The 276,965-nt window shown below is 39.1% G+C and overlaps 2 protein-coding genes and 1 long non-coding RNA gene across 4 annotated transcripts; 2 read left to right on the top strand and 1 right to left on the bottom strand.

Annotated features, from left to right (window-relative positions):
• The first annotated feature begins 41,389 nt into the window (after positions 1 to 41,389).
• Positions 41,390 to 180,748, top strand: mmp24 (matrix metallopeptidase 24). Its single transcript, XM_039735357.1, has 9 exons — positions 41,390 to 41,649; positions 132,295 to 132,443; positions 141,066 to 141,182; positions 143,697 to 144,001; positions 145,840 to 146,001; positions 148,128 to 148,342; positions 160,257 to 160,395; positions 177,057 to 177,323; positions 180,141 to 180,748. Exons 1-9 carry the CDS (start codon positions 41,524 to 41,526, stop codon positions 180,476 to 180,478), a joined length of 1,818 nt encoding a protein of 605 aa, XP_039591291.1. The 5' UTR covers positions 41,390 to 41,523; the 3' UTR covers positions 180,479 to 180,748.
• Positions 180,749 to 192,981: 12,233 nt separating this feature from the next.
• LOC120514958 lies at positions 192,982 to 201,886 on the bottom strand. Of its 2 annotated transcripts, none has more exons than XR_005630554.1 (2): positions 201,793 to 201,886; positions 192,982 to 195,235 (listed from the first exon to the last, which is right to left on the bottom strand). It is a non-coding gene; the product is annotated as an uncharacterized LOC120514958 (long non-coding RNA). The 2 variants fall into 2 exon arrangements; XR_005630555.1 differs by lacking the exon at positions 201,793 to 201,886 and adding an exon at positions 201,684 to 201,786.
• Positions 201,887 to 237,003: 35,117 nt separating this feature from the next.
• Positions 237,004 to 268,129, top strand: eif6 (eukaryotic translation initiation factor 6). Its single transcript, XM_039735073.1, has 7 exons — positions 237,004 to 237,140; positions 238,976 to 239,115; positions 242,267 to 242,352; positions 265,097 to 265,272; positions 266,886 to 267,062; positions 267,318 to 267,499; positions 267,713 to 268,129. The coding sequence occupies exons 2-7, from the start codon at positions 239,009 to 239,011 to the stop codon at positions 267,720 to 267,722; spliced, it is 738 nt and encodes a 245-aa protein (XP_039591007.1). The 5' UTR covers positions 237,004 to 237,140; positions 238,976 to 239,008; the 3' UTR covers positions 267,723 to 268,129.
• The last annotated feature ends 8,836 nt before the right edge of the window (positions 268,130 to 276,965 follow it).

The following is a 276,965-nucleotide window of genomic DNA, read 5'->3' as shown; positions in this document are numbered from 1 at the left end:
GAAATACCAGGCATTTCAGCACCAATTTTACTGCACTTGAGCAAGAAGGGGACATCAATCATTGAATGTAACAAAAATTGTAAATCTCAGCCAAGAGAACTTAAGCACTATGAGAGACTCTGAGTGGAAACCCCCAATCCCTTGATAATGACTCAGATTCCAGAAGAATTAATTTGAGATTACAATTTACTTCACTTTACTTCTGTCAAGAAGAATCAGGATGCTCAATTACAGGTCCTGTTTTCTTTTTAGTTGTTCTTAGTAAACTAGAAATATTGAACATATGAAGTGTTTATTATCAATTTTACTTAAGACTGCTCATACAGGGACAGCAACAAAAGCACTGGGCAGTGCCCATCGCACTTACCCTTTGGGCATGGATGGAAATCCACTTGAAGTGCTTCAAAAGACCCAAAGGGCACATGAAGCCTGCCCATTTCGCAGATGACTGTCCCACTCACACTCTTTTGCCAGCAATGGAAAAGCAATCTCTGAGTGAGCCCACACTGTACAGCAGGCTCTGAAGCTCTCCTCATCCCACACATGCTTGGAGGAAGACAACACACATCCCATCAGGATTTTCAAGAGTGAGGTGTCAGAGGGCACCGTCAAAGGCTCTTTACTGCTGCTAATCAAACGCAGTGTGTTCTTGTCCCTGATGATCAACACAGTGTGCAAAAAGCTTTGTATCAGATTGTAAGAGATAACCTTGAAGAGCCTGGAATAGCAAAGAGGCCTCCTGCAGAAAGTACAAATACTGTATATGTGTGTGAGTATCTGTAGAACTATATATATATATATATATATATATATTGTGGAAACCGTACCCCCCTTTTCGCTAGGGATTCCATAATCATGTTCGGTACCGGTGTCACTTACCTGTACCGAAGCATCGGACTGACTGGAGAATCCCACGTCGCGCCACGTTAACCAGCCCAGTACGGCACTCAGGGGCACGTCCGCAGTCTCCTCCAGCGTCTTGATTACCCCCGTCAAATTCTGGAGTACCTGTAAGAGAGGCTGCACAGGACGAAAGACTTTCTCTAACTCCTGTACAGCCACCAACAAGTCACTTAAGCCAGTCGGCGGTGATTTCATATTTTGTTCGTACTCACCTGAGCTCCTACGCATGCTCCCTTGGGTCTTCGAGCGTCCCAGGATTGACATTCGTTGGTCCCGCCTTCTTGTACTCATCAGCGGGCACACAACACACTCCGTCCAATCCCGTACTTGTTTGTGGGAGGAACTTCCGGTCTTCCGACGCTCCCTCCACCGTCTGAGCGAACGCCTTCTGGGAAGTGTCTTCCAGGCAGCTTCCGCCCCGCAGCCATTCCAGAGTCGACAACTGCTCCTCTTCATCTCCCGTTGTCGTCTCGTTGTCACTCCACGGGTGGGCGTGCTTCGGCCACAGACGCGGATTCGGGCAGTCCCCTGCTAAAAAATAAGACCAGGGGACCGCAGGGTAAGTCCCGCCAAGCGTATCGCCCTCCGACCCGAGACTTACCTCCCGAATCCCGTCTTCTGGAATGCGCCTTCGTCTGCTGTGTGGGGTTGCTTCCACAAAATATTTATAAAAACGGGGTTCCCCCCTTTTAGCAGGAGGTTGGCCCCACGTTGGGCGCCATAGTGGAAACTGTACCCCCAAACACAGACAGTCTGACACCAGGATGTCCAAAGCACACTCCTTTATTTTTCCACTGCACCACTGCCTTCTTTCACCAACTCTCTTTCCTTTCTTCTTCTTTTTCTTTTTCTTTCTTTCTCTCTCTCGACCTTCTTCCTCCTCCTCACAAGCTTCGTCTCCTTCCTCCCAACTCTGGCTCGTCTGCTAGAAGGAGGCAGCCCCTTTTGTCATGGCCCGGATGAGCCCCAGGTGCTCCCCTTGACGTCACTTCCTGGTGTGGCGGAAGTGTCATGAAGCACCTGGAAGGAGTAAGGATTCCCTTACTGTCCGGGCGCTCCCTGGCGGTGGCCACGTCCTCTCAGGAACGTGCCAGGTCCCTCCTTGTGGCCCCCAGATAGGCCAGGGTGGCTGTCCTCTCGTGGCCGAGGAGTAATACTGTCCATGTCGGGGACTATCCAGGCGTCCCGGCCGGGCAGTGTCCCCAGACATCTGTGACATTATATATATTGTGAACTTGGACCCGGACACAGACAGACGGACACCACCACACACTGTTTATTTACAATAATATTTACAAATTGAACGTGCACCACAAACCCCAGTGCCTTCCGCACCGATTCCCCAAAGTCTAGGGCTCACAGTTCCTGTGCCTTTCTTTCCTGGCCGCCTCCAGTCCTCTCTCCAGCTCTGTCCACTTCCACCCGACATCCACTGCTGACTGGAGGAAGGCGGCCCCTTTTATAGGAACCCGGATGGGCTCCAGCTGCTTCCCGGCAATCTCCCGTGGACACACCCCCGTGTGGCGGAAGTGCCGGCTGCGCACCTGGAAGCCTTCCAGGTGTCCCCTGTCGTCTTCTCCCCGGCACTTCCTGGTGTGGCGGAAGTGCCGGGCTCCTGGGATAATCAGGCACTGGGGCGCCGCCTGGCGGTGGCCACGTGTCCCTACAGGGCTGGGCTTCCAAGCCCTCTACCCGAGGCCTCCAGTATAACCACGACGGATGCCCCCTTATCGGTCTGGAGGAGGCACAAGCCCTCCTCTGGTCCTCCTGGGAGACCGGCCGTGGACCACAATATATATATATATATATATATATCCCAAATAAGGGCGAAACATGTGTCACGTACTCTTTGCATTATTTGACATTAAACTATGTAACATATATATATATATATTTGTATATTATATATTGTATATATATATATATATATATATATACTATATATATATATATGTTAATAATTTAAATCCCTTCAATAAACAAATCAATATAGCATCTTGCTCTGAATGCAAGCTAAAGATAATCAAAGGCTGTACAGCAAGAGTCTTTTGTTTCCTCCTCCTTGCCAAATGCGTATGCATCATCATAGATAGCTTTGTTCATTACTTTCAGCCTGAATGAAAATTGGTAATGCAGATTTGTGTTAATTTCCACAAACCTGTTTTGCTAGTATATTCAACTGAAATATACAGGAAGCTGCCCTCAATGCAAAATAAACATATACAGGTACAGCATTGCCATCAGAGTAAGGTTACAGCCATTTTGCTAGAAAATACACACCGTGCTGCTATTGACCTTATTCATTTCACTATAAACAATTTCTATATTACACCCTTTTTCAGTAAATAGGCTACAAGATTGCATTCATCGGGTACGTTCCCCAGAAGAGAACCTACAGAGGATTTAGAGGTGAAAGAGAGTTGTGGAAGGTTGGAGCAAACATAACAAAGGAACAGAGATTAAAAAGATTAATGGTTGGAGAATGTGAACAAAGTGGCTGTCTCCTGTCTGAAAGAAATAAAAGGCAGAAATCAAAAACTTAGCCTGAAGGATGTGTGAAACCAGCCTGAAAGTGACCTTATCCTAGCCTGTTTGTCATTCACAAGTATTTTTGAACCTTGGTGAAAGAACACAAACAGATTAACATGAGCATATTCAGGGAAGGTGAAATTTTAAATTTGGAGAGGCCACTGACTTCAATCTCTCTGAATTTTTTTCACAGGTAGCATATCCAATATAAACTGATGGCTACTTTCTTTTAGAAATGAAGCAAATAATTAAGGTAATTTAGATTTTACAGGAGTGGTGCAATAGGTTTCTTCACATATCCAGTGTCCTAGGTTTTTGTTTATACAGTTCAGTTTATTTATTGTATAGTGATCTTCATTGATTCTGGCACATTTAACCCTAATTTTAGAAATGTCTAAATATGGAATTTGTAGACATAAAGACACTGATTTGTTAAAACACACAGAAAACAAAGTAGAACAACACCAGTTCATTAATTAATTATTGAACTATGGCCAGTTAACAACAATGGAGAGGGGAGCTCCACTCTGCAGCATCCCTGAAGAAAATAAACCTCTGGGGGGGCCAACAATCAAAAATAAAAGTATCTGTTGACTAAGGTAAGGATGCTGTGTGCAGAAGTCAGGCTTTAAGGTTGGAGCTCTATTTTGTGAGTTGCTAATTTCCTAAATGAGGCACCTCCTTCCGGGAGGACTCTGTCTTTATAGCTTGCAGACCAGAATGGACAGGGTCAGTTGTCCGCACTGGGCAACTTTAAAGATCTGTGTGTGGAAAAGGAGCTAAGGTGTTTAGCAATTACATCCTTCTGGTGTCCGGGGGTGGTAGCACTTACCTTAGACAAGCCTGGATGGTGACCCTCTGATAGCATCAAATTTAGGACATCCTCAACCTTATCAAAAAGCTCCAACCTTCTGCCTTACTATCTGCACTCTGAGAAAACTTTCTCCTCCCTTTGACAGAACTGTCAGGATTTTGCACATTCTCCCCATTCATGTTTTTCTCTGGGTTCTCCAGTTTTTCTCACATGTTACAAAAGAAGTAAGGATACAATTGAGGAAGCTACACAAAGGAAAAGCTGTAGGACCAGATGGAGTCAGTCCTTGAGTTCTCAAGGCCTTTATGGTGTTCTCGGTCACCTGTTCTGTCTGTCCTAAAAGCTTCAGAAAATGCCACTTCTGTGGAAAACATCCTGCATTGCTGATGGTCCAAAGAAGGCAGGCAGCTCTTCACGTAATGACTACAGATAAGTGGCACTTACATCTCACATCATGAAGACTTCTGGTCCAGGATCATATTTGTCATTTTGTGGTAGGCCACCTGAACTCACTGCAGTTTGCCTATAGGACAAAGATTGGAGTAGAGGATGCACTTATCTGTTGGCCCTGCATGGCTTATTCTCACCTGGACAAAGCTACTGGCACTGTGAGGATTAGGTTTCTTGATTTCTCCAGCACCTTCAATAGCATCTAACCATCCTTGTTATGGGATAAACTCAGAGATGCAGGTGGATGAGCCTATGGTGTCCTGAGTAATGGACTATCTAACAAGCAGACTGCAGTTTGTGAGACTCAAGGAATGTGAATCCTGTGTATATGGATGTGAGCAACACTGGAACATCACAAGAAACTGTTCTGTCACTATTTCTCTTCACTCTGTACACCTCCAACTTTAAACTTTAAATATAACACCAGATCATGTCACTTGCAGAAATTTTCAGATGATCCTGCATTTATGGGTATATTAATAAAGACAATGAGAGAGAGTATAGGAGTCAGCTGGAGAACTTTGTTTTTTTCAGTGCAAAGAGAATTGTCTGCATATTAACATCAGCAAAGCCAAGCAGCTGATCATTGACTTTTGCCATACCAAAGACCCTTTGTGTCTGGTTACTATTCAAGCAGTGGAAGTAGAGGTGGTCCATTCCTACAGTACTTGGTGGTCCACACTAATGACAGGTTGGACTGGTTTCAGAACACAGAGGAACTAAACAAGAAAGAGCAGAGCAGGCTCTTCTTCCTTAACAGACTGTGTTCCTTTAATGTGTGACGTGACATCCATCACATCTTGTATAACTCTGTAATGGTCAGTGTGATTTTCTAGACTTTGGTGTGTTGGACTGGTAACATCACTTCAAGAGAGGCCCACCGAATCAAATGGTTAATTAAAAAGGTAAACTCAGTTACAGGATGCACGCTGGACCCCCTGGAGGTAGTAGCGAAGGAAAGAATTTAAACAAACTAAGTGCAATTTTGAATGATGCATATCCTCTCTTTGATACACTGAAACTGGGTACTTTCAGCCAATGAATAATTCAGCAGAAGTGTGTCAAGAAATACTACTGGGGCTCCTTTTTACTGTGACGGGTGTCTCCACTGGTTAGTTGCCCATAACAGTAGCAAACGTTGCTCATGTGGAGTTCAGTAGTTCCCCTGCTCTGTTTTTGTTCCTGCATAGCGCCGCCAGCCGCATGTTCATATGCTCTGAACTGCGAGGTGTCTCTCTGTTAAACAGTAAACCTATGGCAAAGAAACACAGCTACCCTTCAGAAACACCATCTTAAACAGTATATCAATGAGAAACAAAAACAATCTGACCCATCCCCTTTGCGGGATCAGCTGCAGGTCTGTAGGTTTACAACAAAACATGCTTCTCGCACAAGGCTTAGAACATTTAAAAGACTGAGCCCCAGCCAACCTAACGGCTCACTCTCCTGTCCTTTCACCCTCATACTGCATCTACTCCAGTCACCGCTTCAGAGCCGTTGAACCCACTTGATGAGGAGGACTTTGTGTTCTTTTGACCTGGAGAAGGGACCTTGAGCACCACATTTGACAGCTGCAACCTGTGCGCTTTTCTGCTGTTGATAAACCCCTTCTGAATAAGGTCTTGTGTTTGTACCTGCACGTTGTGACCCAAGCTTGACAATACCAACAGAAATATATCTGCATAATACCTCACTTTTGAACTTTCTTGCTTTACAGTCATTCCAGTGTGTGTTTAGACCAAAGTGTGTGTGTGTGTCTATCTATCTATCTATCTATCTATCTATCTATCTATCTATCTATCTATCTATCTATCTATCTATCTATCTATCTATCTATCGTGGTGGACAGCTGGAGTTCCTATCCTGCCAGGACGCCTGGACAGACCACGAGAGGGTCAATACCTCCCCTGGGCCACGAGAGGGCAGTGGCCCTGGTCTGAAGGGGGTCACAGGAACAGAGCTAGGAAACTCATCCCTGTTGGGGCCTGTGGCCACCACCAGGGGGCACCCCCCTTAGAATTAAAGAGCCCTGGAATACAGCACTTCCGCCTCAATCAGAAGTGCTACAGGAAGTAATTCTAGGTACACCCGGAGTGCTTCCGCGTGCTTATAGTGAATTTCTGACACTCCACTAGACAAGCTGGAGTTGGGAGGAAGGAGACAGAGCTTGTGAGGAGGGGAGTGGAGGCAAGAGAAAGAGAAGAGAGAGAAAAGAGAGACTATCTATTTTTGTAATTTTTCACAAAAATTCAAATGACAATGCTAAAAGAGCAATTATAAATATATAGAGTCAAAGTATGGCCAGTAAATGCTTGGTAAGCTAAGAAGTTAGACCTTGAATAGTGTAAATTATATCTAGATATATGTTATACTTTTTCTTCTGTTTCATTTATTTTCTTTATCAGTAACATGCTTCATTTTCTTCTTATGTTGTAGATGTTGTCTGTCAAGTAAATATCTGCCTAGAACATAACTTAAATGGCTACCCACTGTTTGTGTTTGGTGAGGGAGAGTTGAGGAGGGTTCTTTTATTCTTTACAAAAAATAGCTCCTGGAGAACTCTTCGAGCTGGAGTTCAACGCCATGAACCAACAACAGACCAACTTACTTTCTTCTGATCCATCTTTTATGCATCGTTAAAATAATTTGGCATGACATAGCACTTCTTGCATGTGTTTTTCTTTTATATTTATGGTCTGATTTTACTCCTATTGGGAATTACTAAATTCCAAGAGGGACCCATTTAATTTATAAACTTCTATGCATGGCAGTGTGTGTGTCTCTCCGGCCCGGAAGGGAGAATGGAGTCGGGGTAAGGGCTGCACTTCTGAGGATACAGAAAACTAAACGACTACGCGTGGAGGTGTGTGTGTCTGTCTTTCTGGCCCGGAAGTGCAAGGCTACTACAGCATGAAGATCGAAGTGCCGGAAAGGTGGCCCCAAGTCGGAAGAAGAAACAACTCTGTTGCCAAAGTAAAACCGCACAGAGCTAAACTCTTACACAAGCAGGACGAGCACATCAGCAAAACGGTATCCCTTTTACTTTTCTTCCCGCTGCTAATACACAAGCGAGGCAAGTACGTCAGCAAAGTGAAACCTAGTAGAGAGATTCCCAGAGTAGTTCCTTTCAATTACCTGACATCTCTACATTTTAATTTTGTTATGACGATTTCAATAGTTTCTAGGACAACGGGCTTTTAACAGCACAGGCTTACACATTTAGTAGCGGTATAAACAGAAATGTTGTGGGAGTCATTAGGCCCATTGATTACTCTGTATCACCTTATGGAGTTTCATGAAAATAAAAATAAGATGAGGCCTCTAAAAACAGGGTATGGGGCAGGCCAGAAATATACCTGGTCTTCCCAGCAGATCCAAACTTGAATTCAGCCAGGCACCAGAGGCTATCTACTGGCTTCAGCTGGAGCAGGCCCCAAAATGGAGAGCTGGCATAAACAACTATAATATACCCAAAATAAAGTGAAAGCTCCACAAGAAATAGGATAGCCACAAACCCTAGGCTTGTATAGATGAGGCAAATAAAGAAACTTTATACATAAAGGATTTATTCACAAAAATAGGAAAATACGAAGGAAAGAAGAAAAGAACAAAAAGAAGCACAAGTAAACAAAATTCGAATACAAATTACAAAACACAGAATTATTAAAACAGCACGAATAATTAGAAATCCAGATAAATCCAACAACAAGACACACAATTCTTACAAACTCCATCATTGACAAATTACTCCTCACTCCTAGGCCTTATCAACTTACTTATATAGCCAGAGGGAGGACCTAGGAAAGATGAAGTCAGGAATTTTGGAACATTAAAAAAATTTAGATGAAGACAGGCCATTCAGTCTAATAAAGCTCTCCTGTCCTGTTCATTTAATTCCTCATTTATTAATTTAATTCCTCAAAAAAAACATCAAGTTGAGTTTTGAAGGTCCCTAAAGTCCTAACTGTCTACCACACTACTTGGAAATGTATTCCATGTATCTTTCGTTCTTTGTGTAAAGAAAATCTTTCAAATGTTTGTGCACAATTTACCCCTAATAAGTTTGGTGCTGTGCCCCCATGTTCTTCTTGAACTCATGGTTATAGTTAAAGGGACAGCACCCAAACAATTAATAATAAATAATTATATTACTAAATCCACATAGTTTGCAGTGGTACTCAAAAAAGAAATGTAATCCCATGTTTTCATGCAGAAAGACAGAAAACAGTTTATGATGTAATATAATGTAATTGTGACAAGTTCTATCCAATGGAAACTGATGAACAGAAAAGATGTAATTCCCATAATGCTGTGTTTCAATTGAAAACAGTACTCTTGACTAATGAATGTGGGGTGTAGTGGATCCTCAATTCAAATTACCCTTCCCCGTTGTTCTTCTACACTCAATTTTCCAGAAGTAGGTAAAAAAATTATATTTTAGCAAAACATTCACATATTTTGTATTGAAACATTAGAACAATCTAGACGAGAGCCGTCCGTTCAGCCCAACAAAGCTCACCACTACTATCCACTTCATTCTTTTAAAATAACGGCGTCTAGTTTTGAAAGTCTCAAAAGTACTACTGTTTACTACAGTACTTGATGACTTATTCCATGCGTAAAGAAAAGTTTTCTAATATTTGTGCGAAATCCAACTGTGTCCCAGTGTTCTTGATGAACTAATTTTAAAATAACAGTCTCGATCCACTGTACTATTCCCTTCATAATTTTAATCACTTTAATCATGTCATCTCTTAATCTTCTTTTGCTTAAACTGTATAGGCTCAGCTCATTTAATCTTTCCTCATAATTCATCCCCTGTAGCCCTAGAATCAGCCTAGTCACTCTTCTCAAGTTTAAGTTCAAGTTCAAAGTTTATTGTCATATGCACAGTAAATTCTTTCTTTGCTGTCCACACCAAATGACAAAACCAATGTATAAAGATAAACATAATTAATAAGTAGCAGATAGATAATAAGTAACAGCGGCAGCATAAAGTATAAAAACAGAATATTTCAATTCAATTTCAATTCTTCATTGTCATGTATACATGCACAAGTACCATGTACAATGAAATGCTTTCTTGCATGTGCCCCTGTAGACAGTGAACATAGACAAAAAATACCCCACACACAATAAGTAAATGAATATAATAAGTGAATAAATAAAACCAGAATCCTAGGAATAAAAAGAGTCAGTGGCAGAAGTATATGTGCAGGCAGCAGTGGAGGTGACACAAGGTTACTGATTGTTCATGAGTCTGATTGCAGTTGGGTAGAAACTGTTTCTGAACCTGGAGGTGCACGTCTGAATGGACTTTAGTCGCTTCCCCAATGGGAGGAGGGTGAAAAGTGACAGTGCAGGTTGGCTACCACCTGATACGGTTCACTTTCCTGAGACAGCATGTAGTGTGGATGTTAAGGATCGCAGTGAGCTGTGTTCACCACATGCTGTAGAGCTCTGCAGTCCTGAACTGAGTAGTTGCTGTACCGGGATGGATTCCACAGTACACCTGTAGAATCTGCACAGTGTTATGGGGAACGTTTTGCTAACGTTGAGGGTGAGGTTGTTTTCCTGACACCATTCTGACAGGAGTCTGACCTCCTCCCTGTAGGCAGTCTCATCGTCCTCGCTGATCAGACCTATTACAGTGGTATCTTCAGCAAACTTGAGGATGGTGTTAGAGCTGTACTTAGCTACGCAGTCATGGGTGTAGAGAGAGTAAAGAAGGGGCTCAGCACGCTGCCCTGTGGGGTTCCAGTGTTGATGGTGATGATGGAGGTGGTTTTTCCACCAATATACACTTGCTGAGGTCTGCCGGTGAGGAAGTCCAGTACCCAGTTGCACAGTGAAGAGCTAAGCCCCAGATCCAGGAGTTTAGCGATGAGCTGGGATGGAATGACAGTGTTAAATGCAGAGCTGTAGTCCACAAACAGCAGCCTGGCATAACAGTTCTTGTTCTCCAGATGAGACAGAGTGGTGTGAAGTGTTATGGAGATGGCATCCTCAATGGACCTGTTGCAGTGGTAGGCAAACTGGAGGGTGTCCAGACTGTCAGGGATGATGTCCTTGATGTGTTCTAGAACCAACCTCTCAAAGCACTTCATTACTGTGGGAGTAATTGCTACTGGGCGGTAATCATTAGAGCAGTCTACTTTATTTTTCTTTGGGACAGGGATGATGGCTGTGTGCTTGAAGCAAGTTCCGACAGGTGAAACTCTCAGAGATGTGTTAAAAATATTCGTAAAGACAGCAGCTAGCTGTTCACAACATGTTTTAAAATGTGACCTGAGACTCTATCTATCTATCTATCTATCAGTGCTTTTTGATGCTGAGTCGGGAAAATGTCTTCCTCACGTCATCCTTGGAGAGCCTCAGGCTGGATTTTTGCGGCGCGACAGGGGGTTGCACGGGCCTGTCTGTGTTAGCGAGCTCGAAGCGAGCGAAAAACACGTTCAATTCATCCAGGAGTGAAGCGGCAGTAGCTGTGGCCGCATGTGTTCGGGGTTTGTAGTCTGTGATCAGCTGAATACCCTGCCACATCCGACGAGCATCTGCTGTGCTGTTAGATTGAGAGTCCAGTTTGTGTGCGTACTGGCGCTTTGCGTATTTAATGGATTTTTGGAGATCATGCCTGCTCTTTTTGTATGCCTGTGTATCTCCGGAGTGAAACGCACTGCTGCGCTCACATATCCACCGGCGTACTTCGGCACATATCCAGGGCTTCTGGTTGGGAAATACGCGTACAGACTTTGTGGGTACGCAGTCATCCACACATTTCCTAATGAAGCCTGTGACAACTGCGATATACTCATCCAGATTTTCAGATGACTCTTTGAAAACATCCCAATCCACAGACTCAAAGCAGTCCCTACGTTTCTCCTCTGCTTCAGAGGTCCAACAGTGCACCTCTCAAGAACAGCTCTGCGCGCTTCAACTGCTGCTTGTAAATAGGGATGAGCAGCACATAGCGGTGGTCTGACTGCCCAAGGTTCGATCATGGGAGCGAGCGATACACATTTTTGTGTGCGTTGTAGCAGTGGTCCAACGTATTAGCACCCCTGGTGGGACAGGAGACGTGTTGGTAGTATTTGGGGTAAACAGACCTGAAGCTTGCTTTGTTGAAGTCCCCAGCGAATGATAGCCAGACCTTCGGGGTGTGTGTTTTCAGAGTCCGTAATGAGGCCGTACAGTTCCTTATATGCGATGCTGGTGTTTGTTTGCGGGGGAATGTAAACAGCCACCATTGTACAGCTGTAAACTCCCTAGGCAGGTAAAGCGGCCAGCACTTGATGATCAGACACTCCAGGTCCAGTGAACAGCTTTGTGAAATGACTTCCACATCCATAGGCCTACTCCATGCATTGTTGATGAGGAAGCATAACCCACCACCTCTCTTTTTCCTGTAGGAGACCGACCGATCAGCGCAGTGGATAGAGAAGCCGTCTGGATGGACAGCTGAATCCGGTGTGCAGGCGGTGAGCCATGTTTCTGTGAGGCAGAAAACACAAACGTCACGCAGATCTTGTTGAAAATGAAGGCCAACACGGATATTGTCTAGTTTGTTGTCCAGAGATTGGGCATTGGCCAGGAAAATGCTAGGCAGTGGAAGTCGCAGTCCTTTGCGTTTAGTCCTTGCTTGGATCCTGGTATGCCGGCCACGTTTTCTCCTCTGTGTCTTCTGGGCATGGTCAGGTGGGCTGCGTCCGCCACCTTGGTCTCGAGTTATTGTGGCAAGCAGCCCCTGGTCGATAACTTCAAAAGTAACAACTTGTGCCTTTGATGCTCCGATGTTTACCAGTGTTGTACGGTCGTACTTAATAATACAGCGAACAGGCAGTCCAAACAGCGACAATAACAAAAATACAGACACAAAAACGAAAAGTCTGTGAGGAGCAGCACGCAACACGTCACCTCTCTCCGGCGCAATGAGTGTAAAGTGTAATTGTGCAGGTAGGCGTATGATGGACAAGCCAAATACAGTTGTGTGAGGTAGATAGAATGAGGTGAACCATGGTTATAAACTCCAGTCAGTTATTTAGGAGTCTAATTGCCTTGGGAAAGAAAGAGTTCTTTAGCCTGGAAGTCCTACATTTCATACTTCTATACATCCTGCCTGAGGGTAGAAGTGTGAACAGTCCATGTTGGGGGTGGTTGGGGTCCCTGAGGATCAAAGCAGTTCTCCTGCAGACTTTGCAGTTGTAGATGCTCTGCAGAGAGGGCAGTGGGGTCCTGGTGATCTTCTCAGCAGTCTTTACCACTCTCTGCAGGTTTTTGCAGTCCACAGTAGTAGTGTTCCCTTATCACACGGTGATGCAACTGGTGAAGATGTTCTCAACAGTGCAGCTGTAGAATTTGCCGAGGATCTTAGTTGACATACCAAAGTTCCTCAGCCTCCTCAGAAAGTACAACCGCTGTTGCGTCCTCTTGACCAGCTGTGTGGTGCTGAGTGTCCAAGTGATGTCCTCACTGATGTAGACACCCAGGTATTTAATGCTGCTCACCCTTTCCACTTCAAGCCTTCGGATAAACAGTGGCCGGTGAGGTCTCCTCTCCTTCTTCATGTCCACTATCATCTCCTTCGTCTTGTCTGTGTTGAGGGTGAGGTTGTTGTCCTCACACCATGGCACTGGACTGTGCACCTCCCTCCTGTAGGCCACCTCATTCCTACCAGTGATGTGTCCTATCACTGCAGTGTCATCTGCAAACGTTAGGATGATGTTATCTTTGTGGGAGGCAACACAGTCATGGGTGAACAGGGTGTAGAAGATGGGGCTGTGGACGCATCCCTGTGGGGTGCTTGTGTTTGTGATAATGATGGCTGAAATCCTATTACCAATCCTGACAGACTGGGGCCTGCCAGTCAGAAAGTCTAGGAGCCAGTCACAGAGGTTGGGGTGAAGGCCAAGTACAGATAGTTTATGGGTGAGTTTATGGGGGATAACTGTGTTAAAGGCACAGTTGTAGTCAACAACGAGCATCCTGATGTAGGAGTCTTTGTTCTCCAGATGGGAGAGGGAATGATGCAGTGTGGCCGCGATGTTGTTGCTAGTAGGCATACTGCAGGGGGTCCAGAGTTTCCGGTATGCTGCTCTGAATGCAGGTCAGCACCACTCTCTCAAAACACTTCATGATGATTGGAGTGCGTGCTGCCGGCCTGTAGTCATTCAGGCAGGTGGGTGGACTTTTTTTAGTAAGGGGGATGTTGATTGTAGTCTTAAAGCAGGATGGAACTATGCTCTGACTGAGGGAAAGGTTGAAGATGGAGCAGAGAACATCAGCCAGCTCGTTGGCACATGCTCTGAAAGCCCGCCCAGGGATGTTGTCTGGTCCTGCTGCCTTACAGGGGTTGATCTTTCTTAGTGCTTTGTGTACCTGACCTGAAGAGACTGTTGGGGGATGGGAGGGGGTTGAGTGGTCCAGGTGTGTGTGTGCCTCCACTCTGTGCAGTTGCTGGATGTCTCAAAGCGGGTGTAGAAAGTGTTGAAATCATCTGGCAGACTGTCTGTGGAGCTGATTGTGGTGGTGGTCCTGTAGTCTGTGATGTGCTTTAGGCCCTTCCACATACATCCAGAGTCAGCAGTAGAATAGAAGCCCTTCAGCTTCTCTCTGTACTGCCTCTTGGCTGCTGTGATGGCTTTTCTTAGTCCATACTTGGCAGCTTTTTACTCCGTCTCAGTGTCTGATCTAAATGCAAGAGAGCAGGCACACAGCATGTGGCGTAACTGACTGTTTATCCAGGGCTTCTGGTTGGGGAACTTCCTGACTGGTATTGTGGGCACGATGTTGTGCTAAGGTAGCCTACCCAGTCACATACTCAGGATAGTCCTTTATGCTGATAGAAGAGTCCTCTAGAGTGGCTGCAACCCTAAACACATCCCTGTCTGTCTGGACCTTTTCTAGTACTGCTATGTCTTTTTGTAGCTTGGAGATCAAAACAGCACACATTACTCAAGATGAGTCCTCACCAGTTGAGCATAACCTCTTTGGACTTGTACTCTACACACCATGTTATATAATCTAACATTCCATTAGCCTTGTTAATGGCTTCTGAACACTGTCGGGAAGTTGATAGAACAGAATCCACTAAAACTCCTAAAGCCATAAGGTGTACTTTTGATTTTCAGACCTCCCATTGTTTATTCAAACCTAACATTTTTACTTCCATTATGTTTCATTACATTATAAACTTTTTTCCTTTATTTACATGAAATCATGACAATATGTTTTTTCTCAGCCACCACTACAAACTTCATGGGGTAAATCACATGTAAGAAATATACTTTTTGCTTTGTGTATTCCTTTAATAATAATATATTGTTGGGAGTTTGTGTTACTTTGTTCACACCTTGTTATTAAATTTATTCTGGATGTTAGGAAGCTGTCTAAATAAAACAATATTTCTATGGTGGCAAAAGAATGTCTATATAGGATGTAAAGGGTGTGATAACTAAATGATAAATCAGTGTCAAAAATACCACCTATATTTTGCATGCATTCACCAGAAAAACTTAATTTCAGTCTGTTAAAATGTAAAATGATAGTATTATCTTCTTGTTTGCATCATTCCCACCCACTAAGCAACTTTTTGTTCCTGAATGAATCTGAACATTTTCATTTTTCCAAAGTTTCACTTCAATAAAGCAGCTAATTAATGATATAACTGACAAAGTTATCATTTGCTTTTATTAAAATACACCCTGGTGTCATTAGCATATGAGTGAATGTTTATGTTATGTTTGTGAAAGACAATTAATGGAAACATATAAAGAGTAAATATAATTGGTCCTATTATTAATCTCTGAAAGGCATCATATATTCCTGCACACAGGAATGATGTAATGTAATATTTTCAGACTTGTGTACTTACGAAAAATAGTAAGTATTGTGATTGTGGACTTTGTTCTCCATAAAAAAATGATTTTTTTTAAATATTCGAAGTATTGTTGTGCTGTATTGAAATATTATGACTGCTGACATGTTTTTGGAGCCATCTCAACAGACATTTTGCCATGCTGGAATCACTGGTTTGCTGCTGGATTTGCAGATTCTGCAGATAATCTGAAGGAGGCTCAATCTGAACCTGAATTTGGTCAATATCTCCCTATTAACAGCCACATCGAATGATAAGCAAAGCAATTTGTGCAAAATTTAGATTCCAGACAACTCAGTTTTTCGCTTTGCACAAAATTCATAAAATAAATTAATTTTCACTTCTTTTGAAATTCATTCAAATTCACACAAGAATAAGGCATTTAGTTCCTATGTGGAAGCGTTTTCATGCATTAATTTCAACCTGCCTGCCATTGATGGCTAGCGAAAAAACAGAAACAAAAAAAAAAAAAAATCTCCCTAACTGTGCATATCCTCAACTAGGGTAAGTCAGTTGTTAAGTAATTGGGGATCAGAAGTTGGGGTAGGCAGCAGCAGCTTTTCCTGTAGAGAAAATGTGCCAGATGGTTCATTTTAGTGCAACTTTCTGTGAAAACATGCAGAATGTCTCATTATGTAAAAAAACACACTTTGCATCTTAACGTTAATGCAAATAAGTGGAATATAGTTGAATTTACAGGTGTGGAATGGATTGTATCAGTTATGTAGCTGCAGAAAGTGTAAACAAGGCTTCAGAGAGGAATATTTCTTATCTTCCACCCTAAAAAATGTAAAATTCCCAAAAAGCTCTTTACTGAATTTCATGTTTGACAGTTTGAGTGCCAGTATGTGTATAAAATTTGCCTGTTTTGTTTATCACTAGTCACAACCCATTCTACACAGTGAGTCTTTTTTGTTTATTCTGTAATCAAAGTGTTTCTTGAAGACTTAAAAAAAACATGAAATAATATCCATGCTACTGTTTCTCTTTTGGCATGTGGGTTCTTATTTTCTGCAAAGAAAACCATAGAATTGCATGGTGAACACAAGCATAAAAAAACTGAGAAAATGTTATAAAAAGTATCAAGAGAAATTATGAAATATGTAGAGTAACACAAGAGCTGTGTGATTAAGACAACAAAATCATGGAGAGAAGGAAGGTTGATATATTGTGTGTGTGAGAAAGGGAGTAAGGCCAGGTGGACTGCTCTATCATGGTGTGGATGGGAGGAGAAATGGGGAAGGGATTATTCTGAAGAAAAAGTATGTGAAAAGTGTTTTGGAGGTGAGAAGAGAAAGAAAGAAATTGGAGGTGTGATGATGAATGTTGTTAGTGCATATGTCCCAGAAGTTGGGACTGCAATGGATTAAAAAAAACAATTTTTGGAGTTAGTTGGATGAGGTGATAGACAGTGTACCTAAGGGACAGAAAGTGGTGATTGAAACGGATTTCAATTGACATGCTGGTTAAGGGAACAGAGGGGATGAGTAGGTCATGGATAGGTATGGTGTCAAGGAGAGGAATGAAGTAGGTCAGTGTAAGCAATCAGCCTCGGCACAGGCAGACATGACTCCAGGAGTACAAAAACCACACACCATTTATTTCACCAATAGCACACAACACAGTGCACAAACCACAATTCCCAGTCCTTTTCCTTTCGTCTTCAGCCGCCTCCACTCCTCCTCAAAAGCTCCGTCCTCTTCCACCCAACTTCATTCGGCTCCTTGAGTGGTGGCTGCAGACTCCTCTTATAGTCCACCCACAACAGCCCAAACGGGCTTGTTAAGTCTTTCTGCTCCCCCTGGCAGTGGCCACGGAGCCCAAAAAGGCATGAGCTCTGGTGTTCCACAATTGTGGTCCCGATACCACCCAGGGGGGCTGCTCTCTTGTGCCCAGGGAAAGATAGTGCCCCTCTCCTGGTCCGTCCTTCTTCCAGGCATCCTGGTGGGGCAAGATCCCTGGTCGTCTGTCACATCAGATGATAGTTGATTTTGCAAAAAGAATTGAAATTGCTGTGGTGAATACATATTTTAAGAAGAGGGAGGAACATAGGGTGACGTACAAGAGTGGAGAAAGATGCACACAGGTAGATTATATTTTATGCAGGAGGGTCAATTTGAAGTAAACTGAAGACTGCAAAGTGGTGGCAGGGGAAAGTGTAGTTAGACAGCATAGGATGGTGGTCTGTTGGATGACGTTGGAGATCAAGAAGAGGAGAAGAGTCAGGGCAAAGCAAAGGATCAAAGTTTGGAAGTTGAAAAAGGAAGACTGCAAAGTGGAGTTCAGGGAGGAGGTAAGACAGGCACAGGGTGGCAGTAAAGAGTTACCAGACAGCTGGGCAACCGCAGCAAAAGTAGTAAGGGTGCAGCAAGAAGGGTGATTGGTGTGTCATCTAGACAAAGGAAGGAGGAAAAGGAAACCTGATGGTGGAATGGGGAAGTACAGGAAAGTATACAGAGGAAGAGGACGGCAAAGAAGAAGTGGGATAGTCAGAGAGATGCAGAAAGTAGACAAGAGTACAGAGAGATAAGGCACAAGGTGAAGAGAGAGGTGGTGAAGGCTAAAGAAAAGGTGTATGATGAGTTGTATGAGAGGTTGAACACTAAGTAGGGAGAAAAGGATCTACAGTAGTCCCCCTCGATCACGGGGGTTACATTCCAGAACCCCTGCCATAGGTGAAAATCCGTGAAGTAGAAACCATATGTTTGTATGGTTATTTTTATATATTTTAAGCCCTTAGAAACTCTCCCACACTGTTTAAACTGTGCTCTACGACAAGACAGAGATGACAGTTCTTTATCACAATTAAAAGAATGCAAACACATCTTTCTCTTCAAAGGAGTGCCGTCAGGAGCAGAGAATGTGAGAGAGAGAGAGAAAAGTAAGCAATCAAAAATCAATAGGGCTGTTGGGCTTTTAAGTATACGAGGCACCGCGATAAAGCGGCCGCAATGAAGGGATCAATGTGAAGGTAGTCTTTCAGCATTTTTTAGAGGAGCCTCTGTATCTTCTAAGCAAACAGGCCCTCTGCTCACACCCCCTCCGTCAGGAGCAGAGAATGTCAGAGAGAGTGAGAGTGACAGAGAAAAGCAAACAGTCAAAAATCAATACGGGCTGTTAGAACTTTGAAGTGTGCGAAGCACTGCACAGGAAGCATATCATATATCATTGAGGAGTTTTATTTAATACGTAATACGTACTCTGATTGGGTAGGTTCTCAGCCATCCGCCTATAGCGTCCCTTGTATGAAATAAACTGGGCAAACAAACTGAGGAAGCATGTACCATAAATTAAAAGACCCAAATCCGCGAACCAGCAAAAAATCCGTGATATATATTTAGACATGCTTACATTTAAAATCCGCGATGGAGTGAAGCCACGAAAGTCGAAGCGCGATATAGCAAGGGATCACTGTATACTGATTGGATAGATAGAGGGACTAATCAGAGAAAGATGTGCAGCAGGTTAGTGTGATAAAGGATAAAGATAGAAATGTACTCACAAGCAAGGAGTGTTTACTTTGAGAGGCTGATGAATAAAGAGAATGAGAGAGAGAGAGAGAGAGAAGAATGGAAAGGCCATCAGTCAAGATGACATACCTGTGGAGGCATGAAAGTGTTTAGGAGAGATGGCAGTGGAGTTTTTAACCAGATTGTTTAATGGAATCTTAGAAAGCGAGAGGATGCCTGAGGAGTGGAGAAGAAGTGTACTGGTACCGATTGGTAAGAATAAGGGGCTTGTGCAGAGCTCTAGTAACTACAGGGGGATAAAATTGATTGATGAGCCACAGCATAAAGTTATGGAAAAGAGTAGTGTAAGCTACGTTAAGAAGGGAGGTGATGATTAGTGAGCAGCAGTATGGTTTCATGCCAGGAAAGAGCACCACAGATGCAATGTTTGCTCTAAGGGTGTTGATGGAGAAGTATAGAGAAAGCTAGAAGAACTTGCATTGTGTCTTTGTGAACCTGGAGAACGCATATGACAGGGTGCCTTCGAGAGGTGTTGTGGTATTGTATGAGGAGAGGCAGAAAAGTATGTAAGAGTTGTACAGGATATGTACGAGAGGAGTGTGACAATGGCGAGGTCTCTGGTAGGAGTGATGGATGTATTCAATGTGAAGGTGGGATTTTACCAGGGATCAGCTCTGAACCTTTTCTTATATGCAATGGTGATGGACAGGTTGTCAAGTTTAGACAGGAGTCACTTGGACTGTGATGTTTGCTGATGACATTGTGATCTGTAGCGACAGTAGGGAGGAGGCTGAGGAGACCCTGAAGAGGTGGAGATATGCTCTAGTGAGGTGAGGAATGAACGTCAGGAACAAGACAGAATACATGTGTGTAAATGAGAGAGAGGTCAGTGGAATGGTGAGGATGCAAGGAGTAGAGTTGGCAAAGGTGGATGAGTTTAAATACTTGGGATCAACAGTATAGAGTAATGGGGATTGTGGAAGAGAGGTGAAGAAGAGAGCGCAGGAAGGGTGGAATGGGAGGAGAAGAGTGTCAGGAGTAATTTGTGACAGACAGATATCTGCAAGAGTGAAAGGGAAGGTCTACAGGTCGGTAGTGAGACCAGCTATGTTATATGGGTTGGAGACCGTGGCACTGACCAGCAAGCAGGAGACAGAACTGGAGGTAGCAGAGTTAAAGATGCTAAGATTTGCACTGGGTGTGTCGAGGATAGACAGGATTAGAAATGAGTACATTAGATGGTCAGCTCAAGCTGGACGATTGGGAGACAAAGTCAGAGAGGCGAGATTGCGTTGGTTTGGTCATGTGCAGAGGAGAGATGCTGAGTATATTGGGAGAAGGATGCTAAGGATAGAGCTGCCAGGCAACAGAAAAAGAAGAATTCCTAAGGAAAGGTTTATGGATGTGGTGAGAGAGGACATGCAGGTGATGGGTGTAACAGAACAAGATGCAGAGGACAGAAAGATATGGAAGAAGATTATCCACTATGGCAACCGCTAACGAGAACAGCTGAAAGAAGAAGAAGGAACAAGGAGGCTAATAGAAGATCCAAACTGCTCTTCCTTTTCTAGATAAATCTAAGTGGAGCAGACATGTAAGGAAGCTGTGCTCTGAACTGAGCTAAACTTTTTCCACCTCACTGGACCTGAAAAGGACATACTTATTTGGCACTGCCAAGATGTAAATATTGTAAATAAAAAAAGACAAAAAAGTTGAGAGGGGACAGCACTTCAGTCAAAAGGGCCAGAGCTGTTTAAAAGTGGGTCACAATCTGTGCATTTCCATTCTTTGGGTTGCTAATAAATCCTTCACGCACTGTGACAGCAATGGGACAATTTCATCAGTTCCAGTATAGCAGCAGGGAATAAATTAAATTGTACCCTGTCCATCTGGAAAGAACAAAATGGTTATTGCTGCCTGGCTACTGCAGAGAGACATATCTAATGAACACAGATATATGAGCCTCTGTTCATATGTATATATTTTTTATACATATAAACTAGCACATCCCTAAAGTGGCTGCAAAAGCTTCTACGAAAATGCCATGCTACTCTTGCTGACCTTGTCTATATCACTGAGACAAGCCTTCTCACTTTCCAGCTCAGCCACAGCTTTGTGTCATCACTCAGAGCAGGTCTCTTCACCTTCCAATTCATTTACTGGAAGATTAGCCAGTGACTGCTTGCATGGCTATAATCTGAACTCTGTCCTTCCCAGCTCAGTGGGAATCTGAGCAGATCTGTGTGTGTTTCATTCACTGATGCCTACAGTGACTCTACAACTTACATCTCAGACACTGACAACCAGGGAGACTTTGAGCAAGATCCTGATCTGAAATATCATCCACTGCCAATCTGATTAAGCGGACCTCCTTATCTGCAGCTCAGCTGCAGACTGCCAATGTAACCCTATTCAATACACTCCTAATTCGGCTAATGAATTCTTACACTTCTAAGGAATAAATAGATACCAGCTGGCCACAGTGCCAATGAAGTGACAATGCAAAAGGGCCAAAAAGCAAAATGATACACATTACATCTGATTCATTATTCAAAAAAGAAGAGAATACCAATGTGTTCTAGTGCTAAACACGAAACAATGTGAATGAGATATAACCTTTAAGAAAATACAACAGCAAACTTAAACAAATGGCAAATAACACCAAAGGGATTCATTTTTAGGAAAACTAAACGCCTGCAACCGCAAGTAGAGCACATTTCCATAGAATACGATCGAAAGTAACAGTATGTACTGATTACAGGCATACAGTGAAGGCAACACCAATGGGCCACAGTCTTAAAATTTTATAGTTTGCCATTAAAAGAAAAAACAGGGATTAATAGAGGTGACCAGATGAAGAAATGTCAAGAAAACTGACCAAAAGACTGCTACCAAGAATCCATCCTATAATATGTTAAAATCAATCTGCAAACCTATTTATCATAGTCAAAGCCAAAAAAACTCCATAATAACACTAACAAGGAGCACAACAATGAACATGTTAAGTTATCCTCAAACTTGATAAAGAGCAGGTCATTGCTGGCAATCTTTTAACTCATCACGTCACTGAATGACCTTTGAGGCGATGCTCCTGTCAACCAAGAGTGCATAAGATTCAAAAAAGATAAAAACATTCATTTGAAGGTAACATTTTAGAAAGAAAATAATGTCAAAAGTAGATTCAGTGGCCCAAATAAACATACATTTTCAATTGGCATAAAATAATTAGTAAAAATTTAAGCAAAAACACTATTTCTCATTTAGAGTGAAAGGGTGAAATTTGGCAGAATGGAATATAAAGGGCAGTAGGTATCCACTAGGGAAGGGTATTTGGATATTTTAATATTTAGGGGTAAATAAACATAGTAGAAAAACTGAATAACCCAAAATCTGAAAACCACTTTGACTAATTTGTTTAAAATTTGATGATGTTATAGAAAATAGAAAATCAGCTAACACATGTTTTTTTTTTATTTGTTGTGTGCCTACAAGGTCAACTGAGCATGAACCACAGATGCAATGTCACCCGACAAAACTCTATATTTAAATAAAAGGACTTTTATTATCTTTGACACCTCCCCAAGTTAAACACAGACAACAATGTTACAATAATACACACAGTGAATGCTTTTTCTCTCCTTCCACTTCTCCAGGTGAGTTTTGCTTGCTTCCTCCCCCCTTGATAGCTCTCTCTAGTGCCACTACTGCACTTCCATACTTCATTTCCCATGCCACCCTGCAGGTGTCCTAACTGTGGCCAGTCCAGTGGAACACTCGTCCCATTGAATGAACATTGTAAGGTGTTCTGGCTGGGTTAAGTCTTCACAACCATTGTCCTCCTGTTATGGCCTCCTGTGCCCAGTGACAATAAGCTGTGACCGACAGTGGCAGTGGAGACCAGAAAAGAGGACAGACACTTTAAACAGTGCATGCATGTAACACCAAGGGAAACCCAGCAAACTCTGTGCCATCAAAACTCCTATGTAAGGACACAATATTAACACCTTCACATAGCGTATGAAAAATGCTATATTGACTGCACATGTAGTTCACAATATTATTTCTTTTCTATAAGGTGCTGTTTGCGACTTAATTCATTCTTCACAGTACATATACCAAATACTGAACTACTTGCACTGTGTATTAAAATGAGTATGTGTATTAATAAATAGTTGGCAAACATTATTCGCTTTGCCTGTGTTTTCTTCCTCAGGAAACCACATAAAGGTCAAGTGAACAACAAAGACAAAGATGTAATACACAAAATGTACTGAAATATGACTAAGAAATCAGCAGATGTCCTGTAAACAACCAGAAAGGATAGTTGTTACACATACAGAAATTTCAAGAGTGGTGGCTCAAAGCAAAGGATATAAAAAGAAACAGAATGTATCAAAATAGACTTTTATTTTCTATAAATCGCTTGGGTATAAACCAACAAACCAGGCAGAGTAAATGTGTGCATTGATTGACACTCTATGTAAATTCAATCTATACATATAAAGGAGAGTTGGGATCCGAGAGACTGTGTTTGTGTGTTTGTGGTGGGATGGAGAGTTAAGGCGGGTGGGGGAGTCACATGATCATCTCCCCTCCCATTCACATCATTTCATTCACTTCATTTCGCTCTGAGCTGAGCTCCGCAGCTGACGCGGTCTTGCCGTTCTTTTTCCTTAGTGTTTAGTCCTCTCTCCTTTACTGATTTACTGTTTACTAGACACAGTACTTACTGAATAGTATTTTTTCCTTTAGTGTTTCTGCTTAGTGTTTCTTAGTGTTTAGTAGACGCGATGTGCCAGTGTTCCTGGCGATGTTGCGGTTTACTATTACTTTTTACTTCATTTTTGTACTTTATTGTTTAGTAGACTTTTACTTTATCTCATTTACTGTTGTTTTTTACTGTTGTTCCCGGCGGTGTTGCCGTTTTTCCCATTTCTATTTTTTATGTAGCATGTTCACGAATTAGTCATAGAGAAAATGTATACAGTGGGTATGGAAAGTATTCATAAACCCCCTTCAATTTTTCACTCTTTGTTATATTGTAGCCATTTGCTAAAATCATTTAAATTAATTTTTTCCCTCATTAATGTACACACAGCACCCCATATTGACAAACAAAAAAATAATTTTTGAAATTGTTGTAGATTTATTTAAAAAGAAAAACTGAAATATCACATGGTCCTAAGTATTCAGACCCTTTGCTCAGTATTTAGTAGAAGCACCCTTTTAAGCTAATAGAGCCATGAGTCTTCTTGGGAAAGATGCAACAAGTTTTTCACACCTGGATTTGGGGATCCTCTGCCATTCCTCCTTGCAGATCCTCTCCAGTTCTGTCAGGTTGGATGGTAAATGTTGGTGGACAGCCATTTTTAGGTCTCTCCAGAGATGCTCAATTGGGTTTAAGTCAGGGCTCTGGCTGGGCCATTCAAGAACAGTCACAGAGTTGTTGTGAAGCCACTCCTTCGTTATTTTAGCTGTGTGCTTAGGGTCATTGTCTTTGTCATTGTCATTGTCATTGCCCAGCCTGAGGTCCTTAGCACTCTGGAGAAGGTTTTTGTCCAGGATATCCCTGTACTTGGCTGCATTCATCTATCCCTCGATTGCAACCAGTCGTCCTGTCCCTGCAGCTGAAAAACACCCCCACAGCATGATGCTGCCACCGCCATGCTTCACTGTGGGGTCTGTATTGGACAAGTGATGAGCAGTGCCTGGTTATCCCCACGCATACCGCTTAGAATTAAGGCCAAAAAGTTCTATCTTGGAGTTTGCTAAAAGACACCTGAAGGACTCTGAGATGGCGAGAAATACGATTCTCTGGTCTGATGAGACCAAGATAGAACATGATGAAATGAAAAGGTTTTCACCTGTCTGATTACTGAATCAAAAAAGGTTTTATCAGACTTGTCCCGGTTGAGGATGTTTCTTTCTTTAATTAAGATTTTGGTTTCTACCACTGATGTTGTACTGAAAATCTCACAATACATATTATTCTTCTCATAACACAGAAAAACTGAAGCGTGAACATATTTACAACTGATGAAAACACGAAAAGTAAGTCATGAATGAACAATGTAAACCAATGAATATTGTTAATATACATGTAATAATAATTAATTCATCCATTTTTTAAACTGGCTTTCTCCTGAACAGGGCCGCAGGGAAGCTGAAACTTATCCCAGCAGGCATGGCAAGCAAGGCAGGTGAACATAAATACTCAAAATACTTAAACTTCCCATTATTCAACTTATTACTTGTTTCACTTCAAAATAAGAAGAAGAGTTTCCTGAAAATTTGAAAATTGTGTTTCGAATTGATCTTCGACATAAGCCAAAGTCACTCACTAGGAAAAGCAGGAATGTTTTACTCATGTGTAATTGTATGCAGGATATTCAAGAGTAAGGAGCTTCAGTGAACTGAGAATTAGCCTGTAGCAAAAAAAAACTACAAGTATTGTGTACAGAAAGGACTTAGTTACACAGTACTTGTGATACACCCGATTAACCAATAGCACTCTAATCAAGGCCCATTGTTTTATGAAATGGCCTGGGAGAAGCTGGATAACATGTCTACTCATAACATAAAGACATGACAATGGCAATGGGCTTCAGCCCTAAAAAGAAGACAATGCCAAATGAGCACAACCCTAACGAGTAGACAATACCAATGTATCTCACTTCAAAGAGAGAATATTTCCAGTAAGTCGCAATCATAATGAGAAGACTATACCAGTGGACCTAAATAATAAAGAGAACTCAGTCCTAATGCATCCTAATCTGAAAGAGCATATAATCTTAAGGAAAGGGCAGTTCTTATCTCCATAACAAAGGTAATGCTAAAGGACTATATTTCAAAATAGGACACAATATCAGTAGGCATATCAACATAGGATATATGGGACATATCAACTGATTACATTCCTACAGTAAAGGCACTGTCAAAGAGCTAATGGGTTACAATGCTAACAAGAACAAAATACCAATGCAACAAATGTTTATAGAGAAACAATTCCAGAAAGTGTGGAAGTTGGCCCAGACACAGACAGGCGGACACGTCAAAGTCACCCAACACACGCTTAATGAAGAAGCAAATACCTTCTTAATTCTGGCTACCTCCTTGCCTCCTCCCAGACGTCGTCCTTCTTCCACTCAAGTCATCAAATGAAGGGAAGCGGCCCCTTTTGCTCCAGGTGCCTCCCGGCAATCTTCCACTGGCACTCCCCAGTGTGGCTGAAGTGCCGGCTGCGCATCCAGAAACACTCCGGGTGTCCCCGGTCCTCTTCCCCCCAGCACTTCCAGGTGTGGCAGAAGTGCTGAGGTCCAAGGCTCCAAAGGCATCGGGGTGCCCCCTGGCGGTGACCATGGGCCTCTACAGGGTTGAGCTTCCAAGCTCTGCACCCGTGGTCCCCAAAGCCACCAGGGCAGTTGCCCCCTCGTGGTCTAGAGGAGGCACAAGCCCTCCTCCGGTCCTCCCGGGCATCCCAGCTGGGTAGCAGCCCCAGCCACTCGCCACAAAGGATATGGCCTTAATGAGTAGAGTATACCAATGGACCCCAGCCTTGAAGAGAACTCAGTACCAATGGCCCCAATGTGAAAGAGAAGACTAAAGAGAAGAAAATATTGATACACAGTTTTTTTAAAATATATGGTCTTAAAGAGAAGGCAATCCCAAAGGCCTCAAATACCAAAGACAATGTAAAACAGAGGAGCCCATTTCTAAATGGCATACAATATTGAGTTTCCACAGTATCTGTCAGGAGTCAAAGAATCAATACAGTCAAACTGAACAAGAAACCACACAGCAGAAATGTACTTAGATGATGTTATCTTCAATCATAATACCATTTAAATGTATTAGCTCATGCATCCTATTTAAAAATAAAAATATGTGCATTCATTAGCACAGTAAGCAAAATATCTAACATCAAAATTCTGTCGATGCCATCAGTATTATTGGAATTATATTATCATTTGTCTGTTCCATCTGTTACCAGGATTCTGTTTCACTTAAGGTTACGAAAATACAGAGGAAGAAAGAAAATGTACTATGATGAAAAGCTAAATATTCATTGATCCATCACAGATCATGGTAGCTGAAAGGTTAGGATAACCCTGAATCTAAACACTTATTGCATTCAAACTGGGTGTCCATATAAAGATAATAAAATCCAGAGGCTTTATCTAGTTTGATAAAATTTTGAAAACATGAAGGCGCCATCTAATATCTATATCAATTACCACTAAAAAATGAAATTATTAGAAAGAAAATTGACTATCCAGTATCAGACAAAGCAACTCAAGGAAAAGCAGTGATACTGTTGCTCATTTGTATACTAGTTTGAACATTTTTCTTTGTTTTCTACTTTATTTTCTAAAATTTAAAGCTTGCCTTCTTCCCTTACTGTTAAGCACCTAAAAAACAAAATGCTTAGAGGTTCACCAAACAGCCCAATGCCACCCCATGGCACAGGCTAGTGCCTCGGGTATATTGCTCGGAATGGATGATTACATAATAATATAGTGGGACAGTCTAAAAAAGATTACCTACTTAGTAATGATTCCAACCTCGGGGAATCATCAAAGCCATGGTGTGTACAGGGGAGATTGAGCTATAACTCACACCAAGCAAAATGTTAAGAGGGATGGCACAATGGATGATCATTTAAATCAGTAGACAGAACAACCACAGGGATATAGGAGAATCTACAGACCACAGACAGTGTCCATTCAGAAAACCGAACACAGCTCACTGGGTTTGTGAGTCAACAGATCCAACCACTGCACCACCATGCTGCCTCAGATCGCAAGAACAAAGTAAAGTTGTTTTATAAATTTTACAGTTGATGCAGTGGAATTGCATGAGTTGCTCCTGATCACACAGTTACTCCGTTTGGAGATGAATTTAGAAATTCGATGGTTTACAGTTCAGCTCCACAATAAGTAGACAATGCTGTCGACAGATTTAGGTTTCAGTAAGGATGTCCCTTGAACTACTAAGAATTACAAATCCATTGTATCAACATTTCATTCATTCTGATGTATAATGCTTGAATTTCTTTCTTTTACTGATGACTGCCTCATTAAAGCAATATAGTTCAGTCCAAGACTGCATGAAGACTTGGTGGAGAGACTAGCTCATTTCAACTGAGGTTCCTGAAGTGCATTCAAGGTGTTGGGTTACCATTTTGCACTGGTGTCTTCTTGTTATGATTCCACTCTATAGGTTGTCATTCCAGAGCTGAGTCTTTGATGTTACAGGTAGGAGTGTGCACAAACATCATCATACATCGGCTGAGTCACGTGTCCATGACAGATATGCTACTAATCTTGAATACAGGGTTGGGGGAGTTTCTTTAAGGCAGCAGCACAATCATGGCCCCACAGTATGCTTAGTATGAAGTGTGCACTAAGCATATTTCACCTTCTCATAGGGTGAGGGACAGTAAACTTGTGAAGCAGGGTAGGCTATTGGTCTCCTGTCTGAAGAATGATTAAATTGTGGTTTCTTTTGCATTGGAAAGGCATTTCTCACCAAGCATTTCCATGGCACCACAGAAGGGTTAAAAGATTCTACTTTGCCTTAGTGCTGGTCTGAAATGGGGCCCAGCATGTCTAAGGCTAGTTTCATAGTGTTTTAGATGGGGAATGGAATTGTTACCTTGTACAAACACTCGGGTCATACCTGTTAATTGTGAGACAGAGCACTGAGAAAAGCACAGCAGAGCAGAGCTTCCATCCTGTCTCATCCAATTCCTAAGTGAATTCCTAATTCTTCCACTTGCAACATATCACACCAGCAAATACCTACAGTGCTCAAGGTATTTTATTTCAGTGCCATTAAAGACCACCCAAGAAAAGATCCAATGTCCTCTATCTCTAGTGAGCAGACACCCACTCCCTAAGGATAAGTGTTGCATTCAGCTTGAGAAATTTTTCCTGCCTTATGTTCCTTGATGCGTCGCAGCCCTCACCGCAAGCAACATGTCATGAAATATGCATCAGTCATTACCTTATGTAACCCGCTTGAATGTCTTCTGAACTTGTAATCTTCAAAAACAGTTCACTCTTGTTTAATGAAAGTTGTGCTCTTTTCTAATTCAGTGAGACACTCAGTAGTACCTGTTGGACTCATGGAACTTTACAGAAAGAATTCCTTTCCATGCACTTCAAGGAGATGCTTATATTGTTCTATATTTTGTTGACTCCTTTATCCAAGGTGATTTTCAACTTTAGTCTTTGTTAGAGTTGTTGACATTTGTATATACAGTTGGAGCCCACACACCGTAAGTAACTTGCTAAAGCAGGAACTGAACCAACAACCTAAGCTGTTACGTTACATCCAGGCAGTCTGCTAGTTTATGTTCAGTTTACCTTTTTTGTGCCTTCTTTGTTTATTTAATATTAGTATTTTTCAGGTGCCTATTGTGATGATGTATATTTTGTTAATATTGTTTTGCTTAAATTTAATTAAAATTAAATTTGATCTGAGGACTAATAAAGGACTAATCAACTCTAACCTAATCTTTATTATTTCATATCTGTGTAATGTGCTTCTGTGACCCCTTTTGTTACTTATACTTTGAGGGTGGAGCTCCAAGAGGCAAAGCTAGTCTGATTTCATTACCACCTTCATTCCAGACCCTTCAGTGCTTAACTGACATTTGGATTGGGATGTGTTTCTTGTGAGTATTTCTTTTGTTTATTATTCTTGCTCTGGCTTTACGGATTTGGACTTGTTTGCCTTGGATTGCTTTTTGATAATAATACTTGTTTTAATTTATATAGCACTTTTCCCACTACTCAAAGTTCTTTTCATTGTGAGTGGGGAGGCACTTCTACCTCCACTAAAGTGTAGCATCCACCTAGATGATGTGACAGCAATCATTTTTATGCCAGTATGCTCATCAAGTCCTTTTGCCCTATTTTGTCTTTTGACATTTTTTGTTCATTTTTTTATTTATATAAATATACAGGGGGTCCTCAGGTTACGACACAGTTCCGTTCCTACAACAATGATGTAACCCAAATTTTGGTGTAAGTTGAAACTCACCCTAGCCTAAGTCACTTACCTATCCTAACACATTTGCAAAATCATAATCTAGAACATTAAACACAACTAACTCCTGCCTGAGGAGTTGTGAGGTTAGCCTGTTTAGGCTTAGGCCCATTTTAGGAAGGCTAGGGAAGGCCCTGGCCTATTTTTGTGAAATGGCCAAACACCATTTTTATATATTGTTTTTGCCCCATGGCAACATTATCAACTGCTCTAACCTGGGTAACGTTCAGATAGGTTCCCATGTGGTGCATGCCTCTTCTTTCAGGCTGGCATGAAAGGTCCTCCATTTGAAAGGGAAAAACTGGTAGCTTAAAGCCTGGAGAGGAGACCTCCTTACCTTCTGCAACCTTAACACACTAGAAAATATGTAATTATGTCAAACATTTAAAAGAAAAAAAAAATTCAAATCTCTTCTTCATGTTTGCTTACTTTCACATTTTTAGTAGAAGGATGTTTAAAGTTACACGCATGGCTCATTTTCATATTCTTTGAGGCCATCCTCCGTCTTTTCATGTCTATGGATCATATGATTAAAGCCCATACCATTTGATTGTCATCAATTCTATTTGACTAACTTAATGATGAAACCCGAATGGTGAGAACTGATTTCTGATGTTCCATTTCCTCTTCTTCATCATTCATTACCTCAGCCACTGACATTGTTCAATATGCAGGTAAATGTCCTTATGAGTACATTATGTAGGAAACTGTAACTGCATTAGAAATAAGTGAAACCTTATGAAGTGGTTTTGAAATTGCAAAACAAGGTCCACTGTAATTTGATCAGCTTGTATGAGGGCTATTTTTTATAACATACAGTATATGAACAGCCTGAGTGCAGAGTGGTCTACTGGGGTGATTAGTTCTGCAGATCTGCATGTAGTACCATCCTTGTACCCTTCCAACCTTCTGTCAGTTCACCCTTGTTACAAGTTAACCTAAACAGAAAAGTCAATATCATAAAATTCCACTCAAAAAAGTATTGGGTAATATTTAAAAAACAAAATAACTTGAACAAGAGAATCAAACAATTACAACCAAAGGTGCAGGAATAAATAACTTGAAAAGAGCAAACCGACGGCAAAAGAAAATAATAATTAGCTAAGAACAACACTGGCAGATAAACAATTGAACAAAACGGAGAAAACAAACAATGGAACTAAACAAGATTTATAAATTAACATAAGAGAACTCTTAGTATCAAAGCCAAATCGAAATCCTAACAACATGCACCAAAGGACAGAAAATAGGTTTCAAAGCCAGAAATTATCTGTTCACATTTGAATATTAACAATATAGCAAAAGCCATGGAAGCAATATTAACATTAACCAAAAACCAAGCAAAGATTAAACCTTGTGACAGATTAGGTGCTTGCTCGCACCCTTGCACCCTCAGACACCACGTCATACACCAGGTAAAAGTCAAATAATGATATTTATTATATCAATAATGTGCACAAAGCACTACCACTCCACTATTCTTCAATAAACCAAATAAACAATACTCAATCACAATCCTCCAATCCCAGACGCTTAGCCACCCTGCCTCCCAACTCAGCTCGCCGTCTGGGAGCTCCCACAGTCCTTTTATATCTCCCGACCCGGAAGTGTTCCCAATCCAACAGTCCACAAGTCCTTATTCCTTCCGGGTCAGGGTAAACAATGTTTTTCTCACCCCGGAAGCCCGTCGCTCTTCCTATGACGAACTTCCGGGTCATAGGGCACAAAGAACTCTTCGGTCCTCCCTGCAGCTCCCTCTCGTGGCCCCCATGGCATCCAGCAGGGCAGTGCATAAAAATTCCATTGTCCGTGATGCCCTGCTGGTCTTCTGGGGACCTCCATGCTGCAAGGAGGGCTCCACCTGGCGGCTTGGGGGTATTGGCCGGGATAAACAGCCGACCATCCTCCACAACCTGAAAAAAGACATTTTATGAGTATACTGAAACCTGCTAAAAATGTAGAGGAGCCAATGACACAGTACACAGCTGAGACATCAAAAGGTCCTTTTCATTTCTCTCAAACTGTAAAAAATATTTAAAGAAATAACAACATACATAAAACAAAAAGGCAGATAAGTAAGACCAGGAGATGAGAAAACTTACTTTGTTTTTGACAGCTAGAAAAGATTTTGTCAGAGGACAGGCTAAAGGTTAAAATATAGAGAAGTCAAAATACCAGCCATCAAAGCCAAACATGGTAGTCTGAAACCAATGCCAGGAATTCAAACCCAAAAGAATAGTGAGTTTCTTTTGAAATGTCTATAAATAAAGGTTGTTTGTGAAATTTGAATTCCAAACCTAGGACATCACGTCCACCACCATCATCAACACACATGCTGTGGTACACATATGATGTGGTAGCGTCATATGTAATGCAGAAAGTCACATGCCCGGCAAGAGGTGCAATTCCTATACACAGAATGACAGCACCCAAGAAACAAACTAGTGTACAAAATGGTGATATTGAGACATCATTATAATAATATTAAAAATAATAAACAAATGCAAAAAGAAAAGCTGTGTGTATACAAATTGAATGGTAAATTCCAAACAAAAAACTTGGATTTCTGATATAGGTGACTGCAGCTCCAATTAGCTGCAGTACCTGAGGCCCTTGGTGTGTAGACTCTGAATGGAATGTAAACAAAAAGATGGCCGGGAGAACTGAAAGTCAAAGAACTGGCAAATCGGGCATTCTGGGAGTTCAGAGGCATAAAAGCAATTGCAGGGATTCCAAAAAACAGGAAAGACTAAATAATGAATTTTTAACAAATAGAAACAAGGTCTAAAAGTTTATCTGTCAAGCTTGGATTCCCCATAAACACCTGGGGTGACCTTTAAATCATCACTAAAATGACATTGTGAATGAGCACAGCCCAGGAAATTCTGAGAAGGAGGGCAGAAACAGTTACCTACCATGAGGGCACTTAAACAGAAAGCAAAATGGTGTAGTAGTAAAATTGATTAAATAGTGAACTCTTTCAGAATGGGTTGTACACAAAATTAAATTCCATGAATTGAGTTCGTTCAGTCTCCAAAACTTATAATTCATTGCCACTCATGGACACATGGGGGACAGCTTAAGGGCTCAGGTGATGGTAATAACCCACTGAACCACAGGTTGGCACTCTCTTCAGAATGGAAGCCACTCAGAGCTGATGTCACTTACACTGAATGCCATCCTGGATCCCTTCATTCCTGCCAAAGTCCTATATAAGCAAGAGGGCCATTATCCTATTTAAGTTCTATTTTGAACTAATATCTGCTGTAGACTGGTGTCTGTCCACCTAGATCCACCTCTTCCTGCCGGAAATGCCTAAAGCAGTCATAATTAGACTCATGCCTGAAATAAAGTTCTCAATACTTGTTGTTTTACATGTTTCTTTTTTTTTTCTACTAATTATACAGGGTTTTCCTTTGGGTGCCCCAACATTTTATGCTGTTCCTGTGTTGTTTCTTACAACAGATTATGGAGAACTGCAGATATTTACACAAACAGTTATACATTTTGGAGATCATAATACATAGACCCTTTGTCTCCTGGGGACATAGGGAGTCTCCTTCCTATTAGGCTTCAGATTAATTTTTAAATATTTAAGGTAAGGGAAAAAAGGGTGGTGTTAGAAATGAGGTCCGAACAAGTACATGACTATCTCTTGTTGATTTAGCTGGGACACCTGACCTCTGGGAATCTCCAGTATCTTCCCTACATGTTCAATAGAGTTCAAAAGTGGTGGCCTAAAATGCATATGTGAGACTGATTACCAACTTTACCAAAGATCAAAGTCATTGTCATCATGGAAGGTGTATCTCATGACAAGAAAGAACTGCCAATAGGTAATGATAAATTATTGAAGATAAAGATGAAAATGCACTCCATACATTATAAAAAAAGTCAGAAGAACAGAGAGAGGTAGAGACATCACACTTAGAGATGTGTTGAAAGAGTGTCAATGACATATTAGTGTTCATGGAATCAAAAATAAGAATATAAGAAATTTAAAATCAAGAGGAGAGCATTCAGTCTATCAAGTCCACTTCTATAGCTAAAAGCTAATTTGTGCCAATCTCATCCAGACACTTCTTAAAGGTTGGCAAGGTTTCTATTTCCAATACAAACCTCCATAGTTTGTTTCAGATTCCCATAACTTTTTCTGCAAAGAAGTGCTCCTTGGCTTCATTTGTGAATGCACTTCCCCTTAATTTCAAGTATGTGATTCAACATTAAGGTGAAAGAACTCTGTGAAGAGAGGCCAAGAATATTAGGGATAGCAAAAGATTCTGAAGGAAAAATGGCCCATTCTTAGAAATCAAAAGATCATCAGTGTGATGAAAGTCACTTAACCTGGAGCACGTTTTGCTCTATTACTCTTCATAATTTGGGAATGAAACACAAATTTATATTTACTTTAAGATCTTTCTACTTGAGCTTTTATTACATTTTCCACAACCTACTCAAAGCATCATGATGCACCAACTTTGATGGACTGAAAGCCAGAAGTCTATATGACCATCATCATCAAGTCCTTCCATGAGAACCCTAAATACAAAGAGGACTGTTTGATTTATGTTAGGTAGATTGCCCAGAGGAGACTGGGGGGTCTCGTGGTCTGGAACCCCTACAGATTTTATTTTTTTTCTCCAGCTTTGGAGTTTTTTTTTGTTTTTTCTGTCCACCCTGGCCATCAGACTTTACTTATTCTATGTTAATTAATGTTGACTTATGTTTATTTTTTATTGTGTCTTCTATTTTTCTATTCATTTTGTAAAGCACTTTGAGATACATTTTTTTGTATGAATATGTGCTATATAAATAAATGTTGATTGATTGATTGATTGATTGATTGATTGATTTTACAGTATTTCTGGCCAATCCTTCACACCTAGATGACCACATCTGATGAGATGTTTGTCTTAAAGGTCACATGCATATCTCATGTGAGTGTAAATCCTAGACTAATTCTACATTTATTTTGCAATACATCTGCCCAGCCCACCACAGCTTCTAGCATTTTACTTTTCCTTGCTGGGAGACATGCATCTGCTCTGCTGTGCCCAGGCTTCTCTCATGATGCAAGCCAGAAGCTCACGAAACAGGTGAGCAGCTGCAATTAAGTCAGGCACTCGAGGGGATGAGGACTAAGCAGCTGCACACTTCTACATAAAAACCATCAGAAGATAAAGGCCAAGGAGGCAAGCTCACCCAGATTTTTACAGCTTGTTGTCTGCAAGGAAATAAAGTAAAAACCTCTAAAAAATATGTGAAGATATGGAAAAACCAATGGAAGGCCAAAACTTACTTCTCACCTAGCCATGAAAATTGAGACGATTCTTTTCTAAAATGTGTCCTAGCATGTCCACTAGTGTTAAATTAAAGAAATTATTATTATTATTATTATTATTATTATTATTATTATTATTATTATTATTATTATTATCTGTTTCTCAAGGAAAAAAAAACTGCATACTTCGTCATTAAAACCATATCTTCTTTAACCTTCCATATATTGTATTATCAAGAAAAAATGAACAGGTTTACTGGATTTATTATACCAAAACTGCTACCTGGTCTATTTAGACACTGAGCCTAAACAGTTTCTGCTGTTGTTAAAGAATGTTGCTTTCCATCTGCAGTATCATATTTGCACAGAAGGAGGCAGTAAAAACCCTTTACACTGACACGACTCGCTCAACATCACTTTGGAGCCAGCATGTATTGCAAAAGATTATGTTTTGGGTGTTATAATTGCAAAGACCTCAAACAAACTTTATTTTGGGTCTTTTATGCATATTTATGACTACAAATATATACTGTGGTAATTTACTGGCTTTACTTATTATGCATAATGTTTCTTTTTTTTTTTTTTTTTGAAAAATACACAAAATGATTTCAAAAGTTTACGGATAACTGACCATCACACCTATATGAGCTTGATGAATGATGGACATCCCATTCTAAAACCATTGGCATTAATATGGAGTCTGTCCCCCCTTTATGGCTTTCATAGGCTCCACTTTTCTAGGACGTCTGTCCACAAGATTTTGAAGTGTATCTGGCTTAATATCTGCCCATTCAGCCAAGAGTATTTGTGAGGTCAGGTACTGATGTTGAAAGAGAAGACCAGGTTCATTGGAACCTGGTATTCTGATTTAGCCGAAAGGTGTTCAATAGGGTTGAGGTCAGGGCCTCTGTTCAGGCCAATGTCTTCATGGACCTGGCCTTCTCCAAACTGTTGCCACAAAACTGGAAAAAAACTATTGTCTAAAATGTCATTGTATGCTGAAGCATGAAGAGCAATGATCACTTGAACCAAGTACCTTACCCAAAACCTGAAAAACAGCCTCAGACCATTATTTCTCCTCCACCAGACTATACAGTAAGCACTTTGCAGCACTAAATGTAGCATTCACCTGGCATCTGCCAAACCCCAAATCATCTCTTAGACTGCCAGACAGTGATGTGTGATTCTCCACTCCAGAGAACAATTTTCTACTTCTACACTGTCCAGTGGTGGTATGTTTTACACTACTCCAGTTGATACTTGGCATTGCGCATAGTGAGCCTAGGCTTTTGTGCATCTCTGCCATGGAAACTCATTTCATAAAGAAATTTGGAACTCTGCAAGTGAGTGATGCAATAGAGGGTGGGTGATTTTTACTTGCTATCCTCTTCAGTACTCAGTGGCCCCACTCTGTGCATTTGTGTGATCTACCAAATCATGGCTAACACTTCCTTGTCACAATAATATCACTTACAATTGACTGGGGCAGATATAGAAGACCAGAAATTTTACATACTGACTTGTGGCAAAGGTGGAATTCTATGACAGTGCCACATTTAAAGTCCTTGATCTCTTCAGTATGACCCATTCACTGCCAATGTTTGTCTGTGCACTGATTTTATGCTCCTGTGGCTGAACTTAATCATTTGGAGAGGTGTCCACATACTGTCCATATAGTGTATATGAACATATGCAGAGTATTTGAATATAATGTAGTTACAGTTACAGTTCAGTGTTTTTAACAACTTCTTTAATTATGTGTAGTATGTTAGTAGATAACAGTAATGCATTGGACAGTTCAAGCTGTTGACAGACAGACAGAGCGATAGATAGATAGATAGATAGATAGATACTATATGATCGTATGATATTACACATGTGGTGGTCAGATATTACAAGAGATGTGATTATTTACATTATTAATAATAACGGCAATAAAAAGTTGATTAGTCAGAGAGAGAGAGAGATGCACACTTTCAAAAGTATTTGCTTCTCTTTTACAGTAGTGCTTTTTATTAATTAGTTCATGATTTTTTATAAGAAAAGCACTCAATAAAGATTTATTTTCTATCACAGAAATAACGATTGCAAGGAATTTAACAAAGTGCACTAAAATATAGTATAAAATATCACTGATTAATGAGTTGTAATACATCAGCACAATTGTAAGAGCCTGTCTTCTAGTCAGATTCTAAAAGAGTGACCAGAACGTACATAGAAATAAATGAAAGGCAGAGATCTAAAAAATAGAGGAGAAAGAATGCTTTCTCAGGAGTGACTGGAATGTTATAAAATGAATGGAGCCTTATGGACAGATTGAGGTAGCGATTGCCACAGAGTAGGAGTCACAAGGCTGAATGAAGGCTGACCAAAATCTGAAGTGATTGGGATAATAAGAAAGATGATGTTGAAGGAGTGCACACATCTGTGAGGTAAGCAGGAATTCTGGCAGTTTGGCATTTACAGATTAGCATTTCATAAATTGACATTAATTATTGATTTTATTTTTGTAGTGGCATGCTGAGGCATTTTCCTTTAGTGTTAGTATTTCCATTATTATATCAAATAAATTTTTAATTATTTAAGTTGCATATTCACATAGACACACACTAAAAATAAACTCATAGCGACAGATATATATCAAAAAAATGGAAATATAAGCACATTGAAAGTGGCACACAAAAAAGGATGCTGTTTATTTATCATATATGCCTTAAGGGAGAGCAGAAAAAAAATGGAAACAGCACAAAATGCTTACTGAAAAATAGAGCTTGATCTCCACTGAGATGTTACCAAATGCAGTGAACACCTGCTTCACAAGAGATCGCTGGGCTGTTTACTCTCTACAAAACACACAGAATAGTAAAGCCTGCTGTCACCTGCTGTTTCTGTTTTTCTTGTCACCCCTCTCCTATTCACCCTTTTCTTTGAGTTACATGATTCAATTCCATCCTACTCATCTTCTAGACCAAAACACACAAAAGCTGGATGCAAAATCCTACATAATTTGCAAGGAAGGCCTAAGACAGCAATGTCCTTTATGAATTTGCTAGCTACAGTTTTGTCAAGAACAGTACAAACTTTATTGTCATGAGAAGGTCTGTGACATCTTGATGCCCCCTATAAACATAATAAAAAATGAGCAGACCAATATACACTTTAAATTTGCTTCCTGAACTTAAAAAAATAATGCTATGCCCTGTTACAAGTTCATGATTTAAATTATTGGTGGCTTGCTCATAAACATCTGAGTATTATATGAAATTGAATTAACATTTCACTAAAAAAAAAATTTAAAAATCGACACGCTACTCTTATTAAGAAGTAGTCGAGCAAGCCACCAATAATTTAAATCATGAACTTGTAACAGGGCATAGCATTATTTTTTTAAGGTCCCTAAAACTCAACATCATCGCAACATCACCTTTAACTAACAAAACAGAAATACAATTAAAGCAAGCTATACTTTGAACTGTGAGCCAGTTGTGTGTTTGTCAAGTGCTGTAACAGATAGCAGGGTTCCTATATTGAAACTGATGATCCTTTTAAGCAAACACTTAAAGGAGCCTGCAATTCTCACGTTGTGTTAAATGAGTATATATCTATCTATTGTAGGAGGAGAATGGACATCCTGGCCAGGAAGAAAGATGTGTTATTACCCGGATGGGAGGCTAAAACAAAAGAACTGATGGGATGACTGGCAGGAAAAGGAAATAACTATACACCCGGCCTGACCAATATGTTGGATGGACTAGCAGAAACTGAGAGTTGGAAGTGGTTCCATCCCCCATATGCCAAGTGGCAGTGGTCCTCATATGGGAACCCAGTCGGGACACCTTGCAGGGGGGCTTGGAACATGGAGTCCAGAACGGCAGTCCTGTCAGGGTCCCTGGAGATTGATAGAGGGAGCTGCGGGAGAGGACTCCCTTACTTTTCTTATGACCCAGAAGTGCTCCCCGAAAGACATGGAATGGCACTGAAGGAATTCCTGGGTCTGGCATAAAAGAAAGCCCAGTACCACAACATGGAGTCAGAGTCGGGAGGCAGTGGACGACACTCAGCACAGGAGAGGAGGTAGAAGAATAATTGTTATTTACTGTTTATTTGTTGCTTATTACTGGAGAGGTGATTATGGAATGTGTTTTGGTGTAATAAAAATCCTTTATTTAATTTATTCAATGTCTGGTGAGATACTGTATCTGGTGCACCTGTCTGTCTGTCTGTCTGTCTGTTCTATCTACCTATTTATTTTCTGAAGTTAACCTTCCTTTGCAGAATTGAAGCTATCACTAAAACAGCAGCACCCAGTCTTGGCTGGGTCACCTTACTATCACAGCATATTCATGCACACCTTTCTCACACACACATTCCCAATCATTTCAGGCCAAGTAAATAAAATCTCATATGTTTTGGATATGGAAGGAAAGCAAAGTACCTGGAGAAAACCAAAACAGACAACAAAGAGGATGTCCAGGCTCTATACAGGCAATGAAATAGGTTTCTGAAACCAATAACACCACAGCTCTACAACTTCTCTACCATGCCACCAAGATAAGAACATGCAATACTAATTCTGGCATTTAAAACAGTTGCTATAAATAATGCTATATTTGCTGCAATATATTTCAATTCTGATACAAGTAAAGACTGAAGTTTTTCTTTTTTTTTTTTTTTAAGGAGGCACTTGGACAATGGTTCAGTTCCCTGGTAGGGTGACGTGTGAGAAGCCTTTATGTATTCCCCCGGGGTTCTCATGATTTTCTCTGTATGGGGACTCTTGTTTCCAAATACAATCCAAAGGCTCTTAGCTCATTATGTGTGTAAAGTGTGCTGTGAGATGGACTGGCATCATGCCCAGCACCCGCTGCTGCCAAATTGGACTCCAGGAAAAGCAGATATAGAACAGGGATAGATAACAGCTATGGACAAAAGAAAAACAGGGGGAAAAAAGAATAAGCCTAATTAATCAGTTAACTATGTGTTTCACATGCCACAAATATTCACACTCATAAAGACATGCTAATCTCTTGGGTATGTCTTTCATAGAGTATTTGTTTCCATATCTTCTACTTTTATTTATCATTATTTGTGTCTGTATTGTCTTTCATGTTAGCTTCATGACAGAAAATAAAAAAGTACTATTTTTAAATTATCAGTGTTATGATGAACCAGAAAACCAGAAAATGTGCACTTTTAAGTTCATTGGTATCAGTTACTTACAGCTTTAAATGTATTACAGTACATGAGATGAGCAATGTTTCTGAGAGTTCCAGGAATTTCCATAGATAGCACCGAAGCTTTGCTCATCATGTTCAGTGGACACAATGAACCTTAACAAGGCGACACGTTGCAGTGCGCATGGTCTCCGCATAGCCAACCAGATTTACACAACGTTATAAACACATCACATCAAATAAAACCGAGGTAAAAGAAAAAGAGGGGTATACAGCTGCGCGAAAATGACAGTCAGATTCATAATGTACTACAAAATGTAAAACGTCGAATGCAACACTGGCTTAGAAATTTTTTTTAAAGATAGATAGATAGATAGATAGATAGATAGATAGATAGATAGATAGATAGATAGAGTTTAACAGGACAAAGTTAGATAGATTTACCATAACCAAATTTTATTTTAAACAAATTCTTCATTTTGGTAATTAATAATAATTTCTACCACAAAAGTATGTAATATGCAATTATAGAACCCAAGAAACTCAAAGGACTTGCTGTAAGGAAAAGTTGAGATTTCAAAGGACCGATTAAATGTATTAGACTATTTAAAACAAGTAACAGTCGCCATCAATAACACTTCCATACCCTTCACGATTTGGTAAGGTTTTTTACCTTCTTTCTTTGTGAATGAGCTAATCAATACATTAGCTCAACGTGCTTTCAGTATAGCGCCTGTCACACTCCTCTGCAGCGGCAGCGGATCAACGTCCCCACACCGACGCTTCAGATTCTGCTGTGTTGCTTTAAGGACGGATTCTGCGCACTGAGACTCGGAGTTTAGTGGTTGATCTGCAGTGGAAATAAAGGAGAGGAAAAAAGAAGAAAAGCAGGGAGTACTGGAACATCTTTGTGTCGGGGATAAAGACGGAATCTCAGCGTGGAGGAAGCTGACAGCGAACGCTGTCGTGGCGGGAGCATGGCAGGGACAGGGGCGAAGCGGAGGAGAGCGGGGCTGCCAGGCTTCTGTTGGAAGACGTGTTATTTTCACATTCTCTTCTGGGTAGTCTCCGTCTGTGGAGAGGAGAGGACCTTCATAGTAGAGGTAGGTCAGGGGATGCAGCGGTGCACGCATAGATGAGAGGGCTGCACCTTTTATTCTATGGCAGTAATGTCAGACGAAATAAACAAATGGCTTTATTAGATGGGAATTCATTTTTAATAAATTCTACCAAGACATGTGCATGATGCATGAGCATATTTTTGGGTTTTCTCTATCTGTTTTCATTTTTATCCAAAATAATACGTATTACGAAAAGAATGAAGTCTGTGGTGGTTTGATGAGGCAAACAGTGACACTATATATCGGGCTAATAACGCTACTTTGGAATCAATTTTAATGCACAATTCCCATACTTCGCATTTGTGGATGGCGGAGAAGGAAGAGCGATTAGAAAAAATATCCGCGCCTCCCAAAGGCTATTTATCCCCCCGGCCACCACCATCCTTCACCACGCTCTCAGCGGAGCCCTGGGTGCGAACAGGAACTGGCATCTGACGTGCGAAAAAACGAAGATACCAGCTCACTTACACCCAGGGATCTGCTGTACAACACGTAGTCGCGCACGTTAGGCACGTTCATAAAATACAACCCATGCACTATCTCGAGGTTTATTCTGGAAATATTAGAAAAGGGTCAAACCACGCTCAGCATGACAACCCAAAGGTGATGTGTTTGCAAGCACGCAATGTCGGAGCTCCGAGAGGAACCAGCACCATGGATAGCGCCCGCTGAAGAATGGAGGAAGGAATGGATAGATACTTGCACGTTTACTACGCAGACGGTTTACCTGTCGATCTAGGGCCACATTTTGATGACTAACAAATTAACTAAAAAATGAATGAATAATCCTACTGTATGTAGTGTGGACATGCTTTTAGCAAAACATGTTTTCTTTTCTCTATATGAATCTATGAATGCTTATTCAGTGTATGCTTCTGCTCAGAGTATTTTATGTCTTTGTGTTAATATTAGAAATCGACTTTCGCACAGGTGCAAGAGATTTTGCAAACTAACAATGGACCCTTAAATACTACCTAAAAATAATCCTTGTAACGCAATGTCTTCTATTATGATCTGATGACACAAATGGTTACATAGGTAAGGTTTTTATTATATATCTGGGTTGGCAATCATAAAAAAATCTTTACCGTTGTAGGCATATTAGCTTTCACAGCGTGCTTTGATTTAATTCGTAATGAAAGAGCATTGATACTATTATCGGGGCTACCTTGTTTGTTGGTGTTCAAATGTAAATAAATGGTGCATAGTTTATAATATTACTAGAAAATTCATTTTTTATACTGATGCTTTTATACCTTGACTCTATCTATCTATCTGAAGTTTCATACTGTGATTATACAGTATATATTTAATTGCTTTAATTATGCTCTTGCCATAATATGCTCATTCCATGCATTATATATATATATATATATATATATATATATATATATATATATATATATATATATATATATATATATATATATATATATGTAACAATTCTGTATTTTCTATTTTGGTTCAGTATATTATTGTTGCTGTGTTTATAGATATATAGTTATTGCCTGCTATGATTCTTATTTTACTGGAGGAGTGTGTTTTCCTGGTACTCTTGCCATCCCCTGCATCTACAAAGACATACTGGTTAGGTTAGGCTGTCGTGATATTCTGAATGGGCTATGTGAGAGTGTGAGTCTGTGCCTGATTGAGCCCTGCAATGAACTGATATCCTGTCCAGGGCTGATTTCTGCCTTGCAAATAATGCTCCTGTTGGATTGTGGGGGTTTAAGAATGTTGTGTTATGTTCTGTTTCTATCTGTTTGATGATAATCCTGGCCCAGTCAGTAATGGCTTTAAATTTTCATAATTGCATTATTGCAGGCATTGATTTTAACTAGTTTGACATTACTAATAAAACATTACTCTGATATTATTGCTATTGTAATGTTTTGGATTTAATTACTGATTAATGTATTAATATTGTGGTTATTACTGTTATTACACAGTTGACTGTCCCTGCTTTTAATTAATACATGTTTAGTGTTTTATTATTGCTCAGCAGGGTGGTGCAGTGAGTAGAACTGCCACTTTAAGGAACTTGAACTTCAGTTCAGTTCCAAATTACGGCAGCGTCTGTGTGGAGACTTCATGTATTCCCAGTGTGTCTGTGAAATTCTCATCCATGCTTTTAAATAGTATAGAAAAAAGATTTTATGTTGTGAATGTGTATGTGTCAGTAACCACTGTGACCCCATCCAAGGTTGGTTTCTTTTAAATGTGAATCTGTACTTGGAGAACAGATTCGAGAAAACCTTGAAGACCTATATATATATATCCATCAATCCATCCATCCATTATCCAACCCACTATATCCTAACTACAGGGTCACAGGGGTCAGTTGGAGCCAATCCCAGCCAACACAGGGTGCAAGGCAAGAAACAAACCTTGGGCAGGGTGCCAGCCCACCGCAGGGCACACACACACACCTACTCACACACCAAGCACACACTAGGGACAATTTTAGAATCACCAATGCACCTAACCTGCATATCTTTGGACTGTGGGAGGAAACCGGAGCACCCGGAGGAAACCCACGCAGACACGGGGAGAACATGCAAACCCGGGTCTCCTAACTGCGAGGCAGCAGCGCTACCCACTGCGCCACTGTGCCGCCCATATACAGTAAATATATAAGTCGGAAGGATATATGCCTGTGCTTGTATGTATTTATTCATGTTTTACTTAAACATTATTTAGAAAATTGTTTACATCATATTATCTCAATTATGATTTTAAAACAGAAGCAGTTACAATTATTTAGTAAGCCTGACATTATAATAAAAATAAAAATAAAAATACAAATATGAGTAAAGATTCATGAATCTTCAAACAACTTTAAAAGGAGTAAACATTGCAAAGGAAGTTAAAGTAGTCAATTATAGTGCTACTGTTTTTCATTAGCCCCACAATGTATTGTGATTCTCATCATTAGAGTGAGTGCCTGCAATTCTGTAAATTGAAGGATATATCAAAACCCCAACAAAGGTATGCTATATAGTAGTATAACCAAAACTAATGCAATACAATAAAGCAGGTCTTCCTTTGTTTTGCTACATGGTTAATGTGTTTATGTGTACATATTGTGGGTGCTTTTTATTTTTCAAAAATTATTTAAAGTATAATAATGTGTAAAGCACAATAAAGTGGTGAGTAACGCCTTCTCATTCTGGTATTACTATCTTTCAAAAGAGCTTTACAAAACCACTCATCTGAGTTATCAATGCAACTGCTTGCCTGCTAGGAGAAAGAGTGGTGGTTTATTCTAAATTGATTTTTAATGGATGCTGTAGCCTCATGTAGCCATGTTGAAGGAATATGCATTTTGTTAAATACTGTATGAATATTAACAGTAATTTGATGCCAGAAGTTAATGGAAAATCTGCAGTGTCAGATCCACAATTATGGCAAGATTGTGTTATGATAGTCAATTTGTCCATGTGTAATCAAACCTAAATGTACAAAAAATAGCAAACCCATATGTAACTGTTCATTTCTAGCTGCTGAGACACTTCACAAAGTTATTGAAATAGTGTCCTTTCACAATTGTCTACCCTGATGCTCTTTGTCATGCCCACCTCTTGCTGTTAACCATGCAAGCTCAGATCTGAGTCATTTTAAACATTCTTCTTAAAAACACTCCTGGGCTCAGTCATGCAGGCTTTTTGTATCCCTTGCTTCATGACTTACCTTGTGTTAGATATATTGTGCTTATAAGCATTTTTTGGATTTCTGACTTTCTATTTATCTGACTATAGTATAGCATTTGGTGCACAAGTCCTCAGATATGTCTTAATACATGTATTTTACCAATTTGCTACTGAAACTTTTTCATTATCACCATCCTTCAGTCTCACATCCTTTGATTATGTCACTAGATACTTTAATCCATGGACATTTGACCAGAACCTCCATGCTCATGATTCAGTCTTCATCTGATAGAGAGATAACTATAAGTGCATACGAGGATGAACAAGATGGTTGTAGACTGGGCTGACAGGACATAGTCATAAATATAGAAGATCAGGTCAAAAGTAGTCAAAAACAACAGAAAAACAAGCATAGGCAGGGATGCAACACACGGAAAAATGGAAAACTAGGTTTGAACATATTAAAGAACGGGAATTGTTTCTATCACTCATCAAAATCAATTGTGAAGGGTGGTGACAGGATTAACCATTAATCAGTTGTGAGGACTACATGCTCCCTCATGTTTGCAATAATGTAGCAGGTAGCAAGTGAACTGTAAAACATCTATGCTCATCAATTTAACCTCGCTTTTTGAATGATAGTCTATGGACCTCCTGGCAGATAGATAGATAGATAGATAGATAGATAGATAGATAGATAGATAGATAGATAGATAGATAGATAGATAGATAGATAGATAGATAGATAGATAGATAGATAGATAGATATTGTTCTCTTCTTGACAAAGAACCATTTAATTCTGTGAAGGTTTCTTTGCATATGAAACTGGTTTACTGGACTTTGAAATGGTTCTTAATATGTGGAATAAACAGAAATCTTTAATGTATAGTAAACTACCTATCAGGATACAACAGATTTAAAAACCTGAACTGTGCCTGTGTTACTATATGCAGTAAGAGTCCTTTCAAAATCAGGATGCCACTGATATTTTGCAAATCTGTTATCAATTCATGATTATGATTTATGGAATATGTTACAGATCTATTTCTTTCTTTCTTTCAATAACCTTGACTGTCTGAGGAAACAACTCTTTTAACTGCTTAAATCATTTAAGATGGATGGGCAGGGTGTTTACGTGAGAGAGTTTCTCACCCTACTACTTCTCCACATGTGATGATGGAGGTAGCATTTGTTCTGGAGCTAGATGAGTAATGAAGTAAATGTGAATTAATAATGTGAAGATATACTATATTTAATCTAATTGGAATAAGCTGAAATGTGATAGTCCATCCTCTTGACCCTTTTGTTAATGTTAACCATTCATAATTCCCTAAACTCCTGCTATCTCTTATTTTAAAACCTGTGCAGATATCATGTTTGACTCTCTCTCTCTCTTTCTCTCAAATTCAAATAAAAAAAACAGCTTTGTCAGCTTGACAAAGTTCAAGTTGTCAAAGGATTAATAACACTATACGAATAATATCCGTAAAAAGCACTGGTAAATAAATCTGAATAAGCAACATGTTCTGACTCTCGAACTGTGAGGATTGATAATTTCCCACTAATATTATGTTAACTTTCTTTTTTATTATTTAAATCTGCTCCTGCTGTAGGGCACACTCTTAGCACTGTAACACGGGCAGATCTCTGAGTTGCTGAGCCCTGAGCTGAACTTCGAATCTCAGCACTTCTCAAAGTCAGTGGCTATGATTAGAACTAAATTGTGCCTCGCTCTCTCAGAGAATATAACGGGCAGTATTTAAGTGGGCACCAATTGACTAATCCCTGATTTGATGACTTCATTACACTCTACATTTATATAAAATGTTTTTTAGAGTGTATTAGATACTTGTGACATGTGAGTAATGGGAAGTTAAAAAGATCATAAGGCATCATGTGCAGTATGGAAAGTAATGACATACTGTCTGTCTGTCTTCTCTTATAAAAAAGCACCCCGCACAATGGCCACTGTTTTTTTTTTAATGTATAGTTTCCTTCTGTGCTTGCTAGAGAATCATAAAGTGTTGGCTTTGGACCAGCACTGTACACAATTTAGAAGCAATGATGCTGTCTGGAGTACAGAAGCACGTTCTCCAATTTCCCACCCTCATTAGAGTAAGAATTGTCGAATTCCTGACAACAGTTACCTTCTAATCCTAACCTTGTCTACCTTTCATTTGACCATAAATTGACAGGTTTTAATCTGTTTGAATCATGAAAGCCCCCTTGCAGGAGTGAGAATTCCCATCTATTGACTTCAAGATTTAGATCAACTTGTTAAAAAAAAAAAAAAAAACTGCCTTTGAAATGTTTACAGTTCTTACATTTTTTTCTTAACTTCACATAACCCGCTTGTTTAACATGTTATAATTTAGTCAGGGTTGCAGGCTGATCTTCTTGTCTTCTAGCAGACGGCAGCTGGCACCCTACTGCATGCAGATTGTACTGTGGCTCTGAAGGGCTAATAACATTTTTATGTTAGTCTGCTATAAAGGTTTGAGATTTTGTCGGCAAAAGAGGGTGAAGGGGTTAGGCAATGAAATAACTCTTCCATGATGAAGCTTGCATTCTGTGATTGACTAGCAGGCCACTCCAAAGGTATCGTTCTGCTCTACTCTATCAGTACTGTACATGTCTTAGCAAGGGTGCCATGTGAATGGCTTGTCAGAAAACTATTCTGAAAAGTTGAAGTCTTCTTTCACTGTCATTCAGACAATTCCCTTTCAGTGACACACTGCTGCTTTGTAGTCTTTCCATCTTCTAACAGACATATGAGTAAAGCTTCCTCAACAGATGCACTCAAACCACACCTCTGTATTTACAGTGGTCTTTGCTTAGTGGTCAGTATAACAATGCTCTCCAGTACCCTTCCCTTAGGATGATAATACAGCAGAGCAGAGAAGTCAGGAAGAAGATGAACCTGCCTTCACTGACACCCTTCTTATCAAATCTGTAGAATTCAAAATAAGAATACTCAATATAGTGTGAAGATTCTGTGCAGGGATCAGCAAAACCAGATCAATGCTACTCATGCACTCCAATGGTCCATCTGTGTGACAGCAGCAAGCATTTGTGTCCAGTGCTCAATGAGTGGTGATTCAACTACCTTCAACTGCCACTTCCTAGTGCAACTAGTGGAGCTACATTGACAAGTACGCCCAAACCAAATTTTACCTGCACTCAATGCATCAGCAAAAAAAAAATACATCCCTTATGGGTGCATACAATGTCACACCTTTGTAAAATTTTACTAAAATTATTGCTGTTCTTCTCCTGGTGAACTTTCAGGATCAAGTACTGAAAATGTACAACAGATCCAAAATGTTGCCACCAGACTCCTGACTAAATACAACGTTCAGCTGACACATTTCCACTGTCTCAACTATTCCAGATATAAACCTGTCTTCGTAACTCTGTTGGTAATTTAACAGTTTAAACTCAGCCCCATTGTTTTGGACCTGGTAGCTTTACCAGAAATAATAATGCAAATTCTTAAAAAAAAACTGCATAAAATTTTTAATTTCCTCTTTGCTATAATGCATATACAGTGTTTTCCAGTAAAAATGAGGTGTTGTGTTGATATCCCATTGCGATATTTTTTTCTTTCCTCAAAGATAGTAAATAGCTGAACAGAACATATATAGAACATATGGACAGAACATGATCTACTAAATGAGAGGGGTGTTTCAACTTACAAATGGCAGATTCCACTTTCTATATTTCTATATATTTCTATATTTCAGAATTTTTTTTTTTGTAAAGATGTTTTTGAACCTTGTAAGTGCTGGTGTTGGAATTTGGATAAACAGTATAATTTCTTTGCCAAGTATATATACAGTATATATTCTGACAGAGTAGGATCTGCCCTTCTGAATCATACATAGGTCACGGGTCTTCAATAATGGATATTTATGCTATTGATGTTTATTTGAAAACAGTAAATGCACAGAAATAGAATCCTGTTTTTTGTACTGCTTCAGAACAGTAACACTAGACATATTCCTTGCAAATATTTCATAACCATTGTTTTCTGGGTGTTCCTGACCCATTCACTGATGCTTTTATAGTGTATGGAAGCTTATTTCAACACCTATGGAAATAAGATTAACATTCAAAGTGCATGTTTTGATATAAACCTTACTAAATTTTGCAGCTTATTCTGCTGCAACATATGCATGCAACATAACTCAATTCTCCAGAACTATGAAGTAGTTCTGACCTTTATTTTGAGGGATAGATCATGAATATTGAATGAAGCATGTTAAAGTTATAGCCAGTTAAATCAAAGTAGCAGAAAATGGACATAAATGAGACTGAGTTTAAAGGGTTAAAAAGCTGTGTTACTGCCTACCCTGTTTAGACCTAATAGACAATGAGGTCTTCTTCTGACATTTGTCCACTTTCTGGTCCAGTGTCTCATTTTGCAACTTGCAATGAAAACTGATATCATGGAGAATGTGTTAATTTGTCCATTTTCATTTCTTTTTTTTTTCCCATATTTGATTCATTTGTATGCTTTAATACTCTGTAACACTACTGAACAGGGTTTAAGCTTGCTATTCTGCATCTGTAAAACAAACAGAGCCTTGGTTAAGTCTTGTTTTATCTCAGTAAATTACGTGGTTCAAAAAAGGCACTTTACTGGCTTGATAGAGTACCATTTCATTCTGTAAGGTCTTCATGGAATTTAGATGGATTCTTTGGGCTTTGACAAATGTTCAATCTGTGGACATAACAGAAATCCTTAATGGACAGTAGACTACCTAGCAGGATACAACAGATCAAGAAAACCTGAACTGAGCTGAATTTCTTTTTCCAAACAGGAACTCAATTGGCATTTCATAAAACTGTTACCATTTATTCATGGTAATTTACTGTATGAAGCCTGTTGTGAATCAAAATAAATAAAGGTTCTTTCTGCTGGATGGTTCTTTTGGGAATTAAATCTGATTGAGCATTGCTCTGAAGAGCCACTCTGGTATCTTCATTTTTAAGAGCATACAAACACTACAGATAGCCACATTCTAATGTATATCTTATAAACAAAAGAGCATTATTCAAGGTCTTGTTACCTAGCAGAAACTAAATAACAGATACTCCTAGGTAGCTCCATTCTTGCCTAACCCAGAGCTCAAACTAATTTTGCTGTACAGTCTACCAATTCTTACTGCCAATTATCTCTTCATCATTTCACACAATGATTTCATGCTGGAACAGTTGCACTCACGTAGTCCTATCTGATTCTGAATTATTGTGTAATCTGATTTTTCATTGAAATTAATTTGTGTCATTTTTGTAGAACATCTTGTAATGACTTTAAAAGGCATTAAGTCATATAAAAAATTCTAAATAAAGTAAAGGTAAATATCATGGAGGCCCAGTGATTAGTACTACTGACTTTCTGTGAAACAGAGTGACTTGCAGAGTCCCAGAAATAGTTGCTTTGGCAAAATGCAAAGTAAAAAGACAGAGAAACAAACAAGGGAACGCTATGATACAAAACAGGCCTAGAAGGAGCAAGACTTGTGAGGACATGGTCAGTCAGTTTCCTGGGCCTAATCGGAAAGAGAGTTCACTGGTGAGAGCTCAGCCAGTGGAGATGTTACCAGTTCAGCAATCTCTGTCTCACTAAATCTTCTTCTCCAGTGCATTAGTTTTAATTTTTTAAAGCAATCTTTACAGGGGTTAGAGACCACCCTAAAGAATACATCAGGCCAAAGAGAAATAGTCAGACAAATTAAATGAGGACATTACCAGATCTGAAAGAATTTAACCATTGCCAAAGGCTTGTTATTAGTACAGAAGAAAGATAGCATAAATAACCAAAGGCAAATTTTAATACTTTGTGCCCAATATGGTAGGGATTCGTTCTGGTCCATCTTGACATTATAATTGGAAGAAGTCTGTGAGGGATTGACAGACAGAAAAATGTCTGCCCACTGTGTTATCTGCAATCTCCTTAACCTACTAGTAATAGGCCTGATACAGGCCGTCTCTAAGCCACAGCAGTCAAACCAACACTTGGGTAGCCAGGCTGCAACAGCAATAAATACTATCTGGGGAACACTGTGACAGATGTAGGAGACACTTTTGAGCAATGAGGCACTCCTAAGCGCCCGGAACAGCCATCAGCTCCAAGGGTGTGGCTCTCTGTTATGGCTACACAGCAAATAACACCAGGATACCAACACAATGTGTAACATAATTTGTTATATTATAAAATTAAATGAAAAACTCTGTTTGGAAACCTAATATCATGAAAAAGTAATTATTTTAAAAGGATAACAAAAAAACAAACTATCCTTACTAGTGAGTGTGTACTGTGTGGAATAGGGGCAGGCAAGCAAATGACTTAGCAGCCAGTAATTTAGTGCAGCACTAGTTTGGCCTGGAGGTTTATTCTCAATAAAGCAGCATTTCATTACTATATAATAAAGCTTCTGAATACCCTTGGATTTAATGAAAAAGCCGCTAGAGAAGAGGTACTGATTTATACACTGTATAACAAGATGCCACCTGTACTTCACAAATAGCAGTTCCCACCCACTGAGGGTGAGAGTTGAAGAATGTGCATATGGAGGACTACAATGGACCAAGATGGGTTTTGGAGAGGATTGTGATCTGTTTGTGATCAGTTATTGCCAATTACTGATCCCCTTGTGTTACAAATATTGTGACAGTTGAGCCTCCTGCCTGAGTTTAGCTGGCAGTGAACCATGCTGTGTTCTGTCCTCCATGATGTGACCAGTCTGCATTTACTCCCACACAAAGTTCCACAGTTGCAGCTAGCTGCGGTTCTGTGCAGACAAAGATGTTTCCCATTGTCCCCCTCATTTTAGCCAGACAGCTAACTCAAATTAATTTATCAATTGATGCTTTTCATCACTATCCCAAAGCAAAAAAATGCAATCATTCAGAATGCATATTTATACAATTATAGCACTGGTTAGATGACATGTATTAATCAAGTTCATAATACAAACATCCCAGCAGAAAAAAGGATACTGACATCCAGCCTTATGGAGGCTGCATTCATGGTAGTTTTTATACCCCAATAACTAACATTTCTGTGATAAGGGGCTGAGGCACATAGCTTAGCTGGGGAGTGAGTGAGTGAGTTCAGAGTGACACTGGGATGAACTGGTATGGAGAGTGAGAGACTGAGCAGGAACCTGACCAGATCAACTCAGAAGCATATATTATGTCACTGGAGATACATGAAGGTGAGTAAGAAACCTGAATAAGAAGGTGAGGAGACCTGCTTACAGTCGCAGTGCAAATCAAGATTTGAACCTGGAGTTGAGCAGACCAGCCAAGGGTGGCACCATAAGGTGCAGTGATGCATTTCAAGTCACAGCAAGAGTTCAGTGATTGAAAAGGGAGGTGAAGAGAATTACACAGCAATCGACTGGCCTCATGAAACACGGAGGAATGAGAAATTGTGGAGGTCAAGTTTATTGTCATGAGTAAAATGAAATTCTTTCTTGCATGTTTCTTCAAAACAGTTAACTAAAATATAATACAAAAAATAAATAGACAAAATATTTTTACAGTATGAAGCAAATATACAATATACTTATGACTTATGGGTGGAAACTGAATCTACTGGTGTGAGTGTCAATGGTCCTGTACCAGATGGGAGGAGTGAGAAAGCGGCTGGTCAGGATGTAATAATACTGTTTGCCTTTCTAAATAAAAAGTAGAAAGTATTGTTTATATCCTGAACAGAGGGCATCTGGGTGCCAATAATATTCTCCATTGTCTTCACCACCCTCTGAAGTGCTTTACTATCTTGAGCAAGCAGGTGGTGTACCAGGGTGTGATGTTTCCATTGAAGTTGGATCCTACTGTACACCTGTAGAAGTTTGTGAAAACAGAGGGGGAAATATGAGCTGTCCTCGGGCGCCTGAAGATTTAAAGGTGCTAATTTGGACTACAAACAAAATATGTTGTGTGCCAACCTCCAAGAAATGTAAGTCTTCTCACCCTCTGAACAGTGCCCACTCCAGTGTAGACATTAGTGTGGTTTGCCTTTTGCATTCTGACGCCTATGACCAGCTCCTTGGTTTTGCTGACATGAAGGGTGAGATTGGTGTGCTGGCACCGTTGATATCTTTTCTGTATAAGCCATTATTATTGGTGATCAGGCCTATGATGGAGGTGTCATCAGTTGTGCTCAGAGTCAAACTGTGAGTCAGCAACTAAATGGATAGATGAGTGGAAGTGTTCAAATCAACATAGGGATGAACTAGGACATGAGCAGACATGCTGTGACACTGGCATTGAATAAACAGTTGTGACACATAGGGGGTGCTATCGCTTCCTTGAACCCTTGTCCAAGTCACCAGACACCAGATAAAAGTCCAAAACTTGACTTTATTTATAAACAACAGTGCACAAAGCACCCTCCCTGAGTATCCTCCACTATACTCATTAAATAATACAATAATCACTACAATAAACAATCCTCCACTCCTAGACGCATTGCCACCCTTCCACCCAGCTCAGCTCGCCGTCTGGGAGCTCCCACAATCCTTTCATATTCCCTGACTCAGAAGTGTTCCAATCCCCAGTCCATGGTGATCTCCTATCACTTCCGGGTCAGATAAAAAGTCCTTTTCTTCACCCCGGAAATATGTCACTTCTGCTGTCGCTTTGTCTATGACACACTTCCGGGTTATAGGGCACATATGACTCTCTGGTCCTCCCTGCAGCGTCCTCTGTTGGCCCCTGGGGTATCCAGCAGGTTTGTAGAGGAAAACTCCATAGTCCATGATTCCCTGCTGGTATCTGGGGCATCTTCATGCTGCAGAGAGAGCTCCATCTGGCGGCCTGGGGGTATTGGCCGTGATGACAAGCTGACCATAGACCACACAGTCAAAAAGTTCAATGGGTCTGCTCAATGTCACACAATGATACAATGGATGAACTGGAACATAACTGTTTAGCCTGTAATGTGAGGAGATTTGATCAGTCTCAAAATAGTAGTTGGTGGCTGAGAGAAGAGATGACCAAATCTATTAAGTGTGACACTGGCATGAATTAGAAGGTGAGCAGCAGTTGTTACTGGAGAGAGCAGCAGACCTGTCTCAGATTCAGGCATGGCAAATTTAGAAGAACTGAAAACCTACTCTATATTACACACTGAGTGTCTGTGACTGAACTAGGAGTGAGAAGATTAATATGGAGTCAGGCTGAACTGTGAAGGAGGAGGCTTGGTTTGTTTGAGATCTGAGTGGGCCAGCTCTGTGTGAAATTGGGAATGACCCAAGTATGTGAAGTGAGCAGTCAGTTGAGGTAAAGCAAAGAAGTAGTGAAGATTAATAATATTCAGTACATCACTGTGGTCTCTGTATTTATTAAGCATTAGAATTTTGCAAATAGCCTGCTTCCGAAATATTCATTCACATGCTTTTTCCTGCTTATCATTATTATGTTACAGTACCCACTTTTTTCCCTCTTTCTTACTTTCCTTTGTTTTCATTCTTGTATTTAATAAATCTGTGAGGAAGCATTTGTTGGACTTTGCCAGGAGGAAAGTCAAGAAAGTGTTTTGCATTTGCATATTTGGCTGACACCTTTATCCAAGGCAACATGCAACATTTATGATGATTTAGGTCAAGTGACTTTCTCATAGTCGTACAGTCTCAGTAGTGGGATTCAAACCCACAAACTCACTGTTTGACATTCAAAGCCTTAACCACTACACAACACTGTCTGTCTCCCCAAGCATTCTAGAAATAGGTTGGTTAAGCTCACTCTTTGACAGTGACTGGTATATCATACCAAAACAATATTATCCTACAGTAACCACAAGTGCTAGCATGGACATGCTGCAGTGCTGGGAAATTCTACCAATCAGTCTTTTCTGCATGCTCTCACCACACCCAAACAGACAACAGGCTGTTCATTGAGTGCATCTCAGCTAACAGTCAAGGGAAGAGAAAGCGTCCTGACCGCTACATGAACATTCTCCCTGACAATATTCAGATGGCTTTCTCCTGGCAATGTCTGACCTAGATTATATGCTGAAAAAAATCTTTTAATTTGAGCAAAGTATCAATTATTTATTTGAGTTGTGACTGTTGTGGTTGTAGGTATTATTTTGTCCCTGTTGTGGTGGTGGTGAGATGACATGAAAAGCAGTATAAACATCCCACAGTGTGACTCCTATCATTCAACTTGGTCCTTTGAGGAGCTAGCACACCCTGCTACACACACACGTCATGTTGGAAGTCAATACCAATGACCTCCCAGTTCCAGGTGCCAATTAGTTCAGATATATTGTGGATGCTTCACAGAAGTCCGTCACCAGTATTCAAAAGTGAAGTGTGTGCAGTGCAGTTTGACTCTTGGATGGTGTGACAAGGTGCTGAGCCAATGTTATCACAGCAGCCTCTTTATCTTATTGGACGTGATAGATCATGTGCTCCTTGAATGTGCTATTTTTACATGATTCTACCATTTTTTGCTCTATGCTGCTGCTGTGCCTTCCTTGAAGTTTTACTCTTTTACATCGTACTAGTTTATTTACAGAAAAAACTTTCCATCTAAAACTTTGCTATAGAGAGCTTTCACAATAAAGACAGAAGGAAGCACTCTTGAAGATTTTTAGCTGAAAGACTTGCTTCCAAAATTCACAAGCTGTGCGGTGTGCACAGTTTGAGCAGAAGATGTGTTGGTGAACTGATCAAATGGACTAAAAGCACCATCTCAGCAACCCCACTTTGGTAGCTTTTCCCTTCTTCCTTGTATTTTGTGTGGCTCTGGGCACAGTGCAAGGTAGATTGAAGCAGACTTGACTTGCTAGGCTTTTTTTCCAGTTTTAAGACGCTGAATTTCTGGGGTGTGGAAATGCAGCTGTGCCACGGCAATGAAGGGATTTCCTAAATAAAAGCAAACTTAGGCTAACATCGCCTGATTAAATATTAAAAGTGCCTTTCAGTTATTGAATAATGGCAAGGCAGGAGTCGTATACTAAAATATTAATGTTAAGGAGGTGGTGGTGTCTTGCATATGAACCAGCAACGACATGTGTTTCCTTAATGGAAAAATCAAGTTGAAGGCGTTGTGTGGTTAGAGTGTTGTTTTGGAGGGCTAGACAGAGAGGAGGCAGCAGGCCATTTGTGTTGACTGGAGCACATGAAAGTGATATAAGCTGGTGGCCTGTGGGATTACTCCTGCTGGCCAGCACTGTGATTGGTGGACCGAACTGACAAAGCGACATTTTTCATTTATGAAATGTGACATATCATTAGATAATGGTGAATACTTGCTGGCTTTTATGGCCCACCTCTAACTGGCCTAGACCTTTTGTTGTCTGATACTAAATATCCTGTTGTTGTACACAAGCTATCTGATGCTGGTCAATTAGAAGATAACAATACTTACTTTCCTTTGATGGACAATCTTTGATTGGCACTGAGCTCTTACTGGCTGTCAACTGCACATTACCTCACTGCTGGACATTTGGTGGTTACTGCTGGACAGTTTCAGTCTTCTTCTCAGCACTTATTTGTTGTTTCGTTTTGGACATTTCCATGCCATTTCTTGTGTGGTATTTACTTGATGCTAGTTGACAGTTTCAGGACACAAGGCACTGTGGCTGTTTCTGGGCCTGCTCTGATAAACAGATTGCACCTTCATTCTTAATGGACACATATTCACATGCACTGACTGCTACTGCTACTGCTACTGCTTGAAACTTTCTTTTTTGCGTGAGGTTCTAGATTTTCAGCTAACGGTGAATCAAGACCTACCTGACACTTACAGAAAACTAAGTGCAAGTCAGAACAATTAAGGAAGAATTTTGGAGTGAATTGTCTCAAAGAAGGTACTATATAAAATAAAACCTGTCGCTGGACACCCAGTGAATTAAAGTATTAATCGTTTTAGCCTTTGTTTTTAAAATACATGCGCAAGAATGGAAGAAGACATTTAGTCTGGAGACAAATATGACATTCCAGCGGCTTGTCGTGCCTAGGGGAACTCTATGGAGCCTCCTCTATTTAATTTGACACTGTGGCATCTTTTCCTGGATTTGAGTGCTTTAATTTAAAGCGTCAATAATAGCACAGTATTCTGCATATGAAGCAGATGAGAAATGACATGCATCACATCGTGGCAGCAGCACAAATAAAGAGCTGCAAAGTGAGGGTCATGTAGAGGAGATGATGGCATGATCTTGGAGGAGGATTTTGCAGGTGTTTGGCTTCGGCTAGCAATGCAATGACCATCATTGCTATTTAAATTATACATTTTTATATTTTATATGAAAATAAAAATTTAAAAAAGAAACATTTTCTGGAAACTCTCAAGCAAGGTAAGATATCTGTATCTCCAAGTCAAGTTTAAACTGATGGCATAAGTCTTCTAGTTACCATGAGGTGAAGAGAAATTTAAACTATATACAATATTTCACATGGTAAGATTTAGGGCAGAGTTATTTTTTTCTGTTAGATAAAAAAAGAAAGTTCTTTATTATTTTATGTCACATTTCAGTAACTGGGTCACCATCTCATGTTGATTGTGAGGTAAACTGCTAAGAGCAGGAAACTGCTTTTGTAGGTAAGGCAGAGTTTTCAGGTTTTTTATGTCTGCTTTGTAATCTATATTTTGTGAAGTGGCCATCTGGACTGTGGCAGTGTGCAGGGATGGCCACAGATTCAGTAGTCAAGTTCAAGATCCCAGAGGTAATCGAACAGAAATACTGAAGAGAGAAGGCTTCAAAAGACTAGAATAGTAACACATAAGGTTAACAGCCATGGGGGTTTCACAAAGACAAACTTTCTCCTGAAATTGGCCATAAAAAAACTTGCTGAAGAATTCTGTTATGTTTTATAATGTCCACTTTGTCACGCTAAACTTCCCTCTCTCCTACTGGCTATTTTTGACTAATTGCGTCACTTAATGAAACAATTTCTTAACTACAGCATTCATTAGTTTAGCAATTCTTAATGAATAAGTCAATCATAACAAAGAGAGCTGATGATAATGAGGGCACACTATTAATGAAACTAAACCTGATGGAGACCAAGAGTTTCATCGATCTATGGTGGTAGTGAGTGGGCAGTGTTACCCACTGCGTACTGGTTATGTAAAGTGCTCATGCTCTGTACACCAAGGGATGAGCTCTCGTTAAAGTCTGCTCTATATACCCAAAGGGGCATTGTTTGTGCTATTGAAGGGGCGTAGGCTTCAGGCATCAATTGGGGAAATAGCTCGTTGAATTCAAATAATACTATCTAGCTGCCACAACGAGAAATGGCACTTGTCAACAACACCTAGGGCTCCAAATGGGCTTTAAACCGCCATTTCTTTTCTGTTCTTGTATCCAGCTCTGTGTTATAGTTACATTAACTTTCTTTCCAGGTTTGAGGATAGAGAAGTTCCCCATGCCTCTGCTGTACCATGACAAATGTCTTTAATGTGGTGGTTTTGTTTCAGCAGTGCACTGGATGCAGACAGAATGCTTGTCAGAGCTCAACCCATGAGAGCTTTTGCATCCTAATCCAGTCACTGGTGTGTTTCTTAGTGTGAGCACAGCTGCAGTAGATGCTGATCTGTGTTGATGTGTTGAGATTTTTTCAACATAGTTTTAATCATTTCAATCATCCTTTCTTCTGTTCAGTTTCTCTTTGGATAGCCAGGGCTAGAAAATGTCCATGTTATTACCCACTCACTTGCAAACTTATGAACTTCAGCACTGCCAAATAGCATATGATCACTTATAACTTCTTTTGGTATTCGATGTCTTGTGAAATCAGCTATCGCTTTTCTAGTAATTGTTTGCGCTGTCTTGTCTTGAATTTTCTGTTCCTCTGGATGTTTAGAAAGGTAATCCACTGGGAGTCAAAAGGTCCTGCTTTGTAGCTGTAAAACATCCACTTCTGCCTTGTAATTCTGACAGCAAATGAGAGTTCAATGAGTTCCTGCCCACCTTCTTGGGATAATTATCCCATTGCTTCTCATGATTTTTGAACAATGACTGAGGGGGAGAGGTGGGTTTCCTCTTAATGCGCTGCTCTGGTTTTACCAGAAATATTTATTTTATAATACTTTATCAAATAAAACGCATGCGTGTAGATCATTGTGAGCATACAACTTGGCGATTTAACATGTGGGTTATGTTACATGAGCAATATGAGATGTTTTCATATTCTCTGCTATGTCCCATATTAGTCTCTATTGATGTCCATTCTACCAGAAAGTCTGATATCTCTGTTCTGCATGAAAATGTGAGATGAAATTTTTTCTTACTCATTGATACAAACATGGTGTAAATAATATATCCTTTTTGGGTGGAGTGTTCCTCTACAGGCTCTTCCTACCTTCAGGAGTAGGACTGCTCATAATTCCTTTCACTTTGTCTTTGTTAGGCTTGACTCCTTCTTGTGTTACCACATGACATTTTACCTTCACAATCTTGTACTGCACTTTGTGTGGATTAAACTTCATGTTACTTTCTTTTCATCACTCTGTGTCTAATCACTACATGTCCTTTTTCATCAGTAGCAGCAATGTCCACGTGCACACCTTGAATATCTCAGAACATCATTTGCCAAATGGAAGTTGCTTATAATTATGGTGCCCTCACGGCATATTGAAGGTGCAAAGCAGTGACAAAGTTCAATTCTGTTTTACCCAAAATGCTTCCTCACTGTGTCTCTGTTCACCAGTGTGTTTTCCCTTTAACTCAGCAGCTGCTTTCTGACACCATGTTGTGTTTCATTAACTTTGCCATGGAGAAGACAATTAGCCGACAGTGAACAAGAATAAGAGAGAACCTTATTTATGGATCACAAGAAAAACATGCAGGCTTCCTTCATCGCTTTTAACTGTAATTCCGTTTGTAAACTGTACACTACTATGGCATATACTATAGTATATGTGCATATGCTACAGAGACAGTGGTGGGGTTTGCATTTTTAGAGAAAATTGTAGAGGCACATCAATACTATATGAGTACATTACAAGATTGTTTTTCATTCAGCTTAGATTTTTCTAAAATTTTCATACTAAGGTAACAACCATTAAGATAACACAAGCAAGAAAGTTAAGGATCACCAGAGGAATGGAAAACAAAAACTTCTGCAACAGTTACACAACAGGAATTCTGACTAGATGCATTCCTACAGGCGATAACTTGGTCGCTATGCACCCCGTGCACCCGTCACCTGCTTGCTAGTTATCCACATGAATTGCATCTCCTTTAATTAAGCATGTTGTTTATGCTCACCATGTTCTGCAGAGTAGGTAAATTGAAAAAGGGACCTCGAAAGTGAGCATGCGTCAAAATCCAGCTGAGTTTGTAACTGAGAATTCTAACTGATCTTTAACCAAATCGTGGAACAAAACTCTAAATCATAGTCAAAGTTCACACCAATTTGTCTTTCTCTACAAGAAACAAGAAAAGCTATCCTAATCTCATATGACCCAGAAGGCATTTAACAGCAATATCACATGAAGTGCGCATTGTGCTAATTCCATAGTAACGTGATGGCAACCAAACTGCAAAATGGTGGTGTTCACGTAAATCAAGATGACACCGAAACAAGACACAAATAATTTGATGCTATGTGAAAAATGACCATGAATCAAAAAAAAAAAAAACACTGGAAATGAATAAGGAAACCCCCAAAACATTGATTTATGCTTAAAATACATCCCAGAATAGGAAATAAAAATTTTAAATGAAGCATGATCATAACAACCCGCTGCTCAGTCTTACATGGTCCCTAGCACACTATTGGGCCACTGTTGTACAGTCCCAATTATAGATAAACTGATTGATAACTCCCATTTTGTATTATCAAAGTAATTATAGATAGATTTAAGATTGTGAGCAATATGAGAGTGTTGCAGGTATCTTAAATTTCTTAAGGCTTTTCTACTCTCACACTGTACCACCTCTTTCTAATGATGCCTACCAATACCTGTAGTAAACTGCTAAGCACATTTGACTCATTGATGTTCATCAATGGCTAATGTTTCATTGTGATATGACTTACAGTTACTGTAATCAAGACACTGGAGCTGGGTGACAGCTATGCCACATTACTATAAAGCACAAATCAGTGTATTTGATGTACATCTCATGAAGATTATCTTATTATTAGTCTGATATACAACAATTCAGAATCTTACATTGGTCAAAAATATAATTGAACCAATCATAGAGGGAAACCTATCTGACAGCCAAATAGGATTTTGTAAGGTGCCATTTTTGCTTTGTAAACCATTTGTGAAAGAGCACTGAAGCAGAACAAAGACATATGCATAAGCTACATGGACTTCAAGAAGGCTTTAGATAGAGTACGACATGACAAGTTTATAAAACTACTAACAAAGGTTGGAATACCAGAGATAGAAAGAAGACTAATAAAGAACATCTACTGGAGAGAAAAGGCATGTGTAAGAACCAAGGAATTCAGTATAAGGAAGGGAGTGTGCTAAGGATGTCTTATGTCACTGTACAGTGAATGTCTTATGATGGAAGTGCTCAAAGGCTTGGAAGGAATAAAGATGGGAGGAGAGATTATTAAAGATTTAAGATATGCAGATGACAGCACACTGTTGGCAGAAAGCAAAGGTGATATAGAGCAACTGCAGTATAATATAGAGCTAAACCTAAAAAAACAAAACTAATGGTAGTATGACGTAACGAGGCAAAGAAGCGCAATATCATACTAGACTGAGAAAAGTTGAAGCAAGTTGATAAATAAAAATATTTAGGGAACTGGATAAGCAGTGATGGCCAATGCAGTCCAGAAATAAATTTAAAAACTGACAAAAGCAAATAATGCTTTCTAGAAGCAAAAGTACCTGATGAGACCACTGGTCAGTATACTACCCTAATATTTATTTCACGCATGTGTATCGTTTCTGAATATTTACCAGAAGATACGATTGATGAGTCAACCTAAAACCCTAAATTAATTTTAGTGTTTGCATCTGACAGGTTAGTAATTCCCATTTTGTATCTTTAAAAAGTTTTACCTTCACCTGCCTTTAGCATAGGTTGACATTAACTTACAGTCTGCCCAGTTTTTAAGATTAGCCAGATGTTCCTGAATTATTCTTGCTCTGTTTTTGTAGTCATTCACAGATTTCACAAATTTGCTCATAGTAACGTTTAACCTCAATAATTTAACAGTCCTAACACAAATTCTTTAACCCTAAATGGACCCTTCACTGTTTGCTTTCTGCCCATTAACCTATTCACAGCCTGTTTCATAAATTACCACTAATGCCCAGTGGCTTCAGGACTAACCTTCTGTGTTGAACTATAGTAGAGACTTTTTGAAGCTTTCAGTAAACTATATTGTAAGCTTTGCTTCTGTCTTCTGCTCTAGTTGCTCTTTTGAAAAGGTCTGTTTGACCATTCCTTGCTAAGTCCATAATGGGTATAATTTAGAGCATTGTTTTTCATACATTGTACCCAATGTTCTTGTGTATTACTGACTATAGTTCCGTTATTTCCTGGTAGTTATTCAAAGGCAAGGCTAATTTCCTTAGCAATGGGAACTGTCATGAAGCAAAACAAGGATATAAGCCAAAAATCACACAAGATAATAGGGTGCTTGTAATTTACTGTGTGAACCCTTTAGGGTGTCAAGTTGGCACATGAGTTAGTATATCACACAAATACACACATATACACTTTTAAATGTAGGCATCTCTAGTGCTTAGCCTGTGTGTCCTTTCCACTATTTCATCTTTTCTCAGTTATTTTCTGCTCTGCTCTCCACTAGCAGGGAGCAACATCAACCGTTAGTGCATCTATTTTTAGGTAATGCTGTGTGCTGAAATATTAATGAGCTCAGGGCTGCAATTTTCCAGCGGGGATTTTTTTTCTTTTATTTTCACTCACAGTAACACAGATGTACCTGAAAAAGATTAAGGGGTATAAGGAGGAGAAGGTCTAGTGGCTCAGCGAGGATCCCACATGGTGGCAAGCATAGAGTTCATCTCCTGAGTTTGGGGAGTGTTGGAGGCAAAACTGACAGGTCTAGAAATGAGATTCGTAAGCTTCAGAAAGTAAAATATAAGTATCCTTATGAGTGTGACGAGGTCAAAAGTTAATAATCTGCCCACTTTGAAAGCTGCACTTAACAGCCACATTGCTGATAAATGCTTTTCTTTCTCAGTATAATTTAATTTAATGGACCATTAGCAGCCATTCTTGTTTGTTTCATTTGTTTCTCACAAAAAGCAATGTGAAAGTCTTTTCAATTCAGATGGTATCTGGAGAACAGAAGACTGATTTACAAATCAGAGCATAGAGAATGAAAACTGTGACAAAGCCATGCAGTTTTTTTAAATACTCTGGGTAGTTCTTTGTCTTTGATAAGGGGGAATGAGATATTTAGACTGGAATACATTAGGCCATTAGAACATTAGAAACGTTCGATGAGAATAGTCTATTTAGTCCAGCAAAGTTTGCCAATCCTATCTATATAATTCCTCCAAAACAGCATCATGTCAAGTTTTTAAGGTCCTAAAATTCTTATATCTATCACACTACTTTTTAACTTATCTCATGTGTCTATGGCTCTCTGTGTGAAGAAACAGTTCCTAATGTTAGTGTGAAATTTACTCTTAACAAGTTTCCAACTATGTCTCCATGTTCTTCTTGAACTCATTTCAAAGCAACAGTCTAGATCCATTGGAATAGTTTCCTTCATAATTTTAAGCACTTCAATCATGTCTCTTCTTAATCACATTTTGCTTAAACGAAAAAGGCTCAGCTCCTTTAATCTTTCCTCATCCCCTTGTAGTTGTGGAATCAGCCTAGTTGCTCTTCTAAGGACTTTTTCTTGCACTGCTGTGTATTTTTTGTAATATAGAGACTACACTGCATATTGCACTCCAACTGAGGCTTCACTTGTACATTATAAAGCTTAAGCATACCCCTAACCCTACCCCTTTTGATTTGTACTCTACACATTGTGATATATAACCTAACATTCTGCTAGCCTTCTTAATGGCTTTTGAACATCCTTCTCACAAGGTGAACTTTCATTTTTCATACCTTTCATTGTCAAACCTAGCATTTTTACTTCCTACATGTAATACTTTAACATTTACTTATATTACATTTCATTTGCCACTAATCTTCCCAAGCCTGTATGCTGTCCCAGTTCCTCAGTAATAATTCAACAAATTGTAGAATATCCACCAATCCACCCCACTTGGTATATCATCCATAAACCTAATCAGTCACTTTATTTCATTGTTTTCTAGGAGTAAACTCCTGTAAATGGCTACTCCACTCTCCATTTGCACTAAAGAGGTGCAGTGTACAGTGAGTCTCTTTTTATGGGCTGAAAGTGTACCAGTGGCTAAAATCCATAGAATAAATTCTGTACAAGATAGAGAAGGTCTTTTAAAATGGCACAGTGTTTGCAAATGAATTCAGAAGTTTAAAAATGGTCAAACAAGTCTTAAGCATGAAGAACGAGGAGAACATTAAGCAAGACCATACCATGATTCTGAAGAACCAACAAGGATTTCAGCCCCCGATACACCTTCAGTTCATAAAACGTTAATAACTGCTTGCTGCTCATCTTTGGTGTAAATGGAAAGTGGAGAGGCCACATTTACTCTTACAAAACAATAAGAGAAACCGAATGACACTAAACATTTCCACATGTGCACAGGGAAAGCTGTACAGCCAACCCAAATCAAAGTGCAGATAATTATTGACTTACCCTTGTATTAACTTAATTATTTACATGCAGTTTAGGAATTCTCTTAAAGAGGTGTGTACAGCATCCAGTCAAGACACCTTTACTGGGAAAGCATGTGTCCAAGGAGAGTCTGTTTTGTCCAATGGGAGAACTAGAGCCTATTCTGGTAGTACCAAGTGCAAAGCAGGACCCAGTCCTGGATGTGGTACCTTCAAAACTAGTCCTTATTTCATATTTGTAAAAGTGGCTTTCAAATGTTGACTCTTTTGTAATTGCAAGCTGAGCAGCTAAATCTGGCAGCCACACTGTCTTCTTATAAATTACAATAACTCCTTGCTGGGTTGGAACCATTAAACACTACTTCTTTGTGTTTCCCGGGTTACTGTGGTTTCATTAATAGATGTTTAATCCAACATTAGTAAACTCGATGGCTTGTTGAATAAATGAATCATAGGTGCGGCCTATAAGCTAACAAAACTACCTGTGTTTGTATTGTTTCCTCTATTGGCCTCCAATTCATGATGAAGCTTTGAAACTCTATAATCTCTGTGCGTTAAGTTACCTTCACTGTAATGTATACGCTTAAAATTTCATGAGCATCCACTCAGCTGTTTTGGAGTAACGTGTGGTGTTAATGATGTTGGCCCTCCCATTATGACTCCCCAATGAAATTCTTGAAATTCAGTTGAGCTTATATTTTAAATTGCTTGAACAATAATGGACTGTAAAAACAAAATTTTATGAAAGCAGACATTGCTGTTTTTGATTGATGTACAATTTGTGTGTTGGTTCCCCGTCACAACACACCTGTACACTCCCATCTTCTTTTCTATTAATTCACTAATCTGGAAAGTAGCTTTCACTGCAAGTAAAGCCAAACCTAACCAATACGCCAAATTCATTTTCCACTCACTGAGACGTTTTGGCTTGATCATGCAGTTCTGCTTTTAAGCCATTCCATTACGCCACTGATTCTCAAGTGAACTTTTGAAATTTTAAGTTTTATCAACAGTAGTATACATGCAAAAGTTCATCAACTTTACATGAGCCATTTTGGAGTGATGAATTTTTTGCCCTAAATCCCATCACAACCACCTTTAACAGAGAAATTTCAAGAACGCTGTATAGCCTGGATTTTAACTTGCTTTAGCTTTAGTATACTTGGAAAATGTTCATAAAGATTGCTGATTTGGAATAATGTACAGTTTTTGGGCTTCCCCCATTACAAATCCCTTCCATAATAAAATGTTTGAAATGCAATATATCTAATACTAACAAAATACCTGCGCTTCGCAGTGGAGAAGTAGTGTGTTAAAGAAGTAATGAAAAAGAAAAAGAAACATTTTAATAATAACGTAACATGATTGACAATGTAATTGTTTTGTCATTGTCATAAGTGTTGCTGGCATATATATATATATATATATATATATATATATATATATATATATATATATATATATATATATATATATATATATATATATATATATATATATATATGCCAGCAAACCAGCAAACAATTTTTGATGGCGAATAAAGTATCGATTATTCATAAAGCTTCAATTGGTGATCTGTTTTTCTGCGTTAACCTCATATTTTTTCATACTTCTTCTCAAACCAAGTGGGTGTGAGGGTAAAATGAATCGGGAAGTGCTGATATATATATATTGAATATATTGAAATAGTTTTACTGTCAAATAATGCAAACAGTATCGCCCTAATTCTGGGCTTATCAGGCAGTATACGCTCACTGCACCCCCTCTCGGGAATCGAACCTCGGACGTTAGCGCTAGAGGCGAAGCCTCTCATGTTGTGCCAGGGTGTGTGGTTCGTTTATTTGACAGTATGTATATCATGGGGTATATATATATACTGCTCAAAAGAATTAAAGGAACACTTTTTAATCAGAGTATAGCATAAAGTCAATGAAACTTATGGGATATTAATCTGGTCAGTTAAGTAGCAGAGGGGGTTGTTAATCAGTTTCAGTTGCTGTGGTGTTAATGAAATTAACAACAGATGCACTAGAGGGGCAACAATGAGATGACCCCCAAAACAGGAATGGTTTAACAGGTGGAGGCCACTGACATTTTCCCTCCTCATCTTTTCTGACTGTTTCTTCACTAGTTTTGCATTTGGCTACAGTCAGTGTCATTACTGGTAGCATGAAGCGATACCTGGACCCTACCGAGGTTGCACAGGTAGTCCAACTTCTCCAGGATAGCACATCAATATGTGTCATTGCCAGAAGGTTTGCTGTGTCTCCCTGCACAGTCTCAAGGGTATGGAGGAGATTCTAGGAGACAAGCAGTTACTCTAGGAGAGCTGGAGAGGGCCATAGAAGGTCCATAACCCATCAGCAGGACCAGTATCTGCTCCTTTGGGCAAGGAGGAACAGGATGAGCACTGCCAGAGCCCTACAAAATGACCTCCAGCAGGCCACTGGTGTGAATGTCTCTGACCAAACAACCAGAAAGACTTCATGAGGGTGACCCAAGGGCCCCATGTCCTCTAATGGGCCCTGAGCTCACTGCCCAGCAGCATGCAGCTCGATTGGCATTCGCCATAGAATACCAGAATTGCCAGATGCACCACTGGTGCCCTGTGCTTTTTACAGATGAGAGCAGATTCACCCTAAGCACGTGACAGAAGTGAAAGGGTCTGGAGAAGCCATGGAGAACATTATGCTGCCTGTAACATTATTCAGCATGAGCAGTTTGGTGGTGGGTTAATGATTGTCCGGGGAGGCATATCCATGGAGGGTCACACAGACCGCTACAGGCTTGACAAAGGCACCTTGGCTGCCATTAGGTATCAGGATGAAATCCTTGGACCCATTGTCAGACCCTATGCTGGTACAGTGGCTCCTGGTGCACGACAATTCCTGGCCTCATGTGGTGAGAGTATGCAGGCAGTTCCTGGAGGATGAAGGAATTGATACCATTGACTGGCCACCACACTTTCCTGACCTAAATCCAATAGAACACCTCTGGGACATTATGTTTTGGTCCATCCAATGCCACCAGGTTGCACCTCAGACTGTCCAGGAGATCAGTGATGCCCTGGTCCAGATCTGGGAGGAGATCCCCCACAACACCATCTGTCATCTCATTAGAAGCATGCACCGATGTTGTCAGGCATGTATACAAGAACACAGGGGCCATACAAAGTGCTGCGTACAATTTTGAGCTGCTGCAATTAAATTTTGGCAAAATGGACTAGCCTGCCACATAATTTTTTCACTCTGATTTTTGGGGCGTCTTTGAATTCAGGGCTCTGTAGGTTGATCATTTTCATTTCCATCAAACGATGTGGCATCCTTTCGTTCCTAACACATTACCCAGTCTATATCAGTATAGATATCCAGGAGGATTTCTTTTTCCCATTGAGATCTGATGTGTTTTCAAAGTGTTCCTTTAATTTTTTTGAGCAGTTTATATAGTCAGCGCTGGAATATATAAAGTCAAAACTTGAATATATAAAGTCATTCCCGAATATATAAAGTCAAAACTTGAATATATAAAGTCAGTGTCGGGTATATATAAAGTCAAACTTGTTTCTGAATATATAAAGTCAAAAGTTGAATGTATAAAGTCATCGCTGGAATATATAAAGTCAACACATTACCCAGTCTATATCAGTATAGATATCCAGGAGGATTTCTTTTTCCCATTGAGATCTGATGTGTTTTCAAAGTGTTCCTTTAATTTTTTTGAGCAGTTTATATATATATATATACTCAGCAAAAAAAGAAACGTCCCTTTTTCAGGACTGTGTATTTCAACAATAATGTTTTAAAAATCCAAATAACTTTACAGATCTTCATTGTAAAGGGTTAAACAATGTTTTCTATGCATGTTCAATTAACCATAATCAATTAATTAACATGCACCTGTGGAATGGTCGTTAAGACCTTAACAGCTTACAGAAAGTAGGCATTTAAGGTCACAGTTCTAAAAACACAGGACACTAAAGAGACTTGTCCACCGACTGTGAAAAACACCCAAAGAAAGATGCCCAGGGTCCCTGCTCATCTGCGTGAACGTGCATTAGGCATGCTGCAGGGAGGCATGAGGACTGCTGATGTGGCTAGGGCAATAAATTGCCATGTCCGCACTGTGAGACGCCTAAGACAGCGCTACAGGGAGATAGGAAGGACAGCTGATTATCCTCGCAGTGGAAGAGCCCGGATCTCAATCCCATTGAGCACGTCTGGGACCTGTTGGATCGCAGGGTGAGGGCTAGGGCCATTCCCCCCAGAAATGTCCAGGAACGTGCTGGTGCCTTGGTGAAAGAGTGGGGTAACATCTCACAGCAAGAACTGACAAATCTGGTCCAGTCCATGAGGAGGAGATGCACTGCAGTACTTCAAGCAGCTAGTGGCCACACCAGATACTGACTGGTACTTTTGATTTTGAGCCTCCCTTCATTCAGGGACACATTGTGAAACATTTTTAGTTTATGTCTTATGGTGTTGACTCTTTTAGTGTTCATACAAATATTTACACATTAAGTTTACTGAAAGTAAAAACAGTTGAAAGTCAGAGGATGTTTCTTTTTTTGCTGAGTATATATATATATATATATATATATATATATATATATATATATATATATATATATATATATATTTTTTTTTTTTTAATTATTATTATTTTTTTTTACTTTTGAGCATGCAACGTATAGTGTTGTCCAGGAGGACAAAATCAATGGCAACCTTTTGTAGGGTGTGTCCCTGAGACTTATTAATTGTCATCGTGAAGCAGAGCCTTACTGGAAATTTGAGGCATTTCAATTGAAATGGGAGATCAGAGGGTATAACGGTGATGCCAGGAATACATTCAGAGTGTGGCGCTCTGCTGTTTTTTTGTGTAGCTGCCTTCACAGAGCTTCTCCGCTGCTTTATAAACGAAAGCCATATAAGGCCATCGTTTCTCCTTGCACCGCGGTTCTGTACTGTTTCGTTTATTACGATTCTTATAGTTATTGTGTAGCTATTTGAGACTTACTTTACTGTTCAGGTACTCATTTCCTTTATTTAATCCGCGGCTTGTACGTTATTTTTTGCTTGTTTATTACAATTATATAGATATTTATTGTTTCCCTTCTTTAGCTGACTGCCTGCTCATATAAGACGCTCTGCTGTTTTTTTGTGAAACAGCCTTTACACAGCTTCTCCGCTGTTTTATAAACAAACGACATATAAAGCCATCACCTTGTCAATTGTGTAATGCGTTTTTTGAACAGGTTTGATGCATGGAAGTGATCACTCGTACTGCGTTCAGTAAGTTCACATGAGCTGCTCTCTTGTGTGATTTTGCGGTGTCCACGGCTTAATTTAATGTTAGCTAAGACCCGGCACTTAAAAGTTTCTCGCTACAGCAATTTGAACTCCGTTACAAAGTGATCCAAAGTCTCGTTTATACCTCGTGTCTTCTCAATAAACTTGTATCTTGCGAATAAAGTATTTGGTGTTTTTCTTCAGCGCTCTTTGGGAGCTGTTCCTTCTTTTCTACGTACTGCGGTCACAGTCAGTTCACGTGATTACGTGTGAGGTGTGATGATGTCACACGCAGCTCCGCACCCCCCACAGCCGTCGAGCTAACGTCCATTACAGTATATGGAGAAAAATAGGTTCCAGTTATGACCATTACGCGTAGAATTTCAAAATGAAACCTGCCCAACTTTTGCGAGTAAGCTGTAAGGAATGAGCCTGCCAATTTTCAGCCTTCCACCCACACAGGAAGTTGGAGAATTAGTGATGAGTGAGTGAGTGAGTGAGTGAGTGAGTGAGTGAGTGAGTGAGTGAGTGAGTGAGTGAGTGAGTGAGTGAGTGAGTGAGGGCTTTGCCTTTTTATTAGTATAGATTTTAAGCTGAAAAAAGAGCAACCTACTGCAAAATTTTGTGAATATCAAGTTTAGTCATTTTTGTTTGATTGGCAAATTATCTAACTGAGAAGACAGGATCTGAGGGTCAAAATGAGGTCCTTATTTGCAAAGCATAAATAATATCAAAAAAGGGCAAATTATTCAAAACTCAGACAAAGGGAATTAGGATTTTACTGATTTCTTATCAAATGGTGCTTTATAAAATTCATAAGAATATAGCAGGAAGCAACATGAAAAAACAAATTAGCTCAAATAAAACACAGGGAGAAATAGTGAAATGCTGACATTTACTTATTTAGTAAAATAAAGCTGATTTATCCAAGGCAGCATTCACAGTGGAAGGTCAAGACAATAATCCTTTAGCAGTTTTAGCTACTGTGCCTAAATTAGTTTCTACATGCAGATAATTATGTATGTCAATAAATGAAGGAAAATATTCAAGTACAATAAAAAAAAAGTACCAAAATCACTAGTGAAACTGTAATTTTTAGAGTCTAAAATATTAAAAACATTCAAGTAATAAGTAATAAATCTTATAGAAAGGTAAGACACGAAACCTTAGAAAAACTCCGTGCTGGAAGTGACAAGATTTTAGGCCTCAAAAGGCCTGTGAAAGACTGAAGAAGGGTCTTTTCTTTACTTTGTACAACCACAGGGTTGAATTTCCTTCCCTATTAATCTTTATTAGAAAAACACCAACTTTTGGCTTATCCCGTAAGAGCAGACAGGGATGAGTTATTTTTAGGAAGTCACTGGACACTGGCGAGATTCCGAAGGACTGGAAAATGGTAAATATCATCCCATTATATAAAAAGGGTGACAGAGTAGATCCAAGCAACTACAGGCCAGTAAGCTTAACATGCATCACAGGAAAATTAATGGAAGGAATTATTAAGGATAAGATTGAGCAACACATGACAAGGTCAGGAGTTATTCTGAACAGCCGCCATGGGTTCAGAAGAGGGAGGTCGTGTTTTACTAACATGCTGGAATTCTACGAGGAGGCAACAAAAGGATACGATCAAAGTAGAGCTTATGATATTATTTATCTGGACTTTCAGAAAGCATTTGATAAGGTGCCACATGAGAGGCTGGGCATCAAATTTTAAGTGAGAGTTCAGGGTGATGTTTTTAGATGGGTTAATTGGCTAATTGACTCAGGCACAAGTAGCAGAGGGTGAAGGTGTGAGGATCCTCATCAGAACTGGCCAATGTTAAGAGTGGTGTTCCACAGGGGGCAGTGCTAGGGCCGCTGCTATTTTTAATATATATATATATATATATATAAATGATTTAGATAGGAATAAAAGTAACAAGCTGGTTAAGTTAGTAAATGATACCAAGATAGGTGGATTAGCAGATAATTTGGAATCCGTCATACCATTACAGAAGGACTTGGATAGCATACAGTCTTGGGCAGATTTGTGGCAGATGAAATTTAATGTCAGTAAATGTAAAGTATTACACATAGGAAGTAAAAATGTTAGGTTTGAATACACAATGGGCGATCAGAAAAATGAGAGAACACCTTATGAAAAGAATTTAGGAGTCATAGTGTTCAGAAGCCATTAAGTCAAGCAGAATGTTAGGTTATATAGCACGATGTGTGGAGTACAAGTCCAAGGAAGTTATAATGCACTGGTGAGGCCTCATCTTGAATACTGTGTGCAGTTTTAGTCTCCAGGCTACAAAAAGGACATAGCAACGCTAGAAAAGGTCCAGAGAAGAGCAACTAGGCTGATTCCAGGGCTACAGGGGTTGGATTATGAGGAAAGATTAAAAGAGTTGAGCCTATACAGTTTAAGTAAAGGAAGATTAAGAGGTGACATGATTGAAGTGTTTAAAATTATGAAGGGAGTTAGTCCAGTGGATCGAGACTGTTATATTTAAATGATTTCACCAAGAACACAGGGACACAGTTGGAAACTTGTTAAGGGTAAAATTCGCACAAACATTAGGAAGTTTTTCTTTACACAAAGAATGACACTTGGAATAAGCTACCAAGTAGTGTGGTAGACAATAAGATGTTAGGGACTTTCAAAACTTGACTCAATGTTTTTTTGGAAGAAATAAGTGGATAGGACTGGCGAGCTTTGTTGGGCTGAATGGCCTGTTCTCGTCTAGAGTGTTCTAATGTTCCAATGAGCTAAATGGTGGCAAAGCATATTGTGAAGGAGACATTGTTCTCTATGAAGTCAATAATATCTTGTTAGAAGTTTACCTCACAGCAATAACAGGCCTCTAGTTTTAGTAGTAAGGTTTAACAATAAGAAAACATTCATTTTATATTTAACATAGTTTGACATTCTCAAGACCACTTAATCCAATTCAGTTCCTATTCCGGCAGCCTCAAGCACAATGCAGGAACCAGCTATGGACAGGGCACTCACTAGTCTATCATTGGGCATACATATGGCCAATTTAGAGTAATCAATTAATTTATCATGTGTCCATTTAGACATTTAGAAGAAAAACCAGACAACCCTAACCTGAACCCAGAATGCTAGATCTATGATTCTGCAGCACTACCCATTTCGTCACCCTTATACTATGTTAAAGTTTCTTTAAATAAATGTTTATCAGTACAAAAATATACAAAAATGTCTCATACTTGTTTTCCTACAGTTTTCTGTTTTTATCAAATTACTTTCAACAAAATGTATTATGTAAAAATAAAAATATTTTTGTTACAGTTGTGGGGCTGCAACTCAACAATTAATAGTAAACGACAGGAAGTGTATACATAGGACTAAAAAAGAAATTCACTGCTGGCTGTCACATTCTAGATTTGCTGTATACAACATAGCCAAGATGAAAACGTGAAATTTATAGAAAATCACTTAGCAAGGTAAAAACTAAATTTCACAAATAACTAATAAGATAAAAATGCAGATACAGGTGTTGTCATCTTTGAAAAAAGCCCAGATCTCTGCTTGTAATGAAGAAAGTTGAAGAGCGAAGACATTCATTCAGAGTGAATGAATCTATCCTTATTATTATCATCCCTACTTAGTATTTGGATGACAGCTTTGTTCAAGGTGACTTACAACATTTCAGATATGATTGGTTATAATTCTTTTGTTTGTTCTTCCAATTAGAGTACAGGCAGCTGATTGTTATGATGTCAGTAGTGGGATTTGAACACTCAGCCTCAGGGTTTAAGTCCAGAGTCTTAAGCATATACTCATATATGGAACTGCAGCAACAATTGTCTTACATTTAGAATATTTAATTTGATCAATATTGTATCTGCTTAGAAAATCCATAAAACCATAATAAGAAATTTTATACAGCAGTTTTTATGAATGAAATCAGTTACTGAAACTTTACATTATCAGCTTAAGCTGCTAAGCCAGTGGTATAGTATCTGAGTGTAATATGCTATCAGATTTGATCAGATGTGAAATATACATTAATAAGATGTATAGGACGATATGTAACTTGGTCCATGTTTCACATTACATTTCTTCCAATATGAGCCATTTGCTTAATGAGTTTTAGCGATTCGCAAATCCATTTTATATGCATGCCAACATTCAGTCACTTTTTAATATGACTAATGTGCTCATGGTAAGTAAGCAGAGAAGGATCGATCCTTAGGGGGTAAAAAAGAAATGGTTACTGTGGCAGCAGTCAGGAGGGTGTATAAGGAGTACCTGCCAGCTGGAGATTTGTCTGAGCCATGCCTACACCTCCTCTTATCAGCCTCAGATATGGTAGTCATCTCCACTAGGTGCTTCTTACATTTAAACCGGTTGAAAGTACGTGCAACATTGGAACATCAAATTGTGATGGGTTTGATTGTGTCTGGGGTCTGGAGCTCAGTGACACCCCTACTGGTTACACTAAAGGATTATGGGAGACTGAAGCCTACACTGACATCACCAAAAACAAAGCAGCAGTCCACCACAGGGCACAACTTCTACAGTCTCAATAAAGTCTGATTTATACTTCAGCATTGAGTCTATCCCATAGCTATACACATGCACTGTACCATAGGTTATGCCATCAAAAGCAGTTTATACTTCTGTGTTGCACTATGCTGCAAGCACATGCCTGAATTTAAGGTATCTGAGTTGTAGCATGAAAAGAAAAGCAAATGGTCCATTAAAGTGCAGGCTGTTTTTGATGCCCTGGATCTCTGCTCTTCTTTTTAGAACATTAGAACAATTAGAACAGACCACTCGACCCAACAAAGCATGACAGTCCAATCCACTTAATTCTTCTAAACTTTTAAAAGTCCCTAAAGTCCTAATGTCTGTGACTTATTCCATGTGTCTATGGTTCTCTGCATAAGAAAAACTTGTTAATAGTTGTGCAAAATTTACCCTTAAAAAGTTTCCAACTGTATCCCTGTGTTCTTGATGAATTCATTTTAAAATAACAGTCTCAATCCACTGTACTAATTCCCTTCATAATTTTAAACACTTGAATTGTGTCTCCTCTTAATCTTTTTACTTACCGGTAAATGGACAGGGCTCAGCTCTTTTAATCTTTGTTCATAATTCATCCCTTGCAGCCTTGGAATCAGCCTGGTCACTTTTCTATCTAATTTTTCCATCACTGCTATGTCCTTTTTGTAGCCTGGAGATCAAGACTGTGCACAGTACTTTAGAGGAGGCCTCACAAGTATGTTATGTAGCTTGAGCAGAACCTCCTTGGACTTGTACTCTGCACATCGTGCTATATAACTAACATTCTGTTCGCCTTCATAATGGCTTCTGAACACTGTCTGGCAGTTGATAGTGTCGAGTCCACTACAAATCCTAAATCCTTCACATAAGGTGTATTTTCTATTTTCAGACCTCCTGCTGTGTATTCAAACTTAATATTTTTACTTCCCATATGTAATACTTTACATTTGCTTTCATTAAATTTCATCTGCCAGAAAACTGCCCAAGACTGCATGCTGTCCAAATCCCTTACTCTTGCTAAAAATATTCTTCCATAGGTGAATGCATTTGCCACTGACATTTTTTCAACCTGATGTTAGGCGATATTTTGCACCATGAATTGATTAGGTATCATATACATGTGTATATTTTGTAATTTCTTGAACAAGTCTTTTCTTGATCTACTTCCTGTTTTGTTCAGAATACTTTAAGATGATCGGAAATACATTTCAAGAAGTACGTAGTTACCAGACTGGTCGATCAGAGTGGCAGGATGTTCTGTATAGGGTTCATGTCGACACATTGTCACATTTTTGAGGAGGTGCATGTCAAGCAATACCATAGGCTAGGCAGGCTCCAGCATAGACTCAACACAGAGGTATAAATCAGCCTTTACTCATTCTGGGCCACTCTAGAGGCTTCAGTCAACAAAACCTTCATGTCTGTGGGAAGCGGGAACCAGAATAAGTGAAAAGCCCAGAAAAACACCCACAAACAGTTCCAGGGCAAAAGATTTGAACACACAGCTGCACAGCTTTGCAGCATTAGAACCAAATTCATGCGTCACCATATTGGTCAGAAAAATGAATTACCCAAGGCAATAAATTAGTTTCTAATTATAATAAACATTCCATATTGCCCTATAGAAATTAGAGAAAATGTTATGGCCAAGTGAGATCAGATGATATGATTGCTAAAAATTTAAAACTATCTCATTTACAAGTTAGACTTTGAGAAAATGTTTTACAAATTAGAGCAAGAGAAGTCTGTTATTTTTTAGCAAGACTAAATGAGAAGTAAAGCAATACAAAGCAGTCTGTGTGGTTCTTTCTACCTGTGGCCATTATGCTTCTGATTTTGGGAAGGTAGCTTTATGTAAGGAATTCCACACTTACTTTCTGATCATTATTATTCTGCAGTTGTAAGAGCCAAACTTCACCGAATGACCTTCCACAGTCTAAATTTGAAAAAAAAAAAATATATCGCTATTTTGTAAACCCACTTATCCTGACTAGGGTCACAGGGCAGTTCAATCTCATCCCAGTAAATGTAGGGCAGAAGGCAGGAACAATCCTTGGAGATGGTGTCAGTCCATCACAGGGTGAGCAACATACGTAGAGAATAGTATTTTGAAGATTGTTCTAGACTGTTCATTCTTAAGTACCTTCCACTTTAACATTTCTCTTACAGACGGTTAATAACTTATAACACAGTGTTATGTCAAAACAGTCGGCAGGGATGGAGGAGGGTTAACTAAGATTGACACAGCCTGATATGTGGATGTGGGTTACACTGGGTAGGTGACATTAAGCACAGCCTGGTGGTGGTGTCACTATCTTTCTTTGCCTACTTTAGTAAGATGACTGTAGGGATATGCAACACATATGAAAAAGCAACAAGTTTATGCCAGCAAAAGATCTTTTTTTAGAGGAGTATGCAGCTTAGTCTTAATTTTTTACGCTTGTATCAGTTGGCACAATCAGCAGCACTTGGCTTATACTAATTCAGTGACCACTGACGTTTAAGTAATGGTGTTGGTGTGGGTGAGTGTGGCTGTTTGAACGAGTGTGCATGAGGCATTCACACCCTCATGATGAAAAAGCAGTTTAGAAAAAATAATGGAGGTTTTAATGACATGATGATCTAAAGTGAATGGGTAAGGGAATACTAAATAATAATTTTCAGTCGGTGTCCAGAGCATTTTGTTTAATATTTTACTTTTAGAAAACAGCAATAGGAAGCACTTGTTGCTTCAATATGCTATTTCCAGAGCTATGGACAGTTGGCAAAGTAGCATTAAAATGAGTTTTTTAATCCAAAGCATCATTCATTAAAGGACTCGTTTGGCTGTTTATATGAGGCTCTGCTACATTAAAACATTTATGAAAATATTATAAATTTACCTACTAAGAACAAAAATGAAATATACATTTTATTTATACCAGAGGAATGGCTAAGTGTTTATAAAGGTTGAGTAAGGCTGCTTTTTACCACTGTTAGATTGGGCTCAACACACGTTTTTGTGGTATATACTGTGTTATTTAGACCAGACTGAAATGGTGCTATTGTGTCTTTAAGGAATTTACATCTTTCTGAACAAAGTAAGAGTCTTACAACTCTCAGATAACTCTTGTATTCACAAAATGTCTCATGATTTCTTTTTTTTATGATAAATTTATTAGTTACATATAAAGCCCTATTGCTTAATAATATACTGTACATATTTTGATGCAATTTATTCTTAGTGAATTCTCTTAGTTAATCATAATATAAAAAGGAAAAAATGCATAGGAAGTTAATATTATGATGTTTAGAAATGTCATGTGCCTTAGATTCACTTCTGCCTAGCTTACCTAAGCAGGATGGGATACTTTGCTAAGGTAGGTCTCTATCATCTCTACTGCTTATATCTAGTGTACTGATCTGAGTCTCCCAAGCTGGCCTAGTAGCTGGTATAAGTTGGAGAGACCATGATTTACTGATTAGCAAGTGGACTGCACTTACTCTGAAATATTATTTAAAAAGATTGTCGAAAGAACAGAATGGTGAACCAGATATTTGTTGGTTCAAGTGCAATTGTTACTTAACCTGCCTGTGTGTGGTGCTACCTTCCTAAGCTAAGATGGAGAGAAATCAATGTAGACCTCAGCGTTAATGTTTGCAGTGCACCAAGAAATACATATGTCTCTGTTATATGCCATTTAGTATGGACTTTGTAAAAGAAGTGTTTGTGATGCACTCTCTGTTGGAATGACAGAGGTATAGCATCCAAACAGATACACTGATAGACACCCAGATGCTTATCCTTTCACTAAGGTGGACATATGTGAACAATTGTACTATAGCTCTGAATTGGTTAAAAGTCTGCTGAAGTGGTGATATACAGTGCAGATGAAAAGTATAGATAGATAGATAGATAGATAGATAGATAGATAGATAGATAGATAGATAGATAGATAGATAGATAGATAGATAGATAGATAGATAGATAGATAGATACTTTATTAATCCCAAGGGGAAATTCACATAATCCAGCAGCAGTATATTGATACAAAGAAACAATATTAAATTAAATAGTAATACAAATGAAAAGAATTAAAATAAAATTAATGTTCGCATTTACTCCCCCAGGTGGAATTGAAGAGTCGCATAGTGTGGGGGAGGAACGATCTCCTCAGTCTGTCAGTGGAGCAGGACAGTGACAAAAGTCTGTCACTGAAGCTACTCCTCTGTCTGGAGATGACACTGTTAAGTGGATGCAGTGGATTATTCATGATTGACAGGAGTTTGCTTAATGCCCGTCGCTCTGCCACAGATGTTATACTGTCCAACTTTAATCCTACAATAGAGCCTTCTTAACAAGTTTGTCCAGACGTGAGGCGTCTTTCATCTTTATGCTGCCACCCCAGCACACCACCGCGTAGAAGAGGGCATTTGCCACAACCGTCTGGTAGAACATCTGCAGCATCTTACTGCAGATGTTGAAGGATGCCAACCTTCTCAGAAAGTATAGTCTGCTCTGACCTTTCTTACATAGAGCATCAGTATTGGCAGTCCAGTCCAATTTGTCATCCAGCTGCACTCCCAGATATTTAAAGGTCTGCACCCTCTGCACACAGTCACCTCTGATGATCACAGGGTCCATGAGGGGCCTAGGCCTCCTAAAATCCACCACCAGCTCCTTGGTCTTGCTGGTGTTAAGGTGTAAGTGGTTTGAGTCGCACCATTTAACAAAGTCTTTGATTAACTTTCTGTACTCCTCCTCCTGCCCACACCTGATGCAGCACACAATAGCAGTGTCATCAGCGAACTTTTGCACGTGGCAGGACTCCGAGTCATATTGGAAGTCTGATGTATGTAGATTGAACAGGACCGGAGAAAGTACAGTCCCCTGCGGCGCCCCTGTATTGCTGAACACAATGTCAGACCTGCAGTTCCCAAGATGTACATATTGAGGTCTGTCTGTAAGATAGTCCACAATTCATGCCACCAGGTGTGAGTCTACTCCCATCTCAGTCAGCTTGACTCAAAGGAGCAGAGGTTGGATGGTGTTGAAGGCGCTAGAGAAGTCCAAAAACATAATTCTTACAGCACCACTGCCTCTGTCCAGGTGGGAGAGGGATCGGTGTAGCATATAGATGATGGCATCCTCCGCTCCCACCTTCTCCTGGTATGCGAACTGCAGAGGGTCGAGGCGTGGCGGACCTGTGGCCTCAGGTGGTGAAGCAGCAGCTGCTCCATGGTCTTCATCAGATGTGACGTCAGAGCAACAGGCGGAAGTCATTCAGCTCACTAGGACGTGATACCTTTGGGACAGGGGTGATACAAGATGTTTTCCAAAGCCTTGGGACTCTCCCCTGTTCCAGGCTCAGGTTGAAGATGTGCTGTAGAGGACTCCCCAGTTCCAACACAAATGCCTTCAGCAGTCGTGGCGATAAACCATCTGGACCCGCTGCTTTGCTGGCACGAAGTCTTTTCAGGTCTCTGTTCACATGGGCTGCTGTAATTGTGGGTGGGGATGTCTCACCTATGCTGGTATCAGCAGAAGGATGGTTGGAGGATGCAGTACTCCAAGGTGAGAGTGGGTTACTGTGATCAAACCTATTAAAGAAGTTGTTCATTTGGTTTGCTCTCTCCACGTCTGTCTCGATGGCGGCACCCCGCTTCGAGCTGCAGCAGTATTCACCCCCCTGGAATTTTTCCCATTTTATTGTCATACAACATTGAATTATAGTGGAATTAATGCAGGTTTATTGACACTGATCAGCAGAAAAAAAAAACACTTTTTAATACCAAAGTCTAAAAACAGACATCTGGAAAGTGATCTAAATTAATTACAAATATAAAACACAAAATGATTGATCACATACTGTAAGTATTCACCCCCTTCAAGTCAGTATTTAGGAAATGCACCCTTGGGAGCCATTACACCCTTGAGATTGTGTGCACCATGGGTCTTGTGACAGATAGGGGACGCTATTGCTCCCTTGAACCGCTGTGCAAGACTCCAGACACCAAGTAAAAGTCCAACAGTTGACTTTATTTTTATTGCACAGTGCACAAAGCACCCTCTCCACTGTACTCATAAATAAACCAATCACAATCAATAATAAACTCTCCACCACTCCCAGACGCGTTGCCCTCCTACCACCCAGTTCAGCTCGCCATCTGGGAGCTGGCACAGTCTTTTTATAGTCCATGACCTGGAAGTGCTTCTGAACCCTCAGTACATGTGACTTCTTAGCACTTCCGGGTCAGATCAAAACTCTTCTTTTTCTTCACCCCGGAAGCACGTCATTCCCCTTGTCCATGTGACTCAGACGTACTTCCAGGGCATAGGGCAAATGATATTCATTGCTCCTCCCTGCAGCTCCATCTAGCGGCCCCTGGGATATCCAGCAGGGCTGTGTATGAAAACTCCATTGTCCAGGATTCCCTGCTGGTCTTCGGGGCACCTGCATGCTGCAGGGAGGGCTCCATCTGGCGGCCTGGGGGTACTGGCCGGGATGACAAGCCGGTCATAGCCCACAGTCTCCATTAATTTTACAAGTTTAGAAACTGCTATTTTTCCCAATTCTTCTTTGCAAAACTGCCCAGGTTCTGCCAGGTTGCAAGGGGACTGTGAGTGAACAGTATTTTACAATTCCGGCCACAAGTTCTCAATTGGTGATCTCCATTGAACTAATCATGGGATTTATAAAACCAATTGGCTACACCACTGATGATTTAGATGTGTCATAATAAGCTTAAATACATATTCACCTGTCCATGAACAAAGTTTAATGACTAATTATTGAAATTCTGTTTTTTTTAAAGAATCTTAATGTAATCACGTTTGTCCCATGTAAATTCGTAGCAGACATATGTTTTTAATACGTTTGGATCTTACCATAATTGTTGATGTAGCTTGAAACATATAGTCTGAAGCCCTTCTCTTTTTAAGCTCTTGATGTTTGGCACAACATTTGAATAATGTGACTTAAATTGTTTACGATCAGTCTGAGCACATCTTGAAGTGATTGGGTGAAAAGTGCCATAGCTATTCTGTTTTGATATCAGCATTGGGAGTGCAGCAACTGGCTGATGCGGAATCTAGAAGAAAGTATTCATATAGCCTATTACAAACTATAAGTTGCATAATGAGTACACATATATACAGAGATTTGTATAAACAGACAGGAAACCCTAGTGGTTCGAAACTTATTAACATAATATGGAACGTGACAATATCTGTCAATTAATTTGCTGTTTAGTTATAGGCAGTAGACAATGGCAGAGTGGAACAAAGAAACAAAATTAAACTCTGTCAATGTCCTGGAGACTTCAACTAACTGGTTGTCCATCCAGAGCGTGTATTTATGAACAGATTACAAACCTACTTTTATGTGATAGACATTTACAGGACTGTGTACTGCTAGCTGTGCCTGAAATTTGCCTTATTGTATTAAATTGAATTATAGGGAAGGCATCTAGATAATTTTTTTACATTTTTACTAAACAAGTTTAAGCAGGGACTATGTCCAGTTGGAAGTTCAGCAAAATGAACCAAGATGTCAGTGTTGATAAGCTGTTTTGATACTCAATATGTGTGCAGTTTGGCTGTAGGAAAAACAATATCCTAATATTGTTCAGATATACAGTAGAGTATTTGAAAATGTTTATTAAGATCTTCACTATCATACGTTGAAACATTCCATAGGTGATGTGAAACCCAAATGGAAACTTACTAAACTCAAAAGATAGATGAAGGAGTTTTCCAATGCTTTGACTCTTCTAGTGAGATTTGTGAAAATCCTCTTATCAGTCTGTGAGATGTCTGTGAAATACTCAGCTTTTCTTAAAGATCATAAAATACTCTGCTTTCTTAAATTGTGTTAGATCCTTGCCAAGGGGCAAGGAATTTGTATTCATTGGTACTTTGTCCATCTCTCTAAACTAAAGCAGCTTGATATTGCAATAATCACGCCACTTCAGAGTGTCCTGTTCCCTCTGCAGATATTTCTTTTGAGAATGCAATCAGTATAGAAAGCCTTTACAAACTGGACTTTGAGGGCCAGCTTTGATGTTGTACGCCAGACCACCACAATGTGCTAAGCATTGTCCAAAAGTGTGGATACATTCTAAACCCTTTCATGAGCACTACTCTTTAGATCTTTATGGGTGTAACAAACTTTGATTAGGCTTTGAAGACTTTGATTTTGATTAATGTATTAGGTTTTGTTATGAATTGTATTCTAGTTTGACTTCTGTTAGTTTTCCAGTTGAAGATTTCATCTCCTGGCCTTTCCTTTCTATTGTCCATGTAGCCTACCACTAACATCAATGACAGAACAATCGGAACATTTCTATGTAGTAGTTTTCATTACATATTTTAAATAATTAGTATTATGTTTATTTATATTTTGCCCTCGTTATTTTTCTGCAGGAGCCGTAATGTTGTCCCTTTTGTTGTTAGTAAATTTGTTCCTAATTTTATATGGTCCATGATTATGTTCTGACACAGCTGATAAAAGGCAGAACAAAATATTAAAATAAACAAGGAGACAAAGAGAGAGTGTAAATGTAGTTGAATAAATGTGCAGAAGTCAAGACCAGGAGACCAAATGTACTAAAATATCAAGCCCAATAAGTATGCCAAAAACCAATGTGAAAAAAGAACATGTATAAGCCTGACCTCCTCAAAACCCTTTTACTAACTAACATCAAGAAAGATTGTTTGTTCACCGAATCTAGCATCTTGGACACTAGATGCAGTATACTGTACTATAATCTTAGGGTGTACTCACACTGCACTTAACATTCTGGGCCCGGGCACACTTTCATCATGACCTTGCAACTCTGTGTAAAGCCAAAGCAAGATCTGGAGTGACAGCATATGTGTTAAAATGATTTTTCTTATTTTGTGTTTTTTTTAAGTTGTGCGGGGCAGGATAACATTCTACCCTCTTACAGATCAAGTGTGCGGTGCAGTATTTTGCTGTTAATCATGCTGCACGTATGAGAAGATTTTTAAAGAGACAAATGATGCTAAGAGAGGAATTCTGCAGCTTTTCTTACCAGCTACAATTTACGTTCATTTGTAAAGTGAGAATAAAATCCTTTTTAAACTCAAATGATACTGAATGAAATGAGAATCGTTGACATCAGGACTGTGTTTCATGCTCTGCCACATTTAGTGATCTTACTGTTCCTGAAACCTACTGCACCATGCCCAGGTCCACCTCTTTCAAGCAGGCCAGGGCATGATATGGATGGCCTAGCACTGAGCAAACAAACTAGCAAAACAAACTAGACTTTGTGGGGTTACATGCAGGCAAACACCCTCGGGCATGGAACAAATTACTAGTGAGAGAATGTAAATAAATGTTGGGGAGCCAACTTTTAATAACTGCAGAGTTCCAAAACTAATTAGGTGCTCGATGGCATGAATAATTACAAAAAATCAAAAGCAAAACGGCTAAGCAAGGCTGTCAGAAGTTCAAGGCTCCATAGACCAGTCGATATTCATATAGGAGCTCTGTCCTGTGAACTGCTTTCTCCAGAATGAGATAACCAGCAGCACCTCAGCTTATTATTCATGGTGGCTCCAAAATCTGTGCTAACGCAAACTTTGTCTTCTGTTCTTATTTTGGTTTTCTGTGATGCCGATCTGCACCACCACCACCTAATCAAAGCACCGTGATGTCCTTACATTGATGGATGAAAGGCCAGAAGTACACATGACCATCATTGTTTAATTCTTCCATGACAACCCTGAATACAATGAGGACTGATTGAGATCATTGATGTTAGGTAGAATGCCTAGAGGGGGTGGGCAGTCTCATGGCCTTGGAACCCCTGCAGATTTTTTTTTTTTCTCCAGCCGTCTGGATTTTTTTTTTTTTTTTTTCTGCCCTCCCTGGCCATCGGACCTTACTTTTATTCTACGTTAATTAGTGTTCCCTAATTTTAATTATTTATTTTGTCTTTTTTCTCTTTCTTCATCATGTAAAACACTTTGTGCTACATTGTTTGTATGAAAATGTGCTATATAAATAAATATTGTTGTTGTTGTTAATAGTGGCTAGACCAGAGGGGATAGAGTCAGTCGCTCTCATTGGCTGGTTTCTCAGGGCTATGAGAGAAAGAACAGATAATACTGTCTGTGACAGTGTCCCCTCGTGTCCTAGAGTCATAGTGCCTACCTCTGATGATCTCAGAAGGCGAGCTTCAAGCACGCATGTCTGATAAATGTTACAAATTCACTGTATATTATGTAATACATGGGAAATAATTCTTATAAGTTATAAAAATGAAAATTAGCATGTAGAAATCTTCAAATCATGACAGTTTGTGCATGAGGATCTACTTGCTTAAGATGATGTAGTTATGCAGATACATTGTAGGATTGTGCCTCTTACTGCAAGGACTTTATCCAGGATACCCACAAAACCAACAAGACTGCAGGCCACGTAGATGTAATCAGTGAGTAGTCAGGGTTATCGGTGGTAAATCTTTTTTAGAGCATATCACTTTAGAAAATGTGACTACCAGGTGGAAAGAAATTCTTGGCACATGATGTAGCTGGTCACCAGCTTGTGTCTCTGGGGATTCTCCATGTTACCAGAGTATATTAGGAAGTGAATAAAAAGCAAGTGTGAGTGTTGTGATTTGAAAAAAAAACCCTAGATTGATATCAGAAAATCAAATGATAAGTAAAATTTTATTTAACTTGACATTGCAGATGAAAACAAAGTATTATCCAGAAAATGTGAGGAGTGTGGGAACAATTCCATTACCTCTGTAGTGCTTTGGAAATATGATGAAGAAAGCAGTAATTAAAAAGCACACTCAGAACTACTATATATCTTTCAAAGCTTGCTGTGACAGACTGTTATTACAAAAAAAGGTACTCATGTTCGGTTTTTAAACAGAAATTGTCTGATGATCATTACTGGTATCTTTTGAGCTCCTCTGGTTTTGTGAAAGGTGGTTTTATGTTGCATTAAAGAACAAAGAGGAGGAAAAATGCATGAGGGTGTCAGTGAGGTGCTTATAGTTGTATATCGCAGAACTTATGACTTGTTTACACAAATATTTTAGCATTCAGTAATAATACATATAAGGATATGGTAAAACCAAATCCCATGTTGGGTCATTACTTGGTGGTACCTGGTAGTGTCAAAGCTGCTGTGACTTTGTTTTGAAGTAAAACATTTACATGCACACACATAACTCGAAAAAGGCGAGTAACCCATTTAAGTCGGAATTAGGTCAGATCAGGTCAGGTGGGGGAGTAAATACCAGTACATCGTGTTGCCGCACCAACCACATGACGAAACAGCTCAGGATCCCAGTTGGCAACCCCCCAGGCAGACACATGGTACAATCCCACCCTTCGAAAATCACCATCTGTCTGCCACAGCCAGGTGTTACATGGGCGTCCCCTTGGCCTGGTACAGCCATTTGGGTCCCCAGCAATGAGGATCATCCTCAGGGAATCGCGCCACATGGCCGTAGTGCTGTAATTGATTCTCCCTCACAATGAAGATAATGCGCCTCATTCGGGACTCCATGAGCAGCTGCTAGTTTGAAGTCAAACCAGCAGTACCCAAGGATTCTCCAAGGAGACACAGTACCAAAAGAGTCCAAAATTAGGATTAGGATAAAAATCCATGTTTACATGCACAAGTAATCTTCTGAAAGTCTCCTTTGTCAAAAGTCATTAAACTGTGCAAAAAAGAGTTACGCATCATCATCTTCCACCATGAATGCCAAAACAAGCATAAAGCCTGTGATAATTGTGCTGCGTTTTATAAATAAATTTAGTCTTTCATGTGCTGTGAAATACAGTAAATAACTTCTATTCCCTTTTAACATCCTTGACCTGAGCCCCCAATGATTTGTCGTATGAAGACTGAGCGATGCATCGCCCGATTACACTGTTTCATCATATCTATAATGAACAGCTAGAAGAAAACTAAACTTACACTTTATTCATAGTTTTCTGTTACCGGATTGCACGCAACACACTCTTCTGCAAAGGACATGCATACCGGTTCGTGTGCTTCTTTCATTGCACGAACTGCTGCTGAAATAATAACACAGGTTATTTTTATTTCGATAAAAAAAGTATTGTACTGTATTAGGTTGCTTGTTATTTTAAAAAGTAATTGATTTATGTAACGCACGTTATTTTTAATACATTATCCTATTCTTCTCAAATTTTGTGCTTCTGAACTCCACTAAACCATACATACAGCTCATAAACATAAATTTAATAATTTCTCAAAATTTAAGACAGGTTATGAATGAATAATGTGATCGCTCGAGCATTTGCCTCAGGAAATTGATCTTTCAGTGTTTAGTTGCTAAAAGCATATGCAAAGCCAAGTAGACAAACATAGTGCAATTGATATGGCCACAGCATCTTTAAGTGTAACCTGGTTAAGGATTTACATGGCCACATAACTGGGTTACTCACAGAGAAATCTATACACGTTAATGTGGTTCCTTTGAGACCAATAATCATCTTTATCTAACCAAGTTAATAGCTTGCATGGCATTTTAGAAAGCAGGCTTCTTTGAATAACCAGGTTATTGAAGCACATGTAAATGCATTGACTGTAAGTAGTGGCAGTAACAGTTTGATAAGACTAAATTGTCTTCAGAACTGGGGTGACCATTCCCAAAATGTCCCAAAGCACCCTGACTGAGGATAAAAAAAAAAAAAACAAAAAACAGAAAATTCACATATAGTAAAATGACATAATTATATAGAAAGTTTCCAAAATACTTCTGTACCCTGGGTCACCTCAATACTGCAGTTCAATAAGCTGTTGGTCAAATTTCCAAGATGTTTCTCTGTATCCCAGTTAAATGGTTATATACTTTACCAAGTAGGTTAACCGAGTCACGTCAAAGGTGGGCAAAACAAGGGACAACCTATTTAGATGAGGCCTCACAACAAACGCCGAATGTTCATGCGGTGAGCCCACCCAAACAATGGACCACATTCTCCATGAATGTCCCCGAGGCACTACATATACCGATGAAGATTTTAAGGATGCTAATGACACCGCTCTTACCTGGATACGGCAGTGGCGTGATAAGATATGATGATCTCTGTACCCCAATGGCAGGAGCTTACTGCCCTACTTTGTGTCCAACTTCTAAAAATTCAAGTAGAGCAGATGTATTTATTTTGTGCAGTGGAAGAGAAGACATTGGTTTTTATATGCATTGAAAAAATTTGTATGTGTGGGAGTAAGTCAGAAATATCAAATCCATACTGTACATCTCCCAACCGAATCCTGAAAATGCAATGATGAAGGAGTAGGCATTAATAATGTAGATGATACTATAATAAAGGATAAATTAATGGCACTTTCATATATGGCTATAAATTGACAATCGGCCTAGAAAAGCAAAAGATTTACTATAAATAAGTAAGTGTTATGATCAAAATAATAAAACTTTCATATAGGCACATGCACTAATATATCATTTAAAAGTGTGCTTCCTTTTTCCATTGGTTATTTAAAATACAGCTTGATACTGTTCATTAGCACATACAAAGAAAGCTTTTATCCACTACCTTTAATGTGTTAGGATTTTGATTTTGTTGTGTTGTGTTTTTTTTGTAATGTTTTAAAATTTCCCCTGTTCCCTTGTGTGTTCACTTTACATTTATTGTAATGTTCCGCCATTATTAATGTAACAAGATCTTCAGGTGAGACCTACATAAACCAACAGTTGGCCTCAGTTTGACTGCCAAACCAAATTACCAGCTTGTATTGAACTGCTTATAATGGTAGAAATGGCAAAATAAGGAACCCAAAGATGAACTGTACTCAGAAATGGGCAGAAAATCAATTAAACCCAAAACAGAATCCTAACTCATAGTCAAGTTAAGTATGAATAAAAGTCTAAAGCTCAGAAGTCAGACAATAATGAAATGTTTATGATATTTACAATCATGGACAAGCAGGAAGCACATGATGCTGACATTAATACCTTTGACCCATCAATGTCACATGCCCAATGCTTCCAGTTGACCCTACCTACCAGCGCCATTGAAACAAGAAAAATTGAATTACAAAATGATGGCGCTGCTTAAAAACAAAATGGCATTGAAGAAGAATTCATTTTACATATCATTAAAAATAAGTCAGAATGAAATATAAACATTACCTATGAAATCCTTAAATTTCAAAACCCTAGTTTAAAATGTATATGTTCTACTTAAAGCCTAAGAAAAATCTAGAAAGCATTTAAACAGAGACGCTGATTATAACACACCTGGTTTGGCTTTGTTTCTTGGAATTTTTGGTTTTGGTTTTGAAATCCCTGCACTTCTCATTACCTTTGATTTTGTTTGATAGATAGATAGATAGATAGATAGATAGATAGATAGATAGATAGATAGATAGATAGATAGATAGATAGATAGATAGATAGATAGATAGATAGATAGATATGTTAAACTGTCCAGCTTTATTCCTACAATAGAGCTTTGCTTTGGGGTAGTCTCTTTGAGGCATCATTTTTGTATTTTTTGAAAAGTATTCTTATTTGCCTTTTCCTATTCCTTGTTTAATTTGGATATTATCAAGAAACTTTGTTTTTTGAGCCAGGGGTTTTATGAGTCTCCTCTTAAATTTGAGTTTTATAACCTTTGGCTCATTTTGAAGTGCAGGCAACAAAGCCTGCTTCTTGGGCCTTTTGACCAAGACATTTTATACTAATGTGGCTTGCTTGTATTTTTAAGTCAATTTCAAGACCTCATTGTGAGATTGACAAATGCCTTTTGAGTTTTGAGAGCTTCATATCATATCATAGTGGAGTTTACCTCCATCAGTCAAACCACATTGTGGTTTGTGCCATCACAATCTTGGTTGATGTAATGCTTATTGCGGTTTATAGTGTCAGTCCCTGTTACATGGCTGCACCTCTAGATAGGAGTGTTGGAATGCACACTAGTTTTTCTGTAGACATTGTTTCGAGGTTTTTGTAAAGATGGTGATTTAGCCTGGGTTGGTTGTGGGTAGCTTTATTCCAGTGATTTTAATGCTCATGGCTGTTGTCTTAAAGTTACATTTTTAAACATTGTTAAAGTCTCTGCTTAGTGACAATGTCTCAATCAAGAATATGTTGAACATGTCAAACCATTAAAGGCTCCATTTCTTTGTCAAGCTGTATGTGCTTAGGATGGCAGTACATCAGAGGACCAAGGGTGGTAACAGCTGATAGTAATAATTAGAAGTACATTAACACCCCGTCCTTGACACAATGTTTATTTTTCTTCAAGCTGATGATCAGCCCAAAGTCTCCATAGGCAAGGAGCAGGTTCATATTTCTTTATTGTATACATTAAGGGCTGCATCATCATCGCGGAGCATGAAACTGATAAGAGTCAGTAAGCTTTCTGGTCATAACTTTCAGATGTGAAAGACTGAATAGCCATCCATTAGCTTTCAGTTAATGATAAAAACAGGTGTTTGAGAAGCACAGACAACTAGATTCTAAAAAAGAAAGGTTGTGAGTTCATAACCCTTTTTGAATTTACTGCACATATTCAAAAAAAGTTGTGATTATTTGTGTCCCCATCATTTCTGGGGTATAGGGCTTTCCTTCCAACATTGAGAAAGGAGTTATTGCAGGGAGTGCTTTGTTTTTGCCTAACTTATTCAGTTCTGATCCAATTCCATCACTTCCAATTGCCTTTCCTGAGGTTAGACAGTCTGTAGCTTTGCTAAGCCTCTCTAGAGTTAGCTCTTTATCTAGTTTGTCTGACAATAGTGTTGTAACTGGAGTAAAGCACTGAACAGCATGTGAGTAGGGCTCCTGCTATTTTGCTTTATCAGTTGTCATCTCCAAACTTTTAGGCTCCAAGTGCTTACGACTGGATCATTATTTTTTTGATCCAATGTAAATTTTGATATTAATAGTGTCAGCTGAATTCTCAGTCTCTTCAGTGAGTTCAAGCACAATGTCCAAAAGTTTGCTGGATTTTGCCCCTGCTTGTTTTGAGTAACTGGAGGATCTTTTCAGTAAATGACCACTTTCTGAATATTCTACATGTATGTTGTGATTCACTTCTCTTTGAACTTGGCTATAAACCAGTCCTCTAACTTATGTTAGTTCTATCCAAGCATTGTAAGATCAGTGCTATGGATGGTGTTATAATCATCTAAATTCTTTATGGCAGAATAGCTGTTTGCTATTCTGGAGTACATTTTAAAGGGTTTTGGCAAAATCCTCTAGTTTTTCCTGGCTAAGACAAGTTGCTAACATCAGTAGATGGTAGCTTTGTTTGTTTAAAGTGATGAATGCTCTTTGGCTGGAACTTTATTTCACAGGATATTAAGGAGTGATTAGTGTCAAAGTCAAAACCGTGGTATGTGCAACTGAGCAACTCAAGATTTGCAGCTGGTGATTATTAGATCCAGCTGATGTCAGTGTTTTCACGGCCATATTTAAATGTGACTTTTGAAGAGATGTAGTCTGGAAGCAGAAAAATTTGTCCTACAAAGCTTGTTGATAAGAGAAGAACTTCAGGGGTCACTGTTCTTGTTCATTCATTTTGATAATATAAAACATGTTGGCAAAGAGCCATTATTGGCAACCAACCTGGCATAGATGGCCCCTGTTGTCAATTGACAATCTTTGTGTTACTTGTCTCCACATTCATGTAAAATTCAATTTGTACATTGGGAGAAGCACTCAAGCACTTATACACAGTAAAAAGAATGGTGGAATATCACAGTTATAGACACAATGTGAGAATTTTTGACTGCAAATCCAACACCAGGCTTATTACTTTCATTAGGTCTCTTTTCTGGACAGAAGAAGGTATGGACCTCCTCCCTTAGAGCACACAAACCTATAGGATGTACGTCTTGTAAAGTAGCCATGTCCACTCAAAGTTTATTCACTTCATAATTGGTAATGGTGGTTTTCAAAGATCTCTAACAGCTACAAATTCTCTTGAGAGGCCATGCATCATAGTTCAAATGCTCCGGCATCCTAGAGTTTTTGTTGTTCTACATTTTTTCTTTGCTTTACTTCCAGTTTCCATTCGCTCAAAGAGGAAGGTGAATTATGGTTAGCTTGAAGTGGGTGATAGCTTTTCAACATAATACAAAGAATTTCTCCCACCATTGCTTTGTATCATTCAAGCTGTAACACTTATAAACAGTAAAATGGTGATTTCCATGTTCTATACTGTATGTGACATGTTGTAGTGTCTGGACATAGTGATTTGGGAGATGTAGTGTCTAACCAGTTTTAAGGTGTATCCTATACATACCTGGTTTTATTTCAATACCTTTTTATTTAGGTTGTATAGATATTTCTAGACATACATTGCCAAAGGTTCATTAATATAGAAACTGATCGCATGTGATGGTATAGGTTTGATGTAATTTATCTTTCTTGAATTTACATCCACATCCAAGATAATTTCAATGAAAAAAGCCACTGTTTTGACTAGTTTCTCTCAAATTGTGGCAAACAGGGTAAAGTAAGAGAACTGTGATTGAACATGCCTAAAAAGTCAAAACGATATACAGAGATTATCAAAACTGAGCAGTAGCTACATGAAATTATTTAAAACATATTGGGCTTGGTCAAATAGGACTTAGTCAGGACTGATGAAAACTGAGTCGGAGTAAGTTATGTTATATAAAATCATTCAAGACAGGTAAAAATATAATACTTAAAATTAGTACAACTTTCTGCAGATAAAATCTACAACCATCCATTATCCAACCCATTATATCCTAACTACAGGGTCATGGGGGTCTGCTGGAGCCAATCCCAGCCAAAACAGGGCGCAAGACAGAAAACAAACTCCGGGCAGGTCGCCAGCCCACCGCAGTAAAATCTACATAGGATGTCAATACAGAGAGAGGGATGAAAGGCCTAGCGAAGTCCAAAAACAAGGAGGAGATACTGTACATCAAATAAACAGAAGAATGAGATATACAATTATGATCAAAACTGACTAAGTGTGAAGTAACAAGTTCCTTCAAATGAAACAGGGGACCTATAGAGTGAATCTAAATGACACAGATTGGGTTCACTTCCCGGGTCCTCCCTGCATGGAGTTTGCATGTTCTCCCCGTGTCTGCGTGGGTTTACTCCGGGCGCTCCAATTTACTCCCACAGTCCAAAGACATGCAGGCTAGGTGGATTGGCGACTCTGAATTGGCCCTAGTGTGTGCTTGGTGTGTGGATGTGTTTGTATGTGCCCTGCGGTGGGTTGGCACCCTGCCCGGGATTGGTTCCTGCCTTGTGCCCTGTGTTGGCTGGGATTGGCTCCAGCAGACCCCCGTGACCCTGTGTTCGGATTCAATGGGTTGGAAAATGGATGGATATTAAACTAAAATGATTCAAGGTGACAAAAGTTCATAAAGCAAAATAAAAACAAAATACTGAGCTGATAAAGGAGCATTGGAGTCACTGCATGGACTCCACTATAGAAAACCCAGGAGGGGGTAGGCGGGCAGTTGGCCGAGGTCTCCAGGACTATGACTTTATTTTTGACTTTCTCTTTAGTCTCCACCATTGTTAATGCACCATCATTCATAAGTTAATTAATAGGCAAATGTTATTGATTTCCATTAACAAATCCATATTTTTGCGTGTACCAGCTCTCTATTTAGTAATTATATAATCTATACTTGTATTTTAACTGAGAATAGTTCACAGCAACCAGCACAAAAAATGAGTTGGAATTGATACTGATTTAGAAGGAGACACAGTGGATGATAGCATGGTGTTGATGGTTCAGCATGGCTCACGTCACATATTCACCCTTTTCTTTACATAAATTTGACCTTGTGTTGCACAGAAGACTATTAGTGAGTGAGGGGGTCTTGAATAAAATTTGTGGAAGGAGTAAAGCAGCTGGGGTCATAAAGGAAAGGGTCAGTAAGTGTATATTCCAAAACATTAGCAGAAGGAGAACGTGCAATAACAGATGAGAGCAAAACTCAAATAGAGGAAAAGTTTGACAAAGGAAATACTCAAGAAAGTAGCTAGCAAGACCCATTGACTGTGAAATGACTAAAAACCCCAAACCTCTTTAGATACGAAATTCCACAAAGTTGTAAGCAGACTGATGAGATGGTCAAGCAATCGCCGTTACCAGACAGTGATGGGCAGAAGTTATAGTGAATGGGATATGCTATTGTGAAACATGACATATCTTTGGCTAGTTGTGGAGATACATTATAGGCAAAATGGGACATAGCTGGAGGATGTTCACTGGTGAGGTGATAATATGGTCTTTAAGATCGATGATTCATTTCATTTTAACTTGGTATCGACTGGTATCTTCTTTAGATCCATTCAGCATCTCTATAAAGGACTGTCCAACACCTGGCCATACAATCTTTGGTTGCAACATGACTGCTTAAGCACACCCTGTGCATTCAAATCTCTACTAACCAAGGCTAAGATGATAATGAATATTTACAAGGTAAAGTTCAAAAAAGTAATTAACAAACTGATAAATAACATTGTAACTGATGAATAATAGATGGCAGTTCAAAGTACAGATAATTATTGTATATTATCTCTAAAATGAATGTCATATGGGTTGTGACCTCAGACTTTAGGAAGCACAGACCAATGGTCGAGATGGGTGTATGTGAAACCCTTACCTTCAGTCCCATTGGTGTATTACTGGTGCTTCCTTCCTTCAAGATATGTGACACCAGAAAAAGCACCATAAATTCTGCCTGTACAATATGTACCCCTTTTGTGTCTGGGTGCAAGCGCGATTTGCCTGCCATTGTAGCTCCAGGTCGAGGCAGGTCTGCCCTGAACTATGCCACCGTCAACAATGGATTCTGTTATATATTCCACATTGCAAACCAGATTTTTAAACCTTTTTCTGTTTAACTTTTCTGTTTGTAAGATTTGCAGAGGTTATTTGCAATTTATTTGTGCTCCTTTTCCTACAGCTGTGCTCCACAAGGGCCATCTCAGACAGCAGGGAGAGCTTCAGCTTTCTTCACCCTGCCACCGAAATGCGAAATGACAAAGAGCTGCGGGAATTTTTTAGCAATTCGTTTACAGTTTGTGACGCCTTGCTCAGCCAAATGCCGCTTGCAGTGATTTATTCATGGTTTTGTTTCTGCCAGCTGTGAAAGACTGGCTCCCCCGCCAGAACAGAAGCAAATGATTTGGGTTGAGCGAGCGAGATTAGATGGCTTCCTTAACAGCGTCCATATCCCCAGAGATGCTCAGCATGAACAGTCAAGGGCTGCCGAGTGAGGATTTTTCAGGGAACGTTGATTTAGGAGATTTAGCCCTAATAGAAGCCACTGCCTTGTTAATGGCGAGATAAATAGCCACTTTGAGGGTGTGTTGGTTGTATTAGTGTGCTCTAGAAAAAGATGAAAAGGGGGAGACAGAGCACAATGTCACAAGAACCATGATAAAAATGAATGCTGTTTTAAAATGAGCACCTCAGGGTTTAGGGCTGCACATGTTATGTTCTGCCTGGGGAGGTTATTAAGCTGTTCAGCAGTTCAGCCCTTATTTCACATGTAAACTTGTTCTGTAGGATCTGATTCTGAAACTGTGGTTTGAATCCCCCTTGCCATTTTGCCGGCTTACACTTAGTGGTTTTGGAATATACAAATATTAACTGTGATTTTAGGATTTGTTTTGAGAGGCAATGTGGAAGGGAACTCCAAGAGTAGTGGTTAGTCTTCGGCTGCCTCCTGATAAGAGTCAAGTGCAATATATGGGTGAATGACCTTTTGGCATTACCACACAGCCTGAACTAGTGGTGAGGTGTTGGTTGTCGCAACAGTATGGCAGTTGTGCATCACTTGGAAGAATCCATTCACTTACAGTAAATAGCAGTCTGGCAAGCAGGCCAAGATGGCTTTTTGATAACAGGATTGTTAGGCATTTGACAGCCCTAGGACCAGCTGCACCTATTTGCTTCTTACAGTATCAATGATGTATGTGGCTATTTTATCAATAGCAACATCACAAAGTAGCCTGTGCTTTGCATTCTGAAGCTACCTTTCCCCAGGCTGTGATTCTTAATCTTCTCCTGTCTTATCCTTTCTTTTATCTAGTAGTATTAGTCATATTTCATTGTCTGTCAACACATTGTTTCCTCTTCTACTGTAACATAAAGGTGTTTTGTCGAGTGCGTTGTTACAACCTCAACATTAATGGCATTGTGTTTTCAATTAAAATCAATTGATGGATAGCATATACGTCACAAAAATGCAGTTCTTACACAGCAGCTGGAATTTGAAGGTAAAACAGTTAACAAGAAGACAAATAAAGGGAGTACAGGATTGACATTTGTAAACACTTTGATATGACGTGTGCAAAGACTCTCTAGGCAACAGAGTCAAAAATGAAAAAGTCAGCGCAAAAATAGAATTGTGACCAGATCTACTCCTCATCATCACTGCGGGGGTAGAGAAATGTTGCACCTCCTTGCATTCTGCACAAGATAAGCCAACGTCTGTCACAGCACGGGCTGAGGGAGCAAAGACATGGTGAGCTTGTAAATACACATCATGTCCCTCATCACTTAGGAAGAAAAAAACATGCAGGTGGTGCTGTATAGGTTTCCAGAAAACAGATATGAACATCTGTATTTGTAATTATTTAGGACTATAAAGAGGATATGGTTTGATATGGGTAGACACTCAATGAACACCTGCATGCCACTACACTGACATTCACAGAGAACACACACACACTCATACTCATTCTTTCCTTCATCGTTGTAAGTATTCACTCAGTTTACATTACATATGCTTTCTTGTCACAAATTAATATGCAACTTGTTTCTTCTCTCATATATTAGAGAAAAAAGCTGACATATATTTTTGATCATTGATATCCTATTTCTTTCTGTTTATTTTCTTACATACAACCCCATTCCAAAAAAGCTGGGATACTGGGTAACTTGTAAATTAAAACAAAATGCAATGCTCTGCAAATCTCTTAAACCCATATGTTATTCACAATAGAACATAGAAAACATATCAAATGTTGAAAGTGAGACAATTTATTATTTCATGAAAAATATTAGCTAATTTTTTGAATTTGCTGGCAGCAACACGTCTCAAAAAAGTTGGGATGGGGTCTTGAAAAGTAAGTGATACTGAAAAGAAACTGCTGGAGGAACATTTCACAAGTAATTAGGTTACTTGGCAATTAGGTTTAAAAAGAGCATCTTGTCAGACTTTCATAGAAGTAAAGATGGGCAGAGATTCACCAATTCTCAAAAATAAACTGCATCTACAGATTTTGGAACAATTTCAGTATAATGTTCTTCGACGTAAAATTGTGAAGACTTTGAGTATTTCATCATCTACAGTACATTGTGTCATCAAAAGATTCTGAGATTCTGGAGAAATTTCTGTAAGCAAGGGGCAAGGCTGAATAATCAATATTGGATGCCCTTGATCTTCGGGCCCGCATGTGTCACTGCATGAAAAACAGGCATGATTTTGTCATGGAAGTTACTGCATGCACTCAGGAACACTTCCGGAAATCATTGACTGTGAACACAGTTTGCAGTGATATCCGCAAATGCAGGTTGAAGTTCTACCATGCAAAGAAGAAGCAATATGTGAATGTGATCCAGAAATGCTGCCTTCTTCTCTGGGCCAATGCTCATTTAAAATGGATTGTGACAAAGTGGAAAACTGTTCTGTGGTCAGACGAATCAAAATTTAAAATTCTCTCTGGAAAGCATGAAGGCCGCATCATTCGGACTAAAAAGCAATCACTTCAAAAGCCTGCATCTCTGATTGTATGGGGATGCATTAGCGCCTATGGAATTGGCACCTTGCACATCGGGAAAGGCACCACCAATGCTGAAAGGTATATTTTAGAGCAACATATGCTCCCATCCACGTGATGTCTTTTACATGGAAGTCCTTGTATATTTCAGTAAGACAATGCTAAACCGCATACTGCATCTATTCCAACAGCACGGCTTCGGGTGTTGAACTAGCTTGCCTCCAGTCCAGATCTTTTACCAATTGAAAACATTTAGTACACCATGAAATGAAAAATACAACAAAGAAGACCCAGAACTGTTGAGCTGTTAGAATCCTATATCAGACAAGAATGGCACAACATTGCTCTAACAAAAGTCCACCAACTGATCTCCTCACTTTCTAGACATTTACAGACTATTGTTTAAAGAAGAAGGGATGCTACACAATGGTAAACTTGGCCCAACATTTTTGTCACGTGTAGCTGCCATCAAATTCAAAATGACCTTATTCTTTTCTTAAAATGGTACATTTTCTATGTTCTGTTGTGAAATTGTACTATGCATTTCTAGAAGGGCATGGTAGCATAGTGGTAGTGCTGCCGCTGCCTCACAGTAAGCAAACCCGGGGTTGCATCCCAGGTCTTCCTTGCGTGTAGTTTGCATTTTCTCCCCTTGTCTGCATGGGATTCCTCTGGGTGCTCTGTTTTTTCCCCACTGTCCAAAGACAAGCAAGTTAGGTGAGCTGATGACAATTGTCTCTTGTGGGTGTGTGGGTGTGTGTATGGATGGACTGGCATCATGTCCATGGTTTGTTCCTGCCTTGCACCCTGTCCTAGCTGGGATAGGCTCCAGCCCCCCACCCTGCAACCAAATGGATTAGAAAATGCCATGACATGACTATGCACTTTGAGCTACATTTTTTTGTATGAAAATGTTCTATATAAATAACTGTTGTTGTTGTTATGCATTTATGCCTTATTAAATAAAAGGTTGTGGAAGCTAAGAACAATCAGAAAATCTTTATGTTATGCTAGCCATGTTACCTACTAAATACATAATAAAATAATTTAAAATATTTACTATCTCTCTCTATATGTACTTTCAGCGACTATCCTCTGTAGTCAGTTATATGTGAACAGCACTTCACTGGCTCTCCCTTCTCTCGTGCACATTCTCATAAAACCAGATTCATCATTTTTGAGGCACCTTTCTCATCTCCTGTTCAGTTTATACATGCCATCTTTGAAAGCGACTCTCTTAGTATGCCTCATACACTTTTACTCCTCCTCGTGTGTTTGACAATCACACTTCCTCTTTAATCGCATCACCAAAGCCAAACTATCCAATCACACCAAAGTCAAACTGACCAATCAGATTGCTCAGAAGGACTGGACACACAGAGTGTTTTAATATATTGTAGATAACATCTTAAATTGTTAGCAATATCACGACTCCTTGCAAAGAATAGTGCAAGATCAAAAGAACTTGGCAGTTAAGATAATGCAGCATTGCAGATCTTGTCATATTAGACAAATTCTGGACTTCTTGTGAAAGAAAATTCTTTCAAATGTTATTTTACATAGTGCCATGTAAGATTTGGTGCTTCACACAGTGTTTTGACTTGTTAATAGAGGGTTAAACTTTAATTTTGAAAGAAAACATATGGATTTCTTATGGACTTGTGCCTCCTTTTCGGTTTCTGTCATTTTGTTTTTTATAGCCTCTTTATGTCAGTCGTTCAAATAAGTATGGAATCCTCATTGCTCTTTTGGTTTCATTCACATCTTCTGGTATTGACCTCAATTTACTGAAAGAACGCTAAAGCTCAGCCATGTCTATAAATTCTAAACACGTTTATTAATTCACTACAGTTTACTATTTTGCACATGCTGTAAATTAAAGTTTTATCCACATACTGTATTTGTTTTTAATTAGTTGTTCAATATGGAGTTCAATATTCCTGTTGTAGCAAGACCAAGGCAGCTCTGCACCAGTGCATTACGTGGTACACTCACACAATTTAGATTTGCTAATAGAGGTGACAACTTAGCTGGGAGGAAGACTGTAGACATCCTTCTGAGCAAAGAGAGAAGATGCAAACAACACACTGAGGACACCCCAGCTGGCAAGCATGTAGCACCAATTCCACCTGCTGCATTGCAGTGCCAATGTAATGACATTTTAGTACAGGATTGTTTTGTGGTGGCTCTTTTAATTGCATTTTAAAACTTAACATCCTCAAGCACAATTAATCCAAATGAAGGTGACATTATACACCAGCTCATTCATTTACTTATGGCCTCTGTTCTTTCATTTTTTCAGGGCCATTATTTGACAAAACCATTTACTCTGACTTTCCCTCAGTCTGTCATTTTCCTTATACCATCACACATTCACTCACATAAATACTGATGATCCTTTTATTTCAACTACATTTCTTATATAACAATCCAGAAAATCTAGGCCTTAGCCACACTTTGACTCATCGGCTTCACTACTAATATACAAGACATGTATGGAGTTTGAAGAAACTCGTTACAGCGATTTAGTAAATGTCAGTGCTCCCATGTTCTAGTCCGTTCATCCACATTTCAGAAATGTTGAAAGAAATGTTTTCTCAGTAAAAGTGACTAGTAATATTACTACTGAGGATCTAAATGAATCTTGAATTTAACAATAATAATTCTGCTAAAAATCAGGGTGGGCACTACTTTATTAAAGGGGATGTCCCCAGAACTCTCTGAATCAAATTACCCCTTGTTAAAAGCACAAATAAAAGATTTATTATATGTATCTGTTAAGATGGTTAAAGGTGTAGTTTTCCTGAGTACAACTTTATTACTGTTGCTTAAGTATAAAAATTGAAGTAATAATTTGTTTTTTATTTTAAATTTTAATGTTATTATTGAGGAGACAATGTACACTTGCATTTGGGCTTCTTGTAACATTCAGTTATTACCAGTTCAAGAAAAACACCTCTTCTGTATGGTGCAGGCAGTGCCCGCAAGATTAAAAATGGTGGAGAGTGTATACTCTCATCGGTCACTTTATTAGGTACCGTGGTGCTTGAAAGTTTGTGAACCCTTTAGAATTTTCTATATTTCTGCATAAATATGACCTAAAACATCATCAAATTTTCACTTAAGTCCTAAAAGTAGATAAAGAGAAACCAGTTAAACAAATGAGACAAAAATATTATACTTGGTCATTTATTTATTAAGAAAAATAATTGAATATTACATATTTGTGAGTGGCAAAAGTATGTGAACCTTTGCTTTCAGTATCTGGTGTGACCCCCCCTTTGCAGCAATAACTGCAACTAAACATTTCCAGAAACTTTTGATCATTCCTGCACACCGGCTTGGAGGAATTTTAGCCCATTCCTCCGTACAGAACAGCTTCAACTCTGGGATGTTGGTGGGTTTCCTCACATTAACTGCTCACTTCAGGTCCTTCCACAACATTTCAATTGGATTAAGGTCAGGACTTTGACTTGGCCATTCCAAAACATTAACTTTATTCTTCTTTAACCATTCTTTGGTAGAACGACTTGTGTGCTTAGGGTTGTTGTCTTGCTGCATGACCCACCTTCTCTTGACTTTAGTTCATGGACAGATGTCCTGACATTTTCCTTTAGAATTCTCTGATATAATTCAGAATTCATTGTTCCATCAATGAAGGCAAGCCGTCCTGGTCCAGATGCAGTAAAACAGGCCCAAACTATGATACTACCACTACCATGTTTCACAGATGGGATAAGGTTCTTATGCTGGAATGCAGTGTTTTCCTTTCTCCAAACATAACGCTTTTCATTTAAACCAAAAAGTTCTATTTTGGTCTCATCCATCCACAAAACATTCTTCCAATAGCCTTCTGGTTTGTCCACATGATCTTTAGCAAACTGCAGACAAGCAGCAATGCTTTTTTTGGAGAGCAGTGGCTTTCTCCTTGCAACCCTGCCATGCACACCATTGTTGTTCAGTGTTCTCCTGATGGTGGACTCATGAACATGAACCTTAGCCAATGTGAAAGAGGCCTTCTGTTGCTTAGAAGTTACCCTGGGGACCTTTGTGACCTCGTCAACTATTACACGCCTTGCTCTAGGAGTGATCTTTGTTGGTTGACCACTCCTGGGGAGGGTAACAATGGTCTTGAATTTCGTCCATTTGTACACAATCTGTCTGACTGTGGATTGGTGGAGTCCAAACTCTTTAGAGATGATTTTGTAACCTTTTCCAGCCTGATGAGCATCAACTACTCTTTTTCTGAGGTCCACTTCCACTAACATGTGTTGTGAAGAGCAGACTTTGATAGATCCCTGTTCTTTAAATAACACAGGGTGCCCGCTCACACCTGATTGTCATCCTATTGATTGAAAACACCTGACTCTAATTTCACCTTCAAACTAACTGCTAATCCTACAGGTTCACATACTTTGCCACTCAGAAATATGTAATATTCGATCATTTTCCTCAATAAATAAATGACCAAGTATAATATTTTTGTCTCATTTGTTTAACTGGTTTCTTTTTATCTACTTTTAGGACTTGGGTGAAAATCTGATGATGTTTTAGGTCATATTTGTGCAGAAATATAGAAAATTCTAAAGGATTCACAAACTTTCAAGCACCACTGTACACCTGTTCAACTGCTTGTTTATTCAAAATTCTAGTCAGCCAATCACATGGCAGCAAGTCATTGAGTGTTAACATTGTCAAGACAATCTGCTGAAGTTCAAACCGAGCATCAGAATGGGGAAGAAAGGCGATTTAAGTGACTTTGAATGTGGCATGGTTGTTGGTGACAGGTGAGCTGGTCTGAGTATTTCAGAAACAGCTGATATAGGGTTTTTATGCATAACCATCTCTCGGGTTTACAAAGAATGGTCCAAAAAAGGGAAAATATGCAGTGACAGACAATTGTCTGGGTGAAAATACCTTGTTGATGCTAGAGGTCAGAAAAAGAATAGCCGGACTGATTCGAGCTGATAGAAAGGAAGCAGGAACTCAAATAACCACTTGTTACAACTGAGGTATGCAGAAGAGCATCTTTGAAAGCACAACACGTTGGAACTTCAAGCAGATGGTCTACAGCAGCAGGAGACCACACCAGGTGCCACTCCTGTCAGCCCGAGAACAGGCAACTGAGGCTACAATTTGCACTGGCTCACCAAAATTGGACAACTGAAGATTAGAAAAAACGTTGCCTGATCTGATGAGTCTCGATTTCTGCTGCGACATCTGGGTGGTAGGGTAGAATTTGGTGTCAAGGACATGAAAGCATGAATCCATCCTGCATTGTATCAACGGTTCAGGCTGGTGGTGGTGGGTTAATGGTGTGGGGGATATTTTCTTGGCACATGCTGGGCCTCTTTGTACCAACTAAGCATCATTTAAATGCCATAGCCTACCTGAGTATTGTTGCTGACCATGTCCATCCCTTTACGACTGTTGTTTACCCATCTTCTGATGTCTACTTCCAGCAGGGCAATGTGCCATGTCACAAAGCTCAGACGACAATGAGTTAATTGTACTCAAATGGCCTCTACAGTCTCCAGCTTTCAACCCAAAAGAACGCCTTTGGATGTGGTGGAATAGGTGATTCACATCATGGATGTTCAGCCGACAAATCTGCAGCAACTGCATGGTCCTATAATGTCAATATGGACCAAAATCCCTAAGGAATGTTTCCAGCACCTTGTTGAATCTATGCCACAAAGAAATATGAAAGTTCTGAAGCCCAAAGGGGGTCCAACACAGTACTAGCAAGGTGTACCTAAGTGGCCAGTGAGTGTATTAATCCAAAGCAGATGATGCCAGTATTTAAACAAAAGAGGGCAAGTGAAATTTGTAGAATAAATGACAAATGCAGATAATTTACTTTACACAAGGAAATAATATGCAGCTATGAGTAGTTTCCACAAGAAAAAGAAACATTGATAAAGTCCATTTAGAAAAATAAAATGAAAGGCTAATTTAGTTACTTTGCATGTAGAATCCAACATCACATAAATTTGCTTAGTACACGAAAACCAAATGTACAGTAGATTAGGTTGTAGTGGTGGCGAGGATGCTAAGATTCACACTGTGTGAAGATGGTGATTTGTTTATTTTTACACACACACATTGATAAAAAGGCTGAACGAATGGATAATAAAGATAGAAAAGATAATAAAGTATATATTAAGCAAATACAGAAAGCAAAAAAATTATTTAAAAAAACGCATGTATGCAAACTAACTGCTGAGGGGATACGGTTTGGTGGACTCAGGATTGAGTCACTGCTTTTTGCAGATGATGTTGTCCTGTTTGCTTCATCAGGCTGTGATCTTCAGCTCTCTCTGAATCGGTTCGCAGCTGAGTGTAACCTTCTGGGATGGGAATCAGCACCTCCAAATCCGAGGCATGATCCTCAGCTGGAAAAGGGTGGAGGGAGGGTTGGGGGAGACATCCTGCCCCAAGTGGAGGAGTTCAAGTATCTCAGGGTTCTTGTTCACGAGTGAAGAAAGAATGGAGCATGAGATCAATAGGTGGATCAGTGTGGCGTCCGCAGTGATGTGGGCTCTGCATCGGTCTGTCGTGGTGAAAAAGGAGCTGAGCCGTAAGGCAAAGCTCTTAATTTACCAGTCGATCTTAGTTCCTTCCCTTACCTATGGTCATGAGCTATGGGCAGTGACTGAAAGAACGAGATTGCGAATACAAGCGGCTGAAATGAGTTTTCTCCGCAGGGTGTCTGGGCTTTCCCTTAAAGATAGGGTGAGAAGCTCAGTCATCTGGGAGGGGCTCAGAGTAGAGCCGCTGCTCCTCCGCATCTAGAGGAGTCAGATGAGGTGGCTCGAGCATCTGATCAGGATGCCTCCTGGATGCCTCCCTTGTGAGGTGTTCCGGGCACGTCCAACCGGGAGGAGGCCTCGGGGAAGACCCAGGACACGCTGGAGGGACTATGATCCCCGGCTGGCATGGGATCGCCTTGGGTTTCTCCTGGAAGAGCTAGAAGAAGTGGCCGGGGAGAGGGAAGTCTGGGCCTCTCTGCTCAAGCTGCTGCCCCCGCGACCTGACCTCGGATAAGCGGAAGAGGATGGATGCATGTATGCAAAAGTCTTCCCCAGTTCCCTGGCGGCAATAATTATTTAAAAACACTACACAAATGAACCCAAACAAAACACTAGGCACTATACAATTAACAATTACGATAAAGTCCAAACAGAGTCCAGTACAGCGGATGCAGGTGAAGATGGCATGTGGAATGAAAACTCCCTGTGAACAGCCCTCTGAATAAAATATAATGTTTTGTCCTAAACGGTTCCAGTTTTTACGCATTCCCCACACAAAGATGTATCCAGCCAAGACAAAATCTAGGAACAAACAGGCACAGGTCAAGCTCATAAATCCAGAAAGAAACCATAATCCACAGTGGTTGTTTTCTTTTTGCCTCCTTTTTAAAGAGAGCACCTAATTCCCAGCTTCCCCAGCCACCCTGAAGATGCTCAGTGGTGTAATAGTACCGGGGCTGCTGGGTGTTTAATTTAAGTAGCACTGTTACAAGGTCAGTTTATATACCCACAAGAAATGAAGAATAAGTTTACTTGTAGAATTCAAAATCGAATTATGTCATTTTTCACTCATTAACACACATAAACCAAAAACAGACTCCTTCAGTTTAAACATGAGAAGAAAATTCAAGTGAAGATCAAAAAGCAAATGAATCAAAATTACAAACAGTAGTCAAATGCATATTAAGTCATTATGCATTGTGAGGGCCAAGGAGGATGGACTGACATGGTCTGCAATTGTTATCCCAGGTAGGGTGAAAAGATACAGGGTGGACCGGGACAGACACTCTGTCAAGAGTGATTTATCCTCCAGCACGAGAGGTGGCAGTACTCCCCAAGCTTGTGTTACCTGAGACTTGTAGCTCAGTAGGGCAGCTTTGTTGCACCTATTTGGTGCAGCTTCCATTTGGCCCTTAAGTGCTAACATCATGCAATGCATGACACAAGAAGTACATAAAACGGGGCTGCCTCACTTCACTCAGGAGGTGTGGAGGGAGACAGAAAGTGTTTATTACATTGAGCCTGTTAAGGTATTGTTATAAAATAAAATAATCTTATCTTACCCTGGAACTGCGTCTGAAGTAGTTGTGTCTGGTGGGGAACTGTGTGGCGCCCCCTACTAGTCACAACATGTAGAAAACAAATTCTGTTATTTCACTTTGCAGATTGAAACCAAATACAGATTCAATCAGAAAAGCAGAATGTTTCGGATAACATGCCAAAAATAATATGTTGACAAGAATAAGCCAGAAACAATATCTGGATAGGATACTTGTTTATCATGGCACTGCTATACAATTTGGACCTGACATTGTGTCTTTAGATGGTGAAAGTAAAGCAGAAACAATACAAAAAGAGAAATCATATTAGATGCCAAATGCAGATTAGGTTAATACTTGTGGGAAACAAATGCCAATTAAGAGGGTCTCCAGATGGGAGATAAATGAGGGTTTAGTCATTTTACATGCCGAAACTAAATGTAGACGACATCTGTTTACATGTGTAAACCAAATGAAGATAATAATAGTTTAAATGAGGAAAGCAAAAGTCAATAACAGTGTACATGTTGAAACAAAATGTATGTAAATAATATTTCCAGAAGAATATCAGACTCATTAAGTAATCATGTTACGAAAGATCTCTATAGACACAGGCCAATGAAGCTCCATGTAAAACAACTAGACTCTACCAAAAACATTCTTTGCAATGAAAATCCAGATACATATTGTATAAAGAATATTCTGCATAAACTCATAATGCATTCAGTGGAGGCTGAGTACAGGCAGATAAATGCAGATTGTACGAGTTGTCTTCAGGCAGACTAGTCGTCCATTCATTCATTTATTTAATGAATTTGTTTTTTCCTACATGCAGTGAGGAGTATACAAAATCCAAGTCAATTCCAGCAGCAGTAATGCATTGTAGTCACCAATCCCTAAGTCATAAGCTGCCTTTTGTTTTTTTTTGTTTTTTTCTAAATGCTTTCTTGGTCTGAAACATCATTTTGGGGATTTTAGGGGCCAATGAACCCAGTGGTTAAGATTTATTTCCTTTTTCAACGTGTTTTTAACACTGCTTAAAATGAAATGTGCTATCCTGTTGTGCTGTCTTGTTTTTCATAAGAGCATCACCATTTTTAGACCTTGCCATTGACAGTTACTATGTTGTTGCAAGGTAAGATAACGTTGAATTGTGAGGTGTGTGACATCATCAGGTCAAAGGTATAAAGGTCAGCGTTCTGGGTTGTCTAAGTTTTAAAACACAACCTAATACCTTCTCCAGGTTTTCTTTGAGTTTTTATATTGATTTCTGGTTATGAACGATTCTGTCTTTTGGTTTACATCTTGGTTTACAAAGTGCTTTACTGGTATTTGCCCCTGAAGTTCAATTTTGGTTTCTCATTCTGAGTTTGTTTCTTTCATTCTCTCTGTAGTGGGTTTGAGCTTGGCAAGTTTATATTACCAAGTGCTGTATCCCGATTCCATTCTCATTTCAGATTGCTGTCATTTAGTGCATTTAGCACACGCTAATGGCATCCTAATCCTTTATAATACATATTCACACACACACTAGGGCAAGAAGTGAGCAGTGACCAGGGACCCCCCCATGGTATATCATTATGTCAGTTTTTGGGTAAAGATGTAATAATATTATGATTTTTTTAATATTTTTGAAATAATGAGTATTGTGAATCAATTCTGTGATATATACAGTCTCAGTTTATGTTTTACTTTATTTGACGGAAGGTACACTTTCCTTATGGACAAAAATGTCAATCTCTTACACTTAATTGGAGAAACTCTCAACTCAATCTATCCCACTTCATGGTGTTAATTAATGTTAAGCACCTCAGCAATCTGCACAATAAGGTTTTGAATATACAGTTACAATATGTGTAACACACGCACAAACACACACTTTGTTTCATAGTCTGACATTTGCACTAGGTGAGGCCTTTTTTGGATGAGCTTTGATCCCCAGCTTTTGGAACTTATTGGGATTTATGTGCTTTGGGACACCCAGTCCACAACACTCTATGAATGAATGATTTATTAATGAAAAACTACATAATACAAATCAAGGCTCAAAAGAGCAAAAAAAGGCACAGAGGAGTTGCCTGAAAAGCAATCATAAATAAACAAGTCCAAATCCACAGTCAAGAAGTCAGAAACCTTAAAAGTGCAGCAAGAAATCACAAAAACAGAGAATCCAATAAGCAATAGCAATGCTCACTGAAACGTCAGCTCAACTCGGAGTTTATCACATCAGAGTGGCTTTGCCTTCCGGGGCTTCACACACAAGCAGCAGGGAATGTAAGTAAAAGTACAAAATGATCCAGTAATAAACCATACTAACAGAAATAACAATAAAACATGAAATTCACATAACTATGAGCAGATAAATAAAATTAATTTTATGTTATTTCAATAAATTATTAAACTTTCACACACAACCCAAACTGGCTAATGATATCAACCTGTATTCTTTTTCACATTTTATAACCTTACTATTTAATTTCTGCAACCATTTTGTTTTTTAAAATGTATATAATGTTAGAGCAATTTTGCATTGTTTCTGATGCCATCTTTGTTTTTCATGGTCTCTGCTATTTCTGAAATATTTGTTATATTGTTACTTAGGAAATGTCCGAGAGATTAAAGTGAAGCGATAAAATGTCAGCACTGACATCACGTCTCTATTCAATTTTATGGAAATTCTGTGTGAATCCTTTTTGAAACAGACTTCCTGACTTAAGAATTTTGATTTTGTGTTTAGTGACTTTGATTTTTGATTAGCAATTTAAACTTGGCCATAGATCGGCTTGACTTTTGAATTTTTTGACCTTGCCTCATGTCATCTCCTGGTCTCCTCAAAGTAAGTACAGTTGGACAGTAATCAGTTGTAAAATACTAATAAAAGTTCCATGGTAATAAACCAGAGGGAAAAATCATTTGATGTTTCAGATCCACTGTATTCTAAGGACATTCTTCTTTGCTTTTGCTGTAGAATTTCACAACAGCTCAGGCACAGATTTACTTTAGCCAGTCAGAATGGGAGAAAATAAACAGACTGTTGTGTAGGTTCATTCGAGATTTCTTGCTTCTGTGGTTTTTCTTGTATTTTTGTATTCTGAGTTAAGTGTAAAATCATATTCAAGTATTGTACTGCTAAAACGGGGATCTCAGAGATGCTAGCTACAAGGTTACTGAAATGCTTGAGTTTATTATGACAGTGTTTGCAAAACTGCATATGTTGTTTAAACATTTTCTTTTAATGTTCTAATATAATTTTGTGCCAATCAAAATTAACCCAAGTGTTCAAGTTAAATGAGGACAGAACATTTGGTAAAGAATCCCTTGCATTTAAAGTGCACCATCTGTTGGACTGCATTTTGTTATACAGTGTTTTTTCATTTAAACTGATGACGTATCATAAATATTACTACTTTTGTATAAATGCTCATACCTATTCAAGACCTTTACAATGCAAAAAAAGAAGTCACAAGGAAGGCATCCCATTCTGGCATCAATTGCATTTAAAAATGCAGAAATTTGCTCCTTATTGACCAAGCTGCCCATAATGAGATATACTGTACAGTAGGTAACTGCAGTTCTAAGCTGAGATTCATATAAAACCACTAATACACTAGGCTTTCTGAAAGCGGAAAACAACAGTTATCAAGGGAAATTACGTAAATGAGAGCAGTTAAACAGTAATTAACATGCAAAAAGTAAATGCAAGTCCTATTAGTAGAACATGTATAAAACAAAAAAAAAATCCTGAAATGTGATACATGAGCAGTTTCTTTCCACTTGTTTTTGCCTCAGTGGATGTTATATTTTTTAGGCACACTGCCTAATTGGTGCACCGCGGTGCTTACTTTCATTTGTATTATTACTGTAGGCCTAGTAAAGCAGGTTTCAGTCTCTCTTCTGAAAGTCCATGACCTCAGCTCCAAAGAGCCTTGGGTGTAAACTGCAGTTGGGCAGATAAAGATTTTTTCCTAGTGTTGAAGATCTCAAGAGTCTCTTAGTTTCAACACCATACACGCTTTACTAGTTGATAATGAAATGGAGCTTCTTAAACACTTTACTCTGTTCTTTGTATTAAACCATTCAGGGATTAGATGAATCACATTGATATTTTAGGTACATAAATGAAGTGCTAGGCCAATATACATTAGATTGAGAAAGTATTTTAAATGAATACATTTTCCATTTTTGTCCATCAATCTACATTCATAACCCATAATGACATAATGCTTTTGGCACAGTGGTAGTGCTGCTGCCTCGCAGTAAGGAGACCTGGGTTCACTTCTCGGGTCCTCCCATTCATGGAGTTTGCATGTTCTCCCCGTGTCTATGTGGGTTTCCTCCCATAGTCCAAAGACATGCAGGTTAGGTGCATTGGCTATCGTAAATTGTCCTTGGTGTGTGTGTGTGTGTATGTCCTGTGGTGGGCTGGCGCCCTGCCCAGGGGTTTGTTCCTGCCTTGTGCCCTGTGCTGGCTGGGATTGGCTCCAGCAGATCCCCGTGACCCTGTAGTTAGGCTATAGCGGGTTGGATAATGGATGGATCAAAAACTGAAAATTCTTATTCCTATAAGTATTCAGACCTTTAGTTGCGGCACTCCAAGTGGTGGTCATGTGCATCCTGTTTGTTTTAATTCTTCTTGAGATGTGACCAGAACTGCACTGGAGGCCACCTGTGGCAAACTGATTTGATTGAACATCATTTAGAAAAGAGCACACCTGTGTGTATAAGGACAACAACTTATGCTGCATGTCAGGTCATAAGCCAAGCCAACCAAGTCCAAGAAACTCTTTGTTGACCCCCACGGTAGAAATTGTGGTGAGGCACACATCAGGGCAAGGCTATAAAACTATTTCTAAAACTATGAGTGTTGCCAGGAGCACAGTTGCCTAAATAACTGTGAAACAAAAGAAAGTAGGAACCACCAGCACTATTCCTAGAGTTGGGCAACAGAGTAACCAGGCAAGGAGGGCCTTGGTTAGGGAGGAGGAGAGCAAGAACCAAATGGTTCACTGTAACCAAGCTTCAGAAGTCCTCTGCTAAGATGGAAGAACCAGTTGGAGGGACAGCCATCTCAGCAGCACTTCATCAATTAGACATTTATAGTACAGTAGCTAGACAGAAGCCACTCTTGAGGTTAAGGCTTATGACGACCCACTTGGAGTTTGCCAGCACTCTGGGAGCATGACTAAAAAGATTCTCTTGTTTGATCATACAAAAATCCTTTGGGCAAAACTCCAAGCACTATGTCTGGCACAGTTTGGGCAGTGCTCATTGCCTGCTTAATACCTCCCATATGGTGAAGCATTGGTGGTGCCAGCATCATGATATGGAGGTGCTTCTCAAGTGCAAGGACAAGAAGACTGGCCAGAATTGGGGGAGAGAATGTTGCAGCCAAATACAAAGAGGTCTTTGAAGAAACCCTGCTCCAGAGTGTCAATGACAGAGATACAATATCAGACTGAGGCAATGGTTCATCGTTGGCAATACAGCCAAGACAATGCTGGAGTGGCTTCAGGTCAAATCTCTGTATGTCCTTGAGTGGCTCAGCCAAAGTGCAAATATACCCATAGAACATGTGTTATAGAGACACCTGAAGATGGCAGCTCACATATATAATACCATCCAGTTTAATGGAGTTGGAAAGGATCTACCAGGAAGAATGGGATAAACTAAGCAAATTCCAGGTGTGTAAAGCTTCTAGAGATTTACCCAAGAATGCTTGAAACTTTAACTGCTGCCAACAGTGCTTCTATAAAGTACTGAATTAAGGGTCTGAACACTTATATGAATAAAAGATTTCAGTTTTTAAATTTAAATATTATTCTTAAACCTTCCTGAAAATATGTTTTCACTTAGTCATTATGGGTTATTGAGTGCAGTTTGATGGGTAAAAATGGAAAATGTATCCCTTTAAAATCTCTTCAACACAATAAAGTACAGAAAGTAAAGGGATCTGAATTCTTTCTGAACCAACTGTATTTAACCCCGTACATTAAATAAAACAATAGCCTCATCTACTGAAGGTGTTTTGCTGTGCCGTTGTTATCCCCATGTACAGTGTGAATACCAGATGGTATTTTCCCTGCATTTGATTTTCTATTGCTTGTGAAATTCTCATGGTGCTTCAAATGGTTCATCTTAAAAGTGGAAAATGCAAACTCCAGCTTGATTTGGTTTCTTTATGTTATGGATGGCAACATCGTAGGTTTAGAATATAACTTTTGCAAGGAGACAGCTCTCCACTCCTTTCAATGGCTGTTTTATGTTGATTTTCATAGCATGTGTTATCATGCTGCAGAAATTCAAAACCTGATATGGCTACCCTAAGAAATAATTCTGATTTAATTTAACCAAATTGTGCTGTGAATTCATGTCTTCTGCTATATTCTGAACATGATTAATATCCCTAGATCTTTCTTGTTGATAAACCAATGTTTAATACACTGTCCAATTAGTGTCTGTGCATTTAATTTAAGGTCTAGTGGCTCCTGCACGCATGTGCTGCTTTGGAGAATGTAAGAAAGAAAATGTTCTTGCAGCCCATATGTACTGGTTTAGTATGGCCGGCCAGCTGGAGAGCATGGTGAGATATCTCCACCCCAATCCCCCAGAGCTGTATGAGTAGGCAGTGTCACAGCAGCACACCATATTGCTCACTGCATCTTAATAAAGCCAAAATTCAAAGTTTAATAAAGATACAATCTGAATATTACAGAATTAGAGACTTAAGAAACAATATTTCTGCAGTGTTATGCCTAGTGATATTCTGTCTTGTAATTTGGACCATTACATTTTCCTGAATCCCAGGAGTTTATTATTTGGAGATTCTTTTAGGGTTGTTTCTGACCTTGTGCCCAAAGCTATAAAAATTCTGTTAGAAAAAATTATTTTGGTAAAAGTCTGCAGTGACGAATGGATAGTTGTAGAAAAGGCTGCTGTTCTTATTTAGTTGAGCAGTTTGGTTTTCAGTGTAGTCTATTGAAATTGCATTTTATCTTGCACCATGTGTACTCTGAAGCTATAATGTGTACAAAAGAGAGGGACCATTAAAATATGACACACAGGAGAACCAAAAACAACAATATAAATGTCCTGCCATCCAGAAATCTGAGACATATATAATAGTAGTAGTAGGAGGAGGAGGAGGAGTACTGTCATGCAACAAGAGTAAGGTGAAATTCTTATTCGCATGTCCAACTTACATGCAGCGTGTCGTGATTTCCCAAGAATTAATTCAAAATGCTTAATTTTATTTAATAGAAAAACATATTTCATTGTATCTGATGCACTCCGTACCCATGTTGCCTAAACAGCCAAAACAAGAGAGCTCAATAAGACCTAAACTTAGAATAAGATCTTCCGCCAGGGGTGCTTGTATAATTACATTTTTTTTAATTAAAACAAAAGCAGTGTAGATCAGTCTTGCCCGTACAGTAATTTCCGTTGCTTTCAAACTGAACATTTTTTTACCTTAATGGGACAACAGGGCCTCATACTGAATCCCTGTTTATCTTTGGTATTCCATGTATCACTAGTATCAGTTTATAACTCTAATGATACATTAGAAAGATTCAACCCAGTTGGGTTCAGCTGTAATCTAACAGTGTTTGCTTTGTGAATGTTTCAGGGCATTGAGATTTTAGTGCTGAGTTCTGCAATGTTTAAAACGGACTACTTCTAAAATTGCATTCCCTGGTATTCAGTCTGGTTCTGTAGAATTCACTCTGTAGCATTCATTCAGTATTTATTCTAGTGAAATACTTAGCCTTAGTTTTAGAACATTAGGACAAATGGGTTCTAATACTGAATTTTTGGATGCTGAGGGCAGGGTGGTCATAACCCTGAATGCTGAAATGTTCTTTCCATGTGAGAGTTTTCAGGCCCATGAGGCTCCTTTGTTGTGGTTTACAGTGCTCAGTCTTGTGAGTTACTGGGTTTGAGTTCTGGATTGGTAGGGTTTAGAGGTTCCAGCATTGTGGTAAATCCAGTGAAACTCTAGTGGTGCCTTTTGCAGCATTCAGTCTAATAAAATTCTGGCCTTGGGTTCTGGAAACTTTAGTTTTAGCACAGGATTCTGGAACATTTAGGAGAGATAACTGGAAGCTTTCATTTTTTCTGACAGTTCCTTGATCCTTTACATATTTGCAAGGAATCCACTAGTTGTGTCTCTTTTTTATTTCAAAGTGTTGTTAACAATGTTGAAAATGAATTATATTCTTTTCTGGTGCCGTATTGTTTTCTTTGTCATTTATATTGAAAGCTACTGTACACCTACCAGGACAAGACAATCAGGAGTGTGCAACACATGACATCATAAATGTAACAGCACAAAGGATAGCGTAGCATTCTCCCGATTGCCTGAGATTTCATATTTCTCTTAAAATGGAAAAAAACCAGTGGTCATTTTTATTCCAGTTAAGAATTCTTTATCTTTTCTTTGACTTTCTTTAACATCTGCTCAATTTGGATCTGATAGTCTGTCTCCTTTTGGCACACACTGTATCCTGACTTCAGTCTTTGAATCATGTTTACTTATTTCATGACTTCACAGTGTCAGCCTTGGCTTGTTGTTTTGACTTTGACATTTCTCATTTAAAAATTCTACTATCCAATACAGCTACTAATGCAAATTGGGGTTATGAACTTGGTGTTCTAAAGCACAAAGAGAGTCCATCAATTATGCCTACTAGGGGGGGAATTTACCATCTTACTCTCTGATCCCCTCCATTCCACCTAGGTGAGTGTTGTTCATCATCCTCTCCCGAAGAGTGGAAGGCTCTTTTTTAACTCCCGGCCCAGGAGTGCTTCCAGTGCTCCAACTGTTTCTTCCAGGCAGTATCAGGTGGGACCACACCAGTCATGGTGCAGTTAATATCCGCTCCCTCTGGCAGCACCCACAAAACTTGGCACAGCAGTGCCATGGGACCACAACTCCCATGTTTCCCTGTGGGTATCCAACATGGGGCTTGCCAGATGGGATGCTGATGCTTAGTGTACAGGGGAAGCTTTGCCCTGCCATGTCAGGCACTCACCTCACTGTACCTCCATGCCTGCTGGGACTACACCGCCAGTGTAGCAGTTACAGTAAATTCCTTTTGGGCCAACATCTAGAACAGATGGGGAATATCATAGCACCTTCACAGACCTCCTATAGGCTGGCCTTCTACCCAGGCAAGGGAGTAAAAACATTTATTTATATAGCACATTTTCATACAAATAATGTAGCTCAAAGTTTTCTCAAAGAGAAAAAAGCACAAAGTAAGAAGAGAACACTAATTAACATAGAATAAAAGTAAGGTCCAATTGCCAGGGAGGACAGAAAGAAAAAAAAACAAACTCCAGCTGGCTGGAGAAAAATTAAAATCTTCAGGGGTTCCAGGCCATGAGACCGCCCAGCATTCTCTAGGCATTCTACCTAACATAAATGATCTCAATCAATCCTCATAGTATTCAGGGTTCTCATGGAAGGACTTGATGATGATGGTCATGTGGACTTCTGGCCTTTATGGTGCTTTGATTAGGTGGTGGTGGTGCAGATCGCCACCACAGAAAACCGGAAAAAGAACAGAAGAGAGAATAGGGGTTAGTACGGATTTTGGAGCCACCATGAATAGTAATGATAATTAACTGAATATACAGAGCATCAGGATTAAACTAAAATGAAGTTATGAGACAGCCATGTTAAAGTAATGTGTTTTCAGCAGTGTTATAAAGTGCTCCACTGTATTAGCCTGGTGAATTCCTATTGGCAGGCTATTCCAGATTTTAGGTGCAAAACAACAGAAGGCCACATCACCACTTCTTTTTTTCCAAGTTTTGCTCTTGGAACTCTAAGCAGACACTCATTTGAAGATCTAAGGTTACGATTTGGAATGTAAGGTGTCAGACATTCCGAAATATAAGATGGAGTGAGAATATTTAAGGCTTTGTAAACCATAAGCAGTATTTTAAAGTCAATTCTGAATGACACAGGTAACCCGTGTAGTGACATCAAAACTGGAGAAATGTGCTCAGATTTTCTTTTCCTAGTTAGGATTCTAGCAGAGTCCATCCTGGCTGGAACGCTGGTTCCTTCCTAACAATAAATGAACAGTGTGACAGATTAGGGCTGTCGTCTTAGGGTTCTCTGCCCACAGAATTTTTATGTACAGGTCCTCTGTCAAAAGGACGGCCAGAGAATCCTGCCGACTACGCCACTGTGACAGATAGGGGGCAGTATAGCTCCCTTGAACCCCTGTCCAAGACTCCAGACACCAGATAAAAGTCCAAATTATGACTTTATTTATCTGCCAAAGTGCACAAAGCACCCTGTCCTCCACTATACTCATATAAATACACAAATCAAATAACAATAAACAAATCCTCTGACTCCCAGACGCGTTGCCACCCTTCCACCCAGCTCAGCTCACCGTCTGGGAGCCCCTACAGTCCTTTTATTCTCCCTGACCCGGAATTTTTCCCAATCCCCAGTCCATGTGATTCTTTATCACTTCCGGATCAGGTACAAGTCCTTTACTTCACCCCGGAAACATGTCACTTCTGTTGTCGCTCTTCCTATGACGCACTTCCGGGTTATAGGGCATAAATGATTCTTCGGTCCTCCCTGCAGCTCCCTCTTGTGGCTCCTGTGGTATCCAGCAGGGTCGTGTATAAAAACTACATAGTCCATGACTCCCTGCTGGTCTTCGGGGCACCTCCACACTGCAGGAAAGGCTCCATCTGGCGGCCTGGAGGTATTGGCTGGGATGGCAAGCCGGCCAAATACCACAACAGTAAAACATTCACGACACCAAAACTCTGACATATCAATTCAAGCTACTCAAAACACAGTCTGACATGTCCTGTTATTTCATTTGACTAAGATGAAAACTAGACAATCACATTTGGACGCCGACAATCAGACGTAACATCTGCAGGTTTCTCACTGGCACTTGGATCACTTACAAACAATTTTGAGGTCCCTTGCATGGTACGATTCATACTGCATTTATGTGCAAAATTTAAATAATTAAGACGAAGAACTGCTGTCTATTTGGAACACAGCTGGGAGGCAGCCTTTTCTAATCAAAAGAAATTGCAACACATTTATCGCATTAACGTAATAGTTCTCTAAATGCATTTATATTTAATTTTTTTTCCCTCTGTGGAAGAACTAATGGAGTGCGGCCCACAAGCTTTTTAAAAAAACAAGAGCACTGTAAAATTTTATGAGAAACTGAAATAGGAAAGGAAAAAAAAAACACATGAAAATGTGGAATCAGTCATTAAGAGATTTGCATGCATGCTGAAATATTTATAGTGAAATTAGTGTATTGAGAGGGAACATCCACCACAACCTACTAACACCAGCAATACTTCAGACTCAAAAAACATCAGACTTCTTTAATTAGATATAAATGTAGAGTGTAAACCAGAATGGGTAGGAATCCTAAATTTGAACCTTAAAAATAAAATTTATGTCTGTTAAATGTGTATGAATCAGTGCACTGATCCATGTGCCTGTTTGAACGGGTCACCTCACATCCTTGTTCATCTGATGCGTCAGCTCCCAGCATCACTCTGAGCAAATTACCTCACTCTCCAGGTTAGTCAATGAATCCTTGTACAAGTCAATAAACAACACCAGGTAATCAGATATCAAAGCAGCTTCATGACCCAGTTTCATGGCTAAGCACCTTTCGGTGAAGCCATTAATTTCAAGTTTTCTTCTCCAGCTCAGAATCTAACTCACAATGTCTCTCTAAGCCAGTTTCCTAACCTAACATTTCAATGAAAGACTCTCAGTGTAATTCTCAGTGAGTCCTGTCACCTCTCTCTTTAGTAGGCAATTAGCCACTGCCCTAGTGTGGCATCATGGAAAGTCTCGTGAAACACTCAAATTAGCCATTGATGTGTACGGGTATAGTGACATTGAGGTAAGTCTTATTAAATGCCCAAATCAGCCGCTGATACACATAGTGACGTTCGAGTGAGTCTAACTGAATGTAGAAATTAACCAATTATGTGCATAGCGACATTGAAGTGTGTCTCATCAAATACCCAAATCACTGAAACACATAGTGACATTGGGGTAGATCTAATCAGATGCCCAATTTAGCCTCTAATGCACATAGTGACAATAGGATGAATCCCATCAAACATCTATATTAGCCACTGTTTCCCAGTAGGTCACCAAGGTGATTCTCATTAAACAGTCAATTCAGCGACAGTCCCTTGCTGTGAAAAGTCTCATGGTCTAAAGAGAACCTGGCCAGTTTTCCTCACCTCCCACCTACCTATTGCTTAGTCTCAAGGACTCAGGCAGCATTTCTGTAATATATAAAACTATTTTACAGTCCCTCCCTTTCAAAGATCCAATAGAACAGTGGGAAAATGATCTCTCACGCAACATTTCAGAAAAGAAGTGGAAAGTAGCAATGCACAAAATTCACTTGTGCTCCATATGCGCAAAGCATACAATTATTCAACTCAAAATGATATATTGAGCACATCTCTCTTGTTTAAAATTGTCTAAAATGTTTCCTGGGCAGGATCAAAATCTGAGAATGCTGCAATCAAGTTCTAGCCTCACTGGGCCACATATTTTGGGCCTGCACCAAATTAACATCATTTTGGACCAAAATCTTTAAATGCCTTTCAGACAGCCTTGGTGTCACAATCCCTCCTAGTCCATTAACAGTTGTGTTTGGTGTACTCCCAGATGGGCTTAAAGTGAAGAAAGACAAACAAACTGTAATTGCCTTTACTACACTATTGGCATGTAGACTTATCTTGATCAAATGGAAGAATCCTAACTCTCCTATTCAAAGTCAATGGGTAACTGTTGTTATATACTATATGAAACTGGAAAAAATCAAATTTGCACTTAAAGGATCTGTACAAAACGTTTTCAAAACCTGGCAGGAACTAATCAATAACATTTTAGAATAAGCATTTAAATTGAGGAAGCAGGCTCTATTCTCTCTTATACTCACTCCATTTATCTTTATTCATTTATTTTATTTATTTACTTATTTTTACTAGCATAAGGTTTTACTTTGTTGGACCTAGCTCTTTTTCTCACGAATGGGGGTTGATTTGTTTCAAACCTTTTTTTTTTTTTGTAAAACTCGAGTTATGTGTATGGAATGTTATTTGATTTTAATAAAATCAATAAAATTAAAAAAAAGGTCTCATGGTCTTCCAGTTCAGTCACTGATTCCAATATCTCCCTAAACAGATCTTCTCTAAATTCAGTGCCAACAACAATATGTATTTGTATAGCACATTTTCAAACATGATAGCCAAAGAGTTACAAAAAGAAAAGAAAATAAATTATAAATCATTATTTTAAAAGTAGTAATGAGATAGAAAATGAAAAGCTTAATAAACAAAGGCTGTGTCCAGATGACCTGGGAGATGAGAAAAACAAACATTCCAGGTGACTTGTTGCTGGACAAAATAAACTTCAAGGGATCTAAGATCAAAAGACCGCCCAGCCGCTGCTAGGCATTCCAGTATGTATTACCATTATAAGGATATCTCGATGCAATAATCCAGGTAAGGAAATTCTAGAAAGTTGATTCAGTTCATCTGGACATAGTTCTTTTCCAGGGAGATACGTTACTCATCCAAGTGACTTCCTCAGTCTCAGTTGACTGCAGGTTTCTCCAACCTTATAAACATTATATTGATGTTTTGAAATCTAAAGAGGAGCAGATCCGACAAAGGCTTTCATTGCTTTTAGAGGAGAAAATGTTTCAACAGGTGATTAAATTCTCTAGCACAGCACGAAATATTTAAGACCAGGCAGCACAGGAAGTTTGATCTACTTGTGGTGCACCAGAAACACCAACATACAATAGAGAGTGTCCTCTACAGCCAACAGACAGAAGGATGCCAGACACAAACTGAGGATGCGGACAAGTGGGTGAAGAATCTTTCTGACAGACAACTCACTCAAGCAGAGAAAAGCATCCTTCCTAAAGGGTTAAACTTTGCTGTCACACTGAAACAAATCCCGCTAGTGGAACTGATCACAGCCACAGAGTCAACAATCAGAAACAACAACATTGCAGATGTGGAGGCGGAGCAACGGCGGATAAAAGTGTTGGCATGTCTGAGCAATGCTATGTCCCCTGCACCCAATATCAGTATTGAGGAGAGGAAGGCTCTCATGGCACTCAGTAAGGACGACAGCATCATCATCCTCCTGGCAGACAAGGGGAGGTGCACAGTGTTGCTAAACCACACGGACTATCATGAGAAAATTTTGTCTCTGCCTAGTGACAAAAACACTTATGAACCCCTAAAACAAGATCCAAGTAGTGTTTACGGGAAAACGGTGATTGATTGTCTCAAGCAGTTAGTGCATGACAACGCTATTGACCGGACCTCATACCACAGATTATACCCAGGGGAAGCTATACCAAGTCTGTATGGTTTACCGAAGATACATAAACAGGATGCACCATTAAGACCCATTGTCTGCATGAACAATTCGTTTACATATAACATCTCCAAGTTCCTGGCCGCTGTCCTCAACCCATTGGTAGGCAGCTCAAAACACCATATTCAGAACATTTTAGATTTTGTGGAGATGGTGAGAGATGTCATTATGAAGGCAAAGGAAACTATGGTTACGGAAGCAGTGGAGATGGTCTGTAAGAGATTACACGATGACCCTACATGTAAAAGGACCACTCTCAGCACCGACCAAGTGTGTATGCTCTTGGAACTGTGTCTTCAATCCACATATTTCATATACAAACGCCAGTACTACAGACAGAAACATAGGTGCACCATGGGTTCCCCAGTTTCACCTATTGTGGCCAATCTGTATATGGAAGAAGTGTAAAAGAAGGCGCTATTATCCTATCCTGGAATACCACCGAGCTATTGGTTTAGGTATGTGGATGACACCTGGGTGAAAATCAAATCTCAGGAGGTACCACAATTCACTTACCACATCATCTCAGTGGACAAACACATCCAGTTCAACAGGGAGGATATGAAACGTGACAGGCTAGCTTTCTTAGATTGCGGAATTTCCATCAGCAATAGGGGACATTTGAAAGTTGATGTGTACCGTAAACCAACGCATATGGATCAGTATTTAAAGTTTGACTCTCACCATCCACTAGAGCAGGGGTTCTCAAACTCTGTCCTGGGGAACCCCTGTGGCTGCAGGTTTTTGTTCCAACCAGATTCCCAATCAGTGAGAACACCTGATCTCATTTAATTAGCTGGTATTATTTATCTTTTATTCTACATTCAGAAAAGCACAGCAGCATGATTTTTTACATTTATAAGAAACTTAGAAATATTTCTGTTTTTGCTATGGATTTAAATGCTTAACTCTCTTATATTTCGCCCTTTCTCTGTGCAGTTTGCTCCCTTCATTGAATCTTAATAATGACAATTAAAACCTAGCAGAGCAGAAACCCAAGCAAACAACACTCAATGTTCTCACTCCGTGAGAATCCTAAATCCTAAATCCAAAGAGGACTGTTTCATTTATGTTAGGTAGAATGCCCAGAGGGGACTGGGCGGTCTCATGGTCTGGAATTCCTACAGATTTTATTTTTCTCCAGCCGTCTGGAGTTTTTTTGTTTTTTCTGTCCCCCCTGGCCATTGAATCTTACTCCTATTCGATGTTAATTAATGTTGATTTATTTTGTCTTATAATTGTGTCTTTCATTTTGCTATTCTTTAACATGTAAAGCACTTTGAGCTACTGTTTGTATGAAAATGTGCTATATAAATAAATGTTGTTGTTGTTGTTGTTGTGAAAGGCTGCAACTACTTTAGCGTCAGCCCTACAAAGTAGTAAATAACGGATTACTTAAACAATTACAACACCTAGAAAAGTAGAATGACAAGATGAAAATACTGTTAAAAAGAAAACAATTCATATAACTGCTTAGTAAATTTTAATACTTTTTTTTTTTTTTACCAAACTTAGTTTTCTAATTTTGTTTTCTAATTAGTTTTCTAATATTGTTCCCAAAACCGGAAATCTGGGAAACAACAGTTCACTTAATTAGTCCAGGAGTCCAATTAAAAACAGAGGCTGGTTGGAACAAAAACCTGCAGCCACAGGGGTCCCCCAGGACTGAGTTTGAGAACCCCTGCACTAGAGCACAAAATACCTGTCATCGGGAGTCTACAACACAGAGCAAACACCATTCCCACAGACACAGCAGCCAGGGAAACAGAAGAACATCATATCAAAAAGGCCCTGAGAAAATGTGGTTATCCCAGCTGGACTTTTGTCAAAGCAGGGAAGACACTTAAAGAATGCTCTAAGCAATCCAGGAGAGATGAAGGACAACTGCTGCCTAAGCGAAAACCTTTGGTGATCCCTTACGTGTGCAGGAGTATCGGAACAGCTGAGACGCATTTTTTCAAAACACCAGGGGCCTCATGCATATCGCAGTGCATAGAACTCACACTATAACATGACATAAGAACAAAAGCCGAAATGTGCTTACGCACAGAAAAATCCAGATGCAGGAATCTGTGCGTTCGCCAACATCTGTGTTCTTCCGCTACATAAATCCCGGTCAGCATGAAAAGTAACACTCGTGCACGCGTCTGCTGTCCCGCCCCAACTCCTCCCAGAATTACGCCTCTTTGAATATGCAAATCAATATAAATAGCCCTTAAACTCAGCGTTCTGTGAAAAGACAATGGCAAAAGCAAGAGGGAAAACGGAAGAATTTCAGGGAATACCAAGTGGAGACAAGGAAAAACATACTTTTTGTTGGTTTAAACAGTGGTATAAACAACAAAAGGAAGTTATCGAGTAACATACCGTGTCAGAGAAACTCGAAACCTCAAGTTCACAAATTGCACAGTGCCCGAAATAAAAAAGTTGTCAGATGTCAAAGTCGCCGTGAAAAGGCGAGTCGCAGCCCACCATCTGAGTTTCATATGAAAGCTTATTAGGGCACAGAGAAAATAAAAGGCACACAGTGGGGAAAAAGCACGAAATGTCAACTTCAATCTCGAAATTTCCACTTTAATCACGTAGTTTATTTTGTCATTAAAGTAGAACATCATAAATTTCATCTTAAAATCGTTTAATTAACTAGTCCATCAAATCACATCGTAAGTAAAGTAGCATATTGAATGCTTTGTTTTGTATGTGTTCCTCTATGTGCTCTGTGTGGGTGAATCACTATGTGCTTCTTAAACCAGTTCTCTTCCTCCGACTGGACACAGAATCCATTACATTCGTGATATTACAGCTCTCTGAATAACTAAAATACCAAGATGTATACGTGATATCATTTTCATGATGATAGGAGTTAAAGCACATTATTAAACATGGGTTTTGCAGTGGCGCAGTTATTGTGCACGACTTTCGATGAAATAATTTATTGCAGCAGTACTCATGGGCAGCTCTAGGCTCGTGGCGGTCCTGGGCAGAGAAAGAATCGGTGGCTCCTTCGCCCGCCAATGTCAATATGATATCTTATGCACAGCGGATGGCCACGTCCATTGCGGACACTGCACAGCCGCCTCGTGCTCATGACACAAGCGTGTAACTTTTGCCAAAATTTGCCGCTGCGTTTTTAGCTGTGTCATTATTTTCTCTTTCTGTTTTATATTCAATATATATTGGTGTGGCGGCCCTGTGCAGGTGCACAGTTTGCATATGCCTAAGGCCGCCCCTGCAGTACTGTCTCTTTCAAACATACTAACCTCCAATTCCTGTCCTTACTTTTCTTTCTCCAAATAACCGATCGCCACACAATCAGCTCTGCAATGGACGTTAAGCCATCTCTAAGCTTATAACGCTGATTCTTCAAAACTTTTAAGGAACATTGAAATATCTTCAAAGTACTTGTTTAATTATTCTATACTTCACACCAATCCTAGTGAAGCATACAGTGCGCAGAAGGAACAATCCATGAGCGGAGCACCAGATCCTTGCTAGCGTAGCGACACCGTGTCCTTTAATTATTAACAATATAGATTATTTAAATAAAGTTAAAAGTTTTATCTGTATAATATAATAAACATTTTTGCTGCATTTCATCTTAAAAATGAAATTGTCATCATATGTAAATACACTCTTTATAAAGTGGCTCAGGTTGTGCAATATTATAATTGCACTGCAAGTTTACAGAGAGGTAACTGTACTAATAAGTACTAACAGTTCTACAAGGAGCAGTTGATAGACTGATTGATTGCGTTTAGAGTTCTGGGGATAAAACTCTTTCTGAACCGCGAGGTCCAAACAGGAAAGGTTTTGAAGTGTTTGTTATATAAGAAGCAGTTCAAATAGGAAGCATGGCTGAGGTAGCGTTTGTTTGATGCTGTATACTGATAATTCTCTTTCCGATCAGCTTCTCAGAGTGGTGCAGTGAGAGTAATATGGAAAAAGATGATCCACTGTGGCAACCCCTAACGGAAACAGCTGAAAGAAGAAAAAGAAAGTGCAGTGAGAGTAACAACACTAAAGCAGCTATGGTATTTAGAATAGTTTGACCATTCCGTGGACCATTATATTGTCACTGGTTAATTACAATCAGATGCATTAAACTAATAAACAATATGCGGTTAATTTCAGTGTATTTATAAAGCCGCGTCAGGAAAAAAAAGGATAACCACACAGGAACAGTAGTACTGCTTTGACGCTGGGTGCCGCCAGTCTGCAAAACCGAGCAGAGAACTTGCATACAACAGGGTATGAGGTACCGTGGAAATGTGTGTGGCTTTACGCCAAGTGTAGGTTTTATACATTGCGATTTGAACGTGGAAACGTTCTTACACAACATTTCTGTGCGTACGCACCGTTTATACGTGAGACCCCAGGTCTCAGTGGATTTCAAACCCCAAACATGCTACAGCAAAAATTGTTCCACCCCAAGGACCAAGTGCCCCAGCACAGACAGAGTAATATAGTTTATGCAGTTAAGTGCCAAGAGGATTGCTGTGAATTATACATTGGGGAAACCAAACAACCACTGGTAAAGCGAATGGCACAACACAGAAGAGATACCTCGTCAGATCAGGACTCCGCAGTCTATTTACACCTACAGGACAGTGGTCACTCTTTCAGTGATTAAGATGTGCACATCCTGGACAGAGAGGAAAACTGGTCTGAGCGAGGAGTCAAGGAGGACATTTACGTGAAAAAGGAACGACCATCTCTGAACCAAGGAGGGAGCCTAAGGGTACATCTTTCACCATCTTACAATGCTGTGATTGCAGCCATTCCCCAACTCTCTGTGAGTGGTACTCATGGCCATTGATCAATGGACAATTTGCATATCATTGATTACATGGCCCATTGTTAGTCCACTGGTGCTAGTTTCGGTCATTATGCAAAGGTACTGTTTATAAGGTTGGAGAAACCTGCAGTCAACTGAGACTGAGGAAGTCACTTGGATGAGTGATGTAACGTATCTGCCTGGAAAAGAACTATGTCCAGATGAACTGAATAAACTTTCTAGAACATTATAAGGATACTTATTTTTTGCATCCTCAGCTTTAATTTGGCACATACAAGAAAAAAACACACAAAAGTAGTGATTAAATGGTAAATGGCCTGTATTTGATATAGCGCCTACTAGAGTTCAAGAATCCCCCTAGGCGCTTCACAACACAACAGTCATTCACCCATTCACACACACATTCACACGCTGGTGATGATAAGCTACTTTGTAGCCACAGCTGGCCTGGGGCGCACTGACAGAGGTTAGGCTGCCGAACACTGGCGCCACCAATCCTTCCAACCGCCACCAGCAGGCAAGGTAGGTTAAGTGTCTTGCCCAAGGACACAACAGCTGCATTCTCATTTGCAGATTAGTGACTACAGAACAAAATAGGAACAAAAAATGCATTTTATGATAAAAGCCCATTTCCACCTCCCACCACTGTAAGGGGAAAAAATAAATTAAGAAAAAGCCTATAGCTCTACCAAGTGTTCAGCCATACTGTCCTGGTGTGTTTCTAAACTCTTACAGTAAAGTATTCCAGGTTTTTGGTGCATAAAACAAAATGCCTTCTCACCATTTCTTTTACACTTCTCGGAATAATAAACAAGCCACTGTTAGAGGATCTAAGGTTACAGTAAGACACTCCAAACTATAAGAAGGTGCTAGATTGTGTATGCAAGTAGAAGTAGTTTAGAATCAGACCTAAAGGACACAGGCAGGCAGTATAAAGATACTGGAATAACATGCTCAGATTTTTTTAGTTTTAGTTAAGATTCTTTCAGGATGAACACACTTTATTAGGTAATCCTGATAGGACTGTATTACAAAAATCCAGATGACTGTATGAAAATGAGTAGTGATGTGAGAAGAATTGATTGATTGATGTTAATCAATCAGTTAATTAATTATCAGTTTTGCTTTTGACAATGTTTGCTACATGGTCCTTTGCCTGTGCTGTGGTATGATTTTGCCATCTTTAGCCCACTCTTTGGCTCTTTGCTGTTCCCTCTGCAATGCATAGGAAAAAGCATGAACTCTGTCTGGCACAGGGCTCAGTCACTGGCACAGAACCTGACATAGCAGGGTGTCCAACTCCAAGACTTTATGGAGAATATTTTCCTGGCCAAAGTAATTCTGTGAGCTTTCTGCTCAAGACAGTGGATGATGTCTCACCCAAATCAGAGAGGCTTGTCAGCTTTCACGACACAGAAAAACAGAGAAGAGATGAATGAGTACAGCTAGCTTTGAAGGAAGGTGTAACATCTGGTGATTGGATCAAAGTCACTTCCAGTTACAGATCCAGTGTGTGCTTATAGGTGCCTTATTTTGTCCATCACATCCAGCCGGAGTTCAGTTAACGGTTATAAGCCTTTCTTTCAGAAGGAGTCTCTGCAGAGGTGTCAGCTCAACTCTGGTTTATATCTTTGTTATAAGATGAATTACAGAGCTGACAAAAGTGTTGGTAGAGTAGAGTTCAGCCATTCACTCAGAATTGTAGGATTGGGGTGCAGCTGGATTTCTGCATCCCAGTTTAATCTGCTGTTTTAACAGGCCACGTGTGCCACTAAAAACCTAATAAAATAGGCAATGTATACTTTGTCCTACATGATTAAAGATCAAAGAGTGCATTAAGTCTTGTTATGCTTGTTATGTGGAATAAACAGTCTTAATAAAATGTTTAAGGGGTGATTTGAAGTTTAGTTCTGAATCTATACTGCTGCTCAGATTCTTTACTTCTGGCCTTAGTTCTAAAACCAGATGATACGGTCTCAGATACCCAGCAAATGCATCTTTACATCCTAGTCAAGTCACTGGTTCTGAATGTGACTTTGAGGGGATTTCCTGACATCGCCACCCTACCATGGACTCCAAATTCAAGTCCCAGGGAGCCTTGTACATACTAATGTTGTTAATTCCAGCTTGGCAGCTCACTTTTACTGTATTCTCTGAGTCAACATTCTTATTTCCCAGCTCAGCTGCTGGTTTCCTGTGTGATGCTGAACAGCACATTTGTCATTCATTGTCTTTGCTCATCGTGCAAAGCATTTAAAGCTCAGTTTCATTTATTTTGTAGGATCAGGTTCTCTACAAGAACAGAAGAATTGTATAGGAAGGTATCAGACTGAATGTGAACTTCAGGCAGTTCACCTGGATTCAGAAGGTTTTGCTTTTGCTTCTCCTTTGTTTTTCTTTTGGGAAGCTGTAGCAGATATGTAATAATGATTCGGCCTCTTCAAGGCAAAACCGCTCATTTTTAGCCCCTAAGCCCAAGGGTGAGACTCCTGAAAATGGTGAGTCATTGGTACCGTGCTTCAGGAACTCCCTTTAGCCCAGTGATCTCATTATAATGATATCATTGTTCCTGAGCTCAGGAATGGAAAAGCAATTGATGATGGTTAACATAAGGTCATCAGTGTTGTTCTTCATAGGACACCTCAATAGTTAAGAATGCTGCAAATCTCCTTGCTGACAACAGTATATTGACCTGAGGTGGAGGTCAGATATGAAGCATTTAATCCAAATCATTATCTTTGACCTGTTCTCTAGAAAATTTAAGAGAAATCTGCTTCGTGGCTCTGTGCACAAAAGAAAACAAAGTGTCTTTTCTAGACACTTCTCAAATCAGATTAAACAAATCGAGCATTTCTATGGGTTTATTCTAGAAGCATGGGGCACAAAGCAGGAAATAACTATGCACCAGTCTGTCAAAAATTAGGTGAAATCACCTAACCAAGAAGGTGACCTGTGATATTGACAGTATATGAACATAAAATAAGGGTTGCATGTTAGTTAAAAGTTAGTTAATGCTAAAAGTTTAGATCAACTGGGTGTCAGTTGCCATCTTGCCCATTCTTAGCATTGCTGCTCACTTATACCATACTGGCTGTTTAGACAGCAGGATGTAACTGTAGGTATCCTGACACCTTATCAGCACTTCATACAGTTTCATGACAAACTAAGCCTAGAAAAAAAATCTGAAGAGCAGCGTGAGGGTATTGTTTTGGAACTGGAGTGAGATTCCTACTAGAAACCAACGATTCCTATGTGGCTGAGCACCCATGAGCCACTGTCACCCTGTCTGTCTGACCTTGTAGATGTACTGCATGGCTAAAATGCCTACAGGGCTAAGGAAATTGATCCTTACAGTTTTCCCATATTTACTTTTTACAGAGCATCGCCTGTGATACTCTGGGAAAGCTAGACGGCTGCTCCCAGGGGCCTGTATTACATTTTGCTTCTATTTTTATCAGACATGTTTTTAACGATTGCCTCCTGCTTTGCCTTGTTTATGCAGCATGTACAGCCAAATGTGGCCTTCTTTGAACTCTTTTATGTAATTAAGAAATGATATATTAATGAACAGGGACAAAAAGGGGATACCTGACTTTAAATGTGTATCTGTTTTCCTTGGAATGGTATATATAATGTAATAATTGTGTACAGACTGGAGAAAGAGAGCTGGGTTTTCATCATGAAGACATGTTACTGTATGACATTAGTTATGCACTGTCATGATTTGTCTCCTTTTTAAGCCTGGTAGCACAAATAAAGACGTTTGTGTTTTATAGCCAGAAAGCAAAGGATCCCCCAACATTTTTGAATACTAGAGCCAATTATGAAAATATACTTTATATCTCCAAGCTATTTGAAGAGCATTCAGTGCTTCTGTCTTCTGATTTGTATTCTTCCATTTCTCTTTCTGATCAGAGTAATGTTAAAAGAATTTACCCCAATATTGTAAAAGATACTCATCATTAAAAACATTCCATAAGCTGTGTAAAGCTGATCCTCCAGCTAGGACTTTGGAAATCTCTGGGTCCACAATTCTTGAGGTTGATCCTCCAGTTAGCTATGAACCACCCAACCTCATTGAGATTGCACAGGCAGTGAACCAGCTGAGGGTAGGGAAGGAAGGGATCTGTGGTAATCAAGATGAACTTATCCAGGCTTATGGTAAGACTGTCCTCCTGACACTGCAAGCAATCTTTGCTTCCATTTGGGAGACTGGAGTCATCCCAACTGACTGCAGTACGGGACTTATCGTCCCTATCTGGAAAGGGAAGGATGATCGCCTGGATTGTCACAACTGCAGAGGGTTAACACTGATCTCGGTGCCAGGTAAGGTCATTGCTAGGGTTATCCTCAATAGGATTCATGATCACTTGTTCACCTACCAGCAACTGGAGCAGTCTGGTTTTACACCTAAGAAATCTATCATTGAGCGCATCCTGGCACTGAGGGTTCTCATGGAGCTCAAACGCAAATATCGGCAGAATTTTGTTGCAGCCTTTGTCTATTTTCATAAGGAGTCAACTTAGTTAATCAAGCTGCCATGTGAGACATTCTGACACTTCACTGGATCCCCTCAAGGTTGCTGGATATCATGGCTGTCTGTACTTTGGTACTGTGAGTGCTGTGCAGAGTGGGGGCAGAACCTCTGTGTTTTTCCCAGTTGATTCTGGGGTTCGTCAGGGATGTGTTCTTGCTCCTACTCTGTTCAATGCTTGTATGGATTGGGTATTGGGCAAGGTCGTTGGGTCCAGCGGTTGTGGGGCATCTGTTGGTGAAGAAAGATTCACTGATCTTGATTTTGCCAACGATGCTGTGATCTTCGCAGAGTCAATGGAGGCTCTGATCAGGGCTCTCAAGAGACTGAGCAAGGAATCTGAGTGTCTGGGCTTGCGAGTGTCCTGGATAAAGACCAAGATCCAGGCCTTTAATGAACACTTAGGCACAGCCATCAGCAGTGTGTCTGTCTGCAGAGAGAGTGTTGACCTTGTTGAGAAGTTTACTTACCTCAACAGTGACATTCATGTCTCTGGTGACTCTTCCTGTGAATTCAGTAGATGGACTGGGAGAGTATGTGGGGTCATGAGGTCACTGGAAAGGGGTGTGCGGTGCTCCCGATATCTATGCAAAAGGAAGAAGGTTCAAGTCTTTAGAGTCCTGATCATTCCTGTCTTGCTATATGGTTGCGAGACATGGATGCTATCCAGTGACCTGAAGCAAAGACTGGACTCCTTTGGTACTGTGCCTCTTCAGAGAATTCTTGGGTACCACTGGTTTGACTTTGTGTCAAATGAGCGGCTGCTCATGGAGTCCCAAATGAGGCACATTACCTGCATTGTGAGGGAGCTTCAGTTACGGCACTATGGTCATGTGGCACAATTCGCCGAGGGTGATCCAGCTCGCAGGATCCCCGTTGTTGAGGACCCAAGTGGCTGGACCAAGCCAAGGGGATGCTCATGTAACACCTGGCTGTGGCAGATATAGGGTCATTTCTGGAAGATGGGACTGGGCCACGTGTCTGCCTGGGGGGGTTGCCACCCGGGATCCCGAGTTGTTTCATTGTGTAGTGGGTGTGTGCTGAACCTAAAAAGGCTCAACTCTTTTAATCTTTCCTCATAATTCATTCCTTGTAACCCTGGAATCAGCCTAGTAGCTCCTCTCTGGACTTTTTCTAGCACTAATATGTCCTTTTTGTAGCATGGAGACCAAAATTGCACACAGTACTCCAGATGAGGCCTCACCAGTGCATTATAAAGCTTGAGCATAACCTCCTAGGACTTGTACTCCACACATCGTGCTACATAACCTCACATTCTGTTTACCCTCTTAATGGTTTCTGAACACTGTTTAACAGTTGATAGTGTCAAGACCACTATGACTCTTAAATCCTTCTCATAAGTTGTACTTTTTATTGATAGACCTCCTACTGTGTATTCAAACCTAACACTACACAGGAAGTTAATAACTTTTCTCTAGCTGAACGAGACATAGCACACAAGACATGATCATTACCTTTGAAACAGCAGCTAGTAAAGTTGAACTGATGACAACTGGTGCCAAAACAAGATCATGCAGGGCTGTAGTTTTCAAATAAACACATGAGATGTACACCAGTTTTAATATCTTGGCTGCAAAATGACTAGGAGGAGATGATAACTGTAGAATGTGTTTACAGTATTTTAATGACCACGCTTGATTTGGTCAATGGCAACAGTAACAACAGTGGTCTACAACTCTATTATCCTACCAACTACAGTATATCCGAGAGAAACATGGAACACCATGGCACAAATAGCTTGTGAACTGAACATGTTCCACCAACGGTGGCCATGGAAAATCATTGCCATCATTTTCCTTGACCATACTACCATCAATGGGATTTTACAGAGATGTATCTAAAATTGAATGCAGAGTATTGTGACAAAGCATAGGATGCGCATTCAACATTTGCAGGACTAACATCCCAGCCAAAACAGGACACAAGGCAGGAAACAAACAACGGGCAGGGCGCCAGCCCACCGCAGTAAAACTAGATATCTGTCTCTTAAATAATGAGCCTTCCTTAACACATTACTTTTCTCCAGTCTGATTTTTTAATATCATCCAAATACAGTCCAAAGCACTCTCTCTGTCACCGTCTGTCTTTGCATACAATGCAGCCACAACAACCGCTTCTTTTCAACTTGTCAGTTAGCCTCGGTCCCACTTCTACTCCTTACTCTAATTACAATATACCTCTGGTTTGAAGTGTTTTTTAAACCCCCACAATGGGTTCACTTTTGGCTTTTTTGGCTCTTCTTAAATATTATGGAGGAATCTCTTATAGTTCCTCCAAGGGCACCACCGTTTCTCTCACAATGTGGCACTCCACGCATAAGCACTGTCTAGGCTCACCACCTCAAAGAAGCCATTGTCTTCTCATTCTGGCTAATACAGATGTTCTTTCAGCCTTTGTAGACCTCATCTTCTGATCAAGGAGGCCTTTGTTGAGTAGGCCCTTATCCACTTTTGGGATGCCCCAGTAGGATTGCATTAAGTTATGTTTTATTTGTTTAAATTGACTAAGTGCAAACCAATTGTGTAAACTGGCACAAAAAGTAGTTTGAAAGTTTTTTATACATAAAGTCACTATTTTCATTTGTTCAATTCTAGGATGACCCCACTACATCTTCTAAATCTCAAGAGAAAACATTATAACTGCTTCCAGTTAGTTAACTTGAACTTTAATGTAACATGTTATATTTATTTTTTGAAATTCAGAAAAAAAATAACCCTGAGTACAACTGAATGTGTCTTTTATAGTGTCAATGCCAATGAAGCTTGTGAGCAGTTCATATTGAGTACTGAGATTATGGTGGATATGTTAGCCACTGAGTCAGGTGAACTATCCAATGATCATCTGCAAATTCCCAATGTTCTTTTTTTTTTCTTTCCAGACATGGCTGAAAAACTACGGTTACCTTCTTCCACATGACATCCGGACATCGGATCTGCGCTCAGAGAAAGCCATGCAGTCTGCTGTTGCTGCTATGCAGCGCTTCTATGGGATACCTGTCACAGGGGTGCTTGACCAGACAACGATAGAGTAAGAAACGTTAACATGTCCTATAAATTTGAATAGCAGTGGGAATAGCAGAAATAAACCATATCTTTGCAGGAGAAATTCATGTTTGGGTATTGATGTGGAAAACTACTTGGTTTAAATGTTTATTGTAATAAAATGCTGACATTTCACAGTGAAGGACTTAATTGTTAACACATCTTTCTTTCTTTCTTTCTTTCTTTCTTTCTTTCTTTCTTTCTTTCTTAAATTTATTTGTATATATCACTGAAGAAAATTGTAATATTCTAAAGTCATACAAAGTGATATGAGGATGCTGCCTGTGAGCAGCAGTACCTCATATGCAGAGGATTTTCTTCTTCTGCCACATCTGTATCCAGAAAATAATTTTTTTTGCAAAACAAGCCAAATAGCAAAAGTTAAAGAATGGAAAAAGGATTACAAAATTTAAAAACACTGAATAAAAATGGCTTTAGAAAAGACAGGTGCAACTAATGTTCCTGCACCATTGTATGTAATTTTCTGGTCAATTTAAGGACAGATGATTAACCAAGTAATATAGCTGACTCCTCTTAAGGATAACAGAAGGAATGGAAGTGTTTAAAATTATGTATGAATGCCTGGCAATGATGAATAAAATGTACTAAAAATAGTACTGTGGTAAACATGCTAAATGTTTGCTTATCAATTCAATGTCTTGAGCATGGGAAAGGTGCTATATAAATAAAATGTATTATTATTATTATTATTATTATTATTATTATTATTATTAGAAGGTGCCCAGAGATAGCAAACTGTCTGACCAGTTTGTGATTGTCGTTTGTTTACTGATAAAAGACTATAATTTTGTTTATTATGAGGAGGTGGTGAAGGGCCATATTGTTAATAAAATCTATTCTTGAGTGAAGCTATTGAATGCCGGATCAAAGTTAACACTCGACAAATAACAGATAAACCACTAGGACAGCTTAAAACAGTATATGGCAACTTGAGCAGCCAACACAACATTTACAAATAATACATACAGCCTTTCACCTTACAGCAAGTAATGTAGGCCAGGTAGCCTGTAATACTGAGTTAAATAACGCCCATATACCACAAAGAAATATAAAATGGATAAGATATTTCGGAATATGGATACTGTGAAAATAAGACGTAAAGCAAATGCAAACATTTATTAAACAGCCAAAGGTAAGCAGTGATACCATTTAGAGGAGTGTGTTGTCCCAGCTAAGGTACACTACATCTACTATGTTCACTTTTAAAAACGATGTTTTTTGACAAAACAATCTCTGTCCACACTAGCATTTTCACATTGTTTACAAAAGTGTTTACAAATAATTAAACAATTGAAAACACGTAAGACATACTTGTCTGCTGACACTGGGCCTGCACGTTGAAAAGACATCTGGAGCTGAACATACACTGTAAGTTTCTGGCATATTTGTAACCCTGATTTGCAGTCATCAATTGATTTTCTGAGTCTGCCCACATTTTAGCTTCATCAACTGTCGTTTCATGTGCAGTATGAGAATATGAGGGAGATTACCTGTCACTACTGGGCTGTTGCATGATCAGAATAATTTCTGTTATGTCAGAAATTCCAGTCGTCTGTCTTGAAGTGTGAGCAATCTCTCTAGCAGAGTGTGCATTGTACATGTATAGTGTGAGCACCCATGCTGCGGAGTGTCAGTAAGATCAAACATATGCAGTTGTGCAAATATACAACTGGTGACCCTATCATCCAGGGTAAGTAGTCACTTAATCATGATTTCTAAAAATCGCACAAAATGCAATTTAGATGCATTCAGGTAAACAACACACAATCAGCATAACAAGCAAATTATACAGTATGTTGGAATACATGTTTCTTCTGCGATGGTTGACTGATCATGGAATAAAGAGTTGTAATGAGCTAGATTCAATCAAAGGACATCTACGTAATAAGCATGAACCAACCAGAGCATGATGGAGTCTTTCTTTTCAGAAACCTTTGTTTTCACCTGTCCACACTGTAATGCTGAAATTTCAAAAATCTCTGGCTCTGAGGAGCCTCTTCAAAAGTATTCAGTTGAAAATGCCAAATGTAGTTTGGATGAGAGGTAAACACTGAGACAAAAATGCACCAGTGTCAATGGGTCCAGGGAGAAGATGTCACTGTGAGTGCAAGGCAGTGTTATGATAGACAAGAAGGATTAGCAACTGCTGGGTGTGAAACATCAGACAAATAATGTGGAGTTTGCTCATTCTTTCCATGGCTATGTGGGTTTTCTTCCTGGTGTTCCAGTTGTCCTCCAACATTCCCAAAATAGTGTATTTTAGGTTAATTTGGGATTTCAAATTGGTCATGTGGAGGCGTGAGAAAGAGTGGGCCCTTTGATTAGCTGGCAGTTCAGGACTGGTTGCTGCTTTGAGTCTAGTGCTGCCAGGATAAGAGCCTGCCTCAAACACACTTAACTGGACTTAGCGGCTTATGTTATGTTATGTTATGTTATGTTATGTTATGTTATGTTATGTTATGTTATGTTATGTTATGTTATGTTATGTCATAAAGATCCCTGATTCAGATTTTTGCAGATATCAATAATGGCAGGTAGAGTAGTAGGCTGAATTCATGTCAGTACAATTTTGTATAAGCATAAGGTTGAAATTATTATATGTGTATTTTCATAATTCATATTTTCTTAGGTTTTTGTTTCCCATTCTCTGAAGATATACTTTCCTCCTTTTTTATTATGTAGAATTCATTTCTTTATTTTTATTTTTCTTATTTCCGTTTTAATGTTGGTGGAAACATTTCATGTTAGGCATTTTCTTACAATGTTTTTATACTATTATGATGGGTCTTATGAACTGGATTGTTTATTGTTATTGTTTAGTGTTTGTTTATTGTTATTGTTTAGTGTTTGTGTATCAAATATCCCCTCCTTTTAAGGAATTTTCAAACCAAGGAATCTGTTTCTGATGTTTGATTCTTGAAATAAAGCTCACTTTTGCTTTTGTGAATAATTTTGCACCATTTCCAGCACTTTCATTTTGTTGCTCCTGTCATTAGGACAGTAATCTGTGTTGCCAGGGGTGTGTCCTCTAAGGTCATGTCCCACCAGTTACAATATGACAGGTTAAAAGGTTGCCCTTCACAGCATTTCCTCGTCCAAATTTGCAGATTCAAACCCCTTTTTGTCAAATGTATTCATTCTCAAAATATATTTTAAGAGTCTTGACCTAATGTTTGACTCTTGATTTGGATTGACACTCAATTCTTGATGTCTCAGTTTTGACCCCTCATCTGCTTCTTGACTATTGCTTATCTCCCAGTCCTCCACAAAAATTTCCTGGCTAGTTAACACTATTATAGCAATGGACATTGTACAATGGACTATGTTGCTATGAACATACAACCAGAAGTATACAGTGTATATCATCCCTGACACAACACTTTAAAGGCCTGCACCTTGAACTTCATGGCTGCTCAAGATTGTTGATGTGAATAAAAAAATTGTGGTGTGATATTTTGAAATTTAGAACTACTGGTTTTATAAACCTTGCATTTTTACTGTTGAATGCATTATTGCTTCATGTTTTGGTTAAGATGATTGGTTAGTGTGATCTCTCAATAATGATGTTTAGCCTAATTCACAGAACAGCAATATAGCTGAAACGTCACACATTTTCATGTCATGTAGGAGAGATTCTAAATGTTTAAGTTGCATATAAACTACAAAAATCTATTAAGAGAGGAAGATATTTCATTTACATTAAAGATATTGTTACACCTGCATCGATGATTTTAAGAAGCATGTATGGATGTGGACCTCTTTATTTTAGTGTTATGTGTTAAGTCCACTCTACTCAAATAAGGAAAACCAATTATGGAATGATTTGTAAAACCTTTCACAAGAATCTCATGTGCTTTGATTCTAATATAAAGATAGACTCTATATACCATATACTGAGCAGATGTGCTATGGAAAAGCTGCAGTGTAGAGTACAGTGTACAGTGATTCATCATTTCAAGGTTATCCCAATTAGTGCACTTACTAGTTGTTGTGGACACTATGAACATACAAACACAGTGCCCTCAACCTAACACTCTCAAGCCACACTATCAGACACTTGCACTACACCTTACCAACCCGTGATGACATCACAGCCAAGACAGTTATGGAAGCTAGAGCCAAGGGTAAGTCATACAAGCTAATCAAATTCAAAAATCTCCACCTAATGTTGGCATAATTCCTAAAATATACTGAGTCTGAGTGAAAAATTGATGAGATGTTTAATTGTTTCTGTGGACTTACACCATGTGTGTCTATACAAGTCAGTAACAGATGGCATTTGAACTATGAACCTCAGCTTCAACATATATATTCTTTCAAAATTTAATGAAGAACTGACCATCAACCAGTCTTCCTTATTTCATTCTCTGATTGCCCAGAGGGGACTGGACAGTCTCTTGGTCTGGAATCCCTGCAGATTTTATTTTTTTTCTCCAGCCGTCTGGAGTTTTTTTTTTTCTGTCCACCCTGGCCATCGGACCTTACTTATTCTATGTTAATTAATGTTGACTTATTTTTATTTTTTATAGTGTCTTCTATTTTTCTATTCTTCATTTTGTAAAGCACTTTGAGCTACATTTTTTTGTATGAAAATGTGCTATATAAATAAATGTTGTTGTTGTTGTTGATTTTAGGATGACTGGATTAGCATGAAAGCTAGGCTAATTGCTGACTGTAAACTGTTCTGGTATGGATGTTTATGTATGGCAGTCCTGCCACCATGTCCAGTGCTGAGCCAATTATATGTCCTCCACAATCCTGAATTTGGTTAAGCAATTTCAGTACATTGACCGACAAATGGATTTTGTCTTCTCAAGTTAATATTCATTAGCAATTGGAAGCAGTCAACAAATTCACCTATCTAGCATGATGGCAATGCTGAGGCCACAGCCCTGTTCCATGGCCTCCAAGCCATCAAGATCAAGCTACAATTGTATGCCTGCATTATTGTACTGATAATAATCTTTGTGAGTGACACTTCAAAGATGTCGACCAGCATCATCAAGCAGATCAACATATTCCATCATTGATGCCTGCACCGATAATGTTACCAGTGAGGAATTTCTATAGTCTATTGGATCAACTAATCTCTATGTCACAGTTGCATAGCATTGACTCCAAATAGGTAGCTATATTCTTTGACAATGCATCCCCGAGTTGCATGCACTGGGTCCCCCCCCAGGGGCTAAAAATACCTGGTGGCAAAACGTTTATCAATGACTCAAACTTGTCGACATGACTTGAAAAGAAGCTGAAGTGCTTGCAGGGGACCGACATTGGTTGAGGTACCTTTTTCTTAATGTGCTGAACAGCATGGGAGAGATTAAGTCTACGTCTAAGTAATTTGTAAAACACCTAAACAAACCTACATCGGTAGACTAAGAGATAAGGTATATCTGATCTAAGGCTACATCCACACTACTACATTTCCTTTTAAAAATGCAGACTTTAGTCTTTAGCCTTTCACCCATACTACCCCAGCATTGTTAACCCCCAAAAATTAAGACTTTTGAAAATGCTTACCTGAGCCTTACACTTTTAAAAATGCCAGCTTTGCATTGCAATGTGGATGGGTGACAACATAAACTTTAGAAAGGTCAGACTGTAATCATGATCTGATTTGTTTGTGCTTAATATGCAGTCTTTCCAGATTGGATCCTGCTTATTACAACTTCTCCATCTTTAATTGGCCACCTTTCATGGAAGAAACATATATCTCAACATAGTGGACATATAGTTGTGGTATAGCGGGTCTGTGGCTTAACATTTCAGTGGTTTGTTTATAAATAAATAATTAATTGTCTGACTCAATCTCTGTGGATGTGCACCCTCACGCTGCTGCAGGAAGTTGGTGAGGTAGTTGAGGCGAGACGCACTTGCACATGGGAGTGTTGTCCGTCTTGATTGCTCCATCGGACTTCTGCAGTGTGCGATTGAGGCGCTGCACCTACTGAGGTATATAAGGGAGAGCCGAAACAAGAAAATGGAAAGAGGAGAAAAAAGAACAAGAAAGAACAGAACTGTGAGAACAGCATCTGGTTGAATAGGCAGGACAAACCAGTTAGCCTGAGCAGTGAAGGGCAGTGAGCCCCATGAAGGATCAAAGGATCACTGCTCTATGGGCAGATTGTCCCCACTGAATATTGATGAGGAGTGGGTGTGATCAAGAGGGAGTCCTACACCAGGAATCCAATGTATGCCAGGTGAGTGAGAAGGAAGATGGGAGGACAACTGTCTCCAAGTGGTCTGGCTGACGTTGCTCGAGGCAGCTAAGACAGGGAATTGCACTGGGCTTGTCTGACAGAGCATGAAGGACCCGATGACTGCTAGTTTACTTTCCTTTTTAATTCTAATATTAATCTCATGAATTTTCACCTGTTTTTAAGGATTATTTATTTATTGAAGAGAGCACTGCACTTTTTGGACACTGTTGTTTTGTAGATTTTAATAAAAGCACTAAGTTCACTTTTCCACCTACCCCTTGCTCTGTAAGAGTGTCATCTTCTGCTGGCTCATCCCTCGCATATGTTGTCGGCAGTAGCGGGTTCAAGAGGCTCCCTAGATCAAAAAGGGGTGTGTAGCCAACCCACACCATCACAATGGTAGAGAAGTTGATCTTATGGCTCTTGCTTACCTGTATGCATCTAAATTACATTTTGTACAATTTGAACGCTGCATACATATACAAAGGCTAAGAATTTATCGGTTGCTATAGTCTTGAGTTAAATTCTCTGGCTGATGACATTACTGTTCCTTCAAGGATTTTTCTGGGCAAGTGTAGGCGAACATCTACATCATATGTGTATTCAGTGATTTTAGTGTGGACAGAGACACTTTCTTAAATGATGAGAAAATGCTAGACTGGACAGAGATTGCTTCAATTTAAAAATTCCATCTTTAAAACATAAAATAATGGTGTGAATGTAGCGAGCTGTAGTCTTTAATACTTTAATACACTGTTTTTCAGCTATAACTTAGATAAACTGGCATCCAGGCTAAAGATGTTTGCTACCTTGCAGCACTGATGTTGGCAATTCATTCTGGCCCCTAGTAATCCTAAAACAGAATACTTAATAAAGAAGAACCAATAAATAAATGATGTAAATACTTTCAGTGTTAGAGTTCACCCAAATATACCTGAACTATCTTCTAAATTTAAAACTCTGCTGCAAGAGTCCTAACATGAACTGGCAACAGCAAGCACATAACACCCATCCTGCTTCGCCTCCACTGGCTCCCTGTGTCTTACAGAATTTAACATAAAATTCTATTATTAAATTCTAAAGCTTTAAATGGCCTTACAGCAGACTACATCGGTGTCCTGCTCCATCGCTATGCTCCTATTCGCTCACTAAGGTCCTCTGATTCTGGCAATCTTGTCGTGCCCCACACAAACCTGCACTCTGTGGGTGAAAGGGCTTTCAGCTGTATAGCACCCAGACTTCGGAATGACCTCCCGAAATTAATTAGATCAGCTGACTCAGTTCATTCCTTCAGAAGTCAACCTAAAACTCATCTGTTCAGGAAGGTGTTTATTGTAACCTGACATTCTGCCTCTTCCTTCAATCTTCCTCTCTGTAAAGATGCTCAGTATAATTTGCGTGTGTGTTATATCACAAATGATGTTATTTGCTACGCTTTGCTTTTAGTATTGTATTTAGTATTTTACTATGGTTCATTATCTTTATTTCTATTTAATGCTTTGTATATCCTGTATCTGTTTAAATGTTCCATTCAGGAAACATCTCCATCCAATGTTACATATGCCTGCTCTTTTTTCTTTTTGAGACTCTGTGAAGTACCTTGAGCATGGGAAAGGTGCTATATAAATAAAATAATAATAATAATAATAATAATAATAATAATGAATTCTGTACATTAAAAATATTCACCTAGTCCAACCTACTTTGAATCATTCGCCAAGTGTGTTTGTCTCCTTTTGCTATACAGTTTCAAAATGAAACTGTACCATGTACACAATTTATTGTATGTCAAGTAGATCTTCTGAGATGTTTTACTGATACGGTGATTGGATTTGTAGAAAAATAATGCAGTCTTTGGCAGAATTTAGAACAGCTGTGATAGGATCTGGTTTTAATTTCATTTCTGAGCAGAATGCTAGCTTAAGGATCCGTCTTTCAAGCCAGTGCCAACAAAACAGGCAGTCAGCTTTTTTCCTTAATAAATGTTTCCTTTCTGAGATTATTATTCTTTTTAGCTGTACTCTTGCAAGTTTTGCCTGATTTCCAGTGAGTCTTTGTTCTGACTGACTGATTTCACAACACACATTGAGTTTTCTGTTGAAGAGAAGCCTGATAAGTCCATCATGTCTCATCAGTCACAGTACCCAGAGTGATATCTATGCATTTGTAAGCATTTCAGTGCATATGTTCCACTTATTGTCTGAGCCCCATTGCCTCAGGCTGCTTTTGGGGGATCATCAAGGTATTTTCTTCTTTTTGACAGTTGTTTTGCTATTTTTTCTCTTCTTTTTATTGCCATTGTAATCATAAAGATTGAACCTTGTCCTTTAGTTATTTTCATCTGAACTCTAACCACTATAATCATGTCAATGTCTCTTCTCCAGATGGATGAGAAAACCTCGATGTGGAGTGCCTGACCTTCCTCGGATAAGCCGAAGACGAAGAAATAAACGCTATGCTCTGACTGGTCAGAAATGGAAACAGAAACACATCACATACAGGTAGGCAATGCTGTGAATATCACTGCTGCCAATGGAAGACAACTTGTTATACTGTATATTGAAATCCATCTTTTGATTTAATTTGTGTGCACCCACACCCTTCCATCAATTTTCTAGGTCATAAGTGATTTGTATTATATTAGCCTTGTTTGAGTTAAAAGCTGAAATGAAAGTTAAAAAAAAAATCTCTTCTGTGCTTTTGAAAGTGAGTATACTGCTGCCTTCAGTCCTTTTGATAGTTTTGGACAGCCCAGATGTCATATTGGCAAATTTCTTTCAGGTCCCTGGTGAAGTCTGGACCTGGTGGGATCAATGACAGTAGTGGTTTGAAAGGAGCCATGGTAAAGTGCTGCTTTTGCTTGAAATCCTTTAAACCAAGAGTAAGATTAAGAGGAGCAGTAGTAACTGGACCTAGTCTAATCACTGCAACCTGCCAGACTGCATCATTTTCAAAAACTGACCTCATAGTTCAGGTTTGAGACCTTGACGTGCAGCTGTAAAAAAGAAATCAAAGAGATAGAGAGAAACAAAGGGAAAAAAATATCTACCACATGAACTCCAGTGTAGCTTTGAATATTTGCTCATTGATGTTGCTTTTTCTTAATATTGCATTTTTCTTGCAATGGTGAGTGATTCAGGGGCAGTAAACAGTGAGCTCTGCTATTAATATACTCTGGGATAGCTTGACCTTTTTCTGTCTTCTGGTATAATTTTGAATGACATTTTTGATACGCCTCTGTACTGCTATGTTGGAATTTATTTCAATTGTGTGCTAATGTCAGATATGCATGGTATCAATCACCTGAGTGTATAAATTACAAGATGCTTGAAAAGATTCGTTATTGCTGTATAAAGCAGCACTATCACATTATCAAACTGTGGGCTTGTTATTATTTTGGCAAAGCTTTTTTTTCTTTCTCTATTAAGAAATGTTAATTTATTTATGGCATGGAGGCCCAGTGGTCAATGGCCCCCAAAACCCCAGTCTCCACCATCTGCTCACTAACACCACTATTAAAGCAATCTTCAAAAACATCAAGTTTACTGTTAGCGATATTCACTTGCATCCGGATGATGTAGCATGAGAATTCATCAGGGCACCATTCCGATGCCAAAGGGTGTGAATTCAACAATTGTAAATGTGTCTCTTGCACCTTATTTGCAGAATGCCCACTTAGTCCAAACATGATTGTACTTCATACACAAGACCTCTACTGACCCACAATCCAGTTGTATCAGCTAAATTTTAATGTTTGGGGAAATATTTTGTTTTCTAAAGATATCAAGAAATAATTCTGTTATCTCAGGAACGCAAAAGAAACGTAATATATATCATGGACTCTCTCAGCTTCCATAGAGTTTTTCTTCTCTTCATAAAAGACTTTAAGTTAATTGTTCTGCTCTAACTTACAGAAGGCCTTACAGTGGAGTTTGGCTATGTGAAATCTCAGGCCCGATGAGGTCTAGATATGCTCTGGCACCTCACAATTCTTGAATTGAGAAAGCAACTGTATGAAATGTACAGACGGATGAATGTATTATGACTAGGTGGAATGGTGGTGCAGTGATTAGCTTAAATATTGACTTAATTTCCAGTTTTGTCATTGTCTCTGCGAAGTTGCCATGTTCCTTCTGTATTTGAGTGGGATGTCTCCTGGTTCTCCTTTCTCTCATATCTCAAAGATGTGCATGTTAAATGAATTGATACCTCCAGAGAGGTCCACTATGAGCAAGTGTTGTGCTCTTGATTAGTATCCCACCCTGGGTTGATTCTTGCCATCAACCTAATAGACCAAGACTCCCCATAAGCACCAATGACAAAGCTTGTTCATAAAATGAACAGAAGTGGCATTAGAAAATCTACAACATAATAACAAATTTTTTAACTAATCAATGTTTGTCCATTCATTGTATCTTGAGAATGCTCCAATAAAAGGTTTCTATGTTTTTCAACATACAAATTATGGGCCAAGTATGTATACATATTACATTAAAATATGTTTTTCAGCTGTGCACAAATAAATAAATTCTATGCCTTTAGTCACAAGATGTACCCACTATGCATGGTTGAGCTGTTGGCAATATGATTGAATGGCTAATGTCATGGATGACAAAGTCCAAGGTTGTTGGTTCAGTACACTCACTGTGCAGTTCTTATGCAAGTAAGAGCCATTTTGGAATCGTCATCCTTCCTCTTCTCCACTTATCTGTGTGGTTTGTAGGCTCCCATTATTCGTGGGGCCTCAAGTGATAGCTTAACTCGTAGTAATTTGGGGAAATGCCAGAGAAAGGTATTTATTTTAGTATGTTTACACATTAAATTCTTACAGTAATCCATTTGTCCAGTGTATGACTGTTACTTTTTAATTGCTCAAAGATGCTGGTTTTAAGTATATTACCTTCAAGTGCATTTTATTTACAAAAACAAGGACTTCATGCTCTTTTATGAATTAAGTTTTACTTCATTAGAATCGGATATACAACAACAACTTAAATATCTTTTATTTTCGTCAGCATACACAACTACACACCCAAAGTGGGGGAACTGGACACCAGGAAAGCAATCCGACAGGCATTTGATGTGTGGCAAAAAGTGACACCACTGACATTTGAAGAGATACCCTACCATGAAATTAAAAGTGAGAGGAAGGAAGCTGACATCATGATCTTCTTTGCATCAGGATTTCATGGAGACAGCTCTCCATTTGATGGTGAAGGGGGGTTTCTGGCTCATGCCTATTTTCCAGGCCCAGGAATTGGTGGAGACACACATTTTGATTCTGATGAGCCATGGACGCTGGGAAATACAAACCATGATGGTAAGAATAACTGCTGGTTAGAATGTGCTACTGTGGATAAGGAATGAATATAAAATTGGGTTTAGATCCAGGACTGCTCCTTCCACTGGCTCATCTGCTTTTCATTTTTTTTTTTTGTTTTTGTTTTAATGGTTGTTTTAATGGTTGTAATGTTATACATTGTAAGATGTGCAATAATATATAGATTCAAAAGTCCTTTTGTCTGACCTTAGTATTTTGGAGCTAATGTAATACAAACAAGTAATGAGTTATTTGGTCATGGGATGTGGTATATATGAGGACTCAAGTACTTGTATTTTGAACGAGTGGCTTCAGCTACATCCCCACAGCTACATTTTAATTTAAAACCAAACATTAGTCTTTGATTTTTCTTTCATCCAATTGAACTTGGAAGTCGCAATTTTCGACTTTCTAGACAGACTTTTCAACTGGAACGTCCAGCATAAGGAAGAAGGACGTCTCACGCTTGGACAAACTTGTTATGAAGGCAGGCTCTATTGTAGGAGTAAAGTTGGACAGTTTAACATCTGTAGCAGAGTGACGGGCATTAAGCAAACTCCTGTCAATCATGAATAATCCACTGCATCCACTGAACAGTGTCATCTCCAGGCAGAGGAGTAGCTGCAGTGACAGACTGCTGTCACTGTCCTGCTCCACTGACAGACTGAGGAGATCGTTCCTCCCCTACACTATGCGACTCTTCAATTCCACCCAGGGGAGTAAATGCTAACATTATTCAAAGTTATTGTCTGTTTTTACATGCATTTTTATTACTCTTTAATTTAATATTGTTTTTTGTATCAGTATGCTGCTGCTGGATTATGTGAATTTCCCCTTGGGATTAATAAAGTATCTATCAGTCATACAAGTTGCATTTCCTATTTGGAAACTCAGGCCTAGTCTGTCTAATCCGAGTTTATCCAACATCAGATTATGACGTCAATATAAAATGACACCGCAAACTTTAGTGAAAGATATAGCATTGTACTTTTGATTAGCACTTCTGTCTATTGTGCTTATTAAATCAGTTGTATGTACAGTACTGTCCAACTTCTACCAGTTGACATGTTGCTATGGTTTTTGGTAATGCAATATACAGCAACATGCCTTTTTATCAACTGGTATATTTTCCAAAAAACTAAACACAACAAAAGTTTTCCTGGAGGCATCCATATTGGTTTTCCAAATGCTTTACTGGAACATAGCCAATTTAGCTGTGATGTAATTTCTAGCTCCCACATCCGAGGTAAATGGAATGCAGCAACACTACCCTGAGGTTTACACTCCAGAAAACATGAAAATGCTCACCAATGCCATATACTTCTGAAAACAAAGCTAAATGTAATGTGGACAGGCGAAAACGTAGACTTTTGAAAACTCGCACTCAAATCTCATTCTAATTTGCTTGTGCTTATTACTTAGCCCTTCCTTGACTGGATCCTGCTCATTACGGCATTAAATTCCCTAATTGGTCACCATTACCAAAGAAAACAATATTCCAACACAGCAGATACAGAAGAGTCCCTTTCTAGGGCAATTATTCTGTTAAGCACCTGTATGCATGTACTGTACAATAAATTGCAATTTGTACAGTTTGAATGCTTCATATCATCATATCTGCAAAAAGCAAAAAATTGAACCTCATTGTAATGACAATTACATGCCAAAAAGGATACAAAGCGAAACTAGCATCAACAGTGGGGCCTCTCATAGTGTTGTGATTTAACCCTACTGTCAAACACTGTTGCACATTTTATGCAAATGTATTACAAGTGAATATTTAAACATTTGTTATAAAAGTGATGATAAAATGCACTGCTCTTCTTTTTTGTTTTAAGGTAATGACCTGTTTCTGGTGGCAGTGCATGAACTAGGCCATGCACTTGGGCTGGAGCACTCCAATGACCCCAGCGCTATCATGGCCCCCTTCTATCAGTACATGGACACTCATAACTTCAAACTTCCCCAAGATGATCTACAGGGTATCCAGAAGATATATGGTATGTTACTGGGCAAACATTCACTCCTCCATAAACGACTGTATGTAAACATTCTGTTTTTACCTAGAACTGAATGAACGCCTTCCATCTCAATGTAATTGGCCTCTTGTTTTAAACAATTTAATTTATAAAGCAGAAGTAGTAGGTTTACAATAAAGCAAGTTACTATTTTATAATTATAAAATTGGGGATAACTGGGTTTCACTGTTACGCTTTATTTGTTAGTATGGAAAAACTGTAAGTAAGGATTATCTTTTATTTTCTGTTATTCATTAATACACAGCTAAAACTTTCAAATCGACATGTGAACATTGTTTTTCAGGAGTAATAACTAACTGGGAAAGCTCAGTAGCACAAATCCATGTATTTGAATACTGTACATTATATGCTTGTATTGTATGTATGAAGTTATTGCTTGATTGGTGGAAAATCTGCAATAATCAGTGGATGATTTTTTTTTTTTTTGTGGAATCATCATACTGTCAGCCTTACTTACATAATTTTGTACTTTGGTGTCCCCACAGGCATTTCATGTTCAGTAATTATCTGAACATGAAGTCAGACACATGATTAATTACACAATTCAATATTAATTCCAAGGCCTATATGGTGAAGCAATCACTTTGTTGCTAATCTTTCTAAACATAAGTAATGAAAGTTATAGCAAGAATTTCAATAGTATGTCATCTAAAACACTGCACCAATGTTACTCAACATGCACTGCAGATGTAAGCCACAGGCAGAAGACATTTCATATTTAATAAAGAAGTTAATTAACCTCAGCATCAAAAATTGTAATGGGAAGAAGATCAATAATGGTGAATAATTACGTTTATGGTGTAACTATGATTAGATCAAAATGGGTGATTAGAAATACTTTTTTCTTTCCCAAATAAACGCTATCAACATTAGAGCAGTTTTAAAATCAAGTCAACTTCACCAGATTTTTCTAACACATTTTGCTTAATTGCATTAAAACAAAATTAAAGAAATAATGAAAATATTTGTGAGTGTATTATCCTAAATATGAATATATAAAGATACACAGGATACATATTGTGGACACCAGGGGTTGCTCCAGCTCCCCAAACAGCCAACACAAACAGGCACGGGCACAAGGTAAAAGCACAAAGAGTCTTTTATTGTGGGAAACTCTTTGAATCAAGCGTTTCCCACCACCACAAGTATATGCAATAAGCACAATAAAGCTACCATTTTCTTCCTTTCTCTCTTGGTCACTGCCTCCTCCAGTCCTCCTAGCAAGCAGTTTCTCTTTCCTCTGCGGTTTCACTTTGGCAATGGAGTCGCTTTCTTTCAGCTTCATGCTGTAGCATTGCACTACTTTCTTCTTCAAACTCATTAACTTGGGGGAGCATGTGCATCATTTAAATCTAATCAAAGATAACAGAACTGGACAGACAGACAGACAGACAGACAGACACTTTTCAACGCGTACATGTTTATATATAAGATGATGATCCCAGACTACAAGTAGCTCTGACATAAACTCAGCTGGGTTTAGACTATGCTGTGCAGTATTCTGTGCATTCCAAAAAAATGTGGGTTCTGCATATTAAATATAAAAAAGTGCCAAAGAAGCCTGTTAATTAACCAAAGGTTGAGACATTAAAACTTCTTTTTCAGCTTCAAATTTCTTCTGTAGCTATTTAAATTTTTATATTGCTACTTTTTTTTTTTACTTGATTTCTCCAATAGAGGTTTTGATTTTTACAGCCAGATACATTTCCTATTGCTAACCCTTTCCATTTATCTGAGCTTAGAACCATCTCAAAAATGGAGGTTGGGTTAAAGGTCGAGACATAAAAATGATTAATATTAAATAAGATCTGAACTTTTTAAAAACTCTAGAACCAGAAAAGACAAAAGAGAAAAAAGCCATATACAGTTACCTTTGAATTGATGAGAATGAGGGCCTACTTATGGAAAAGAACTTTCCTGAAGAAAAATCAAGAGAAATAAATAAGGAAAATATACAAGTATGCCCCAAAAATCCCTCTGTCTCAAATCATTGATAAGTGTAGCACATATCTTTAATAACATATTTGTGAGTCATTAGGCATAAATTTATAGATTTTAAAAATGACTACTTCCATGCTTGGTTTTAGGACCCCCGGCTGAGATGTCAGAACCAACCAGGCCACTGCCTACAATTCCAGTGCGGCGTCCACACTCAACCTCAGAGAGGAAGCATGATCGACAGTCTAGGCCTCCTCGACCTCCATCTGGTGACAGACCCTCTTCACCTGGCATTAAACCCAATATCTGCGATGGAAACTTCAACACAGTCGCCTTGTTCAGAGGAGAGATGTTTGTATTCAAGGTAAGAGAATGGGACAATTTTGCATCTTGGCTGACATTTTTCTCTTCCTCCATGTTCTATAATAAAGGAACTCAAAGAGCTATGAATGTGGTAAAAAGACCAAATCTGTCCAAATAACTGGCAGCTGGATTTGGAATCAATTTCAATATTTCAGCTTCCAATTTAAATAATGCTAATCATTGCTAAAAAAACATGCATATTTACTACATTTTCTTATTCTATTGTGACGATTGGGTTTGTTGTAAGGCAGTGAGTCACTAGCACAAAATCAAAAAATTTTAATTTATATAAGTCAATGATTAAATAACATAACATTCTCCAAGTTTCCTAATCCAATTGGGGGTTGTGCAGGCTAAAGCTTCCCTTGTCATAATCAAGAGTAAGGCAGAAAAAAATCTGGGGCCTGGTACCAGTCAATTCATAATTTATTTTTTTGCCAGTTCATACATTTTTACTTGAATTTAAAAAAAATAGCATATACGCTACAGACCAGTGTTTCATCTCTTCTGTGGCAGTAGGGGGCACGAGTGCTCCCTTGAACCCTTAGGTACCACGCAAGACACTGGATAAAAGTCCCAGACTTTTTATTTATCTGTTCCTCAGTGCACCAAGCACCTTTCACACTACTCATAAATTATCACAATAAACACAGTAATTTCTCTCCTCCTTGCCCAGACACTTGCTCCTCTACCTCTCAGCTCAGCTCAGTGTCTTTTCTTTTTTTATATGTAACCCCCTTGCACCACCCTTCCTTTAATCAGCATGCAAGGCCCTGAGCTCTTAATTATGGTGTTGCCACCTCTATTGTTGGCATGTACAATATATGTCACCTTTAGCCTTTGAACAGTTTACAAATCACAGTTTACTCCAAATTTAAGTAAAACAAAAACATTCTCTTTACTTAGATGCAAAATGAATAACAGGTTTCTGAACTTAACTTAACACTTTTTCTATAGTGTTGTTTCTTGTGACTGAAGACAGAGAGATATAATTAAAGTTAGTAAAAAATCTTTTATTAATACACACTAGGCAAAGGTAAAACGACAGAGAAGCACAGTCCTAGGACACCTGCCCTTCATCTGCCTCGAGGGGTCGGTGTCCCAAATCTTTTATAGGGCCTTTGTCTTATGACTTTAGTTGCACAAGAATTTCAAACCGTTACATCTTACAACATTTTGCTTGGATCAGCATTTACCACATCCTTTAAGTTCATCAGTTGGTCACTTGTGGTTTTATTTCATCAGTTGGTCACTTGTGGTTTTTTGTTCGTTAGGAGAAACAAGAAGTTGCACTTGTCATGTGCACTATGGACAAGACAGGGTCTGCATGGCTTTTGTCATGTACACCAGATTGATCAATACTGTTTATTATTTTTCCACAATATACAACACATAATAAAACACAAACACTAAATTATTTACAGCTATATACTGTGTATATATCCGTCCGATACTACTGGTGAGCTCACCCTTATTAATTACCACAGTCAGTGAAGTTTACTTACTACGTTGGAGGCCCCAAACCGTAGCTCAGGTGTGTGGTGGCCAAACAAACAAAACAGAACTGGCCCCTACACTTGAGGATTTAACTCAAGCCATTGAATACAAACAAAAAAAAACACATAGACCCTGTTTGAATGTACTCTCCTTTATCCTCGGGTACCTCCTTTGGGTCTCTCGTCTCTATCTCGAACAACCTCCTATTCACAATTTGCCAGTGCTGAACCCATGTCCTGCCGTCTTTCTCTTATGTACGTCACCAAATCACTCTGTCCACCATGTGTCAGACCCTCTCCTCGCGTTCTGCAGTGGCACACTTGCTTGTCCTTTCCATTGGCTATAGACACCCTTTGTTTGATGGTTCACTTTTACAGTGTTCCCCATTTGCTTTCTCCTCTCTGAAATATCTATTGCTTCAGTGTGTCACTTTGCACCTCAGCGTTTTGCTAGACTGTGCTTTCTCACTTGTTACGGCGTTTCACTACTTTGTATACTTCACATTCCCTTTAGTGTTTTTCTATCGCTTCTTTCTGTCTAATCAGTTTAGTGCATTGCTAAAGCTTTCTCTTCTCCCGTCTTCTCCTTTTATGTTTTAGCAGTTTGCTAAAATTATTTCCTCTTTCTTTTTCCGTCTCGTTTCGGCGTTCTGCCACAACTGTCCTTCTTTCCTCCTTGTTTCGCCGTTCTGCCTGAAACTGTTTCTTTTTTTTTCTTCCTCTCTCTACTTTCCTCCAATCCAGTCTCACAACTATCTTACATGGACTGTCGATAAGCCAATCAGAGTACACTTAACATATGTAGCTTAACCTTACACAGCCCCAGTAACATGTATCCCATTTCAATCAATAAACTTTATTAGCACAAACTCACATTCGGATATTCTTCTTTTTCTTTTTTTTTTTTAAACCTAGCCCAGGTTACATATATTTACCAATATTCCAGAGGAGAACCCAGACAGCTGGACTAGCCTTTTACATGGGCAGCGTATTTTGGTGCCAGTATTCTGGTTTGTTTTCCAATTGGTGTACTTTCTGTTGAATTTTGCGCATATGGTTTTCCTGTAGGGACTCTAGTTTCCTTCTTCATCCCAAAAGTGTCATATCACATTAACCAGTCTATCTTTCGTTGATTTAAGACTAGCTGCTTTGATGGATTTGTGATCTGTTTAAAAATGGGGCCTGTCTTGAGCCGATTACTTCTTGATTGTGTTTGGCTTCTTTAACTCTAGAGTGCAAAACAGCAACTATAAAAAGAGTGGACATTAAAGTTAAAACAATTGTGTTAGGTATGATGGACGAGGACAGCCACCTATTTCATAGACACTTTTCCCCAGATTGGAGGCCTATCTCCAAGATTATACCTGTCAAGACTTGCCATGGCTCCATCCACTGACCTTGTTTAATAAACTGACAGTCAAGTACTCCTTTTTGTAATCGCAGTCATAGACAAGTACAAGGCTGAGGCAAAATTGCATACCTTCATGCAAAGGGTCTAATGTGAAACAACACAAGACAGCATAGACTGTAACATATTTTACATCAATGTGCAGGAGACAAGACAAAACAGGGTGCCACACAATAACATGTATAAGAAATGCTTAAGTTATTTCCTTTTTGTTATGTTATTAAACAAAGTTATTGCACTAATCTAGTTGTAAAAATTAGAATATAAACAAAGATTAGGATTAAAATGAAGAAAAATATATAAAGTTCACCGTTCAGCAGGAGACAATGAAGGAACTAAAGAGTCTGGCAGCTGAAAAGTTTTTGGTTTTTTTTTGTCCAAATGAGAATGGCTTAGATTGAGAGCAATAGAAAAAGCATTATCAGTGGGTCAAGGTAGCTGAGTAGCTTAGAGTTCAAAATGACAGAAGTGAGTGCAATCAGATGATAGTTATTTAGACATGTTACTGTAGGCTTTTTGGGCACAAGAACAATAGTGGTGGTCTTAAAACAACTGGAAACTGAAGCCTGGTAGAGCAATGTGCTACAGATAACTGTGAAGACGTCAGCAAATTGACTAGCACACTCTCAGAACACATAACTAAGTACAGTATATTGTCTAGACCAGTCGCCTTATGAGGGTTGAATTTGGAGAAGCTACTCCTCACCGTGACAATAGTCAGATATATCACCTGGTCATTGAAGGAAAGCAGAAGTTTCCTTGCACATTCATGCTTTAACATATCAAATCAACCATAAAAGTTGTTCAACATATTCTTGAGGGAGGCATCATCATCAAAACCACTAGTGTCTAGTGCCTTTAGTGTCTTCAAAGTGGATGTGGACTTTTCACGCATGTTCACACTTTGCCTGTTTGATGGCATGTGACAGGTTAGTCCTAGCTCAGCTGAGGGCTGCTTGAAGGCTGCTTTGTCACTCACTTTAAAGGTAGCATCCTGGATTTTGAGGCGCATGCCAGGGTTTCTGATTTGTTCTCAGTGCGAGATAGCTAGTAATATTTTCTAACACAGGCAAATGGGTGGGGGCAAAATCCAGATCATTCAAACAGGCCTGGGCAATATGTAACAGCACCAATTTATGCTTTAAAGGTGACTGGTCAAGACATCATTGACTGTTCTAGGGACATTTGTTGACACTTTACAGAAAATATGGGCATAAAAGATGACGCTATTAGACCTATTGAATCTTGACTCATGTGTGGTTGCTGTGCTTATTTAAAATCTAATAGTTATTTCCAGTCACATAATCAATAACAAGGACAGCAGTGTCTCAGTAGAATACAATATGAATCACTTAATAGATCTATATACTGGCACACAGCACCTTGTCACGCCTCTTTAACAGAGCGAACACTACATGTTTCTTTCTTTTAGAGCATAGTCAGGAAGCTTGAGGATTCTGTGGGGGGATTTGAATTTGTCACCTTGTGTTTTCAGATAAACCTCCTTAACCACTACACCACGTTAGCTTGCTCGTCTTATACGAGCTGACTCTTTTTTGGTGCTATGTTATTTAATCCCACTTCTCACCCACCAATTACTTGATCTGTTTCCTCGAATGCACCTCTTCCTCCTCCTCTTTTTTTTCTAAACATAGTAAAGTTACTCAGTGTTTCTGTAGGTACCAAAGCTATTTGTATGACTATAATAAATGGAAGTATTGTCAAGCAGCCAATTAGAATGCTGCTAACCTCCAGCCTTATGTATACTGTAAGTGTTGCTGTGGGTGATTTTTGCCATGGGCTGTACTGAATAATTCTAAACACTGTTCGGGTCTAAAAGGTTTTCTTGAGATTCAATCAGCTCCACTTTTTCTATCACTTTCGTACATGTTCTTTATAAAGTATATCCAAACTTGACAGAATTTTTTTCCTCTGCCTTGGGTAAGAAATTGTTATTTGAATTATTATGTCTGACGAAAAGCTATTAATGCTCTCACAATGTCACTGTTGTCAATATCACACTCTTCTTATTACCATCAAATTGAAATTCCTGGGCTATCACACAAACAGACTAAAGAGAAAGCAGCTGCTGAGGATATTTGCTTGCAGGAGCGGTTATTGGGCGTCTGTCATCACCTCTATGTGCGTCATTCCAGGCCCAGCACTAACACTCCTGCGCACCGTATATCTGACTCCATATTGATTCCAATCTGTCACTGTGAAAAGGTTCAGACTAATTAGGCTTCATTGGCCCTTCATTTTCAGTGTATTTAACTTCCATTATTTCTAGTGGTGGACATTTTTGTTTTGTTTTGTTTTTTAAGTTCATTTTTAACCGGCGAAATTTGCATCAATAATGTTAACCTCTTGGAAGAACCCGGATTGAAAATTTTATATTTGGTTTCCATCGTTTCTTCCTCTTCTTCATTAGGTTTTAACATCAGCCTACAATGTGATTGATTAGACCTCTGAAATGCTAATAGCAATAAAATCACTGCTTTGCTACTTCAGGCAGCACCTCTCTAAGACTAAAATAGGATCTTCATTAGACTTGTGTCATAGACATTCCTGGACAGAACAATTAGCACTTAAAAAGAAAAACACATTTGTCACGACATTCACTCTAGAAGGCCTGTTTGGCTTGTAACAAATGACTGGTAGGTTGCATATACTCAGGGTATATATTAATAAAAATAAAAAAACCATCATAACTGGTAAACTGGTTTTCAGTGTTCACTTCTGCTTGTAGCTCATTGTTTATGCACCAAATAAAGCCACAAAGATCTTTATAGACGTGAGAATGAAGGGTAACATGTCTTATTTAGCTATTGAAGAAACCTGCTGGGAATCACAATAGAAGTCACTGTCTGAACTGTGCAGTTTTACTCAGAGTCTCCGTAGGAGTCAGTGGGTGAACTTAGAGGTAAGGAAATATTCCGAATTTTAACAGAACTCAGTGGTTCAGCTGGATGGCAATGAGGCCTACACACTGGAAAATAGTAAATGAACAAACTAACTATAAGAGTCAGAGTTTGAATAAAATCATAATGAAGACCTTCTCAGATTAACACAAAGAGTCAGTGGCTGAATGAAGACACAAAATAATCTGCTTACATTTACAAATATTTGTACAAATTGATGTACAAAACAGGTCAACTAACTGAGTAAAGTTCAGTCTTGGAGAAAATTTGGGAAAAAGAGTAACAGGACAAGGTTACACAAATTGATGACTACAAGTGAAGAGCTCAGAACAAATGCAAGCTGGTTACACTTCCTTGGGTAAAAATGTCTAATGAAGCCATTATTAATTAGACAGAATTTATCAAAAAATGCTTCTAAAACACAGTAAGGGAGTCCGGAGTTTGAATGGAGGTTTTCGGCTTGTTCCACCAGCTAGGAACTATACATGAAAAGAGTCTGGATTGAGATTTAATCCCATGCAGTGGAGACGTCAACAGACATAATTCAATAGTTGGCCTAACTGGGTGAGAAGGACCATAGGACCGCACTATGTCTCTCTTTATATATATGTGTGTTAACCCACTAACCGCTCTGTAGGCATACATTATGGATTTGAAATGAATGCATGCTGTTGCAGGGAGTCACGCATTTTTCCAACTTATCAACACTTGTAACTCCAAGGAGTTTTATTGAGATAGCAAGCTTTGATTATGTAATGCAAACATCAAGTCTGTCTTGGAGCAGAGACATGGAGAATAACAAAGGACAATCTGAAGAAAACCAGACCTTCGTCAATTACTGCCTATGCAGCATTCTGTAGAGTCACTGCCCAAAGACCATCAGCAATGTGGAGTTGTGACAGAAATCTTAGCAGCATCCTATACCGGATGAGTCTTGAGGATACTGGGGTGCTTGTTCACACCCTAACAAAGTCAAGCACCAACATCACTAAGCAGGACTTAACTTAGAACCCTCAAGGAAAACATAAACAAGGATGGCTGAGAAACACTTGATGCAGAGACCTTGACAGAAATATCAAAGAGCTGGACTTGTTATGGGGGTATCTGGAGGCAGCTGCTCAGCACAGAAGTCACTGGTGAATGATCATTGATGATCCTATTCTCCATGAGGAGAGAAGGGCCTGATGTAGTGATTTGAAAAGAGGAATGACATGTGTTCACTTTGGTTGGTTGAACACAAAATGTGCTGCTGCATTTTGAATCATCTGCAGTAGTTTGTTAACACATGAAGATACTCCTCCTAGAAGCAGAGATTCGCAGCTGTCCAGACATGCCCAAAGCCAAAGCCTGGATCATGAGTTGAGCTACATATTCTGACTGACAGGTGTGATCTTGTGGATGTTGTATGGACTGAGACAGTATTGCCATTGATGGATAGCTAGTCATCGATTACCACCTCCATAATGCATACTAACTTGGCAGGTGTTAGCATTAATGAGCCAAGATGAACAGAGATGGGGTGCTGAATATACATATGAACTGGGATGACAAGGATGTCCATCTTTGCCAGGTTGAGCTTGAGATGGAACCAGTGTGTAGAATCACTTTCATAGACAGTGACTTCATGGCAGGTGAGATCTGTTCAGAGTCCCAGTAGGGATCAGCAGCAGAATTATGACTTGAGGAGTCCTGTTCAGAGTCACACTTGGAGTTGGTGACTAAGTATAGAAATGAGATGGAGCTAATGAGTAATTTGAGTGGTAAGGACACATGCTCAGAGTCACATTGGGAGTTCGATGAGGTACTGGGAGGTAGAGATTTGCTTAGAGTCACAAATAGAATTATGGTGAATGAAGTGAAAGCAACATTGTGAATAGCACAAACAACCAAGTGTTATGGAATAGGCTTTGTCTCAGGACAGGTACTATTTATTTTACCTTAATTAATTACCTCACATGCATTACATAGCATCTACTTATTTCCAACCCTTAAAGTTGATTTTAAGCTGAATATCAATATGACCATTACTGCCCAATTGAATACCTGAATTAAATTACAGACATTTCATTTTGTAAACTTGACACAAAGAGTATATAAACACTGTAAAATAAAAAAAGTTATTGTTTTAATTAAACTCAGTTGCAAAAGTCGTTTTCTCTTGTGGCTTTTTCTGCGTTAATGGTAGATACATTTGTCTTTGCACATACACATAGATGCAAGATCCATTTTGTAGCAGTAACTGAATTCATTTAACATCTTTACGTAATGATGATTACAGTCTGCAGACTTCATATCATGGTGCATGGAGACATCTGACAGTTGTTGGTTTTTTTTTCAGAAAGCCATCAGTCTGTAAAATGAATACTTATTTGCTTTCAACACAGGGCCCTTTCTTTTTCATTTTACTAGGAGAGGCAGAGAAGCCTTCTTGTGAAAGGACCTCTTTGGTAGTGAGGATGGAGGAGTTTGGTTGCCAACTGCAGGTGTTTGTTCTTTGCAACACCCATGTGTGCCTAATAAATGGAATGTTTCATTTGAATCATTCTGAAAAACTTTAATAGCAAGAGTAAAGGAACTTCTATAATTAATCTTCTCTGATAGTTGGAGAAGTAATTAGTTCTTTGTGTGCATTTATTTTCTAAACATGTTTTTCCTTGATCAGGATTTATGAAGAGTTAAAAATCTAACCCATCAGCAAGGAATGAGTCAGCAATGAGAAAAATGTCAGTCTAGCTGAGACCACACTGGCACATACGCACACTCCATCACATTGAGCCAGTTGACTTGACAGCTGATCTTTGGAATATGGGAAGATACTAGAATCACTATGCAAACAAGGAGAAAAAAGCAAATTCCAATCATAAAGCACCACAACTGAGATTTGAGGTTCAAGCGTAAATGGGTAGCATTACTACCTGCTGCCGTGGCCAAAGTCCTTACTCATCTACTGCAAAATAGATAACCTGCTCAAAAATATTCAGTGAAAGTTAAGGGAAGGCATGTATGACTATATCAGTAAAAGTATATGTTGAGAACTGCCTTTAATTGATAGAAAGTTAAATCAGGTTTCTAGGTAAATCAATATGATTTGTTGCTGTATGGATGTTAAGCAAGGTGTTTATATCCTAAGCTGAAGAAACATTAGACTCCCTGGACCTTTCCATCTAAAGGCTGCAGTGATGGGCCTTGCTGTCATGACTATGCTTTGTGAGTCAATTGCCTACTTCTCGCTATTGATCTTTTAAACTTATTTCAATCCAACTGCAGCTAAAAGAGAGGTTCAAATAATTTTGTAACAGCTGTTACATTACAGGAATGTGACGATGCGGGTTCAACTCCACACTCCCATCGCTATTCGGGAGTTCTTCAACCCAACACCGTCGGTAATGTCACCGATGAGCTAGACACTGTAGGCAATAACAATTGAGCAAGGGGGTGGTTCAAAATGTGCAAAAGTGCTTTTATTAAAAACAGTCAACAAATCAAAGTGTTCATAAGTAAAGTGCAGTACTTCAAAACTGTTCAAATAAATAATCAAATAAAAAGAACAAGGTGGATGTAAAAAATACACACAAAAAAACAATCCTTTTAAAAAGAGGTTAAAACGTTCTTTAGGAAGCAATTTTTTTAAAACAAAAGACAATGCCAAGTTCGGTGCTTCTTTTCGGTTAGCGTCTCACCTGATTCTCCCGCTTGGGGTTAGCAGCAGGCAAGACGCTCTCTGCAGCTGCCCTTTTTCATATCGCATCCACACAAGACAGGAGACCTCCCGATCCCTGGCTTCAGGATGGCACTTATCCCAGTCCCGAGACTTGGTTCATATCCAACGGCCAGGACGTTCACGTTGGGTAATCCACGACCAAGCCTCCCGACTCCTGCTGCTTTTCCGGCCTTCCGCGGTCAGTTGCCTTTCCCTGGTCACTCCTGCTACCTGATCGCTCAGCAGGAGCGACTTCCAACTCCAACTCCTGGGTGTAGGCCTAACACCCAGGTTTCCTCGCAGCTGCCCGTGAGCGCTCGTTCACTCCCTCGCCCACATGCTCCGTGTGTGTCTCTCTCTCTCTCTCTGGCACCGACCTGCTCCCTCGCTCCCTGTAACCTCTGTCCTTTTTGTTTCCTTATTTCTCTCCTTCTTTTTCCTTCCCTTCTGTTCTTTCTGTTCTTTTCTTTCTGTCCCTCTTACAACCGACTTGCGCTTCTTTATATTGTGAGGGACCATAGCAGCTGCAGCACATTAGCCACGGGAACAATCATGGATGTGGGCAGTCTCTTACCTGTGCACTCGGTGAGAAACGCCCACACCGCAGATCTCAACGAGGCTTGCTATGGCCACCACGCCCCCTCACTAAGCCGCCGCGAGTGCGGTGATTATTTATTTAAAGAAACGGCCTTTGCTCAACAAGCTGTGGACCCATAACACCACAAGGGGTAACAAACACCCTTTACAAGACCCAAATATCACAAATGCATACACACACACCCACATATACAAGAAGGGTGATTGAAAAGTGATACAACAAAATGAGGAAAGAGGCAGGTTTCTAGGGACACCCTGTAGCATTTAATTTTGAAATTACCATGGCTAGGGGTCTCATGGGACTGATTACCACGTAAGAGTTTTCTTTGGCTGCTCTTGTTAACTAGCAGCTGTAAACTGGCCCAGAATCTTTGAATGTGATCCTCTCATTCAGAGCTGATTCCTTCCATATGCCAGAAACAAAAGTCTTTTTGTCATGTTTACTAGTCATAAATCATGAAAGGGGGTTGAGGTCTCCAAAATAAGCCCCAAAAACGGCCAACTCCACAGGCAGATTTGGGACTAAATAGGCCCAAAATGTAGAATCTTCCTGTTAAAGTTAAAAACATTTTTCAAAGTCTCAAAATATCCTAAGATATCTCTCAAGGGAGAAATAATTTGAAACTTCCAACTTGTAGAGACATTCTGGAGAGAAGAAACGTTATATTTATTCAAAAAACAGAAGCTATAGCAAAAATGCTCAGAAGAACAAAAAGGTAATTCAAGGTAAACAATGATTCTCAAAAGCTGAAGTACTATAGAAATAATCGTTAAACTTGAAAATTTAAAAGAAAAAAGAAATACTTGCAGAATTCCTACAAACTCAAACTCACTCAGTGAAGAGCTACTGACCTCTCTTTCCTGGATGAGTAATTAGCCATGCGGCGGGCTCAAGAGCAGTGACATCAGGGTAGCCCCATCTCTTGCGGTAACACCCACAAAGCAAAAGAGAGAGCATTATATTACATATAGATATTACATTTTAAAAAATAGAAAAAAATAAAATTTAAGAATAGAACAAAAAGTATATAAACACTTGAAAAATGCTTTAGAATACACGTAAATGACAAGAAAAAGAATGTATCCAAAGCAGGGAAAATAACTCTTGATAAAACATAACACTTTGTCTCGTAATGTCTCACATAAATGGAAAACATAGGAGGACAAAGGTAAAATGAAAGTTACTGCACCATGTGAAATATGAATGACATTGACAATGTTTGTACATGTTGTATAGAAGGTTTACGTGTGTTAATTTTGTATCTGTAAAGATTTGTATAATTGTCTCTGTTTAATAAACACATGAAAATGTTAATTTTGTAAGTTCTCATTATAGGCCTTCATTTGGTAGTGTAAATTGTTATGTATTGTTAGCTTTGGCTTAACATTTTTTGTTCTGTATTCTATGCTATAGTTAAACACATACACACTTAAGTTTTACTTGAAAGGGGAATTTAGAATGAAACAAAGTGCTGTATGCACAAACATGGGCTAATCCTCCAGGTTTACCTCTTGCAGATTTAAATAAGTTCATCAGAGTTCTGGGCTCATGAACAGCAGCACAAGCACATAAGATTTTTGAAAGACTTTGTAGACAAACATGAAATGTACACAAAACAATCACAAAAGATAAAGATGGAGCAGTTCCATTAGGAAGTATGTATTAAGGAAATTCAAGATGTTCACAGCTAAAAATGATCCACTGGATATCAGACATTACAGGAAAAGTTTCCATTTTATTTCTTTTATTGGCTTTTTCATATATTAACTTTTTTGGTTATTTTCATCTTTAGGACCGCTGGTTCTGGCGCTTACGCAACAATAAAGTGCAAGAAGGATACCCCATGCAGATTGAGCAATTTTGGAAAGGCCTACCTGCTAGGATTGATGCAGCCTATGAAAGATCAGATGGAAAATTTGTTTTCTTCAAAGGTAAATTTTTAATTTTTTTTTTTTATATTAGGTGTTAATCTCCACTATCAACACACTCAACACGTGAGAGGCACCAATCACTATCTTAACTTTGAAATATATGTGAGAGGTCCATTAGAGGTTTTGTTCAGGTGTCCAGCTTCCCTATACAAAAACACAGTAATGGAGCTTAGGGATTTGAATGCACAGGACACAAGATAGGCCTTAGGCACACAGATTATGTGCTTCTCCTCCACCGGTATAGTTTAGAGCCCTTAAGTGTTACTCCGCATTTCTAGCCTTCTGGACCTAGAACCATGTGAAAGGGCTTTAACATATCTAGTTACCTTTGTAAACCTTTAAAAGCCTGTTGTTATGTACGTCTTTCATCCAATCCTTATCCATTCTTCAATTAAACTCCTACACTGATATTCTCCACCTAAACTTCTAAAGCTGCATCCATACTACTGTGCTTTTAAATGAAAATGTTCTCAGTACTCACGAGTGTTTTCACATCATTTACAAAAGTATCTCTACCCAAATTAAAATGATTGGCAAGGCATGTGATGTAGCTGTTCGCCTAAGCTGGGCATGCTTGCATTGGTTGAAACAAGAAGAGGAAGTGTTCTCCATGAAGGGATGTTTAAAAAATGTAATTGCAGAACTGCAAAGACCAATAAATGATTTGTCTTTTGTGCATTTATGCAACATACAAATGGTGCCAAACAGAATTTAGATGCATACGGGTCACGTCAAGCACCATGGAAAGGAACTCCTCTGTGTCTGCTATGTTAAAATATGATTTTCCTTCATTAAGGTTGACCAGTCAGGAAATTAGACAGTTGAGCAGGATCAAATCAGAGAGAGACTACATAATAAGCACAAACCAAACACAGCATGATTAGAATCCATGTTTTCAAAGGTCTATACATTTTATAGCATATTTTATTATTTGAGATGTAATTACCTTTTTAATTACATTTTCTTATTTTGGTTACAATTAGAGGAATGTCTCAGGTTTACTATTCAGTAGCTTTGAAAAAGCATATCTAAAGTCTATCAAAAGCTTATTATAGTAAAATGTATTGATTAAATATGTTAAGACATAACAGAGCAATGAGGTGAGTGCTATACATCTGAGGTAGAGAGGTTACTTAAACTGCAGGCCACAAAAGAGCAACCTTATCCTTGTGGTTTTACCTTCTTTGTCAAGGCCAGCTGCCAGAAATTTCCTTAGTGATCTGGCTGAGCATTTTTCTGCTTGATTTCAAAACTTTTTCATTCAACTCCTATGAGTTCACATGCTTCGTCTGTTTTCTAGGCCTTGAATTACTGTCAGTGCATTTCATTCCAAATTGTTTCTTAGGAGAAGCCTATTCTGTTGAGCCAGTGTGGATTGTCTTCTTGACAATGCCTTAAGCTAATAATGAATCAATCAATCAATGTAAACACAGAGAAAATTACAGTAAAATTTTAAGATGGTCTGAAGAGTTTACAGATGATCTAAATACAACACAAAAACAAAAAAAAATAATAATTAGTAGTAGAGGTGACTAAAAGGAACACCTGCTAGACACCAATAGCAATATGCTAGATGAGACAATAGTCCTAACCACACTGCCACTGTGTTGTTCTTAGTAAAGGCATTTATTCACTTATTATTTTAAGAACCCAACAAAATCATATTTACAATTCTCTTCCAATGTCATTCTGTTATTTCAAAGAAATGTTTTATTTTTAGTTTAGTTGCATTCTGGATATGGCAGACAACTCTTATTACCAAGTTGAAGGATTCTGCAAATATACATTCAAAAACCCTCTTGCAGGAAGCTAGTGTTTATCCTAGCATCACAGGGTGAAAAATGGAAAAAAATACTAGTCCAAATCAAAGTACACAACTCTAGTTGGTAACAATTAAGAGTCACAAACTCATCTATTTTGTAAATCTTATGGGTAGAGGAACTGGAGTACCGACAGCTAAACAGACACACATGCATTGACCAGGTGTAGGAGTTTAGAAATTTCATATCAAATAGCTTTACATCACTGACTAATAGAAATGCACTATATGATAGATAGATAGATAGATAGATAGATAGATAGATAGATAGATAGATAGATAGATAGATAGATAGATAGATAGATAGATAGATAGATAGATAGATAGATAGATAGATAGATAGGCATATACCGACATTATATTACTACATTATAACATGAGCCTTATAAGAGTTTTTCAATAGAATATGCTTCTACTGTTTGTTTTTCTCTAAGTGAAGCAACTTGTAAAAAAGCTGAAGGGGTTTGCTGTGTTGTCTTTGACTCTCTTGTGTGGGGGCAGTGATGGATCGCAGCACTGACATTGTTTTACCAGCTCCTTAACCTTGTTTATCCTTCCTGCCGATGCCCCCTCGCATGACTTGTTTAATATTATTACTGACTTGATTGCCTCCTTTCTTACCAGTGTAATTCAGTTCAGTGACATCTCTCAGTGTCAGCAAATGCACGGCTGAGATATTAATAAAGGCTGTGTAACAAGCAGGAATGCATTGTCAGCATGAGAACAGAGGAGCAGAATAATTATTTTTTTCCTCAATAGGAATATTGTGAGGTTAGAAAAGCTTGGCAAGCCATGATCTCTATATTAAAACTCAATTTTCTTTTTCTAGGACTGAGTTGGGCCCATGTGACTAAGAAATGTACACATATCTTAATGTCAGATTTAAATTTTCCAGTTAAACGCTTATATTCCTCCCCAATGCATAGGTCTCATTTTCTCTCTTACATATCACCTTGCTGTCGAGTCTTGTTTTCATTCCAGGAGTATGTGTGTGTGTGTGTGTGTGTGTGTGTGTGTGTGTGTGTGTGTGTATTTTATAGTTAGTGTTTTTGTGCTTGGTGTTTAACCTTATTAATAATATACAATTATATAGTAATAATAAGATTATATATTATATAGTATATAAGACAGGGAGCCAAAACATCTTGTGGTCATACTATCTCATTTATTTTCCACTGACCTAGAATAATCTAAGTAACTTTGTCAATTTTCCTACATTAATGGGCACAAAGGTGAACCGTAACTTGGATAGAAACATTCAACTGAGAAGGCAACCACAGCCCTGCTTTTAGGTGCGATGGGATGCTTCTAGTTTAGTAAAACTGGGACAAAGACCCACAATGAGCTACTCATATGGGAGGGGTTTTCTGGTTTATAGAAAGTGATGCTATTTTGAGGCAAACCCAGACTGCAGAATTTTAAGAATTTGATGGCAGAGGTTTCGAGCTTGGTATAAAAATAATTCAATTATTTTTGCCTTAAGTAATTAATTATGGTAGTGAATAATCCAAAAACTTGATAAAAGTTAGCAAACAGTATATTCTATGATGAGACAAACAAGTGGAAAGTAGGGTGAAATGACACCTTTTATTGGCTAACTAAATAGATTACAAATGCAAGCTTTCGAGGCAGCTAAGGCCCCTTCATCATGAAAGGTGTAACTTTAACCATATCTTGCAAGTTTTTCTCCAGGAGAAGAATGAAGTTGTAGACCTCTTCTTGGATATTCTATTTGAGGCTGCAGCAAATTTTATTAGATGGTTTCGTAGCCTCTCTGAGTCTACAACAGTTCACATATACATCCACACAAAAGGTTAATCTAGAAGGCAGGTGTTATAGACAGCCTGCCCATGGTTGCATTACAAGTGGACTAATGTGAAAGGAAACAGTATACAAAAAGTGAAAGCTCAAACTGGGTTGTTTTTATTGATGTTTCTAAGAGATCTGTATCAGCACTATTCTTTTTAGTAAAAAATTAAAACTTGAATATACAATAGGTGTACAATACTAATTCTGGGTAGGGTCTGCTTTTTGCTCTCAAAACAGTCACAGTTCTTTGTGGTATGGATTCCTCAAGATTCTGGAAACATTCCTTTAAGATTCTGGTCCATGTTGAGATGATTGCACCTTGCAATTTCTGCATATTTGTCAGCTTTAAGTTCAAGCTATGAACCTGCTGTTCAACCACACCCCAAAGATGTTCAATTGGATTCAGATATGATGAGAGGGAAGGACAATGAAGAATACTGAATTAATTGTTGTGTTCATCAAACCAATTTAAGACCATGTTTGCTTTGTGACAGGGTACACTGGCATGCTCGAAGTAACCATTAGAAGATGGTTACATTGTGGCCATGAAGATGCACATAATCAGCAACAATACTTAAATAGGCTGGGGCATTAAAGCAATAATTGATTGGTATTTACAGGACCAAGGTGTGCCAAGAAAACATTCCATACAACATTACACCACTACCACCACGTTAGTCTGTTGACACAAAAAGGTTAGGTGCATGGATTCATGTTGTTGGCAGCAAATTCTGACCCTACCATCTGTGTCACTCATCAAAAGTTGAGGCTAATCAGACCAGTTCTTAACTGTCCATTTTTGGTGAGCCTATGCACATTGTAGCTCAGCTTTCTGTTCTTGATTGTCAGGAGTGGAACCTGATTTGGTCTTCTGCTGTTGTAGCCCATCTGAGTCAATGTTTGATGTGTTGTGCATTCTGAGGTGATTTTTCTGAAAATCACACCTGAACAGAGTGGTTATCTGAGTTACCGTAGCCTTTCGATTAGCTTTAAACAGTTTGGCCATTCTCCTCTGACCTATCATATTAACAAGGTATTTCTGTCCACAGAATTGCTGCTCAATGGATGTTTTCTGTTTTTTAAACCATTCTGAGTAAGCTCTAGAGACTGTTGTGTGTGAAAATCCCAGAGAATAGGCAGTTACAGAAATACTTAATCAGGCCTGTCAGGCACCAACAATCACTTCACGGTCTAAATCACTGAGATAACATTTTTTTCCCACTCTTGTGTTTAGTGTGAACATTAACAGTAGCTCCTGACCTGTGCCTGCATGATTTTATGCATTGTGCTGATGCCAAATAAATGGCTGATTAGATAGATAGATAGATAGATAGATAGATAGATAGATAGATAGATAGATAGATAGATAGATAGATAGATAGATAGATAGATAGATAGATAGATAGATAGATAGATAGATAGATAGATAGATATTCATTTGTTACCTGGGGGAAATTTTGCTTTTTACAGAAGCTCTTCAAATAAAAAATAAATACATAAATAGATAGACAAGTAAAGAAATGTACGTACTCTTTGGTCTGAACACACGCAGGAATGAGTATAAAGCAAGATAAGACAAAAGAAAGAAAAGTTCTGACTTGGCTGTCACAGTCTCAGTGAAGCATTATGCAGACATATTGCTGTTGGTATAAAGGAGCCCCAGTAGTGTTTCTAGACACACTTCTGCTGAATAATTCATTGGCTGCATTATTCATAATGACCCTCAGTTTGTTTTAATTCTCTTCTTTGCTACTACACCAGGGGGTCCAGAGTATGTCCAATAACTGAGCTTGCCTTTTCAATTAGCATGTTGATTCAGTGGGCCTCTCTTGAAAAGATGTAACCAGCCCAGCACTCCACAGAGTAGAAAATCTTACTGGCCATCACAGAGTTGTAGATGATGTGAAAGATGGCACTTTCCTCATTAAAGGAACACAGTTTCCAAAAGAAAAAGAGCTTTCTCCGTCCTTTCTTATATAGCTCCTCTGTGTTCTGAGGCAAGCTCAACCAGTTACTATTGTGGACCCTCGGTTCTACTATTTGTTGGAGTGGACCTGCTCTACATCTACTCCTTCAATAGTGATCAGACATAGAGACTCTTTGGTGCAGTGAAAGACAACAACCAGTTCCTTGGATTTGTTGATGTTAAGATTCAGATAATTCTCTTTGCACCAAGAAACAAAGTTCTCCATCTGACTTCTATACTCTGTCTTATCCCCTTTATCAATACACCCTGTGAGTGCAGAATCATCTGAGAATTTGACCTGGTGTTATATTTATACTTTGAGGTGTACAGAGTAAAGGGGTAAGGAGACAGGACTGTTCCATATGGAGTGGCAGGGAAAAAAAAAGTTTGTAATTCAGACATTGCAATTCTGGCAGTTGGAATTCATCCACATTATTTGCCCAGGGAGATAAATGACATTATCCTTAACGTTTATATTCCTCTCTCTGCAAACAGGGACTCAGCAATGCAAATAATTCATTCTGTCACCGACACTTTAATGAGGACTCCTTCCAACACTGCAGTTATAATATGTGGTGACTTCAATCATGTGACTTTGGAAGGAATGATGACAAATTTCAATCAGTTTGTGACCAGTTCCACTATCAAACTGGACCTTCTGTACTCAAATTTTAAAAATTCCTTTAAGTGTAATCTAATGGCTCCATTAGGCAAATCAGACCTCAACTTGATTCATTTTATTCCCAGCTACAAGCTTCCAATCAGACGGCAATCAGTTACCAGAATAGTGAAGAAGTGGAGCCTGGAGGATAAAAAGACTCTGAATCGCTGCTTACAAATTACAGACTGGGAAATGATGTATAAGTCAAATGAGGACAATTTTGAGGGACTCTGACACAGCTTTACAGACTATATTAACTTCTGTGTCGACCCAGTAGTACCCAAAAAGACAGCATGTTGCTTTCCAAACAAAAAGCCGTGGACTACTAAAAAACTAAAAGGTCTTCTGAATGAAAAAAAGAGAGCATTCAAATTAAGTGACAAAGAGGCTCGTACAGTGTGTGCTAAAGAAAAAGTTGAATGAAAGAAAGGAAGCTTATAAAGCTAAATTAGAAAACAAAAACACTCAGAATAATATGAAGGATGTCTGGAACAGACTTGGTATAATTACTGGAGCAATCCAGGTTTCAGGTACTAGAAGGGGATGTAGACAAAGCTAAAGCTCTGAACCAATTTTTAAATAAATATTCCCTCCCACTGCCACCTTCTTCCAATGACCATTCTCCCCAAAGCATTACTACTACATCAACAACTCCTACCACATCAAATGGAAATGCCAGTGATGAGTCCACTTCTGGCCATTAGTGTGGACTGTCCGTAACTGAAGACCAAGTAAAAAGACAACTGAGGAAGCTAGACACAGGGCAAGCTGCAGGACCAGATGGAGTTAGTCCTTGAGTCTTGAGGCCTTTGCTGACCAACTTTGTGGTGTCCTCAGTCACCTGTTCAGAAAGCGCCACTGCTGTCAAAAACATCCTGTATTGTTCCTGTTCCAAAGAAGGAGACCTCCTCACCTAATGACTACAGATAAGTGGCACTTACATCTCACAGCATGAAGACTTCTGAGAAGCTGGTCCTGGACTATATTATTTCTCTTTTAGTAGACCTCCTGGACTCACTGCAGTTTGCCTATGGGACAAAGATTGCAGTGGAGGATGCACTTATCTGTCTGCTCCACAAGGCTTATTCTCAGCTGGATAAAGCTGGCAAAACTGTGAGAATGGCATTTTTTGATTTCTCCAGCACCTTTAATACCACCCAGCCATCCCTGTGAAGAGGTCAGATCAGAGATATGCAGGAGGATGGTGTCCTGGATAATGGACTATCGTTCAGCCAAACTTCAGTTCGTAAGACTCAAGGACTGTGTTTCAGATTAGACTGAATCCTTTACCTGGTTCTTGCTTGAGTAGAGTTTGCACATTCTCCCTATTTCTACATTTCCCACAAACCAGAAATGATTCTAAATTGACCGTTATTGTGTGTGTGTGTGAGAGAGAAACAGAGAGAGAGAGGGTTTGTGTATGTGTGTGAGTGAGTAGGAACTGCGATAGACTGCTGCCTTGATAACCCGCAGTGTTGGTATAAGCAAGTTTGAAAATGTTACGTTATTATATTTAGTCTTGATCCCAAAATAAGGCCTAGTAGTTAGCCTGTCCAGTGCCTTAAGTTTAAATCCTACACCTGTTTGTTGTCTGTATGGAGCTGACAAACTCTCTCCATGTCAGTGTAGGGTTTTTTTTTATTAATAGATTAATTAGATTCATTATATATAGATAGATTAATTTCTATTTTCAAATTGACCACAAGTACATAAGCAGTGCCTGCAACAGAGTAGTACCGTGTCCTAGGATAGTCCATGTAATCCTAAATTGTAATAACATATGTTACAACCCAAAAACGTGAGGGACATCAAATACCACATAGCCTATAGAGAATTTAGTAAAAGCTTGAGCAGTTTTCTGAATGTATATTAAGGCAGTTATGCATAGATGTACAGTTAACCAGACGTATGACATTAAACATACGTAAGATGGAAGACAGTGAGTTAAAGCAAACACAGTTAGAAATAATTATATATCTCAGATACTGTAACATTTTATTCTCATCCATTATGAAATATTCAGAAGAAATTAAAAAGTATGTGTGCTTGCATTTCACTACAAGTTATGTCTTTGATTACTCAGTCCGGACTGAACAGTTCAGTGATGTATCTTTTGGTGGGGAGAAGGGGTACTTTATGGAACAGGGTTTGCTTCGGAACCCTGCAAAAAATGTGAATTGATTTTTTATATAAGTATTAAGATCTCTGTGCAATAAAAACATTACAAAAATAAAAATGCAGTACTATTTTGCTTCCTGTGGTACTAAAGTAAAATCTTCCTTTAAGATCTCACATTTGATGCACTGCAATGATCCTCCTCCGTCAACAAAATCAGAAGATCAGAGAGCCATTTTTGTCCACATAGATTTCTGAGTACAGATTTATCCAGAGTGAGCCTGGAAAAACTTCGCTGAGCAGTTTCTGTTGATGCAGGCAATGTAGTAAATATTTTCTGCAATTTAAGCTGCAGTGGAAATGATACATTAGCTTCAAACCCTTTGAACATAACTAGCATTGCTCGGGCCCAGCACTTTGGGCAGGTGTATGTAGAATGAAATCCTCTCAGTTCTGTCAGTGGACCCAACCTGACAGAGCTTGAATGGTTCTTGACAAAAATGGCGCCTCTCATTTCCTCTCAGAACACAGACACACATGCAGACATGGAAAATCATTGCCAGAGATGTCTGTGGTCTTGGGTTTGTTTGGGCGCAGTGCATTTGAGTTGATAGGCATAAAATGTGGTGCACTGTGAAAAATAGCTATTTTATAAATCTAAAAATTTTTCAAAGTGGGTAGTGCCTGATAAATGTAACAACTTTAAGAGAAAAGCAGGCATTATAAGCAACATGAATGTGTGCAGCTTGTACAAAGACTGCACAGCTACCCTAGACATCATAATGAAATATAAATCAACATGATCAGCAAACAGAGACTTACTATAGATTTTTGTGGAATTAATAACAATAATTATCATAGGCCATACTTTACTATACAGTTGACTAATATGGGATAATAAGCAGTAGCTTACCTGCCTTTCACAAGACATGTTACTTAACTCTGATTATTCTGAGTTTCTTACAACAAACAGAAGGTTCACACTTAGGTCCTAATGAGAGAAATTACCCTGGGGCCAATGAAATGAAAAGGGGCACGGGCTTAAGACACTCTTTGTGTTTGTCCCTAGAACAGGACAGCAGTAGAGACCTGAGGTGCCAGATAATACGGATGAGAAATGGGATTTAGCTAACTTAAAGACACACATAGCCCCTTTTACATGTGTTTCAATAACCTAATTATTCACAGAAACCTGGTTTCTAAAATGCCACCTATACCTCTATCCCAATTAGACAAATTGGGTTATTGGACTCTGAGAACCCTGATTAGCAGAGGTAGATTTCACCACAAATAATCCAATTATGTGGCCATGTAAACCCTCAGCTGGTTTACTGTAAAGGATTTTGTAGTTTGTGCATGTCCATTGCACTCTGTAGCCTGCATATGTATTTGCTTCGCACCATTTCCACAACCCTGGATAGACAAAGTGCATTTCCAGAGGTGATCACACTTATTCGCTCTCCTGGTTGAAAAGATGTCAACATTTCTGAAATCACTAAATGTATGCCGGTGTGAGTTGAATGTACAGTGCTAAGCTTAGAAGCACAATCTTGAGAGCAGTATGGTCACACATTAAAAGTAGCAAGCATTATGTAGTTCGATTACTTTTTAAAGTAACGTGTAGCCTAATGTATATCTTACTGAAGTAAAAATACCTGCGTTATTATTATTCCAGCAACAGTGGCTGTAAGGCAAGAGAGGTACACGTCCTTTACAGGGATCAGTCACATAGCCAGGTTTGCAGCATGCAATATGGGAACAGATACATATAAATAAGCATCAATTTAACTAAATATATTAATAAACATAAGAAAACGAGCACAGTGGGCAATAACAAGGTTTAACCTTTTGTGCAATTTAACTATGTTGGAGGGTTTTTCCAAAGGAGAACTCCAGAAAATTACTCGTGCATGTAAATGTGGATTATTGGCAAATTAGGTTTCTGCTATAAGCAGGTTATTCACCTTAACATGTGCATGTAAAGGGTCACTGAAATAGGCAGACATTATATACAAAGTGTTGTCAAGACCACTTATGTCAAACTGGAATCAATTAGTTGGAAAGTATATGGGTAAAATAGTAAGCCAAATATGGAGTCAGAGGAACATAAATGAGATGTGTCATGTAAGAAATTAAGAAAGCCAGGACATCACAAAATCTCTAAATTGGAGTTAAACAAGCTAGCCCAGGGGTGGGCAATGTCGGTCCTGGAGAGCCGCAGTGGCTGCAGGTTTTCATCCCAACCCAATTCCTTAATTATAAACCAATCCTTTCCAATCTCAGACCTTATTTAATTGTATGGCTTGTTAGTCTGCAACATAAGGTTCTTATATTGTAGATTTTTTCCTTTCCAAGGATATCATCAAAATGATTTGAAGCCTAAAACGCATAACTTTCAGTCTGTCACATTTTCTATTAATTGTTTTAATAAATCAAACAGTGCATGATGAACACACAGAGATGTAAATCAAAACAAGCTAGATGGTGAACTGCTGACTGCTTTGTCATTTACATTTTATTGTTAATAAGGAGCCATTAAACACAGTGATCCTCTGGGTGCTCTGGTTTTCTCCCACAGTCCAAAGACACGCAGGTTAGATGCATTGGCGATCCCAAATTGTCCCTAGTGTGTGCTTGGTGTGTGGGTGTGTGAGTGTGTGTGCCCTGCCCAGGGTTTGTTCCTGCCTTGTGCACTTTGTTGCCTGGGATTGGCTCCAACAGACCCCTGTGACACAGTGTTAGGATATAGTGGGTCAGATAATGGATGGATGGATGATGACTGACTAAATACCATGAATGCAGCTGTTTACGACTGAAATAAGCAATTCAGGGTGGGGAACCTTAACAAGCAAGACCACTAAAATGAGGCATCAAAATGTCACTTAAGCAATAAGTGCTTCATCAGCAGTAATTAACTTCTCATAAGAAACTGGTTTGGAACAAAAACCTGCAGCCACTGCAGCTCTCCAGGACCAACATTGCCCACCCCTGTGCTAGCCAATGAGCCTTAGGCAAGGGGGCTTCATTTGCATTCAGGAAAAAAACAGGTGGTACTCTCAGTAAGAAAGGGTACGGTTTAATGCATCTGAACTACTGTGTGACCAGTTGTTGTCATCATGACATACACTAGAAGTGGTCAAAAGAACAGCAGGCAGCTGCATCTCTGGACTTAAAGGCCACCACGAAAACTTAGCACCTTTAAAATATTTTGCCTAACAAAATCAGCCTAACAAACTTGCTTCAGCTTAAGAGTGAAATGCACAGTTGAGGATATTTTTGGAAAATAAGGAGTAGATTGGAGCAACACAGTTTAGTTATAACCTTAAACTCTTATAGACACAGCTATTTTAAATCCAAGCATCCAAATTTCATATAGAATTAAAAAGTGCAGAACATGTTTGCTGAAACCTCATGAAAGAACAATGCCACTATTCAAGACTATGTGTAAAAAGACACATTCTGCCAGAAAGGCAGAAGCTAATAAGTTTGGAAGTGTTGCAGGGTGCTATTCATCATGAATGAATTAGATTTTGTAAGGAAAACAGGGAAAATGTCACCTTGGAGACAATCTTTAAACATTTCCCCTTTACCATAAGTCTTTATTTGGCAGGCCTCTTAGGGATATTGATCACTGTTTTATATTCAGGCCATGTGTGCTGTCAATATGTGAATAAGCAGTGCCACCCTCCTCCAGTAACAGCAGCATGACTGGCTCTTGTAGGACATTATTCTCCAGTTTCCCAGGCCCCTTTACATAATTCATTAAAAAAAAAGAAAATTCTGTTTGTTGTTCTAAAATTAACCTTGGCATGTGGAATGGAATCAAGGACTGATTTTTTTTGGCTGACAAAACTACACTAGTATGAATGAATACTTGAGGCATGCACAGCACTAATCAGAGGTGCAAGTCTAACTGGGCTATCATAACCCAAGGAACCGCTTTAGTTCCTCTTAGCTGACTTCCTTATTAGCTCATGCGTATCTCTGTATCACAGAGGAATCCATATTCAATTCTGGGGTACCCTTTTACCTGCAGCTTTTAGTTTCAACTACTTCCCTAATCAGAGAGTCACTTTATCTCACTGATCTAGTCTTTTTTTCCTTCTCTTATTCTGCATTCAGAAATAGATAGATAGATAGATAGATAGATAGATAGATAGATAGATAGATAGATAGATAGATAGATAGATAGATAGATAGATAGATAGATAGATAGATAGATAGATACTTTATTAATCCCCAAGGGGAAATTCACATACTCCATCAGCAGCATACTGATAAAGAACAATATTAATTAAAGAGTGATAAAAACACAATGCAAGTTAGAAAATGCAAAGAGAGAGTGCAAGGCAGGTATAACAGTCTATAATCTTGTATATTGTTAACGTTTACAACCAGGTGGAATTGAAAAGTCGCATAGTGTGGGGAGGAACTCTTCAGTCTGCCAGTGGAGCAGGCCGGTGACAGCAGTCTGTCACTGAAGCGCTACTCTGTCTGGAGAGGATACGGTTCAGTGGATGCAGTGGATTTTCCATGATTGACTAGAGCCTGCTCAGCGCCCATCGCTCCACTACAGATGTCAAACTGTCCAGCTCCATGTCTACAACAGAGCCTGTATTCCTCACCAGTTTGTCCAGGCTTGAGGCGCCCCTCTTCTTTATGCTGCCTCCCCAGCACACCACCGCGTAGAAAAGGGTGCTCACCAAAACCATCTGATAGAACATCAGCAGTATCTTATTGCAGATGTTGAAGGACGCCAGCCTTCTAAGGAAGTACTGTGTAGTCGACTCTGTCCTCTCTTGCACAGAACATCAGTATTGGCAGTCCAGTACAATTTATCATCCAGCTGAACTCCCAGGTATTTATAGGTCTGCACCCTCTGCACACAGTCACCTCTGATGACCACGGGATCCATGAGGGACCTGGGCTTTCTAAAATCCACCACCAGCTCCTTGGTTTTGCTGGTGTTCAGTTGTAGGGGGTTTGAGTCACACCATTTAACAAAGTCCTTGATTAGGTTCCTATACTCCTCCTCCTGCCCACTCCAGATGCAGCCCACGATAGTAGTGCTGTCAGTGAACTTTTGCATGTGGTAGAACTCCGAGTTGTATTGGAAGTCCGATGTCTATAGGCTGAACAGGACCGGAGAAAGCACTGTCCCCTGCGGCGCTCCTGTGCTACTGACCACAATGTCAGACCTACAGTTCCCGAGATGCACATACTGAGGCCTGTCTGTAAGATAGTCCACGATCCATGCCACCAGGTGTGAATCTACTCCCATCTCTGTCAGCTTGTCCCTAAGGAGCAAAGGTTGGATGGTGTTGAAGGCGCTAGAGAAGTCCAGAAACATAATTCTTACTGCACCACTGCCTCTGTCCAAGTGGGTGAGGGACCAGTGTAGCATGTAGATGATGGCATCCTCCGCTCCCACCTTCTCCTGGTATGCGAACTGCAGAGGGTCAAGAGAGTGGCGGACCTGTGGCCTCAGGTGGTGAAGCAACAGCTGCTCCATGGTCTTCATCACATGTGACAACAGGGCGACAGGCCTTAAGTCATTCAGCTCAACAGGACGTGATACCTTTGGGACTGGGCTGATGCAAGATGTTTTTCAAAGCCTCAGGACTCTCCCCTGTTCCAGGCTCAGGTTGAAGATGCGCTGTAGAGGACTCTCCAGCTCTAACGCACAGGATTCAACAGTCGTGGCGATACTCCAAAGCTTAGTAGTGTGGCAGTTATATATTTATAAATTTAGAAACACTCTTTTGTCATTTTACTATCAATTCAGCTTCTTCCGTAGAATGTGTTCCCTTATCTTAATAATGACAAGAGTAGCAGTCCAATGACAGAGAAAGCTGAGAGACTTTAGCTACATCAGTGTCAGGCCCACTAGCTTGTTTACACGTAAATGAAGACTTAAATAACAAGAACACCCGGAAAAGCAGCAATCATTATAATGATTAAGCAAATCTTAAAAGACAAATAGAAAATTGCTAAATTATCTGCATGTAACAAATACAAATGCTTGCTATATTCCAATATACTGTACCCTTTTCCGTATTTGTCAATATGTTCACATATCCTAAAGCACTTAGAACAAGCTGCATAAACTGAGAGAGAAGATAAGGGAGTACTGCTGTGCTCATTGGGCTTGGTGCAACCAAGTGCATGTCTGCCCTGCTTTCTGTGTCTTTGATGGAGACCCTTTGAAACCAAGCAATGGCAGACCAGAGCCTGTATTTATGGAAAACTGCCTGGAAAACTGTCCTAACTGGCTTAAAAATCTCAGACTGATGCAAAGTTGGTTCTACTCTTAGGAGTAGGAGTAAAAGTATTTAATCAAATGTCCTAACTTAGGAAACTATGCCTAACTTCACCATTATTTAGGAGAGCTGGTGAGCTATCTTAACTTGCTAGGAGCTGCACGAAGATTGTGTTCGAACAGAGATCAGCACACACATCCCAGGAAAGGCAGAATGTTTTGGAAATGTTAGACAACAACGAACTTGTAAGAAGATATTGATTTGACAGATAAAATAATATTCATAACAGATCTTGTACATAATGCAATTTCTCCATCTATGTGGAGAAGACATGCACTGTCAGCCAAAACAAATGTGTTAGTATCATTACATGTAAAATGCAGCTTTGCAATAGCAATGATTTGGGTATGTCACAACCAATCATTTTTCCAACTGTACAATAAACATTGAAACCTCTTAAAAGCAGAAGGTAATACACAGGTTTCTACACTTCCCCGAGACTCCACATGAGGTAATGTTAAAGCAAGCTGTATTCATGCAAATTGGCACACACATTAAGATCATTGACTCAAGTGTGCAAGAGAAAGCAATGTGAATTGCATAGAAATCACAGTATCAGTATACAGGTGGTCATGGATGGAAACTGTATGTTTGCAAGGGGGACCACAGAGAAGGACACCATATATGACTCCGTGACTCATTTGGTATATGTGTGTGTGCGTGTCACAGTCTTTCCATCTCAGTGATTGTTACAGTATTATTTTTGATGTTGTCAATTAGAAACAATGACACACATTTTATGCAGCAATATCCTATCTTTTAATGTTTTCCTACTTCTTCTCCTTTTACTTTGCATATTATTATTATTATTATTATTATTATTATTACCATCTTTGTGGTGAAGACTTAGCGTTAGTATCAAAAAAACTACAAAACATCATCATGATTGTCAATTTGCGGCAAGGGGTGCATTACAATCATGACTTCTTCGAATTTCAAATCTAGTAGTGGGAGAGGGATGCTACATGAGTACTTCTCATGTCCTACTCTGTGGTAGGACACTTCTTTATCTTAGTCAGCCTTTTATCGCAATTTCTTTGAGTTATTCCGAGATGTGTAAGCAATGACCAGAAAGTCACATGACTCTGAAAAGCCAAGAAAGCTTAGGGTACCACCCTGGTAGCCCTATTTAATTATAACACAAAAGACAGCCACAAATGGATCCAACAAAACACATGTAAGGGTTATTTTTCTGGCAGAGATTCATAGTAGGATCTTTGTCCTCTGAGATTGTCAGTTTAGCATCTGATATCACCTTCTGAGAATCAAACTACATCGTATTCTGAAGACCAGAAGGGGTGAAGTTTCTTGGGCAGTTGGCGGGGTCAATTGTACCTCTTGTGTACCTCTTGTGTTTTTTCTTGGCTTCAGGGGAGGAAGGAGAAGATAAGGTTAGCATCAGCACTCCCTTTAGTCTCGGAGTGGTATTGCTTACTTCGTCAGAGTTCCCTGATGAACACGCATGACAGATGCTTGATAAATATGGGTCCAGATTCCTTTCAAAGGTTGAACTAATAAAGGAGCTTTTGTTATTTTTCTCTCAGAATCAATATCCTTTTAATTGCATCAAAGTGGTGTCCCTAAGGACAATTCCTTGTGAAATTTACATTGAACCATACAATAAAAAGGCTCATCCATGGATGACTTGCCCCAGCTGATTTGACATTCAGTGTGGCTGTCACAAATAAGACTGAAGGCCGACCTTTTTCTATTGTATTTCCAGTCTGCTTTTCTGGTATTTAAAATGCCCCCTTATTATTTTGTCTCATTCCTTTGAATAATTTGCAACTGAATGATACATTTTGCATTTTTTTCTTGCAATTTGTAATTTGTAAATTACCCTGCACTGAAAATGTAAAATAAGGTACAAAGTGATTAAATAAATAGATGGCATGTGACAATCCCTGTCAGTACCATTCCAAATCACAGAAAACACTTTCCTAAAGTCATCTCTGCTTTTTATGGATGCAGGTGATAAGTACTGGGTGTTCAAAGAGGTTACAGCAGAGCCTGGATACCCCCATAGCCTAGTGGAACTTGGCAGCTGTCTGCCCCGTGAGGGTATCGATACAGCCCTGCGCTGGGAACCTGTTGGAAAAACCTACTTCTTCAAGGGTGACAGGTACTGGAGATACAACGAAGAGAAAAGAGCTGCTGACCCAGGATACCCAAAACCCATCACCATCTGGAAAGGGATCCCAGACTCTCCCCAGGGAGCATTTGTCAGCAAGGAAGGATGTAAGTACTGTGTCTTAAATTTCATTTTGGCATCATTGGACTGGCTACAAAACTATCCACTACATACATTTTTTTTTTTTATATTCATCACAAACATCAGATTAAACATCCGTACACAGCAGCAAATCAACTGTCAAATATTTTCAGCAATTTTTGTAGCTTACTATCCAAAGTACTGGGCATTGTCTGGGTCTATTTGCATAATGAGGTAAGGTAAGAAAGGGAATATATATAGTATATATTTTTTTGTTCTTATTGCTGGCTGAAATGCGATCATCATCCATACTATTTCTCTGATAACTATCAATGTCTCCACTCTTGAAACTTTTGTGTATGATTGGATTCGATAATTATAGTAACTGGTTGCTGAGCTGGAGCCATGAACATTGTTTTTTTTTTTTTTTTTGGTTTTAAATGAATCACTGATGTGTAATGTAACATTCACCAGTAGTAGGGCCATATTTAAACAGAATGTCCGTTACTACTAGCTGAGCCAGTTTGTCATGATGCTTTCTTTGTTATCTTATTTACCTCTAGCTTAGCCTTGGTCTGAGTCACAACATTACCTCCAAGTGCTGTCCTCCATTCCTCTCTCTTTCAGTCCTACTACATGCCCGAAGGTCATCAACCTTATTACAGTTGTGACCATCTGATACAGGGCCGGCTCTAGCATTCTTACTGCCCTAAACAAAGTTATAAATGGTGCCCCTTTGCTTTGAGTGGAATCATCACTACCATCACATAGGAACCTGGAAAGACAAGAGAGGAGCAAGGACTGAAGAAAGTAAAATATGTTGGGTTAGGATACAAAACAGTGAATTTACAATCTCAGAATGTCAAGGGAGGTGTTTGATTACTTCTAGTAATGTCCATTTACAAAACTGTTTCAGTAAAAATATGCACTTCATGGGATGCCATTTCAGAAAAAACAATGTATAAATTTGGTAACAACACATAATTGTCACCACTTTACCTGTAATTAAACAACGTAGATCTCTATTTACACCTAACCAGTAGCTTATGATGGTAGTGACAATCTAGTTATAATCTTACAAAGGCAGCTCTATAAGTATTTGCATTTCATTTATGGTAATGAAAAAATTTACAAGTTTAATATAATCAAAATATTTTAAAAAATGGAGCATAATGATAATCTTTAAACATTTGCCCATGATTAATTATTATTTATTATCCTCACTATCATCTATATATATATATATATATATATATATATATATATATATATATATATATATATATATATATATATATATATTATAATCCAACGTCTGTCTCTCTGTCTACTTTTCATCAGAGAACTACTTAACAGGTTTAGATCCTTTTTTTTTCTATAATTTGCTTGAACATTCCAGTTGATTTTGCGACTTCTCTTATCGCACTAAGTATCACAGTTCGCTTGCGTTACCGATTGTTTTGTGCAAATCCAAGAGAGAGACTGTGGGCCAAGGGGAGGAGGACGGAGCCCACCTCACTCACACGCCAGCCCCCGCTTGAGTTGGCCAACCTCAAGCCACGAGTTAAGAGCGTACTTTGCCTCACTTAGCTAGCAATACATATTTGTTCAACAGACATTATCATCTACACATTTTTAAGGAGGAACGTTTGATGCTTTTGAGAGAGAGTTCAGAGCTATGTGTGTTTTAGATGTTAGCTGCTGATTGCCAGAGATATCATGGCCATGTGCTCTTCTCTCCATGTTTGACGTTAGGGTGTACCTACCTTCCGCTTGGTCAGAATTACTTTTTTTTTTTTAAGGTTTCTTCTGTTTCACTACTACATGGGCGGAGCTGCAGGGAACAGCTTGTATGAAAATAATGTGATATAACTATCCAATCAATACACAACCTCAGGGAGTGGTTCAAGTGAGAGACTTTTTTAGCATGCCAAGAGCAAATGTGGGTGAACAACTGAGAACAATTTTTGCCAAGTTTCAATACAAGCTTCAAATAAGCCCATTTGCAATATGATTATAGTTAGAATTAAACCAGCCTTTAGCAATGCAGTCAAGAGCTTCAGTTCTGTTCACAATTCGGTCATTCAAATTTACTTTGCCATGTATGGATGTACTATGCTACAGCAATTTGATGATTATTATTATCATTATTGTTGTTCTTGTTATTGTTGGATTATTATGTTGTAGCCTATAACTTTTGCCCCACCCTCACCTCCAAAACTATAAAACCTCCTGAAGAAAATTAAGGGAAAAGGATATTCCACATAATCAGGGCCTCTGAGAAGCTGAGCATAATGCATCCTGGGATTTGGCAGACCACCTATAATAGGTGTTATATCTGTATTCAATAATATTGTACTCATAAAAATGAAGAAAACGCAGACAGGTTCAAACTGATAAACTTTAGCAGGTCTTTTTACTAAAATCGTTTCTGAGTACACATTATGTCATATTATTATTATAATCTATTTCCTAACAGCTCCCCAATACCCATAATTCCTTATTACTACAGAATCCCCAATAGACTTTCAATATACAAAAATGACAGAAAAAAAAATATAATCGGGATTATCAGGTTAACAGGACTGGGACAGATGTATTGAGACTTAGTGCTTGTGAGACATTCATTGTCTTTATGGTTTCTAAAAAAAGCTGCCCCTCCAAGTTTTGCTCCCTAATAGTAAAGCCTGCCATAATCTAATAACCTAAATTTATCAGGCACAATTCAAAAGAAAGCAACACTGCAAAAAAGAATTCAATACACCAGAATGCACAGACAACTGTTAAAAGAAAGTAATATTTAGAGACATTTAATCATACATTTACTTGTTTTCTTTCTCCAGTTTACACCTATTTCTACAAAGGAAAGGAATATTGGAAGTTTGACAACCAGAAACTGAGTGTGGAATCTGGATACCCACGATCAATCCTAAAAGACTGGATGGGATGTGACCAATCTGAGGTGGAGAAAAACAAAGACAGGCACCTGCCCCATGATGATGTGGACATCATGGTAACCATCAATGACGTTCCCAGCACAGTCAATGCCATTGCTGTTGTCATCCCCTGCATTCTGTCACTCTGCATTCTTGTCCTTGTTTACACCATCTTCCAATTCAAAAACAAAGGAGTGCAGCAGAATATCACTTACTACAAAAGGCCAGTCCAGGAGTGGGTATGACATACTTGGATCTTGACTCCTTTCCTTTTTTAAATAGTTTATAATGAGGGCTAATATGCAAAAGGTGTCACAGTTTCATGAATATGCTCCTTTTGCTGTGCAGCATTGGGTTAAGGACTTTGAAGCCTGCAGGGGATCCTTATGAAAATAGTTTCAGCTGCAGAACTCAAGATGAAATGCCTGCTAAGGGTGGGGGGCATTCACAGAATCTAGAAAGCAGTGAAAGCCCCTTTTTTCCTTCTTTTACTGCCTTGTCACTGTTGGTTTTTTTACTATTTTTTTTGGGGGTTAGGGTGCTGGGAAGGTGATATGTCATTTTCTGTTGGCTTAGAGAGTTCATTTTTGATGACTCCCAGTGGATCTTCTCTATTAAAGAAACCAAGGAGCATCTCCAGAGAGTGTTCACATGCTAGATACCAGCATTCTTCTATTGAACTCCTTCATTTTCTGTAAAGCCAACTTGTAAAATGGATCATTGTAGTTCAGAAACAAATCTGTAGTAGAGGATTACGCCATGGATCAGTGGACCTTCTTTTCATAGTTTGGATTATAAAGGGAAATCACATTTTGGAAGATGAAAACTCCTTGCAGATGAGGCCTGCAGTTTGTTGAGGAGCGCAACTTTTCACATTAAGAGCGCTTTGTTCAACCCAGGATCTGCATACATGTCAGCTGAACTGGGATCACTTTTTTATTTTCTTAATAGCAGTAAGGTGGACTTGTGAGTTCAATCTGTGGGTCAACAGACCAGAACTATGAGCTCCAGAACAGCTAAACTCAAGTGGATTTAATTTTTTTTTAAATCTTAAAGGATGTGTATAGAAAAGCTAAATTTGCCAGACTGCTGTTGAGACCACTGATCTTGTGTGAGCAAACTGAAGAGTGAATACTGGGTGTTCACTCCTATGTGGATCAGCTGGACAGGTCTTACCTGATGTTCCATTCCGGACATCTCAAAACGTTGAACTGAACTCAACTAACTGGTGATCAACCAGTAGCTGGTGGTAAAACTGTCAAATGTCTTTAATGATGATATAAAACAGTGTATTGATGGGGAGAAGGGTGGGCATCAAGAAGAATTTATTTTATTATTTTTTTAATGAACCTGTGGGTAATGACTTTTCTTACAAGGAGTATCATTCAGTACTTGAGTTTCAGACTCTTTTGGGGTACTGCTCTCTCACATTTAAGTATAAGGAATGAGCAGAGAACTAAAGAAAACCTGCTTTGTTACAGCAGCCTTAATTTAAGAAAAACACATGCATACAAAACAAAAAACCTGTCTTGTCTAAAACTTTCCGTTATAGCTGTTTTTCCATCAAGGAGAAAGAACCTCAACAACACCATTCTAAAAAATGATTCTGACAGTTGACAGAATAGCCAAGTGTATGTTGAGAGGTCTGAGATGCTATAAGGCGTTCAGAAAAATACAGTCATTTGCAGAGTTTTTGTAGAGCCTTATGGATCAAAACTCATTTAAAAATGCCAAGCTGCTTAACTTAAAAGGCCGTGCCGGAGTTTTAAGAAATGCCAACCTGTTCACACACCTACTGACTTCACATGGTGTGGCTACGTGTGAGGTTGACAGGTGAGACCACATGAAAGGAGGGTGCCAGCAGAGCAGAGGGTATGATAAACTGCCCTTTTTGCAGTATTTTTGCACAAGTTTATTTTGTGTGACGGTGACAGCTTATTGTTTTAGTGCAAAGCCTTGCATATATTGTAGTAGCAGAACGATATTAGGCTCCAGAGGACAAATGCTGGTCACTTTATTTCCTGCTATTCTATTTCCCATCTGTTTGTGGACTGTCTTCATATCAGAATGAGAAGGAGTTTCCCTGTAGTGTAGTAGTGCAGAATTTAGGTGGAACTCCTCATTCCTGTGTCTGTCTGTTGGCAGGCGTGCCAAGTGACTCATCTACAAGCTTAGGGCCATTAATGAAAATACACTCGTGGCAGGGGGGTGATTTTTTCTGCCCTGAGCTTGAAAATCTAATGTGAGCCCATTATGGATTTATTTTTGTTTAACTTAGGTTGCTACTCTTGAGTGGCAGACCCCGTTGCAAAGTATGCTTGAACTGATTTTCCTGACATGCTTCTGCAGTAGGTGATTCATTACATTGCATGTTTTCAAACAAAAATAAATGGTCATCCGGATATGCCTTGCATTGATGTGGAGAGACATTCTGAATCTCAAATGAAGGATTTGTCTGCAAAGCCGTCTTAACGCTAGAGTATTGGCTCACATTATTGAAATGGTCTAGCTGGAATGGCTGTGACTGGTTTTTCATTTGCCAACTTTTTGAAATGCTTCCTATTGACCTTCCACATTGCACCATTTCATACAAGCCAATTTGAAATTTCACATTGGCCAGAAAAGTTTCCACAAAATATTCTTGCTTTCACAATATGATAAAGAACTTAAGGGCATGTGGTGAATCCTTTCAAAATGCTGAATCTTGTGAAGCTCGCTGACAAGCTACACTTTAGAAAAGGCCAAGACCTGAAATCATTTTAGGAACTGCCATTTCTTTTAAGTTGGGAAAGCAAACAAGGTGCCCAAAGGGTGAAAACACGATTTAATAATTTATGGAAAACTCTTGAAGCAACTTTACTTTAAAATTCCCCACATGACATGGAAAGTTTACCCTTGAGGAAAACATTATTGTGATTTCTGAGTCCTTAAAATATCATGCTTTTCACTGCTTTCTGTACCTTGACTCCAGAATCACAGCTCCTGAATCCGTTCCAGCTGGCTGGCGTTTTTAAGAGTTGATTTGCAGATGCTTGAAATTTACATCATTATGAATTATGGATCTCGAAAAGCAACTTACAAGTTGCTGATGAGAGAAAGAGTGATTTGCATGGCTGCTGATTTCTGACCAGAAGTCTCTGTGAATGGGAGACATGTAGATCTTTTACTGGTTGGGGGGTGGGGGTGGGCAGGTGTTGTGAGGGTGGTTGGGGTAAATCATTCTGTAAAAAAAAATAGCAAAGAATGAATTTGCACTATTTCCTCCATGTCAGATATAGCCTTTTCAGAAAATGTTTACATATTCATTCAGCACACTGGCTTTTTCTTGAACTGTGCATGGGCGAAGCAGAAACCAAATCACAACAATGCAGGTGAGGTGTTCTCTTCCTTCTGTCTCTATTGGAATTTTGAACTGGTATGTGGGTAATGCAATGAGGATCTATAATGTTAGAAAAGTACCATCTGGTGAGCTGGGCTCCCATATTCCAGAAGCTCTTGAGCTGCTTCGTGTTGGCTGGCATTCATTGAAGCAAATATGGGACACTAATCCATGGGGGCACCACAGTGGTTGAGCTGAAATTTGTTTTAGCACTCTTAAAGATTATATACATTTTACTGGAATGTGAGTGAACACAGCTACGATCAGGACTTAGCTCAACGAAATATTCCAAACTATGATTGTATTCTGCAATGGGGCACATGTTCCTACAAAAATGTTTCTTTTATTGGTAAAATTTGGACTATCAACTACATGGTAATGAAAGTAGAACACGGGGCTAGAGAAGAAAACTGCACTTAGAGTAGCTTACTTTTAATGATGGTTTAGCTTCTAACATATAAGCAGGGGTCCAAGAAGCTGGTCTCTACAAGAAAAGGGATAAATTATTCTAAATAAGGGTAACAAGCAATGATCCCCGGAGTCTGCTGTTTAATGCAATATCAGTTTTATTCCAGCCCACACTAAAGCTTACCACATTGACACTATGTGTATAATATCTAACAAATATATTGTACAAATAAAATAAAACAAAGTAAGTGATTGCAATTCAAATAAAACAGAATATCATAAAGGTTGGGAACCAACTAGGTATTCCTTTTAATAAAGGTGATCAAATGAAAGCGAAACATTTAATGTCAGTTAGTGTCAGTCTCAAAAGATTTCCCCATTGCGAAATTTGCTATGTTCTGTGAGCGTGGTCCAAATGGGCACTGAATTTCTGTGCATTCATGGTTCAAATAGCTCCCAGGATAGCAGCATGACATCCAATACAGTCCTTCCCAGAACTCATCCTCTGATCTGTGGGGAAGACAGAAGATATGGCTAGTGGTAATTTTCACCCCTGTCCTGTGACTGTACATCCTTGTTTGAGCCAGTTACATGCTGACAAATCACTTGTATGCAACAGTGATATAAAATAAAAGTAATTGTGTATTAGTTGGCTCTAGTATGGGAAAATATGAAGAAAACGCAAATTTCAGTCTATCAAAGTATTCTTGTAAATTTAAGATAGTAAAACACTAATCAGGACCCCAGTAATTGAAGACTTTGCAGCTTTCCAACCCATTGTTAACTTGGGTTACTATATTTTGGGGCGCAGGTTCTCAGGTGTCTCCTAATATTGCCTCTTTGCCTTTTGCTGCCATTCAGTAATACTACAACCTCATGTGGCATTTGTAAAGCCAAACAGAATGCAATATTTTATGTACATCAGAAAATATGACTTAAGCTAATGCATCTTTCAAATATTCAACAAACTTCAAAATTAAATCCAACTTCTAAACTATTTGCCAGATAAAGTTTCTGGGTGTGTGCATCCAATCAATATACCAATTTTCTCTTTTTGCCACTAGTACTATATAAAAATACAAAGGAACAACCAAAATAAAAGCTGATAAATCTAAATAATGAGACTCATTACACAAGTATTCTGTAAGTGAATGCTGTAATATGTACAGTACCTCCATTGCAGTAGCACTAAATCTGAAGGAGTGTCTGTGATTCACTGTTCAGGGACTGGATGTACATGTTGTGCAGTTCTACAGATACCTGAGTGTCTACATCAGTGTCAGGCTGGACTGGACTCTTAGGACAGAGAAACTATATAAGAAAGGACAGAGCAGATTTTTTTTTTTCTAGGAGACTGCATTTTAATGTGGGTAGAGGCATCCATTACATGTTGTACAATTCTGTGAGAGTCAGGGCTTGGCTGTAACCATCACTTCCAGAGAGTCCCACCATATCAACAGGGTGATTAAAATGACAAGCTCAGTTATGGCATGCACTTTGGACCCAAAGAAAGTAGTAGCAAAGGAGAGAATGAAAACAAAAGTAAAGACTATTATGAACAACACAGCATATCCTCTCTCTATCACACATAAGCACTGAGGACTTTCTGCCAATGAATTCTTCAGTATAAGTGTGTCAAGAAACACTGCTGGAGCACCTCTACTCCAATGGCAATACACCATTTGTAATTCCTGTCTGTGTTTGCGGGAACTTGTTATTGTTGGTTACAATATTTCTCCGTTTGTTATGTTTATATAAAAGCTAAATTTACCCTAGGGACAAAATACATTTTTTTCTTTCTATCTATCTATCTTCCAGGCAGAAGTAGGCATTCATTTCCAATCAGAATTCTGCAGTCTCTCCAGCTAACTCCAAGTATCTCTTGAAAACATCCCATAGCTTCACCATCTAGGAGGTGGGCAGATGTGGCAAGTATTAAACAGCAACTGTTAATACCATGAGCCAGTGTACCAATCTGGAGTTTTCAGTACCTCTGAGAGCTTCCCTGTCTATGAGAATTTAAACCATCATTACAAGTCATACTAGAAATATAGTTTTCCTCTCTATTGCTTGGGTTTCCATTTGTGCCTTGTGTGTGAGGGGTGGGAAGGATAGTTTGCCTTTTTACCAAAATGTCACAAGTAAAAGAGCCATTTCTCATGTAGTGTGCCCAAATCAGAACATGTTGCTCAGAATATAATTGTGTACAGCGATATTCCTGGTTTGAAGTTGTCTTTATCTAAACAGCTTTCTGAGAGAGTCCAAATTGTATCTTGAATATAATGGCCCGCAGAGATGCTGCTGGATTCACCCTGGATGCCATTTACCACAGTCAAGCTTTTAATCCCTATACACAACTAACTCCATGTGGTTACTTCTCTATGAAGCAGTGTTCCTCCATAAGACTATTTGGTTCAGAATTGAATTTTGAGTAAAAACATCCATAGATCTGTCATTGTGGGGCATTTGTATTTCTGCAGGAAGATCAAAATGTCTCTTAAAACGTAGGATCACTAAGCTTTGTGCTCTCTGACAAGGCTCCTCTACTGGCAGACCACATAACTATGCAGTATTATCGATAAAATGGTTTCAGAAAGGCCTGAAAAACTAGGTAGCTGTAAGCATGAGGCTGTACACTTTCTGAATTGCCCAGGTTTACTTTTCTATGCCTCTTTGTTTTCAAGCTTTTATTTTCCACCTTTTCCATTAAAAATGGAGTTACAGACTGTTTAAATAAGCAAACATTCAGGAGATGTCCACTGTTTTAAAACCATTTGGTAGTGCCATTTGTTAGAGCTCTACAGTTTGATGTGGATCACATCATTGAAGGGTAGGGAAGTTTTCATTGCTCAGGATGAGCTCCTAGATCTTCTCAATTTCATACGCTAGCATTACCTCTCACTTTGCACCACTGATCACACTGTTGTCTTGACAGAGCATTTTAAATATTTTACAGTAATTTTTTAAGAAAGTCATTAAACTTAGTGTGCAACCTTTAAAAAATGTCACTGTCCTCTATCAACTGGTGGAAGTTGGCAGCAATTACTTAACAATATACCAGGCTGAAAAAGAGAGCAAGAAAACTGAATTGCCCAAAGTTTCAAGAGATTCTTCACCTTTACTAAACATGCTGGTCTCAGAAAGAATCCTTATTTAAGACCTGGGTACAAAAACCTAAAATAAGAGTGCTTTCAAATCCAGGTATGGGTATGTAAACATACCACCATATCTATAGGTTTAGTGTTTGGGGTTTGTTTTTTCGTACAACGACATACTGGTTAGGCAGGGGTGTGTCTAAGTGTGCCCTGCAGTGACCTCCATACTGAAAAATAAATTAAAGAATGAATTTTCAGATATTTAAGCACAATTTCAGATTCTTCTCTGAAGGAAAAGTTGGAAACGTCACTGGAAGAGGTGGGGTTAGCCAATCTAAGAATTCCATTATTTTTGAGAAGCATTGCTACCTAAAAACGCAGTTTTGTTTTAACTTTGTTACCCAATCAACACCATTGTTTTCATCAAGACACAAAATGCACAATATGTCCCCTGTATAATCAGTTATGTCATCTTGTACCTTCAGACCATCTGAACACCATCTTCTTCTTGTGAAGTATGTTTAGACATTTAGAAGGTATTAGGAACTTGTTTTTAGTTTTTAAGGCACTGTTTTATAATTGAATTTCCATGTGTTTAACTTGATTTACTGAATTCCCATGTGGGGTTTGGGGTAACACTGAGGGAGGTGGGTTTGAATCTTGTATGTAATACTGGATTTTAGATTTAGCTGTGGTTAAATGAAAACCGCCTTTCTATACAACCTGTTGTTGCCTTTTTCTTTTATCTCTTAGTTTCTTCTGATGCTTTAAAGCTAAAAACGTAGCATTCATCTATTATCAATTAAAAGAGAAATTTAAAGCCTCTTGGGAAAAGACACCATGTAGTATGAGACAAAAACAAATTATGGAATTTCTTTATGTAAACTAATTAGACTTCCAGAGGCCATAATGATTTTATGGAAAAGGTAAAAATGCTTGTTTTCATTCTTAACATGTTTAAAGCATACTGGTTGACAATTCTAGTGTAATTTACAAGTAAAGAAATGTAAATTATAAACTTAACCTATTAAGAATAAACTTGCAATACTTCTTTGCCATTTTGTCATACTCGTTGAAATACTGACCATTATTACTACTTTTAATAATTTAAAATGTAGCTAAAAAAAAATGAAGATTGAAATATACAATTAAAAACATAATTCTTTTGAGTCATTTTTAAAAATTCAGCTTTGGATTTGTGAAGGGTTTTCTAATAGTACATAAATGTTCCTGACATGCAGAAATGTTTGCTTTAAAGCAGTTACACAATGCTAATTATTTTAATGGATTGATTTGCTGTCATTGAACTTTTGTGTATTTATATTTATTTGGCGGTGGAACAGAAAGAGTATAAAAAACAGTAAGAATCAAGGCTGGATCAAGTGATGCATGTAATGCATCACTGTGTGGGGCCCAGATGCTAAGGGAACTCCTCAGCGGGCCATCATGTGATGATTTTGATTGTGTTAAGGAAATCAGCATAAATCAGTTTGGCAAAACTGTTTTATTCAAATCAAAGACAAAGCCTCTTCCAACTGCTGTCATAAATTTCACTCTTAGCTTGTGCTGCACATGCAGATGAGAGCCAAAGACTCTGCTGTGTAATGTTACTGGTGTCACTAGCAGTCCCCCAGTGCAAAAAACATTGCTTGAGCTCTGTGGACCAATTTATGGATGTGATGGTGGTAGAGAGGGCTAATGGGAAATATGCTAACAGTGAAAAGCTTAATATCTGGAAACTGTGCTGAATTGGCCAGTTTAGAGAACTGTGGACCAAGAGTATACACATTTATCTGGTGCATATGCCCAAAAAAAGTGGGGCATTTCCAGATTATGGAGGATATCACACCCTTTCTTGCTGGGAAGGTCATTTCAACTGTAGCCATTTTTTTTTTGTGCAATAGTACTCTACCCTATCATTCTTCTAGGCACACTGTCTCCTACTGCTTCCACTCCATGCATCATAGAGGAAACACAAAACCCTATTTGATGATACACTGCTATAAATATCATGGCAAGATATCACCACCATGTACGGCCAAAGTGCCGATTTAGGCAGAACTTCAGAATTTGTATTTATTTTTTAAATTAAATGCCAAACTTAATGATGTTAAGTATGTGTTCCCTGCTGCCCAGGCAGACAAGCACCTGTCAAACTATACTATCTTTGAAGAAACAGCGTGAGTGTGCTGCACGAGTTGTGTACAGGGTCTCAAATTCAGTTCTGGAAAGGTTCGGTAACACACTTCATGCTTTCTTCTTCCAGTATTCAGTCAACAGAGCTGTACATATATAAATTAATTTTTAAGCCTCCTTTTATTAAATGCAGTTGGATGACTACATTTAAAACACAGTGAATATATTTAAATAAGTCCAACTAGATAAGTAATTAGATCAAATTAAATCAACGCAGAACGTCTGTCACTATTAAAACTGAACATCCTGTGGCCCAAAGACTGGAGTTTGAGACCCTTGGGCTACACAGTAAGTGGCTGCCCTTTTCAATTTTCTTTTCCTCATCTTTTTAATGTCCCAATTGTGGCAATGCATTTATAGTATTAAATTCAGCACTGCATTTGTTTATATTGCCTTTGTTACACAAATGTCTTACCTCATTTTATGTCAGATTAAAAGACACTAAGCTTTTACACTCATTCTATTCATTTTATTAATTTAAACAAACCTAGTTTGCGTTGATTCAGATTGAAGGTTGGGTTGCTTTTTCTTTTATTGTTTTTTTTTTCTTTGAGTAACTTCACACTGTGTATTTCAGATCAATTTGTCAATAAAAGAAGAAAAAAACTGCAGTTATGAAAGAAGTCCCGGTGTTCATCTTGTCTAGTGTTTAATCTGCTGTCGTGGTGGTCCTGCAAGTGTTTCAATTAACAGTCTGGCTGAAGAGGAATTTTAATAAAATAGTAATAGTAATAATATCTGAGATAACTGTGCTACCTGAAACAAATTGCTTGTGGATGATTGCTATTGCCTGGGTTTTCTTTTCCTTTTAATTAACTATTAAAGTGATCTTTTAATGCACCACATAGACAACTCATAATGATTTTCAATTTTTTCCTTTTCAATAAGCATGACCCATACTGAAAATAAAGGTCAAGAGCAATGCAATATGTTTATCTAAGTATGCATTCAGTTGTCATCACGTTTGTCTGATGGGCTTTTCCATGCAATATTACTACATAACTATGGCTTCATCACTTTGAAAAAAGTAACACAAAAGCATCCAGCATTCAGCAACATGATATTTATCAATGCCTAGTGCCTCTCTGGCAGAAAATATAAGCTGGGGAAAAAGTTTGACTTAGCTGAACTGTGATACAAAGCAAACTGCCAGTAACTTAAAGGCAAAAAAGAGATGGCTTTGAATAACCCAGTAAGAGTACTGGCCTTAATCCCATCAGAGATCTGTGCAGAGCCCTAAAATGGTTGGCTATCACCATACTGAAACTGGCATATGATAGATAGATAGATCTTATTAATCCCTAAAGAAAACCAAGGTTCCAGCATTAGTCAATAGAATGCACAAAAAATGCATATAATGATTATAATAATCATGAAAAGTGTGTTAACAAGGTACAAATGCACACTTAACAATAATTATCTGTAAGAAGCTTAAGAAAATGCAGATATTTACAGTGACAGTGACTAGAATAGCACATACTTAGAAGATACAGATTCAAATTACAGGACATCAGTCATTAGCCCAGCATGTTGGCACAGTATACCACATGTAGCATCACTGTCTATTAAAATGTCTGCTAGACCAGCACAGTATCATTCAGCACAGAGGGAACCAGACCACCTTGGTCAAGGGGTGACTCGTTATAGTGCCAAATGGCTCAACCTTACACAGCACTCTTAGGAGAAATGCAGTTTTCTCAATCTGTTACTAAAGGTGCTTCTTTTTTAGCCCAAATCTCATACATATGTGATGCAAGAGTCCAGGGTTGTCAGCAGCTTCCCAAGTGACCCTTGTTCTACCACTTCCTCCAGTGATTCACAAGAATGGCCTTTTAATCAGTTTATTTACACTGCTCCACTCGTACTAATGCAATTTCCCCAGAAATACCACAAGAAAAATACATTGGCCACAAAGGACTTGTACAAAACATCTGAGTTATCTGTATAAAACAAATTACCTCAACCTCTTCAGGAAACTCTTCTTGTATACAGCCTCCGCGTTGTTACACTACTGATGCCTGTCATTCAAACGCTCCCCAAGTTATTCACATCTTCATCGTCAATGAAAACCTAAAGCAGAGTGGGCTTAATTCTTCTGAATTCTATGATTGTCTACTTATCTTTCTGATGTTGAGGTGCAGGTGGATCAGTTTGCACCATTCAACAACGTCCTCCACTAGTTACCTACATGTATTCTTCTGCTCACTCCAAATACATCCCTCTGTGGAAGTGCCATCAAAAAATTAGGCATGATAGAGCTAGAGAAAAATGTGTAGGGAGGAATGAGACATTAACAAACACCTCTCCAAAGATTACAAAGTTCAAACGGTGTTTCAACAGAGTACTGAACCAGGGTACTGGATCCCCCAGTCTAATAAATACAAATCATGGGCTCTCAAACTCTTAAATGTGAAAAAATTGTGAAAACCTTTAAGAAAACTTTAGCTGTTGACACATTTAGTTTGAAACATTTTAGTTGAAACCACAATTTGTATTTTGCATAGACAGTATTAAAACGACTCTTCTTTTATTCAAAAAAGAAAGCCCTTTTATTACCGTTTAGTTTAGGTAAGGCTCAGCTTCTTGGCATGTGCTTTTAGATCAAATTTATGTATTGATTTACTTTTTGTTTTCACACTGCCCACTGATTCACACCTATCACTGAAAGTCAGCTAGCTACCACCTTCAGGAACACATTAATCTAGATGCTCACATATATTTTAACAATCTGGGAAACATACCATGCTACCAAGTGCACCAAATCTTACAATGATATGCGGTGTTTTAAACACCAATTCTTTCACCACTTAAGCACAAGAAACACCCATCCAGTTTCTGAATTTGACTGTCCCAATACAGAATCACAAGATTTCCCAGCAGCACAAGGCAATAATGGATCCTGGACAGAACGATTGTACATTACATAGCACCCTCATGCAAAATTACAGATCACGCTCATCATAACTTGCATGTTTTGGGATGAATTTGAAAAATCCAGCTCTCATGCAGTTACAGAAATGAGTGATTAAAAATACACAAAAATATACCATTGGGTGGAAAAATAGCCACAACACATACACAAATAAACACTTTTTTTTTTTTTTAATTGTGCCGTGGTTTAGAAAATTTCTTTTGTTGTTTCAATAAAAAGAAAATGCAATATTGGTATGTAAGATGCACATCACCTGCTATAGTAAGTATATTATACAGAAATTAAAGTTATTTAAGTTATTTATTTATATAGTTATTTGGAGGGCACTTTCCCAAAAGTAAATTATCTCTCAGTGGCATATTGCTCTAACTTGTAACAAGAAATTATTTTTCTTCAGAAAGTTTGCATATTAATACTTATTTTTTATTTCCATCCTCTTCATTTAAGATTATTGATAAATGTAGCACATATAATTCTTTAAAGCTGAAACCATATCTGCATTTGGACGCTGCTCTATTGGCATTTGTCAGCAACGATTTCTTATGAGTGTATTTTCACTGCCTATGACCAACAGCTGTCCCTCATCCAATTCTGAAAGCAGTCCTGGACAGGATAGTCCATCACAGTACTCTGCCCCAAAAAGATCAGATGCTTACATACACAAAATCAAAATAACATTCCTGAAAATTGTTGTAAAAGTACCTCTATATACAGTACCCATAAAAAGTATTCACCTCCTTCAAAGGTTTCATATTTTATTGTTATACAGCATTGAATTACCATGTCAGGTTGCATGGAGTTTGTAAGTGAACAACTTTATTTACATCTGGCCGCAGATTCTCAGTTGGATTGAGATCTTGACTCTGACTCAGCCACTCCAGGACATTCAAATTGTTACTGCTTATGGTCATTGTCTGGCTAGAAAATACACAGGTTTCTTGCAAACTGCATCAGGTTCTCCTCCAAAATGTCCACTTATTTTTACCACATTCATTTGACCCTCTATCCTCACAAGCCTTTCATGCCCTGCAGCAGAGAAGCACCTCCACAGAATGATGCTATAACCACCATGCTTCACGGTGAGGATGAGGTGTTTATGATAATGCGCAGTAATAAAACATGAAGTTTAGTCTCATGGCCAAAACCTTCTTCCAACTGACTTCAGAGTCTGCCATTTGCCTTTTTTTTTTTTAACAGTGTTTTTTCTTTTCCTTTCTCCCATAAATCTGAGATTGGTGAAGCAACCATCAACAATTGTCATTCGCACTCTCCAATCTAAGCCACTGTATCATGTTACTCATTCAGAACTCTCATAAGTCTCATGGTAGCTTCCCACACTAGTCTTCTTCTTCTTTAAAATGACTTAGTTTTTGTAGACAGTCTGCTCTAAGCAGATTCTCAGCTGTGTCATATTCTTTCCATTTCTTAATGATTGATTTAACTGGACTACAAGGGATAATCACTGATGTGGATAGTTTCTTGTCTTCTCTGTCCCTTGACTTATGCTTTTCAATTACCTTTTCATGGAGTTGCTTTGAGTCTTTTGTCTTCATTGTGTATATTAGACCAACACACTGACTGGACCTTCCAGATAAAGAGCATTTAGACTGCAATCTAGTGCCACCCAGACTAATTCTGAGATTATTAAAACCAATTGACTGCTCCAGTGATGATTTAGGTGTGTCATATTAAATACTTATGCAATCAGCTATTTTTATGTTTTATATTTGTAATTAATTTAGATGCAGACACATGTTTTCACTTTGGCATTAAAAGAATCTTTTTCTATTGATCAGTATCAAGAAAGCCAAACTAAATCCACTGCTGCATAACACTATGGCAATGTTTTCTTGTGAGAGCCAAAGAGACACAAAAATTAAAGCAACACAGTTAAAAATGCCATGAAATGCAGATGTTCTATATAACTGGGGTTTGTGATGATAAGAAATTATTAATACTCTGGTGACCCTGCTTATTAATTTCTTTTCCGTTCCCAACTTATTTTTCTATAAGCAAAAGCATATTCCTTTGCTGTTCACAGTTTAGGGAACAACTGTTTACAACATAGTTCTGTAATACTTTCATTTTACATTCAAGTGTACTATTTTTAATTTTAATTTTTTCATGCACTGAAAATCAAAATTGATTTGTTTAGACAGGCACCGACCCTGACTGAGAGAAACTGCTGATCAGCAGTACACTCCTGCAATCCTGGACATCTTAGTCACTAGAAATTAGAATCATCAGTCAGAACACATCAAAATGCACTGAGAAGCAATTCATTTATTTTATAGTGCTGCAAGGAATGAACAATACTGCTTATGTGGTCATATATTAAACTCTGCCCGCCCAACTCCTGCCACCTCGAAATGCCTCATACCCACCAGGCTCAAGTGTCTACACAAAGGCAAATTGTCACAGAGGCACACAGGCCAGTCCACCTACATCTCCCAATTATTACACCAAATTAAGATCTTCAGGTTTCCTCCAACTCATAGATCTCAGTGGGTTGCCATAAATATACACAATGAGTTCAAAAGTCAGAACTAATGCATAAGTAACACAACATTTGATAGCTCCTGTTCGCTTCTACTCTAAAATCTCTCTTCTAGCCCTCTCCACTTTAACAGTAAAATTACAGACATCAATATATAACTCTTGGAGCAGATACATTAAATGTGGCCATCCTGCTGTCTAATGTGATCTTCCGACAGCCAGATACAAGAATAATAATAAATCAGTAACATTAAGTACCCAGAATGCAAGTGTCTTCATGATTTTAATACCAGTTCGTACAGACAATCATGAAGCACATGTCATCCACTTCCTTTTCCCCCATTTTGCGCTGGGGCAGATCATCCAACTGGCCTCCATCTTCATTTTGAGTAGGGGGACTAGTGGTGTGCACCACCACAGCACCATCTTCTGTTGGAACAATTCCAGGCAGAGATGCTTTATCTGGGTGGTGCTGGCTCTGACCATTTCCCATGTTCTGTAAAGAATAGAGAAAAAGTTCACTTTTTTTATTTAGTTTTTATTTAAAAACAATTATTGTATTAACGTTACTAATTTATAAGGAAAAGGCAATCTTTAAACAAAATTTCAAGATAATGTAAACACTTACAATATCTAGTAAAGGCATGGAAATTAAACTTCCTTAGTCTCAAATAGGGAAGGATAAAAGAGGACGTAATGCAAGTCTCAAGACTTCTCAAAGGCATTCATAAAGTCAACCCTGCACAATCTTATCACTTGACACCAGTTGAAAAAATAAAGTGAAGCAAAAACAAGGAGGAAAGGAGCCAACACTTCTTCACATAATGGGCCATGAGAGTCTGAATGAAACTTCTGAGTGATAATCTAAAGCAAAATCCTAGAGAGTTTTTTAAAAGTAAAAATTCTGAATTAGTGCAAGCTAGGAATGTAATCAACACAAAGGTGGAAGTGCATAATCAACAAGAAGAGCTAAATTAGATATTTAAAATAATAAAATATGTGCTTCCATTTATATGTTTAAAGTTTAAACATTCTTGATTGTAACAGAAGGTAAAAATTAAAATCTTCTATTAGAGGTCCATAGAGGGCTTTATCCCTAGTAAAGGATCAAACATAACACCATTTTCACAATCACGGACCTTGGAATCATCTAAAATGATACCCTACATGCTTATGTTTCATATCAATCATTTTTAACCTTCTGGAAGTGCCTCTCGGAGGGATAGAACCACATGTAAAGAATCAAATATCAAAAATATGTTAACCACCTCAAAATAACATAAAATGCCACTCCAAATACCTATTATAATAAATATAATTTAATGATCCAGATTTTTTCAACACTTTGTGAAAAAGAGTAATTTTGCCTCCTCATATTGATTAGGGGGTGAACTCTTTGGAGTTGAAGGCATGCACAGCTTCAAGCACTTCTGATCATTTTTGCTGAAGCCACCTATTAGGTTAGTCTTTACCACAAGAGTATAGTTTACTGCACAAAATATGGTCCAAAAATGGCCTAAAAATGAAGTGGTCAAAAACAGGAGGAGATCCCAGAAATCTTTACATTTTGCACAACTACACATTAAGATCTGTCAAATGGGTTTTTTTTTTTCATACCAGCGAGTCTGGAGGTGCTGGAAAAAAAAACACCCAATGATTTCAAAGCATTCATAAGTTATCTTATGAACATAAAAGTATCTACTGTATAACAAAAAAATAAGGTTGGTGTGTTCAGCTCCTCAGGGCAATCTGACTGGTCAGCTTGGCTTTGGTGAAGAGAATGAAAGAGGAAGTACGAGTGTGAAATGTACAAGGACAAGTAAGGGCAAATGCTGAAAAAGCCGCCTTCAAAAACGGGAAGCATAAAACCAGACAAGAGGTGAGAAAGGTACCTTGAAAATAATGATCAAGTCAGAGAAGCAGGCTTTACAAGAACATGCCTGAGAGAGGAAGCAGCGGTCAGGAGACATTTAGATACACAGAAATACAGAGGAAAAGCCCCAAAAATACAAATGAGGCAAAAGATAAAAGAGTTCTTTCCTTGGCTCCCTGGTGTTGTTGGACACATTGATGGAGGACACAAAGCTCATTTGAACTGACTTTATCATTGCCACCCCTCTTGTCTGGAGCAGAGAATTCCCCACAGTAAGCTGCATTATCAGAAATAGAATATGCTACTTACTGGAAAGGATGCATTTTCTTTTCTTGGGATTACATCACTGGTAATCTGACGACTGACTGGCTGCTAACCTAGAGGGGCCACTCAAAGATTCAGTTTCAACACAAACACTCTGGTATATTGATCTTTCTTCAGTAAGGCCTGCCCTCAAAAACATTACATTTTAATGTAAACTTTCTAATATTATTGGAAGATGCATCATGTATATCTGCAAATAAACTAGCGTTGTTTTCAGACCAAACACTAATTAGTGTATTATTTATACAATAAAAACACACATGTGCACAACTGAACAGACAACTATACATTAATCTGGAATAGAGAGCAAAAGGAGAACCTGAAATAAAAATGGCTAGAGAGGCCAAAATGAACAACAAGCAATTTTTCCAGTATTACTGCAGTAAAAAGATGGCAAAAGAAAATTTAACAAACCTTTGGGACACAAATTAAGAAATGATTGAAAATTGAGAACAAAACAGCAAATGAATTGAACAAATACTTCACCCAAGTATTTACAAAGGAAGAAACAAGTGGGATACCTCAGGAAGAAGTAAAAACAAACTCAGAGTACATAAGAATTTAAAATAGAAATGTCAGATGTGCTTCAATCCTCTGGACCTGTTGGGATCTTACCAATTGTATTGGAAGAAATGAAATACATCATCTCTAAACCTTTATTTATTAGACATATGTCTGAAGTTACTTCAGAAAGAAGTTCCTGAGGACTGACAAGTTGCAAATGTGACTCTAATCTTCAAGAAGGGAGGCAAAATCGATCCTAGAAATTACAGACCAATTAGTCTTACTTCTATGCCATGCAAAATTACAGAAACTATAATAAGAAAATAAATTAGAAAAATCACCTAAATGACAATAATATTCTAAATAACAGCCAACATGGTTTTATCAGAGGAAGGTCCTGCCAAACCAATCTTTTACACATTTTTGAAGCAAACAGAATAGTTGACAAAATAAAGCATATAACAAAAATTACCTAGACTTTCAAAAAGCCTTTGATACAGTCCAACACCAAAGATTACGAGTAATTCTCAAACTAGAAGCTTTTTCTGATTTACATAAATGACATTGATAGTATAAACTTGTGAAATTTTCAGATGTCAAAAATAATTCAAAATGACTTGAACAACCTTCAGAACTGGGCAAACACCTGGAAAATACAGGTTAATGCAGAAAAGCGCAAAGTGCTAAATGTGGGCAAAAGGAACACCAGTTATAAATACAAGTTGGGAGACACTGTCAAACAGGAAGCAACCGATGAAAAGGATTTAGGTTGATGCAATATTTTCATCAACTAGGCAGCGCACAAAAGCAATTAAAAAGTCAAAGAAAATGTTAAATTCAATTTTTATCATAGAACCTAAGTCAAAGGACATTATGCTCAAACTACATAATGCACTAGTAAAACCACATCTGGAGTACTGTGTGCAGTCCTGGTCACAACAGTACGAGAAAGACTTGGCAAGTTTTAAAGCTGTGCAGAGGAAAGCAACCAAGTGCATCCCAGGACTTAGTGACACATTATACTGTGACAGACTATTGAACCTGTTTAGTCTTGAGCAGAGGAGACTACATGGGGAACTAATCCAGGTCTTCAAAAGCCTCAAAGCCATTAATAAAGTAAATCCTGCAATATTCTTTTGGCTTAAGGGTGAATCACATACTTGAGGAAATCAGTGGAAATGAATGTGATGTGCGTTTAACACTGAAGCCAGAAAGCACTTCTTTACAGAAAAGGTTTAAGAAGAAGAACTGCTTAATCATTATTATTACATTTCTTGTGGAGCTGGTACATTTAAAGTCAAATCAACCCTTCAGTATTGGACAAGGAGGTGATGGGAGCTCCTGTTTAGAGATTACAGCTTGAAATCCTACTAGAGGGAAAAACCACAATTTTGTGACTGGTAATGAGATGTAGCTATTCATGCTGTTATGTCATCATGACTACACTGTTTCAATACATATTTAGTGGATATCATAAAGCATAGAAAAAGGAATAATCAGCTAAGCCTGCTTGTTTTCTTTCATATAAAATGAGGTTCTTTGCTTTAACATGCTGTTGTTAATCATTGCACTGGAGTTTACAGATGTGATGCATGTTGGTTAAACTTTCATGTAAGACTTTTGCCATACTCCTCTATATACATGATAAAACTAAAACTACTATTAAACAAGTATTGCAATATGAAGCAGGGTAGTAGGCTAATTGGAACAATGCATACCAAACAACTATATTAATTTGACCCGAGTCACAATATTTTCTGTTGCCTATTTAATAAGGCAAGTTCATTATCAGCTTCTGTTATGTATAACAACCCAGCTAGAGTTGGAGTTTTCAGTCAGAGACAGACTACACACTGTTTCTTCCGAGTTTCCAAAAAAAACAACATAAAACACTTAAGAGTCTTCCTTCTAAGCAAAAATTCATGAGCCTGTTTTATATGCTTAATCCAGTTAGCACTGAGTCAGAGAAGAATAACCAATTAATTAAACATGCACAACTTTGGAGATGTGGAAGAAAGCCCACAATGCTCCAAGGAAAAAAAACAAATATGCAGACACAGGGAGAACGTGAAAATTCCAATACAACTGTGTGGCAGTGGCTTTCTCTATTATTAAGTTACTCCTCAACTGGTTTATTTGTTCAAAAAATACCACAGACTGAGAGATGGAAAGAAATAGGCTCTTTTTTTACCAAAAAATGCTAAAAATATATATAACTAGACAGCTAACAGCTTTGTGAACTGACAGGCAAATTAGCAGTACTGACTGGCAGGTAGACCACAGCTTGAATCATAAGTAATATTATACAAAGTAAAATGCTAAAGCCATAAGAAAAAAGTACAGTACAAAACAGAGGGCTGATGAACAATTATTAGAAAGGCAAACACTAGTCAGTCTAAAGAAACTACATTCGGGTTACAGAGAAAATTAATAGGAAACATAATAGTGCACATTTAACTAGAATGGCTGGCATTATCTACATGAACAAAAAGAGTCCAAATAAATCGAGGAAAAAAAAAGATCTTGGAATTAATCACAAGATCTAAACAAACAGTGACTGGGCAGAAGAATGGGACAGCAGAATACATCATATACAGTACAAGAATTCCAGTTGTTTATTAGTTTAAATCAAATGTAAAGAACAAATGACACCAAATTCTTAGCCATTCTCCACTTTTGATGCTGATAGTGGATTGTGAAGATCATAGACTGGATACAACGTAGGAAACAGCCACACAATGCAATTGGCAGAGTTGCCGGAAAACCTAACCTGCACATCTATGGGATGTGAAAGGAAACCAGATCATACAAAGAAAACAAGGCCAAAGAAAACTTTACTATCTCACAAGAAATCATTTTATTCATTGCCACAAATATATTACACAGAAAGAAAAGACATTACTGGTAAGTCACCAGAAAAAAAAGCATTTTATTCATTCATTGGGATCTGGTTAAAAATAATTAAAATAAATAAGTAATTTTGTGGGATTATGTGTTATCATTAAACATCCTAATTGCAGGATGACTCCACACTGCTAGCTCTTTAGTGTTAACTGTGGTGCTCTGAGGCAGCAGCTAACCCAATCATAAACTAAATTATATTTTATGCATGTTCCTCTATACAGGTATGTGTGTTCCAATATTATTCCATATTGCAAAATGTGTGTTAGATTAACTGGCACCTCAAAAGGAGCTTGATGTAGGAGCTACGGGGCTAACCTCCTGCTCACTACAACCCTGTAATAAAATTAAAAGATTTACAAAATATTGGGAAAGCTGGGATAGGAAATGAATGATAGTGACTGCATCTTCTGCTGCGGGCATTTATCATATAAGGTATCCTGTCTGCACCCTTGCGTTTTAACAGAAGTGCATACACAGCACCAAAGGGGGAGAAACAAAGACCGAAGAGAGATGAATAGGCAATAGTCTGGTTTTGCTTAGACGCCAAAATGCACAATGAAAAATAGGGCTGCACTTTATTTCTTTGTATTCTTCATTTTATTGCCGAGGGAATGTGCGATCTATAAACAAACTGCCCGAAATACAACTAGACATAAATAACAATAAAAAGCTCCAATACAGCTCGACTGGGACCTTCTCTCTGGATTATTTCCATTGCCGACATACGTGTAAGAGCAGGAATGGCAATAAACAACGTATCCGTTTACAATGTTTAATGTACGAAATGGAAGAATGTTATTTATGTGGTGTATTTTACATGAAACTACCGATGACATTTTGATGGAAAGCATATCCGTTTAGAAGAGACAAAGCGATTTTATTTGCCTTCCTAGACATCCATCATGAACATCGGGGAAAAAAATCTACGTAACATTATGGATGCGGGGCGTCTTCTCATCAAGCACAAAGTCCTTTACGGATTGCGGCAACTAAAATTTTAGAGAAAACAAAACGACGAAGGTTCGATTTACTAATTTCTAGGAAGCCTTCAAGTGCAGCGCAGCATAGCCACGACTCACTTCTCAAAATAAACCCGAAAAAGCAGTATGTGTTGTTAATGGAAGAATAAGCAGTTTACTGATTGGTAAACTCTTTATGAATGTACCTATTTTTAAACAATACTTAAACCAAACAACGCCATTTGTCAGTAACTTTGGGCGTCGCATCCACGCCCCAACACGTGCCTCTTTATCTTATCTAGCCGTAGTATAAACATTGGAAGCAAACTTCTGGCCAAGCGGAAGGTACTTGCAACGACTAGGTTGTACAATAAAATTACCCTTTCTGCATATCCGCATCTGTAAATTTCATATAAGCAGAAAAAAAAGACCAGAAAGTGCCTCTCACTGATAACACGCTTGTCTGTCGACGAATGACCTCTCATTTACCTCCTCTGTTTCTGGGCAGAATCACACTCTTGTAGCCTCGCTCTCAGCAGCATCAACCCTGCCCGTCTGGTGACGTCACTATGTCGTTAAATAACCGCACGTTTTGATTGGCTATTGTGTGCACTCGACGAATACTTCTTTAATAGCTGAGTTGCTAGGCTATTTCTGACACAGGGAAGTTGGCTTCTAGGCGGAGGAACAATCTGTGTAGAAGGCGGTGTTCAGCTAGAAAAATCTAACTTAATTTAATGTCGTCGAGGCTTTTTTAATGGACAATTATTCTATTGTTAGACCAACAAAATAAGTAAAAATACCACAAAACCATCAATTACTGTATTCCATGATTAGTGTCGCATTTTCAAACTTACTTGAAGCAGCAACAGTGAGCACATCACACCCATCCTGATTCGCCTTCACTGGCTCCCTGTGTCTTACAGAATTGAATATAAATCCTACTAATAACCTGCAAAGCCTTAAACGACTTTGCGCCAAACTACATTAGTGACCTTCTCCACCACTATGTCCGTGTCCGTCTACTAAGGTCCTCTGATTCTGGCAATGTTGCTGTACCCCACACTAATCTACACTCCATGGGTGACAGGGCTTTCAGCTGTATAGCGCCCACACTCTGGAATGACCTACTGAAATTAATTAGATTAGCTGACTCGATGAATTCTTTTAAAAAACAACTCAAAACTCATCTGTTCAGGAAGGCTTTTAGCTGTACCTGACTTTACTACCCTACTTTTAGTTTACCTCTATGTCAAGATGCTCATGTAACCTGTGTGTGTGCTAGACCATCAATTATGTTGTCTGTTAGGATTTTTTTTCTCTGTATTTACTATCTTACTCTTCTTTATTTATTTATTTGGTATAGTACAATGCTATATACTGTATACCTTGCCGTTCTTTCTTAAACTCTGTGAAGTGCCTTGAGCATGGGAAAGCCGCTATATAAATAAAATATTATTAAACACTGGGTTGGACAGTTAGTGATTTAATATAAGGCACCTGTGACTGATCAGACTTGAATGGGACTCCGCCCTCGTTCACCTACACAACTAAACTGCACACACAAGTTTAGTTGAGTAGACCAGAAGAAATATCACCACGTCTGTGGAAGAAATCCCAGCAAGAAACTGAAGAACTTACTCCAGGGCTAAGAGATAAGAGTTTATAGTTGACTCCATAAAAAATAACAATTAATTAATTTAATTAAATCAGTGATAGTATAACTGAATAATTTAACATAGTGTCGCGGATGCCAGGGATGACGACCCGGCCGGGACGCCTTGGAGGACCGGAAGTGGGCATGTGCCCATCTGGGATCACGTGGGGGCCGCCTTCCTGGTTGCTTTGGGGGTCACGGGTTCAGGGCATGGAAGCCCCACCCTGTAGGGGCCCGTGGTCACCGCCAGGAGGCGCCTCAATGCCTTGGGAACTTGTGACCTCAGCACTTCCGCCACACCAGGAAGTGCTGGGGGGAAGATTTAGATGGATGGAATGCCGAGAACCACCTAGAGCTCATCTGGGAGCGTATAAAAGGGGCCGTCTCCCTTCATTCAGGGCTGGAGTCGGGTGGAAGCAGGACAAGGCACGTGAGGAGTGTGGAGGCGGCCCGAAGAGAGGCATTTGTGAGGTCAGGACTGTGTGTTGGGGTTTGTGCACATTGAACTGGGTCTGAGTGACCATTATTTGTAAATATTGTATATAATAAATACGTGTGGTGGTGAAGAACAACATGTCTGCCTGTCTGTGTCCGGGTCGGCTCCACAATAGGTAAGTGAAAAAATAGAATAGCAGTTGTGTAATAAGTATCGCCCAGGTAAGTCACTTATTTTCCACTCAGTGGATGTGCTGTTGTAGGGTTAAATATTTTAAACCTTTTACAGCATTGCATGAACAGTGTGAAAATCATGGGTTGAAGTATTTTAGCTGTTTTTCTTTTAAAGTTTTGCCTTAGTTAGAATGTAAAAGTCTTTTTTCACACAAAGACATTAAAGAGCTAAGCCACATCACACAATCTAGTCGGTTGGTCTTATTGTGATTGAATATTGGACAATGGCAAAAAGACCAGGGTTTGAGTCCCTGCAAGAAGTGTGCATGTTCTCCACAAGAGTTTCCTGCTTTTGCTCAGGTTTCCTCCCACAGTACAAATGACATGCAGGTTAGGCTAACTGTTTAAAGCTGACAAGTGAATTTCTATCCCTACTGAACTGGCTTGACTTGGTGCAGCTTGTTCATTTTCTTACTAACTCAGGTGGCCACATATTAGACCTGGTCTGCACATTTGACTTATCTGTTGGGAAACACTTACAGCACTGATCTGGGCCTCTCTGACCTTAAAGCAGTGCTTTTCACTGTATCCTCTTCCTGTTGTTAACTGTAAACATTACATTTCTTTAAAAAAACTTATAAATATCTGTCTGTCTTTCCTCTCTGGATCTATTTCTTGTATTTGTCTGTGTTGCCCTTTTTTATCCACATGAGATAGTCTTTATGAACACTGTAATTCATCCCCCAGTCAGTGCTAGATAAAATAGCTCCTTTAAAACACGAGGAGTTCTTCTTTAAGCCTTTAGCTCCATGATATAATTTAACATTATGGTCTATGAAAGCACCTGGCTGACCCCTTGAGAGAATGTCATGTAAGACTGGTCTCTCTGTGCATGCCTAGGCTTTCTCTGACCATCAAAGGGCTTACAGAGATTATAGAGATGCACTAACTACAGCCAAGAATGCACACTGTAGCAGAATAGTAGAGAGTGGCCATGATAACCTGAATATTGTGTTCTCTGTGGCCTTGGCTTACATCTGGCCTGGGAACCTTTTCCACAAAAGACTGTAAAAAATCCCTCCACTTTTTCCATGATAAAATTAAAAAGTTAATCCTCTATTTGTATTTTTCCCCATCTTCCATCACAATCCAGGTCCTCTCCAAAATTTTCACCAGTTTCATCTCCATTTATTAATACTCTGTAAGATGAGCGCTACTACTTGTGCACAGCATTCCATCCTCAAAAAATGTATCAAATCCTGTCTTCATGTAATAATCCCAACTGTTATAGCAGTCTATATATATATATATATATATATATATATATATATATATATATATATATCACTAAGGCAAGACACCCATGGAAAGCACGGCGGAAGGGGCGTGGATTCACTAAGCCGCCAACAAGTAAGATACCTATGGCGCACGCAGGGAGGAGCCACGCCCACCAACTCCAAGACCATTGGATACGACAACAACTTGCAGAGCCACGCCCACCAACTCGGGTGCAACGACACAGAAAGAACGGCGTCATTTATATTCGTTTGTCGTAGAGGCCTCATGTACCTCCAAGCCACCTTGACTGTTCATAGAGGCATGTTTCTCGCGGAGGTAAGTCGCCATATGCAGCGTGTAAAACAGTTTGCGAGGGGTATCCCATGGCATCCTTAAAACAATCCTTTACAACTGAGGTTAAAACACAATGAAGTAAGCAGTCTTTAAAGTTTTCGGTTACGACGCACGACTGCGTGCACCATGGCAAACTGTTTTACACTCTACATACAGCAATTTGCATCCGCGACAAACATGCATCTTCACTCACGGACAATTATATGTTGCTCTCTCCAGAGTTCCATCTTTTCATTCACTTTCTGTTGTATCTTCATATCCTCCCTTTTAAGACAACTGTGTCTTTCCAGAAGTGTTCAACCATCAATAAATAATTATGCGGTGTTTGTTATGCCGCAGGTTCACTATTGTGTTGTATTTTGCTCTCTCCAGAGTTCCATCTTTTCATTCACTTACTGTTGTATTCTCACACCAACCCGTTTTAGACAACCGTGTCTTTCCAGAAGTGTTTATCATTCAATAAATAATTATGCATGAGATTGAGCGTGTGTCTACCCAGTGCAGAGAGGCGTGGGTAAGCCGTTGAACCCCATTCGGGCTGCAAACCGTGGAATTCCCACTAAGTGCGACTCATACGCTCCCACTGGTTGCATCCCTACCCTTTGTGCACACCCCCCTCCCACCTCGCTACTACTGTGGTCGGGTGTCTTGGTGGATTATATATAGAAAAGCAGCCAACGGCTCAAGTGGCGAGTTGGAGGTGGGCACATGAGCGGGCAGTACATACTGAACGAGAATTCAGCAGAATAGCCTGACATAGGGAGCTGAATGGACGTCCTTCTCCTCTCCTCCCGTTCCACACTCCGCGCCATGCACCCCCATCCCTCCGTCTGGCAAGAGATTGCGGTCCGCCAGTTTTCAGTCACGGACGATTGTGTGTTGGTTCGTTCCGTGCATTGTTACAATGTTGCTTTTCTTGCTGATTTATTACATTACCGATTTTTCAAATGTTAATTTTCTCCCTGTGCTTAAAAATCATTAAAATACCAGCCTGATTATGCGGCGTATGGTACGCCACGGGTTGGCTAGTAATAAATACATCCCTTGACATTGGCTTTGTGCCAGGTATTTTGAAAGTTGCTTGTGTAACTCTAGCACTAAAAAAGTCTAATCTTTATTTCTTGGTGCAAAAAGAATTGTCTGCAACGTAACATTAGCAAAACCAAGAAACTGGTTATTGAATATTGAATGCACCAAAAAGTCAGGTCTGGTCATTATTCAGGGAGTGGATGTAGAAGTGGTGCACTCCTACAAGTACTTGGGGGTCCACAATAATGACAGGTTGGGCTAGGTCATGGAACACAAAGGAGATATATAAGAAAGGGCAGAGCAGGCTCTTTTACTTTAGGAGACTGCATTCCTTTATTGTAGGAAGTGACACCCTTCACAAATTCTATAACGCTTGTGATGGGCAACTTGATTTTCTATGCTGTGGTGTGCTGAGCTGGTAAGAGAGGCTCCAATTACCCTGCAACTGTGTCAAGGATAAGTGGTTAAGAAGAAGGATGGATGGTAAGATACTGCATTATCAGTATATTAGGTACAATTAAATTGTTACATTTTCATAGCAAATATTGAACAACAGATTGAGAGAAAGGTCTAAAATTATTTACCTAACTGCAGTTAGGTGGCCTGTCTGAATAATATGAAAAACATCATCTAGAAGAAGATGGACAGGTCTTGGTGGCAAAAAGAAGATATTAGATAAAAAAAAGACTGAATAATGGCAATGGGCATGATGAAAATCACACATTGCGAGCAGTAGATAAACATTATATTTTGCATTAAGCATGATAAAATGTTTGCCTAATATCTTGCTTGCTGTCTTCATATGCTGGACAGAGCTTGTTTTCCTTTCATACAGCTGCATGTTTACCTATTTTAAAGAGCTCAGGCCACATATACACTTGATTCCATACATACAACCATGCACCTCAGAGACTTTACTGTTGTTTTGCTCTTTTCTGCTGTGCCTTGAAACTTGCCAGAAAATTAAAGCAGCCTGCAGAGTTTTGAATTTCAAGCACAGGCAGAAGAGAACCTCAACACGGTGTGCTTTTTTGTCTTTGGGGGTGTCTTTTTCAAATTACTGCTCAAGTACATTTCTGCCTTTAGTCGATAGATTTTTCTATGAACATTTCTAGTTTCTTGTTTTACTTATTTATTTAAATTGACTTTCTTATGATTTGTTCTGGGAAGAGTTTGGTTTGTTACCAAACACAAAGGACAAGGACAGGGGGACAGAGGAAAAAAAACTGTGAATGCACTGGCAGTTTTACATAAAAGTCATGCATTAATGAGGCAAATGAAAAAATTGTGATTTTTGCCTTCAATAACACATACACTCTGTGTCTCTAGATCATAGTCAATTTCAGTCACGAGCAAGTGCCACATTCACCTTGCTGAGATCTTCTTACCTGTCAGTAAGGCATAAAGCACATCCACTGTACAATGTACAAAGGGCTATATGAAGTTATAAAAAGGAAAAAAAGATTCATAAGAGAAAGACAGAAGATGAAGTGTTCAGTATTTGATCTTAGACCAGTAGAACCTCAATACTCCATTTTGCTATATATAGCTAGCTCTCTGTCTCAAAACACTGATCTCATCCCTCCATTCCCTCACTGAGTTGGGAAAGCATTTGATTGTGTTTCATCCCTGGAAATGCAGTCTGGCAAATAAAAATGGAAGTTGATGAAATTATTTGATTCATAGTACACCATGCCACTAGAATTAAAAGAACTTACTGTCACTAATGATTAATTAAAGAAAAATAATTATCCTAAATGTGAGTTTTTCTTTATAGTAAAACATAACAAACTAGACAAGATATAAGTTACTGTGGCCATACTTCATGTTTTCTTAGACTGCAGGCGTCCAGTCAGATTTGCTTGCCAGTTTCTAGTTATGCTTCTTGAAGCCTATTAAGGGTCTCAGTAAAAGGTTTAATCAAGTTGTGCATAAAATATAGGGTTATCTGCTGTGCCTAGTGTGTGTGATATCCATGATCAACATTGAAGCCAACAGTATTTCTCGTATTGGCTGCCACAGTTCACTTTCAAACACTGAAAATCTTCTTCTAAATGACACTGACATTGTGTGTTTTACTGATAGATAGGGAAGGGCTATTTGGTAAACAACCTACTGTCATTCACCTTGTCATAGTTGTTAGCTTTTTTGTATATTACGCAAAGTTTGGCTAATTCCTGTATATGGCTTTGAAGTATTTGTATATTGTGACAAATGGTCTTTATGAAAAAGGCAGACAGAATAAATACATCGGTGCACCTAAAGAAACCACACTGGCACCTGATGAACCCTGCTGAATTGTACTGGAAATAGATGGGAGGGTCTCCAGGGCTCTTTATACTGTATGTCCCATACTTGAAGAAGGTGTGCCTGGAGCCACCAGCAGGCCTTATGAGAAGGGGAATAGCAGGGCCTGGATCTCACCCCACAGGAGGGCCTCACCCCAGCCAAGAGTGCATGGTCCTGCACTTTAACCTTTTGAATGAGTTTCTTAACTTGAATGAATATGAAACTTAAAAATAGCTCACACTCACAGAGATTTTCTGCATTTTCAAGACTAGCTATATGCAATCCTGCTCAGGGACAAACATGTTACAGAAAAGGTTGGTATTTCTGCAACATTTTTCATAATATGTATTGAAAATACACATTAGTGCATTTCCAGTAGCATATGTTGTGCTCATGAATGCTATTTAAAGTGGTCCGAATAGACCATTTTGAATTTTTGAAGAACCTACAGTATGTTCCAAGTACATTCTAAGTTTTCTGTGGGATTCCAACACTCCTAAGACCTAATGGCATAAAATGATCAATTAGGAATGTCCAAAAAAGCATTCAGAACATCTGAAGAGGTTATGGATAAGATAACATTTTTTAAATGAATCTGTTACACCAATTTCAGAAATTTTGCCTATACACCTAAGAAAATCATGGAAGAAATTTTAAAGTTTGGATTAGTGCGGGTGTTTCCAAAAGTGATGCTTGCAATTTAAACATTTCTGTCTGCCTGCTTCTATAGCATCAGGAGAGCATCTTAATAGTCTAGCCGTGCTCAATATCAATTGCACATAGAATGAAAGTTGGGTTCATGTGTCTTAATTGAAAGCTTTGTGGAGGGATAAAAAACCATGAAAGGCCTCTTTGAAATAGTGTCATACACATATAATTGTGTAATTACTTTTGAATAATGAATTTTTAATTGTGTGTTGCATTATTAATATACATTAAACTAATTGATTTAGCCTAAAGCTGAATAAAATGATGCTTACATGCATTCTACAACTGAATCATTCTGCATGTTATTTTTTAATTAAAATATGTGCGTTATAATGTAAAATGGCCTAGGACTCATCTGAGCTCTCAATGGACCTGAGCACCAGATAGACCACAAGAGACTGGCAAAACATCTGTCTAGCCAGGTGGCACTGGATAAGTCTTAATGTGCATTACAGAGATAGGTGGTCCAGATGTATTAAGGGTGTTTGTCCTTATAAGGTAAAATATTGGCTCAGAGTTGAAGGCATTCCATGATTTGCCATATAACATTATATACTGATGGCCACAGGATTTTATACATAGTTTCTTGACCTGGAACTGATTTCATGCACAGCCATAGACGTTACTACAGGTAATTATGGTGCTGGTTAAAATCCACTACTCATGAGTCTGAAATTAGGAGGGGAGTTTGAGCAAAGTTTAGAAGTAGAGAGACAAGAGATTTAGAGAGAAGCAACAGGCGGAGGGAGGATATGGTATAATAGCAAAGGGGAATATTTTTAGAAGATTGGGCCCTGTACACAAACATCCCCCATATTGATGGCATATTAGCATGTGAAACGTACCTCGGACAACATGATTTACCCACAACGTCAGTAATAGAAATGATACAATTCACTCTGACACATAATCTATTCTCTTTTGGACAAGATTGCTACTTGCAACAAATGGGGACTGCAATGGGCTGTCGGTTTGCACCTCAGTATGCAAACCTATTTATGGCAAAATTGGAGGAAGATTTCATGTCAATTTACATCTTAAAACCAATGTTATATCTCCGTTACATAGATGACATCTTCATAATCTGGACTGCCAGTGAGAAGGACCTTTCCATTTTCATAACAAATATAATTATTTTCACCCCAACATAAAGCTGAAGCTGAATTACTCAAAAACAGAAGTCAGCTTGCTTGACACCACCGTTCAACTGAAAAACAACACCCTTGTAACTTCTGTTTTTCACAAACCAACAGACAGACGGACCTACATAAGAAGTGACAGCTTCCACCCCAAGTATATAAGGTGCTCCATTATTTTTAGCCAAGCAATACGGTACAGTCGATCCCGACAGACCGGGATCAACAACTGCAGGAGCTCAGACAAGATTTCATTAGACAAGGTTATATCCCCAAAACAACAGACATTCAAATAAGAAGAGCTACTGCCATACCCAGAGACAACCTTCTGGAATATAAAAACAAAGACAACAAGAACCGCATTCCCCTTGTTGTCACCTACAACCCACATCTTGAAATACTTTGTAAAATTATAAAAGAACTTCAGCCAATGCTAACCAAACACTGAAAAATGTATTTCCTGAACCTCCCCTCCTGGCATATAGACAACCACCAAACCTTCAGCAACTAATTGTCCAAAGCTCCCTAAATGAACCGAAAGAAAATGGCACATCTCCCTGCATACAGAAAAGATGTAAAACATGTGCCCACATCTACAATGCAACTGGACAAACACTCCGCCAGAGAATGAATTTACACAGATTCCACATTAAACATGGCAACACAGATGTTCCTGTAGCAGCCCACTCCAGCAGCCATGGACACTGTGAGAGGGACTTTAAAGTCACAGTGCTTATGGGCAACTTCAAAACACAGCAATAGAGAAAAGAATGGGAAGTTAAACTCATGTTAAAATTTAATACATTACAACATGGGTTGAACAGAGACAAGAGTTTTATAGCCAGGTATGAGGACTGTTCGCATCTCTCAGACTGACACAGATAACCTGTCTACAGACCCACATTGTTTTGAAAAACTCATCACAAATTTCAAAGGACTTTTATCTTATCCAAAGATCTTGACCATACATTGTTCCTCTCTCTCCTGTTTAATTAATCCTAGCCTGAATGAACCTATTAATTTTTTACATTTAAGATTTTTCATTTAAAGATTTACCATTGTTGTTTCTTGCCCTAGTGTATGGATATAAACACAGGAAACTTCATTTTCTGTATTACATCTTGCCTGAAGAAGGGGCCTGAGCTGCCTCGAAAGCCTGCATATTGTAATCTTTTTAGTTAGCCAATAAAAGGTGTCATTTTGCTTGGCTTTTCTCTAAAGTTGGGCAAGTAGAGAGATTACCGTTTCAGGCAAGTTATAAATCCAGAAAGAGTTGGGTAGACAAGTTGTATTTTTTAATATTTTTCTACTTGTATTTTTTCCTATTATCATTAGACCTTTATGCATTTTCTGTGCCAACATTTTCCAATTCAGGATACAGTCTCAGGATTAGGTACAATGCAGATGCCCATCTAGATGAGACACCAGTTTTTGTTATCCTTATTCACTTTACTTCCTTGAATTAACACCAGCATTTTAATGTATTTGTGGAGTCATATTTCATGTTATTCATGACCCCATCCTGGGTATAGAAATAACCAGAGGTTCAATATTTTTTAACAGACTTAAAGGAGGACATGACCAAAGACAGTAAACAAACAAGGCAAGTGTTAAAACAGAAATACTGACACCACACTAAACATGACTAAACACATTGGCTGTTCCCTTACAGTCTGGTAAGATGGATTGATTTATTGTGCATTCATCTTCCAGGTGTGTACAACTTCTCTGGTTAATTACTTTCCTGTCTACAGGGCATTATGACTTGTTTCAGTAGCACCTTTAGCATCAAGCAGAGAGAAGCCATTTAACCCCTTTACTTTCACGGTTTACTTTGCAAGTAAAAATTTCACTGTCTCATGTGAATGTAATAATAATGACTAAATAACCCTATTTCTAGAGCCATTCTTGGGACCTTTACACAGTCTGGGGTATCCTTGTGAAATCAGGCCATATCACTCCTCTTTAATGTAGAGGCTGAGAAATCTGCAATACTTTTGAGATATCTGCCTTTGGTAACTTCATGTGTGCAATGCCTACCATCTGTCGGCCTGGAGGAATCCAGATGGCTTTCTGCTAGTTGTCTAATATCTCTGATTACACTATTTGACCCATTCAGCACATCTGCAGTAGCTCCTGGGTCCACTCTGATAGGGGCTGCACACACTTATTTTTTCACATTTTGTGTTTAACTTGTCCTGTTTCCACATTAATCCCCCTTCTGTGTTTGCAGACTATTCCCATATATGTATATTGTAAGAGTCATGGAGGAAGACAGGCATCCTTGCCAGGATGGAGTATGATTTCTTGCCTGATCAGGAGGCCATAATGGAAGGACAGGAGGAGTGGATACTTAACCTTTCCAGAACACCTTTTAATCTCCATTCTGGTTGGTACAGAAAAATAATGGTTATCCGGGCAAACGTGATGCATGAAGCATTTCATTTTTTTGCATGGCAGGTGGCAGTGTTCCTCTGGGCTGAACCCAGTTAGGACACCCAGAAGTCCTTGGGTGCTGCCAGAGGGCGCTGTTGGGTGGAAGCTGCCCTGGTTTCCACATGACCCTGAAGTGCTTGTGATGACCAATGCCGTGACAATGGAAGCAGGCCTAGGTCCGATTTAAAAGAAACCCGTAGATTCACCTCAGGGAGTCAGAGTCGACCACTCCTATTCTGGAGGAGGGGAAGGAGAGAAAGAGCGTTTACCATGTGTATTATTGTACTACTAGCAAAATACACGGAGAAGTAGTGTGTTAAAGAAGTAAGGAAAAAAAAAAAGAAAACATTTTGAAAATAACATGACATGATTGTCAATGTAATTGTTTTGTCACTGTTATGAGTGTTGCTGTCATATATATATATATATATATATATATATATATATATATATACACATACACACATATAAACATATATTTACATATACACATACATATATATACATATATATACATATATATATATATAATGATTGCATAAATTTTTGTTCACCATAGAAATTTAAAGACTAAATTCAACTTACATTCCTACCAAAGATATTTCTGTCGACTAAATACAACCTACTTATATCCAAATAGAACTTGAAAAGATATATTTTTTAAAATCTGATCGCGCAATTTAGATTGACTTGATGTGCACTACATCGAGTTTGCCTGCTATTGTGCTCTCGCTTGCCTGCCTCAATAAGTCACCGTCGCTTCGTTCTTACTTTTTTACCATTCATTTAATCATGGCTAGTCGCGAAAAAATTAGAAAATGGAAGGATTACACTGAGTATAGCTTTACCAAAACAATTATTGATGGCGGATAAAGTATCCATTATTCATAACGCTTCAATTGGTGATCTGTTTTTCTGCGTTAACCTCATATTTTTTCATACTTCTTCTCAAACCAAGGGGGTGTGAAATTGGGATCGTCCATCACAGGGGTGCGAGTGTAAAATGAATCGGGAAGTGCTGATATATATTTATGTGTGTGTATATATATAATATATGTTGTGGTGGGTTGCCGGCATTTTACTCCGGCCCTCACCCCCAGGCCGCCAGGAGGAGCTCTCCCGAGAGCATATACGGGACCCGAATTCCAGCAGGGCCTCATGGACTATGTAGTTTTATACACAGCCCTGCTGGATACCTTGGGGGCCACTGTGAGTCGCTGTCGGGAAACCAATGGACTCATTTGTGCACCATGACCCGGAAGTTTGTCACAGGAAGAGCAACAGGCTTCCAGGGTGAAGAAAAGTACTGTTTACCCTGACCCGGAAGGAATAAGGACTTGTGGAACTGTTGGGCAGAAACAATTCTGGGTCAGGAGGAATAAAAGGACCCTGGGAACTCCCAGACAACGAGCTGGGTGGTAGGAGGGCAACGCGTCTGGGAGTGGAGGATTGTGATTATTATTGATTATTGTGATTTATGAATATAGTGAAGTGGAGGGTGCTTGGTGCACATTATTATAATAAATATAATTATTGTGGCAATTTTACCAGGTGTTTTGCGTGGTACCTGAGGGTTCAAGGGAGCGCTACTGCCCCCTACTGCGACAATGTGTATATATGTGTGTGTGTATATATATATATATAAATATATATATATATATATATATATATATATATATATACAGTGGTGTGAAAAACTATTTGCCCCCTTCCTGATTTCTTATTCTTTTGCATGTTTGTCACACAAAATGTTTCTGATCATCAAACACATTTAACCATTAGTCAAATATAACACAAGTAAATACAAAATGCAGTTTTTAAATGATGGTTTTTATTATTTAGGAGAAAAAATCCAAACCTACATGGCCCTGTGTGAAAAAGTAATTGCCCCCTGAACCTAATAACTGGTTGGGCCACCTTTAGCAGCAATAACTGCAATCAAGCGTTTGTGATAACTTGCAATGAGTCTTTTACAGCACTCTGGAGGAATTTTGGCCCACTCATCTTTGCAGAATTGTTGTAATTCAGCTTTATTTGAGGGTTTTCTAGCATGAACCGACTTTTTAAGGTCATGCCATAGCACCTCAATTGGATTCAGGTCAGGACTTTGACTAGGCCACTCCACAGTCTTCATTTTGTTTTTCTTCAGCCATTCAGAGGTGGATTTGCTGGTGTGTTTTGGGTCATTGTCCTGTTGCAGCAGCCAAGATCGCTTTAGCTTGAGTTGACGAACAGATGGCCGGACATTCTCCTTCAGGATTTTTGGTAGACAGTAGAATTCATGGTTCCATCTATCACAGCAAGCCTTCCAGGTCCTGAAGCAGCAAAACAACCCCAGACCATCACACTACCACCACCATATTTTACTGTTGGTATGATGTTCTTTTTCTGAAATGCTATGTTCCTTTTACGCCAGATGTAACGGGACATTTGCCTTCCAAAAAGTTCAACTTTTGTCTCATCAGTCCACAAGGTATTTTCCCAAAAGTCTTGGCAATCATTCAGATGTTTCTTAGCAAAATTGAGATGAGCCCTAATGTTCTTTTTGCTTAACAGTGGTTTGCGTCTTGGAAATCTGCCATGCAGGCCGTTTTGCCCAGTCTCTTTCTTATGGTGGAGTCGTGAACACTGACCTTAATTGAGGCAAGTGAGGCCTGCAGTTCTTTAGACGTTGTCCTGGGGTCTTTTGTGACATCTCGGATGAGTCGTCTCTACGACTCTACGATTTCTCTAGAAATCAGGAAGGGGGCAAATAGTTTTTCACACCACTGTATATATATATATATATATATATATATATATATATATATATATATATATATATATATATATATATATATATATATATATATATATATATATATATATATATATATATATATATATATATATATATATATACATAAATAGTTTTACTGTCAAATAATGCAAAAAGTATGCGGCATGTGTTTCATTCTAATTTTGGGCTCATCAGGCGTACACACTCACTGCACCCCCTCTCGGGAATCGAACCTCGGAGCTAGAGGCAAAGCCTCTTGTGTTGCACCACAGCATGTGGTTAGTTTATTTGAGAGTATGTAGATCGGGATATATATATATATATATATATATATATATATATATATATTGTCAGGGATGCCAGGGGCAACGACCCGACCGGGACGCCGTGAGGGACCGCAAGAGGGTCAAAGCCCACCCTGGATCACGTGGGGGTCACCTTCCTGGTTGCTCTGGGGGCAACAGGTACAGGGCATGGAAGTTCCACCCTGTAGGGGCCCGTGGTCACCGCCAGGAGGCGCCCCAATGCCTTGGGGACCTGTTACCCCAGCACTTCCGCCACACCAGCAAGTGCTGGGGGGAAGATTTAGGACGGCACCCGGAGAGCTGCCGGGAGGATAGCCAGCACTTCCACTACGCTGGGGCGTGGCCAAGGGAGGAATGCCGGGAACACCTGGGGCTCATTCGGGAACTGGATAAAAGGGGCCGTCTCCATTCATTCAGGGCTAGAGTCGGGTGGAAGAAGGACAAGGCAGAGAGGAGAGTGGAGGCGGCCCAAAGAAAGGCATTGAGTGGCCAGGACTGTATTGGGGTTTGTGCACTTTGAACTGGGTCTGAGTGACCGTATTATCTATACTAATAAAAGGCAAAGCCCTCACTCACTCACTCACTCACTCACTCATCACTAATTCTCCAACTTCCCGTGTAGGTAGAAGGCTGAAATTTGGCAGGCTTATTCCTTACAGTTTACTTACAAAAGATAAGCAGGTTTCATTTCGAAATTCTACACGTAACGGTCATAACGGTTGACAACGTCCGCCATGTTTAACTTTCTTATTTATGGCCCCATCTTCACGAAATTTGGTAGGCGGCTTCACTGCGCTAACCAAAACCGATGTACGTACTTATTTCGTTGGTATGACGCCACTGTCGGCCGCCATATTGAATTTTCCAAACGTCACTAATTCTCCAACTTTCCGTTTAGGTAGATGGCTGAAATTTGGCAGGCTCATTCCTAACAGCTTACTTACAAAAGTTAAGCAGGTTTCATTTCAAAATTCTACGCGTAACGGTCTTTGTTACTTATGGGCCCATCTTCAAGAAATTTGGTATGTGGGTTCCCAACGCTAACTGAATCCTACTTACGTACATATTTACGTCCATAGCCTGCAGCTCGGTCATCGTGTGAGGCGGCGTTGGGTCCCCATCCCAACGCCTCCCCGTTGTTGGCTGCCTGCCTATATAAGGCCGGCCGTCACTCTGGTCTCTACATTCCCTTCCTTGCTTCGCCACGGGATTCACGTCTCCCTGCTGATAACTACAGCATTTTTATTTAATCCACGGCTTCTCTGCTGTTTTATTGTTCGTTTATTACGATTATAGTTATTGTGTAGGTATTTTAGACTAACTTTACATTGTTCAGGTACCCATTTCCTTTATCATTCCAACCGTACCCCCATTAACATGTCTATCAAGATGATCACTATCGATCAAAGAACTGTCACTTATGGAGTGGTTTCCATGCCCGGAGATGGCACCTACCTTTTCCATTCTCTTTGTTACATATTGCACGGCCATATCAGGCTCACTCTTGATATCCGGAGGAACATTGTGTCTTATGTATTGAATGACTGGGACAGGTTCAAGGTGTGGACTGATGACGGTACAAGAGATAATTATACTACACAAGAACACTATAAGAATGAAATGCTTAAGCCCTTCACCTATGGTTCTGCATGTGAGTTGATGGCTTCTGAATTGTTCGCTTGTCGCTTTCAGGTGTACCGAAGTGGCCAAATATTTTACACCTTTCGACAACCGCCAATGCCTCTTAAACATCTTTGGTTCACAGGTGACAATTTGAGTAATGGACACTTTGATGTTTCTGGATGTTTAAACTCTCAAAAGCTGGATGTGAAGTTATCAATGAAACCGGTTGTATGCTTACAACGCTTGACAGTTGCCGAATGTCACTTCAACACAAGTCCTGCAAATACTGTCATAATTGAAGCAAACCATGAAACTCAAACCGTTTATGACAGCAGCAATCCAAGCTATGAGATTTGAAACAAGATTACTGTTCACATGGCCAACTGTACGTTGCATGCTCAAGAGTAAGCTCAGAGCACAGCTTGGTCATATTACAACCGGAGGGCCGAACTCACAATGTGGTATACAAAGAGATCCTTAAATAATTATTGGCATATTTTCCCTCAGTTTAAAAAGGTTTAATTTTCTTCTTAATAAAAATTTCAAGGCAGTACTTCGCCGCTGCGAAGCGCGGGTATTTTGCTAGTTGTAAATATTTGTAAAATAAACATGTGGTGGTTTGAAAACAACATGTCCGCCTGTCTGTGTCCGGGTCGGCTCCACATCTGGCGTAGCCGGCAGGATTCTCTGGCCGTCTGTTGGCAGGGGACCTGCATTAAAAATAAATTTCGTGTGGGCAGACAACCCTAGGGAAGACACTCATCAACACACGGAGGTGCAAACACCACCCGCTACCGAGAAAGCTGCAACTGTGCGCGCCATCCCATTCTGCAGGACAATGGGCAAGAAGACCGGGAAAAAGAAGGTCAGTCCCAGCGGGCTGCAGGGCCTGACGGACGCCGAAAGGACTTGGACCTACCTGACCGGGAGCGAGGAGGACAGAGCGCTAATTCGGCCCGAGCTAGCCCGCGTAGCGCATTTATCGGGAGACAGCCAGCGTTTGAGTGCGTCAGACTCCCTAGGCGGTCAGGCGACACCACCGCCTGCTACGGAGGTAGGTGCAGGTGAAACGACCGGCGTTTCGGGTTTGTACATATCCTGTTTTGCAGACGCCCGCCGAGAGAATTGCAGCGGCGTCTCGGATGACTGTCTCAAGCTTTAGCAAAATGGCCACGGCTCCGAGAAGGCAGGCCAGGATGAGAGACGGCTAGTGAAGGCCCCGTATGAGGACAACAGACTGGTCACCCGCGGTGGATGCCGGAAGGTGAAGGTAACCCGGAGTCCTCCGACAAGGTCGGTCGTCCCCTAACGGGTCCGAGCCTCCTGGAAAGGGAAGAGAAGGCGAGCAAAGCAGTGCCGAAACAAACAGCAGCCGGTTTTCAGCCGGTTTCAGCAGGTTGTGGCTGAAGGGTCTGCCGTTGAAAAGAAAAAGGCAGATCCCAGCCGGTTCGGAGTAGCCAGCCGTTCCCCTGAGGACTCAAAGACCCAGGAGCCTTTGCGCTCCTCAGCTGAACATGTGCTGGGGAGGGACGTGCTCATTGCTTCCCGGCAGGAGAGTACGCAAAACGCGGAAGCAAAAATACAGCTGGCGTAAACATTAACAGTGTGGACTTGCCGGGGCTCGAGGTACGCCGTTTCTTGCAGGGTTTGGATGAATTAAAGGAACGTGTGGAGGAATTGGGAGCGACAGCAGCAGCACCATTGGAGGCTCTGATGGGATTCGTGCAGCGGCTGCGCCAGGAAGCACCGGACATGATCGATGCGGGAGTGCAGGTGAGTCCGTCCCGTATCGTAGAATATAAGGGGACACAGTGCGATCTGACACCGCCGAGGATAAGTAGCGGGTGTCAAAGCACCGTGTGCCCGACAGCAGAGAGGGGCACAATGACCGAAGGGTTGGTGAAAGGAGTAAACAGTCCGGGGCATGTGTGTGACGTGGCCGCCCGGAGCCGTACACGTCTCCAGGTCCCAACCGGTCTTAAGTGCAGGATAGTGCCGATGACAGGAGTGCCGGGGGAAGCGCCGCTCGTGCCGATGCAGCTGAACGGTGCTGTTCATCGGAGAGACGTAATGCTAATGACGCTGCCTACGGGTGAGCGGAAGACAACGGGCGTGCAAACAGCAAAGAGGCTCTCTCTTTTTCATAGAGAGCCTCAAGCTGAGCACAAGCCCCAGATGAAACAGGAGATCCCCAAAATAAAGCGTGGGTCTCCTGACCTATCAGAGCGAAGGCTAAAGGGCAGCCGAGCGGCCGTAATACCCTTCTTGGCAGATGAAGGGGCGGAGACGACACTGACGGAGTTCCCGAGATGTTTTTGGTCCCGCAGAGGGAAGCAACCAGGAGGACTTCGTTGGTGCTACAATTGCCGGCGACCAGGCCACCAGTGGCGCCATTGTCCCTGGGGAGACAGGAGGTACACCGTCCCCCCAAGGTTCGCTCGAGGACAGGGGCAACGCAGCCAAGGCCCGGCTGACGCATCCTCCTGGAGGAGGACATCCATCGGGGGGCTGGATGCTCCGTCCCTGAAGACGTCGCTAAGGGGGGGGAACTGTGGAGGACTGCCGGCTTCCCATGCGGTCCCCACCCCAGGCTGCCAGGAGGAGCTCTCCCGACAGCAGGATCGTGCCCGAGGTCCAGCAGGGCCTTATGGACTTTGTAGTGTTTATACACAGCCCTGCTGGATACCTTGGAGACCACCAGGAGTCGCTGTGGGGGGGCTTATGGGCTCTGTGATGCCGTATGACCCGGGAGTACGTCACGGTCACGTGATGGGAAGAAATGTCGTGCTCCCGGGTTGAAGTGGTGGATTGATTGCCCTGACCCAGAAGGAATAAGGAATTGTGGACTGCTGGGACAGGAACACCTCCGGGTCAGGGGCTATAAAAGGACGATGCCTCAGTCCAGACACTGAGCTGTGCTGGGAGGTGGAGGAGCAAAGTGTCTGGGCGAGGAGGAGAGTTTATTAGTAGTGGATTGTTTATGAGTAGTGTGGAGGGTGCTTGGTGCACATTTGTATTAAAAGAAAATAAAAGGTCTTGGACTTTTACCTGGTGTTTGGAGTCATCCCTGAGGGTTCAAGGGAGCACTAGCGCCCCCTACTGCCACAATATATATATATATATATATATATATATATATATATATATATATATATATATATATATATATATATATACATACACTGCTCAAAAGAATTAAAGGAACACTTTTAATCAGAGTATAGCATAAAGTCAATGAAACTTATGGGATATTAATCTGGTCAGTTAAGTAGCAGAGGGGTTGTTAATCAGTTTCAGCTGCTGTGGTGTTAATGAAATTAACAACAGATGCACTAGAGGGGCAACAATGAGATGACCCCCAAAACAGGAATGGTTTAACAGGTGGAGGCCACTGACATTTTTCCCTCCTCATCTTTTCTGACTGTTTCTTCACTAGTTTTGCATTTGGCTACAGTCAGTGTCACTACTGGTAGCATGAGGCGATACCTGGACCCTACAGAGGTTGCACAGGTAGTCCAACTTCTCCAGGATGGCACATCAATACGTGTCATTGCCAGAAGGTTTGCTGTGTCTCCCTGCACAGTCTCAAGGGCATGGAGGAGATTCTAGGAGACAAGCAGTTACTCTAGGAGAGCTGGAGAGGGCCATAGAAGGTCCATAACCCATCAGCAGGACCAGTATCTGCTCCTTTGGGCAAGGAGGAACAGGATGAGCACTGCCAGAGCCCTACAAAATGACCTCCAGCAGGCCACTGGTGTGAATGTCTCTGACCAAACAACCAGAAAGACTTCATGAGGGTGACCCAAGGGCCCCATGTCCTCTAATGGGCCCTGAGCTCACTGCCCAGCAGCATGCAGCTCGATTGGCATTCGCCATAGAATACCAGAATTGGCAGATGCACCACTGGTGCCCTGTGCTTTACAGATGAGAGCAGGTTCACCCTGAGCATGTGACAGAAGTGAAAGGGTCTGGAGAAGCCATGGAGAACATTATGCTGCCTGTAACATCATTCAGCATGAGCAGTTTGGTGGTGGGTTAATGATTGTCTGGGGAGGCATATCCATGGAGGGTCACACAGACCGCTACAGGCTTGACAAAGGCACCTTGGCTGCCATTAGGTATCAGGATGAAATCCTTGGACCCATTGTCAGACCCTATGCTGGTACAGTGGCTCCTGGTGCACGAAAATTCCTGGCCTCATGTGGTGAGAGTATGCAGGCAGTTCCTGGAGGATGAAGGAATTGATACCATTGACTGCCCACCACACTTTCCTGACCTAAATCCAATAGAACACCTCTGGGACATTATGTTTTGGTCCATCCAATGCCACCAGGTTGCACCTCAGACTGTCCAGGTGCTCAGTGATGCCCTGGTCCAGATCTGGGAGGAGATCCCCCACAACACCATCTGTCATCTCATTAGAAGCATGCACCGATGTTGTCAGGCATGTATACAAGAACACAGGGGCCATACAAAGTGCTGCGTACAATTTTGAGTTGCTGCAATTAAATTTTGGCAAAATGGACTAGCCTGCCACATAATTTTTTCACTCTGATTTTTGGGGCGTCTTTGAATTCAGGGCTCTGTAGGTTGATCATTTTCATTTCCATCAAACGATGTGGCATCCTTTCGTTCCTAACACATTACCCAGTCTATATCAGTATAGATATCCAGGAGGATTTCTTTTTCCCATTGAGATCTGATGTGTTTTCAAAGTGTTCCTTTAATTTTTTTGAGCAGTTTATATATATACCCGCAGTACTTTGCCACTGCATTAAAATTTTTATTAAGAAGAAAATTAAACCTTTTTAAACTGAGGGAAAATATGCCAATAATTATTTGTTAAGGATCACTTTGTATACCATGTTGTCTGTGTGCTGAGCTTACTCTTGAACATGTGACTTACAGTTGGCCATGTGAACAGTAATCTTGTCTCAAATCTCACAGCTTGGATTGCTGCTGTCATAATCGGTTTGAGTTTCATGGTTTGTTTCAATTACGACAGTATTTGCAGGATTTGTTGTGTTGAAGTGACATTTGGGATCTGTCAAGCGTTGTAAGCACACAACCGGTTTCATCGATAAAATCACATCCAGCTTTTGAGAGTTTAAACATTCATAAACATCAAAGTGTCCACTACCGAAATCGTCACCTGTGAATCTAAGATGTTTAAGAGGCATTGGCGGTTGTCAAAAGGTGTAAAATATTTGGCAATTTCGGTACACTTGAAAGCGACAAACGAACAATTCAGCGGCAGCCATCAACTCACATGCAGAACCATAGGTGAAGGGCTTAAGCATTTCACTCTTATAGTGCTCCTGTGTAGTATAATTATCTCATGTACCGTCATCAGTCCACACCTTGAACCTGTCCCAGTCATTCAATACATAAGACAGAATGTTCCTCCGGATATCAAGAGTGAGCCTGATATGGCCGTGCAATATGTAACAAAGAGAATGGAAAAGGTAGGTGCTATCTCCGGGCATGGAAACCACTCGGTAAGTGACAGTTCTTTGATCGATAGTGATCATCTCGATAGACATGGTAATGGGGGTTGGAATGATAAAGGAAATGGGTACCCGAGCAATGTAAAGTAAGTGTAAAATACCTATACAATAACTATAATTATAATAAACAAACAATAAAACAGCGGAGAAGCCGTGAATTAAACAAAAATGCTGTAGTTATCAGTAGGGAGACGTGAATCCCGTGGCTAAGCAAGGAAGGGAATATAGAGACCGGAGGGACGGACGGTCTTATATAGGCAGGCAGCCAACAACGTGGGAGGTGTTGGGATGGGGGACCCAATGCCACCTCACACGGTGACCGAGGTGCAGGCTATGGACGTATATATGTACTTAAGTAGGATTCAGTTAGTGTTGGGAACCCGTGTACCAAATCTCTTGAAGATGGGCCCATAAGTAACAAAGACTGTTGAAAAGTTCAATATGGCGGCCGACAGTGGCATCATACCACCGAAATAAGTACATACATTGGTTTCGGTTAGTGCAGGGAAGCCGCCTACCAAATTTCGAGAAGATGGGGCCATAAATAAGAAAGTTCAACATGGCGGACGTTGTTGACTGTTATGACCATTACGCGTAGAATTTCGAAATGAAACCTGCTTAACTTTTGTAAGTAAGCTGTAAGGAATGAGCCTGCCAAATTTCAGCCTTCTACCTACACGGGAAGTTGGAGAATTAGTGATGAGTCAGTGAGTGAGTGAGTGAGTGAGTGAGTGAGTGAGTGAGTGAGTGAGTGAGTGAGTGAGTGAGTGAGTGAGGGCTTTGCCTTTTATTAGTATAGATAGATATATATATATAAGATAACTCCTGTAGCCACAATAAATGCCTTTATTGAATAGACAAACCAGGGGTGAGCAAGTTCCTTTCTACTGCAGCCGCGACACACATAAAAAACATCAATAATAACTCAAACTTGCAATATTATTCAGGAAAATCGCATTATTTGTAAACAAAATCCATCCTCCTCTCTTTCCTCAAAAACAGTTCAATTACTCTGTCGTACGGATTATCCGTACGCTTCAGTTCCATCAAAAAGTCCCTTTCTATTGCCATCGAAGCTAATGCTGAAAGTCGAACCTGCCCTGTCGTATTTCTGGCATAAGTTTTAATTCGCTTTAGGGCTGAAAATGTCCGCTCGACAGAAGCAGTGTACACGGGAATGGTCACCGGCAAATATACCAATGTGAACAGCTGTCCCATGCTCTCATTCAGATTTTTCTGATGAAGGAAGTCAAGGAGATCAGTGGGAGATTTTCCTGCAGAATCATCCATGGCATACATTACAGTCAGTTCTGTTTTTAGACAGATCAAAAACCGCTCCGTGGCTCTTGTGTTAAACTGGAGAAGGCTGCATGCATGAAAATTTTTTTTTATTCCCGAAACTTCTGGGGCTCGAGTAGCGTTACAAACATCAGGCTTTCGTGGTCTTGAAATCTGGTCTGTGTCTGGCAAATAATATTGTCTAGAATCCTGCCATGGAGTTGGCCGTAATGCGTGCGAGGACGCTCAGAGTGCTTGCGGTGTGTTCAGTGGCCTCGTAGAGTTCCTCATATCGACTTCTATCCAATCAATGAGTCTGAATACGGTGACGTTGCCGCGTACGCCTGCTAGAGGGCCCTACTGACACCAACTCAAAATCTGATTGGTTGAAGCAACAGGTTAATCGACATTTATTCTGTGTTAGAGTGCCTGCACAACGGATTGTGAAGGCCTCTCAGCCTGGCAACAAATGATGGCTGAAATGTGAATGGTTAAATGCTTTAATACGAAAATACATGCCTGGAAGCAGCACAACCATCGGAAAAGTTATGAAAGGAAGCAGACAGACTATTTGGAATTGATTAATAAGTATTCATGGACAAAATATAATTAACATCAGTTTGTGATTCAGATATTTTTACTTATGAATATGCTAAGCACAGTCCTTGACCCGCGAATATTTACCTTATATGGGCAGGCACTCAATTACGTGGGAGGCGTGATGATGCGAAACGCAACTCCACCTCCCACGGCCATCGAGCTGCAGTCTATTAGAGTATATGGACGAAAATAGGTTCCAGTTTTGACCATTACGCGTAGAATTTTGAAATTAAACCTGCCCAACGTTTGTAAGTAAGCTGTAAGGAATGAGCCTGCCAAATTTCATCCTTCTACCTACACGGGAAGTTGGAGAATTAGTGATGAGTGAGTCAGTGAGTGAGTGAGTGAATCAGTCAGTCAGTCAGTCAGTGAGGGCTTTGCCTTTTACTAGTATAGATTGTTGGCTGTGTTTCACTTAAGGAGCTGTCGGAGACAATAAAAATTCTTTTATTTGACCCCTGAGTTGTGTTGTGTGACATTGTGTCTGAGGTTTGGATCTCAGTGTCAATGATTTGTGGTTAATATATATGCAAAAAAAGATAAAAAGGACATAATTTGTGTTAAGGCAGTTCATCAGCTTATGAGAAAAATTAAACTACAATCAGTATTGTGGATATAGGTTTACGGAAGTACCTTTACATTAATTGCCAGAATGGACTGGTTATTACTCACTGGACAAATCCTGGTGTGTCATTGTGTCTTGGCCAGTGCTGTTGGACCACAAGCTGTGAGCAAGTGAGCAAATGAGCTAGAAAGTGTGAGAGAAGTGACTTGAGCGGTCCATAGAGCATCCTCAGTGTACCTGTCCAGTCACACAATCGTACTAATGCTTGTTCTATTCCACACACCTCTAACCAAAGCGAAGAAGAGGGAGGTGTGAAACCTAGAGAGGACAACAATTTTCAAACAAATCTGAAATGGGCATGGACAAACTGAAAAAATATGTGAAAAATTGTAACCCTCTCCAACTTGGGGCAAAAACATACAAGAAAACTTGTGACTTGCAAATTTACAAGCAGGCGATATGCAGCTGACTCAGCACATAGTAAGCAGTCATCTCAGCAACATCTGCAGAGCAGCAGGGCACAGCTGATGAGACGCAGTAGAACAAAATAGCTGCAGACTTCAGCCTAAGGGCCCCTAAATCAGTTCATCCTCCAGGTGGACATCCATTGATTATAATACTTTATGCACTTCTTTCCTAAAATCTCAACACTGAATTCAGATTTCTATGTCCAGAATTAAATCCTGTTTTTTTAAGAGTTGGGTACATAGTTGATGGTGTAAAAGCAAAGTGGCAGGATTGGAATAAAGGGGTGTGGTTAACTGGGGGCGAACTGGGGGTATTGGGGAAAAAAAGAAAATAAAAAGAAAAAAGAAGAAAAAAAAGAAAGGATGAACATTTTGGGGCTGAAACAGTGTCTAACAAGTGTTTCTTTGTATACATCAAGTACCTCTCGTCATTACTTGGTAAATTATTCAATGTATTTCTTTCAGTAGCAGTTACTATTTTTAGGTGCGTCCACATGTAATGTGTGAAGCACATACTCCCCCATTTGGACCAAATTTCTTGAGATGTTCCACACTTATTCTTCAAAGACATTTGTCAAGACAGTTGAATTTCCATTCAGATATGTCAAACAGATCATGTTATACAAAGTTTTAAAATTTCAAATTCTCTTATTGAAAACATTTGGAAAATTTGCAAACTTGGCCATCTTGAAACAGTTAAACGTTCTGTGGGGCTTCAACTAGGAATGAGTTTTCTGTTTCAGTTTTACCTTAAGAGCGGTTGCTTGAACTTGTATATTTTGTATATTGTTCTCTTTTACTCATCTGACAGCCACTGGATGCCCAATGTAAGTGAGTCAAGCATCGGGCAGAGCGGATGCACAAATAGCTCACACAGCAGCGCCCGTCTCCTGCTGCCTTTGCTAAGCAAAGTTAACTAGTAAAGTACAAAAAAATCAGTTCTTTGGAAAAAAATAGAAGGAAACCAATTATGTAAGTATAAGTAAGACTACATTGATTGAACAATATTTTCTGCATGTTCTATTGTAAAGTATGAGAGGTTGGGCATCAAACTAAAAGAAGTGGGAGTTCAGGGTGATGGTTTTTAGATGGGTGCAGAATTGGATCAGACACAGGAAGCAGAGGGTGATGGTGTTAAGAACCTCATCAGAATTGGCTGATGTTAAGAGTGGTGTTCCACAGGGGGCAGTGCTAGGGCTGCTGCTATTTTTAATATATATAAATGATAAGAATATAAGTAACAAGCTGGTTAAATTTGCATATATCATTACAGAAGGGCTTGGATAGCATTCAGGCTTGTGCAGATTTGTGGAAGATGAAATTTAATGTCAGTAAATGTAAAGTATTACACATAGGAAGTAAAAATGTTAGATTTGAATACACAAAGGGCGGTTGGAAAATCGAGAGTACGCCTTATGAGAAGGATTTAGGAGTCATAGTGGATTCTAAGCTATCAATTTCCTGACAATGTTCAGAAGCCTTTAAGAAGGCAAACAGAATTTTAGGTTATATAGTGATGTGTGGAGTACAAGTCCAATTAGGTTATGCTCAGGCTTTATGATGTACTGGTGAGGCCTCATCTGGAGTACTGTGTGCAGCTTTCGTCTCCAGGCTACACAAAGGACATAGCAGCACTAGAAAAGGTCCAGAGAAGAGCAACTAAGCTGATTCCAGGGCTACAGGGGTTGAAGTAAAAAGAAAGATTAAAAGTTTAAAATAGCTGAACCTACACAGTTTAAGCAAAAGAAGATTAACAGTTGACATGATTGAAGTGTTTCAAATTATGAAAATAATTAATACAGTGGATCGAGACTGTTATTTTAAAACAAGTTCATCAAGAACATGACAAAATATTGATAATGATTTTACCCCAGTATTGGTAATTTATTAATAGGTATTTTTCAATTGCTGATTACTGCTGTACTCTATTGGATGTACCTTAAACAATGTCATGTTTAAGAAAACTGAACAACAGGTCGTAACAGACCCTCTACCACTAACACACATCAGTGAATGCCATTTTTACATCACTTGAATTGCAGTCTGCTGTGTATGAAAGCCACTGAGCAACCACAAACCTATTTGTGCTCCATTTTTAACTCCATTGTGAAGTGCTGTTAAAAACACATATATAATGTAGTCTACTAACAAATAGAATTGTATTCATTTATCGCAATTGCTTTATAATATGATTTATTGTTATAAAACTATTTCATGTACAAAATGTAATAACTGACTCTTGGATTAAGTAAAAAAATGTCAAATGCTCCACCTTTTGTACCAGTTAATTCAGTCATCGAACACAACTCAGTGTTATACCACACGTACATTGTTTAACTTGTTTCTGATTGTAAATTAGTACCACAAAAATTGGTACCTGAGGCACAATCAGGGAAACCATGCACTTATGCACAACATTCTTTCAATTAATTCTGCAGAATTACAAGCACATTTTCAGTTTAACAATCAGTTTGCAATTTCAAAATACACAACTGGCAAAACTCTACACACAGGACTTCCACATTAGACACAATTATGAAAACTGAAATCTTTTGTTTAAATTTGGAAAACACTTCCATTCAAAATTGCAGACTCATAGGCCTACACCTAATTCTCAAGTGTGATAACATACAGCTATTTTTTTCACTTAGATAACAGAACATAAACATTATAAATACAGTTTTTTACAATTGTTTAAGCACTATTTTGAAAACATTCAAAACCATATACTAATTCATAAAAACTCAATTTTGTCATTGTATGGCACATACACTGTTCATTAAAAATCAATTTGTTTGAACCAGTTACGCACTGCAATTGGCAATGTAAAACACTTTTAACACTTCTACTTTTCTAATGATATAGTTTGGGCTCAATTCTTTTTAGGTACATTGTTAGTGCTGAATATATGAATATATTGATGACAGCAAGCAAGTCCATAGTGCATACTGAGGAATGTTTATTTCTCTCCAAAATCAGGCATCAGTCAAAACATCCATAAATGTGCACTCTGCACAGAAAATGAGAACATAATAAATTCCACACAAAACAAGTATAGTACATACTATGTAAACACAACAAAAAATTGTGAGGACAAAAAAAAAAGAAAACCTAAGCATCATACATCCATCCATCCATTATCCAACCCGTTATATCCTAACTTCAGGGTCACGGGGGTCTGCTGGACCCAATCCCAGCCAACACAGGGCGAAGGCAGGAAACAAACCCTGGGCAGGGCGCCTGCCAACCGCAGGGCGCGCGTGTACGCACACACACACACACTAGGGACAATTTAGAATTGCCAATGCACCTAACCTGCATGTCTCTGGACTGTGGGAGGAAACCAGAGTACCTGGAGGAAACCCACGCAGACACGGGGAAAACATGCAAACTCCACACAGGGAGGACCAGGGAAGCCAACCCGGGTCTCCTAACTGCGAGGCAGCAGCACTACGCCCACCCACAATGCCACCATGCTGCCCAAGCATCATGCAATATGATACAATTTATTTTTACATAGCCCAAAATCACACAAGAAGTGTCACAATGGGCTTTAACAACCCCGCCTTTTGATAGCCCCCCAGCCTTGACTCTCTAAGAAGACAAAGAAAAACTCCCAAAAAAAACCCTTGTAGGGAAAAAAATGGAAGAAACCTTGGGAAAGGCACTTCAAAGAGAGACCACTTTCCAGGTAGGTTGGGCGTGCAGTGGGTGTCAAAAAGAAGGGGGTCAATAGACTATAATACACAGAACAGAACAAATGTTCTTCACCTTGTTGGATATGGCCACAGGACCATATCTACATCACAGGCTATTTTCTCTCTTGTAAGACAACAATGGAAACATCTTCTTTTATGGTGAATCCATCCCTACACAGACCCAGCATAAACTTGGTCACATGCTTCCTCCATGGCTTAAATCAGCAGAATTTCTGGTATAGGGCTGGAGATCATAAACCTCTTCAGTGGGATTCGGGAAGGGACAGTATGATGGGAGGTATTGCACTAAAAGTTGTGGATGTTGATGAAACCATTTCTCGACCACAGGACATCGGTGGAAAGGTACTTTATCCCAGATGGCAATGTATCTACTCTGCCTCCATTTGGCCTTCAGCTGTAACAATGTTGTGTATTCTATCCAAAATTTCGAGTATGTGAGCTGTGTTGTAAGGACCAAGGTTGGAATGGCGGTGGAGGACTCCATTCTGTGTAATGGCAAGACCACACTGGCCCTGGACATTCACAATAGCTCTGTGGCCAATGATGTTTTTCCCTCTCCTTTTTACTTTTGTGAGATTGAACCCAGCTTCATCTATGAATATAAATTCATGTAGTATTGTATCAGCATCCATTTACATCCATCCATCCATTATCCAACCCGCTATATCCTAACTACAGGGTGACGGGGTATGCTGGAGCCAATCCCAGCCAACACAGGGCGCAAGGCCAGAGCACCCAGAGGAAACCCACGCAGACATGGGGAGAACATGCAAACTCCACACAGGGAGGATGCGGGAAGTGAACCCAGGTCTCCTAACTGCGAGGCACCAGTGCTACCACTGTGCCACCGTGCCTCCCTCCATTTACATTATTCTCTAAATAAAGACAGAATTGTGCAGTTCAGTACATCACTACTATAAACATACATGTTACTGTAAAATTAAAGTGTATTATGTGCATAGTACTGAAGTGTTCAATACTTACCTCCACATGCCGCAGGTCTTCTACCTTCTCAGAATTCCTTTCATATGACACTCTTTCATATGTAAATTATGTTTTTAAAGATTTTCCCCAGGGTTGATAATGATACCTGATGAATATTGTTGAAAACTGTTGTCATTGTGGAGATGTTCTTGAATTTCTCTGAGGTGTATAGTGCTACTGGCCAAAACCATGTATATTATTACTCCCTCATGTTCTGCTGAGAATATAGAGCTCCTATGGAGACAAATCAAAATACATCTCAGTTGCCACAAAGTACTGGTGCAGTACATGTAGTTGGCATTGTAGAAAAATTGTAGAGAAAAGTTGTTTTTCACCTCTGCTCCCATCTAAATGTCTGAAATACTTATGCAACAGTATATCTGCTGAGATTAGGCCTAACTCTTTGTCCAGCCTCTCTCAACGTCAAATCATGGTTCACACCATGGTCGACTACCGTTGCTCTAATCTCGTTCAATAAATTTGGTCCTTGTCTTCCCTGTCCATATCCTCCTTCAGGTCGACCTTGACCTCTCTCTCTTCCTCTACCTACCACTTCTCCTCTGCGGGGTCTCCCTCTCATTCTCACTCTCCCTTTTCCTCTCACTTCCATTTTGGTTGAAAACAAGTAAACTCACCTGTTCCCTTTCTATAATGCTTACACCCGATTGGTGAATTTAAAATTAAACACCTCTTTGTCCTCACGCCTGATGATCATATCTAATCAGTTGGTTCATAAGTCTGGTATTTTGGAAGGTCGTGCCTTGAAATGGCAAAGAAGTGATGTTAAATTTAAGTGTCTAATGCAGAGAAATGTGTTTAGTATTTTGCAAAATATTTTGTGTAATGTTTCGCAAACAGTGTGAGATTGAGAATGTGTGTATAATTGCACAGATCTGGGCTAATGTTTTGCTCCTCGAGTGCGTGTGTTATCAATTGTAAAAAACTATAAGCAAAAGGTTATCTTGGCTTAGACAACAATAGAAACAAATACTGCTCAGAGAGTTACAGTAAGTGATGAGAATAAGAGTAGGAAGAGGAGGAGGACAAAGTCATGGAATTAGAAAAAAGAGAGCCATCATGAATGAAATCCAGGCCACCCTTGTTGATCATGTGGTCGGCCATTGTCTGACTATGAGGGAGACTGCTCAGGTTCGAAATTGGTTCCTCAACTATTCACAACATTTGATGCTGTATCTCCCACCATATTAAACATTCCTAAACCCCACTGAGGAATTTCTCTCTTTATGGAAGTGGTAGGCATATGATGGGCAGCCCTACAGATGCATTTCCCTTCTCCAGGCAATGGAGGAGGTTTGTGGGGATATAGATGAGGGTCATGCCAAGGGATGGATATGTCCTACCGGACAAATACTTCCCCTGCTTAGCAGAAAGAACATCACTTGCAAAGTATAGTAGATGAGGTGCTATGGTGAAATCTAAATAGAAGACACAATGCAGGCTAATTTTATTTTTATTATTACATGATTGTATTCAACTTGCTTTCCCTGTTTGTCTGGGTCAATTTTTGTAATCAATTATTTATTTGCTTTTACCGAACCGATTTTCTTCAAACTTTTTATGCATGCTGATCTCTGGTGACAATGCAATATTTCATTTGTTTTGACCCGGAATCTGTATGTTAATTATGTCAAATTAAAATTTCTCATTTTCTTATATTATACTTTTAGTGATTACATATGTATATAGTGCTTGTAGCCTACACACATATATATGAAAAAATAGTGGTGTTGGTCAAGTGATTAGCGTTTTGGACTTTTGATCAAACGGTCAAAGGTTCAAAACCAACGTGGACAAATTAATTAAAAGAAAATAATATTTTAAATAATTTATATTGAAGTTTTGTCAAATTATTTCAATATGAATGTTAAGCAGCATTGATCAAGTGCTTAGTATGGTTGATGGTTTGAGAATAGTCTACACAAACTAATTTTTAAATTTAAATTATACCATTTTTTCATATTTATATACAGACCTGGTGAAATACAATACTTTTTTCAGTTATTTGCTGATATTCATAAAGTGGATAAAGTGTTGGTCTTTTCTAAAAAAGATTAAAGGTTTGATTCTGCAATAGGCAAATGCACATTTTAATTGAATTAAAGTAATTCTTTTATAGGTGTCCCACAATTTTATTTTAGTCAATAATGACCAACAAAATCTTACTACAAGAAAAAAAAATATGTGTTACTTTTCAGTGCATTTTTGAATAAAATCATGGATGGATATATATCTATACTAATAAAAGGCAAAGCCCTCACTCACTCACTCACTCACTCACTCACTGACTCATCACTAATTCTCCAACTTCCCGTGTAGGTAGAAGGCTGAAATTTGGCAGGCTCATTCCTTACAGCTTACTTACAAAAGTTGGGCAAGTTTCATTTCGAAATTCTACGCTTAATGGTCATAACTGGAACCTATGTTTTCATCCATATACTATAATAGACTTCTGCTCGATGGCCGTGGGAGGCGGAGTTACGCCTCCCACGTAATTTAGTGCCTGCCCATATAAGGCCGCCCATCAGCGGCAATCCAATAGAAACACTGCCGCTAAATATTCACGGGTGAAGGACTGTGCTTATGCAGACGAAGATGAGATGGTCAGGGTGGTGTTTGGCACAAACTCAGCGAAACTGCGAGAGAAATTTTTAAGTGCCGGGTCTTAGCTAACATTAAATACAGCCGTGGACATCGCATGAGATCGCACCAGCACAGCTGGGAACCTTCGATGCATGTACACCGAGCGGCTCACGTGAACTGACACAGTGCACAGACAAAAAGCAACAGTTCCAAAGAGTGCTGAACAAAAACCGAATTACACAATTGAGAAGGCAGCAAAAAAAGAAGCGTCTGACACATACAGGCATATTCATAACTGCAGCTACTGCGGAAACAAAGCACACGGTGGAAAAAGTCAATGACCACTAAAGGAAGACAGTGTAAAAAAACCCGTGCATGCAGTGTGTCACGTCTCAGATAAAGAGGAAGACGAGCTGTTTATTGATGCAGTAAGAAATGAATCGATGAATGAAACCTGTTATCTTTACAACGATTGACAAACACGGAATGTAACTTGAATACAACACATCCTACATATACGAACCTGATTGAAAGAAATAATGATAATCAAATCTTTGATGACCTCAACACTCATAACACTCACAAAACAATTACTGGATATTGACAATCATATTACGTTATTTTTAAAATGTTCCCTTTTCTTTTTCATAACTTCTTTAACACACTACTTCTCCGCTGCGAAGCCCCGATCTACAGTACATACTCCCAAATAGACAAACCACACGCCGTGGCGCAATGGAAGAGGCTTCACCTCTAGCGCCGAGGTTCGATGCCCGAGAGGGGGTGCACTGAGTATGTACACCTGATGACCCCAAAATTAGGGCGAAACACGTGTTGCGTACTCTTTGCATTATTTCACAGTAAAACTATTTCAATATATATATACATACATATATATACACACACATACATATACAGTATATCAGCGTTTCCCGATTCATTTTACCCTCGCATCCCCTTGGTTTGAGACGTATGAAAAAATATGCGGTTAACGCAGAAAGACAGATCACCAATTGAAGCTTTATGAATAATGGATACTTTATTTGCCATCAATTATTGTTTTGGTAAAGTCATACTCAGTGTAATCATTAGATTAACGGTAAAAAAGTAAGAGTGAGGGGAGGGTAACTTATTGAGGCACGCAGGCGAAACCACAATAGCATGCAAGCTCGATGTAGTGCGCGTCAACTCGATCTGAATTGCGCGATCACATTCAAAAAAATATATCTTTTCAAGTTATATTTAGTTGACACAAATATCTTTGCTTGGAATGTAAGGCAAATTTACTCTTTACATTTCAATGGTGAAGAAAAATTTATGCAATGATGCCTACGTTTAACTTACATTCTTACCAATGACATTTCTGTTGACTAAATATAAATTCCTTCTATTTAAAATTTAAATAGACCTTGAACAGATACGATAGTTCATAATATCCACGCAGACTTGCACGTAAGAGTGGGAGTCATCCGTTTTAACAAGCAGCGTATTGCACTGATACGAAATAGCCTGCCCATTTAATTATTTAGGAATGGATAAATAAATTAAGATTTTGTACAAATGTTTTTCATTTTTCTTCCTTCATGGATTCTGGCACCCCCAGCAACAGTTGCTCGCACCCCAAAGAGTGTATATATATATATATATAAACTGTATATATATATATATAAAACTGCTCAAAAAAATTAAAGGAACACTTTGAAAACACATCAGATCTCAATGGGAAAAAGAAATCCTCCTGGATATTTATACTGATATAGACTGGGTAATGTGTTAGGAACGAAAGGATGCCACATCGTTTGATGGAAATGAAAATGATCAACCTACAGAGCCCTGAATTCAAAGACGCCCCAAAAACATCTAGCTACTCCCCATTCTGTAGGCTGTAGCGATATATACTTATGCTGCAGCAAGGACAATCTCTGATATGGCGTCTGGCAGGACTGCTGTAGGAAAACTTTTATTAGGAGTCTGGTCCCTGACAACACCTTTTACAATGTGTACATTTCTTTCCCTTGTTTGCAGCACCCTTCAGAAAAATTGACTAGTAATGTTGACCTGACACTTTTTATGAGTGTTAAAGCTAAAATGAAGTGATTTGTCCATAATTTGGAATTATTTTATTCTTAATTGATGCAAACTTCTGTGCTCATTTTGTTCAGTGCATGAAAGATCAGGTAACAGCACGATGCCTCAGTAACTTTAGGTCAGCGATGCGGATGACCATTAATTGACCTTTTTACACAATAACATAGGCCCATATCCAGTGGGCTATAAAAAACAAATTCAGGTAAAAGCAGCCATAGGATTTTATTTATGAAAAGATAAGGCTCCAGTTGAAACTGTGCACAGCAACAAGGGTTTTTTGTAAAAATGATTAACACCCAAGACAACAGATATGTCATCCCCTCTAGCAATTATTTTTCCCAAGTTGCACTGTCTTTACTTTATTCCAAATTGAATTGAGTTTAAAAAAGTCACTTTATGCAGCACAACTGATTTGTAGGTATGTAGAACTATGGAAAATGTGTGAGTATAAAGTTTCATTATATTGATGAGGAATTTATTTTACACAAAGGGCAGATGCTTGCAATACTGTGTGTCTTTCTTTATAATGCTTTCATCAAGAAAGGGGCACATCTGCTTAAAGACCAATTCTGGAGCAGACACCAGAGTTTTGGAGGCATTATTTAACAGAGTGCTATACTGCTTAAGGCTTTGGACTTCAGACCTTGATGTTATAGGTTCAAATCCTGCTACTGACACTGTGTGACCATGAGCAAGTCACATCACCTGCCTGCCCTACAACAGGAAAAATGAAATAAGTGCAACCAATTGTATCTCAAATTGTGTACATCGCCTTGCATAAAGGCTTCAGATTTATAATAATCTAAATACTTCTTGAGCTTGCTATACATTAGTGCATTTAATGTGTTTACATACCTGTATAATGGAACAATCAGGTTGTGTTTATATTCACTTTTTAATCTTACACTGCTGGTATTTAGGATGATATTATGTACTTTAATTTTTATATACACATGTAACTTCTGTTTTCATAATACAACGCAAAACAAATTTAAAATTCCCACATTTTTTCGCATTTTACATTTTTGAGTTATAAGTGGTGGGAATGGCTGTTTTTTTGTGAAAATAAGTTTGAGTTATACAGTACTTACATTTTATTAGTACTATTTGATTATGATTTGCTGTATTACAAAACAGTAACACATTTTAAATACATGTTCTATATCTTCATTGTAAAAATAAAAAAAGAATGTTAAACATTACGTTTTTGTTTTTTTAATGAATTCACCATTTACCAATTTCACATTAACAAATGTTTAAGTGGTTCCCAGTAAAATGAAGGTTCTAATATACTGTATATATACAGAATACAGTAAATGCATTTGGTAAAGCTAAATGACATTTTTCAATGCTGAGCGAATAACAGAAGTTAATAATCGCAATTACAATACCAAAGGTAATAATCGTCACCCCTAGAAAATGCAACCTCGAATTCACACAACGGAACTCGCACTTAGTATCAAAAGATCAGTTCAGATAAGCCCATCAACCCTCTCAGAGACCATAGGAGGATCAAGAATCGAATCCACTTAACTGGACATGTAAATAAGACATGACAAATTTTAAAAACGCTAGACCCTGCAACTGCACCCTTTATCGATCAATTCAATTAATTTTCTGCGTAACTACTTGTACTATATCTTAGGAGCAGTATCCCGGAAGCACATATTAGATGTTCCGGGCTAGAATGGCGGCTGTGAAAGCGACACCGCCTCTATCTTGGTTACGAAATACGTCACGTCACCATCGGCGCGGAAGTAGACACGTGGGGCAGCTTGAGAGTGAGAAGAGAAGCGAAGCAGATACATATAGACGGATAAGTAACGTAAGTAAAGTTGGGAGAAAGTAGGTTAGTTGAAGGTGGGCCGGGAATAATGTGAATTTAAATGGGCAAGTTTCCATTTGAACTCTTCACCTTTTTTTGTTTTGTTTATCCTTACTGTTGAAATATCCCCAAGGCCTGGCCTGTTGTAACTTCATCTGGCTGTGCTTGAGATTTTTGAGATTTAACTGCTTCAAACTAGAGGTCTTCGGCAGTGACGACAGAAAAATAGTTCAAGTAAAGACAAATATTACTATATAAGGGCTGATCACAGAAAGATCGGCAGAAAGCGAAGTTCATGAGTACCTGAGATTTATGATTGCGGTGGAGTAGATTTTACGGCGTTCCTGATTGTCCTTGCATTCCATTTTATTTAGTCAGCTCTTGGAATATACGTGACCGCTGTCATTCTTATATAACTCATTTGATACTAACTACAGTTTTAACGATTTTAATTTTCTATTTTTGTTAGAAGTTTGTGATAATTTGACATACAGACGGACTGGTCATTATGGTGGGTCCCCAAATCAGCTTAAATGTAAAGAGCCATTATTAGTTTGTGCCCTGCTTAATCCCCCTCCACCCAACTTTACGTACATTTTCAGGTTTGAAGATAACACAACCAGCTTTCGTTTAATTGCCAGAAGCGATGAAACGGTCACATCCAAAGATGTTAAGGTCCTGGTAGCACCTTCCACAAAATCACATAAATTGTCGCTATCCTCGGCAAGCATTGTGAAGGCCATCCTGCCTTTTATATTCCCGAATGTCTAATATGGTCCAATTTACCTAGTGCAGTACCAACGAGTACTTTCTAATAATCTACCGATGTGCAATAAAAAGTTTATATACCAGATGTGTCACTGTCTCTTGGAGAATTACTTAAACTTGATTGCAAAATGGGATCTTGAAAAGAGTCTGCCATAACTGAAGGCAGGGTGAATCATAAGCAAGAAGCACAATGTCCTTGCACATGTGCATAGTTTGTCTTCTTCCATCTAGTAATAGTACAAAAGTAGAAAAAATACAGATTATGTCCCTTATAGCGGTAATAAGTCTTTTGGACACCACATCTCGTGAATGCACTGATCAGTTAATGTTATTGATATATAGTATCATAGTACAGATTAATTGTATTATTTTTAATTTATGATTAATTCAGCAATTTTTTTAACTTGATTATACTGTAAATGTTCACAAAATTATTAATTCCTCCGACTTTGAGCAGTTTTAACTTGTATATGAGGTAATGTTATGCAATTGAAATTAGGCGTGAACTACTGTTCACGACTGTAATCAAAATCTCTTTAGTTATATAAGATGTTGAATAAACATAATACAAAAATATTTTTGCCAATAATTACTTTAATTATTGTTTTTATTATATTGGTCCTGTGATGTTTAATTATTGTTAAAATACATTTGTAATGGGTAAATAAGAATAGTAGAAAATGGATAAGAAACACTATTTGGGCTCCTTTATACCAATAGCATTATACCTATATGATGCCTTACTGGGACTGTAACCGTGAAGTCAGAAGTTTTCTTTCCTCATGTTTTTTTTTTAATTTTAATCATTCTGATGTATGTTTGAGGGAGGGTTGTCTTTTGTCATAACATAAGTATTTATTTAGCTACTGTAAAAGCCATATCTATCTATCTATCTATCATTAAACAAAAATGCTTGGTGTAGGAAGAAAAAATGTAAATAAAACAATGAAATGATGCAACAATTTGCTAATACTGCTAAAGCAATATTCTCATTCACAAAGTTTTGAAAGCACATATGTTTTATGTTAGGTGGTTTTGTAATCATTTTTATTCCGTTTGTCTTTCAGTCCCAGGAATAGATTGTGACACAGTGTAGACCAATGGCAACCCGCGCCTCTTTTGAAAACAACAATGAAATTGGCTGCTTTGCCAAACTTACTAACACCTACTGCTTAGTGGCCATTGGTGGGTCAGAAAACTTTTACAGGTAGGTTTATTTCCTTATTTTGAGAGTCTAAAGATCGTTCTGCTAAAATAAATTTGAATGTCTAATCTTTGAGCAGACCTAATAGTTATTCATATTAGTAATGCTTTCTGTCATATATGTGTTTTGTGACTTCATCTATTTTAATTGCCTTTTTCTGATTGTGTTTATATTGCAGTGACCCAACCTTCTTGTTCATAACTGCTTATTATACTACCCAAACATTGGTCCATACTGCTGTTAATTAAGTTGTGTGTTGCTTGGCACTAAATGTAATAAATTGGTTTACATAACTCTTAGATCTGCACTGCTTAAATTAGCCAAAGAAAAAAAAAACATGAGTTAAAGGAATAATACACCTGAAAGTGTTTTTTTAATCTGCTACTTGCCTTGTGTCACTTTTTGTTTGTAGTGATGATTGAGAAAAACTGTTAATCTTTTGTTTTTTTTGGAGAACAGTGATAACAGAATTACTGATATAGTAGGTATTGATGGGGACCAACACTGCTGAACAGCTGGTTGGGTCTGGTTGGGGGAGTTGCAGCACCCACTACACGACAAAAGATCTCGAGATCCTTGTTGGCAACCCCCCAGGCAGACATGCGGTCCAGTCCCACACTCCAGAATTTACCCTCTTTCTGCCACAGCCAAGTGTTACATTGGCCTGGTCCAACCACTTGAGGATCCTGCGCGCCGGATCACCCTCGGAGAATCGTGCCACATGGCCGTAGTGCCTCATTATGACTGCCTCATTTGGGACTCCACGAGTAACCGCTCATTCGACTCAAAAGTCAAACCAGCGGTACCCAAAGATTCTCCAAAGAGACACAGTACCAAAGGAGTCCGGTCTTTGTCTAAGGTCACTGGATAGCGTCCATGTCTTACAACCATATAGCAAGATAGGAAGCACCAGGACTCTATAAAGACTTGGACCTTTGTCCTTTTGCATAGATATTGAATGCGCCACACACCCCTTTCCAGTGACCTCATGTCCCCCTCCCACACCCCCCCTCCCCGCTCTCCCAATCTGTCTACTGACTTCATAGGATGAGTCACCAGAGAAATGAATATCATTGCTGAGGTAAGTAAACCTCTCGATAAGATCGACACTCTCTCCGCAGACAGACAAACTGCTGATGGCCGCAAAGGCTGCTAAGAAACTCTGCTGATATTTACATTTGCGTTTCATGAGAACCGTCAGTGCCAGGACGCGGTCGATGGTAGACTTCTTGGGTGCAAAATGACTGCTCCGGTCGCTGGTAGGTGAGCAGGTGATCACGGATCCTATTGAGGGTGACCCTAGCAAGTACCTTACCCGGCACCAAGAGCAGTTTTATCCCCCTGTAGTTGCTGCAATCCAGGTGATCACCCTTCCTTGATGCCAGTCTCCCAAATGGAAGCAAAGATTGCTTGCAGTGCCAGGAGGACAGCCTTACCACCAGCCTGGAGAAGTTTACCCCAGATACCTTTATCCCTGCAGCCTTCCCTACCCTCCTCTGGTTCAGAGATTAGTAATAGGTAATAGGTAGATTGCCCAGAGGGGACTGGGCGGTCTCTTGGTCTGGAACCCCTACAGATTTTATTTTTTTCTCCAGCCTTTGGAGTTTTTTGTTTTTCTGTCCACCCTGGCCATCGGACCTTACTCTTATTCTATGTTAATTAATGTTGACTTATGTTTATCTTTTATTGTGTCTTCTATTTCTCTATTCATTTTGTAAAGCACTTTGAGCTACATTTTTTTTGTATGAATATGTGCTATATAAATAAATGTTGATTGATTGATTGACCTGTTTAATCTCAGTGAAAATTGAGGGTTCACAGCTAATTGGAGGATCAGCCTCAATAATAAAGTATCTATCTATCTTGTACCCAGAGATGTACAGCATCCAAGCCGGAGGATCAGCTTTAAAGCAGCAGAACAGCAAACACAATGTCCATGGGAGGGAAAAAAACCTTAAGTTAATCATGTTGCATAATTCACATTTCGGGTACCCAGTCGTATGCTCCAAAATCCTAAATTGTCTGTTTTAGCCAAAATATTGTTATACAAACCACTTCCAGAAAATTTGCTCTTGCATGATGTGTGCATTAAAACAGAATTAGTCAGCTTTTGAATCTTCAAATCAAGCACTTGTTCATGTTTCAGCCCACCACACTTTTGTTCTTAAGATAATTTTTTTGGGCATCATTCATTCAACAATATCTTAGCAAAAATATATGTTTGGGACATAGTGAGCATGCAGCTGGATATTTGACATGTTGATTATGTGACATGAGTAGTCTGTGATTTTTTTTTAATGGATATTTTACATTTTTTGCTGTTAAGAGATGGTCCCTGTTAACACCTATTTTAACAAGAATTTTGTTATCACCATTCTCCATAAAAATGTGAGATTAACAATTTTTCTTGGTCATAACTGCAAACAACATGGGTTAAATAACAGATTAAAAAATGTTCATTTTTGGTTGAATATTCTTTTAATGTTACGATTAGATATAAAACTGTTACTTAGTAACTGGTGACTACACTGTAGCCTAATTATTATCTATAAATATTCAGCTTCTGCCCATTAATTTCCTTCTGCTAAATAAGACTACATTTATATATCAAAAGTACCTGTCATTGTTCAATGAGCATTTGTAGGAAATACTGTAATAGTATGAATTTGTCATTACTTACTGGCATGTTGGATGTCAGGGAAAATATTGCTTAAATAGTCTTAGTTAGGGGTGAGTAGTTAATTTCTGATGAACAGCTGGGAATAGGAAAAATATGATTTGTTTTGAAGCATTTGCGTTTTTTTTTTTTTTTGTTTGTTTGTTTGTTTTTTTAACCTGAATGTGTTTTTACACAAATAAGTGACTTGAATTAAATAGAAGACACTTGTTACAGTTTTAATTTTTTTTATTCTGAAAGTAAAACCATGAATGGAGATAAAAGTCAAAAAGTCATTTGATTAAGCATATTGTTAATTAAGGGGCATGAATTGTACAGCTTCAAGAGATTGATTAAAACATAAATCGGAGGATTCTGCCATATGTCAGGCCTCTGTTTGGCAACTTCCACTCTAGTATTATCAAATGGCAGAGAAGGCAATGGGTAATCCCTCTGGAGAGCTGTATCAATAATAAAGACGTATTCTTTTTGTGCCAGCGTCTTTGAAGGGGAGCTGTCAGAAACCATCCCTGTAGTACATGCCTCCATAGCAGGGTGCCGGATTATTGGAAGAATGTGTATAGGTGAGTCTTTAAAAATCTTTGTATGCAATTCTGACTCCTTGGAGGCCTCTGAATATTTATACAGATTAGGTAACGGTAGCAGGTATTGGTGGTCATTTTTTGTCATTAATTTTGAACAGACACTCAAACAAATCCTTATTTAGGACAAGTCTAACTTAACATTTTACATGTATGAAAAATAATTAAAGTGATCTAGTTAAATCTTTTAATATTTAATATGTGTTTATTTTGCTTTATTTTTGTGCTTTGTACTTTAACTTATAGGCCCATGTTTCCGATGATTAAAATACATTAGTTAGCATTTTGTTTTTGTTTTTTTTTTTTTTTGTTTTTTTAAATTGTTGTATAGTAAAAGCACACTAAAAATGCAGTTTAAAAACTAATTGAAATACCACAAACTGTTCGGTGACTGAACCCTGCCGATATTGGCAGGAAAATCACAAGCACCAACAACTCCCAGTGTAAAACAAACTAATACACTCCTTCACAATGAGGTACATTCAACACACCAATGACACGTGTCAAGTGTGTGACACAAATTGCAGGCACAGGAAGCATTGACTGCTTCCTCCCCAATCTTTCACACTGCATGCAAAACAAAGTTATACACACAGTTTTAGCATGAAAAATAATCTGTGACCTCAGGTTAGCATCAAGCTGAAAGCTGGAGCCATTTCACTAAGACCGCAGACAGTGCTACACATACCAAAGCATAAGATCAGCCTAAACATCTGCAGGAAGTGCAAGAATAAACAATTTACAGTGTAGAACACATACGCTGAACACATACAGTATCTCGTTATTTTTTTATATCCAGGTAAGGCTGTATTGATAATGCCTCTCAGAAAAAGTGCATGTGTTTAAATTTTCTGAAAAAAATAATTCAAAAACTGACTTGTGCAATGTTGGCAATCACTGCCTGTTAAGATGTTATACCACACTTAACAATAACTCTGAAATGCACTACCTCATGTTTTTAAAAGAATCAGCGCTGTTGTGCTCCTGAATATCACTATTGATTTCCCACTACAAGTAAACAATCAGTGTGAACTGCTTTTTGAAGTAACCAAAGTAAAGACGGACTTTACAATAATAAAAAAAAAACAACAACAACAAACATATTACATTATGGATCTAGGCCAGGATGGAACACCATGAACTTGCTTTCTCTATAGCTCATGGGGATGCTCTTCTTTTAGAATGTGATAGAAACAGGCAGAAGATGGTGCTGTTCTAGTGAGTAAAACCATTAGTACCTTTATTTGTTTGTTCATTTATTTGATGGAAAGAATTTATTCAAACCCACTGTATAACTCGCCAATTTTTGCCTTTTATGACAGCTGTTTTTTAACTACTTTTTTTGCTTTGAATGAATCAACTTTAAGACTACTTTATAACATTACTGAATACCTGGTGATGCCTTCCAACTGTAAATGTTTTCCTTGGTCTATGTGCCCAAATGTTTTCTAATAGAACACAAGTTAAACGATACAATATACGAGCAGAGAATGACATCCCACAGCTTCCTCAAGTTAATAAGTACTTCCTCATTGCTTTTACACTTGACCAGCACCATTACTGTATAACATTAGAGAACTTCAGACTTTTGATTTAATATTTTGCCAAATCCTTGTAGTGTTTCATCTTTTTTTAAAAAAAAATTCATTTTGGACTTACATATTACACCACCTCTAGGTACTGTTTACATTATTTTTATTTGATGACCATACAAATTCATACACAGTATCAACAACTCTTTGCCATCTTTGAGAGTCTCTATTGATACTCTCCCAGGACATGGTACTTGTGTGTTTATTATTATATTAGTGGACTTCGCCCTTTTCAGTTCCCTTTTTATTTGCAGACAAGAGGTACTTGTATTCCACTAGTATTTGTTATTTGTCTATAGATGAGCAGAAGTGTGTTTTTTAGAAGAAAAAAAAAAACTGAAATGAATGTGTTACAAGAGTGATATAGTACCATGTTTTGTTAAAGCATCCCATATTAGGATTGCCAATACAAGCTGAGTATGCCTTTTGTTTTTCTGATTATATTTCTGATCCCATTACAGTTTAGCATAATCTTGTTCTTTATTTTCTTTGTTTCTTTTTTGGAGGGTAGTGTGCACCCAGGCATCCAGTCCAGGCAGAGTCCTAGAGCAAGTTTTTTTAAAAATCATGAATTTATAAGGTCAACTGATTGCACTTTGATGTTCGACCACTCTTAAGTGTATTATTTCCTGTAATAGTATAGCATTGCTATGGTGGCAGTAAAGAACAAAAAGACAGTGAGCCGTCAGTGACGTTCAGGCTTTAAATTTTCCATGAGGGAGTTAGGAGAAACTTTTATAGCAAACAGCAAAGAAAAAAAAAATACAAAAGCAACAGGCTCTGTGCTGCTGAGCAGTAGCATGCAGATTAGCACCACACCATCACAGTTTAGGACAATCTGGACTGTCTCTGCTCCTCCCATATATCCATGGTGGAACAGATCAATGAGAACCTGAACTAACCTGTATTAATTAGTACAGCAGTTCTTACAAATGATATATCTTTCTATATATTTTCTTTACAGTTTAGTTCATGTAGATGTCTAATGAGAACAGACATGTTTCAAAATGGTGTACATTTTTGTTTTGAAGAGGTTAAAAAGTTGGATAAACATTTTACATTTTTTCAGGCATCATGTTTTAAGGCTGCTTAGTTATCCAAAAAGTATTTTGCGACCATGAACTTATAGGTATGTTTGTTACTGTTCATTTAAATTAATTTTTCATTTTATATGTGTTTTTCATAACACTGATTATGTAATTTATTTTCAGTGTAATCTTTACACTTCCCAATTTCCTTATTAATCAAATGTGAGAGCATGAATGGACTCTCTGTGACAGTCAGGGTTGGCTCCATGCTTCTGTTTGCCTTTGCATCTGGATTATTGATACAATAACCACGATGAGCTGGGCAAATGAGAATACGCACATGCTGCAAGGTGTAGGTGCAAAAGTGAATAGGGTTTTATTACAAAAAAGATCAAAGTGTCCAAATTAAAGTGCAGTGCTCCATCCACTATAAATGAATAGTCCAATAAAACAAAGTGCTGGTGGAGGTAGAACATATCTGGGTTCTTATAGGTATTGGTCATTACACAATATATATACTCAGCAAAAAAAGAAACGTCCCTTTTTCAGGACTGTGTATTTCAACAATAATGTTTTAAAAATCCAAATAACTTTACAGATCTTCATTGTAAAGGGTTTAAACAATGTTTTCTATGCATGTTCAATTAACCATAATCAATTAATTAACATGCACCTGTGGAATGGTCGTTAAGACCTTAACAGCTTACAGAAAGTAAGCATTTAAGGTGACAGTTCTAAAAACGCAGGACACTAAAGAGACTTGTCTACCGACTGTGAAAAACACCCAAAGAAAGATGCCCAGGGTCCCTGCTCATCTGCGTGAACGTGCATTAGGCATGCTGCAGGGAGGCATGAGGACTGCTGATGTGGCTAGGGCAATAAATTGCCATGTCCGCACTGTGAGATGCCTAAGACAGCGCTACAGGGAGACCGGAAGGACAGCTGATCATCCTCGCAGTGGAAGAGCCAGGATCTCAATCCTATTGAGCACGTCTGGGACCTGTTGGATCGCAGGGTGAGGGCTAGGGCCATTCCCCCCAGAAATGTCCAGGAACGTGCTGGTGCCTTGGTGGAAGAGTGGGGTAACATCTCACAGCAAGAACTGACAAATCTGGTCCAGTCCATGAGGAGGAGATGCACTGCAGTACTTCAAGCAGCTGGTGGCCACACCAGATACTGACTGGTACTTCATTCAGGGACACATTGTGAAACATTTTTAGTTTATGTCTTATGGTGTTGACTCTTTTAGTGTTCATACAAATATTTACACATTAAGTTTACTGAAAGTAAAAACAGTTGAAAGTCAGAGGACGTTTCTTTTTTTGCTGAGTACATATATGTACATATTGTAAAAAGTGCACAATGAGAACACAGCTTGAGCGAGTCTTCAGTTTGAGAAGATTCTTTGGGCCATTTTGATCCACATTTGATGCCTTTCAGTGCAGGAATCCTTCTCACCCATGCAGTGGACAGGAACCTTCTCATATTGTTTAGTATGGCCCACCGTTTTTACATTTTTTTTTTAGTTTGATTCTGGCAGTTGCCGCACTCGGAGAAGCAAAGTGTCTAAATATTATTATTCGGCACATTTCTCTTTTTCTATGAGGAGCAAGTTATCTCCTAGCATCTGCTGCAGGCCTTGGGCATTTCTTTGGTAAGTCAAAGGCTTCCAAATGGGTCCTACAGGGAGGTTAAGATATGCTGTACCTGTTGCTGTGTAAGCAGAGTAATGAATTCTCAAAGAGAATAGTTACAGTTGAAGTCAGACATTTACGTACACTTACAGTGAACTCTTTAAAACTCACTTTATAACCCCCTTCACAGATTTTATACTAACAAACTATAAATATGGCATATCATCTACATTATGCAGGGTAAAAGTAATTTTTTTCCAGTAATGTTCACAGAGTATTTGTTTTTATTGACTATATCACAGTTCCAGTGCATCACAAGTTTTTATACACTTTAACTGTGCCTTTAAACAGCTTGGAACATTCCAGAAACTGATGTCAAACCGTTAAGCAATTAGACAATTAGCTTTTGGTAGTCAGCCCAATTGGAGTCAATAAGTGGATGTATGTTAAGGCCTACCATAAACCTCACTGCAGCTTTACTTGACATAATGGAAATATCAAAAGAAATGAACCGAGACCTTGCAAAAAAGTGTGGACCTCCACAAATCTGGATCATCCGTGGGAACAATTTACAAATGCTCGAAGGTTCTACATTTATCTATACAAACAATAATATGCAAGTATAAACACCTTGGGAACACACAGTTGGCATACCACTCAGGATGGAGATGCATTCTGTCTCCTAGAGAAGAATGTACTTTGACATGAAAAGTACAAATCAATCCCAGGACCTTGTGAAGATGCTGGAGGAAAGAGGTAGACAAGTATCTATATGCACAGCTAAATGAGTGCTATTTTAACATAACCTGAAAGTGTGCTCAACAAGAAAGAAGCCACTGCTCCAAAACTGCCATAAAAAAAGCCAGATTGCACTTTGCAATGGCACATGAGGACAAAAATCTTACATTCTGGAGAAAAGTCCTCTGGTCTGATGAAGCCAAATCGAACTGTTTGGCCAAAATTATTGTTGTTATGTTTGAAGAAAAAAGGGTTAGACTTGCAAGCCAAAGAAGACCATCCCAACTGTCAAGCATTGAGGTGGGACCATCGTGTTGTGGGGGTACTTTTTTGCATTAGGGACTGGTAATTAGGAAGGAAAATGATGCAGACTTACTGAAGGAATATTTCCAAAGTTCAGCAAGGAAGATCAAATGGCAAATAGGTCTTCCAAATAGACAATGATTCCAAGCATACCTCCAAAGTTGTGGCAAAATAGCTTTAGGACAACAAGTTAATGGTATTGGAGTGGTCATCACAAAACTCTGACCTCAAACTGATTGAAAATATCTGGGCAGAACTTAGACTTCCTTGCTCGCGTAGAATTTTTATGAACCTGTCCCAGTTACACCAGTACTGTCTGAAGGAATGGGCCAGAATTCCAGCAACTTATTGCAAGAAGCTTGTGGAAGGCTACCCAAACTGTTTGGCTTAACTTAAGCAATTTAAAGGCAGTGGTACCAAATATTAACAAAGTGTATGTAAACTTGTGACCCATTTGAATTGTGATACAGTCAATAAAAAGTGAAATACTTTGTCTGTAAACATTGCTGGAAAAAATTACTATGAAGGGGTTATAAAGTAAGTTTTAAAAGAATTCACCCGAAGTGTATGTGTGGTGTAATATTTCTCTTTTTCTTAATTGACACACTCAGTAATGATTTTCACCAATAATTTAAGATCTGTTTGCTTGTGTTCCTAGCAGTGTTGTTAAGTAGATTGATCTATGGGCAAAAGAATATGTTACAGAGCCTGCAGTTCATTCAGAGATTTCCATAATTGAGTGGTTAATTTTTGAAGGTGCAGATGCGTGGCCAATAGGCTGTGCACAGATGCATTTCATTTGCCTTTTCCTTTAGAATGTCCGCTCCACAGGCTTTTTTGTTTTAGTGGACAGTGTAGTATGAAATTTTGTTTTTCTGTTTTGTGTTGCCATCTAGTCTTTGCTTAATATGTTTATATTTTTTCATTGCATTATTACTGTTAGTAATTTTTTAAATGTTATATTTATATAATGTTTATAGATGTATGTACACTTTTTTCTGTTATTTTATACTGTTTTGTGTTTTATAGTAAGTATGAGTGCCAAAATCTGCATAACATTGAACTTCTAAATGGGAAGTATACTACAGAAAAATTAGTGTTTTTATAGTGTTCTTTACTGTGCTTTGAAATAATGTACGTTATCAAATTAATGATGTAGATTATTTTAGATATTTGTGTTCAAGACATTGACTGCTGTCTTTAATTTCTGAAATGTATGTAGATTTGGTAAAAGGCATATGCACTTTTTTATTGGGAATATTGAACTTTAAATTACTTATGCACATTTAGACAGTTGCTGACTGCCTTGATTTATTATTTATGTGAATCATTAGTAGCTCTTTATGATGGTAATATAAAGAAATTTCCAGGAAACATAAAACTTATTTTCTTCAGTTTTCTTAAATCTGTTTGAAAATCAATGGGTAAGTCCTCTAACTTTGAAAGGAAACAATATTTGCATTGGTGAAGAGAATTAGAGCAAAATCTCACTGGCTGTGAGCATTTGTAACAAATTCCTGAACCATTGCACTTTAACAGTTGATTCCAGAATGCCTAGTAATGATCAATTCTGTATTTCATTGTACTTTCTAAAGAAGATACTTGTTTTAGAAAAATCATATTGGTTGAATTTTAAATGTGTAAATTAGGAGAACATTCTTAAAACTGAACAATCACAATGATGGTTCCACTTCAGATGAGGAAGAAATAAAGCAAGTAGCATCAGACAAGGGAACCATCATGTGTTTACATAGAATAACTCAGAAAGAAATGAGATAGCACAAATTTTTTCTTGACACAATATTCATAGCTAGCATAAGTAGATTATCTTCTAATTCTGTGTGGCTGTAAGATAATTATTTATCCTATTGCATATTGGAAATGTGTTTATATTCTTAGTTTTTGTAACGGAGAAATTGTACATTTTTATCGAAATATGTTTATATGTCAGAGGTTTTGCCTTAGTATGATCACACACAGAGGTCACCAGTAACAGAAAGCAGTGCTAAAGAAAGGTCTGTATCCGCTATATGTGTGTCCATGCTGCTATAGGCTATTAAAAATGCATTTAGAACTAGTGATCCTGCAGTCAATTCGCCACCAACGTAAATCAGTCGATTTTTCACTACAAAAGCTTGTCTGTTATCAGTAAACTTGCAGATCACAAAAAGCAATTTTTTTACCATATGCTTTTCTAAGCTTCACAGTAATTTAGTTGCAGTGCTCTTTCATGAGAGGTATAATGGTAGTTTAGGGAGTGTATGTCTTTCTTTTTTTTCAGCGATTTCCTTTAAACGGAGAAAGGCAGACTTTCTAATGCTCTTTCTCTTTCTGGTAATATCAGCCTTTATATTAAAGAAAGTGGGAGTAATAAATTGAGAAAAAGGACTCGGATGAGTCAACCTGTGCAGTTAGACAGATGGCAAGAAAAGCTACTTTAATGAATTCAGACCTTTTTATTGTCCTTTAATTAAGGGTAAGCAGGTTTGTGTGAAGTATAGCAGCTTACATTTTCAATTAGAAAAATTAAGAGATAAAGAATATGAAATTGCTGCTTAGTAAACAATAGTAGTGTGAGCTTAACAGTAAAGTTTGTCTATTTTACTAGTAAAATTGTTGAGCAACTTAGCCTTGTATCTTCTTAGTACATAGTTTATGAACATTTGATAGATTGGAGGCTTTTTTAAAGGTTGGTACTGTGTGTGTTATTTTTGTGTGTGTTGTACAATAAGTTAATGCATAATTAAAATTGTAATCCATATTTATAAGTACGCCTGAAGATTTAGGAATGTCTACCTGGTATACTGGAAAAAACATATTTACTATAAAAAATTCTGTAGTACAATTAATGATTACAAATGATTAAAATCTGTAAGTGCATTTATATGTACATTTTAATGTTGGCTGCCAATAATTAATTGAATCAAGGTGTGAGATATATATATATATATATATATATATATATATATATATGTGTTACCATCAATGTGTGAAATTAGGCATTGTATAGAATTCTGTGTAATGCCTAGATATTTACATACAATGCCTAGGGAAAGTATATAAATAACATGAATATTGCGTTACCATAAAGTGTCAGAATGCATAGAAATATATCATAACTTTTTGCAGCATGATATTTCACCCACTATATGGCTGAAGGATACTGTCCCAAGAATTATTCTGGCTTAACACTGTAAAGTAGATCATTACTTTCACCCCGAGTTTGACTCAGTCTTTATAATAACATAGAATTCTGAGGCCAAGCCACACTGGGGATTAATGCTAAGTAGGTTAAGGGTGAGCCTCATGCTCTGATGTTACCATGTCAACAATTATACCTCTTCTCTGTAAACTACCTCATCATTGTTGGTGGTCAGGCTTAATGATGGTGATTTCATCAGCAAATGTAATTGTGTAGTTGAAATTTGATTTGAACAAGCAGTCATTGGTGAAAAACCTGAGCAGAAGAGGGGTTTGATACAATATCCGGTGATGTGGATGGTGTGATGCTACTTATATATGATAGTTTTGTATTTAATGAGAGGATTAATCTATTGTTGCATTTTCCCTTAAGAGTTGTAGAAGTGTTCAGCACCTGCACTTGGTGAGAAGTGCTATGCCAGAACAAGGAATTTTCTACTATTGTATTGTATAGGGTGGTCTAGATCTAATTATGCAATTTTCGTTACGCTATAACTTAAGTTTATTACATAGAAAATCACCTGGAAAATCACGGACCCTCGTGAAGTGTGTGAACTGACGACATGAAGAATCGTCTTTACGCCGAACTGGAATTGTCCCCGCATAAATCAAAGTCATCCAGACGACCTGGATCTGCATATTAGATCTGGACCACCCTGTATTTCTGAGGTGACAGTGATAGACTGGCCAGCTAACTGTTTGAAGAGGATTACTTGTGTTCTGTTTTGTATGTTGTATTTACCCTATTTTCTGACACATTTTTTTTTCTTGTCTTATGGAATCATGGTTGAAGGACTGTCAACAAACTAGGTCTGTCAAAGCCCATTGAGGCATTCCTTGTATGATTTTGGGCTTTATAAGAAAAACATTGTTTCTGATGTTGTTCCAGTGCACATATGCAAGTTATGTAAGTCAGTAAATCCAAAATCCCATTTGAGGAATTTGGTGGTCAGCTTTGATGGTATAATAGGTTTCAATCCTGAGTTGTGGTCTATAAAGTGGTCATTGGCGTAGCAATGTTTGTTGTCAGGATGTGCCAGAATTGTGTTAAGGAACATGGCATCTGTTGTGGAGCAATAGTGATGATATACAAAATTAAATTGACTTGGAATGTCTTGAATATTATATTTAACGAGTTCCAGCAGTAGTCCTCAAGCACTTCACTATTGGAGTGAATGCTATTGGCCAATAGTCAGACAGTGACCTTTTGTTTTCTTAGCCACAGGGATAATTGTTGTTCTTTTGAAGCAGGTGGAGAGCGCACAATCTTTCGGTGAAATATTAAAAATGTTACTGAAAACATCAGTAATTTGGTAATTGGTAGCTTTGAATTTTTAAAACAGGCCCTTAAATTCCATCAATATCAAATGTCTTATGGAGATTACTTTTTACGTCTTCTTTATGTCATGCACAGAAATGAATAGTATGAAGCTGCAGGCAATTGAATAGCAGGGAGCAGGTAAAGTGGACATAGAAAAACTTAAGTTTTTCAAGGAGAGAAAATATGGATCAGATTTACTGAATAATCCCTAAGCATCTCTAAGCCCTTCAAAATGTTATGTGAGTCATTGCTACTACTATACTTGGTCTTTAGTTTATCCTGTACTAACGTTTAGTCATTTTAATTGCTTCTCTAAGCTTCAGCAAATAGGAAACCAATTTGTGATTAGGTAGTTTCACTTAACTTTAAGTGTCCACTTTAAACTTCCAAGCTTGGTAGAAAATTTAAAGTGTTTTTTTTTTGTTTTTTTTTTTACTTCATTAACATTGAGCATATATAGCTACCATATATTTGTTTTTTGGAGACAGATCTTTACTTTTAGTACCTGTGCATTAAAATCACTCCATAATGTCACAGTACACCTCCATCTCTGGTTCGTTTAATTTATCTTTTTTTTTTCTCTCCCTCCATTATTCATTTATTTGTGTGCTCCAAAATTATCTGTGCCAGTACTTTAAAAAAATGCACACGGTAACTTCTTGTCAAAATTTATTCTCTTAAAAGTGAATTCTTTTGGCTGATGACTATTCTGCTGTATAGGTAATGGATTTTAAACAGCAATTCTATCAGTTATCATTGCTGTGTACAATTGTTTGATACATTATAAGTAGGGGTGTGTGATATTGGCAAAAAAAAAAAGATATTTCAATATTTTCTGGGACTTTGACAATAACAATAATTAGACAATATTTTGCATCCTTTGAAAACATGTTTGTAAAAGTCTTATTGATCTGGGTTGGTCTTGATAATATGATATTAATTGTGGCTTACTAAAGAGATTAACAACAGCTAAGGAAAACAGGCCTTATTTATTTACTTAAACTAAAGTAAAATAACAGACAAATTGAAATCACCAGCCAAGATGTTGTTAAGATCAAACAGTGCAAGTCCAACAAAACTGTTATAATAAAAGCATTTTAAACAGACACTTATGCTTAATGTAAAAAAGATATGAAACTAAAGCGAATAAAATACTAATCATGACTGAATTGCAGGACATGAAAATTATAGTCTGGATGATAATAAACTGCTCTGCTATAAGGTGAATTGGGCAGCATACAAGCAAGATGAAAAATGTAACCTACTCTACTATAGTGTAAAAATCCAAAGTTCTGTCAAACACTGCATAGGAAAAAAATAAACTATAGCATTTCTAAACAAGTTCTGTCCAGTATTGCACAAAGATAACAGTAGAAATAAAACAATTGTAAAATTTTACTGAGGAAACTTCAAGTTGTGTGACAGAAACACCAGTCTGTCCACAGGGTCCTGCTCCAGAGCACCACAGTTACACATTACAATTTTCTCTGTTGCTGAAAGCCCTCTCTGAAGGGATGCTTGAGGCAGGGATACACAAGTACTTTTTTGCAAGTTTCTCCAGTTTGGGGAAATTTTCATCAATTTTCACTCAAGTGGATTTATATCACTATCCACCACAGGTATCATCAAGTAGCTCTGTAGCAGTGTGCAGAGACTTGCCTTCTCTAAATTCCTTTTAAATAGCTGCTAACAGACTTTTTAACTTTTTTTTTTTTTTTTTTTCCTTTTTTGCACCCTCGTGTGTCATCACAGCAGGGCGAGGAGGCAAGTATCTGTATAAGTGTTTTAAATAACGAAAGAAATCGAGGACCCCCCAACCAAGATAGCTTGCGAAATAAAACAAGCTTGATAGGCATATGCTTATGGAAAGTAAAATAATCCATTCAAATGTTGTTTTTTTTTGGCCTGATGTCTATGCATGGGGCTCCATAATAGATCAATTTCATTTTGCAGATGGTGAAACAAGTTAGTTGTCAAGCAGTCTTTAGCAGCAAATGATTTCCAACATAGTTTGCAGATGGCTGTTGTTTAAGCAACATCAGCATTTTCAAAGACAAACCTCTTCCACACCAGTGAGGATGATCCACATCTTGCAATTAAATCTAACGACTTCAATTGCAAGGCTGTTTTTACCCTTAGTGCCGTTTGCCCACTTAGTTTTAGTCAGCTACACTAGCTTCATTTGTGGTACGTTGACCATGCACACACACGTAGTAGTCTATCCTGTTAGGTTACATGAGGCAGTGAATGTGTTGACACTCGAGGTGTGTTTTTGATTGTTTTTGGCAAGGTGAGTGGCATGTGTGATAATTTCAGCTCAACACATTATTAAAACAACAATTAGGATATGATCGTAGATGATACTTATCACATACTCCTACATGAATATCTAATCTCATTGTTTTAATATGGTAAAAATAAAAAAAACCCTCTTAAACAAGAGTACTGATAAAAGCTGGACATAGTGACAAATCCCAAATTGCATAATAGTGATAATGCATGACTTCAAATGTAATGTCATTTCTCAGTGTTATGCAGGCACAATTTTTTGCAACATTTGTTAACAATAAACAAAAAACTGCATTAAAACATTTTTTCTTTCTAAAAAACAAGTTAGTAGATATTTTAGAAAATCCCTAAAACAGCCTTATTCAAAATGGTTCAATAATTATTTATTCGTCTAAATGCTCCTGTTTATCCAAAGTACTTTGAACTCTCTGTGTTTCTGAGCTGACACTAATGCAGACAGCAGATGCCTCACATTATGGAAGTACACTAGTGTAGTGTGAGTTTAACTTCAAGGAGGTTTCTTGTGTTTTGTTTGTATGCATTTTTCATCTTATCGTTGTATCACTTTAAGAAAAAAAAAAAGAAAGACTTCTTATCAAAGAAGGTTAGAAGAAAACACAAATACTGCACATGCAGTAGTTGCTGGTAATAATCTAAATCTTTTTATTCCCCTCCATTTCCTTCCGCCAACTGAGTGAGTTCCCACTCCTTTTACTGCCCTTGGCTCAGTGTTCAGACTTCCACTGATATTTTATTTGATACTGTAACCAAATGTAAAAAACTGAACATCTTTCATAATTAATTGGTATCACTTTTTGTGTGAAGTTTACATGTTCTCTGTTGTTTGTGTGGATGTTACTCCTGCATCTTGAAGTGTGATATATTAAATAGCAACTCTAAACTGAACTCATATGAGTGAATGCCACTGTTTGCAGAAGTATGCCTTGCAGTGGAGTGGTGCCTCATGCAGGGTTGGTGTCAGCTATTTGCCTGATGTTGCTAGGATAGGCTCAGACCTTCACAAACATAAATAGGATAAAGTAGATTTGAAAGTGACCACATGGATTTTACATCAATAGTTGACTTCTTTCAGGAAAACTATGTTCTTAGAATTATGTTTTTCATGGTACATCAGGTTTATTTTGATTTATAGATGAGTTTGGTTTAGAATGAATGAAACTTTTTATGTAAGGAAATAATGAGAAGTCTGTATGGTATCTAAACTTCCTACTCCTGTATGGATTTCCAGGAAAGAAAAAATTATTTATAGTAGATGTGAAAGTGGGGGCTCTTGGTATAATATACTTTAGCCCACGTAATGAAGCATGGAGAACACATTAAGGGATCTTGGACCATTCCTCTATGCACACATTTTCCAAATCACCACGCTCCTTAGGTTAACATTTATGTATTGACCTCTTTTGGTTTACTCAGGAAGATTTTATACTGGAGAGTTGGGATTTTTTTTCAAAATTTCCACTTCATACTGAACCTTGGGTTTCTGGTAAAGTTAGTCATGTTTTAGATTTTCAGTATGTATTATATATGTACATTTTATATAGGAAGGTGTAGATACATATACTGTATCTAGAATATAGATTTTGTTGATTGTCAATAGTGAACTCCCAGTTACATCTTGGAGGATTAAGAAATGGTGATTTATTCAAAAGTGTATTCGAAGATAACTATAAGAAGCTAATTAAACAAGATGTTTCTTGTTTTTTAGCAGCTCTTTCAAGAAAAAAAATCCATAGATACTTTTTAGTTGTGCTTGCCCATTCTGGGAGTCATTTTGACATTGCAGTACAAGCTAGAGCCCGGAGCAAATAAGGAAATTGCCCCAGGCTGTTGCGCGGCATGTGTGTTGCAGCACATCAGATATAGTGCTCAGAGCTAAATTGTTTAAAAACATAAATGCATACTTACCTTTGCCTCAATCTAATGTTGTATATGCACGTATATTGCATTACACTTTTTCATTTTATTACTATGTCTCTCTGTTAAGTGTCAGTAAGCTCCTAGCTGTATACTAATTCTTCAGTTAAGTGCTTAATTTACAGAGCCTAAGACAACATAGTGTTGTGAAAAGCCATGCAGGTACGGGAACTGCACACTCATGGGACCTGGAGCCGCTTTGTTCCAGAGAACTTGGATCCGGAATTGTGACCTCATTAATGCTGCTCTGGTGCATGGCAGTACTCATTAGGGTTGCTGATTAGCTGCTCTACCTTCCTTTTATAGGAAGTGCATGACAAGACTTATTTTCTCTCCCTGCTTATCAGTTTAATCTGTAGAGTGCAATTTCACACTTGTCGCACTGTAATGATTTGCCGTCTTACTTGCAAAGCAGATGTTGGTTAATAACTTGTTTTTGGGGAGCAATAATGAACAGTTGAGATAGCAGCTTAGTAGATTGGTACTGCAACAAGACAGCCTCAGGGATGCAACTTAAGGAGACGGTAGAATACCCAATTTGGACACACAGTCTGCTTTTATTTGGGTTTTTAAATAACCTTATTTTAAAAATTTGACTTCTATTTAGAAATGAACATTAAAAAAATCAAAACATAAAGGAAGGATTATAATGTGGCCAGACAACTTCAATTGACCTGTCATTCTGTCTTTAGTGTCCCTTGTTCCTTTCAGGTAAGAACTTTGTGCCACCAAACCCTTAGTCTTTATTAATCTAAACTGATGGATCTGTAGTTTAGCAGACTTTGATTAAGAAAGAATGCCTATCAATGTGTTAATGAGAGAGTGAACAACACACAGAAGCATATTCACACTCAAGTTAAATCTTAAAGATTATTCACTTAGGTGTACAAAAACAACAGCAGTGCCTTTGCAGGAATGCTTGTATTTGCCCTGATTTATATAATAATTGATTACACTTGTAGAGCACTTCAACCACTACAGATGTGTAGCTTTCACCTGGACGATGCAGCGACGGCCATTCTTGTGCCAATATGCCCACAACACATTAGCTATTAGGTGGTGAAAGGGAGGGAGACATAGATAGTCAGTAAGAGACAGGGGATGATTTAGAGGGCCAGAGTAACCAGGCCGTGCTGGGCAAATTAGCCAAGACATCGGGGACAACCTGCTACATAACCAGGAATACTTTATGACCACAGAGAGTCAAGACCTCAGTTTCTTGTCTGTTGAAGGATTGCATTTTTCCAGCACATTGTACCCATCCCTACCCTGGGGTATTGGATTCCACACACAGACTACAGGGTAAGTGCACCTTAAAGGACTTACCAACACCTCTTCAAGCAGCCAAGTTTTTCATAGATGGTCTCTGATCCATTCAACATTAGTCATGTATAGCAAAAGTGTTGTACATTTCTTTTAAAATTAGTGAGTGTTGAAACTGGAAAGTAACATCAAATTCAGCACAAAGAAGTAACAACCCTTGAAGCTTGCAGTGGGGTTCTCTGAGATGAAAGTTGGGAACATTTGAGAATTTTTCTCATTTCTTTTAGAATATATTCCTAGGATTTTTGTTAAGTTGGATGTAAACTGTTCAGAGAGAGAGAGATGGACAGGTCAGATGTACAGTGGGTACTGATTTCAGTTTAGTAATCTAGCATTCTTGGTTAAAATCCTATGCTGATATTGTCCAGGTGGAGTCAGCACATTCTACCAGTGGTTTCATGGGTTTTTCTCCATTTCCTCCAGCTAACTTGGTTTACCTCTCACATCACTATTGTCAATTCCAGGTTGGCCCCAATATACATGTGTGTGAGTTGTCTTCCTGTCCAGGACTGTTCCTTGCCTTGTGCTGCCAGGGTAGGCTTTGTCCCCACATGACCCTGCATTGGTTTAAGCGAGTTTGAGAATGTTATGTAATACATTAATGGTTTTGGCTGCCTACACCTAAAACAAAACAACAATCTCCCTTTAATTTAAAATTTTAACATATTCCTGATCACATGCAGAGAGAGGCCACTGAGTGCAGTTTTTGAATATTTTATCCCCTGTCCTATTTCTGATGCTGAAGTGGCAGAGGTATGATAATATACATGATGTGATCTGTGTAAGGAACACAACCGGATGGACTGCCTTTGGTGCCTGAGAGTTAATCTGTAAATTGTTTTGAGTGCACTGATGGTGGCTGATGCTCATAACACACTTGAGAACAAGCTGAGCAAACTGTTATAATGATTTCATTAAAACAATGTCTTTACAAAAAGCCAAGACTTTGAAGTATGCCTTCAGATCTGCAGAAAAAGTGTAAGGGCTCACAAAATAAAGGAAAACCATTTTTCTGTCTTGCTTACTTTTTCTTCATGATGGGTGGTACTCTACTCCACACTCAGTAATTTGAAGATGGGCACAGTGGGAAAAGGCACTATATAGTCTGATGGCCGCAGGCAAAAAAGAGCCCCAGTAGCATCCCTTAGCAAACTGTAGTGGAATGAGCTGTAGACTGGAAACACTTTAGAGCAACAGCTTATGAAGAAGATTAGTGTCATTAGCCATGATGGCCTCTAATTTTAACATGATTTTCTTTTTTACATTGAATCTAGTTTCAGTTTTGTATTATAGCTGGCCTTTGTGACCAATTTTTTCAGGGTTCTGACAACTCCTAAACTGTCTTGGAAGACCACAGCAAACATCCATTGCATTTTTGTCATATTACGACAGAGAAGAGGATTTTATACAATATATCCTAGTTGTCTGCTCTGCTTTTCTGATGAACCCAACAAGTACAAATATGTGAATAAATGCTTTATTCCTTTTTTTTTTTTTTTGGAGTAAGCAAGTCTGCTTAACTTTACTAATGAGATATTTGTTTTTTGGGTATAACTGTATGTACTTTGTAATCGTCATTTTGGTGAATGCAACCTGGTCTACAGAGCTGTAACCCGCTGCTGTGGCGTGCATAATTCGTTTTTCTTTTCCCCAGACTCCAGGGGCCTCATACAAAACGGCATCTGTGGAATTCGCACTAAAACATGGTGTACAAACAAAAGTCAAAATGTACGTATGCATAAAAAATTCAGATGCACAAAATCGTGTGTAAGCCAGCTTCCGCTACATAAATCCTGGAAATGTAAAGCTCATGCACACGCCTGCCACCCCACCCCGTCTCCTTCCAGAATTACGCCTCTTTGAATATGCAAATCAATGTAAATGTTCCCTTAAGTACAGCATTCTATGAAAAGACAGTGGCAAAAGCATGGGGGGTAAAAAGAAGAATTTCAGTGAATGCCAAGTGAAGATAATGAAAAACATACTATTTGTTGGTTTAAGCAGTTGTATAAACAACAAAATGAATCTGATCAAAAATTCAAGATCAGAAAGTCACACAGTGCCTGAAATAAAAAGAAGTTGTCAGATATCAAAAGTCACCATGAAAAGGTGAGCCGTAGCCCACCATATGAGTGTCATATGGAAGCTTATTGGGGTACAGTGAAAAGAAAATAAATTGGGACATAGTGGGGGGAAAAAAGCATGAAATGTCAATTCTCGAAATTTCCACTTTAATCACATAGTTTATTTTGTCATTAAAGTAGAATGTCATAAACTTCATCTTAAAATCTTTTGATCTACTAGTTTCTCAAATCCCATCATAACTAAAGTAGCATGTTAAATGCTGTGTATTCTGTTTGTTCCGTGTCCTCTATGTGTGTGAATCACTACTTGCTTCTTAATTGGGCTTTCTCTTACGCTGACAGGACACAGAATACATTACATTCATGATGTTACAGCTCTCTGAACAATTTAAATACTAAGATGTATGCTTGATATCGCTTTCATGATGAAATGAATTAAAGTATGTACAGTGGGATGCAAAAGTTTGGGCCACCTTGTTAATAGTCATTATTTTCCTGTATAAATCGTTGGTTGTTACGATAAAAAATGTCAGTTAAATATATCATATCGGAGACACACACAGTGATATTTGAGAAGTGAAATGAAGTTTATTGGATTTACAGAAAGTGTGCAATAATTGTTCAAACAAAATCAGGCAGGTGCATAAATTTGGGCACCATTGTCATTTTATTGATTCCAAAACTTTTAGAACTAATTATTGGAACTCGAATTGGCTTGGTAAGCTCAGCGACCCCTAACCTACATAAACAGGTGAATCCTATAATGAGAAAGAGTATTTAAGGGGGTCAATTGTAAGTTTCCCTCCTCCTTTAATTTTCTCTGAAGAGTAGCAACATGGGGGTCAAAAAAACAACTCTCAAATGACGTGAAGACAAAGATTGTTCACCATCATGGGTTAGGGGAAGGATACAGAAAGCTGTCCCAGAGATTTAAGCTGTCTGTTTCCACAGTTAGGAACATATTGAGGAAATGGAAGACCACAGGCTCAGTTCAAGTTAAGGCTCGAAGTGGCAGACCAAGAAAGATTTCGGATAGACAGAAGCGACGAATGGTGAGAACAGTCAGAGTCAACCTACAGACCAGCACCAAAGACCTACAACATCATCTTGCAGCAGATGGAGTCACTGTGCATCGTTCAACCATTTGGCGCACTTTACACAAGGAGATGCTTTATGCGAGAGTAATGCATAGGAAGCCTTTTCTCCACCCACAGCACAAACAGAGCCGCTTAAGGTAAGCTCAAGCACATTTGGACAAGCCAGCTTCATTTTGGAATAAGGTGCTGTGGACTGATGAGTTATTTGGGCATAACAAGGGGTGTTATGCATGGAGAAAAAAGAACACAGCATTCCAAGAAAAACACCTTCTACCTACAGTAAAATATGGTGGTGGTTCCATCATGCTGTGGGCTGTGTGGCCAGTGCAGGGACTGGGAATCTTGTCAAAGTTGAGGGACGCATGGATTCCACTCAGTATCAGCAGATTCTGGAGACCAATGTCCAGGAATCGGTGACAAAGCTGAAGCTGCGCCGGTGCTGGATCTTTCAACAAGACAACGACCCAAAACACTGCTCAAAATCCACTAAGGCATTCATGCAGAGGAACAAGTAAAACATTCTGGAATGGCCATCTCAGTCCCCAGACCTGAATATAATTGAAAATCTGTGTTGTGAGTTAAAGAGAGCTGTCCATGCTCGGAAGCCATCAAACCTGAATGAACTAGAGATGTTTTGTAAAGAGGAATGGTCCAAAATACCTTCAACTAAAATCCAGACTCTCATTGGAACCTACAGGAAGCGTTTAGAGGCTGTAATTTCTGCAAAAGACGGATCTACTAAATATTGATTTAATTTCTTTTTTGTGGTGCCCAAATTTATACACCTGCCTGATTTTGTTTGAACAATTATTGCACACTTTCTGTAAATCCAATAAACTTCATTTCACTTCTCAAATATCACTGTGTGTGTCTCCTATATGATATATTTAACTGACATTTTTTATCGTAACAACCAATGATTTATACAGGAAAATAATGACTATTAACAAGGTTGCCCAAACTTTTGCATCCCACTGTATTAAACATGGGGCCACAGGGGTAGTGATGAGCTGGTGTCCTGTACAGAGATTGTTCCTGCCTTCCGCAAGATGCTTGCTGAGCCGTGCATGACCCTCGATTGAAATAATTTATTGCAGCAGTAACCAAACGTAGTAACCCCCAATTCCTGTCCTTCCTATTCTTTCTCCAAGTAACCAATCGACACACAATCAGCTCTTTAATAAAAGTCAAGCCACCTGTAAGCTTAGAACGTTGATTCTTCAAAACTTTTAAGGAAAACTGAAATATCTTCGCAGTACATGTTTAATTATTCCATCTATCTATCCATCCAGTGTCGCGCCAGTCCCAGCAAGCATACAGCGCGAGGAAGGAACAATCCCTGAATGGGGCACCAGTTCATCGCTAGCGCTGTCCACTGTGTCCAGACGGTTGTTTAATAATAGTATGCTTTGTTTAAATAAAGTTAAAAATGTATCTGTATAATGTAATATATATACTTTACTGCATTTCATCTTAAAAATTATATCAAGAGCTCTAAGAGGATAGCAATTAGAAATCTAAATTGACTTAGAAGCCAGTCATCATCATCTATAAATACACACTCTCTTCTATTAAATTGAATTGAATTCATTTATTGTTATTGCATGGTACAATGAGATTCAATATGCAAATCCTCCATAAACCTATTTTCCTGTAAAATAACAACAATAATAATACGATTAGAAAAAAATGAAAAATATATAATATGACAGCATAAGTGGCTCAGGATGTGCAATATTACAACTGTAATGCAAGTTTACAGTGAGATAATTGTACTTAAAAGTACACCGGGAGCCCTTGATGAACCAATTGAGTGTTTTTAGAGCTCTTGGGATGAAACTGTTTCTGAACCGCGAGGTTTGTGCAGGAAAGGCTCTGAAGCATTTGCCGAATGGGAGAGGTTCAAATAGACTGCACATGACTGAGGCAGCGTGTGCTAGATGCTGTACCCCGGGATTTCTCAGAAATCTCCGATACAATGGGTTAAAATACTGATGCACTGAGAACAACAATGTTAAAGCAGCTATGATATTTGGAATACTTTGGCCATTCCATGCATTATTACATCGTTACAGGTTGATTACAATCAGATGCCTTAAACTAAAAAACGATATGTGGTTAATTTCATTGTATTTGATAAATCTGCATCAGGTTTGTGGTTCAAATAAGTAAAGGGAAACCACACAGGAACAGTAGCACTGGTTTGACCTGGCGTGAGAATGTGCGTGGCTTTACGTCAGGTTTAGTTTTTATACATTGCGATGTGAGCATGGAAACGAATGTATGCAACTTTTTTGTGCGTACGCACAGTTTATACATCAGGCCCCAAGTGTACTGCTCTGCATTGTACTGTTGCTGTATGTTTTAAACCTTTTTTCACAAAATCGAATAGCAAGCACCATAGACAGTACTTTGCTGTCTTATTAGGATAGCTTAACCATGTTTGTGTAGCTCATTCGCTGTTAGTGGGCTGCCCACACAAAGCATGGGCATTTTCATTCTTGCTGCTTTTGCGTTTGGAGTTGTTCAGTTGCTGTCCTGCTACCTTGTACAAATGGTCACTTTTAAAGTACCCTGTTGTCTGCTCAGTAACAATGTTCCCAAAGATGCATGTTTTTTGTGAAGCTTGGCTCTGAACCTAAGAGTGGCTAATCCATTGAGCTCAGTGTTTTTGAAGGTTATGGGATTGAAGTACTTCTGATAGCTAGCCTTTCACCATCTGCCTTTATTGTTTGTGTAATAGGGCAAAAACCACACAGCGTTAAGAAAGTCTGAAGTTCAGGACTGGTTTTAGGATTGTGCTGGTTATCCGTTTCTGCTGCACCTTTTGAATTTACAAAGCAGTGCAAATAGCAATGGTAGATACTCCTCTTTCTGTATTTTTTTTGAAACTTCACGTATTGTAGCCTTATTTATTTTATAGTTTGGTTTATGTATGACTTATTACACATTCATCTGCAGATTTTGAGTGTAAATAAATTATACATTTTCAGTATGTCCAAAAACTCACTACCAGATATTACAAAATAGTATATGACAAACCCCATTCCAGTAGAACATCAGAAAAATTGTGATGAGAACAAGCCATTCAACCCATTCTATTCACCTAGATTGTCCAAAATAACATCAAGTTGAGTTTTGAATGTCTCTAAAGTCCTCACCACCACACTACTTGGCTATTTATTTCATGTGTTTATGGTACTTTGTGTGAAGAAAAACTTTCTAATATTTCTGTGAAATCTTGTGTTAAGTTTCCAACCATGTCTCTAGGTGACCTAATGTATTAATTCTTTTCATAATTTTAATAAATGTTTGCTTTAACTGAATATGTTAAATTTCATACCTCTTACTTCCAGCATCAGTGTAGTAACTCTAATGGACTTTCTCTAGCAGAGCTATGACTTTTTTTGTAATATGTAGACCAAACCTGAACACAGTACTCCCAAGTGAGCCACTAGTGTTTTAGATAGTAAAAACCTAACCCCACACATTGTGATATATTCATCCTAACATCCTATTTGCCTTTTTGATTGCTTCTGTATGCTGTCGGAATGAAGATAATAAGTCTACCGTGACTGCCAGGTCCTTCTCTTATGGTGTACTTTTGATTTTCAGACAACCCCCCAAATCCCCCATGTTCAGATCAAACATTTTTACTTCCTATGTGTAATGCTTTACATTTACTTACATTAAATTTCATCTGCCACAAATCTGCCCAATCCTGTATGCTATCCAAGTCCATGTGTGTTGATTTGGCTGATTCAACATTTTCAACCCTTCCACCCACTATGGTATCATCTGCACACTTGACCAGCTTATTGTTTATGTTCAGCAGTAGAGACTAAATTAATGTGGACTATGTGAATGAACTAAACAAGCCCTGATCCTAGTCTGAGGTTAGCTGCTGTCCTAAGTTGTCCTCAATTGAGAAGCATCCATTTTTGGTCTTTGATTGTTTTGCTATTTTTAACTTTAGTTGTTTAAAATCACAAGGTCAAGTTTTATTGCTGTGACCTCTAAACACAGGAAAACAGAAATGTCTTAACCTTGTAATTGAAGAGTCCCTGTACAGTATGTATTCAAAGAGTACTTGCCATGTTGCTGTTTACTGTGTTCACAGCCAAAGTAACAAATTTGCATGTATGTGCTGCTCACTAACTGTTGTGGCTTCTTATCAACAGGGAACAGACATGGCTTACTTGTGCCAAACAACACAACAGACCAAGAGCTGCAGCATATCCGGAACAGCTTACCAGACACTGTCCAGATCCAGAGGGTGGAAGAACGCCTGTCTGCGCTAGGGAATGTCATTGCTTGTAATGATTATGTAGCTCTGGTCCACCCTGACCTTGATAGGGTAAGCCTATGTAGATGTGGTGGTTGTATCTTCTCCCAGTTGAGTCAGTGTATTAAAAATGAAGAATGGTGGTATGAAATGGCATAAAGAAAAGATTACCAAGATAGGCTCTAAATATCCTAGAACATGGTAAACGCATCACACTGTTTTGGGGGATTTGAAAATTTATGTACGTCTTTAAAGATGGAGGTTACCTGTACTGTACTATCAGATGATGGGACAGTCTTTACTCTTGGGTTGCAGGTAACCGATTCAATGCTTCTCTTTTTTTAAAAAAAAAAAAAAAACTAATAAATGCAATGTTTTTCCAAAAAAAAAAAAAAATCTGAACCTTGCAGGTAAGATAAATACTGCCATCTTACTTTCATTTTGTTTGCAAGGGGTTGAGGATGCCAAAGGCATGGCCAATAATTTAAAATGGATTTTAGGTCAGTAAGTTGGATTCTGCAGAGTGCTAGCCTTCTCAGAGCTCCGCTATGCATTTGAAAGCATCGTGCAGAACGCATTGTACTTCTTCATGAATGATAAATGTGGTATGTAAGCGTTAATGCTGTTAGATCTTCCCAAATAGATGCATGCCTTATGTGACCAGAAGAACCGCCACACAAAGACATAACCTGTGATTGGTTTGAATATACACCCTCTTTTCAATAACCACAGGCTGCACTGCTTACTTTAGAAAATGTTTTTACTTCCCAGAGTGCACTTAACTTTGTATAGCATCAGAAAAGGAGTGTAATGACTGCACTTATAATCTCTTTCCTTCTATACACCAAATGTGATGACTACAGTTTTATAAAAAGTGTTCACTTTCATGCTTAGTTTTTTACATATATTTTATCTTGGCAAATTGTGTTTCATTGAAATGTTCAATGATTCTGATAACATTTAATTGTTTACTTAAATAATCTGAACCTATAGACTGCTAATTACTGTATATGGTTATCAAAATGAAACACTTAAGTGTGACTGTAATTACTATTCCTAACTACATACTAGTTAGTGGCTTGGGGTGGCATGGTGGTGCAGTTATTAGCACTTGCACCTTACAGCTTCAACATGCTAGATTCTGCACCTCTACATGATCGCTACTCCCACATGACTGCAGTTTGGGTTCAGCGACAACTTTATTTTGACCCTGTCGTACTGACTGGGTGTGCCTGTGATAGACAGACAGGCCTTCTATTCAGGATAGACTTAATGCCTTAAGTCTAGTGGTGCTCCTGACGACCCTGCAATTGAATGAATGGATAAGATGTTAATGTTAGGAGTTAATATATAGTCATCTTTGAGCAAAATAGTAAGTGAGATGGTCTGCTTCACTTTCTACAATCATCAGACCTTTTTATAGAAACAAGATGAATTCTGACTCGTGCCTACCTGTAAGGATTGTAAAAAATGGAACTAGAATCAGATTGTAGTAGTTTTTAATGTTTTTGATTAATGTTTTTGTACATTATCCTGGTATATTGCACTGTAATGCCATTTTGGTAGCAAATACAGTAAACGATGTTTGTCCCATTAATGTGCTTGAAAATGTTATTTTTTAATCTTAGTTGAGTTGGGAATGTTACTCACGTTACCCCTTATTACATTTTTATCTTTGAATTTAGGAAACGGAGGAAATTTTAGCGGATGTCTTAAAAGTTGAAGTGTTTCGACAGACTGTGGCTGATCAGGTTCTTGTTGGAAGTTACTGTGCTTTCAGTAACCGAGGAGGCCTTGTACACCCAAAGACCTCCATTGAGGACCAGGATGAACTGTCCTCTCTGCTTCAAGTGCCCCTTGTGGTAAGAGATCTGCATTCACATGAATGCTTCTAATCTGCCCCACTTGTTGTTTTTGCTAGCCAGAGAACTTTAACTGTATACTTAAACTGGATTACCAAACCCTGTTGTGAGGTGTAATAAATCCAGAGGTTTAAGTGAAAATGTTTAATTAAATGAACAAATTTTGAAGAAAATTGTGAATATTATCATAAGCATTTGCAACTATGTTGAAAGTAGACAGCTTTTATTTGTTTGTTTGTTTGTTTTTTTCCTCAGGCAGGAACTGTAAACCGAGGCAGTGATGTGATTGCAGCAGGGATGGTGGTGAATGACTGGTGTGCTTTCTGTGGCCTGGATACAACAAGCACTGAACTGTCAGTAATTGAAAGCGTTTTCAGGCTGAACGAAGCACAGCTCAGCACCATTGCTACCAGCATGAGAGACTCGCTCATCGACAGGTGAGAGGATGGTTTGACAGCTGATGTACCTCAGTATGCGAGTTAAATAAACGTAGGGATTCCTCAGTGCAGTGAAGCTTGTCTCCTCCTAGGATATTAGAAAATGCATCATTTTCCTAATTGCAAACCATGCCATTGCCAAACTTGATGGCAGTTGGATCGCTTTATTTTTTCACAGTATAAACCACAAGTCTTTCTTTCTTCTTTTTACAGCCTCACATAAGTTGCAGATGTCCATCTCAGCAGTGTATGTCAGCTCCATCCTTCTGAGCTATCTTCGATTCATGCATCACTGCTCTTTGTTATTGGGAGACCCTGCCTAGATGTGGTGAGAGACAGTGGTGGTGTCATCTGGGTCTCTCTTCTACTTTATTTATCCAAATCCAAACATCTCTTCTGCCTTCAAATGCGGAGTGACCTGATAAGATTAAGGAAAATGCTTGGATGTCTGCTTTTAAAACCTGCATTTGATTTCTAAGAGGCTCAGCCTCCTTGGTCAGTCAGGCCTCATTGTGTTATAAGACCATACGGTTCCTGCCTACAACTGTGGCTTCTGTTCTCTGCATCTGTATGTTTAAGGAATTGTGTTTTCATAATTAAATAAAAAGCATATAAACATTTTTATTCATATATATACCCTTGTGTGCCTGTCTGTCTCTAATACTTCTGATTTAGCTGTATTCTGTTATAGATCTGTTTCAGTCTTCTAATGTTGCAAGATCAGCATTTTGAAATTCTGTTGGGAGTATGATTCATTGACTGAAACCTGTCCAGGCCTGGAAGCAGCAACACCACCTCCTCCTCCTTGCATCTTGTATGAAATTCCTTTGTTTCACTTTTAGATTTGTGATTTACAGCAGGGTTGAAGATGGTGTTTCTCTGTCTGGTCTAGAATTTTACCTTTGGGCCTACATGCTGCATCCAGTATGGCAGTGGAATCTTGGCTCCCCAAGATTTCCTTTGTGGTTATTGTTGGAGTTAGTATATCATTGAGTTCTCTTTTGACTTTTACCTTTTCTGCAATTAAAGTCAAGTGTTCATCCTCAGAAAAACGTGCCCTCTAATCACGCAGATGAATATGGGGTAAGCTGGAAAGACATGTCCTTGCCCAGTATGGTATGCCCGTACCCCTGTTTGCCACAGCCCTTACTGGAGGTAATTCTGTTGCTTTCCTGCCCCAGGCCTGTAGAGAAATTCGTATTTTTTGTGACTATATTTGATAGCTCTGGCCTTTGAACATTCTAGCCACTAAAACCTTCCTTCTCTAACCTTTCTTCTTTTACCTACAAATTCTTTGTTTTTAAAGCAAGTGGCGTTCCAAATTCACCTGCTCTCATATCCCACCCATTGTGTAAATTCTTACACATGCGATCCCCTTTATTTTTAATTACTATCTATTTATCTCACCAGCCATTACCAAAAAGGACCTGCCCTTTATTCCTTCTGTTATATAGAATTCATTTTTTTAATTTGTTTGCTGTCAAGAAATACAAATTAACAGCAGACACATGTTAAATGTGTATATTCCAGTCCAGGTAAATGAAGTGCTTGGTGGGGGGGTGGGTTGTTGACATCTAAGACCAAGTGCCACTTTTTGGGATTGCCCTTGTACAGTTTTTGGCCTGATGCATTCATTTTCTTGCTACGCCCTCTCTGCTAACATTCATCTTCTTTGTCAAGACAGTTTAGTATTTGGCTTTCCTTAGCTTACTTAACCTTTCTACTGTTCAGCGGATTCCTTTTGCTGTAAAAGGTGCCCTCTCTGGAAATGTTCATATACTGTTTCTCTCTCTGGAATTTTATTTTTACCTTTTCAATTTGAGTCTTCCAGAACATGCTTTGGTGAGGATTAATGGGGCTTCTGATCCCTGCACTGATTTAACTTGTGAGGTGGTGCCCCATAGTGTGCACCCTTGTCTTGTCCCTTAGCTTTGTATTTTCTTGACATGATGGTGTCGGCTGCTCTGACTCCTCTCTTGTTACCATTTAGAATTCTGATCCCCACAAAGCTCGGCTTGGAAAGGCACTGGGTAGAGATTTGTTATTATATTAAAAGTAAATTGGACTTTTAGATACTGTAAGGTTTTTCTCTTGTGTTTTCAGTAATGATTTCACTGAAGATGTGTAATTTTGCTGCAATGCAGTGCTAAAACGTAAAAACAGGTTCAGCTTTAACTAGTCTGCGTACAGGCAGCATGTTCCAGAAGATGTTTAGCAAATATATATAACACAATACCAGTGGCTTCTGACCTCTCATGTAGCCGCTGTTTGTGTAATTTATTTATGGCTTGTCGAGATGCACTAAAGTCCTTTGATTTTAAGCTTGTGGTACTTGGAGATTTGTAACTTTTTTCAGACAGTGTATGGTGGTTCGCAGTTGGTGGCCATTGATCTTGAATTTTCCCCATTTGTAGATAATCCATCACTGTGTGAAATGACCATGTAAATTTCTGTGAAATTTCTTTGTATGTCTTCCCAGACAGATGGGCTTCAATGCTTTTTATTCTGAGGTTTTCCTGAAGCTTTCCTGATGTTCATGTGAGGTGTTTAATATCTTAAACACTTGCCTTAATATAAAGATGAGACCTTCAAATATCTCCTTGTTTTGATTACCAGAGGTTGTTTACGGGGGTGATTTAAGGTAGATACAATACAATTTATTTCCGTATGGCCCAAAATCACACAAGAAGTGCCGCAATGGGCTTTAACAGGCACTGCCTCTTGATAGCCCCCTAGCCTTAACACTCTAAGAAGACAAGAAAAAACTCCCAAAAAAACCCTTGAAGGGAAAAAATGGAAGAAACCTTTGGAAAAGCAGTTCAAAGAGAGACTACACAAAATAGAACAAATCCTCAACACAGTATAAAAATAAAAATTTTAGAAGTACAGAGTACAATGTAACAGTACATGATATCACAGAATGCGATTTGGATTTGTTTAGAGTCCTGGGGCCTCATGTATAAACGGTGCGTACGCACAGAAATGTTGCACTGTCTTTGTTTTAATCTGTCACTGCGTTGGCCAAGGGCAGGACTAAATCAAATGTAATTAAGTAGTGATCGGAAATAACTTCATTTAATGGAGGAATATTTAAGTTAGAAGAGTACTAACTTTGATTGCAGTTTCCTGAAACATATAAAGTAAGTTGGTAATCATTCAGTGTGGGAATCATGGCAGCCATCTTCTCAGATCCCCAAGATATGCTGGTTAGCTTGAACAGGCCTAGTTTCACATGGTACTGCTGGGTAGACTCCAGTTGCCTGATTTGCATATGTTATAGGCTTGTAGGTTTGCTATTGTGGCATGTACTGTATAGAGTACAGTGAAATGCCTACTTAAATTTGCTAACCAACCTGCAACTCCTCTCTACCTCCCAAGGCCATAACTGAGTCTAACTACCTTCCCTCCAAACACACCTAAAAACACCCGAGTGCAGTTCACACCAATGTCTACCAATACAGCTTTATAGATTCACAAGTTGATGGGGTACAGAGTACAGTGATCCCTCGCTATATCGCGCTTCGACTTTTGCGGCTTAACTCCATCGCGGATTTTAAATGTAAGCATATCTATACTAATAAAAGGTAAAGCCCTCGCTGAATGACTCACTCACTGACTCACTGACTCATCACTAATTCTCCAACTTCCCGTGTAGGTAGAAGGCTGAAATTTGGCAGGCTCATTCCTTACGGCTTACTTATAAAAGTTGGGCAGGTTTCATTTCGAAATTCTATGTGTAATGGTCATAACTGGAACCTATTTTTTCGGCCATATACTATAATAGACGTCTGCTCGATGAGTGCCTGCCCATATAAGGCTGTCCGTCAGCAGCAATCCAATAGAAACACTGCCGCTAAATATTCACGGGTGAAGGACTGTGCTTAGGCAGACGAAGATGAGATGGTCAGGGTGGCGTTTGGCACAAATTCAGTGAAACTGCGAGAGAAACTTTTAAGTGCCGGGTCTTAGCTAACATTAAATACAGCCGTGGACATCGCACGAGATGGCACCAGCACAGCTGGGAACCTTTGATGCATGTACACTGAGCGGTTCACATGAACTGATGCAGTGCACAGACAAAAAGCAACAGTTCCAAAGAGTGCTGAACAAAAACCGAATTACACAATTGAGAAGGAAGCAAAAAAATATGAAGCATCAGACACATACAGGCATATTCATAAGTGCAACTACTGCGGAAACAAAGCACACGGTGGAAAAAGTCAATGTCCCACTAAAGGAAGACAGTGTTAAAAAAAAAAAACCCGTGCATACAATGTGTCACGTCTCAGATAAAGAGGAATACGAGCTGTTTATTGATGCAGTAAGAAACAAATCGATGAATGAAACCTGTTATCTTTACAACGATTGACAAACACGGAATGTAACTTGAACACAACACATCCTACAAATACGAACCTGATTGAAAGAAATAATGATAATCAAATCCTTGATGACAGCAACACTCAGTAACACTCACAAAACAATTACTGTATATTGACAATCATGTTACGTTATTTTTAAAATGTTCCCTTTTCTTTTTCATAACACACTACTTCTCCGCTGCGAAGCGTGAGTATATATATATATACCCCGATCTACATACTCTCAAATAGACAAACCACACGCCGTGGCACAATGGAAGAGGCTTCGTCTCTAGCGCTGACGTCCGAGGTTCGATTCCCGAGACGGGGTGCACTGAGTATGTACGCCTGATGACCCCAAAATTAGGGCGAAATACGTGTTGTGTACTCTCTGCATTATTTCACAGTAAAACTATTTCTCTCTCTCTCTCTCTCTCTCTATATATATATACACATACATATATATCAGCGCTTCCCGATTCATTTTACCCTCGCATCCCCTTGGTTTGAGATGTATGAAAAAATATGCGGTTAACGCAGAAAGACAGATCACCAATTGAAGCTTTATGAATAATGGATACTTTATTCGCCATCAATGATTGTTTTGGTAAAGCCATACTCCGTGTAATCATTAGATGAACAATAAAAAAGTTAGAGCGAGGGGAGGATGACTTATTGAGGCACGCAAGCGAAACCACAATAGCACGTGGGCTTGATGTAGTGTGTGTCAACTCAATCTGAATTGTGTGATCACAATCGAAAAAATATATGTTTTCGAGTTCACTTTAGTCGACACAAATATTTTTGTTGAAATGTAAGGCGAATTTACTCTTTACATTTCAATGGTGAAGAAAAATGTATGCAATGATGCCTACATTTAACTTACATTCCTACCAAAGATATTTCTGTCGAATAAATAAAAATTCCTTCTATTTAAAATTTAAATAGAACTTGAACAGATACGATAGTTCATAATATCCAGGCAGACTTGCACGTAAGAGCGGGTGTCATCCGTTTTAACAAACATCGTATTGATACGAAATAGCCTGCCCATTTAATTATTTAGGAATGGATAAATAAATTAAGATTTTGTACAAATAATGTTTTTCATTTTTCTTCCTTGATGGATTCTGCCACCCCCAGCAACAGTTGTATGTGTGTGTGTGTGTGTGTATATACACACATATATATATATACATCCTGGGCAGGGTGCCAACCCATCACAGGACACACACAAACACACCCAGTACACACTAGGGCCAATTTAGAATCGCCAATCCACCTAACCTGCATGTCTTTGGACTGTGGGAGGAAACCGGAGCACCCAGAGGAAACCCACGCAGACACGGGGAGAACATGCAAACTCCACGCAGGGAGGACCGGGAGCAACCCAGGTCTCTAACTGCGAGGCAGCAGCGCTACCACTGCGCCACCGTGCCGCCCCTATATATATTATATATATGTGGATGTATGTGTATATATAATTGTGGACTTGGACCCGGACACACACAGACGGACATCCTAAGTTCCACCACACACCGTTTATTTACAATATTTACAAGTCAATATACGTGCACACAAACCCCAGTGCCTCTTGCACCGTTCCCCCAATGTCCAGGCCTCACAGTCTTTGTGCCTTCCTGGCCGCCTCCAGTCCTCTCTCTCCAGCTCCGTCTCTCTTCCACCCAACTTCTGCTTCCGACTGAAGGGAGGCGGCCCCTTAAATAGGAACCTGGATGGGCTCCAGCTGCTTCCCGGCACTTCTCTGTAGACAGTGTGGCGGAAATGCTGAGCTCCAGGGATATTCAGGCACCGGGGCGTTGCCTGGCGAGGCCCTCAACACAACCAGGGCGGACACCCTGTCGCGGTCTGGAGGAGGCACAAGCCCTCCTCCGGTCTTCCTGGGCATACATATATATATATATATATATATTTTTTATATATATATATATATATATTTTTATATATATATATATATATATATTTTTATATATATATATATATATATATATATATATATATATATATATATATATATATATATATATATATATATATATATATATATATATATATATATATATATATATATATATATATATATATATATATATATATATATATATATATATATATATATATATATATATATATATATATATATATATATATATATATATATATATATATATATGTATATATATATATATATATATATATATATATATATATATATATATATATATATATATATATATATATATATATATATATATATATATATATATATATATATATATATATATATATGTATATATATATATATATATATATATATATATATATGTATATATATATATATATATATATATATATATGTATATGTATATGTATATGTTGTCACAAAACTGAGACATACTCGAAGAAGTTTTGGGGCAGCCACCCGTATATTTGGTATCCTGGCTGCAAAATCGTTTCTTTCACCAACAACAGCACTGATGTGCATACAAACGAGTCCAAGACAAGACTGAGGGTAAGGGGAAAAAGGGCAGGCTTTTAAAGGGGAAGACAGGAAGTGAGGTCATGGGAATCGGGCACGCGTTCGTCACTCATTGGATCAGGCCCGACGTGACATCAGGGGGGCCGGCGTCTGTTGGTTCTGTCTCCATTGGTTCGGTCCCGGAAGTGATGTCACGAGAGCCAGGTGGAGTCTCCCAGGGATGGTCTACAGGGAAGTGAGAAAAAGAGTCAGTGCACTCTGCCACAGCCCGGCCTGTCTCAGAACTGCCATCACTCAAGCCCTTTAGCTGCCTCCCATGCGCGTGTGTGACAAGGCCCCCCCCTTAGCCCAGACCCGTCGGGTCGGGCGACCCTAACCGAGAGGTCGTGAACCGAGAAAGAGCATCAGCGTTGGCATGGAGAGCACCCGGCGATGAGCGGCGAAAACTTATGCGGCTGCAGGTCAAGAAACCACCGGGTGACCCGGGGATTCGACTCCTTGTGCAGGGCCATCCACTGTAGAGGCGCATGGTCCGTGACAAGAGTGAACTCCCGGCCCAACAGGTAGTACCTCAGCTGAGTAATCGCCCATTTAATCGCCAGAGCCTCCCTCTCCACCGCTGCATACCTGGTTTCCCGGTCCAACAGTTTCCGGCTTAGGAACATGATGGGGTGTTCCACACCATCGACGCTTTGGCTCAGCACGGCCCCAGGCCTGTGTCGGCGTCCGTCTGGAGTATAAGAGGCAAAGAGAAGTTAGGTGCCATCAAAATAGGTGCAGGCGTAAGGGCCTGTTTCAAGTCACTAAATGCAGTGTCTGTGTTTCTCAGTCCATACCACAATGTTCGGGGCCCTCTTCTTTGTTAAATCAGTCAAGGGCGCCGCTCTCTCCGAGAAGCGGGGCACAAACCGGCGGTAGTACCCGGCTAATCCAGAAAGGCTTGGACCTGCCGCTTGGTTGCGTGACGGGGCCATTTCAAAATGGCATCAACTTTGGAGCACTGTGGCCTCACGGTACCCCGACCCACCAGGTAGCCTAAATATTTGGCTTCACTTAACCCAAAGAAGCATTTCTTGGGATTAATCCGAGCCCGCCTCACCAAGTGTTCGTAATACCGCTTGGACATGCTGTAGGTGTTCTGTCCATGTGCTGGAATAGATGACCACGTCATCCAGGTAGGCAGCACTGTATGAGTTATGAGGCGAGCACTTTGTCCACCAGGCGCTGGAAGGTTGCTGGCGCCCGTGTAACCCAAATGGAAGAACACGATACTGCCAGTGTCCGCTAGGGGTACTAAACGCGTTTTTTTCCTTCGCGGTGTCCGTTAAAGGAACCTGCCAGTACCCTTTTGTCATGTCAAGTGTGGTCAAGTACCGAGCCTGTCCCAGCCTCTCGAGGAGGTCGTCCACTGAGGCATAGGATAAGCATCAAATTGGGAGACTTGATTAAGCCGGCGGAAGTCATTGCAAAACCTCCAACTCCGTCAGGCTTACTGGCGAGCACAATGGGGCTGGACCAGGGACTATAACTTTCCTCAATCACACCTAGCTCCAGCATGCGCTTGATCTCAAGCTCCACTTCAGCCCTTTTTGCCTCGGGAAGGCGATACAGGCGTTCTCGGACAACAACCCCGGGCTCTGTCACAATGTTGTGCTCAACCAGAGAGGTCCTTCCAGGGCGTTCGCTGACTACCTCCCGGACGGTCCGGATAACTGTTTCCAGCTCCTGCCGTTGTCTGGGACTTAAGTCCGTACCGAAGTTAAGGCGGTGTGTGTGAGCGAAGAGTGGCGGGGCTGGCGGAGGAGGGATCGGGGTCCCTGTCCTTCCACGGTTTCAGCAAGTTCACATGATAAACCCGCTCCTTTGGCCGGCGATTGGGTTGACTCACCAAATAGTCGACCAGCCCCTTCCTCTCCTTAACTTCGTGAGGGGCCTTGCCAATGGGCAAGCAGCTTAGAGTGGGAGGTAGGCACTAGGACCATGACCCGATCTCCCGGGTGGAACTCCCGAAGAGACGTGCCGCGGTTGTAATAACGGGCCTGTGCTGCTTGTGCTTCTTCCATGTGACTTTTAAGGAGAGGCCGAATCTTTCCAATCTATCGTAACTGCGCGATATACTCTAATATGTTTGTAGAGGGAAGAGCCTCTTCTTCCCACCCTTCTTTAGAATGTCTAATATGCCCGAGGTTGTGCCCATACAGTAATTCAAAGGGGAGAACCCGTGGAGGCTTGTGGGACTTCCGATAAGCAAAAGGACGAGGGGAGGAGCTGATCCCAGTTCCTTCCATCCTCGCTGACCACCTTACGCAGCATTTGCTTGAGAGTCTGATTAAACCTCTCTACTAACCCGTCGGTTTGAGGATGATACACGCGTCTTTAAATGCTTTATTTTCAGCAACTTGGCAGTCTCCTTGAACGTCTCCGAGGTGAAAGGTGTCCCCTGGTCTGTCAAGACTTCCTTGGGAACACCCACGCGAAAAGACCCTAGTAATTCCCTGCGATAGCTTTGGATGTAGCTGGCCGCAGCGGAACAGCTTCAGGGTATCGTGTAGCGTAATCCACGAGGACTAAAATGTACTTGTGTCCTCGGGCTGAGGGCTCTAGG

The sequence above is a fragment of the Polypterus senegalus genome, chromosome 14 (genome assembly GCF_016835505.1).
Source record: "Polypterus senegalus isolate Bchr_013 chromosome 14, ASM1683550v1, whole genome shotgun sequence".
In the NCBI taxonomy this organism is placed as follows: Eukaryota; Metazoa; Chordata; class Cladistia; order Polypteriformes; family Polypteridae; genus Polypterus; species Polypterus senegalus.
This window is presented reverse-complemented; position numbering and strand designations above follow the sequence as displayed.

Coding starts and splice junctions, on each gene's coding strand:
- mmp24 (XM_039735357.1), top strand. CDS start 41,524: ATGGCAGGGACAGGGGCGAAGCGGAGGAGAGCGGGGCTGCCAGGCTTC. Junction 146,002..148,127: donor GGGTATCCAGAAGATATATG/GTATGTTACTGG, acceptor GCTTGGTTTTAG/GACCCCCGGCTGAGATGTCA. Junction 177,324..180,140: donor ATTTGTCAGCAAGGAAGGAT/GTAAGTACTGTG, acceptor TTCTTTCTCCAG/TTTACACCTATTTCTACAAA.
- eif6 (XM_039735073.1), top strand. CDS start 239,009: ATGGCAACCCGCGCCTCTTTTGAAAACAACAATGAAATTGGCTGCTTT. Junction 239,116..242,266: donor GGGTCAGAAAACTTTTACAG/GTAGGTTTATTT, acceptor TTTTTGTGCCAG/CGTCTTTGAAGGGGAGCTGT. Junction 265,273..266,885: donor TCCACCCTGACCTTGATAGG/GTAAGCCTATGT, acceptor CTTTGAATTTAG/GAAACGGAGGAAATTTTAGC.